We start from the raw sequence: 263,514 nt of genomic DNA, 5'->3' as shown, positions 1-263,514 counted from the left end.
CTTTAAACAGAAAGTATCGAATTGTAATTCCATACTCTGAACCTATATGGGGACGAAGTCCCCTATTACAGTAGAAAAATTAATAAATTAAAAAAAAAAAAAAAATATCGGGAAAATTTTACATTGTACTAATGAACTCAAAATCGTTCAAATTTTTTTTGGTGTTTTTTTATTCCCGCATTAGCGCAGAACGCAGAAATCTACTTCCTTCTTCTGTTCTCGTTGTCTTGAGACTTTGAGTAGTCTAGTAAAATATAGGAACTTAAGGAATACACTACCAATATTTCATTTTTAATAATTCTTTGTCTTTGATATGAATTGACGTTACCTGATGCATTGCGTTTCTTTGTTAACAATGATCATGACGTCATAACTTAAATAACATCACAAGTAAAATCCTTAACAACAGAACCAAAATCGGAAACGTTTCACAAATGATATCGGATATGTTCCTTACGTCGTAACTACAATCCCCTTCCCTTTCATGAATATGACCTACTGAATTAGACTATTTACCGGATTTGTTATCACAAAAGCAACACGACGGGTTTCACATGTGGAGCAGGATCTGCTTACCTTTCCGGAGCACCTGAGATCACCCCTAAGTTTTGGTGGGGTTCGTGTTGTTATTTCTTTAGTTTTCTATGTTGTGTCATGTGTACTATTGTTTGTCTGTTTATCTTTTTAATTTTTAGCGATGGCGTTGTCAGTTTATTTTAAATTTCTGAGTTTGACTGTCCCTTTGGTATCTTTCGTCCCTCTTTTACGGTATTTCCGTTTCTTTTTTTTAACAATGAGTAAGTTACAAAAAAAATAATTCATACAGACTTCGTCCCCATTCACAGGTAATGCCTGCCTCATATTATTACTGATTATTTATACATCCAAAATTGTCAAAAGTACGCTACACTTGGGAAATGGTTTAACATCGAGTGTAACAAAGTGAGCATATTTCCCACAGTTACCATTTGGGTTCAAAAAGAAAGGTAATTTTCATCAAAATGTTTTTTGGTAGAAACATAGCTGTTAAAAACTACACGACGGGCGCATGATGTGGATCGGGATCAGCTAACCCTTCTGGAGAACACGCGATCAAGCCATGTTTTCGGTGGGGAACGAATTGCCTTTTTATTTTTCATTTGTATACTATTTCTGTTGTTTGTCTTATGGTCTCCTTCATTCATTGCCATGAAATGTCAGTATATTTTCAGTGTTAATGTGCATTTGGTATCGTTCGCTTTTTAGCTGTCTGACAAGATTTGACGAAACTATATGTCAATTTTGTTTATGGATCATTGAACCTCATATTGTTAATAGTTTCAAAATTTATCATCGTAGCATGAAGTCAAAAGAATAAAGGATTTATGTATGTGACTTTGCAATGCTGAAAAAAATCTAAAGAAATTGCTATTTTCAGACATTTCTCTCGCAGAATTTTCAGTATTTGATAAAAGCGTGTTTGCTAAAATCTTCCTAATGGATGGGTTATATTAGACCCATCAAAAAATGAGGGAGTCTCGGGTTTCTATAATGGCACGGAGTTCCTGTTCTTTTGTAGCACCATATACCTATAGCAAGATGATAATTAACTGATACGTTACGAATTATTTTCGCGAGGTCTTTATTTTCGCCTGATTTAGGGGATATTAGTGCATTTTTTGGTAATTTGCATTTTGTAGAGTGAATAAGACAGCCGTATTTATTTGATTTTTTATTTTTACAGATCTATAACACAGACTTTATCTGGCAATACATTTAAAAAATATTTGACTTATTCCCTTTTGTGTCTCAGTGAATATCAGTTTTTATGTTAGTAGAGGGGCATTATGTTTTCTGGTCTGTGCGTCCGTTCATTCGTTCATCCATCCGGTCGTCCGTTCGTTTGTTCGTTCGTTCGTTTGTCCTGCTTCAGGTTAAAGGTTTTGGTCAAGGTAGTTTTTGATGACGTTGAAGTCCAATCAACTTGAAACTTAGAATTTATTGAATGATATTCGATTGTTTCGATACACTGAGAAACTATCAAAAATATGAAATACAAAATGTATCTGTTTTAATTTATAGCAACTTTCACGGTTGTAAATATGTTGCATATTTTTTGTTTTTAAAAATCACTGAGACAAAATTCATCGGCAGTAAAGCCCCGGTCACAACATATCGTACGATTTTTTTTGTCGTGGAAGATCTATAAAATAGTTTTCATGGCACTGTCGTTCAAAATGTCAAAAAAATATTTCCAGTGGTCAAATCAGCTCCGACATGTAAACGATGATTCCACGATGGGTTCACGACAGAAAAAAATGTAATTGCACTGTCGTGGGTTTGTCACAAGTCGGTCGTGCGACAGTTGTACAACAATCGTGAGTTGTTTCCGGCTTTTTTCAGGTTTTCATGTCATGGGATGTGCGTGTTACTTTCGTGTTTGATGGTCACTGTCGTGCCACTGTCGTACAACTGTCGCACAACAGTCGTGGGTCACTCTCGTGTTTGAATCCGAACTACTAATATATAAAAAAGGCCCGGTTTCTTGGGTAAGTGATGCCAGGCTCTATCCGCATGCATCCAACGAAATTACCGACAGATCCCTGCTCCCACTCTTTTATTAGTGTAACATGCTGACCAAACATCAGACGCCGTTCGATCCATGGCCCAAACCACCAACGTCGTTCATTTCGCTGGTTCCTATGCTGGTCACGGGCTCGAATCAACGCTAACAGGACAATGTATTGCCCTTGTTGGAATCCGACATTGCGCCTATTTAGCAGGGCCAATCGTAATCGTTTTGATGGAATAACCATCCTCTTTAAACGGCAGACTGTTTGTTCCAATCGTTCATTCCCGCCGAACTGTATTCTTCTAAATAAAATGAAAATGTGGTGCACGACGAACGTACCACTGTCGTACGACAGACAATCAATGTTGTGCGAGCATAGTACGAAATTTGGTATTCGTGAGACAATCGTGCGACTGTATCAAGAGTGACTTGCGACAGTCGTGAGATTGTCTTACGACCGTCGTTCGACCGTCGTACGATTTTGTTTTTTATTGAAATGGTTTATGTTGGTACCCACGACAATGTGTGTATCGCACGACTGTCACACGACCGTGGTGAGACACTCTCACGACAGCCCTAAAACAGTAAAACCACAAAAAAAGGTGCATGTCTAATGTTCGTCCCACGACACACAACAGCGCCACAATGCTTAAAATATTGTGTGACTGTCGTACGACGATCACAGATGACCCGCGATTTGACAATTTTTCATGTCGTAGAGCCGCATAGGTTGGTTTGTTGTGACCAGGGCTGCCGTAAGGGCATACGATACAGTTTCGATCTCATGATGATTTTTTTTAAACCAAAATGTGCAAACAAGCTATTTTTCACCTAAGCAATCAAAATATGTAATAAAAAATATACCTTCATGTGCTACTTTAAGATATAAAAAGGGTCGACATTTTAGTCATTTACTCAAATTTTCAGGTGTTTATTTTTACATTTCTATCCTTTGGATAGACACATAACGTTTTTTTTAATTTTAACAGATAAACACAAACGGAATATTGTAGAAACATTTTGAAAATTTTCTATACATAAATATGCAATTAATATGTCTTATACAATTAACAATTCTGTGGAAATAATAAATTTTTAAAATGGTTTCCGGATTTTAAGGAAAAACGTAATTGTTCGCGGCGTATTTATGATATTTGAAACAGTTTCAATGTTGACCTTTTCATTAAAATTGGTACAAATTATATTCATACTTATGCCAATTTCAAAAATGCGGTCCATGTACTCGTTTTTAAGTTAAATCAGTTTAAGTCATAAAAAAACCAGTCGAAAAATGTATCTTTCCTCTATATGTCACTGTTTGACGTCGCAAAAATAACATATATTGGTAGTAACGTCATTATCTCCCCTGTAACTGTATCATATGCCCACGTTTTCAACGAAATATGATCTGTAACAGAAAGAATAAGATGTTCGTTATATGTGTGGGATGAAGAGATAGACATTACCCTGACACAATTATGTGAAGATTTGGATATATAGAAAAAAAAACAAATTTCTTGACAATGACGATTACAGACTTTCAAAGTACAATTGTTTATGATCCCTGACGTTATTTGAATGCAATGATATACCACTTTTCTGTAGACTCTCATTGATCAAAGAGTCCTGTATATCATCAACTATATAACTGTTGAATAACCTAAAAGAATTATAGTTAACACATGGGTATTTGTCGAATCTTTTTATTATAAGTATGTGCTATTAGCAGATACAGTATTTAAATGTACTGTTGTTAATTAGCTGTGATTCCGTTTATATATACGCGTAAATCAGCCATTTAATTGTGATGTCGTTTAAAATTTATTAAAGTTACATTATATCCGTATTATATCAAATATGTGTGTTCCTATTCACAACGCAATCATATAGGTTGCATTTCTGTAAACATCTGCAATGCAATTTTCTATAGGAACTCCTTTTACGGCTGAATCTGTACCGCTCTTACTATGAAGTTTTGAAAAAAATACATCCTACAATGGAAAGTTCATATGGACTACTTTTTTTTCAAGGTCAAAATATAGGGATGTGTGGCATAGTTTTAACGTTAATATGCCCCGAACTTCTAGAGTTTAAAATTACACTAAAATTCTGTACTACCCCTTCATTGACTTATGGTTCGCCACAGATATCAATTTTACTGATATGCATATGCTTTACAGGTAACATTCCCAAGTTATGTCTCTACGTGATGAAACATAGAGATCATATCTGGGAAGCAGTACGTAAACAAAATTAATTATCTATGAATAGGGATACTTAGTCGACGCAATAACTAACTTAATTGTGAATAGTAAAGGTCGAAAATTGATAAAAAAAAATCTTTGAAATGTTTATTAAGGGATCCAGACGGCGTGCCAACCAAATGTAATGAAATTTTTCACATATGAATTGATAGTGAAAAAAAAAAAAAAAAAATTCTAACGACAAACGACAAAATTATTTTAATCCAGTAAAAGCATTTACTATTTGTGGATTCTTTAAAATTTTAAAGAACTTCTGGACAATTTTAAATCTCGATCTTTTTATGAAATTCATTCTTACATATTTTTGATTTTTTAACCCATGTGAAATTATAAAATTGTTTTGAATAAACATTGAACGACAAAATTTCTTCTGATGTGACTTTTAAATTTTCTGACGTCAGACACGCGAAGCAAGACCGTGTTTTTAATTTGATAGATGCATTTGTGCTCTTTTGTAAAATTGTTTGTTTTAAGATTGTAGCACAGTGATGACTGCTGTACCCATATTTTGACTATTTTATTTATTGTCTGTATTGTTCAAGCATCGTTATAAATATTACGGAATTCGATGAGACTGTCGTACAGGTGAGATGTTTAGCGCTATGAAACCAGTTTCAATCCACCATTTTCTACAGTTGATAGTGTCTGTTCCAAGTCAGGAATATGACAGTTGTTGTACATTCGTTTGATGTGTTTTGTCATTTGATTAGGGACTTTACAATTGAGTTTCCTTCGAAGTTCAGTATTTTTGTGATTCTACTTTTCACATTGAGATGTTTACAGAGCCATCCACTAGAATTTGCTTGGTTTCCAAAAACGTCCATGAAATATCACATTTTTGTTGTTCTGAATATGGTAGAAATGATAATGTTAAATTCGTAAAGAAAAAGTAATCGTATTATGATTATTCGCAGCATTGACTCTTTACGCCAATTTAGAATTTTATATTTTGAAATTGGAGATAAAAAAACTCAACATACTTTTGATTCTTCTTACATGTAGATAGCTAGTTTTTATTTTCTATTAAGATCTTTATAAAGTCAATATTATTTCAGATCTGTCAGATGTGGTGATAGCCATGTAGAGTCAAATCACTACTTTTTGATGTCCCATTTATTCTTCAGTCAGAAACCAATTGTCAATTTGTATAGATATATAATGTTTAGTATGATTTGCTTGTCTGCTATGTAAAAATGTTACAAATTGTACATAGAAGATTTTATATTAAAATTCATTATGGAAATGGGGAATGTGTTTTTTAAAAAGAAACAACAACCCGACCAAACAGCAGAAAATAGCCGAAGTCCATCAATGGGATTCCTACATAGCGAGAAAATCCCACACCAAGCGCCAAGCATCGGTTGCCCCCTGAACAAAATATGTACTAGTGCTATGAAAATTGACGTCACACTAAATTTCCAAACATATTAATAAATGAACGTACCTTGACCTATAATGGTTTACTTTTATGAATAGTTATTTGGATTGAGAGCTGTCTCATTTGCACTCATACCACATCTTCTTATACCTATTAAGTATGATTTGTTTGTCTAATCGTTGAGGGAAGCGTAATAGAGACGAAGTAACATTTTTTTTTATCATTTTGATAAATTTGAACTTTTGATAGGCGAGATTTGTCAATTAAAATGTTAACGTTAAAACTTCGACTTCTAATCTTTTTTGCATTTTTTAGTTAATAAAATATGTTTAAACTGAACAGTATTTTTTATTTGTAATTTCGCACGTTATATCAAAGATATTACAAAACAACAGGTTGAATGGTGCATATATTTGAACATATAGGTAAAAATCTAACAGAAAAAACAACAAAAACAACAACAAAAAAACAACAACAAAATTAAAACAACAAACAACATAAAAACCAGTAACCGGATACACTATTAAAAATAATCTCCTTTTAACTTTATATATGATGAGTTCATCTACTGAACATTCCAAAAACCAAACCTTATATATATTCATTTCTCAACAAACCATTTACATAGGCGTTGTACAGAGAACACAATATTAGTAACAATTCAACATATATGAGAGAGATGTCAGCCCGGATCACAAAACCAATTAATAACAATTTTGATAAAGGTACAATTCAAAATTATCGATTTTCTTCTCTAGAGGTCATCGGATCTCCAAATTGCATGTTTATTCAAAAGTTTTATAATTTATTCAATGAATAAAATTTCGTTTTGGCAAATTTCCTGCTTGACGTTATGTTTTAACTTCATTTGCGTCGCATAATGTGCATTTTCTCCTTTTACTTTGGATTATTTTGCAATTTTTCTTGTTTAATAATGGACGTTACAGGTTGTAATAAAAAAAGATGTATAAAGAGCGCCAAAAAGGCGACATCTCACAGGAATATAATGGTGTTGAATAAAACCATGTAAACAGGTAATTTACATAAATTATTTTCTTACGAGATACATGATACTGCACGAAATAAATAAATTACAGAGGTGAATTACACATTGTGTAAACAGGTCATACCAACATGAAAGAACGATTTATTGTTACTCGCAGTTACTTCAAGCTAGTGAAAAGCCAAAAATCATAAACAATTCTAAATGAAGCCTCTGAGATAACAATCAATTAAATCAAATCACAGAGATTTAGTGTTTGACGCCATTGACAACCAAATAAGACATGATCGTGTGCCATGCCAAAAGCAGGATCAACAGGCAATGTGATCGTTAGAATTTAACCTTATAATTAATATTATGTATTATGTTATATATAGATAAAGCAATCTCGTAATACGTGTAAAAGGTGTGCATATTTATACGTTTAACAACAAAGATTAAGAATAAAACTATGTAGCCTCAAATAAGAATGAATGTACTTCCGAAACAAATTTGACCTACCTTTAAATAATATCGATTCAGCAACATCATTCACATTAAGATTTTATGTTCGTTCTTGTTTTATTTAACCAAATTTGTTAGACTTTTTTTAAGGAATGACTGTAATATTTGTTCTGTCTATGAAGAAATAACATCAACAATGTGGTGCACAATGAATAACCCGTATACGTTTGAAGCACATTTTTTTATGTTATTTTGAATAGACAGAAAAAATATTACAGTCATTTCTTATAATTTAATTCTAAATTCCATTTGAAACCTAAGTTAATCATGAAAAACGTAGATTACGTCACGGTCAGATGACAGAATTATGTCTATAAGATGATAAACAAAACACTTTGAGCCCATCAGCAGACACGTTACATCCAAAATCAAATTATTTAGATATACTAATCAAAAGTGTAATGAGGTTCAATGTATTTAGTACAGTTAAACATTCTTAGAGACGACCCTATGTGAACTAATATTAATCATTTCTCATTCCATCCGTAATTCTTGGTTGCACTTCTATAGAGTAAGGTGCTATCGTGTTAGATTTAAAGCAATTGCATATCAATCGCGGATGTATTTTTTTAAAACGAAAAATATAAACAAACGGATCGACCAACGGATTCAGCAATAACAACTCATTGGTCGTTTTAATGACGTCACTATTTTCAGTTTCACTAATATAGCTGTAAATTATATTCAGAGTTCTTGGTAACATTGAACATGCTGTAACGACAATGATGCAACCTAGGGTTATACAGTTATAACGCATGCGTAGTGTTGCTTTCCTCTTCTGCTTTATTTGAAATTCACTCAGACCTTCGATTCCATCTGTTTTTCGCTGGCTCTTGTACATTCTGAGAATAACAAAGGCATAACAACTCCAAATCAATGTGACAAATACAAGATTTGGAACCTCCATAAAGATGGCAAATGTAGGCTGCGAGTAGTATTGAAGTTCACATGGATACGGTTCCCCTTGAGTCTTCGTTCTCTTCAACTCCCAAACAAAATGACATAAAACGTACACGTGTATTAGTAGCAGTCCTAATCCTACGGCTATGTTACTGGTAAACATCTTTAAAATACGTGTTGGTGCTCTAAATGTAGCATTTAAACGTTGAAGGCACAGGAAAAGTGTCATCAACAGAGAACAATGGATCATTGCAGGTGCAAGATGGATCACCACTAGACACTGATATTGATATGAACCATTAGTAGAAAAATCAACTGTTAACCTTACAATTAAAAACCAGGCAAACTCAATTGTCAACAAGCTATCGGAAATGATAAGAATCATGGACAATAGAAAAAATCTATTTTTTGATAGCTGTCCTTTTTTAGATAACTGAATTATTGCACAGATATGAAATCCTATTAATGTTATACACAATCCAAGGAGAAATACCCATTTCATGATCAACTGATAATAATCAAACTATACATGCAATTAGGTTTCCAGCATAAAAAATGCTAAAGAAAATTATAGTAAAGGGGGCAACTAATCATATCCACCTATATAATACATCAAGTGACTTTGTGACGTTAATTGTCGTCTGGTGTCAGTTAATTTTCCCAATAATGATTGGGATTGTTGGAAATGCTCATAAAGTAATCGAAGCAAATTATAAACTTTCAACACATGTTCTAAGTATTATTGAAACACCTGCTGAAAACTATATATTAACATTTATACTTAGCCTACATATTACATTTTCCACATGATCTATGAAAGGAATAGGCAGTGATGTTGCAACTGAGAATATATCCCAATCTGTTTAAATGATTTATAAATATTTACATATTATGCATGGTTTTACTTGAAACAAATGCAAATAACATATCTAATTTTGATTATTATTGTAAATGACTTGTAAATGAGGTGATATGTATGTATTATTACACCACAAATTGTCAATTTATAAAAAATATTATAACTGTCCAGCGATGAGTCCATCATCATATAGATGCATACATATCATCGTCAATCAGCTTAAGGCAAATATATAACGTAATTGAAACTGAAATAGTTGCACACTTCACAATGAAGCAGCAACTCATACTATAAAATAGAATAGAATAACCAAACAATGCAGTGCAAAGATCTGTATATACATAGTAGATACAAATAGTAAAGTTACACTCACTGTTAATAAAGCCGTTAAATCAAACTGGTTGTAGGTCTCATGTCTACATGCACTGACATGCATTAGTCATGACCAGTTTATATACGGAAGGAATAAGCAATTTGATCGCTAAAGCAAAGTTATGTAAACCAGCAAAATCCTTATTACCAGTATCTATACAGTTTAAAATATACTGTTCAAATTCTTATAATAAAAGCTTGTATTTTTATGTTATTTGTATTTGATAAAAAGCTCCGATGATATGTGTGTATTGTTGTGTATAAAGTGTATAAAGGAATTAAAAGAATAACCCTTGACTTTCGTACTGATTGGAAACTGTCGAGATTATCGCGGGATAACGACGTTCCTTAGTTTGTACATTACCATTGGCGACGTTGGCGACTACAGTGACGTCGCTGTGGGCTCTTTGAGTTGTTATTAAAAGTTATGGCTGAACAGACGTGTTTGTTTATATTAGCGAAAATATCATACTTTTAACCTCCACATTTATGGTACCGTGACCAATGGATTTAAAGACGCTCAAGTCGATACAATCCAGGAACAGAAGTGCTGTTACCAAACTCATTCGAAAGATAGATGCAGCGAAGCATGATATAGATTTCGATCCAGAAGAATTAACAGCAACATCTGACAACCTTATCCAGAAGCAAAATGTATTGAATAACTTGAACGAACAGATACTTAACCTAGCGGAAGCAGAAGATATTGAAAGTGAATTTCTAGACTCAGATGAGTATTGTATTACGTTAGAAACAAAAATAAGACATACAATTTTATTCAAGATTCTCATACCACATCACAGACACGTCAGAGTGAAACTTCATCGCAGATATTAAATGTTGAACATCAACCGTTCGTCACAGCAACCCTCACAGAAAATTCATGCACGCAGCCGTTCCAAAATCCGTTCTTTCAAGCTAGTAACACAGTGAGTACTAATATAAATCCGTATACATCCGCAAGCAGTCAGAATCATTACTTACCCAAACTCACACTTCCGATATTCACAGGGAACATATTAGAGTGGCACATTTTCTGGAATTCGTATGAATGCGCTATACATTTAAACCCTTCATTGACCGATGTCCAGAAATTTAATTACCTCAAAGCACAATTACAGAATGAAGCATTACGCACCATAGCAGGTTTTGCGCTTACTAATACAAACTACGCAGACGCCATTATTTTGTTGAAGGAGAGATTCGGGCAAACACACAAAATTACACAAGCGTACATGCAAGCTTTAATAGAAATTACACCGCCAAGAAACAATCTTGTCAGTTTGAGACACTTTTATGATTTAGCAAGAAACTTAATTTACATACAGACGGAATTGAAATTCTACAATTATCGTCATGTGGAGATAGAAACAAAAACGTACAACATTTAGATAAATCAACAGTGTTCGTAGAATCAAATGCAGGACAGAAAATACCGATACACGTTCTAATTGTACCAACGATTGCCGTACCTTTGCAGAACAATATTCGCCACATTAACAGAGGACTGAATTATTTACGGGGACTTTTAGTTAGCACATCCAGTAACACAGGAAGAGTCTTTTGAAATATCGTTATTAATCGGAGCAGACTACTACTGGGACTTAGTCGAGGATGAAGTCGTAAGAGGAAATGGTCCAACTGCCGTAAAGTCAAAGTAAGGTTTCTTACTTTCCGGTTCAAAAAGGGGCAAAAGCGAACACGCATTGACATGTACCAACATATTAAGCATTCTTGTTTCGCACAAATCAGAGGAACACGATATAAAAACCTCTCTAAACACAACACACAGAAGTACTCAATCTAGACGATTGGCAAGTGCCAAGGTCCGGAAGAAGATACGGAAGCGTACGAATAACCAATCATAGACGAACATGATGAAGAAGACGTTCCTTAGTTTGTACATTACCATTGGCGACGTTGGCGACTACAGTGACGTCGCTGTGGGCTCTTTGAGTTGTTATTAAAAGTTATGGCTGAACAGATGTGTTTGTTTATATTAGCGAAAATATCCTTTAACCCTTATACTGCCAGCGGGCCGATCTGGGCCGATTTGATGTTACCTTTAACTGCCATCGGGCCGATCGGGCCGATTGACGTTGTCTGTAACCGCCAGCCGGCCGATTGGGCCGATTTAGGTGTTCTTTAAATGCCAATGGGCCGATTTGGCCGATGATTAGGGTAAATGATATAAAAACATTAATTTGATATTCTGTCAATATTCTTTCTTTTCTCTACATTCTTCCTTTTTTTGTGACGTCATATACAATTCTCTGACAAAACAGTGACGTCGTTGCTGTAAAATTTAGCGCAATGGTTTCCGTCAATCCATGGATGCGAGCTTTTCCTGCAGAACCGGAGCAGAACTCCGTGCGAATCCGGGGCCGCGAAACATGCCGGCAGCAAATTCAACACCCAGATAAATATTTCTATTTGCTGTTTTCGATAGAACTGATAAAAGAAATCTGGCAGTGAAAAGGTTAATAAATCATTGAGATATTTTCCGAAGTAAGTTATCGAATATATTTTAGTTTTCATTTTCAGTATTTTTCTGCTAGATGGACCTTTTTTCACATTTAATATTCACCAATCATATGAATGTTTACAAAATATTCCTGAGTTATAAGTTTTATAGATATAGAGGTATACATGAAATATAACATAATGCATAATCATGATAATGAAAACATACGTATGACTTAAACTAAACAAGTGTTCGCTAATTTGTCGAAAGAGAGAACAAATCGGCAGGAATAAGTGCTATTCTTTTCGTTAGATATTTTCTTAATTTCATATTCGAATGCCCCTTTCAATCTGATGGAGACACTTGGTAATATAAACGCTTTATTTAATGTAGGTTAGTCTATTGCTAACTTCTGAACATCGAATGAAAGTTTTGAAAATTAAGGAGATTTAAAATTGTCATTGTTGGTAATCAACTGCAGTTAAGCAATACAATATATTTAATTTCTGCATCTCACAAGTTTTTTCATGATTCAATATTTTGAGTTCTAACACAATCATGGGAATATGTAGACAGTTTATGAAGCTATCATACTTGTTCAAAATATTAAACATATATAGAATTGAGAAAGGAAATAGGGAATGTGTCAAAATGACTACAACCCAACCACAGATCAGACAACAGCCGAAGGCCACCAATGGGTCTTCAATGTAGCGAGAAATTCCCGCACCCGGAGGCGGTCTTCAGCTGGCCCCTTAAAAATATGTATACTAGTATGTATTGCTTTACATAAATAGTAACGTACTAGTATGATCCTACTTCCAGCAGAAATTAAGCTCTAAGTATTTGTTTAGCAGAAGACCATGCTTTTATCCGACTTTTTATGACGTCTATTAACTAAATCGGTTGAAAGTGTACTGATTGATATTTAGTCTTAAAATAATGGTCATTTATCAACTATTTTGATCTGAGCGTCACTGATGAGTCTTATGTAGACGAAATGCGCGTCTGGCGTATCAAATTATAAGCCTGATACCTTTGACAACTTTAAGTTGGTATTCGCTTTGAACTAGATTTCAGTAAAAACAATGTCTTGTCTTTTTTAAGTTAGTGCTTTATGTTGCTGTGATTATTTAGATATGGGATGGGTTTTCGATCATTGTTGAAGGTAGAAAAGTGAAATAAAGTTAATTAAATCGACTAAATCTAGGACTCTGGAGTGAAGTTGTCACAATGGCAATCATACCTCATCTCCATATTGTTTTAGTAATGAAGTCGTACTATTTCTTTTTAAGATGGCACCCATTCAGGATTTGGAAAACTAAAAACAGCCAAGTCCGTTTAAATATGAGATATGAAATACAACGAAATATGAGTCTTGACACGTATATGTGTTGGTACAGCACTACAAGAAGACGTCAGTTTTATTTTGTATGATTAGTTGGAAACGTCCAATATAATTGGGTACGTCAAGTTATATAATATAGGGCGTACTTGAACCCTCACAACACTCGTTTTCATTGGTAAATGCTCTGTACAAATGCATGGTTGTCGTTATGATAAAATGTATACTTTAAACATACATATACTACGAATAAAGTGTATTTTCAGAATTTTATCTGCTATCATTTTCAAGTTTACTATCCACGGCGGTCACAGAGTTTATTAAATAGAGAGGGTCTGTATACTATATCAATGATCACCATAGATCGATTAGTAAACTTAGAATTGAAAGTAAATACGCTTTATTTATATAGTAATGAATGTTCATAATATACAGATAAGCGCTAAAATTATTCATGTGAACTTTTGATACTTTTTCTGAAATTCTCCAGTCATTAAATCTTTTACAAAATTCATTGATTACATAAAAAATGTGGTATGATTGCCATGTTAAGACAACTCTCCACAAGAGACCAAAATGACACAGATATTAACAACTATAGGTCACCGTACGGCCTTCAACAAAGAGCAAAGCCCATACTGCATACTCAGCTTCAAAAGGCCCGAAATGACAATGTAAAACAATGCAAACGAGAAAACTAGCGGCCTTATTTATGTACAAAAAATGAACGAAAAATAAATATGTAACACATAAACAAACGACAACCACTGAATTACAGGCTCCTTACTTAAATAAATGTTCATAACATACTAAATGTATGTTCATATTGAAATTGATAGAAAACAAAAAATTGAGAACTTTGGAAATAAAGGTGGAGGGTAAAAAAAACATTTTCCTGTCCCAAATAACCTATGACTTATGATACTTTTGCTGAAATTCTCCAGTCTTTCTGTATTTTACAAAATTCTTCCAACAACACTTTACATACTTCAAACTACGCTCTGAATGCCCGCGATTTCGCGGGTGTGTTCTAGTCTTTATAATAGTACAGGTGCAACTCAACCAAACCAAGTTGACCGACGATTTATGCTGTGTGTAGCTCTACTGTCTATGCTCTGACACAACGTTATACATTTTGAGCTTTCACCACTTTAGATGTACAAACCAGAAGCAGATAAATCGATATGTGTATGCACGAAAATCACACAATTTTGACTTTTTTTTATCTTAGATTTTCATACGAAATCGAAAATTGTGTCTAACTCTTATGTTATTAATACATTAATTCTTTAAAGACGAAAATTGTATGAAGTGAATTTGATCAATCTCACTGTGCTTAAACGGCTGTGGGTAACTTAAGTTACCCACAGCCCAAGATGGAGCCGCCTTGCGTCGGTTAGATACTTTTCTTCTATAGAATAACAATACCACGAATGCATCAATTAAACAACTGAATTTAAAAGTTGTATTAATCGTTTAGGGAAACCCCTAAATTGGAAAGGTGATTAAATTCTACAAAATAAACGATCACAGCACGATTTAAAAAAACACTTAGGCTGTCCGTAACTTCAAAACAACTTGTCCGTAACTTTTTTCATTATACCAATAGAGATGTCCGTAACCTTTTTTCATCATACCAAAGAATCGACATACGCGGATGTAATGTTTAAACTGATGATAGAGATTGCATCGAATACATATTCACAAAACGAAGTAGATTTCTAGTATGATATAATTCATTGTATCGATGGAAGACAAAATTGGGAAAATATGAAAAAATCACGATAAATCCGCAAAACTCGGGTCTCATTTTGTATAACGTCGGGGTACCCGAATCGCCTAGTTCGGAGGGTTGTTTCCGATCATAGCAGATAAACTGTTGAAACATCATTGTTCGTTTTTATTTTTGAACAAGTAGACTACACAAGTATTTTTTACACATACATGTAGCATGTATACACTTACTGATTTTCTGCCAGCAACGACAAGGGTAGCGTGAATTCGGGATTTTGGAGGGGAACCCAAATTGCCGAGGCATGCAGTGGATAGACTATACGAGACTTAAGTGCACAAACTTTTCCCGTCTTTTTGAAAAAGCCAAAAACACTTTTCTCTCATCCCCACACAAACAAATCCCATCAGCATTGACAGTAAAATAAAACGGGTGTCAATCTGGACACACTGGGACGTTGCGCACGGTGATATTGCGGCACCCTGGCCAAGATTTACAGTAAATGGGAAAACTTTTAAAAAAAAAAGAAAAAAAAAAAGGACATTTTGTATAAATGAATAAACCTAGTTTTACAGCTAGCTGCATATTTCATTTGTATGCAAGTTGCATCAAATCTCATTAAACTGAATAAAACTAAAAGACACAATAGGTAAAAGTCAGTGACAATAAAAGGAAAAGAGCAGTCAACATAGTGTAACAATTCGACATAGTATATAAAAATATAAATAACTACGTAGGACAACAGGGTAATTTAATAGTCTAACAACCCCTGATAACATACAAAGAGAGAGAAAAAAAACATACTAGGAAACATATTCAAAAAATCATAACACTATAACTAACTGGTGGGATGTATAAATACCGAGCCTCGTCAAAGAGTATTCATCAAAATACACATAGAAAGAAACAGAGGTGAAGGTAAACCGCAAACATATAATTAAACTCAAAACATTAAAGAGTATGGAAAAGCCTTGGTCTGACAAGCGAAAAACGTCGATAAGACGCACATCAGTAAATAAAAGTTCAAACCATAACCAGGATGGAGTACCACAAACCCCACATAAAACTTCTGTTGTGTAAGTATGATGCGTTAATAAAATCACATTTGGTGGTGAATGAGTAGTATAAACGGCCGCGAAGGTTACAAATATGATGTTAATTGTCTTCTAATTGTTGAAATTATAATTCTTAAAATTTTAAATCAAAAGTTACCCACATCTAAAAATAAAGTTACGGACAGTCTGCTTAGTTTCGATAAAAAAGTTACGGACATATTATGCATTTTTTAAAGTTGACCTTGCGCTTTAGTGAACTCTATATTAACAAATTTATGGTAATTGTTAGTCATTTCTTTATTCAATAATCCTATAAATATTTACATTCTGCATGAAAAACGTCGCAAAAGGTACATTTTGTATGAATTAAATATCAACGAGTTTAGAGTCCGCCATCTTGGGCTGTGGGTAACTTAAGTTACCCACAGCCGTTTAAGCACAGTGAATCTGTCAATGGTGTACAAAACATTAATTAATTGAAAGTTAACGAATTCATTATTTCAATAAATTGAAATGGGTGTGATATTTCATTATACTAGAACATACAGACCTTCTAAAATTCAAACTGACCATTATTCCGTGCGTTCATCGTGTATCGTGCGTGTTGCGTGCGTGCATCGTGCGTGTACCAATCGTGCGTTCATCATTCATCGTTCCGTGTATTTTCCGTGTAACGTGCGTGCATCGTGTATTCTTAATCGTGTATCGTGCGTGTATCGTGCGCTCATCAATCATTCATTCTTAACCGTGTATCGTGCGTTCATCAATCATTCATTCTTATAACCGTGTATCGTGCGTTCGTCAATCGTGTATAATTGTGTAGATCAGATAACGTGCATTTGTGAAACGTTCATCTCTAATTGTGTAACGTTCATACATTGCGGTTTTTATATGATGGTCGGTTATAGAGCTCACCAAAGCTTATATTTTTTCTCACGGTTAAAGTATATGTATATAAATAATTTAAATAAAATGTACAGTCATACTTACTTTCTTGTAGACACTTAATTAACTTCATCGTACATAACGTTCATACAGATTCATGACTTTTTGTGTAAATATTTTATCATCTGTAAATATTTTGTGGTTATTCGGTGAATCTTGGCTGGGACTTACACATTTTTATATAACGATACATGTTGTACGTACAAACGGGTACAAACAATAACATGATATTGACATTTCTACGACAGAAGAGCTAAAATTGGAATTTCTATTCAACTGAGCGAAAATGGACTTAAAAATATACTGTTGGCCAACTGTTATTTGTTAAAAATATTCTGTCAATTAAAAACAAATGTGTTTTTGCAAAATTTAAATGTGGGGTAGCTCCACTAAAAAAATAGAAACTGGAAAGTATGAAACAAAAGTAGTCCACGAGATGACATGTGTTGTAGCTCTACTATTGAAGATGAACTTCATGTCATTCTTAAATGCCCATTATATGTAGTTTTAAGACAAATATTATACATTTTAATGAACATTTTAACCCGCGGCTATAATTATCAGATAGCGAAAATTTAATATTTTTATTTAATAACGGCAATGTTGCTGCTATAGTCGCCAAAAACACCAACAATATTTTATTGAAAAGAAACTATACAAATCCTTGGTTGTAAATCCTAGGTAGATTATAATTCTTCGCTTGTTTGGCAAATTCCTATGCTACTAAGATATTTTCAAATATTTAAGTTTTGATAAATACCATTATCACAGTGTAGATACTATTCTGTACGCTATCCGGAAGTCGCGATTTTCGAAGCGAGAACTTTTTGGATCACATTTTAAATTTGATGGGTATACTGAATTAAACGGTAAGTTGATCATCTGTACATTGCTTAATGATTAATTAAGCCGACATCGATATTCTCAAATGGTTTAGAATTAAATTCCGCACATTCAATATTCGTATCTTTGCCTTAATCAAGAGAATTTCAAGTGCATCACTAAGAAAAATCAGTCGGCGAACCTAAAAACAATCTTTTTACCCTCTTAGTGTACAAATTAACGTAAAAACCAGACTTAATTAACTAAATGAAGTATATTTCAAGTGGTGGTAAAAATTTCAACCAGATCCTTGAAGCCAGAAATAAGAAAATTACACTTGTTTGAATTTCTCACTGTACGATCAGTCTCGCTTGTATATTTTAAAACTGTATGATCAGTCTTTATGTCACTGTATTCTAGTGGTGATTTCAAAGTTATTTACGATACATTAGAAGGTGGCATTTTTTCTAAATAACACAAACATATTTCAATACATTCACATCCTGAAAACTTATGAAACATGTTTTAGCTTGATAGGGTGTACTCGACTTACTACATTAAGTATAGGATGTTAAAATGTTGCTAAAATAAGAGGAAGGTTTGATGTATCTAATATATAAGTTTCAGAAATGTCCTCCGTTATACTTAAAATTGTACAAACACACAGATTTAGTTGTTATATAAAAATGCATGTATTTACACACATTCGAGGCCGTACTGTAGCCTATAATTGATCACAGTTCCTTCACTTTGTTTAAGATGTAGAGCTGTCTCTCTGACACTCAATTGTACACCACTTTGTCAAGCGGGGGTTATAGTGATAAAGAAGTCCGTCTTTCCGTTCGTCCGTTGGACCGGTACAATATGTTTCGCCACTTAATATACATTGGGGGTTCCGGACATTTTTAAATGAAGAGGGGGTCCAATCCAGGAGAAAAGGGGATTCCAAATATATGTTCCCATACAAATGCATTGATAGTTAAAAAAGGGTTTCAAACTGCCGAATCCCCTTTTTTTGAATCCGTCACTGACATAACTATTAATTAATCTTATTCGGAGTCCTTATCATAAATGATAACGACTGTATTGTGCACCGTCTATTTCGAATTTTAGTAAAAAAAAATCTTTTATGGGTTTACTTTATATAAGATACGGACTTGAACATTACATTATAAGGGGCACCCATCAGGTATTTCCAACACCTCCTAAACCAATCATTAAAGTTTTCTGAAATTGCTCCATTTTTACTCGATTAATGCATTATGGACCTTCTATTTCTGTAAACTTACCAAAATTAAATCACATGAATTACCCCTCTACGCAAAGCTGTCTTTATCCATTTTTTGTTATTTTAAAAGACAAGCTTGATTTATGTTATCATCAATTGGTCAACGGCGGACGGTGTTAATCTTTAAAAATGTAATAGATAAACAGATAACTGTAACGATACACTATTACAAAGTCCACAAGCGAATCATGTAGTACTTTTTAGGCATTTGATTTTAAATAAGACTGATGGAACAAACATACAATTATTTTGCCGTCTAAAAAATTCATCAGAAATATATTTGTATTGTTTGATGAAAGTAATTACACTTTATAGTTCCCTGGATAGTTCATAATATCACATATAAACGTATATACCTTCAAATTGCTGTTGTTTTTTCTTCAAAATCACGACTGGTCATACAGTCAAAAAATCTGAAATCGCTTCTAGAATACAGTCAGTTCTAGACTGATCGTACAGTAATTTATTTTGGGATCCTCAAGGAAAACATATTTTTTTATGGGAAATACGAATATTCTACTTAAATCCGAAAAGAATATTGAAACAGTATATATTTAACTGTAAACTGATTCAAATATTTGCAATAAAAGATTATTTGCTTTGTACTAAGAGAGCAAAATTGTCAGTCGATTTCACTTTTTTCTACCAAGTTGATGTGATGCATACGTATATTTTATATTCTAATGCATGTTTTTGTTACAGTTACTCATATTTATGATGCTATATATACCTTGAAGATGTTCAAAGCACTTTGTAGATAAAGGAGTAAACAAATGATGAGAAAAGTTACCGTAGGCAAAACCGTCCTGTTAGCCAGTTGGAAATCATCGCTTCGAAAATCCGACTTCCGGATAGCGTACAGAATAGTATCTACACTGTGATTATAAATATCATTTTTGTCTTAGTTTCTGATGGTCACATGCACGTTATGTTATTTCATTGAGAAAATACAATATACAAGATTGTCGGGTAAATGTGGATTGCGGATCAAAATGTTAAATGTCAAATATGAATTAACAAATTAAACTGAGGCGAATTAACACGAATATGTATATTCTCTTCAACAGTGTTTGAATTCTCTTTTCTGAATTTCATTTAAACTAAGCTAAAATGTTTTGTGGAAAATTGAATAAAAATAAACATTACATGTATTTGAAGGCATTATTTTAATTAAACAAATATAAGATCACGCAAATACATCATGTATTATTTTAAATTGAGGAACTTTTAAAACTTGAAATTGAATTTACAAGTTTAAGATATATAGTTGTTACTGACTAGGTTGGTCCCCTCCGTAAAACATTCAGTATGCATTCGGAACATACATATATTAAGGTATTGTCAAGAATTTCAATAACGGCCGGCAAACAGACTAGTTGTTAACCTTCTATGATTATTAAAGAATGACGGATGTTTTTTTTTTATCGGTACGTCGAAACACTGCTAAGGAATCCTAAGTGCACTAAGACTTTGACTATACCATGCCGCAACGACTAGAAGGAGTGCTGTTATATGTATTATTTTTATATATCATGTTAGAGATTGATATTTAATGCATAAATTTCAAATATTTTACAGAAAAATAATCATAAGTGATTTAAAACAGTTGTATCGAAAAGATTTATGCTTCAAATATTTATAATTAAATGTGTTGTTCTTATTTAAAATGATGAAAAGGACAAATAATTTTGCTGTTGTTTTATTTCTTTTGCAACAAAATTGTTTGCCATAGGAGCACGACTTTGATGTGCGCCAACTTATAAATAAGAGTGTGGTCAGCTTGTTAAAATGTTTATGTAAGATATACGGAGACAAAAGGAATATATATATTTATATGTGTTTTGTTTTTATTTTAATTCCGACAAAGATGCGTGTAAATACAAATGGTTTCGCTAAAAATATGAGTAAATTCCGAAAACCATCATAAGAAACAACTATGTTAAGTTTCATGAAATGGATAAGCGGTTCTCAAGTTACAGTGCGACATGCGGACGGACGGACGCCGGACATTTGTATACAATTAAACGTCCCGTCAAAATGTTGACGGGCGTATAAAAAAGCGTAGTGCGCCCGTATGTCAAAAGAAATCTGATTTGTATGTTTTTTGTCGAGTCTTCGACTTTAGTCGAAAAAGCGAGACTAAGCGATCCTACATTTCGTCGGCGTCTTTGAAATTTTAATGACCGTTTCTTAAACTATCCTGGATTTCTATAAAACTTGGACAGAAGCTTGTTAATAATCATAAGACAGTATCAGGAAGATTTAAAACATTTATTAGATTCATAAACTGTCCCGGGTTTTTACCAAACTTTTTTCAATCAAAAGATAGTATCAACAGGAATATTTTATTGATTTATTTCCTCATTGTTGTTGAGCATGCGATTAACAGAAAGAATAGGCGAGACACTGGGTTCTGTCTGTTTAACATATTGTTATGTATGAGATAATTTATGAAATAATTACTGTGGTGTGTTCATTACTCACTGTTGAAGGCCGTGGGGTGACTTATGGTGAAAACTTCTGTGTTTACTTATTTCTTGCGATGAGTTGTCTCATCCCAAATCATACCACATCTTTTTCTTGTTATCAAAACTTCAACATGTATTTTCAAAAACTTTAAGAACGATTGTACGAATATGTATTGAAACCTCGTAACCAGCTTCAACATGTTCATGTGTGGACAAGTATCATTTGCAAATCTATAAAACACGTATTCAAAATGGCGATTAACTGGAAACAACAAAGTATACCACAATTTGTGAAAACGCTCCACGAAGAAGTCAAGCTGACGACGGACGACGACAAAGTGATACCAATATACGAACGCTAAATTTGTATGCGGTCTTTTAAAAACCGATATTAGATCTATTACTCTGTTGACAAATTTATCATTTACTTGAAATGATTTCAAAATACACTTGAGAAAATACTTCTTCGTTCTGATTTTTTTTTCTCAAGAATTATTCATTTATAAGTATCCAACTTTACCGATCTTGTCGATTAAACGTTAAGACATCAGATAGGAGGATTTCCGTGTAATCAGTTATGTAATTTGACACGTGTAAGACGGTTTATTGATTTTCGGCATATCAAAAAAATCAGGCGCGTGTCTTGATATTGTTGAATATCTTGTTTATTTATTATTACTTTTCTATGAAATTTGAAATTTATTTATCGATATATACCATAATATGAAAAGAAATTACATGTAACAGAATCCCATCTAGTCCTTAGTGGCATGTTATAAGTTCTTAGTGCACTAAGGACTCCTTTAGACGCACCCGTGTTTTTTTTTACCATGGGGTGTTTTTTGTTCTGTTACTGAGGAGATTTTTTGTCCTTTATGAATCCATATGACAAAGACTCCAATAAGGATAAAGTTTGTTTTATAGAAAAATCGGTAGTTTTTATCCAATTTTTGTTCATTTTTATCGGATATATTAAAATACAACCAATTAATTGAAGTTTCGTATGCATCTATCAAGACCAAGCAATTTTTGACTAGTATAAAGGGTTGCCTTTGTTTTATAGCTCAAAACGGTATTATTCGTTTTGCGTTACATTGGGTTGAATAATGAAATAATAGCTCAGCACACTTCGGCGCAGACCAGCAGACTTTGGCGCAATGGAGTGCGATGTTTTATAAAACGCGGGATATCTTAATTAAAGTCTACATATGTGCAATTATTATGAGCATTATATTTGTTTCAATGTCAGTATATAAAGCATTTACTATAGTGTTATTTCCTATGGATGTTATGGTTCAAGTTGCTGCGTTCTTATTGAGAGATCGTCCTATTTGATGTTTTGCAAGTGGAAATTATTCTTGCTTCTACATGTATCGTTACTTAATTTGTTCCTCTAATGAGATCCTCATTTACCATTATATATTATAATCATAAGAATAGTTTGTGGACCCGTATGTATTTAGGGAATGATACTCAATCGTACGTATAAAAACAAATCTTTCGTGTATTTCCCGTTTCACAGTCCTACATGTATATTGAATTTTACTCACAACTCAGTAAGTTGATACCAGCGCGAGGTACATGTATGCTTAAACCTCTTATTCTTGGATTGCTGTCTGATTGACGAATACCCGTCATTTTATATATTTAGATTTTTTAAATTTGTTTTTGAGGCATGCACCCAGTTGCACCTTTTCATTTTAGATATATTTCCGTGACGTAACCTCGAAAGATTAGTCACATCACTAAAACAATAAGGGAAATGAAACTTCTTCTCGCATGTTGCACTTTGGGTAATAGTTCTCTCCGACAAAATACTGCCCTGAACTCAATTTTGATATAGATATAAAGAAGCCACAATTTGGTTCTGAAATGTATATTTTTGTAAACACCAAAAGCTAGGTAGCATATCCCTTAATTGATACAGGCTCTTAAATTCGACAATGTTTAGAGACAGTGCTAGGGCTGTTTGCAAGTCAAGGTCACTAAACTCTCATTATCCGTTTAGAGATTTTCTGAAAATACTTTGGCTTTTGCCTTATTCGAAACAAAACATTAGCAAATATAACTGGTGGCCTTCGGCTCTCAATTGTTCTTTTCGGGTTGTTGTCTCTTTGACACATTCCCGATTTTCATTCTTAGTTTTAAAATAACTAAAAATACTATTTACAATTGTCAGTTCAAAATACATTTAAGAAGTCAGTGCGATGATACATGTTATTTTCTACTGAATTTACTATATCCGTTATTATTACGTAATATATATATTATATAAGGCCTATGTCCAGGTGGAAATAACGGGCCGTAATAACAATATGTGATTTGTATGTCAGGTGAAAGTGACAACGGGTGGTAGGTATACTAAAATGTTTATCGTCTTCCATTATACATGAGGGTGTGAATGGGGGTTTATAGAAGGAAACTATAGACAAAAAAATAAAGAATACAAAAAATAACTAGACAAATAGAAAAGAAAATGATGAGGTACTAGAATATATGGAATAAAGATTGATCGGCAAAAGGTAAAACGAATTATAAAACAAATTGCCTAAAAATATAGAGCACAGAAATACTGAATCCCCATTCAGACCCTCATGATCTAACATTTAAAGCTTTGAGACATTTATGGGCATGCGATAGTTTTAGACCACCGACAGAGATTTTGTTTACAAAATCAATTTGTACATGTGTATATGTGCTTAAAATTATATCTTCATGTGCTAAATTTAAAAGACAAATGGGTTTGAATTATTCGACATTTACTTAATATTTCGGTTTCTTGGACATTTCTGTCCTTTGAGCAGACACCTTTAACATTTTATGTTTCAAAATATAAAGATATGCAGATTTCGGTAAAGAGATAAGGAATATCTTCGTTACAAAATTGGGTTCTTACTACATTTGTGTAACAATTCTTTGTTAATAATTGATTTTTGTTAAAAGAAATTGATTTAAGAAAAAACGGTATTTTTGTTGAATATTTATCTAGTTAAAAAAAAGTCGTTAATTTCTTCATAATAGTTGGAACAAAAATCTCCATACGGTATCAAGCCAAATTTCTAAAAAGAAGGGACATATGCTCTTAAGCTAATGGTTAAATCTCGAAAAAATGTTAAAATGCTAAAAGTTTTTAGAAGAAAGAGTTTAATGTCTACTATTTTAGATTAATTCTGCGAATTGTTTTTGTCTGCAAAAACATAAAACAGAGAGATAAAGAGAATAACAGCTAATTAAATAAAATGGAGGATTGAAATGAAGAATGTGTCAAAGAGACAACAATCCAACCAAAGAGCAGAAAATGGTGCGTCTAAACACGGCTAAGGACTCATAAGTGCACTAATATGTTATAATATGCTACTAAGGACTGAAAGAGCGATGTGCAATGTAAACAAATTTCTTATCTAGATAGAGATTGATATTTAATGCATACATTTAAATTTAATCAATAAAAGATCACTGATAATAATTGAACAATGCCTGTGCCGGTTTTCGTTAATTTTTCCGAAAATCACTGAACTATAAGACACGTGTCAAATTACATAACTGATAACTTAAAAAATAAACAAAATAATTATTTAGAGAGGAAAATGACCCAGACATTTAGATATATTTACCATAAAAATATGTTTTTAAATTTTTTAAAAATCATTTAATATGCATCGGTTTTGGATTTAATGAAAAAATATAGAAAATTGTTAAGCTGGTTTTTTTTTCAGGAAGGAACATAATGTTTGCATCGAGAAAAATAGCCTTTCCCCTATAAATGATCATTAATTTACCTAGAGTGCTTAAATTTTGGACACCGATCGCGAGGCCTGACTGCCATAAACAACAGATTACGAACAGCAAACAGTGGATACACCAATTCATTGATATGTATGAAAGACAACGAGGGACACAAAATGATTGCACTGAATAATTTCAACTACCATTGAGATAGATTTTTCAAATCTCCTTATCAAATTAGACATGCATTTAAAAAAAAACCTTGGGATATCTATTACCGTTTGGTTTCAAATTGGAATTTAAAATTGCATTTTCCCAAAGAGTTTTAGGTAAAACCCCGTGAATCTCACCTCCTAGAAATTTGAAAATTTAAAAATATGTATGAATTTTCTTACATACTTGAAATTGTATAAGGAATATAAACACATTCAGTATGTTTACTGTACAAACAAACAACAGACACCAATTGTGTCTTATATTGTTTAAGTCATTTTTACTGAGAGCAAAATTTGATAAATTGATTATTCAGTGGTTGTTTAAACGTTCAGTGGCAAATATTTCATGCATATTCAGGACGAAAAGTCGTTTGAGAAGTATATAATGAAGTATTTGGTATTACAAATGTTTAAATTTTCTAATTATTTAGTAAATGTCATTTTCTTAGGTAGTTCTAATTAATTTGAACGAATCAAATTTTTCTGACAAAATAATATCTTTTGCTCTCAATTAACACATACGATTCTGATAACAATGGATAATATAAGGAACTTTGTAACTTACATTAAAAAAAGAAATTATGATTGTTTAATCAGGTGTTATGTCAGTTCGCTCGTGTCAGTCGGATCACTGATTTTCGGCAATATCAAGGAAAAACCGACACGTTCTAAAGATTGTTCAACTACTCATCTATTGGTGAAAGTATAACCTAATATGTCCTGTTGATAAGTATATATGTACAGAACTACAAAAATTTGCAGTGAATGTTAACATTTAAAAGAATCAAATAATTTCTGCTATGCTTGTAGTGAATACGAAAACAGCTTACAATGTTTTTTTAGATATATACATATATAATCGTTTAAATGTATCCATCAAAGTGAAAAAAATATATAACATGAAAATAAAAATACATAGATCATTCATTTATTGCAATCAATTATATCAACATGTTACTTGAAATAATTTCCTTAACCAGTCACTCTCTGTAGATATAATGCGTCGGACATTGCATGCATAAAAATAAAATTTAGATTTTTAACTGTATGAAATAAAATTAGTAAGGGTTTCGCGGAACACAATGTCTCGCCTTCGTTTGCCGTAAACTTGAACTCTCAGGGTGAGGCTGAACAAAATCAAGACACTATATTTTGATTGTTATGAGCTTCTTTCCAAGTTCACAAATATTTCCGGTGCCTATAAAATAGCCGACTTTAATTACGTTATTTGAATCTGAGCTGGCAAAATAGCATATTATCTATTATGCTGGTATCGGCAAAACAGCTACAAGTATTGCCTTTAATGAAAATGCATATCAATTTTAAATACTATTCTAAATAAAATGGCTTTGAGAATCGTGTAAAAAGCGTTCGTTGTTCAGTCGTCAATGAATCATTCAACGTACGTGTATCGTGCGTGTATCGTGCGTGTATCGTGTATTTATCATTCATCGTGCATCGTGCGTGTATCGTGCGTTCATCATTCATCATTCATTTTGCGTTAATCCTCCGTGTAACGCTCATCGCTCATCGTGCGTGTATCGTGTATCGTGTGTGTATCGTGCATTCACCGTGCGTGTATCGTGCGTGCGTGTATCGTGCGTGTGGTCAGTTAGAATTTTAGAAGGTCTGTACCTAAGGCATCGCAGGTCCATGATTGAATCAAATCACCTACGTCTTAGTTGTTACGTTGTTTTTTCTTATAAGTTATGTGTTTCCATAAGTTTTAGTTTGTAACCCGGATCTGTTTTCTCTCAATCGATTTATGACTTTCGAACGGCGGTATACTACTGTTGTCTTTTTTTAGCCCAGATTTTAAGTATTGGTACTTTTCTCTGCTTTCGAAATATTTCTATTTGAACCCGTCGACCCTGACCTTGCTAATTCTTGGACATATGATATGGCCTTGAGGTATAATTTTTAATCAACATCATTTTCCTATGTTTGTTTTATATAAAGTTGATTAATTGTTTCGTCGTGTGAACGTCATGCCTACCAGAAGACATTAATTTTCACAGAGTTTTCATTGATAATCTACCTAGAAATTGGGATCACATTCCTTATGAAAGTACTGTTATTTAATCTTCGAGTAAGTAGTGCCATACAGGCGGACGACATTGCCCTTATATCTTCAACTTCAGAAGGTATCAACACTTTGCTAGGCATTTGCCAATCGTAGAGTGAAAATTGAGGCTTTCAAATCTCATCTGCAAAAAGCGAAATACTGAAATTTTGTTCTTTTAAATGTGCTACCATCAGTCAGCCATCGAAACTTTAAGGAGTAGATATTTCAGAAGAAATCTCAACTAAGCATGTTGGAATCATATTGAATGCTGAATTTAAAAGTTGGTCTAAGTTTGCGTACTACTGCATTATCTGAAATGAATTCCGGAATACATCCATCTTTCCTAAATAAATTTACATGCTCCAAGGTAGTTTTGTACCAGATTTAATCAGGATAACCGTGAAATATTAATTATTTGATTCATCGTTTTTTCTTCGTGATGCCGGCTTAAACATTCAACGTCGTTATTTTATTAGTATGGACGTATAAACGTGTAGATGTTGTGTTTGTGTGTTTAGACGTAATCATGTTGTGTTAAAAGACATTGGATATATACGAAATACAGACAGACATCACAATGCCCAGGAGGGAAAAATATCTATCAGATAAACTATTGTCCGCATGGAATCTTGTTACAATTCTCATAGTCTTGTCTTTCATTTATGCTTATGAGCTTTGACTATATGCCTTTTTGTGTTTCTTTGATACATATGACGTGGCTCTGTACTTCTGCATCCCACTTTTGTAATATCGTTAAATATTTTTTATTCTCGTATTTCTATTTTTGTAATGTGCTTTGTTTACATGCCTTTTTGTGTTTCTTTGATACATATATAACATGGCTCTGTACTTATACATCCCGTTGCTGTGTTATTGTGCTATGGTAAATTTGTGTATTCTTGTCTTTAATTTTTGTTAAGATGCTTTGTCTAAATGCCATTTTGTGCTGCTTTGTTACATATTTGTTTGGATTTATAGGGATTAAGATTATAACACAATGTTGACTGATGTACCCCTATTTTTAAAATGTGTCCCTTTTACTTGTTCACAAAATATAATGGAATTTGATGCGACTGTCTCACATAAGAAATTCCTGTACCATTCAGGAATATGACCGTTGTTATCCAATCGTTTGGTGTATTTGAGCTTTTGATTTTGCCATTTGATTAGGGACTTTCTTTTTTGAATTTTCCTCGGAGTTCAGTATTTTTGTGATTTTACTTTTTGTTAAAAAGTTATAAATGGGCAATTTGATTCGCACCACAAAAGCGAGTAAGACTCGGGTTTCTGAAGTGATTAGAAGTTCGTGTTCTATTGTTGCATCCATCATATAGCTCATTGCAAGGTACAAGTTTGATACTTTCTTGGTTATTTTCGCGGGGTGTTAATTTTTGCTTAATTTAGTGGATAAACCCAATGACTAACAAAATGCCAATTTACAATATAGTAACAATATGAAATCGGTTAGTTAATTGATATATCGCTGTTCTATAATCACTATAAATTATGTATTTAGACAACTGAAAATTAGTTTGTGTACCGATAAGTGCAAGTTCTTTTTTTATTATTCGCATTTCGTATAGTAAATATGACAGACTTATTTATTTTATTATTTATACAAACCTTTATCAAATATATATTTCTATGTTTTAATGGTTTCTGACAACACAAACATTTAACCTGCAGACGGATAAGGAACCAACAAAATAATTAGTTATAAATTTGACATCCGTCAATATGAAAAGAGGTAAATATTCTGGTCGTATACTTTTGTCATCCAACACCACGGTATGATTCGATAACATCAAAAGCAAGCTAAGGCAGACGTAATTGTGACTTCAATTTAATACAAGTACTGTCTTTAAATGATGCATGCAGTTTTATTGACTTTTATAAAAAAATACATATATTCGCTGAGGCCGACAGCCGAGGTGAATATCAGTTTTCAAACATCAATTAAACAACATATGGACTGAAAAAGATGACAGTTATTTTTTTCCATTTTCCAAGAGAAAATAATGTTTATAATGTCAAATATATACTTTCAGCGCGGTGAATATCACTTTTATCTAGGTGAATATGCTTTTTTTTTTTATTCAAACTCTAATACATAAAGAAAAAACATTCTAAAATAATATCAATATGAACTGAGTATAATTTTCTGTACATTGAGCTCGTATCTGACCACTGGTTAGATAAATGATTGAAATAGTCGAAGAGTGATTTCCGGTAATTCATTTTTCGGAATACAATTTATGTCCGTTTATTTTTGGTGGAAGAAGACTTCAAGTCTTCTGAAGGCTAAAGGTGCCGACTTTAAAATCATTGAATTCTCCGTATGCCGCATTCGTTTCTGTGTATTACAATTTCATAAAAACTTCTGATTCCTGACACCGATTTTTACACATGATTTAGAATCCGAATCATTTAATTTTTGAATTAGGATTGAAAAACAATCACTATCGTAAATATGTACCCTTTTATTTATGTAAATTATTAGATTTCATCTCATCTACATGAACGTTATTTGTTTACTTGTAACCGGATGTTTTAACTGTAGATATTTGAAGTACGCATGCGTGAATTTGGTATCGGGACAACTCGCCCTGTTTACATGTTCGCCCTTGAAGTTGCGAATTTGCAGACAAGAAGATTTTGTTTTTAATAAATAGAAAGGATCTATTTCTTATTAAATTGTTGTCTTTATTCGTTGTTTTCCTTTGTCATGTGAACTAGATGCCCTTCTACTTCAAATAGTTTGAATCTATTTATAAAATTATTCAAGACTCAGTTGACAAGAGCAGTAGGTTGCTGTTGGGAGAATTTTGATTAAACTCTAAATGCTCATAGAATAAGAAATATAATCTAAACTGAATGCACCTCCTTCTGAATAATTTATTGCAATATAAATATAAATCCCTTTTGACAAGAGAAATCTGACTTTTGTCAGAAATATTTGTTTCACATGTGCAAAGGTAATCACGTGAGGTGGCCATATTGGTTTGTTTACAAATATGTCAAGAAGCCTCTAGAACCATGACCTAAACATAAATAGTCTTCCATAAACGTAAACTTTATGCAATACTATTTTATCAATCATGATTATTTTCATAAATTTAAATTTGATTATTTAAAGAAAAAAATTATAACAATTACGATTTTAGATTAGAGATTCTACACAGACATGCTTTGATCTATTTATAGCCAAATTAGTTTACCTGTGTGAAAATGTAAATAATGGTCTAAATGGATATATTAATTTGTTTACTAAACAAGTAAAGACAAACTATGGATAAAAGATAATAATTCACATAAAATTGAGAATGGAAATGGGGAATGTGCCAAAGAGACAACAACCCGACCATAGAAAAAAACAACAGCAGAAGGTCACCACATAAATATTTCAGGACATTTGATTTATTAATTTATTTACTAAACAAGTAAAGACAAACTATCACATAAATACTTCAGGACATTTGATTTATTTTTAATAAATATAGGATCTACTTCTTTGTTATATTAATCTAAACATCTGTATCCTTTTTGGTGATGATTCAAAATTTTATTTTTCAGTTATTTAGTATTTTGTAAAAAAGGGGGAGGGTTTTTTTTACATGTCGCGCCGTATCTCAAAAACAATTTATGATTATTGCTTAAAACTTTACACACTTCTTTGTTATATAAATCTAAAAATCTGTATACTTTTTGGTTTTGATTCAAAATTTTATTTTAGTGATATTTAGTTTTTTTGAAGAAAAAAAGAGGGGAGGGGGGGTTTCATATGTTCTTCTGTATCTCAAAAACAATAAATGGAACTTAGCAGCCTGGGTAAGTGGGGATGCTTTTATGGTAATTCAAATGACCTTTTATTCACCTTCTTCCACCTCAGAGCTATCAGCTCTTTGATTTTCATCTCCCTTTTACTAATCGTACTTGTTACAAGTTCTCTTCCGTTCATACTTGTTCTATTAATCGGTACCATCCGGTAAACATTTAAAAAATTGTATAATTCTATAACTTTAAATATCAATTGATCCCTTTACTTTACTTTATCTGATTTTTACCCGTACAAGGAATGGCCAATAGTTATCAAAGGTACCAGGAATATAATTAAATACGCCAGACGCGCGTTTCGTCTACATACGACTGATCAGTGACGCTCAGATCAAATAGTTATAAAGCTAAACTAGTACAAAGTTGAAGAGCATTGAGGACTAACAATTCCAAAAAGTTGTGCCAAATACGACTAAGGTAATCTATTCCTGGGATAAGAAAATCAAGATTGGCCCAAAACGAGCAACCGTTGTAACCACATCACATATTGCCCCTTTTATTAGTCAGGCGATCTTGACCTTGTGTTGTTCACTGTTGGACAATCATATATCATACAAGTACGTCTTTTTGTATATGAGTCCATTGTTGGTGGTTTATTTGGTTTGTTTTAGCTCCTATTAACTTTTTATACATTATTCAAAAGGGAACATTTTCGGAACTTCTTTTGAAAACATTTGAAATCAGCAGTCAAGTGTGGACGTATATTGTTATCAACAACACATTTTTCAATGTTTTCCTTTTTAATGGTCCTTACAGGATAGAAATTATAGGTGTACATTTGACGAAAAGGAGATATAGGGTGAACTTCACTGCAATAAAAAATGACTCAACAACAACACAAACAATCAAAAGATATCTGTAGCATCTTCATTTGTCAGTACACATAACTAATGATTATATTCATTTCTATAGAAGCAAACCATATCTTATACAATGTATATATTTATCAGAAAGGATACTATAGCGGTTACTTTACAAAAATAATTACGTTATTAGTTTTTAATTGTTTGGATATTTGAAAACTTTATCAGACAGTTACATTGATTCACTAGCCATGTTTAGATTCCAAGAAGTATTCATTTTAACGTGAAATGCGCATCAATTTATATTTTTTTTTGAATATTCGGAAACCACCCTTTTGTCATAATTGCGTCAGACGAGAAAACAGTTGGATGTGAACATCTCTACAGGCATTTGTCGAAAAAAAAATACCCGCTTTAAAGAATTATGATAATACATACAAATAAGAAATTATTCAATTAAAGATTTTATTGCAATTCTCTGGCTAGGAAACATCACAATTTCTATCATCTAGTAATTTAGTAATCTATTTCTTGTTGTCCTTTTTGTATTACTTCATTACTCGATCTGTCGCAGTGTTTCCTCCTAATGCATTAAAAGCATCTGAAAACGTAAACATTATAAACTTTGCATTTAATAAATACTATCAATAAGCGTTGCTGTATCTTTCTTAACTATGCGATTGTTTATTGGATTTGTTAGTCTGGCAAGTGGGAAATATCGCTATCTATAAAACCAGGCACAGTACTACCTGTGACATTATCTTATTCATGGTGGCCACATAAATTATGTCCACCATGGTGGCCCTATATGTCCATCATTATACCCCATGTCGCTTAATTAATAGACAAGGTATTAATCAAAAACTAGTCAAGGATAAAGGGAAATCTTGGCTGCATTGAAGTGTTAAAATTATATAACTTACAGGTCATGTGTCTCAGGTAAATTATACATGTATGTGTTTGTGAAATTTAATTACTGTGATTATGACAAGAAAATTCAAGAATAAAATGAAATAATATAACTAGTTGAATAAATAGCTGATTTTATTTTTACTATGACTCTTGACTATTTGTTTTGACATTATACATTTTTAATCAATTTAAGTTATTTTTTACATGTACTTTATGGTAAGTGAAGAATAAATGAATATCATCTTATAATATAATGCAAACTTTCCCAATGCCTGCCTTTTTCTATTGAAAAGTTGTTTCTCAAATTAATTTTCTTAAATCAAAATGATTTATACTTAAATCATAGTAGATAGACGTATCTGCATTCAATACTGTTTTACAAATGTTAAAGATTGTCTTTAGAACTCATTCTAAATAAACTTTAGGCAATTCCTTATTTCTCTATTGAATAAATATATTCAAATTATTCATTTATTCAACAAAATTTGATAATATTTGTTTTGTCATATAAACATATGGTATTTAGTTTGTGACAAAAAACAAACAAACAAAAAGACAGTTATAATGCAAAGAATTAACAATTCTATAAGAAAGTTAAAAACATGGATTTTTTTAGGTTTCTGCCCTCAGTTCTAATAATGTCTATTTTATAAGGGAGCCAATATTTTCAACATATTTTTGTAATAAAGGTTTAGCATTTCTTTCACTTTTTGTTCTTGGGTGAGAGACAATATTATGAGAAGGTAAACAATTTTCAAATAGATTATCAAGTCTTCTGAAGGCTAATGGTGCCGACTTTAAAATCATTGAATTCTCCGTATGCCGCATTCGTTTCTGTGTATTACAATTTCATAAAAACTTCTGATTCCTGACACCGATTTTTACACATGATTTAGAATCCAAATCATTTAATTTTTGAATTAGGATTGAAAAACAATCACTATCGTAAATATGTACCCTTTTATTTATGTAAATTATTAGATTTCATCTCATCTACATGAACGTTATTTGTTTACTTGTAACCGGATGTTTATACTGTAGATATTTGAAGTACGCATGCGTGAATTTGGTATCGGGACAACTCGCCCTGTTTACATGTTCGCCCTTGAAGTTGCGAATTTGCAGACAAGAAGATTTTGTTTTTAATAAATAGAGAGGATCTATTTCTTATTAAATTGTTGTCTTTATTCGTTGTTTTCCTTTGTCATGTGAACTAGATGCCCTTCTACTTCAAATAGTTTGAATCTATTTATAAAATTATTCAAGACTCAGTTGACAAGAGCAGTACGTTGCTGTTGGGAGAATTTTGATTAAACTCTAAATGCTCATAGAATAAGAAAATAATCTAAACTGAATGTACCTCCTTCTGAATAATTTATTGCAATATAAATATAAATCCCTTTTGACAAGAGAAATCTGACTTTTGTCAGAAATATTTGTTTCACATGTGCAAAGGTAATCACGTGAGGTGGCCATATTGGTTTGTTTACAAATATGTCAAGAAGCCTCTAGAACCATGACCTAAACATAAATAGTCTTCCATAAACGTAAACTTTATGCAATACTATTTTATCAATCCTGATTATTTTCATAAATTTAAATTTGATTATTTAAAGAAAAAAATTATAACAATTACGATTTTAGATTAGAGATTCTACACAGACATGCTTTGATCTATTTATAGCCAAATTAGTTTACCTGTGTGAAAATGTAAATAATGGTCTAAATGGATATATTAATTTGTTTACTTAACAAGTAAAGACAAACTATGGATAAAAGATAATAATTCACATAAAATTGAGAATGGAAATGGGGAATGTGCCAAAGAGACAACAACCCGACCTTAGAAAAAAACAACAGCAGAAGATCACCACATAAATATTTCAGGACATTTGATTTATTAATTTATTTACTAAACAAGTAAAGACAAACTATCACATAAATACTTCAGGACATTTGATTTATTTTAATAAATATAGGATCTACTTCTTTGTTATATTAATCTAAACATCTATATACTTTTTGGTGATGATTCAAAATTTTATTTTTCAGTTATTTAGTATTTTGTAAAAAAGGGGGAGGGTTTTTTTTACATGTCGCGCCGTATCTAAAAACAGTTTATGATTATTGCTTAAAACTTTACACACTTCTTTGTTATATAAATCTAAATAATTTCATATGGAATTTACTGACCCCATATATATATCATATTAGGTCACTAAAACACTGTGTAACGAATTTATCTTACCGACTATCTTCACATGTGGTATTTTGACTAGAGGCCTATCAAAGTGATCATGTCTCCAATACTTAGTATTGAGATCCTACTTCCATTTGTCTATACAGAAAACAAATGCCAACAATAACAACATTTTAGCTCTAAATTCGTTTTGTGAATTTATTTCAATCGTTCATTACATGTATCAATTTCTTAGTCTGTCGAATCCTTGCAGATTTCGTTTTTTGTTTTGTAAGGAAGTAACTCCGTAAGGCCAACAATAAAAACTTCGTATTTTTTACTTCGTTTTGTGAACTCATTTCTACCTTTTATCATCAATTTCTTCGTCTGTTAAATCCTTTCAGATTTTTCCTCAACACCGTTTTGTTTTTATACAGGGTTGTGGCAATTTTTTTGTTTTGAAGGGGAAGTAACGCCGTACTAACCCCATATGGAAATTAACCATGTATGGTAACTGACCCTATATTTTGTAGGACACCCTATATCAAATATTTATAGTCACCACTTGCAATCATATCTCTATAAATATATAGGAGGTAAGATAAATCACTATGCCGATGTATTTAGAACTATATAGAATATGTTTACTCAATGAATGTTTTAAAATACTGTTTTCTAGGAAAACTTTTATGCATTTACTTGTGTACTTTTACAGAAATGTACACGTGCATGTACAGAGCTGTGTCTAAGTTCCTTGTTATCTAATACGTTATTTTCTGGTGCTTGAAAAACGGTTCAGTTAATATAATAGCATTACATTCAATATAAACACTAATCTACAAAGTTAATTACAAACCTTGAGCATTAACTTCGCACCCGTTGCAAAAACATTTAGAATTTTCGCAATAACCAGGCGCGCCGTTACACTTAAATCCTAAACAACAACCTTCACATCCAATGCTGTTAGGGCGGGTTTTGCAAAATCTGTTAGAACAAACTTGTTGATATGATTCTTGCATACCTGTAAAAATATGCCACTTTAAAATTTGTTTTTGTTCTCTCAATACGAAATCGTAGCATTGAAACCTTAGGGGAAACTGGAAGAAAGTGCATGATCACTATATGCTTTAATTCATTATTTTTATAGTAACTTTAAAGATTTTGTATTATTGAAATCATATAACAATTTACAATGAACATTGTTGAGAACTTCCTATAACCGATTCATCCTTTATTCAATATTTAAACGCATGTTTCCAACTGTTCACATCAAAGTCAGTTTCTAATCAAAACAATAGTCTAAACAATCAATGAATTGCAAGTCCAACAGGTAAAGAATATTCAATTATTTTCATAAGCTGCATTTGTTACAGTTACTTATATTCTATTACATGACAAGTTTATCATATAAAAGTTAAATGTTACCTATAGCTAGGAGAACAATAGCGAATACAAATGCTGTGCTGTTCATTCTGAAGATTATACCTGAAGCAGGAAGAAGTACTTCTCTACATTAATATATACAAACAAGATATAAAAAACCCAGGAGAACGCTCGTATGTTCAATAAAAACTAAATTAATTAATCAATTAATTAATGAAATTAATTAAGTATCATGAGAAAAGACCTACCTTGGAGAAAAACATGTACACTGCACAACATTAGAATTCAACCTTTCTTCAGGTAATCATAAAGATTATAACTTACAGTAAAGTGATCGTAATGCTCATGACAATACTATACCAATGTAAAGATTTAGATGAAAGCATTATTATTATAATTGTTCCAAAACATTTGCAAATGGTACTTTAGATAACAGGAGAACATATTGAATGGAGACTTGTCTCAATGGCACTCATACCACATCTTTGTATTTATGTCTCAGATGAACATGAGTCTCCAAATATCTTGACTGAAGCCTAAAAGTTGATATTAAGGAATTCTTAAAATTTAAACATTACATTCTATTGGTTGCTTTGAATTTTTCTATGTTAACTTTCCAGTAAAATTGAACAGTGGTTCAGCATCAATTGTAAGCTTAAGTTAGAACTTTCCAGTAATATTGAACATTGGTTCAGCATCAATTGCATGTAAGACGTACATTTTCCAGGTTATCGGATGGCAGATTGACGAATTAATAGATTGAAGATTAATACTTACAGAGAAGCGAACGAATTAACAAGTTTTAAATGCAAAGCGTTAGTTGTAAACCTTTTAGGTATATGTCTATCTTTGAAAGTTTGCACAGTATCCGATGTTAAGAGATGTTTGGTAAGTTATTAAGAAAACATGGATTGTATCTATGATGAGTTTATTTTATGTGTTCTTACTTACCATCCACCTTTTATTAATTATTTATTTTTAAAAAAATTAGCGGATTCCGGATTGACTTTACATAGGTGCCGATTTGACCAGATACAGATTTAACAAAAAGCCGATTCGACATTTTATATAGATGCTAATTTGATCAGTTGCCGATTTGACTTGTACAATTCGTGGTTATTGGAAAATAGTTGAACATAATTCCAAAATTTATGTCTTTGAAGAGAAGTGTCTTTTAAGTAACAATTGTTTACCTTTAACGTCAATAATCAAGTTCAAATAATTTAATCAAAATTTTTTATTTGTTTTTTATTATATGTCTAGTTTTCTCATATAAATGCGTAAACACCAAAGAGTCATTAAAGTTAGTTAACGTACCTCTGTAGATATCCTAATGATGCTATGAAATCGGGCTTCCAGTCTTCTTCTTTATGTAGTCCTGATGTGTGAGACGGCAGATTTCCATTCTGTTTTTGGCAGTTTTTGATTTATCGTGTTTTCTTCTTTGAAAAGTATAACATTTCCTTAATCCGGTATTTATAATTATAAAACAATTGGTGTTTATCACTTTTTACCTCACGTTTGTTTAATTATAGAATTACATATTCAACGTGTTACATATTATTTTGATTATTATTACTGTAAATAATACTCGTCTTATACAAGGACATCATATAATAAATGGGTATATGTTTCCTTCTATTTGTGAAAAACAACTATAGTTAATGTTATAATTAATTACGTCATCGGTTGATTTATCTTTATCATTGTGCACATGATTCAATCTTTGCTTTACAAGACATCATCAATTTTGACAAATCAATAAACATAACCCAGAATCTGCTTAGTTTGTTAAATTGTCGAAGTGTCAAGATTTGAAACTCATTCGGAACATAACATACTAAGAGTTACTTACCTTTAGCGATACATAAATAGTAAAAACGTGTATTATTGATAAAATAAGTACAATAATTCTAAAATGATTTTTTATTCACCTATAAAAACCGAAACAGGTAGGAGATATTTAAAAATTGGAAGATAAAAAGATATGGAAGATTAACTATGAAACAAATATCCAATAGAGGTCAACCAAAACGTTTTAATGTATCATTAAAAAAAATCAAGTCTCACTTCTGTACTTCCATTAATTTGTTCTTTTTCGGTTATTATAAATTATTGGCTTTTAAAAAATTGGCATCGACCGTTCCTTATAAGGTAAATCCAGACGCGCTTCAGATGCCTGACATTTACTAAGTGATATATTCATTTGATACTGGATATCGTAGCACAAAAGAATTACCATTTATATTAATTGTTGAAAAAGAGAAACAACAGATACAAAAAGAGATACATGTGTTCAAACTCAACAGTCAAAAACAAACTGACAAAGCAATGACAAGGCAGAAACGTAACACGACAAAAACACAAACAACAGTTGACAAAACAAAACATAAATAACTACAGAATGCGTAACTCGAAACAAACCAAATCCAAATTGTTTACTGTGTTTTGATCAAAACCAATGGATGAACTGTAACATAAAAAACACCAGCTATGAATTCAAAAACATACACACAAGTTAATATTCGTATGTAGAGTTCATCAAAATTTGTGCCATTTGTACCACAATCAATTCATTCATGTAGTTCATATGTATTTAGCCGTCATTTTAAAATCAATACTCCTATATGAGTAGATACTATGTTGTACTTTTGTTCTACGGTACGACAATCCTAACCATGAACAGTGCCGTTTGATGCTGTGGTTCATATGTGTTACTCGTTTAAAAGAGGGACGAAAGACACCAGAGAGACAGTCAAACTCATAAATAGAAAATAAACTGACAACGTCATGGCTAAAAATAAAAAAGACATACACAAAAACAATAGAACAAATGACACAACATAGAAAAATATAGAAGAAGCAACACCAACCCCACCAAAAACTAGGGGTGATCTCAGGTGCTCCGGAAGGGTAAGCAGATCCTGCTCCACATGTGGCATCCGTCATTTTGCTCATCATGTTATAACATATCCGGTAAATAGTCTAATTAGGTAGTCACATTCATGAAAGGGAAGGGGATTGTAGTTATGACGTAAGGAACATCCGATATCATTTGTTAAACGGTTATTTAATAACAGTCAACCAACTCGTGTGATGGCGTCCATAAAATTTACGAAGGGATGATTTCAACTTCACCATTTGGAACTCTTGGTTTAATAGCTTCCTTGTGAGCAGCAACCCTCTATCAAGGCATTATGATAGGAAATGCAAGCATGGGAATATCGTATCATTTGTGAGATATATACCCCTTATGCAGGTGCTGCTGGAATGTTGCTACGTAGAAATGGAAAGTTCATAATTGGAAAGCTGAAATCATCTCTTTTGTCGTAAAGTTTTGTTTTCAACCGACCCTCATTGTTAATTTCTAGATGTAAGTCAAGATATGAGGCCTACTTAACTGTATCTGTTGTATCCTTTATCTCTAGTTCGATGGGATAAAATATAGATACCGTTGGCTTGCTGTTCTAACGGGTTTACACTAGTTATTGTTGGGGCTGTTTATAGCTTGCTGTTCGGAGTGATTCAAGGTTCCGTGGTGAAGACGTTACTTTGACCTATAATGGTGTTTGCTTTTACCAATTTTCATTCGGATTGAGAGATGTCTCATTTGCACTCATACCACATCTATGTTCGTTTGACTTTTCTAACAGTTTTTCGTATGAATTATCATAATCTGCTTAGATAATAAGTGGCTTGTTTTTGTCTGCCGTTCCTGCATCTTTAACATGAAATTTTTATTGAATGTCATAGATCTAATTTGTTTTAAACTCACTTTTCATTTTCGTATTGTCAATTAAGTTAACAATATTCAAGACACGTACAAGGTTAACATGCAAGGCACTCCAGATACAAATAGCGGGAAATCCTGTTTAATAATCATCTGGTCTTCCTTCTTTTCTTTTCTATCATATTATTAACCAAAAGATAAACATGTGCCTGGTATTCAGATTTTTTTCCTTCATGATTAATCTTCTTTGAATTAGTTTTTTGTTGTATATATATATATATGTGTGATGTTAAGTTCTATTTGACCATTAATCTCTGTTATATCTAAAATCTTTAACGGTAAGACTGCATATTTATTTTTAAATCTCACATGATAAGGACAAACTATTTGGAAACACAATGAACTCTTATGTTATTTCATATCAATGTGGATGTGAATGGAAGGTTAAGAGGTCATACCCTTATATGTTTTTATTTTAAAAGTAGAGCTGAAATGCGAGCACATTTGTATAGGAACAGTAAAAAATTCTTATGTAAAAAAATATAAATGATTTCTTTACAAATTCTATGTAAATTGTTTTTATTTTGTAGCAGTTCAGTCTTTCTATTATTCCGTTTTGCTATCCGTTATATTTGATGTATTTCCCTTAATTTTGGTCTATGGCCTGGATTTGTTTTATTTTAACCGATTTGTGAATTTTGAACAGTGGTATACTACTATTGCCTTCATTTGTTGCTATGTTCATTATTGGTCGTCTGACAGTATTGAGATGCTTGACGTTTTGGGTTGTCGGTTCTATTGGTGATTCTAAAGATCGTTTTACAATATGACGAGTTTAAGACGACGAAAATAGCATCTATTCGGTCTTAACTTTTGTTTAGTTCATATAAATTATTTTCATTATGTTCTAAAAATAATAACAATGGTCAGGTGATGACTTGGACGTTTTTGTGTTATACACACAGGATCCAAGGGTAATTTGTTGCCGCTACGAATTCAAATATAGATATTGAGCAATCGTTGTAGACCCGTTATGCGGAATGAAGTTGTGGTTAATAATTTTGTTTTAAATTTATTGTTTTTGATAATAAATGACCAGCCGAATGAGATTATCTGCAAGAATAACATATTTCTAACCTTTTTTTATTTTACATCGGAGTGTTCGTTCCGTAATAGAGCCGGGAGTTTTAGAATAAGTCTGTTCATGAATAACTACATTTAAGGTTAATGCCATTTGCATATTTAAACTTATGTTTTAACTCTACTTTCCGCTATATAGATGATGTTCTTTCACTAAACAATTCAAAATTTGGTGACTATGTGGAACGCATCTATCCCATCGAACTAAAGATAAAGGATACTACAGATATAGTTAAGTCGGCTTCATATCTTGACTTACATCTAGAAATTGACAATGAGGGTCGGTTGAAAACAAAACTTTACGACAAAAGAGATGATTTCAGCTTTCCAATTGTGAACTTTCCATTTCTAAGTAGCAACATTCCAGCAGCACCTGTATACGGGGTATATATCTCCCAATTGATACGATATTCCCGTGCTTGCATTTCCTATCATGATTTTCTTGATAGAGGGTTGCTGCTCACAAGGAAGCTTTTAAACCAAGAGTTCCAAATGGTGAAGTTGAAATCATCCGTTCGTAAATTTTACGGACGCCATCACGAGTTGGTTGACCGTTATGGAATAACCGTTTCACAAATGATATCGGATATGTTCCTTACGTCGTAACTACAATCCCCTTCCCTTTCATGAATGTGACCTACCGAATTAGACTATTTTCCGGATTTGTAATCACATAAGCAACACGACGGGTGTCACATGTGGAGCAGGATCTGCTTACCCACCGGAGCACCTGAGATCACCCCTAGTTTTTGGTGGGGTTCGTGTTGTTTATTCTTTAGTTTTCTATGTTGTGTCATGTTTACTATTGTTTTCTTTTTGTCTTTTTCATTTTTAGCCATGGCGTTGTCAGTTTGTTTTATATTTATGAGTTTGACTATCTCTTTGGTATCTTTCGTCCCTCTTTTAAAATAAGGCCAACATATATTTGTTGTTACATTTTTTAATTAATAAAACATCCGTGTCATCGAGATTGTTTGTAAGCATCAAAATGAGATAAATTCTCTCTTTCATATATAAATTGTATAGAACAAAAAATGAGAACTGAAAGAACACATAATTTTAAAGACATGTTAAAGGAAATAGTTCATTTTATCTTGTTTCAAAATTTAAAGAAAAAGACAGTCGCCAAAACAGATAGATGAAGGTTGCAAAACCTAACTCAACATACTAACCCGGTTTAAGTAAGAGGGGTATTTATGAGAAAAAAAAGTTGACGTCAAGGTTGAATAATTTTGTGGAACAGGATTTGCGTATCCGCCATGATCCCAATACCATTTCCTGCGATGCTAAAAAGAGGGTACTCAGTCTGCAGTGTATATGCAGTGCCTTTAACTTGCAGGTTTTAAAAAAAAATTATCGTTTTTCGTCATGGTTTCATTTGTTTTTCTAGGATTATTGAATTTTGATGGTCCCTTTAATATTTTTCTTTGCTTTTTTGTGAGTTAAATGGGTGATCTTGTTTCAAAAATCAATCTAGTAAAATTTAGAATGGAAATGAGGAAGGTGTCAGGGAGACAACAACCCGACCAAAGAGCCGAAGACCACCAATGAGTCTTCAATGCAGCGAGAAACGCCCGCACCCAGAGGCGTGCTACAGCTGGCCACAGAACAAAAAAATATTCTAGTTCAGTAATAATGGACGTCATACTAAACTCAACAATATTCACAAGAAAATAGAAAAATCATACACGACTAACAAAGGCCAGAGGCTCCTGAATTAGGTCAGGCGAAAAAATGCGGTGGGGTTAAACATGTTTTTTGAGATCTTGTTTGAATTATTGTCGATCAAACGGCTTCGAAAGCAGCAAATATAAGGCTCTATAAAGCGGCAAGTAATGACAATTATCGCAAAAACATTGAAACAAAATGGTCAAACAGACGCATATGATGACATGATAAATTTAAAGGCCAATCTGGCACATTATAAAATACACCATATCTTCAATTAACTCCTTAAATGCTCTAAATTGATGATGTTTACCAATTTTTACTCAAAGTAAAATGAATTTAAAACCCAAGTACACCATACGTTTGGAATCCGCTCCGAATAACAATATATAACAATACATGCCCTGTTTTAATAATATACAATCCATTTTGAGATTTACTATTGAAAAAGTATGAAACAATAATAACAGAAAAAAACCCGGATAAAATGTAAACTAGAATGATGTTATGAATGAACCGCAAACACATACTTTTTAGCAACATTTTAAAAGAAATCTATAGTATTTGTAAATTCTGTTAGTAACTTAGGTCTTCAGGGAACCATTATATAATGTTGATACAAATTCACCTCTAATCTGTACATAAAGAAAAGTAGGACAGAAAATGATGCACAGTCTCAATGTTACACCCATAAAGATTAGTTGAATATTAGATTCCCTTTGAACAAGTCATAATGCAAGTAAGACAATGAGCATCTTCATTGAATTATATTCTAACTCAATTACAACGCTCATCATTTCTAACATAGCAAACCATGAACATTGACGACATTTATTATGTTACTGGTTAGTTTAATGTTTGTATTTTTGTCTTGTAGAGACCTACGTTATTGACAATGAAGTATATGGTAATGATGTTGCTGGTACTGTTGATAACTACAGGTAGGTATAAACAATTAAGATGTCTTTCATTTCAGTGCGTTCAAAAGTACCTTGCTAAATAGTCAATTGTCTGTACTAGTTCATCGGAAAATGATGTCATGTCAATCAATCTAGTATCACAATGTTTATCTAAGTATTTTACAAACCTATTTATTTTATTTCATGCCTCACGTTGGATTGCAACTGTTCTCTAAATACATAAAGATATTCCTCAGGTTTATTACAAATAATATGTAAACCATGCGCAAAACCCGAGTTTGTAAAAATATATCACCCAAAACCAAATATATTAGTCAGTTGTGTTGTATATCTTCATTGTAGCCCAGTAGACAACATTTATGTATTGACATACACTATTATAAGCTCACCTGGCCCAAAAGGCAAAGTGAGCTTTTCTCCTCACTTGGCGTCCGGCGTACGTCGTCGTCCGTCGTCGTCGTCGTTCGTCGTCGTTAACTTTTACAAAAATCTTCTCCTCTGAAACTACTGGGCCAAATTTAACCAAACTTTGTCACAAACATCATTGGGGTATCTAGTTTACAAATTGTGTCCGGTGACCCGCAAAACCAACCAAGATGGCCGCCATTGCTTAAAATAGAACATAGGGGTAAAATGTATATTTTTGCTTATAACTCTGATACCAAAGCATTTAGAGCAAATCTGACATGGGTAAAATTGTTAATTAAGATCTATTTGCCCTGAAATTTTCAGATAAATCGGACAATCGATTGTTGGGTTGCTGCCCCTGATTTGGTAATTTTAAGGAACATTTTCCGTTTTCGGTTATTATCTTGCATATTATTATAGATAGAGATAAACTTTAAACAGCAATAATGTTCAGCAAAGTAAGATCTACAAATAAGTTACATGACCAAAATGGTCAGTTGACCCCTTAAGGAGCAATTGCCTTTATAGTAATTTTTAGCAACTTTTCGTAAATTTTTGTAATCTTTTACAAAAATCTTCTCCTCTTAAACTACTGGGCCAAATTTAACCAAACTTAGCCACAATCATTTTTAGGGTATCTATTTAAAGAATGTGTGCGGTGGCCCAGCCAACTAACCAAGATGCCTACCATAGCTAAAATTGAACATAGGGGTAAAATGTAGATTTTGGCCTATAACTTTGAAACCAAAGCATTTAAAGCAAATCTTACAAGGTTTCAACTTGTTTATCAAGTAAAAATCTATCTGCTCTGAAATTTTTCGATGAATTGGACAACTGGTTGTTAGGTTGCTACCCCTGAATTTGTAATTTTTATGGAACTTTTGTCGTTTTTGGTTATTATCTTGAATACTATTATAGATAGAGATAAACAGTAAACAGCAATACTGTTCAGCAAAGTAAGATCTACAAATAAGTCAACATGTCTAAAATGGTCAGTTGACCCCTTAAGGAGTTATTGCCCTTTATAATAAATTGTTAACAATTTTCATTAATTTGGTAAATTTTGTTAAGTTTTTACAAAATATTTTCCTTTGTAACTAAAGGGTCAAGTTCATAACAGATAGAGAAAATTGTAAGTAGCAAGAATGATCAGTAAAGTATAATCTACAAACACATCACCAAAACACAATTTTTGTCATGAATCCATCTGTTTCCCTTGTTTAATATGCACATAGACCAAGGTGAGCGGCACAGGCTCTTAAGAGCCTCTAGTTTATATGGTCAGAATTATAAATCAACTGTTTACAAGATTGAAAAGCTATATATTTTTACATTGTTTCAAAAATACATAATTGTCAAATATTAGATTACAAGGATAGAGGCTGTGGGTTTTTTTTTATGTTTTCTATGTGTATCAATAGAACAAAAAAAGGGTACATAATCACCAAGTAAGCTTTAAAACCAGGACTAACTAACCATTCTCCACGAAAACTGTTGTTCAAAGTCAAGAATATGACAGTTGTTTTCCATTTGTTCCTTTGTTATACTTTTCTAAATTTGTATTGTTTTTCCTTTTAGAAATTGTAGACAGTAGTTGTATTTGCTTTAAAATTTATAAACCTGTGTGTTCCACAGCTGGTCGTACCCACGGTAACATATGCGAACTGCACTGCGCGTAAGTGTATTTTTACGAAAGAGACACTTTATCATTTTACATGTTGCTGGCTATACACATCAAGATACAAAGCGATATGATATGTTATAACATGTAAACAACATCATCAATAATATGTGAAATTAAAGTTAAACCATAACAGTTGCATGATCTTAATAATTGATCAATTAGATATTTCATTATTTAGTTTATCAGTTTCTAATTTACATCAAGTCACGCCTTAATAGCACAGAAATTGTGTATACATGTCTTTTATTTAAAAGGTATTCAATAAACACGCTAAATGCATTACAATTCAGTTTATAAAATTCCAAAGACTTATAATATTATACTTCCTGGATATTGATATTTATATTATTATTACGGAGATGAATAACAATTGATTTGGCACAGAAAATCTCGATAGAGGTCGCAGGCACATGATCTCATACTATGAATCATCTTTCAGCAAAGAAATTTTAGCTTGCCATGGTAAATGTCCGTGTTCTTAATAACAAAAAGAGAAACGCAAGTAAGTGAATGCAGAAGTCAGATAAAGATGTAAGACGAAATTAATTTTTTTTTATAATAGGAATCAACATTACGAATAACATAGGATTATATAAGAAACAAACAAATACAAAACAAATTAAGTTTACAAAAAAACTTGAGAGTGAAACTTGAATGGAAAAAAATATCGGGAAAAATGAACAACATCAGAATTAACGACTTATCAAACAAAAGAGATGCTATATTTCAAAGCATAAAAAAAAGCAGACAACAAAGGAATAATCAAGTGGAGGAATGGTGTCTTGATAGTATAAAATTGTCTCAAAATTTCTCCACCCTTTGATTTGATAAGAGTCTTGATAAGTCTCGAAAAATTCTTGATTGTCTTAAATTATCTCGATTAGTCTTGACATTTTAAAAAATTTCTGAATATGTCTAGACATATTCTTGACATTCTTATTAATGTCTGCATATGTATTGACACATTCTTGGCCGTCTTAAAACTGACTGAGTATATCTCGACACATTCTTGATGGTCTTAAAGATGTCTTGACACTATCGTATACATTTCACTTGAATTGTTGTCTCAGTGTTGACATAATTATCAATTATATGGTCATTTTTTTATAAATTTCCTGTTACAAAAACTTTGAATACTTCGAAAAACTACGGATTTTCTCTTCCCAGGAATATATAACCCTAGCTGTATTTGGCACAACTTGTTGGAATTGTGGGCTGTTACATACTCATTTTCATATTTGGTAAAACTGAAAAACAAAGAAGAATAAAAAATTTGTATATTAAAAAAACCTTTTAGGGGGCCTTGAGTAGAAGTACCCTGAATGACCCCATGTAGTATAATTTGGATTCAATAAAACGTTCAATAAAAATATTTTCAATGGATTATATGTCGAAGTAGCTGACAAACAGCATTTGGATTTTTGCCGGTTGAAAAACTGCCAGACACATTTGTATTCCTTAAATATATGTCCTGATGCAGTTTTAAAATGTGACTGTGTGCTTTAGAACCCAACCATTCCTCTTGTGCGTGTGTGTGGCTAAAAAGGGGGACTTTGATTTTTTTCTTTTGGGACAAAGAAATTGTTTAAATAGAATTAGCATGGTTAGTCAACTGATAAGTTGCATAGCTGATTACAGTTATGTTTCATACGACAGTCATGCGTACCCTAGGATGTGCATAACTTGTTTGGAATACCTTAATTTTCTGGGGAACACCCTGTCCACATTTAATGCTTAATATATATTGCAAAAGATGACATTACACATTTCTTCTGTTATATCAAGGATTTGCATAGTAAAACTGTACAAATCCTTGGACGAATTAGGATACCATAATACTTTGCTATTTATAAAAACTACATTTTAATACAATTATTGTTTATTTACCATATAAACATTGAATATCATGTAGAGCGAAATATGTCTACAGCATGATTTGTGTTAAAATCATTTAGCAATTATTTATAACATTTAGGAATTAAAATTTGTAATTATTTACAAACCACATTAAATTTGTTTAGATCAGCATACCCATAATTGTATTGTAAATACTTTAAATTACATAGCCACATTTGTATTTATAAAAATATTTATATACCGTACCCAAATTTGTTATTATTTTATTGATACATGCCCAACTTTTTTTTATATAATAAGTTTAACTTGAAACATAGTCTATTATATGAAGAGAGAAATAAACATAAAGTTATATCATGCACGTTTGTCATGATTTATAAAACTCAAACAAATATAAGTCACCATTCAAAATGTTCAGAATTTGTCAAGCCATACTGAGAAAGAATCGGAATGTCGAGAATCTGCGACAAATTTCAAGACAGTATTCAAATGTCAAGAATTTGTCAAGGAATTAAAGACCATATTCAGAATGTCGAGAAATTGTCGAGTAAAGTTTATGCAAGTTTAATATAAATCAGAATTTTTCAAGAAAATATAAAAAAAAGTCATACTTTTGGAATTATGTTTATACAAATTCAAACAAATACGGGTCTATTCAGACTTTGTGACTTTTGTAGTAAAATGTACTACGAACAATACCAATTAACCATAGTTCTATGCATGATTCATTTTTGAACATGAAAGAAGAAAACTTCGTGTCTGTGTTTTCCTTATATTTATTATTTACTTCTCTATTTCAGCTTCAACAGATATTTGAAATATACCACACATAATAAATTAAAAAAAATGGCTAAATCATGACATGTTTCAATTTTTTAATTTGTGATGAATACTTTTCCGAGATATATGTATGACCTTCAGAAGGATATGATTTTCAACAGATTATATACATACATATATTTTGATAACAATAGTACGAAAAAACTCTTTATTGTCAGCAGTATCTAAGGTTTTTAAAGTTAGTAACACCAATTACATAAGGTTTGTCGGAAATATAGCCCAACAAGTAAGGTGTAGCAATTATTTAATGTTTCCTTCAACGGGATCTGGACGTACATTTTAATATGATGGTGTAACGGTTTATTTCTTCCTCTGTGATATTTCATCCTGGGGATGATTTGTCCCAGTGATTGTTTTCCAGACATAGTAAATCACAGGTAGATACTTCTGCCTCTTCTTCTTTACACACCTTTAATCAACCTTCCAACTAAACTTTATAATTGTTGGCTGCTTGTTTTTCCTCAATGAGCAGTTTTTCACCTTTGGTCCCTCGTTTGGTTTGCATATTTCGCAACTTGTTCGCCATTACAGCATCTGTATTTGTTTAGAAATAATAATTAATTGAATCAGGGATTTCGTAACAAAACATATAGAACCTTTACCAAATTAGTTAAAAGTTAAAAGATTTGATAACGAAGGTTGACTGGAGAGTTGCCTCATTGTTACTCATACCACATCTTCCTATATCTATAAACGGTTATGATAAGTCATAATCCTACATTCTGTTGACTTCGTTTCTTTTATTTTATCATTGAACAAGATTTTTATGATGTGCTTTACACCACTATCCAAGTGTTATGGGAAAGGTTTAGCGTTGGTTAATTTTTGTCAAATATGTTTTGTCGTAGATTATGTAGTTAAGGTAAGGTTGTTGATTGTCTTTTATGAACTGGCCACGTTGTTTACATCAAATCTTTTTTAGCTGAGTACATCATGTAAATGTTTGTTTTTAATTATTGAAGGCCGTAAGTTTGCATATAATGCTACCATTCACTTCCCTTAAGTTCTGGTAGATAGTTGTCTCCTATTTAGCGAATATTTTTTACCAGATATTTCGTTTATAGAAAATAGACAACGAAGTATTTGATATAAATAGTATGTGAATGATGAATAAGTTTTAATCAACCATGCGATGATTACTAAGCATTCTAACGCTGGGCCGTGATGGTCATATGGAAATATTGCAAAACAAGTTTTAATGATAAAACAAACACTTTATGAGTTTAGTAAAAAAACTGATATTCACTGAGGTCCACTAGGTATTTCAAAAGTCAATTTAACCATATATATTCTGAAACAAAAAACAGAGAGAAAAAAATATATATCGTAAAACCATGCGAAGTTTTGAAAGGTGAATATACTTTTTCCGCAGAAGAATATGCTTATTTTTTAAAACATATGTATCTCATCTATATAGAAAGACCTATTTAAGTTCTGTCAATATAGAATATATAATAGTTATACAAGTCAGGAATATAGCAGTTGTATTCTATTCGTTTCATGTGTTTAAGCTCTAATTTTGTTATTTGATAAGAAACTGTCTGTTTTGAATTTTCCTAGGAGTTCAGTATTTTTTTTATTTTTTTTTTACTTTTCTTTCATACAGATTATCACGTGTATCACGTTTATTGGTCAAATAATTCCGACTTTGGGCAAGTGTTGTTCAGACTTTGATCAAGTATGGTTTAGACTTATATTATAGGTGTCAGCCATTGGTGAAAAATTATTTAGACATTAAATGTCCTTTTTCGTGAATGGTTAAGATATGGAAAACAGGTAGCAAATTGATTAAAACTGTTTCATCCTGCTGGAGTGTAAGTTCAGACTTTTCTAATGGCTAATTACCAGTTACAAATACTATATCTACACTGTACCGAAGCAATCGGACAGAAAAAGACTTTAAACACCAGTTAGGTATAAAATACTTAAGAAAGGTAACCCATGACAATCAAAAAAATAGTAGAAACAGTATAAAAAGACGAAAAATTTCAATCGCATTACACTAATACAGGGAAAACTTAGAATAAGTAATAGGCACGACAGCTAATGTCACAAATAACCAAAAAACATTTGGTGCATTTTGAGGTAAACATCATTTTTGGAAATATATAAAAAAAAAAACAAATAGAGATTTTACCACTGCATCGAGTGTGATAGGATATTTATAAACTTGTGACAGTTAAATTTCGAAATCTTAAGAGCAAGACTCGTCTGTTTTCATTACGTCACAATCGGAAATTCAGAGGAAAGCAACAAAATTTTACGTCATAATCAAATTTTGACCAATGAAGAACTGGTTATCAAACGAACCACACGTTGATTAAATAAGAATGATCAACAGCTAAGGAATCGAATAAACCGAGTAAGAATCAGAGAAAATTGTTTATAGAATATGTGTGGTTCTAAATAGTTGGTGGTTCACGGACTGTATCAATAAATTCAACAGTTACTATAAAATAATTTGACAGCACCGAAATCTCCAATAATCTAAAAGGTGTACAAAACAACACCAATATCTAGAAAAAGGAAACAATAAATTAAAATATCTATGAAAATCTTGGATAACATATATCTATAATTTAATATTGGATGTGTCGCGTCTTCTGATTGGCTGACGTTATATTGTTATCAGCCCATAAACATAATTTTGTCATTTGACGTTGACGTGATCAACTGTTTTTTCATGGTTTTCTACGGTTTACAATGGAATTTAGAATTAAATTATAAGAAATGACTGTAATATTTTTTCTGTCTATTCAAAATAACATAAAAAAGTGGTGCACGCTGTTAAATAACCGGCTACGCGCGTTATTCAGTGTGCACCAAATTTTTTATGTTTTTTCTTCATAGACAGAAAAAATATTACAGTCATTCCTTAAATAATCTGTATGATAACGATGATGTTACATTTGTCAAACCAATCTATTTTGATTTTAAAAAAAAAAATCTTTGTCAATATAAAAATTTCAAACTGAACAACGCTTGTATAATTTTAAAATTTCAAAGTTGACTCAAGTCGATATCTTAATAGAGATTGTATAGATATGAGTTCTCCGACAGAATAGTAATAAATATGAGTTGGTACAATTCTAAAAGATCTTCTGTAGTTGATGAAAGTTAATATAGTAATTACTCTTATATATACTGCGTAGATATGCATTTACAACGGATAGCACTCATGTGCATTTTTTAGTGGTATAACTCAAAAAAAAAAAAACCAAAGTAGGCAAAGGTTAGAAATTACAAGAAAAGTTGCGTATTTGTACATCCCAAATTAATAGATTTGGCTTTTGTCTAGCACCATGATTTGTCTTTTTTTCTTCGTTTTGTCCAGATTTTAACACAGTATAACTACTGTGACTCAGTCTGTATTGTACTCTAGACTTTGAAAATATATTTAAATCACTATATTACCTGAACAATTAAGTTTCAGAAATCAGCAATACTACGGTGGTTATATGTCGACCATGATCTGGTTACCTTACTGATGAGCATCTTTGCTTACACCGGGTTTTAATTATGAGGTTTGTTTTACTCAGTCTTGGGTTGTTTTGTAGAATTGTGTTCGTCTTTAAGCAATTTTACGTTTTTGTTTGCAAAGGCGTTTTTTATGGTGGCCGGATGCGGCAATTTCGCCTTTTCGCGTTTTTGCGTTTCCTCCTTTCACTTTCACGCGAAATCGCGAAATCGGGAAATCGAAAAATCGAGAAAGCGAGAAAGCGAAATCAAGAAATCGAGAAATCGAGAAATCGAGAAATCGGGAAATCGAGAAATCGAGAAATAGGGAAATCGGGAAATCGAGAAATCAAGAAAACAAAAACACTAATTATAACTTTGGAGATGCAATTGTTTTAAATTGATCATAGTAAACTAAAATATAGGTTGAAAATGCATTTAGCTTATTCAAAATATAGCGAAGCAACAGATGTGACCTCAGATGTCGAAGGTTTTCGGCTGGAATACATGTAATGACCAAGACAACATTAACACTAGATAGTTTTAAAACTAGAAAGCAAGAAATTAAAGAATGAGAAGCAAAATCTCAATTAAGAATTTGATTGAGGTGCCCAAAAACAGTAAAGGTTAATAACTTCATATTGTAGTATAACCACGTCAGACTATGTTGCCAGGGCCGTAACTACATTGAGGCAAATGAGGCAAATGCCTTATGTTGGAAATTAAAAAAAAAAAAAAAATCAAAACTGAAACAAAAGATTGTCTTCATATCATTTCGTTTTCACGGAAAGTGTCTTGAAAGAAGCAATTCTCTTCACTCTCTGATGTCGCTCCTTTTCGTGATCCATGGTTCTATTTTACTTTTAGTTTTCAGAGTTGTTGGTCTATTGTTTGAACTTCTGTGTCCCGGGTTTGTCTTTTGTTCATTTATTTTCCTACTTTATGACTATAGTCTGAGTGTTGATTTTCATTTGTAAACGTGTGGTTTTGCAATGTTGCATCTCCACCGATGTCCAGACATTGTGCGAGAAAATATTTTAAGAATATACGATGCTAATGGTCGTGTTTGCATATCAAAGAATACAAAACTGGCTCTTTTTTTGTAGATAAAACTAGATAGCCGACATGGTTTAAATTAAAGTAAGACCACCAATTTCCCGGTATCAAATCATCTATAAAAAAAAGCATCAATGTATTGCCATATGACCTAGGCCTTTTATATTGAAGTGTTAAACTTGCATTAAGACGTGTTCACACCCTTTAACAGAAATAAAGGAATATCGAGTAAACGTGCACGGGACCTTATTTCACACAAAGTCAATGCTGGATACTATCTTATGGTCATAAACAAGCGTCTGTTCAAGTTTGGTAGAAATCCAGGAAATTTTAAGAAAGTTATTCAAATTTCAAAAAGTTAACTACAGAGTGAATATTTGTGGACGCCGACGACGGAATGTAGGATCGCTATGTCTCGCCTTTTCGATAAAAATACAGTAAAATAAGCTTGATCTTAGGGGTTGCTTGAAAGTCTCCAACATAACAAAGGAACCAATGGCATTTGCCAAGATCAACGAAGGACTCTGATGGCCACCTTTTTCTAAATTAGTAGTTTTATAAACAAGAATAATAGATAAATGACACTACAAATCTGATGAATATGAATACAAGGTGATGTTGGTAAACATCAATTAAGCCCAAACCCAATAACAAACCAAAGGACCTCATTGGGGAAACTTGCCAACATTGTCTCATGTGGTTATACTACAATATGAAGTTCTTAATTACCTTTGGTAAAAAAAAATGAATATTGACAAGGAAAAATACATTAAAATGGGCAGTTAGTGCATGATGCTTTACTGACCCCCTTTACTGTTTTTGGGCACCTCAATCAACTATCTGAATTGAGATTTTGCTTCTCATTCTTTAATTTCTTGTTTTCTAGTTTTAAAAATCTCCTGATGATAATGTTGTCTTGGTCATGACATGAATTCAAGCCGAAGACCTTCGACATCTGAGGTCACATCTGTTGCTTAGCTATATTTTGAATAAGCTAAATGCATTTTCAACCTATATTTTAGTTTACTATGATCAATTTAAAACAATTGCATCTCCAAAGACATAATTAGCGTTTTTGTTTTCTTGATTTCTCGATTTCGCTTTCTCGATTTCTCGATTTCGCTTTCTCGATTTCCCGATTTCTCGATTTCTCGATTTCTCGATTTCTCGATTTCGTTTTCTCTTTCTCGATTTTCCGATTTCCCGATTTCTCGATGTCTCGATTTCGCGTGAAAGTGAAAGGAGAAAACGCGAAAAGGTGAAATGTCCGCATCCGGCCACCATAGTTTTTAGTTCGGTTATGAACTATTAGGTTATGAGAGAGGTTCTGATATTCAAACTATTTCAACTGGATGTGACCTTGATGCTTTCCATAATGAGAAAAGGTTCAGTAACGGAAGAAAGGCCACTTTATATATTATGCTCTCTTGTTGGTTAAGGTTGGACCTTAAACCGTTCAAAATATGTGTACGGTGGTATCTTTAATGGTACTTCAGAAAATGAACTTTTTTTGCTATTGTTAAACCATTGTAATTTTAAAAAAAACACGTAAAATAGTCCATAAAATGAGGTAAACAAACTAAACGTATAAGACAACATATTAATGTTTAAAGGACGGGTATCACTGTACTGTCATCCTAGAGGTGTGAATATCCAATCTTACAACAATCCCGACTGAGAAATTATAATATTGCATGACAATAATAAATTATTGTTGAAGTTGTGTATTGAAATACTATGGCAATGCAATTAGTTTATTATTTTTTTTAGAATATATGTATACGTTATGTTTGTTGTATTACATAACAATTCGGCTTCTCGAAGAGCTAGAGACAGTCCCCATTTTACCGCCTGAAATAAAAACAAAATAACAATTAAAAGATGACAAGCATTTTACTCAAAAAATAAGATAAATGAGGGCTGCTGCTGTTTTTTTTTTACCTATTTCATTTACCTACCTAACTCTTTATTGATATATAACTAATCAAACAGCATTTGCATTTTCAACAATAAGCGTGTGTTTTATTTCCCACAGTTGTAATTCGTTTTAAAGGGAAAAAAGACTGTGCATTTAATGTCTATAGACGTCATTTTCTTGGCGATTCTATGAACGACAGCTGTATTAGAGGATGGGGAGAAGTCTATGCGATGTAAAAAGTAAACACTAACGATATTTTTATGACTAGACTTATGTTTGAGGGCATACAATACAGCTACAGGGCACGTAGGTAATGACGCTGCTAACGTTAATTGTTATTTTCGCGACGTCAAATTATGACTTATCGGGAAAAGATTCAGGTCTGACTCAGAATAGTGCATCGGACGCCAGAAATTATTAAACGTGTTGTTTTCAATTTTTTATCATTCAAACTAATTCAACTTGAGTTCATGGACCCCTCTTTTTTAAAATGCGATTTGGTTTCATTACGTAAGAAGATTATGTATGCCAAATTACATTAAAACATGCAATTTTTTTTTTTAAATATACTAGTCAACAAAAGAAACGATACACGACTTTAACATAAAATGTATCACAAAGTATTAAATATAAAGCAAATTGAGATACACTCTTTTAAAAGGCTTTCATTTGCAATGTATGCACATATGAGAATGAAAATCAAAACATGTCGGAAAGTAACTAAATTCCATGTACACGATCATAGGGTGCACATTATTTTTGCGGAGAGTTAAATAAAAAATCGCCACTCAATTTTCTAATTACTAAATGAATTTTCAAATTCGTTAAAAAATATCCAATATGCTCATCAAGTTATGTTTATGTTGTAACTTATGGGTTGAAATATTGTTTTTTTTAATTTTTGGAAGAAAAAGCGTTTTTTTGAAATCTCTAAAAATGCAAATAAAAAAAAAGAATATCGTCCTAAATCAATGCTTTAGATATGAAAACAATACACTGTAAATTTGGAAACTTTCGGATTAGTTTTAAAATTGTTACCGTTGTTTTTTTTTAATTTCACTTTACACATATCAATTGATAATGTAAACATTTTAACGATTTCTAGTGAGGCCGAACTTTGCTTTACAAATAAACGTATGATTATTAAAAAAGAATCAATGGCAAAAATTGTTTTTACCTTTAAATGAGAGGTTTGCATCATTAGTTGGAATTTCTGTTTTTAAATTTAAAATTGTCGTTTTCTGTAAATTTTGTGAAAAAAATTAAATTTCGGCAAATGACGTCATGAAAGCAAAAAAAAAATATTTTTTCTAAATGGATTTATTTTTCCATGGTCAATAAGTATTACAACCTTCAATATTGGTCCTTTAAACGGAAAACTTCATATTTAATTTGAAAAAAAGTCGTGTATCGTTTCTTTTGTTGACTAGTATATATATATAAATACACAGCAAAAATTATGTTTTTTATTTCTACATTTGTGAACATTTGATAAATATGAGTTATTTGAAAAGACTAATCGCACAAATTTAAAAGACGTTTATATAAGACAGAATTTACAAATAATTTAACAAAAACAGCTTGTGTTTATCTTTAAAAACAAAAATGTTATGTCGAAAGGAAAAATACGCCCACAAATCCGACTTTTTAGCAAACATAAAATTCGAGCTCATTTTACTCAAAAAGTAGCACATGAGGTATATTTTTTATTACATATTTCATTTAATCAGGCAAAAAATAGCCTACATGCAATTTTTAGCAAAATTACAATATTGGATCAAAACTGTATCTTATGCCCTTAAAACTGAAAAGCTACTTCTAACAAACAAATTGACTTCTACATCGAAACAAAAACATTGTACAAAAACATTGTACACATGACAACTTTAATCCATAGCACTTCAGCGTTACCACCCAACGCACTTAAGGAAGTTGGCTTGTCAGGTTTTGGGATTTATGTTAGATTTACGGAATCCTCCGGTTTTGTCTATTTAAATGCCTTAAAAAAATGCCGATCGACCCCTATTTTTATTTTTCTAAATCTAATAACTGTAAAATAATAAGCCATTTGTAAAAGTCTTACAAAATCTTAATTATTTTTTTAATAGTGTTTGATTATTAAAACTTGTCAATGATAAAGCTATGAAAAGTCAAGAGAGAATATTTTCCCGCCAAAATTTGAATTGCTAATTTCTCGAAAACAAGCACATTGTATATTTTTTTGTTTGTTCTTTTGATTCCTTTATTAATTCCCTTTCATTATAAACTAGTGTTTTGAAAAGTTAATTATTATGAAATTGAGAAGCACACTCCCTTAAGCCAAGCTAACTACAATCGTAATAATGTCACCATAGCACTTCATTGCCCAACTATCGCACGTCAGCGTGACAAATGCGGTTCAGAGTCTTACATATATATATCGCTTTTGCTTTACATACTTATCCGACTTCTTGCTGAGCTGAAAGCAGTAACAGTTCCATCTCTTGAGGTTGATACTAAATAGCAATAAACATCATAAATATAAAACAAGGAGCTGTGGTAAGAATGCATTTTTCTTTTTTTAATTAAACCGATAGTTTCCTTTTCCCAATTTTGACGTTTTACGTGATTGTGGATTCTCTATTTCGGTTAAACCTGAAGAATAGGAGACCCATACCAGTTGTTGTAATCTGTTCGATTGATGTGATTGTGTTTCTGATTTTGCCATTAGCTTCGGGGCTTTCCGTTTAGAACTTTCCTCCGAGTTTCGTAGTTCTGCAATTTTATGTTTTACTGTTTCGACAACAAGGAACCCTCATTTTCGTTTTTATGTGATTTCTCCGTTTTTGTGTGTTTCTTTGAGTAAGTATCTGTTGGTCAGGAAATCAGGAAAACTGTTAATACCCATTTTTCTCGAAATTGACATGACGTGTGGTACGTACATAAAAACCACGAAAAAAAGTTGAAAAACAATTAGTTCATAAAATTTAACTCAAAAGGTTACATATTTTCAACTTTTAAAGTGGTAAACATACTCGTTAAGCATTCATTATGAACAAGTGACTTTCTGTTGTCCGGTCAAACTATTGTGTCTTTTGACTTATCTCGTATATTGCCGTAAATGTATCATAACGCTTTAATCTTAAATAATTTGTTTTACCAAATTCAATACACACCTTCACTTTTCTTAACCTCGCATCCGTTGCAATAACATTTAGAGTTTTCGCAATAGCCAGCTAGACCATTACATCCAGACCCTAAACAACAACCTGCGCAGCCAACGTTACTGATGTATGCTACTTTACAAAATCTGTCAGAACAGACTTGCTGAAAGGATTCTCTCATACCTGTATATATACAAATAATGTTAAAACGGTTAATTGTTGAAAAGGAGTTGACTTTCATTAACACTAAACGTGTTTTAAAAGTGTTACAAAACCAAAATAAATAAGGCGAATTCTACAACGGAAGGCGAATTCTACAACGGAAGGCGAATTCTACAACGGAAGGCGAATTATACAACGGAAGGCGAATTCTACAACGGAAGGCAATTCTACAACATAAGGCGAATTATACAACGCGGAGGTCAATAAAAACTAATAAACCCAAGCTGTTGCAATTCACTGATATTATAAGTTATCTACGTTCATATCCGTAGATATGGATATTTTGACAGCCTGAAGTACCCAAGTACACCATGAGGCGTAGCCGAAGTGTGTACAGGGTACTGAAGGGTGTTAAAATATCCATATCTACGGATATGAACGTAGATAACGAATTTATCCCCGGTCTTAGTCCGAATCGGGCTTGTTTTATGGAAATTCGGGTACAAAGTGTAACGTGAAAACAACGTTTTCTTCATTATCTAAAAAAGTTTTATTGAAATTTGGAAATTTTACATAGTTTCTACGGGATGTAGGAAAATACCTTTGGTAGAACCCTACAGGTAGTCAAATATAAGACGTTTTTAATACGGAGACAGATAAACTGGATTGAGTCAAATTTGCTCAATGTTGTGAGAGTTAACTCATAGATGGTGTGACGTCAACGTGGGTCATTTGTATAGCTAGGTCAGTAGTCCCATTCCTTGAAAATGTGGCAGTCAAGTGATGCATTTAATGAAATGAGTGTAAATGATCGGCATAATAGGACAAAATCGTTAATGAATTAAATATTTAAATACAAACATCATGGATAATGTACAGAATTCAATATTTCACAAGGAGCAATCATGAAACTAAGGAAAACTTGCATGAAGTTCCCCGGGATAATGGTTAGCAACGTCCGGGGATATGGGTTAGCAACACCCAGGGGCTATTGGTTTTGTAACGACGTGTGTTAACCAATCAAAATCCTAGATATATACTAAGCCGGGGATAAGTATCGTTTCAGTGTTAATCTAAACAGAGCACTTTTTTTTTTATCGAAATTGTATAATCTTTTACATCAACCATGGGTAATGAAAGTTTCGAACAGCGGTATACTTCTTTTGCATTTTTTAAAATTTTTATCCTTGGTGAATTTTGAAATCAATCTGTTCTACTCCAATTCCAAACTCAATTCTATATGAATAATCATAGCTTCTATTCTACAACAAGAATATAACTAACTTAAGTTGAACATGTAAACAACTTCACTAGATGAACTTGCCTTCATTAAGTCCTTGCGATATAAGAAATTGCTTTGAAAGCTTGTGTGTTCCACAGTGCAACAATTCACATATTACCTTCAATATTTGGTTATCCCTTCTGTATATTTTGCATTTACTCTAATTATATTGGTCCATCATGTTTTCCCCTTGGCTTACACGTCAATAGAATCAGGTTGCCGAAGCAACTATCGTTACCTTCACTGAGATGTATTCGTATGCAACAAACATGCATGGAATCCGAAAAACAAGACCGGTACTGTTATTTCTATTCTAATGCACAACAAAATGAACTAATGCATAATATCTTAAAATCTGTATGACATCAATATAAGGTAAAGCTTATTGCAAGGAGGATTTAAGCGCGTAAGTCATTACAAAATATTACGCCCAAAGAAAATAAACAGTTATTCAGTTACTCTTCCACATAAAGTATATGCTATTTTATTTTCATTTTATTGCGTGAATCCAACATTTATAGATTTTAAAACTTCCTAAATAACGATATATCAATTTTTCATATATAAAGTTATGGTATGACACTAAACACCTAACGGGAAGGATTGTGCCTGATGTTCATATGATGAAATCATAATCTTTCAGTCAGTTTAATTGAAGTCTGGAGCTGGCATGTCAGTTAACTGCTAGTAGTCAGTTGTTATTTATGTATTATTGTCATTTTGTTTATTTTCTTTGGTTACATCTTCTGACATCAGACTTGGATTTCTCTTGAACTGAATTTTAATGTGCGTATTGTTATGCGTTTACTTTACTACATTGGTTAGAGGTATAGGGGGAGGGTTGAGATCTCAGAAACATGTTTAACCCCGCCGCATTTTTGCGCCTGTCCCAAGTCAGGAGCCTCTGGCCTTTGTTAGTCTTGTATTATTTTAATTTTAGTTTCTTGTGTACAATTTGGAAATTAGTATGGCGTTCATTATCACTGGACTAGTATATATTTGTTTAGGGGCCAGCTGAGGGACGCCTCCGGGTGCGGGAGTTTCTCGCTGCATTGAAGACCTGTTGGTGACCCTCTGCTGTTGTTTTTTATTTGGTCGGGTTGTTGTCTCTTTGACACATTCCCCTTCCTTTCTCAATTTTATATTTGATAAGGTTAAGAATTATAAGAACCATATTTCGTTGATTGACAATTTTCCGATAAAAATCCATCGGACTTGGTCAATCTCCTTACAGATTACACTTCTGTTAATATAGACTATGCAATTATGCATAGAAACTACGACACTACAACTGTACCACTTTTACTATAAAGTTTTGAAGTTCATATTAAAGTTCATATTAACTTCTATTTTTCAAAGGTCAAAATATAGTGATGTGCTGCATATTTTCACCATTTATATTCCTTGAATTTGTAAGAGTTAAACTTAAACTAAAATTCCCCTCCCTTTACTTTGAATCTACTTCGGGATTTAATTAAGCTGCTGTCTATTTGTATTTATACTGGTAACATTCCCTAGTTACGTCGTCTTGAGATGAAATATAGAGATACTAACCGGTAACCAAAAGGTTATTAACAAAACAGTTATATCTATGAATACTGTAAGGCATTGGAAGTACTTGTTATGATATTATAAATTCAGAAAAAGGAAATATTATTCTTTTAAACATAACGGTTGTGTTCTTACGCATAGTAACTTGGCTCGCACGAGCAAGTAAAACATTTTTTTAATCAAAGATATGGCATTAATTTACTATTTTTATGTATGGATTTCACAGGCCAAAGTTTCATTTTGTTGTTTACCAAATATAAAGGGGGGAAGCATTTCATTAGCTAAAACATAGTTTTACAAGTTAGGTGTGTACATATGTTGGTACTAGGGTGATAATTATCAAGTTTATCAAATTTTTAATGTGTAAAACACTGGAAGTGAAATGAATTTTTCATTTGTTTACATTTTTGTTGTACAAGTGTTACGGCAGGGAATGTATGTAATTACTCATGGCTTACCTTCTACATGCTATATATCATGTAATTCCCGTATTAAGGATCATTTCTTGTAACCAAATATTCATATTTAAACGTCTAATATGCCTGATATACATAGGAAAATACTTCAATCGAATTGTTTATTTACGGAGACTTTGTCGTCTGCCATTTTGTGGGGACCGAAACATGTGTTTTGATATCTTTAAATACCAATTCGTCCCCTGGACATTTGATCTAATATTGTATTTTTAATACCACAGATAAGATTTTTAATAAGTATACCCTGCCGGACACAAATATATTGTTAATATTTAGATGGTTGAAATGAACTATGTTGTATGTTATTTACGTATTATGTAATTACGCAGATCATCTGCTAAATCAATGCGCGCGCAGTGGTGTCCGATTGTTTATTTCAAGCTTCTTTGTCGATATTTCAGATGCTATAGCTTTGTTTTGATATTTTATGTATAAGGACAATGTTCGGACAACTTAAGATGATATGTATATCATGTTTTTCATTATCTGAAATTTTTATAGTTCCGGCTTCCCGGAAAGGACAAGTTTCCATTGGATTAGTATGTCACGTGACAATTACAATTTAGTATATAAACGCGCGAGCACTCAGCAATGGCAGATAGCCCAAAGTTTTGCTGGCGGCAAGTTCAAACCTTGAAAAACAAATAAAGCAACAATAACCTTTAGGTGAGAATAAGGATAACATAATGAAGTTTAATGATATTTAATTAGCCGTCTTTTGTACAGTAAGCTATCTCCCACCACGTCGGACACCACAAATATGTATTTAAAGATTTATGATTCAGTACACTTGAACGCAACTGTTTATTTATATAGTTTTACGATGTTATAATGTTACATACCTTTAACAGTGAACAAATAAAAACTGTTAACATTGGAAAGATAACTTTATTTTATTGAACTTGGACACATACAAAAAGCACATGAATTTACACTGATGAAAACAATAGATGTTGGAGGACGCTCGTTCAAACATAAAAACTATGGAAAGCCGTTAGGAACAAAATTAGCTCAGTAACACTCGAATACAAGGGATTGCTCAATACATACATATTAAACATTCCGAAGACCATACCTGACAAGTAATTTGGGAAGTTTAATACAAATGTAGAGTAGCTACATGAGTCACACACTGTATTTAAGTGTTATTAAAGTAAACTACCGAGTATAGGACAGGATGCTCTCGGGTGGCTTACATATATATCTTCCTAAAATAGGCGGGAATTGAGAAACCGCTTTATTTACAAAGTACAACCTAGAATTCCTTTACAAGTGTAGCTTCTCACTTCTAGAAAAAAAAAGTGGCATTCAGATAGACTTCATTGAATAAAATAAAATAATAATATTAATTTAATCTTTGACTTTGATAATCAGCATACATGGGCCCACTAGAAGAACAATCAAATTTATAACCATTGTTTTTTTATTTGAATATTTTTGTGTTTTTCCATAAATATTTAAATATTTGCTTTCCAACTGCATCAAGTATTAACCCTTTTCAAACAGTCCTTCAAATTATAAACTCAATCTACTTATATTATTATTTTCATTGGCTTAAAGATAATTACAATAATGATACATATATAGTCTTGAACAAAAAAACCGAGATCACCCCAGATTATAGTGGTTATCGTGTTGCGCAGTCGTTTGTTTTCTATACCTCGTTGTATATCCAGTTATTTGTCGTTTGATCTTTCTAATGTTTATGCCATAACATTTTCAGTTTTTTGTCGACTTGTGAAAAGTAAAATCACAACAATACTGAACACCGAGGAAACTTCAAAAAAGGAAAGGCTCTAATCAAATTCCTAGGTCAACTTCTAAACGTAAAACAAATCAAACGAATGGATAACAACTGTCATATTCCTGACTTGGTACAGGCATGTTCTTATGTAGAAAAATGTTGCATTAAACCTGGTTTTATACCTTGTTAAACTTCGAACTTCTATTACCTTTGCATAAAATTCCATTATTGACAATGATGTATGAACGATACAAACAGACACAATAGGTAAACATGTCAATAAAAGTGATACAGCAGTCAACATTGTTTTATCATCTTAATCAGTTTTGTGAGTATCGATGTCCTTTTTTATCTTTCGACTGATTTTTTATAAACATTTCTGTAATATCATAAATAATTCAAAGTAAATATGATTACTTCAAAGAAAATATTTAAATTTAGGTATACGTGCAATTGATCATATTAGATAACAAAGTAATTGTAATTAATTGCATACATGTACAATGCATATTTTAAAGTATTCGACCCCATTTGTGTTAATGAAGATAAATTTAACAGACAAGTTAAAATTAGAAAAATGTAATATTTTACCTATAGCAAAGAGAAGAATAGTGAATACTAATGTAGAGCTGTTCATTCTGTAGATAGTATCTGAAATTAAGTAAAACTAACGTATGAATAAAACACAATCAAAACAGATAAAATAATTAACAAAAGGAAACATTATTTTCCCTAAAATAAACGTTAGGATATTTTTATTTGAACTCTAAAGGGTATTCAACAAAAACTACCTTGTACGATAGGCACTTAACATTAAAATTAACACTTGGCATGGTATTTGGCTTCAGTATATAAAGATAACTCACACACTTTATTCCAACGACTATAAAAATGGGAAAATGCACATCAATGTAACATTATTTTTCTGCCAATGATTTGTCCACAATACATACGTTTTGAATTAAAGAAAAATCTATAAAACGAATTGGAAAGTAAAATTTAGTTTCAAATTGTACATTTGAAAACATCACAGAAAAGTTGAGGCTCGAATAACCATTATACGACTCATTGTATGAATGACGCTTCACTGACCCTTAAATCGGAATAAAAACAAAATATTAGTTCACAGTACTAACACTAGAAAATTGCTCATAAATAGTTTTTAAAAATATATAATTTGTTATATGTTCCTGTGCAGTTCCTAGTGGTCTTGTAGTGGGCTAATTTTACATAGTTGAGTGAGATCATACATTAACGTACTTTTCACCTAATACTGAAAGTAATAATTTGACTTCATGCAAATCAATCATTAACGTTGCATGAAGACACTATTTAGATATTAGATACACGTTAGCTGTTCCAAATCTAAAACTAACCTTATATATTTCCAGCGGTGAATATAATGTCTAATGTTACCAAAGACGATATAAATATCATGAATTATCGGAAGTAATAAAATATATTACTGCCGACGTTAAGTTATATAAAAAAAACAGTTATATCTCAACGCCAGCAGATATATGTTTTAGTACTTTCGAGGAATTTTGGTCCTCAATGCTCTTCAACTTCGTACTTTATTTGGCCTTTTTAAATTTTTGGATTCGAGCGTCACTGATGAGTCTTTTGTAGACGAAATGCGCGTCTGGCGCATATATAAAATTTAGTCCTGGTATCTATGATGAGTTTATTCATAACTTCGTAATCATCTTTTATCATCCTCTTTTTAAATTGCATGTTTCGGAGATTAACAGTAAATATCAATTTGAGTCTTTGTTAGTGTTCTTTTATATAAATTTTCGTTTATATCGTTAAACATATCAGATATGTTAATTAGTTATTATATAAATCTTGAACCATTGCTGACTTCATATCTTTAAAATATCGTAACTTACCTCTATATTGGTTCTGATGAGGTCGAGAATCGTACTCTTGGTCTTAACTTTTATGTTTTGAAACATGAAAAGCCAGGTTATTCAGTTATAATTGTTATCGTGCAATTTGTAGCCACAAATAGCAATGTTCAGGGATCTTAATTATTTTACGATTTATTATTTTAAACTTTAACACTTTCACACTCATCTTTGTTTAATTTCTTAATCAAATATACCAGGTGTTACAATTTAATTAATTATTGTTATTAATATAAATCTTATTCATGGGCCACTAGAATACGTTGTACGCCTTAAAAAGATAAAAGGAACATTTTAAAATGTTCATACGTCTGACGCTCTTTACTTGGAATACTCCCATCATGAATATTAGTATGATTATAAACATGTATATATCAACATATGTTTCATGTTTCAAAATTGTATACATTGTAGTTATTTCATTCATTGTATATATCTGTAGTATATATATAGCGTCTACTTTATGTATGACAATCACCACAGAAAAAAGAAAAAGAAGTAAATAGAAAAATTAGAGTTATGTTCAAATAAATAAGCACAAACAAGAAATGAATGTATTTCCTACAAAATTCGAAATATTTATCACGAGGTACGAAACTAATTTGGACCATTTTCGTAAAAATACATTTCTCGGAAATAGGGATATAGTTGACAATAAAACATGTGACTCTTTAATGGGAGAAAAGCCATCATGCCAAACGACTAATATAGGATGATTAATCTATAAAGCAACTTAAATTTGCAGACACATTTATCAATGTCCCTACATGTAACAAGAAAGAACATAATTTATCCGCACACTTCATGTTTTTATTAATTGATGCGCTGACAAATAGTTGTCTACTGATGATTTGGATGTTTCGTACGGTCACAAAGCTTTCAAACTATTTTAGCACCTGCTCCTACCTATACATGCTATACATTCGAAAGTCCTCACTTTATAGTTATTTTCCTTTTCACTATTACAGGTATATTGTTTCCACGTGAATTTCACATGAAATAGTTTACATGAATTGCACGATAAATGAGCGTCTGAACAATTAAGGCAAACGTAGTTTAACGATGTTTAAAATTCGATTCAAGGAAAACAAATATACTATTTGGCATATTCCAGACTTAGTACTGGACATTTTAAGAACAAAATTTGGGTTGAACCTGGTTTTATAGCTAACCAACACTTCCATTTATATGACAATGTTACAACAGATCGCTATAATGAAAATACTCATCAGAGAGAAACGCACTATCAAATAATATAACAGTTGACTTAACATGAAAGCCGCAAAACAACAAAGAACAATCTCCATCAACGACAGACAACACAAACAGTGACGCACTTATGTGACGTATATGTAAGTGTGAACCCTATTAGCATGACAATGCCGGTATGAAAAGCTAATCATAATTAATTAAACTACAAATGATAACACAAAATAATAAATCGTTCGATCTGAAAAGAACTGTTCAGATCAAAGTGGCCGTTTTAGATTAAAAAAAAAGATGTACGTGTGTTTTTACAAAGAGATACATTCCTAAAGTCCTTATTTCAAAATGATAGAAAAAGTTAAATGAAAGATACAAAGGGACTTTTAAACTCATAATTCGAAAACAGACAGACAATATCAATGCGATAAACAAAAAGATTAAAAGACAAACACCGCTTTACAAAACAAAACATAGAAATTCAAAGACTGAATGAATATACAAAAAGAAGATATGATATAATAGCTAGTTTACCAACTCTCCGCAAGATATCAAATGTGACAGACATTCACAACTATAGGTCACCGGGCGGACTTCAACAATGAACAAAGCCCTTTGCGCAAAGACAGTTTAAAGCCAACCACTAGCGGGGTTAACGTTAGGTGCTTTGGAAGGTTGAACAAATCATACTCTACAGGGACCCCCTTTGTAAAGCTTATGTAAGTACTAGGCAGTTGATAAGTCTAATTTGGTAGGTTTCATGAGAGTTAAAGAAGAAGGGATAGTAGTTACAATAATGGAAACGTATCCGTCGTCATCTGTGAATTCAATAATGATCGACAAAAACGGCTTCCGTAAATTTTAGATATGATAATATCATTTTCACCACTTGGAACACTTTCTTAAAGGGAGTTGTAAAAAAACATAACAAATAACGAACTCGGAATATAATTCTAAACAGATAGTCCACATCAAATGGTAAAATCAAAAAGGAGTGTATCTCTATCACAGAAATCATGAAAGCTAACAAATACCAGTTGAACAATTTCGTATTAACTGGGAGACATATAACTCTTATCCAGGCGCTGAAAATCAACAGGTTACCTACGTGTAACGTGTGTAACTTATAGTAGAAGACGTATATTGTCAGTATTACAAAAGGATGGTACATGAGTAAGTTTGATTCACTACGTACGTAGTCTGAAATGTTGTTTTCTCAACGGTATGGTGCAATATGACGTAAACCGATATTATAAATAAACTCATCATAGATACCAGGACTAAATTTTGTATATACGCCGTACGCGCGTTTCGTCTACAAAAGACTCATCAATGACGCTCGAATCCAAAAAAGTTAAAAAGGCAATGTAAAGAATGAAGTTGAAGAGCATTGAGGACCAAAATTCCTAAAGGTTTTGCCAAATTCAGTTATGGTAATCTATGCATGAGGTAGAAAAGCCTTAGCATTTCAAAAATTTAATACTTTGTAAACAGTTTATTTATGAATGTAACCATATCAATGATAATTCATGTCAGCACAAAAAGTAGTGACTACTGGGCTGGTGATACCCTCAGGGAAATAAAGGTAGCTTTTTTTACAAAATAATTTTTTAAAAGTCACAGTATTAATCTGTTTTGAACATGTTGAAAGTCCAAACGAAAAACAGTTATTTTGCAGATACGTGTTATTTTGTAACACAAACAGCTCTATTAATATACAATTATTGACTTTTGATGAGATGTAAATGTACTAGTATGCAATGATTTATCAACTGAAATCAAATGTTAACAATTGATGCATTACCATGATTATATTACTAAGTATCCTTCTCCAAGAACTCTAATGATTAAAACATTTCGCAGTGGTGCTATTTTTTTTGTGTATTCTTGTAGTATTTCTATTTTCCCCAAAGGTGCGAGTCAAATTCTGTCTCTGTGATACAGGTGCATCAAAAACAGACGAAATAACCAAGGGAAGACAATATAGAACCCTCCGATGATTTAATATTTCTTCGTCAGTGGTGTGTACTTGTTTTTCGAGTTCTGATGTTCTGTGACACTGTGCTTCGGTAAATTACTAAGAGAAGAAGAAAATAATCTAATGATTAAACATATTTCTTCGAGTTCGTTATATTCCTGTTTTGGTAGTGCGAGTTTGATAAAGTGATGCAAGTTGTTATAATTAATAAATATGTTTTAATGTATGGTGCGAGTAGGCGTGGTGGAATGGTATTAAATTCGAGACAAATTGAATACAAAACCATGTCAGTCTGCTAATAAAATGAAGACTGCAAAGAAGCGGATATGGAACTTTATTTTGTGGTTAATTCATTTAGCTACGCTTATTAAAGCAATTACTTTATTCGGTTATAAAAGTACACAACATTCACTAATTACTCATTGTAAATGATACTTCGGACGATATTCGGTTCGGGGATGAACTGGCTTACCAAATTTTGTCTACCAATTGAACAGTATAGATATGTCTTCTATTTATTCATAATTATGCATCTTTATTAATAATCTGTCATTGTATTTGCCCTTGATGAATAGTTTCAGCTAAGTGTAAAAAAATAAAAAAAATTAGACATTTTCTTCAACTGTTTTTGTGTTATACAAAAGTGCAAATATGTTTTTTTTCTCCATTTTATTGTAAATCAGTAAATGACATTAAGTAGTAGTACATGTAGTATATAGGGAAGGATTGTTTACATAAACTTTAAAGAGTATAAGAGAAAAGATACATAAAAGTGTTTTTGCATTTAGCATTTATTAAAAAAAATACCTATATTTCTTCTTTTTATTGCAATTGATGACCTGTCATCAGATATTAGTACTTTTTGTATCGCATAATTTGCTGTTTTGTTATAAAATAGAAAATAAAATATGATGAATATAAGTGATATGTTACTTAAATGTTTTTTTACGTTTTTTGATTTTATTGCGTAAGAATGACTATATTTCAATGATGTTAATAGATTTATATTTGTGAAATGACGTATACATGTAGTGTTTTTTGAATTTTTAATATGTCTTTGAAACAAACTGTTTTTCAATAATAAATGAGAGAAAACATCCCTTTTCGGAGAAATTTATCGATCCGTGTCTTTTACCCTGTTGCGGGTGCGCAGGCGACGTACTTTCAGCGAAATTTTAAAAACCTACCGGAAAAAAACCCGCAAATATACCTTTCCTTCTAATTGGAAGATAAATAGTTTTGGTGTAAGAAAATTTAATCACAATTTTTTTTAAACTCCCTCCGATCGGCAAATTATCTTGTTTACACCTTTTTAAATTGAAATCTTAACTCATTTGTTGCTTATTTTAAAATCTAGATCACATGTTTGATGAAATATCTTGTTTGTACCAGTCTATTAAAATAAAGGCAACAGTGATATACTGTTGTTTGAAATTCAGAAATCGATTGAGAGAAGAAAATAATCCGGATTACAAACTAAAACTGAGGACAACAAATCAAATATAAGAGGAGAACTACAACACATCAGAAACACAACACTAAAATGTAACACACACAGTAAGAACCCTGGTTTAATTTTTGCTTTAAAGATTTCGTACCACGCTCCTTTTGGTGGAACAATATTTTTGCGCACTCCCCTCATATTCTGGATTGAAACCTGATTTCAATGTGACCTACCGAATTAGACTATTTACCGGATTTGTAATCACATAAGCAACACGACGGGTACCACATGTAGAGCAGGATCTGCTTACCCTTCCGGAGCACCTGAGATCACTCCTAGTTTTTGGTGGGGTTCGTGTTGTTTATTCTTTAGTTTTCTATGTTGTGTCATGTGTACTATTGTTTTTCTGTTTGTCTTTTTCATTTTTAGCCATGGCGTTGTCAGTTTGTTTTAGATTTATGAGTTTGACTGTCCCTTTGGTATCTTTCGTCCATCTTTTCAAGTGTTTTCGTGCTAAGAACAACCCCCGTATATATGAGTGGGCTGAACATGTTGTGCATTGATATGAATAGGGGGTGCGGTTCACTTTCCAGCTGCACTCCTTTTTAACTGAAAACCGAAGTAATCCCTCCACCCTTTTCATGTTTAATTGCTATGGTTCAACGGAAGGAAAAGCTCTTGCCATGTGAAAATCTGTTGTTGTATTGCAGGGTGTCACGGGAATGTGTATCACAAATTGTTTCAGTGTATAAGGTCAATATTTACCGTATATTCTACGAAGTGAAATTTTATTTTTGCTGTGCAGTCGTGCAATGACGGAAATGATGACGGCACTTAAATTCAGAGCCGAACGTCGTGAATGACGGTCGATTCGAACTGGCTTTTTCCGACTTTAACCCCCAAATACCCCCAAAAAATCTTGTAATGAACACATAATAAACAACACTGGTCATTTGTTTTCGTGGGTACACATTTTCTTTGATTAAGAAAACCTTGCGTGCATATTAAATTTCGTGGTTTTGTCAAAGTCTGTATTCAAGCCTATAGAAAAGTTTGTTATTCGTTGAACGTTTAATTTCGTGGTTCACCTGTACCCACGAACTCCACGAAATTGGTACTCAACGAAACTAATGAATCCACAGTCATTCATAACACTTTTATTAAATTGTTTTAATTCTTCAACTTAACTTAGATTAAGAAAACATACCGTGAACAAGATACAGAAATTTATAGCTGAACTTGTCGTTTTGCATTTACGCTGGATTTTGGTCGTCATTGTCGGGTGTTATTTCTGATTTCTCATCCAAGCACTTAATTTTATGCTATTACATTTCATTTTATCTACCAAATACAAATTAGCTGGGAAGAATAAAGTAGACGGTTGAACTATTCTTACTCTTGAATAGAATGTGTTCTGATTAATGGAAATGAAACTGTGATCATAATCGAAGGTCCTTCCCGAAACGGCTGTGAAATATTTCTGTTTCAAGACGTTACAAAACACTGAACATCATTGAAACTTTTTCATGTTCTTTTTATGATATAAGGTTTAAGATAAAAAAAATAAGTTGTCACTTACTTTAAGAAATTAACTATATTTTTGTTTAATCGATATTCCTTTTCACTTGTTCATAATGTATGGCTGTGATTTCGTAAAGCATGGGCGTGATTTTGTACTGCATGACTCCGATTTCGTTATGACAGGCTGTAGCAATTTCTTCGTTCGTAATGACCAGTTGTCAAAATTTTCCATTCATAAAGCATGGACATTTATATACACTACACATATATATGAATTGTATTTGCATTAAATAGAGTGTCTATATTTCCTAGTGGTATTCAATACCCTGCACTTATATTTGATTTGTTCGCTTGAATTCACATAAATATTTACTGTATTTTAGTAAACTTTATAATACGAAATGCGCATCGTTTTTTCTACACGTGTTTTATTAAACCTATATATTTACGACAAGAGAAATGTTTTAAATGAGAATTCAGTGGTAGTTTCATTTGCATATTTCAATTTTGTTCAAACACACGTTTGGTGAGTGGTAACTTTGCTGCATAATGGAAAAATAATATAAAACGGCCTTTGTTAGAAAACGATTTTTACTTTTCATGTGTGTTATTTTCAAATGAAACGAAAATACGAATCAATAAGTCATTGTAGTCAACATTAAAGTTAAATATGTCAGTCGGATCAATATGTTCGTTCATTTCGATCAATTAAACGGATTCTGAGTATAAGCGCTTACTTAATTGAAAGATGACCGATTTCTGACTGTTAAACTGGTCCTTCAAATAAAAAACGCATACGTTTGCAAGTACTTAGTCTGATCCTGATTCTAATCTGGTTATGTCATTATTAACAAATTGAAAACAGCAAAAATAATGATAGATAGATGACGGTTTAACGTCCAAACCACAAACATATAACTTGATTCATGACTGCTAGAGGTCAAAACAACAAACCACAAACCATAAAATTAATTGATATTTGAACATGTTTGCATCTTTTATCTAGTTTTATCTCGTTGTTTACTTTCTTTGAATCTCTACAGAATATTTTGTTTAAATAAAACAACCCTTGATAAACAGACAATTTTACCATTGACTTTATAATTAATCATATAATTTGGAAGCTGAATTCATTTCTTTGTCGTAACTTTCTAATCTCAATCAATTATTGTCACTTTCTAGATGTAAGTCAACATATGATACATACCTAACCCTGTCTATTGCATCTTTTATATCAAATATGCTGTGATTAAAGTAGTCACTTAACTTAATCATCAGAGAAAACATAAAGTGTCACATAACCTTTTGTTTTAGAATTAGTTTAAAAAATAAAATACATGATTTCAACCACTGTTGTCTGAAAAATATAAATATTATCACTATTTGAGAAGAGAGCTTTGTTTTCACAAGCGCTTTTCTGACATTTATATACTCAAGTCAAACATACTTTGTTATAAAACTCTCCCAGGTAAGGGGAGGGTTGGGATCTAGCTAGCATGTTTAACCTCGCCACATTATGTATGTATGTGCCTGTCCCAAGTCAGGTGCCTGAAATTCAGTGGTTGTCACTTGTTTATGTGTTGCATATTTGTTTTTCCTTCATGTTTTTCATATAAATTAAATAAGGCCGTTAGTTTTCTCATTTGAATTGTTTTACATTGTCATTTCGGGGCCTTTTATATCCGACTTTACGGTGTTAGCTTTGCTCATTGTTGAAGGCCATACGGTGACCTATAGTTGTCAATGTCAGTGTCATGATGGTCTCTTGTGGAGAATTGTTTCATTGGCAATCATACTACATCTTCTTTTTTTTATTCTGTATTGTGTTATGACTTTTTTGTTTATGTGTCAATTGTTTATTAGAACATCTTCGATACATATATTTTGATACAATGGAATATTTTAGTAGAGATACTTTACAAATTATCGCTTGTAATTGTGAAACATTGAAAACATCCCCTTCTTAGTTCATATTTTTTCAACAAATGTAAACTTAATTGAAACAGTATTAAAGCATATTCCATTCTAGTCTTATTTAAAAACAAATTTACATTAATAGTTGTACAATATGAATATTGTTTAGCTATGAAGGTAACATTTCTCACAGTGGCTATAAAACGTATAAATGTTTAAACTATCTGAATAAAGACAACAGTAGTAAACCGCTGTTCAAAGTTCATAAATCGATAGAGAAAAAATAACAAATTCGGGTTACCAACTAAAACTGAGGGAAACGTATCAAATATAAGAAAACTACGACACAACAGATACACAACATCGAAATGTAACACAGAGAGAGACGAACTATAATGTAACAATGGCCATTTTTCTGACTTGGTACAGGGCATTTTATGAAAAAAGGTGGGTTTAACCTTTTCTAAAAGCTGTTGAAAAAGAACACGAAATAACTCTTAAAAATTAACCCAAACCTTTTTGGAATTTTTGTTCCACATGCTCTTTAACTTTGCATACCTCATTTCTAAGGAGATTATTTGGCTCTGTCCCTTAGGCATGGTATATTAATTTTAGAAATTTTGCTTAGTTCACATGACATTGTATAAGTTTTTGATCAGTACAGTTAATGACGAACTGCTAATGAAGAGTCAAGGATATTTTGTTTGAGCATTAATTGCCATTTGCAAGTATCATTTCCATGGAGAATATATAGCCTTACCCCTTCATCATGGTTCACTGACTTTAAAAACACTTTTACATACTTTACAAGTGAATGCAAATGCTAAGGTTTCTTTAAGGGGGAAAAGCTTCAATAATTCAATGGTATTTGATATGCAGTTGTATAAGCATTGGAACATATCATTTTCCTGAAAATTATTTAGTCATGTTCCTTCAATCATGGTTCATCGACTCTAAATAATTGCATAATTTATATGTTAAAGTATTACTACAGAAAAGCGAGTCATATCTATGTGAACATTATACTTAAGAATTGAATGCTTCTTTTTGTAACTTATTGGGGTGTAAAAGCGTTGACCGAAGTACATTTTGTATGAAGCGCGGAAGCGCTTCATTCTAAAAATGTACGCACGGTCAACGCTTTTACAACCCTATGAAGTTACAAAAAGAAGCATTCAATACTTATAATTACATTTTAGTAGCTATGATCATGAAACCACGAAATGTGTTATTTAATTCACCTGTGCAGTTTATTGTGGGACCACGTGTTATCGTGAAAGATAAGTTTTATTGACTGATGCAATTGCTTAAGGAATAACATGTGATGTGCAGTTAGCCAATCAGAATAAAGTATTATAATGAAACATACATCTAATGTTATTATTAAAGATTGAAATATCGGGATTTCCTAGTTTAGATAAAATCCTACCATAGATAAATCAGATAACGGTAAATACAATCATGGCTTTAGTCAAGATTTTGCAAATGATGCTGTATCAGTTTGAAAATGCGTTCAAGGGTGGTTCCTACTTTTAATTTTCTACTTTTATTTGTCAATTAAAAAATCCTACATCCAATGTATAAACTGAAAATGTGATAGAAAAATATTCAACACGTGAATGACCTGTTGATTAAATCCTGTGATACGTCCTTTTAAGAATTAATGTTCTGCTTGGTCACTCGTGGGATATTTTTCATCACTTAAATTTTTTAAGTACTTGAGTAATCATGAAATAGATTCGTAAAGATCAGACCTTATAAAACATGTATGGTAAACTTATTTAACAGACCTAATGGAACACAAAAGAAGGGTAACAAAGCCGCAACCAAAAAGATAACGTGTTCAAAGTAAAACTGATTGTGGTGCGTTTGATTCCTCCGCCATTTTTAATATGTCACAAACAATAACAAACTCATCTGGTGGTAATGTGATGCCAACGGTCAATTTTGCATCATCACAGGATGCAAATCCATTTAGTATTATGTCTCAGCATTATCCTTCACAGCATGCATCGCATACCGGAATGACCGGAATGAATTTGTACCCCCTCCTCCTACATCATTCAGCAGTCCACCCCCTTGAAGGTCCGACCTGATAAATAAAATTGACAATCTTAATTTGAGAATGAATTCCGTTGATGAAATAAAGTCATCAGTTATAAGCATTGACTCCAAGTTAACGAAAATGGGATCAGTTGTTGATGGTCTTGTGAAACGAGTTGAGGTCGTTGAAAAAAGTCAGCAGTTTATATCTGCAGGGTTCGAACAAGTATGGTTGATCAGCTTGAACAACTACAGTGTGAAAACTTGAGGGACAATTTGATATTTTTTGGTATCGAGGAGGAGGAGGGCGAAGACTGTATTGATTGCATTAGAAGCATATGTACTTTATCTCTGGAAATTCGAGAACCAATCGAAATAGCATCTGCCTTTAGGATGGGAAAGAAATTCGTGAGCAAGTCGACTCGGGATGTGCGTAGGCCGCGCCCCATAATTGTCAAATTTATAAAACGTCAACAAAGGGACACTGTACGTCAAAACTCTCGAAAATTAAAAGACTCAACCATTTCAATTTCTGAACAATTTCCGAAAGCTATACATGAAAAACGCAAACTATTATTTCCTGTGTATAAAAAAGGAAAGGAGGCAGGTAAACGAGTTTCATTTAATAAAGATAAACTTTTTATTGATGGTGAGCAGACTGTGGTTAAATCAAACGAGCTAGTCAAAATTACACGTCGTGATCAGTCAGGTGATAGAATGTCGGATACATCGTCGGGTCCAGGGTTTTCAGTGGCAAAAAAAACACCGAACGTTTCAAGTATAAAACCTAGTAAATCTTCAGTGAGTGATGGCTCGTCTAGTGGATCCCGATTTGAAGTGTTAGCAGATATGCACACAGGTCCAGACTAGGACACATCGAGAAGCATCTCCTTTATTAACTTTTTGTATTGGAACATTAATGGGGGTTTACATGATAAACTTAATGAGCCAAATTTGTTATCTTACGTTAAAACATATTATATTGTTATTTTGTCTGAGTGTTGGATTGATAAGTCATTTGATGATATTGTAGATGGTTATATTTGTAAGCCAGTCCCATTACTAAAAAGTAAATATAAACAAGGCGGTGGACTATATTTGTTAATAAAAAACTGTTTTGCAAAGTATGTTGAAGTAGTTGATATTCAGAACGATACAATTATATGGCTCAAGGTGTCAAAGGATATATCAACTTTTATTGGATGTGTATATTTGCCTCCTGCCTATTCAAATTATTATAAAATGTATAATTGTGATTTATTTTATAATTTGTTAAATTCTGTTGAAAAATATTCATTAGAAACGTCAAGAGTATTTTTACTAGGTGATATGAATGCAAGAACTGCTATAGGTAATGATTTTATAATAAATGACAATGTATGTGGCCCAATTTTTGATAGTTTCAACCATATTTATGGGTATTTAAGTGACACAAATCTACCAGTAAGAAGATCAAAGTACTAATGAGTTCGGGTTAAAATTGTTAAATCTGTGTAGAAGCACTGGTCTCGGTATTTTGAACGGTCGGCATAAGGATGGCTTAGCTAATGACTATACATTTTGTGGTTCCCGGGGAATGAGTGTGACTACTTATTGGCTCCATATGACTTTTTACACATTATAGACCAGTTTATTGTGTGTAACTTCACTTCTTTTAGTGACCATGCGCCTTTACATGTTCGCTTGCGGTGCATATTGCACGATGCACAAGAGCCTGAGCGTAACAGTGGTACGTCAAACAACTCATATGAAAGTTACCGATGGAAGGAAGAGCTAAAAGATCATTGTTATGAGTCTTTAACTTTAAACAGTGGTTCACTTAGCCAGATAGTATTTTCTGATATTGAAAAATCCCAAGATGGTATTGACAATTATGTTGAATCGTTTACTTCCAATTTGATGGACATTATTTCACCATTCTTTTGTAAATCACATAATTCAAATAATACTTGTGACCGTACCCGTAGTAAGACGACCCGATATAAAGATGACAAACCATGGTTTAACTACGAGTGCAAAAGACTTCGATCTATCTATGCTAGTTCTTTGTATATATTTAATAGAGAAAAACATGTTGAAAATCATCAAATATTAATTATGTCTAAAAGACAATACAATCGTTTAGAAAATAAACTAAAACGAAAATATAAGCGTCAAGAGGGTGATATGATAGCTACATTGCGTAAAAGCCACCCAAAGAAATATTATAAACTTTTTCAAAAGAAGAGAGCCAAAACTTCTGATGTGTCACTTTCTGAATTCTTCGAACATTTTAGAAATTTTGTCACAAATGATGGTATTAATGTGACAGTGATACTCCAGAGTCCGTTTCCGACGCAACATATGATGAACTTGATCAAATTATTACACAAGATGAAATTTTGAAGTGTATTTCTAACCTAAAACGTGGTAAAAGTCATGGTATTGATGGTACATTTAACGAGTTATTCATTGAATTTAAGGATATTCTGCTACCGTTCTTAGAGGAAATATTCAACAAGATATTAGCATCGGGACATTTTCCGAAATCTTGGGCACTCGCAGTGTTAGTTCCTGTTTTTAAAAAAGGCAACTCGTCCGATCCAGCGAACTATCGTGGAATCAGTTTAGTCAGTAATTTAGCGAAACTATTTACATCTATTATAAATTCAAGACTAATTAAATGGTCTGAGAATAATGATATTATTACAGATGCGCAATTTGGATTTCGCCCGGGTAGCAGCACTGTTGATGCAATTTATTCTTTGTTGACACTCGTTCAGAAAGCACTTTTCAAGAAAAAACGTTTATATTGCTGTTTCGTTGACTACAAACAGGCATTTGACTCCGTAACCAGACTTAACATATGGTTGAAACTGTCAAGAGTTGGTATAACAGGCAAATTACTGTCTGTTTTAAAATCAATGTATTCTACAGTAAAAGTATGTGTGAAAATTGGTGGTTTTTATTCTGAGCAGTTTACAAGTTCAGTTTGTCTTACGCAAGGGGAAGTTCTTTCTCCTATACTTTTTTCGTTATATGTAAATGACTTTGAAATGGAATTTCTACGTAATAGTTATATACCATATGAGGTGCAAGACTTGTCATTATTTTTACTTATGTATGCTGATGATATGATTTTATTTTCTGATTCAGTTATTGGCTTGCAAGATATGTTAGACACATTATTATTATATACTTGTAAATGGGGTTTGACTGTAAATATTGCCAAAACAAAAATTATGGTATTTAGAAATGGAGGTTTTGTAAAAGACGAAGAAATTTGGTACTATGATGGCAATGTTATTGACATAGTGGATGAACTTTGGTACCTTGGTGTACTGTTAAATTTTAATGGTAAATTTGTTAAAGCTCAAAAACATTTAGCTAGAAAAGCTGTTTTTGGTTTAAAGTCGAAGGTTTCGTCATTGTATTTGAATGTTTTTACATATTTGAATTTATTTGATACTTACATAAGCAGTATTTTATGTTATGGTTGTGAAATATGGGGCTTCCATAAAGCTCCAAATATTTAAAAAATACAACTTGATTTTTGCAAAAACATATTAGGTGTCAAACAATGTACAACAAATGTTATGGTTTATTTTGAATTGGGTAGATATCCTTTGATATATTTTAGAATGTACAAAATAGTGAAGTACTGGTTAAAATTGTTATCCACAAGCAACTGTATTCTTAAAAACTGCTACAGGGAACAACTGTTTAATTTCTGTAATATTAGAAGCAGTTGGATTTATCAATTACATCAATTATTATTTAACTTAGGTTTAAATGAGATCTGGTATAACCAAGACAATTTGATTATTGATACAAATTTATTATTATTTGTAAAAACAAGGATATATGATCAAGCAAAACAGACTTTGAATGATCAACTGAACGTTTCATCTAGGTGTTATTTATATAAATATATTGTCAATAATGTATGTTTACAGAATCCTCTAACTAAACATATGAATTTTAGAGTGTATTTAACTCGCCTTAGATTGTCATCTCATAATTTGTTTGTTGAAGTAGGCCGTTATCATGGGGTAAATAGGTTAGATAGAAAGTGTACTCTTTGTACTTTGAATATCACTGAAGATGAATTCCATTTTGTTTTACAATGTGAAAGCTATAGAGACTTGAAGAGACAGTTTATTAAACCTTATTATTATAGACGTCCATCGTCGTTTAAATCAGTGCAACTTCTCAGCACTGAAAATGTAAAAGATTTGCGTAATTTGTGTAAATTCTTGTTTAATGCACTTAATCATAGGACCAAACTGTTATTGGTCAATAATTGATATATATTTGCTTATATTATAATACATATTATGTCATGTTGTGTTATAGAAATGTATTTGTATTTATTGCACTGATAAGCATAATGTGCTTAAAGTAATAAAGAATTGAATTGTGAATTTATCAATTAATGCAATCGTAAGTGTTATAATCAATAATAATTTGGATATTATAATAAAAATACTGCTATGATTCTTATTATTAGAACTGTGATTCATCGTATTATTTCATTTGTCTCTTGTATATATAACCTAATCTTCAGTAAAGTCAAAGCGTAAAACTCGATCATTTTTTTTTTGGATTGTATAACATTTAACATATTACTTACACATGTCAAAGCTTAAATCTCGATCTTCTTTTTATTGTTAAAAAATATTGCCAATTCTAAGAATCGTAATAAAGTAAAACATGAAACCTTCCACAACATTTTTAACATATAACCTTGAATTCTTGACATGCATTTTTTGTTTGTTTTTGTTTTTGTTTTGGTAAACCAAAAGATGGAAATGTTCCTTGCCAATTCGTTTTCCGTGATTTATTCATTATATTACTTTTTATATTCATAATGAACTGTATATATAGCAGGTACTGTTGTATTGTTGGACAGTCGGTTATATCGTCATTCATTGAAGGTAAGTCTTTGGCTATGATTAATAATTACGACAAATCCTTTGTATTCATGTACGAAAAGAAATTTAGAGAGCGTATACACTAAATAAAATGTGTCGCGGAGGTAATGTCAAGAAAAACAATTAAAAACTCCAGTTTTGAGGTGCAAATTAAACGATTATGTTGTTTTTTTTCAACTCGAGACAGTTAAATGTGAATAATTAATTGTAAAAATATCGTTAAGTCTCGGTCACACCTTACCGGATACCACGAACGGATGCCTAACGGATGACAATAAAAGTTGTCCGTTGACAAACTTGTTATCCGTTGGGTGTCCGTTGAAGTACTGACCGAATAAAACGGACGTGTTACGGATGCATGAATAACGGACACACACCGGATATGCAACGTACGAGAAACGGACACGTACCGGACAGAACAGATGTCGAACGTACGTCTAACGGACGAGTACCGCATAAAACGGACACCTAACGGAAGCGTACCGGATAAAACGGATGAACAAGATATACGGAAAAATTCAAAGGCGAAAATAATATTACATGTAAAGGGCATAGATATTCAAAATGTTTCTGTGTAACTGGTTTTGGTTTGTTCTTCAAAATTCCACCAAAGGGCAGTGTCTTGCCTGCATTAGAACTGCTTGATTGTGAAGACGTGCCTATAATCTAAGATCGATTATGAATAATAAGAATTCATGAAACTTAAGAAATCTGACATACCAATAATTGGCATTTCTGACGCGAAATTTTCAATTGGCTTTTATCCGTTTCAGATCCGTTCATCATCCGTTTTATCCGTTATACGTCCGGTAGAAGTCCGTTTCTCATCCGATCAACATCCGTTTATCTGTAAATCGTCCGGTAGAAGTCCGTTGGTGCAAGTTGTGTTCTTTATATGTGACGTCATCAGGCATAGGTCGCCGTTTCTATGACGTCACAATACGAAATTCAAAAAAGTCCAGAAAATTTAACGCCATAACTAAATTTCCACTAATCATTGTCGAGAAAAGGTATTTCACTACTGAGAAAAAAATATTTGTGAAAATAACACAAAAATCGAGCATTGTTTTTCAAATTTGCTATGTTATTAACTTGACAGATTGCATAGAAAATCAAAGTTGTAAACGACAGACATAGATCTTGATATTCTTGTTTGAACACTGCATTCAGCTTTGAATTTGATTAGTGATCTTAATAATTGAATTCTTGTTTGGACATTATTATTTGTTTCCTCCGTTATGTTTAATGATTACTTGATCATTGTCTTTAAAATGCAAAGAAGGAAACATATCGTGCATATTCATAACAAGAACAAATTAACCTTTAATGCTACTCATGGCAAAAATATAAACAACATTCAAGAAAACACTTAAGGATGTTCGCTTGTCGAGTTTTGGACTTTTTGTCAGATTTTCGAAATCCTCTTGTTATGAATGTCTTGAACATTTTTGCCAATTGAATCACATGTTTCTTTTTATAAATCTTTTAACATGTTTAATTATAAGCCATCTGTTAAAGTTGTATAAAATCATTGTTATTTTTTAATAGATTTTTCGAACTTAAGGGCATCCGATACAGTTTCAAGGGAGTACACTCTTGGCGCGACGTTAAGCGTTTGAATTCCCGCAAAACGTCACTTTTTTTTCACGGGACGTAATGCGTGTTATGTTCCGTAATAATAAACGTACCGTTGAATTTTGATGCTCCAATTTCTGTTTCTCCCGCATGCTAACTTCTACGCCATTAATATTAGTACATTCGATTCTAACAGGATAACAGTCTAATAACTTTATAAGAAATAAAACAAATTACTGTTTCTTTGAGATTTTCAACAAAATATCGTATAGTCAGCAATCTCAAGACGACTGACCCTTGTTTGTTGCATTATCATTTTTATTATCATTCATCATCCATGATTGACATTTTATTACATCACAAGAAACCAATGATATTTTAAAACTAATACGGAAAATGTAGGTAAACGCCGCTAATATAAACAATGACACAACTTTTATAAAAGAACAAAGTTCTTATTTCTTCCACGTTGCACGTATTTTATCTAACAAAAGGCAATAGCCAACAATATGTTTATACATGCGTAAAACTTTTGACGGGACATATTATGGTATACAAATGCCCGCGTCCGTCTGTCCGTCGTAAACATGGTACAGCATATTATCCAATATCATAAGACGACGGGCGTATCATGCGCTCGTAGCGCAACTGTTTATTTTGTGTTTTTTTTATATGTTTTATCAATATATTAGAGAAATGACGGAATGACAGCAAATACAATGCAATTTCCAATATAATCAATACTTCCGATTGGCAAAACTCTTTAAAAGAATAGTTGATATGCACTGATTTTCGAGCGTGTCCATACGATATCAGTTTTATAGAAAGTTAACAAGAATTGTACACTTGAAAATTTTAATTAACCAGAAGGACCGGAAGGACAGACAAAGGAATGGACGTGCGATATTTTATGTACGCGCTATATGGTGAAAAAATATATAGTTATTGACCAACACTATGAGAGAAGGATTTTAATCGCAACTAATCCAATCGTATTTGCCAAATAAAAAAATAAAGTTATAGTTTCATTGTTTGGACAAAAGCATTCTTTAGCAAATTGAAGACTTCTCCTTAATAAGGTTTTGCTTTTGATTTCTGACCACATAAAACAGAAGATGTGGAATAATTGCCAATGAGACAACTCTCAACAATAGACAAACATGACACAGAAATTAATAACTATAGGTCACCGTACAGTCTTCAACAATGAGCAAATCCCATTTCGCATAGTCAGCTATAAAAGATCACAAAATGACAATGTAAAACAATTCAAACGAGAAAAGTAACGGCTTAATTTATGTGCTGCAATTAATGTACAAAAAAAAGAAGTTCCGTTTGCAGTATAATGCTGAGTTCACACGTAATTCGAATTCGATTCGCATTATCTAATTCGAATTAGTTTAATTCGCATTCAAAATGTTTTACGTACTAACGTTAATTCTAATTCGAATTGCAATGCGCGTTAAATTTGATTTACTGTCCAAACGACGTTAACTTTTAATTCGTATCAACAAAACCGGACTTATCAGTGATTAAAACGTGATGAAAAGGATTTTAAGGAATAAGTGTAATGAAACAGCAGCCCACCAAACAAAACAAAATGAATCTAGAGGTCAACAAAGGGTATGAAATAATATACGAGTGTGTACAGTACCTGTATGTGAAGTTCTAAATTGCCGAGTCTTTAATTTTAAAAGCCGTAAAAATTAGCAACAGTCCGTAATAGCTTTTCTTGAGATGTTTCTCACTTAGACCACAAACAGAGAGAGGGATTTGTTATTCACATGATTTTATTTCCGGAAACAATATTACCAATTTATAAATAGTAATTTACACATGTTACAAGCACGGTTATACGTCTGAAAAATGTATCCGGTCATTTGCAGAGATAACGTCGAAATTGTCTGCCAGCGACGTCGTGCACTTTAGCGCTAACGATGAGGTTACAAAGGGGGGACGCAATTTTTAGGATAAATCGCGTTTATCATGGAATCAAGCACGGTGACCTATATTTTTTATTTGGGATTTGGAGAAAGCATGACAAAATGCAATTTATGCAGAAAAATTATAAAAATGACATTTTCAGAAACAGTTTATTTCTATTTTTTTAAGTTTAAAAAAATACCACTTTGAGCATCTGGTCCGCAATGACAATCAAGGCTTGAATAATTATATAGTTATTCATGTAGTGATTTATTTTTTTCCTTTTTGTCACTTATCACAGCTTCAGATTGAACCCGATCTTAATAATTTACGACGAAAAATATCTGCTCCAAAATTTTTTTAACATTGCCTAATTTTTTTACAAAATTGCACAAATCCCCAATTTTCAGCCTCAATTTTCTCGAAAACAAGCACGGTGACCTATGTTTTATTTTGTGTTTTATTTTATAACTCGCCAAGGCCTACAACATATTACAAATTTATAAAAATGACATTTAATCGAGAAACTGTATCGGATGTCAATGATGAAGCTATGAAAAAACCACGAGAGAAAATGTTTTCGTCAAAACTTCGATGGCTAATATCTCGAAAACAAGGACATTGATTTATATATTGGTTCCTTTATTTATCCCCCATCAATATATAATAGTGTTATAAAAAGCTTGTGATTTTCGAAGCGAACTTCCTGAACAGAAGAAGAATACATTCAGTAATACAAATCCAATCAAAACACCAGTAATTACCAAAGGTCCCCCGGAATGGAAAGCTTGAGAACAACATCTACTATAAACACAATATTAATGAATGTGAATTCTGGTTGTTGCAATATCCCCTTAGAATCACTATGTGTTTAATAGAAATTGTACTTTTTGTCCAATATGACAAACAACAAAGGCAACAACCGAAAACCGCAACTTACTTTTTAAGACCTCAATATGTAGATTATAGGATTGAAACAACATTTGAACGTGTAAAAACTATGATATTTATTTGTACAATCGTATGAATTTAATCATCATTATAATCAATCTTTATTTTTACTTTACTTGTCATGGATGGCTGCAATCATTATAGTTTATGCTATTGTAGGAAGAACAGTTTTACTGCCGCGGCCCTAGCAAAACAAAATGAAGTTCGCATTGTTGATGATGGTATTTCTTGTCATAGCCACAGGTATTAACTAATGAGTTTTTACAACAAACAATTATATCCTTTTTATTTACAAAACCAGGAGTATCTATGACGTGGAATTAGGTTAACAAACATCGACTTTAGCATATGCTTAAATAATTTTAGCATATGCTATATCATAATTCAGCATAAGCTAAATTCGTTTTAGCATAAGCTAAATTTATTCAAACATAAGCTAAAATCATTTTAGCATAAGCTAAGTTCATTACATAATTGTCTAAATGAATTAAGTATATGCTAAAATAAACTTTAATATTAATATTTATGACCTTGATTCCGCGACAACATTTATGTTTAGGCTAAACAATTCAGCATATGCTAAATTAAATTTAGCTTATGCAAAACTTAATTCAGCTTATGCTAAAATGAATTCAGCTTATGCTAAAATGAATTCAGCTTATGCTAAAATAAATTCAGCTTATGCTAAAATGAATTTAGCTTATGCTAAAATCATTTTAGCATATTCTGAAATATAATATAGCATATGCTAAAATGATTTACAAATAAAAAATGTATGCATATAATAAATTCGATGTTTATGACCCTAATTCTGCTTCATACGAACCTGGATAATAATCATGAAGTATGATCTAGACGAAAAGTTTAACAATCCATTAAAAGCCGTTTAGTTCAATCATCATGGCCTAGTAATAACCCATCTATCCAATCCTTGTTGATTGTTCATTGAGTGAGTTGTAACATTAGTTTTAAGATAGTTGAATTGCTTAACGAATTAAACATTTCCAAAAACATAGAGTTGTTATATTTCTCTTGCAATAGACACACCATAGCCTAATCGATTGTTGGAACTCTTTTGTCATAGGCCACCTAAATTGACCCTTACTCCGAGATAGTAAAGACCAATGTCTGCAATAAATATGATTATTGAATTCTTCGAAAGACCAGAAATATTTATCGTTTATAAGGACAATAGAATAAAGAAGATAACAAATATACAAACTTTAAGTGAAATATGAAAGAAAAAGGACAAACAAAAGACTGCCAAAACCATTTATTGACGTTGGTTCCTTAACATTTAGCAACTTACTAGAACATCACACACATTTATGTTTAGCTATACCTTTCAAATACAAAAGGACAGACTTTTTGTTGAATAGTACACATGGCTACAAGAATAGCAGTAGTACTAACATAGACGTTGATAAAACATAACACATGTTCGTAATGCACAACATAAGTTTTAAGTCATTTTATTTTAATATCCTTGTAGATACAAATGTATGTTTAACTCTTACAAAATGACTTTAATTCAGGAATTGTTATTTTGTTTTATCTAAGAGTAATAACACAAAACTAAATCACTAAAATTATGATACTTGTACAATTTTTTATTGATAAATGCAGAAAACAGAACTAACATTTAACGCATTTTAACTATCCTTAAGTTGTAAAAACTGTCATACATGTAGTTCATGACTACCGCGATTGAATGAATTCTCTAATACTAACTATCCCCCAAAATAAGACTCAGTATAAAACTTCATTAAACGTAAACATGATATTTTAATGATAGGTTTTGATTTGTTTTGACGTGTTAAAATCAAATGTAGAAATACGGAATATAAGAAAAGCATGTTCACCAGCTTTTAAAATTCATTTATAAGAAAGTTATTTGATATATCCGTTTTATTGTATAGCAGAACTGTCATTTCTAAAACATACCTACATGTATTATAGTTTCTATCAATTTTATTCTATTAAAACATATTGCATTTATGTAAATCACTAACAACAAATCAAAAAAACCCATTTCAAACTCACCAATAGATTAAATTGCAAAAAGACAGAATGGTCAAAATATATATCAGATTTTTCTTACGGATGAACGAATTTCAATAAAACGAACAGACTATATCTTAATGTATTCGTCTGTTGGAAAATCTATTATTCGTTGGAAATTTGCTCATCTACCCTCAGTCGATAAAAACTGCATATAAATTATAAATGAGGTACATCGAAAAAAAGGTTGTACCTGAAACATTTCCATTATTAACATTTGTGACAATTCGTTTCAAATGTATACCATTAATGATTTGACTTAATTGTTCGTACAACTAAAAAAAATGTTAATCTTTAAATAACGTAAATAACAAATCAAATAGTCAAATGTTGTATATTTTGCATGAAAAGTTACAATCTGAGTTCGTAAAAAAATACATTTTGTTTTTACGCATTACATGCTTCAAAAATGCATTGCAGTTATATCTTTTGACAAATAAACACAGCTTTCAGGTTGTCTAATATATTCCCATCTTACTTGAACCTTTTTTTTTGGGACTGATATGATTTTAACAATCTTTTCAGTGATCAAAATCAAAATCTTCGGTACATATAATTGTGATTTTACTTGTGTAAACAATAGATATAACTTTTTAATTAAATAGAAATGTTTAGCTATATACTGGAAAGGAAAAGTCTTTTATGTGTTTTAGAAGAAATTTAACGGTTATCCTTTCAACTTTTAGATGGTGTTCTTTCCCAAAGAGTATGTGGTTGTAATCCAACAATAATAGATCCAGTTTGTTCAACGTATGGTGTGACTTTCCAAAATATATGTTTCTTAAGATGCAGGTAACATGTTGTACAACGTAGTTATCATAGGTACCAGGCTTATAATTTAATACGTCAGACGCGCGTATCGTCTACATAAGACTCATCAGTGACGCTCAGATCAAAACAGTAAAAAAGCCATACCAATACAAAGTTGAAGAGCATTGGGAAAATAATGCCAAATCCGGCTAATGTAATCTACTCCTGGGATAGATCCTTAAATTTTTGAACCAAAACGAACAATTCATCTGTAATATTTTGAAACAAATCTCATATATAAATAAATTGAAATCACTATTCAGTTGAAATTGTCTCCCTTGAACTGGTCTCACAGGCTTAACAAATTTGCAAAATAATATGCTGATCTAGAACATTTAAAAACTAGCGGATGATTATCAAACAATAAATTGGACATAAAAACTGTTCTAGATTCTTTTTGTTAATTTCCAAGTATTGGTTTATAACAGTTAAAACTGTATTGAGCCTGAAGTGCTTCAATACAGTTTTCCATTAATGCGAGTTGCCAAATATTGGTAAAGGATCAAAAGTATAGCCAAATACAGAGGATGAATTAGAGCGTTTTTTTAGTAATACATTCTATAATTCAATGATTTCAATAGTTTAACATTTCTTTATTCAATATACGTATTTTCTTGCAAACATCGAAGCATTTTACTACCAAGATTGTGATACCCTCTGGGGACTTCCAATTAAACAGCAGAGGTATACCGACCCAGTTATAACAAAGGCAAATCACGGGATTATGTTTACCGCACTTGAAGCACTTACTGTAAACCAACTTATTTTCGCGAGCGATTTATTTTCGCGACTTTCGCGAGTAGAAAAATAACGCGACTATAAATCGTCCGCGAATATGTCAATCTTTGATCTTTCCTTAATAAACTTTATCAAGTAAATGAGATAATCGTGAAATTAAATAGCCGCGAAGTGGTCAAGAAAGGGTAAAACGCGAAATAAAGTATCCGCGAAAATAAGTTGGTTTACAGTATAATGGCTATTGAGTTATACTCGGAGCAACAAAAAAACGTTGGAAAGCTGATATGACCGTATTTAATAAAAAGTACAACAATAAACATATAACGTTCGGTTCTTATACTACATGTTTTAACGTTCAAATATTTAACACATAAAGAGTCCTTTAAATAGAGTAATGCATTGTACAATTTATGTAGATATCTGAACTAATTCAAGTATTTTTAAATATTTCTTCTCCAAAACCTGTCCACAGAATTCTTGAAATCAATCGATTCCATTTTACAAATAAATGTTGGTAAGGAGCAAATAGTTGAATTTTCCGGACACTGTAAATAAAGCGATGAAAAGGCAATCATAAACACCAGGTAGTGAATGTTGTGTCCAAAGAATTTTTTTTTTTTTTGACATTGTTTAACATATTACATATTCACTTACTAGCAAATTGATATTACAGTAAAAACGAAATAGATGACACTTATAAAAACTTATCAAAGCTATGTTGTATCAATAAAATAGATATGTTAGTGGCAATCAGAATTGTCAATGTTATACAATTCCATAATACTTGCAGGTATATTAATATATTTTATATTACATCTGTGATGTGACGAATATTATTATTAACAGGTTATTGAGGGTTGATTATTTAAAGGAAAATTTGTATTTTTGGTTTCTTATTATTTGTGGGGTGCCAACTTTGGTTGATTTCGTAAGAATAGGTCAACCTCCATTTTTTTTGTGTTCAATGATATAATATTCCCCTTAAGGTCTGTATGTAATGTTTTGCAAAACACGAAATAACTATCTTGCTGAGTCAACAGATTGTATACAAAATCAACGGATAATATTGAAGCTTTTTTTAAATAACATAGACAAGATTTGAATGATTTTCATAGCAATAGCCAATGGCATATGTCGAATAGTTATCAAAGGTACCAGGATTATAATTTAGTACGCCAAACGCGCGTTTCGTCTACATAAGACTGATCAGTGACGCTCATATCAAAATATTTATAAAGCCAAACAAGTACAAAGTTGAAGAGCATTAAGGATCCAAAATTCTAAAAGGTTGTGCTGTTTGTAAACAGGAAATTTATAAAAATTACCACAATATTGATATTAATGTCAAGTGATACGTCATGAATTCTTTTTTTACAGTATTCCTGTAATGCAATATTTGGGTTGCTTTGGTCCTTGTCCATGTCGATTTTAACATTTATGAGACAAAGGTAAGTAGGAATGTAACATAATTAAGTCTTCGAATTAAGTATACATAAAATTGAGAACAGAAACGGAGAATGTGTCAACCAACGAGCAGACAACAGCCCAAAGCCACCAAATGGTCTTCAAAACAGAGAAAATATCGTATCCGGATCTCGAGGCGGGCTTCAGCTGCCCACTTAACAAAAATATACACTAGCTAGGTACAAAAGACGTCACAGTAAAATAAAAAAAATATAGAGATGAGCCAAAGTATATATTAGTACTTGGTCTTGGACTGCAGGAGGGGAATCAGATGCAATGGCTGGTGTAGAATACAGATTGTTTAATAAAAATATCAAGATCTGTGTTTGTCGTTAACAACTTTGGATTGTTATTCTATCTGACAAGTTAATAACATTGCAGATTTGTAAAAAAGAATTTCTTTTGAAGTATGGTCGATGGAAAGGTGACACATCAAAAGACTTTTATGTTAAAGACTCTTTGAAGGATCGACTTTCTGTAACCAGTAGTATTGGAATTTAGTTCCTACTTTTTACACTTTCCTTATTTCTTTCGAAGCTTTGCTGCGCACAGTCAGACGATTTGATCCCATACAATGGTGTTCAGTTTATATTGTAAATAATATATGTAAGCTTTAACTTTTCAGGTCTCGATTGTTATTGTCTTAAATTAGAACACAAAATATATGTTTGAAAGATACGTACACCGGTATGCAAACATAAACACGTGTATTTGTTCAAATTATACACGTGTAAAAAGTATATAAATGCTTAAATGTTTTTCATTGATCAAGTAAGAACTGACCATAATATTTAAATAAGGTCTTCAAATATGTTGTGCTATCCTATTGACAGTTGTGTGAATATAAGATATTGTCATTCGAGGTTCGCTTTTGGTTCAGTAAAGGTTTTCACCCTCCCACCCGAATACATGGGTTTTTGATTAATGTGAATAGTAATTTGTGTAAGAACAGAATATTTAATTTGATTCATTTGTATTTGCATACATAATGAAAATTGTTTTTATTTTTGTAGATTGGCTTTTGTGCTTGTTACCTGCAGCGACCTAGGCAGACAGTAACAGTTGAAGTTTATATTGTATTTGTCTTTTTAAAAATAAAACCGTTGCTGCACACTGTCAGGCGATCTGATCCAATACAAAAGTGTTGAGATTATATTGTAAATAATTTATGTTCACTTGTTGTTATGAATTAGAAAATGATACTCTGTGTCCCTCTCCAATTTTCTAGTATTTGTCCAAGATACTTTAAAAACTGCTCCTTGTTTTAATACTAGATACATGTATACCGTCTAATATTGTAGATGTTGTCTTTTATAAGTGTAAATATTCAATTAGGTACACTAGAAATCTAGAAACCTGAAAAAGAGAAAAACCCAAGAAGAAGAAAAAAAAACAAGTTTACTGAAATATGCAGGACGGCAAAAAACATATGCCATTAATGTTATATCGGTATATTTGACAATATAAATAAAACATATTAAATAATTTGCTATACACCCAAACTAACACCAACCAGTGAAACCAAAACATGACTGGAAAATTCAACCCATCGATTATATTATTTGTAGACTGAAATTCAACTATAATATTTTAAGAATAAAAGATAAACCAAGTCTTACTGGTAACCGAGTCTTACACTTCATAGATTCTATTCCTAGAAAGGGTGTAAATTGAATTTGTGGAAGAAATCTATTCTTGGAATAACAATGTATTTTAACCACAGGGTGTACCTAGCAGGGTTTCTTGAAACGCCTGCTTCTACATCTAGAAATCATATTGCATTTTTATTTTTAAAATTATACGAACAGAAAAGATAGCTAATAGTGTTCGCTACTAGTTGTCACACGACAAAACAAAACCCCACATATTACAGAACATTCAAGTAGCTAAACAAAAATAAGCATCTATTTGGAACTCAAATGAAGACAAATGATTGCAATCAGGAGCGGATCCAGCCATTCCATTTAAAAGACTTGATTGTCAAAAAGAAGGGTTCCAACCCCGAACTTTCATTTGGACGGACTGAAAAAGGTGGTTCCTACATATGCAATCTGCATTATTGTATGTTAATGGTGTCGGGTCGTTGGGTTTCTAAACCAGACACACCTATCCCTCTGTATGTTTGAATTTGAATATTTGTTTAATGTTTATAAAAGGGGATGGCTATTTACTTGTTAAATACATTCATGATTACCTTCATTAAACCTACTAATGTTTAAACATTTTGTTCATTCAAAATTAATTATAAACCAATAAAGGGTTTTGTATCGTGTGTAAGTTAGTTATACAAGTCGGGTTACTGCGCGTCTGGATAAGAACCCCATGCGACATCCGGCCATCGTTTTTTTTTTTTATTAAGACACACTTGTCACTCATGTGTTAATTAACTATTACAGAAAAAAGATATTTTATACTGCAGGCAGAAGTGCACTCGTCTATATAATTATGAGGTGCCGTATGTAGTTGAATGTTTTTTTGTGTAAAATTTTGATATTGCATCCACTCTATGAAGTTGTCGTTACATTTTATTAAGGGAGTTTTGATCTACAAATCCTGAAATAAGATATTTAGCTTCATAGGAAATTGGAAAAAAATATGCAGTGTTTTAATTGCGAAAGGCCTTTGCACTGATGATTAAAAAAAAAAAAGGCAACAGTAGTATACTGCTGTTCAAAATTCATAAATCTATTGAGAAAAAAAACATAATCCGGATTACAAACTAAAACTGAGGGAAACACATCATATATAAAAGGAGAACTACGACACAACAGAAACACAACACGAAAATGTAACATACACAAAAAACGAACTATAAGATAACAATGGCAATTTTTTCTGACTTGGTACAGGACATTTTCAGAAAATATGGTGGGTTGAGCATGTTGTTGTGGATAGCCAAACCTCCCGCTTTTATGGCAATATTAAATATAACAGTAAAATGAATACATTACATGACAGGACTACAATACAAATAAATGGGAGAACATAAAAGACAGAGAAACACACGCATAATAGCTATCAAAAGGTACCAGGTTTATAATTTCATACACCAGACACGCGTTTCGTCCACACAGGACCAACCAATGACGCTCAGATCAAAAAAGTTCGAAAGCAAAAACAAGTACAAAGTTAAAGAGCATTGAGGACCCAAAATTCCAAAAGGTTTTTCCCTATATAATCCATACAAAATGTGTAATTTTGTCACAATCATTTTTATCATATGTTTGAAAATATACCAATAGAAACTACGTTTTGGAAAAGTATGAACAAATTCTATCATTTTTATTTTAGACTCCCATACCACCTTTAGATAAAAAAAAGTTATTTCATATAGAATTTCTTCTTAACCAGAATATTTTTGTTTTTGATATTGTTTGGTAAAATTTTCTAAGAATATATTTTTTTCCCTAAAAGGCTTGATTTTACAGGTTAATAGAATTACAGGTGATCCGATTATATAAGCTTGTCCCAAGCCAGGAGCCTCTGGCCTTTGTTAGTCTTGTATTATTTTAATTTTAGTTTCTTGTGTACAATTTGGACATTAGTATGGCGTTCATTATCACTGGACTAGTATATATTTGTGTAGGGGCCAGCTGAAGGACGCCTCCGGGTTCGAGAATTTCTCGATACATTGAAGACCTGTTGGTGACCCTCTGCTGTCGTTTTTTATTTGGTCGGGTTGTTGTCTCTTTGACACATTCCCCATTTCCATTCTCAATTTTATTTACCTATTATACTGCTAATAGCCTTGAGTTTTTTGAAAACGGTTCAAAACAATTAACTAATTCCTGACTGTTCAACAGCAAGATAAAAAATATTCAACATTCAGGAACAAAAAAACTATTTTTAAAGATCTTAATTATTATGGTTGCTGTTTCACTTTTTTCTGTTTATTCGGATATTCACTTTTGACATAAAATCAAGGATAAGATCGAAGAAAAGACATATTTTTTTCATTTATTTGTTTTTTTTTATACTGAAATCTATAAACCTTTTTTTTCATATCATATTTTATGAAATCACTTTTGAAAATAGTACTTTACATGGTCATATTAATAAAAACTTAACATCTTAAAGAAAAGAGTAAACAAAAAGATGACCGAAAAAAGTTATGGGTGCGTCTAAACACTGCTGAAGCTTCTTTGGTGCACTCAGCACTTATAATATGCCAATAAAGACAATAAGGGGTATTATTACATGTAAACAAATTTCTTGGTATGGTAGAGATATATACGAAATACAAAATACGAAATATTTTATTAAAGAAAGCTCAATTATGAACATAATCATTAATAGCAAAGATACAACAAAGAATAACATTTAAACAATCTTAACTAAAATTAATGCTACACAAGTATCAAAGTATATGTGTTCCAAGGGGAGTAACTCTAGTGTAATAATATAAGTAATTGTTTTTTACATTATAAGCAGCAATAAAAAAATTTCGCACTTTTATTCCAAGTAAAAAACACTTGTTTATGTACTTAGCTATACTTTTGCATACATCAGTGTCTTCATTACTTAACAACCACATACACTGAGATTTAATAGTTGTGCAATTAGTAATGTTTTTATTTAAACAGGTGTAAATTAACTCCTTTCATAAATGAGAAAAATTTTGACAATTTAATAAAAAATCTGGCTCATCTTCAACCACATTTAATGCATAAATTCCAATGTGTCGAAAAAGATTTGAAGATAAATGAATTATAAATGAACAATAAGTCTCATTTGACTAATAAAAAAATATATTCAAATTGGTTGTCGGTCTAAGTCAAAATAATGTATGCAAATAGATCGATCGGGAATTCAGTCAGTGGTAAAAATGAATGTGAAACTACGTTTAAAATTTTTCCTGAACTAAAATATTGATATAAATGCATCTTTCTGAAGCTTAAGTAGGTGCAATGCAGAATATCAAAACATGTGTCTAGCACCATGTGAGTTAAAATTAGTAAATAAACACCAATAACATGCCATATGAGGCAATTGACCAGTCTATGTTTAAGATATAAGAAAGTTTGAGTTAACTAAACAAAACGGTCCATAATTTCTCCACACCGACTTGTCCCATCTTCATCACCAGATCATGTTGCAGATCAGAATCTAATTAAGTTCGCCCTATATCAAACGCTTAGGTATGTTGATTTCGATGCTTTAATATAATTTTTATGCATACTATCTAATTCAAAAAACAAAAAACGCATATTATCTAATATTAAAAATTCTTCAAACAATATTGATAAATCCGACTGAATATTTTAAGAATATTAGTTAATGATTTTTCAATATAAATAAATTGTCTTATTAAATGACCACAAACCCACTTACAACAGCCTTATGTTATCATTTATCATAGTCCTAAACACACATGAAATATTCACAACTGAAAGTTAAGCAACCAACAATCTTTAATTTATCGCTATAGCATGTCAAACATGAGAAAGTAACATTACTTATTTTGAATATCATAAACGGAAATTCAATTGACAAAAAACAAAAACAAATATTCAGAACTAAACCATTAATTAATTCAAAAACATCGACTCACAATACCGCAACACGGGAGGCTTTCGTATACAATCAATATACTGTTAAACTGATGTAAGAAGACGTGATGCCGATTTATATCAGGGGATCATGTACAAAGGATAACAGATTGGTTCCTTATATATTTATGCATAGACCCCTGTTACCTCTTCAACTGTTATAACATGGAGACTTTGTATATTATCAAATAAGTGCTAAAACATAAACGACAGTTTACTCGGATCACCGATAACGACTATCTCTGTTAGATTTCTTGTAAATTTATAAATAAAACAAAACGACTTGTCATTACATATACGAATAATTATACAAATGTGCTGATCTACTTTGTCAGTTTCTTTAGTGTGTAGAAGACTAGCTGCAACGTACACATATAACCACGTGTAGTAAATTAGAGAAGAATCTGTTATGAAACCTACACACACTTTTCTATAATTTTAGATACGAAAGATCGGCCTCTGATAAGGGTTTACCTTGGAATATTCCAGAAAGAACCCGACATATTGCAAATTAAATTCTAAAGAAGAAAGCAATTATTATTAAAAGAACATTAGTAGTGTCAGTTTAGAAATATTGATACCATACCATGAATAAGTGGGTTGATTGTCATTCTATAAAATATATCAGTTATCTATTTGTTTGATAACACAATACTGATGATTCAAGATAAGAACCCGACCACAACTCAGCATAGAAACTGAATACTGAACAGCAAATGCCGTTAAAGAGCCGAAGTTGATCTCATGTTCTCTTGGAAGTTGAGCCGAATCTGCGGACAGCGGTATATTACTGGTGCCTTTATTTATACGGCACATGTTATGTTTCTCATGTTAATACAAATTTGATAAAAATAATCTTGATAAGAGCCTGATCTACTATGGAAATATTTGAGGTACATTGCTACTTTGCATAGTAACCGATTTGCCTTATCATGACAGAAACAATTACAGTATGATTATATATGTCCTTTAAATAAAAATGTCAATATGCCAATTCATATGTCGAATGAATAATTTGGTCGCATATAGGTGAATTGTACTTGTATTTAGGCTTCTCTCCGATTGCATATGAATATTGTCTACTTTGAAAGCTTTTTGCCTTTTCAGTTTGAAAATCGTAAGCGTAAACGTAGTATAATTGCTTTAAAAGATCATAGAAAAGGACGGAGATTGGTAAAAACGTAAGATTCAAAACAGAAATACACATTCATGATCTGTCCGCATATAGGGAACACATTGGAGGTTGAATTTTAAAGTAAAATAACTTTTAGCTTTCCTGCTTTCTTAAGTTTTCGGACAAATTCTTTTAAAAAATAAAGTCAACAGTAGTATACCGCTGTTCAAACTCATAAATCCATGGACAAAAAACAAAATCGGGGGTAACAAACTAAAACTGAGGGAAACGCATAAATATAAGAGGAGAACAACGACACAACACTACAATGTAACACAAACAGAAACGGTCCAAGCATCAGACAAAACCCCACGAGAATAACAAATATAACATCAAAACCAAATACAAAAATTTGGGATAGACAAGTACCGTGACACGTCTTATCGCAATGTCAATTTACACTCAAAAATTAGAGAAAACAAACGACGCAACGTTAAATTGTAAGACACACAGATACGAACTATAATATAACAATGGCCATATTCTTGACTTGGTACAGACCATTTTTACAGGAGAAAATGGTGGGTTGAACATGGTTTTGTGGCATGCCAAACCTCGCACTTTAATGGCAATGTAAAATATAACATTGAAATGACAACATACTATTACAGGCCTAGGACTACAATACAAATAAATAGGAGAACGTATTAGACAAAGAAACACATGATTAATGAATAACAAAAAGCATCAGGTTTAAAATCCAATACGCCAAAAACGCGCCTTGTCCACACAAGACTCACCAGTGACGCCACGATATAAAAGATCGAAAGCGAAAAAAGTACAAAGTTGTACAGCACTGAAGATCAAAAGTTGAAAAAGGTTGTGTCAAATACGGCTATGTTTTTATGCTTGGGATAAGAACATCCTTATTATTTAGAACAATTAATGCTATTGCAAACAGTAAATTTTATCAAATGAATATAACAGATATACATAATGAAACTGAAGTATTAACTCATTACATAAAACAAACACGAATACATAATGCAAAATGACCAACACAGAATAGACACACCCGACTCAGTCCAGGCCTCAACGCAGTTAATTATGAAAATGACGTCACATCCGATGGTGAAAAGGCATTAAAAATTACGTCACATTTGAATATATGAAATCTGGAACAGCAGAAAAATGACGTCACATATGAAAAACTATATCTCAAAAGTAAGATAGAATTAGGATTGATTAAAGATTATAATATAACTAAATACTGATATTGCATTTAAACACAATGCATATTGCAATACTTATTAATAGCAATTAACTATAATATATATATATGTCCAGTTTGTTGATGATTTTAACCTTCTCATTTCGTAAAAAGGCAAATTTTAAGATCTTTCCCTTAGAATTAAATATACGACAAAGGAAGTTTTCAAAATCACATTAGTCGGAAAAGGACTGATTTATCCGTAAATTTCAAATAATTTATATTTTCAAACTTAAACAAAGGGATGCAATTAAATAAAAAGGGCAAAAGTCATGTGGTACAAATCATCTCAATTAAGTACCTTTGATTTAACCATATGCGTTGGAATTATCCTCACATCCATAGTTCATCATTCATCATCATCCGGTGTATTATGCACTTACTGCGGCCGGGTGTACCATCAGTAATCACTACATACTAGCACATCTCATTGATTAAACTCACAACCATGATATACAGCAACAAATGACAGCCACAATTTGCATTAATTCAAAACGGTATAGGCTCATACATTACGCAGCCCATCATATTTATAGTTTCAAAATCTTCAATGAATATATGTGTATTTTATTTATATCTCACACGTTTAACAATGACAAGTGCTATATGTTTGACCATGAGGAATATTATCAATTAATATCATTTGAATCATCCCTTCTCACTATGCTGTGCATAAACGACAGAAAGCTCGTCATATCAAAAAGCGTTAAATGCAGTGATTTGGTCATGATTTGGTGCAGTTTGGTAAGAAACTCTTCCCGGAAGTTTTCTACACTGTCTTCAATGCTCTTCAACTTCGTACTTTATTTGGCCTTTTTAACTTTTTTAGATTCGAGCGTCACTGATGAGTCTTTAATCGACAAAACGCGCGTCTTGCGTATGTTCAAAATCTAGTCCTGGTATCTATGATAAGTTTATCTACACATTAGCCTACAGAAAGTCAATATGATATTTAATTTTTAAGTCAAACTATCAATTGTTAATTTGATTCTGGATAGAAAATTTCATACAAATTCCTACCATGATTATTTAAATTCGCAGGAACATTTGACAATAATCCTGGGAGGACTAACTTTTGCCTACCAATTGTGTGAGGAGTCACAACTTTCAAATAAGAAAATCCGTCTTATTTCATCTTTTTTGCTATGTATGCCTGGCAGATAATTGCTGAAATCAATATTTGTACTGAATATTTGTATAATTTCTTTTTGTAAATCGGGAAAGTTTGTTTTACAAATAATAAGATAAAAACTAGTATTTGGTTTTGGAAAAGACACCATATTTCTTTTATTTATTCATAATCATGCATCTTTATTAACAATCTGTCATTCTAATGCCGCCCCTTGATGCATAGTTTGGGATAAGCGTAAATAATAGTGGAATTAAAAATATTCTTCGACTGTCTTTGTGTTTAATAAGAGTGCAACATGTTTTTCAGTTAATTGTACATCAAGAACTGACAATAATTAGTAGTACATGTAGTATATCAGGAAGGATTGTTTACATAAAATGTAAAGAATATAACAGAAAATAAACACAAACGTGTTTTTGCATTTATTAAAAAATAACTATATTTCTTATTTCTATTGCAATTGATGACCTGTCAGCAGATATTAGTACGTTTTGCATCGCATAATTTGCTGTTTTGTTTTGTTATAAAATATAGAATAGAATATGATGAATATAATAGATAAGCTAGTAAAATGTTCAATTTTACATGTTGCACGTCACTGTATTTTGCTTTTATTGCTTTGTAATGGCTATTTATCAATGATTAATGATTAATGTATCATATTTTCATTAATTCATTATTTTCTACAAATGAGTAATTTTTTAGTATAATATTGGAATGTTATCAATTATATGAACTTTTGTTTGAGTTGAATAAGAATCTACACATTGTTTATCTAATTTAAATCATAAACTAACTTTGTATCTTAATAATTCTTATTCCTTGTAATGAGTCGCTATTTATGTAAGTGTATAATTAATATCAGAATAGAGACATTTTGAAAATGATAAGTAAATTTTAATGGTTTTACAATCTTTCCTTTTAAAACAAATCATAAACAGTCATTTGATACAATTATATTTGACATTGTATTAGTTTTTTCAATCAAATTTGATGAGCATAAGAGAATATTTACTACATGTATAGATGTATTTTGTTATCATTATATGGGTGATCATATTTCCTAAATTTATTTAAAATCCTGCAATGATATATGATTTCTGTGCTGGAAATCATATAGAACATTTTCAGTATTTTAGGAAACCTTAGCAAATGAAATGAGCGCCATTTTTTCTGTACGATTTTTGTTTTTATGAAGACTTTATCAAATGGTAGTATAAAAAATATACTGGCCTCATTTTACTTTTCCTGTGTGTTATTTTATTCAAATGAAACGAAAATACGATTCCATAATTAATATTAAAGTTGACAATCGTATCAATACGTTCGGTCACTTATATAAATCAAACATTATTCGTATAAGTGCTTAGTTTATTGGCTGATGAACGATAGCTCACTGTTGACTGGTCGTTAAGATGAAAACGCATACGTTTGCACGTACTAAGTCCTTACCTGTTCCGATTCTATTTTTGGTTATAACATTGTTTAACAAATTTTAGAAGGCAAAAAGAAAGATTGATTGGTGACAATGAAATGTCCAAACCACAAACCACAAACTCATTACTTGACTTATGATTGCTTAAGGTCAAAACAACTAACCACAAACCATAAGATTAATTGATACTTAAACAGCTATGCATCTTTTATTTAGTTTTATCTGGATGTCTGCTTTCTTTGACAGGGCTATGAACCAATCAAATTAAGGTCATCACTCAAGAAATTTTACGGTCGCCATCATGAGCTGATTGGCCATTATGACAAAAGTGTCTCAGAAATCATATCTGATATTCTTCCTCAGTCATAAGAACCTTCCATCATTACCGAACTGAACAAAGAAATAACACAACGGGTGCCGTATACGGTGCAGGAAATACTTACCCTTTCGGAGCACCTGATTTCACTCCTGATTTTTAGTGGAGTTCGTGTCGTTTATAACTGTTGATGTAAATGTCCTTTGGTTTTGTGAATCTTTGTTTACTCCTTGGTTTAAATTGTTATTGTCTTGATTGATAACGCAATATTTTGTATTAAAAATAACGGCAATAGTATAATACCGCTGTTCAAATTCATAAATCGATTGAAAAAAAAACAAATCCGGGTTACAAACTAAAACTGAGGAAACACATCAAATATAAGAGGAGAACTACGACACAACAGAAACATAACATGATCTACGCATAAGTTTGACATTGACTTTTGAATTAATCGGGTTTAGTAGCATAACTTGTGTCTCGTAAAATTTTACTCTCAACTGAACCTTGCTGCCAATGTCTCGATGTAAGTCAAGATATGAAACAGACCCTACTTTATTTTTTTAACCCCGCTAAATTATGTATGTATGTGCCTATCACAAGTCAAGTCAGGAGCCTGTTATTCAGTGGTTGTGGTTTGTTGATATGATACATATTTGTTTTTAGTTCAATTTTTGTACATAAATTAACCGTTATTTTTCTCATTTGAATTGCTTTACATATTTCATTTCGGGGTCTTTTCTAGCTGACTATGCGGTATGGGCTTTGCTTATTGTTGAAGGCCGTACGGTGACCTATAGTTGTTAATTTCTGTGTCATTTTCGTCTTTTGTTAAGAAAATGAAAGAAATAATAAAATACTATGTCAATATATAGTATAATATAGATTATGGATTGCAAACAGAAAAGACATCATTAGGGAATAAAATTAACAGTATCAATTTTCTTGCACCAGATGCGCATTTCAACATTACATGTCTCTTCAGTGATGCTCGTGGCCTAAATATTTGAAATCCAAAGCTTATATAAAAGATGAAGAGCTATAATCCAAAAGGTCCAAAAAGTATAGCCAAATACGTGAAAGGAATCAGAGCTTTGCATGAGGGAGATACATTCCTTAATTTATAATAATTTCTATCATTTTAACAGCAAATTTTAATAACACAAAAAAAACGTATTTTCATGCCAGTACCGAAGTACTGGCTACTGGGCTGGTGATACCCTCGGGGACTAATAGTCCACCAGCAGAGGCATCGACCCAGTGATAGTAAGAAAGAAGAAGTAAATGATATATTTCTTTTTTAAATATAAGTTAAGTATATATACAGCTGTTATTATATGATTTCAGAATAATTTGTTAAAACATTGGAGTCACATAACAATTTTTTTCTGTAATTACATGCATAGAAAAAAAACCTGTAGATTGAATTGTTCTATTTCTGAATTTTTACCCTAAATACGCAAAGCTAATAAAACAAATGTTTGCAAAGTTTCTTTTTTAGAAAAAGAAAATTATCATTAAATATAACTTTAAATCACAGTAATTTTTAAATAAAAAAATATTTCATTTCATTTCTGCATATAAAATCTAACAGCTTTTGTACAATCTTAGATGGCAAAATAAACTATATCAACATTAAAATAGGAGCCCGAGAAACATTATGTTACAATATCAGTGTTTAAAGCTCCTGACCGTGTTTCAACTATGTATCTATTTTGTTATTTATTCTAACAACATAGATTGATATGAAATTCCGTAATTTCCTAGTTTAAAAAACCCCGACCATTTCATATTTGAAATTATTCATATAACTTACAAAGCAATCATGGCTGTAGTCATGAACTTGCCACTGATATTGTATTAGTTAGGATAAATTTAAATCATTGTTTACGTTGCAGTTTCCCCGTTAAAATATTATAGATTTTATTGAAAAGTAACCGGTGTTGGTAAAATAAAGGTACAGAAGAAAAGAAGAAGATGATGTACATGTTTTCAGGCGTAGATTATAAATTTTCGGCTTAAACATTAGTCTGTATATTGTAGGAAAATATATCATGTATTTGTACTCGCTACAAAAAAGGAGAAAGCTCGGCGAACACCGCCTTTCTCTATAATTTAAATTAAAGCTTGTACAAATAAATGTTACTTATTCCGACAATGAGCGAAATTTTGTATTTGCAATTTATAGTGACGACTGTAAGGTAAGGTGTTCACATGAATTAATAACTGTGTGAATGGCAATCTACACCAATTATCCAATACGCCCGAATTGTTAAAAATTCATTTACAGGAAATATAGTTTTGTGTGACACATAAAATACCTTTTTAGCAATTATTACGTAGTCCGTCTCTTAAAATTAGAAACAATCACTTACGCCTACCGGTAAATCATAAAACCTATCACATTATATGTTAAACCTTATGCATAGTAGCTTTTGCAAAAGAACTTTTTGTTAACATTTAAAGGTCATTTCTGGAATCATGTCTTTCACCGGAAAAGATCGTCAATTTCACACGCCTTTATGACGTCCTTTACCAGATAGAAGCGCGCCTGTATCCCTGTTCTATTAAAAGTTTCGAGTACTATCATAATCGTCATTCTGTAGGGCAGTATAGAAATAATTAACTTTCCGTAAGTACATAATCGTGATTGCCGTATGAATGAGGGAGGATGACCATTCTTTTAGATTTTAGTTTCCCAAATATTTGGTGCAGTATAAAATAAAAAGATTTCACCCGTTTGCTCAACATGTGTTGGCAATTTCTATTCATACATTTTTGTTAAATGGTGTGGAAGTCACATGACAGATTCGTCTGAAAACCATATCCCAGGACTGACCTATTTACTTTTATGTTTTCAGTCATCGAAACCTTATCCTATTGTTCCATCGCACTTTAGCGTGATATACCATCGTACTTTATCGTAGACCATCGCACTTTAGCGTGACCATCGAACTTTAGAGAACCAGGACATTTTCTCATAGAATTTCTTTTTACAACTCTTTATCACATACCCTGTATCGCATAGCTTAATCCGTCTCGCAAACTTGGCATGATGTCATCAATTAAATGACGTCAACTTTTTACCTATGACGTTAAGTTGCTGTATTTCCTAGCATAGGAAAAAAGTGAGTTCCCACTAAAGAAATGTTTCATCATTTCAACTCATATCGATATTTTTGTAAAAAAAATATTACGCAGTAACTTTATGAGCGATTTTTTGTAAAAGATACAATAAGTCTTTTAACGGGAACTCACTTTTATGCAATGACTGTGTATATAGGAATCCCCGGTTTTTATTGAAAATATTTTAATAAATGGCACTTGGTAACTTTGTTGTCCATATTTATGTGTACAAATAAGCTCAGATTGTAGTATAACGATTAAACTTAACAGAAATATTTGATAGGTGTGTTGGATTCTACAGAAGGGAACAGCTAACTGTATCGTTAGTGAATTCTTTTAAATACATGGTCTTAAATTATATTATGTGCAAGTTTCATAGCTCTATATTGAGCATGAAATAAGGCTGTAGGGGACATTGCGATGTGGATATTTAGCAAATAAGGAGGTCTATAAAAAAAAGTAAGCTGGAAAAATACAGAAAAATCCTTGTATTCTTTTCTTGGTTATATTTTCGAACTTTAATTTTTTTTATATATCGCATGAATCTGATTGTATCTAAATATATGATAACCAGATAAACTCGACCAACTCGGGACTATCAGCCCTCGGGACTGATATAAGTCTCTTGGTGTAGTACAGCATGCGATGCAGACTTCTATATATAATCGTTTTTTGTATTATTATAAAGATACTATTATAAATGTTATTATATAATTATTGTAATTCATGTTATTATTCAATTTGTCTCTATCATATATTACCTATCCTTTACCTAAGTCAGAGCTTACAACTCGATCATCTTTTTATTGTTTATTGTTTCATATTACATTTATCTCTATTACATAACCTATTCCTTACTAAGTGTCAGAGATTATAACTCGATCACCTTTTTATTATTGAAAAACATAGCCAGTTCCGAGAATCGTAAACAAGTTAAACATGCAACTTTCCACATAAACTAAAAACAAATGTAACCTTGAATCTGTGAGATGTGTCTTTCTTTTTTCTTTTTTCATTTTTTTGTTAACCAAAAGATGGAACTGTTCATTTATAATTCGTTTTCCTTGATTTATTTATTATATCACTGTTTTATATTTTTATATTCATATGTAACAGTATATATATATATAATGCTGTTTCGTTGAACAGTGGGTTACATCATCATTCATTGAAGGTAAGTCTTTGTCTATGATAAGTATTGACGGCGAATCAATGCTATACATACGAAAATAAATTTAGGGAGAACATACACTTGATAAAACGAGTCGTAAAGGTTAATTACAAAAATGATAACTAACAACTCAATAAATAATTCAATAGGTGGTCCTCTGTTTACTCCTTGTTTATTTCACTTCATTAGAGTTTAAGGAAACTTGACGTTCTGGTTTTGGCGTGCAAATAAATACGATTATTTTGCTATTTCTGTGTATTAAAGCGTTTAATTTAAAAAAAATATGTAGGACTCTAAAGTGCGATGGGGACGCTAAAGTACAATGGTCACGTTAAAGTGCGATGGCCTACGCTAAAGTACGATTCCTCCATACGCTAAAGTGCGATGGTCCGCGAAAGTATAGGCGAGAGAATTGTACTTGGATTATGACGTTAACAGTCGTTTATACAAACCAAAAATGTATATGCAGACGCATAGGTATCGTAAATCCTGCTTCTATTGGCAGCGAACGGATGCACTAAAATTATTGTTTACAATTCAGTTTACATTGCGGTCCCCGTTAAAATATTCTCGACTTTATTGAAAAGTAACGTCAGGAAAATAAAGGTTCATGTTTTTCAGCGGAAATTATAAATTGTCGGCTAAAACATAGTTTGTACAGTGCAGAAAAATATAACATGTCTTTTTTACGGGAAAGAGAAAGCTCGGCGAATATCGCTTTTTCTCGCATTTAAGAATAAAGCTAAACACCTTGTACAAATAAATGTTACTTAATGTATTCAGACAATGTGGTCGGTCTTATAAGTTTAGAAACTACCACTATATAAGCTTACCGATAACTCATAAAGCCTATCACTTATGTTATACCTTAGCATTCTAGCTTTTGCAAATAGACTAATTTTGTTTTTAAATCCATGTACTTAAATGTTTTAAACCGTCGACCTTATCATATTGGTCCATCGCACTTTAGCGTGATATACCATCGTACTTTAGCAAACAAACAACCATCGCACTTTAGCGTGAGATACCATCGTACTTTAGCGTAGACCATCGCACTTTAGCGTGACCATCGCACTTTAGAGTACCATCGCACTTTAGAGTCCTACAAAAAAAGAATCGTGTAGGCTACTGCTAGCTTATATCAAATCTATTTTGTTAAATCTATAATGTTAATAACTTGTCAGGTTGAATAAAAACCAAAGTCATAGATCTTGGTACGACATCTGGCAAAAAGTTTGTTTTTGTTTGTACACTGTCATTTGCTATGATTCTTGATCAAGATAATTCAATGTCCGTTTAAACATTATCACTTTGCTTCTCTGTTATGTTTATTGATACTTAATCATTGTCTTTTAAACGTAGAGTACACAAAAAATCGGGCATATTCATGACACAAATAAATTAACAAATAATTCAATGAATCAAACTCTTAGGTTAACAATATCAACAACAATCAACAAAACACGTAATGTAATAAGAATAAGTAACAAGAACCCAACCAAAACACTGGGGACTACCTCAGTTTCTCCGGAAAGGTAATACCATAGGTGGAATTCTCTGCATTTTTCTTAATTTTCATGAATGATATTCTAAATTTTCATATTACAAAGCACATACTGATAAATCCAATCATTCAAAAGAAAAGTAGAAATACTTGAAATTAATTTTTGTTACTCAGTTTACTGATATTATTCAAATGTTTGATAAAGTGCAACGATTAAATTTCGTTGATTTTTGTTATTATTACGTTTATGCTAAAACCAGTTGTTGGGAAGATATATGTATGTTCTTCTCATATACTTTATGATGGTTTAATACTAACCCCCTAACGGGAGTGATTGTTCTTGATATTAATATGATGAAGACACAATCTTTCATAACTTTAAATGAGGCATGGAGCTGGCATGTGAGTAACTGCTAGTAGTCCTTTGTTAATTTATGTATATTTGTCAATTTGGTTAGTTCCTTTTGTTACCTATTCTGACATCGCATCGAACTGAGTTTTACTGTGCGTATTGTTGTGTGTTTGTTTTTTTTCTACATTGGCTAGAGGCATAGTGAGAGGGTTGATATCTCAAAACAACATGATTAAACCCGCCGCATTTTTACGCCTGTCCCAAGTCAGGAGCCTCTGGCCTTTGTTATTCTTTTATGAGTTTGAATTTTAGTTTCTTGTGTATATTTCGGAGTTAAGTATGACGTTCATAATTTGTTGCCAGCTTTTGCATGTTCTTTGTCGGGGTGTTGTCTTTTGACACATTCCCCATTTCCATTCTCATTTTACTTAATATGTAGACTATGGGATAAAACGATATTCGAAAGTATAAAAACTATACTATTTATATGTACTCGCATCGCTTGCCTTCATGTTTTCTTTGTTTGTAAAAGCACATAATATTTTGTTTTAACAATGAAATTTTAACGATTGTACGTACATACATGTATTGGAACGACCAAGCGTATTTAGTAATTCTATAATCGTATCAATTTAATCATCATAACTAAACCATTCTTTATATTTACTTCACTTGTCGTAGATGGCTATATGCATAATATTTTACGCTATTGTAGGAATTACAGTTTTACTGACGCAGATAAAGGAAATTAAAATGAAGTTCGCATTATTGATGCTGGTATTTCTTGTCATAGCCACAGGTATAAGCTATTGATGAACTGTTTGTTAGATATAGTAATTGCACCAGTTATGTGTTCAGTTAATAATTTAAAACAATACGCGTTTGTAACTCTTCCTCGGTTCACCTGCATAATAATTAACAATTTAGTTTTCCAAAATATGTGTCCTTTATGTTCATTGGGAGCGATAAAAAATGTGTTGCAACACAAAATGATCTCATTATTATTGACACAACCATGCAAACCTAGCATCATATGTATCAAGTATGATCGCACCGAAATGTGTAAACAAATCCAGTTAGAATCTGTTTTAAGAAAATCTATGAATTTGTCAAAGTTTGAACCGATATGCCCACTATAATGTAATCTTTCTTTATGTGAGTTGCAACATAAGTTTAAGTTAAAAATAAAAAAAAGGAGATGTGGTATGATTTCCAAAGCCCATACCGCATTAGTCAGCTATAAAAGGTTCCGAAATAACAATGTAAAACAATTCAAACAAGAAAACTAACGGACTTGTTCATGTACAAAAAATGTACGAGAAAGTAAATTATTATCTCGAATTCTTCAAAATCTGTGAATTAATAAAACTTCAACAAACATTAAGATAGTTTTCAAATGATAGATGTTTTATGAGGTGATATGATGAAATAGAAGGTGAAAACATATGATTTAAATAAAATATTCAATTGTAATCTTTGCAAAAAATTACCATGCATTTATCATAACACTATTTAATATTCTTGGGTTTTTCTTTTGAGTCTAGCAGATCTTTTATTTTTTCTTAAGTACAAACATAGTATGGTTTTCTGTCGTGGCAACCTTGTTTCTTATATTTAAATACTTATGACAATAAACGAAAACATATTGCAAACAAGCCATTAAATTATATAACAGAAATACAGAAACACCGAATTATTCGAAGAACAAATGGCGGTTTTACGAACATTTTATACTTAAATATATTTGTATCTATTGTGAAATGAGTTGTCCGTAGAATTATGCTAAACTTGTTAAGATTCGGTCGATAAAAAAGTTACATATAGTATTGAAGATATAAATCGAAATAGGTGTGTACCTGAAACATCTCCACCATTAACATATATGACTATATTTTTAAAACAAAATTAGATGTTATGGCCTACTCATTTGTATAAGTAAATAAATTTGCTAACCTTTAAAAAGTGTAAATTACCAATCACTTGTCAAATATTGTATTGCACAAAGAAAACGTTGCATCTGAGTGTGTTTGTTTTAGGTTTTTTTTAAATTCGCAACAATGTAAACTGAATTTGAGGTAGTTCAACCTCAATTTAACGTATATCAAACTTAAAATGTATAGCAGGGTTTTTTTTACATACAAGAACATCGTACAGGTCGACGAAGATATCACTTTAATGGAACATTTTTCCTTACGGACATATAATATTTCAACTTTAAGACGTCATAATACGAAATCGTAACTGCCGCATCTGGGCCCTTTTTGTCAGTCGCAGTCACATATTATTCAAATATTTTCTAAATGCCGATGGACAACGACCGTCGTTACACATGAGTGATTTTTCACATTTGCTTACTAATATATATTACTGCTCAAGTTGAACCAGAAATACTAAATGATGTATCTGAGACTGGAAAAATTAGAAAAACCTGTTTTTGATTTCTAGATGATTTTTAAAAGTTATTTTTCATTTTTAGATAATGTGCGTTCCCAATGTCCTACTTGTGATTGTCCTCCGTTTCAAGTTCCAGTATGTTCCAGAAATGGGTTTACTTTCCAAAATGAATGTTTCGTTCGATGCCAGTAAGTATGTTCAACAAAACAAACAATTCATCGGTAACCAGATATTTGGAAACAAATAACATATTTAAATTTGCTGAACACGGCATTCGATACAGACTGTCTCTATAAAATTTAAACAGATATGTGAAACAATATGCTTGGCTTGTAGTTTTTTAACCAAACTTATGAATATCAAAAATTGAAATGGACATGAAAAACGTTCAAGATTTTTTATTTCACAATATTGATTTTTAACAGTATAAATTGAATTGCACAAGCAACGTATTGATAACATTCTCCAGTAATGCTGGTTGCCAAAATATTACTTCAAATACTGAAATGACATCCAAATAGAAAATGAATCAGAGATTCTTACAAATACTTTAAGTCAAATAATTTCAATAGTTTCACCACTTAAAATATAGTTAATCAATATCCGTATTTTCTTGCCAATATCGTAGAACTACCACTAGAACTGCATTAACGGGATAGTAATACTCTAAAAGACTAACAGCAGAGGTATCTCGGCCGTATTATAGAAATAGCATAATGAGAAATGATTTTTAAATTACGTGTGCTTCATTTGCTTTTTTCCACTATGTTGAGGACAAACTAGTAGATTTCTAATTGTTACCAAAATCAATCATGAAGGTAACAAACGAAAATTGGTCCGTAGAATACCTGATCTTAAAAAAAGAGTTCAGTAAAACAAATAAAATAGTTGTGTTTAATGAGAGAAAGTGGTAGGTTGCTTTCCAACATGACGTTTAAGAGAAATACATTTATCTTACGTAGGAACTGAAATTGCACCATAGGAAAACTAACTGATGTTTTATACTTTTTATTACAGTCTTCAAACTGTTGCTTGCCGTGGTGTGTGTCCATGTCCGACATTTTAACATATTTCAGACAAGAAGGGTAAGTAGGAATGTTACAGAATTAAGTGGTAAAGAATATGTGAATGGACAGATTAGCGATTCTATATGCAATACAGTATCAAACAGGAATCAAACCAAACCACAATTGCAGATGAGGAAATAACAAAATCAACAAACAAAACTAAAGAAGCATGTTTAAGAATAATGCACTCAATTGAAACAAAACAAATTCTAACTCACATTGAAAATCTTATTTTTATACTTATCAGGAATCCTGGAGATGGAGCCACTTTTAGGAGCCCATTAGTTTCAAATTGGAATGATTTATAAATAAAGTATAATTCAGATCAACTCAAAGCCCTTTGATTTTATTAAAAGGAATACAATTTTCGAAACACGTACGTTTTACATATCATTTACTTGATATTCAATCTAATATTTCTTTTTCAGCACAACGTGGGACTGGAAATTATAATATCATTATAATAATAAAAAAAAACAATTACATTATTATTTCGTCTAAACCATGAATTGGTGACGTTCCCTTGTCATAATCTTACGGTGTTATTTCCCAATTTGTATGATTCGCTTGTGTATGTAACAACGTTTTAGCTTTTAACGAGAGAAATTTGTGTATTACTGAAAAATTATTACAACAGGGTTTTCGATATCACAAACTAGTCAAAACATTTACTTAATTTTATCATCGGTACAAAGACATCATTCGTAAATATAACTCTACATGCAGACGTCTTATACGTTCAGGTATTTCACATCCAATCTTTTATGGTAATATTCTTTCTAAAGCATAAAAATGTCAGTATTCACCTCAGAATCTAACAAAACCTTTAAATAGACTTATTGAGAAGGGATATAGTTACGATACTGTCGATACTGTTGTCAGGTCATTTAAGATTGCATATTTTGGCTTTTATATGGATTCACGTATATGGTTTTTGCATCGGAACTAAATACATTTATTTAAAAACCAGTTGTTGGCATGACACGGGTTGTGTTTTTCTCATATATGTTATGATTGTATGATACTGAACCCCTAATGGGAGGGATTGTGCCTGAAATTCATATTATGAAGACCTAATCTTTCAATCAGTATATTTGGGTCTTGAACATATCAAAGGTACATGTACCAGAATTATAATTTATTACGCCAGACGCGCGTTTCGTCTACATACGACTTATCAGTTATAGCTGGGTAAACATTTACAATTAATTCTCCATAGGCGGTAATGGTAAAGTTTTCCTCCGTTGCTCAGTCCATATCGTTTACTTGAACATGTATGATGGCTCATATCGAAGCTGATACATTTATACATGCCTGGTTAAATTTGGGGTGGCAAGTGAGATTATTTTTTTCGCAAATTGCTGGACCCCGTGAGATGGTGAAAAATGTCACTCTCCTCATGAAATAATCCCAAAATTCTGATCATAAAGTTCAATAAGAAAATTGTCCTTTCTAATATTTTATTTCAGGTCAAATCTACACATTTCTTTTCTCATCACATCAGCTCTATAAAACAGTTCTTATTGTTCATTTATGTCCATTTTTAAAATCATATCATCCACAATTGTATGGCGGACTAATATTTTGTTTTAATTACGTCATCTGAGTTCCTCATCTCAAGGTCTATTAGGGATACTGGCCGAGCTATAAAGGCAAACAAGTACAAAGTTGAACAGCATTAAAGACCCAAATTTCCAAAAAGTTGTGCCAAATACGGCTAAGGTAATCTTTTCCTGGAATAAGAAAATCCTTAGTTTTTCAAAAAATTCAAAGTATGGTCAACAGGAAATTTATAAAATGTTCATATAGTTGATATTCATGTCAAAGCTGAAGTGCTTACTACTTGGCTGGTGATACCCTCTGAGACGAAACGTCAATCAGCAGTGGCATCGACACAGTGGTGTAAAAAAAGTCAAAGGTATTAGGATTATAATTGAATACGCCGGACGCGCTGGTGATACTCGCTGTGTTTCTCACACTATTTGATACATCAAAGTCAGTAAAAACATTTCTGCAATAACTGTTTGATATATTTTGTAATTTGTTTAGCCAATAGACATTACCACAGTGATATACAATCGGTACATATAAAGTGAGATTTTGAAATGACATTACAAGCATTTGATGACAAGGAAAACATAGGACAATTACACAATATTCTTGAACAGGGTTTAGTATGAAAATCGCCTCCAACGAATAATGTTCTAAAAGGTTAAATTTTCAAAATATGTAACACACAGTTTCATGTTGGGAAAATAAAACTTTACCAAACTGTCTTAAACCAAACAAAAGGATAACTTGGAGTGAATATATATTCATATGATGCCTGATATTCAAATGATGAAGACATAATCTTTCAATCAGTTTAATTGAGGTCTGGAGCTGGCATGTCAGTTTTACACTGCTAGTAGTCTGTTGTTATTTATGTATTATTGTCATTTTGTTTATTTTCTTTTGTTACATCTTTTGACATCGGACTTGGACTTCTCTTGAACTCAATTTTAATGTGCGTATTGTTACTAGTTTGCGTTAACTTTTCTGCATTGGCTAGAAGTATAGGGAAGGGTTGAGATCTTATAAACATGTTTAACCCAGCCGCACTTTTGCGCCTGTCCCAAGTCAGGAGCCTCTGGCCTTTGTTAGTCTTGTATGATTTTTTATTTTAGTTTCTTGTGTATGAACTAGCATACATATTTTTTAAGGGGCCAGCTGAAGGACGCCTCGGGGTGCGGGAGTTTCTCGCTACATTGAATACCCATTGGTGGTCTTCGGCTGTTGTCTGCTCTATGGTCGGGTTGTTGTCGCTTTGACACATTCCCCATTTCCTTTCTCTATCTTATATTTTATACGATTGGTCAACTAGAGCACACAACGTGTTGATCAGTACCTGTTAAAGTCTAGAGATACATTTAATGAATCGCCAAAAGTGATATAATTAGCCAAACAAGGTTTACAAGTATCGAGCAAAACCAATCATTTCTGTGATTGAATGACAATATATTTTAAAAAATACTTAGAGGAAGATTTCAAAACTATTGTCTTTCTCTAGCACTAATCAGTCACTCATTTATCGATAAAACAAAAAAACTGACAACCCGATATTCAATCTAGAAAAAAAAGACTACATATATATGTATATATGTTTTAAAACAAAAATACTGCTTTTGGTGAATTCAGTCTTACACAATTTGCAGTTTAAAACACAATACGCTTTTGGCAATTTTATGTGCATCTGAGAACTTAAGAACATTTTGTAAAATGATTGTTAAAAATGTATTTTTTATGTTTTTTTCCTTTGTTATACCTACCATTGTTTTGTATTGTTTGTATACATGTAAATATTGTATTTCTCTTGTTATACGTATGTATTGTGTCTGAGTGATAAAATAAAAAAAAATTTGAAAAGTTGCTATCAAACTAAAAAAATAGGACAATAATTGACGTCACAAATCAATGGACAACTGGAGATTTGTATCTTGCATATATCTTTATTTTCGTACCTAATGCAATAACTTATTGATCCTTTAAATACCTATAAAACCAGGTTCAATTAATCATTTTCTACATCCAATCTAAAAAGGCAATGGAAATAACCATCCGATCAGACACTGCAGTCGGAGTAAGATATAAAAAAAACAGACATTAAAATCTGTAACTCAAGTATATTAGTCCGCAATATCTTGAAGGATAGACGGGTGTTAAAATCTATCATCATCATCATCATCATCATCATTTTCTACATACCAAATAAAATTGAGAATGAAAATGGGGAATGTGCCAAAGAGACAACAACCCGACCATAGAAAAAAAAACAACAGCAGAAGGTCATGCATGTATCAAGACAGGAATATGACAGTTGTTATATATTTGTTTAATGCATATGCATTTGAGATTTTTTCTTTGTCATTTTATTAAGAACTCTCCGTTTAAAACTTTCATCGGAGCTCAGTATTTTTATGCTTTCACTTTATACATTTATTCGAAAAGGTTACCGATCAACACTGTATGAAGATCTTTTGGTATTGTTTTTATTGGTATTGATATTGATTTTTAACAGTAAATTTGAATCCAACCAAATGTATTTACTAGTAACTTTGCAAATTCATGACTTTACAATATTTCGATACCTGTATCCTGATATTGCACAAGGTCTTGTTTTTCTCTGACTGTTAATGACGTCTGTACCAGGGATGGGGTAATCGTAATCGATTGTAATTGATTACATTTTTCAAGTAATCGACAGTAATCTGTAATCGACCATATTTTCGAGTACATGTAATCGTAATTTAATCCATTACAGCAAAAATAGTGATGTAATCATCGATTACGTTCGCTTACATTTCGATTACTTTGGTAAAATAGCTTGATAAAATAAACCCTATAATTTAAATGAAAATAGACAACTGCATGAATTCATCAGTTTATAGTACTGCAAAATAATAATGTATTAACGTTACTTGAGAGGTTATCATATACCTTATTTAGATCTGCATTAAGATTGACCAGATCCTCTTACAAATTTAACTATATTTTCAACTTTTGAAATAAATGACTTTCAATGTTTATCAATACTTCTAGACATTTTATATACTACACAAAAATGCAAAAAACATGAAAATAGATTCAAAATTGAAAAATACATGAAGTCCAAAGTTAAGTTATGTACTTCATTAAAGTAGTTAGCATAATTGTAATAAAAATCCTTAAAGCCTAATTTTCAATAAGAGTCATAATTTATCTTAGAATAGATAACCTTTGATTCGTCATAATAGTATGACATCTAAATAAGGAAAGAAAATACACTATTATTTTAATAATGGACCAGTGCATTGAAATTTTTGTTCAGTAAAAGATACATGTATTTAAATTTTGACTCTAGAATGTATTTTGTTTATGATGTGAAATCCCAACAACTTTCTTGTTTTCACTAATCAGATGATCAAAGACGTCTTATCATTAAGACATCGACATTGTTTTGATAGTTTATAAGGTAATTAGGGGGATTGTCCAAACAAGAGAATAAATTCATTCAAAAGACATGTAATTATATATTATAAACTAATTTTTTTTAAATTATATTATTTTTTTTAATTTTTTTTGATAATGATTATTTTCAGAGAAAACCTCTCACAATGCAAAACAATTTCTTGAAATATATACGATAAAAATAAGTTAATATCAAACTTAAGTCAGTATGACAGCCAAACATTGCAAACTATTGAGAAAATTACCTGTAATATAAAGAAGCAATTGATGCAATGGTCAATGTCATTTCAAGCATATGCATGTTCTCGTGTTCATCATCACTCACTTAAGAATGTTTAAATATTTTAAACCCTCTGTAATAGCTTCCTTCTAGAAAACAAATGTCAACATATTTGAAACAATGCTTTAACACTGTTTTTTAAATGTTCTAAATCTGTACTCTAAATAAGTTGAGCAGCATGCTTGTGTTAAAAATTTCTTCATCATTTTATAGCGTGTAATTGACAGCAATCGAAAAGTAATGTAATTACATTTGATAAAGTAATCGATTGTAATCGATTACATACAAAAATAAGTGTAATCGATTATTAATCGATTGCACCAAAATCCTTCATGTAATCGATTATTAATCGATTACATTTGTCAGTAATCGTGCCCATCTCTGGTCTGTACACTAAATCCATTGTAGATTGGATGTGTACTGGTTGAAAACGCTTTCCCCAATGCGCAAAGTGTTGTTTTATATTACTTGAAACTTGCTGTCCGTAATTGCGAGTACCCTCATATCTGTAATTAGTGTTTCTGTTGTTGTGATGTACACGAATATTTCATTTCTCATAAAACTACAATTACATAGTTATAGAGAACATACATAAATATAACTATAAGGTACAATTTTTACAAGCATGTGTGAACAATACAATGAAATTTACTTGGAGGACTGACTTTCACATTTATAACTTTGATAAATTTACATAGTTTTTCTAATATTACAATATTACATGAATTAAACAGTTGATCAAAATTATAGATATAAGGGTTAGACCAGCAGTATGTAGGTAAAAATTTCTTTCTTTCAAACATAAAAGATCCACAATTCATAATATAATGGTACTCGTCACCAATGTCGTTTGAGTCACAGAGATGGCAGATTCTGTCTTCTCTCGGTAAACCCTGCCACCTTCCAGACTCAATCGGCAAGTGGTGACTACCACATCTATATTTGCATAATGTATAAATGAATTTGTAAGGTAAAACAGAAAAATATTTTTCCAATTGAAAATTATTTTTAAAAATACGATAGCATAAAGTTTTAGGTGATTCTGCAACAAATGCAAAGCATTCTTGTTGAAACTGATCTTTGAGTTTTTGTTCAATACATTTTGACACCCATTTATCAGCAAACTGTGCATTCCATATATTGGACATACCACAATTATCAAAAATATTTTTATTGTAGCATGTACTGTCTTCAAGATACACACTTTTCTGAAAAAGATGAACAATTTGTTAAGAATCAATGGGGTGGAGAATGTGTTTTTAGTTCCTTTTCTTCAAATCGAAGAGGAGTGGCCATTTTATTTAATAATAATTTTGAATATAAGATTTTACAAAGTAAAAAAGATCAAAATGGTAATCTATTAGGATTGAATATTAAAATTGAAGATAACAATATTACTTTAATTACATTATATGGTCCAAACAGTGACAGCCCTGATTTTTATGATAAAGTTAGTGAAATAATTGAAGAATTTGATAATCATACCGTCATTGTGACAGGAGATTATAACTTAGTGCAAAATCAAGACCTTGATACTTTTAATTACTTAAATATAAATAATCCAAAAGCCAAGGAAAAAGTTTTAGATATAAAGGAAATTTACAACCTAACTGATCCCTTTAGAGAACTATATCCAGAAAGTAAAAGATATACTTGGCGGAAACCAAACCCTATAAAACAGGCCAGACTAGACTTTTTTTTAGTTTCACAGAGCTTTTATCCAAATGTACATGACTTAAAGATACAAAATAGTTATAGATCAGATCACTCACCTATTATTTTACAAATAAAACTTAATAACTTCAGAATTGGGAGGGGTTTATGGAAATTTAACAACTCTCTTCTATATGATCCAAAGTATGTCCATATTGTTAAAGAGGTAATAAATAAAACTAAAGAGCAATATGATTCTCTTGTATATAATCGAGAAAACCTAAACTTAATAGACTCTAGTTGAGTTCACAATTAATGATCAATTATTTTTTTGAAACATTGTTAACTGAAATAAGGGGGAAAACAATATCATATGCTTCATTTAAAAAGAAAGAAACAAATAAATCAGAACATTTGCTATCTGAAGATATAAACAAGTTGGAATAAATAACCCAAACAGATGAAATTTTGGAACAGATAGAAAAAAAGAAAACAGATCTTAGAATTCTCAGACAAAATAAAATGAGGGGTCAATACATAAGGTCAAAAACACAATGGGTAGAAGAAGGAGAGAAACCTTCAAAATATTTCATAAATTTAGAGACAAAAAATTATGTAAATAAAACATTTCCTAAATGAATTGATAAATCAGGAAATATAATTGAAAACCAAAAACGAATTCTAAACGAAGCGAAAAATTATTACAAAAATCTATATTCCAAAAATGAGACAATAAAATCTATTAATCTGAGAAATGCTTTACCCCATAAAGATATACCAAAATTATCTGAAAATATGAAAGAGTCGTTAGAAGGGGAAATATCATTTATAGAATTGACTGATGCAATTAAAAGAATGAAAAATGAGAAAAGCCCTGGATCGGATGGATACACAAATGAATTCCTAAAATTTTTTGGGATTGATATAGGTAAATTTATACATAGATCAATTAAATATGGCTATAGTCAAGGGGAAATGTCTATTACCCAAAAACAAGGAATTATACTTGCATACCAAAAGGTGACTAACCAAAACAATACATGAAGAATTAGCGGCCAATTAGTCTTTTAAATAATATTTATAAATTAGCATCAAGTTGTATTGCAGAAAGGATAAAGTCAGTTTTAACAATATTAACTAATAATGACCAGACAGGATTTATACCTGGTAGATTTATTGGTGAAAACACCAGACTAATATACGATTTACTACACTACACTGAAGAAAATGATATCCCAGGCTTTCTCCTCCTCATTGACTTTGAAAAAGCTTTTGATACAATATCCTGGATTTTCATAGAACAAGTTCTTGATTTTGTCAACTTTGGATATTCCATAAAATATTGGGTTAAAACGTTTTTTACAAAAACCAAATCATCAATAACGCAGAATAATTTTCTATCAGATTTTTTTACAATTGAAAGAGGTTGCAGACAAGGGGATCCTTTATCCCCTTACATTTTCTTGTTATGTGCAGAAATTTTAGGAATATTACTTAGAAAAAACGAAAATATAAAAGGTATTACTATTGAAGACTCAGAATTTTTGATATCACAATATGCTGATGACACCACACTTATTTTAGATGGTTCACCAGAGTCCTTAGATGCATCTCTTTGTGTTTTAGAACTATATGCTGAATGGTCTGGTCTCAAGATGAATTTAGAGAAAACAAAGGTAGTCTGGATTGGGAAAAAGAAATATAGCCAAGATACAATGTGTGTAAAATGGGGATTGGAGTGGGGTTCCAACAGATTTACGCTCTTGGGTATTAAATATTCAGTAGACTTACAAGAAATGGAAACGCTAAATTTTGAACCCAAATTTAAAGAGATAGAAAGAACAATGAAAAGCTGGTCTAACAAATACTTATCCCCAATTGGTAAAATTACTATAATTAAAAGTCTTATAATTTCAAAGCTCAATCACCTATTTCTAACTTTACCATATCTTAATAATGGATTACTAAATCAATTCATAAAAAAATTATTTGATTTTATTTGGGATGGTAAACCAGACAAAATTAAAAGAGAAACAATTGCTCAAATATATGAACTGGGTGGACTAAACATGTTAAATCTAAAACAATACATCAAAGGATTAAAACTAACTTGGATAAGAAGATTAATCAAACAAACTAATAATTATTGTAAGTTACTAACTTGTACTGAAAAAATTGAATTAAATGAATTATTCTTGGTAGGTCCAAGAACACAAGTAAGAAATCCTTTTTGGCAGGAGGTTTTTAATGCTTGGACTGAACTACAAACCAAAATAGCTATAGAACGAATACGATTTTATCACATCTAATCTTTGGAATAATAAAGAAATTAAAATTGGGAATCAAATCCCTCTGTATAAAAAATGGACTGAAAAGGGCGTCTGGCTAATAAATGATTTAATTGATAATGATGGACATTTAATGAATTGGCAGGAATTTAAAAAAAACATATGATATTGATACCAACTTTCTTATATTTCAAGGAGTAATGTCAGCTGTTTATTCCTATATGAAAAGTCTTAATATTAAAAGTAATCAGCTTATCAAGCCTTATGGGCCAATTATACCAACTACTATTTCTATTTTCATGAAATCTACAAAAGGATCAAAAAACATGTACAATGTTTTAAATGAAAAAATAACAAATATCACATCACAGGAAAAGTGGTCCTTAATCTTAAATAGACATAATATTATTTGGAATAAAATATACAGACTTTCATTTTACATTACTAAAAACTCAAAATTACAGTGGCTCCAATACAGGATTAATCACAGAATTTTGGGAACTAATAAATTACTCTACAAAATTAAAGTCTCACAAAACAATAAATCCACTTTCTGTTCGGACTCAATAGAAACTATTGAACACATATTCTGGACATGTCCAAAAGTTTTTGATGTTTGGGAAGAACTTAATAAATGGATATATTCAAAAGTCCAAATTGAACTACCACTTAATTTAGATATTGTCTTATTTGGGATATTAGACAAAAACAGAAAAAAATTACATAAGAAATCTCATAATACTATTAACTAAATACTATATATACGAAACAAAAATGCAATGTGGACAATTAAATAGTATAGCCTTAAAAAATTATCTTTAGGAAAATTTGTTTATTGAAAAAATAATATTCTATAAAAATAAACCACTACAAAGAGCGTACACCTGCTGGAACCCCTGGCTCCAACTAATAGAATGATTTTATAAGTTAACTTTCACGTAATAAAAATATCTACCCAATCCATGCTACCTCAGATTAAGATTTTCTATTTTTTTTCAAATTATTATTAATTAATATTATATGTTTATAGAAGTATTCAAAATATCAACTTTATGTTCTTGTCTCGATTTTGCTGATGTACTATGAACTTATTTACTATTGTTAATATACATGTAGTTCTTTGCCAATAAACACATTACAAAAAAAAAAATATTTTTAATATATGATATCCACTTAGTGTCTATTCCGTAATCCTTATAATATAAAAATACAAGTTTATATAATACAGCACAAATTTTACTTTCTTTTCCATTAAGAAGTCTACTCCAGAAATTAATCATTCGCAGTTTTACAGACACAGTAATAGGGTATCTGCCAAGTTCTGCATACACTATGAAATTTGGAGTAGACTGTTTTAAATGTAAAATCATTTTACAAAATTGTAAATGTACACGTTCAAGTATATCTATATTTTCAAACCCCCATATTTCTGATCCATATATCAATATTGGTAAAACCATTTAGTCAAATAAATCAAGTTGACATTCTATTGACAAATTGTTTTGTCTACCTTTTTTTAAAACACTATACATAGCTTTTGTAGCTTGTTCTTTTAAATATTTTTTATTTGATAAAAAGGATCCACTTCTACATGTTCTAGAAAATAAAATACCTAAATATTTGTATTCTTTTACAATTTCAATGTCGTTACAATTAACTGTGAACTTGAGATTTGCTGGCATTCTGCCACTCGAAAAGATCAAAACTTTAGTTTTACTTGTATTGATTTTATTGATACACGTATGTTGTACTGTTACACTACTGTTCAATGTAAGATTGAGGATTGGTGCCTTCAAACAATGTTATCTTGTAAACAAATGTTTAATTGTATGCGTGTCTTAATTTCAAGGACTTAACCTCTTTCCTCCAAATAATTTAGTTAATTCGTTGTCTTTTGATTGCATAATATATAAAATTCTATGCATTCCTTATCAAATTCTTTTAAAAAGTTGAAAGTATTCATCGCTGTATATATAAAATATTTCCAATAAATAAAATCATCATAGATACCAGGATAAAATTTTGTCTTTACGCCACACGAGCAAAGAGCAGACGTCTACAAAAGTCATAAGTGACGCTCGAATCCCAAAAAATAAAAGACCAAATAAATTACGAAATTAGAGAGCATTGAGGACCAAAATGCCTTAAATTTTAGCCAAATACAGCTAACGTAATCTGAGGTAGAAAAGCCTTAGTATTTCACAAATTCTAAAGTTTTATAGACAGTTAATCTATAAACATGACGATATCCATGATAATTCATGTCAACACAGAAGCGTTGACTATAATTGACTGGTGATACACTAAATAACTGTACAACCTAAAATGAAAATGGATAATTACACAAACATTTGTTTAATATAAAAAAACATGTGAATATGCAAGATGCTGACGATTCATAGTTCATAAATAAAGTGCTTAAACTAAATCATGTTAGATTAAATTATGTAAAACGAGTGATTGGTGAAAAAAAATGTTAATCCAATTCTTGAACCAATGACTGCATATATCTTAAACTGAGTCATCTCTGCACGATTTTTTTTTCCATCTGATCCATATCGTATTATCGTCAAAAAATTATTTAACTTGGTCAATATGGCAGCTAATTCATGGTCATGTTTTAAAACCGACATCTACTGATTGTCACTGTCATATACAGTCAACAAAGAAGCATGAATATTAAGGTAAGACCGTGTTGAACATGTACAATAAGATATATTCAATTTATTTAGATGACGGAGCGATGTTCACGTTTGTTGACTCTCTCTGCCAGTTTGATTTTCCCGTTCGCACTTGCGTATGACAATTTCAGATTTAAACATGAAAGGCCACGCTTAATGCATATGGAAAAATGTCGGCGAATTTTTGGTTGTAATTTAACAATAATTTTAAAAGATAATGCATAATAATTTTTTTTATCAATTTAAAGTTTCAAATGACTTTAATCCAAAAATCCAAACAACAACAAAAAAACCGAACAATTGATATGTGCTATAACATCAATGGTAGGCGTTGTTAAACTGGAAAAAAAAACTAGAACAATATGAGACTTTTAACGATAGACGATAGCCAGTACAAGGATAGTTTATCAAACGTCTATCATAAGTTGCTTACGTTCATGAACTTTTGATGTCATGCCACAAACACACAAAACGAAATCGTTGTATTCCTTAATAATGAATTACAGATTTTGTCTTATCAATTGGAAATTCTAAATCGTATATCAATATTTCAAACAATGATTGGGCCGGAGCTTGAGATCTTTGAGTGTTATGACTTTTTTTTTAAGAGGAATGCAAGTGTTAGGTTTAGCTAGTTATAAAACCAGGTTCAATTCACCATTTTCTACATAAAAATGCCTGCACCAAGAAGTCAACAATTTGACAGTTGCTATCCTTTCGTTTGATGTGTTTGGCAATTTTATTAGGGACTTTCGTTTTTTAATATTCCTCTGAGTTCAGTATTTTTTTTTATTTTACTGTTGATTATATGGTTGTTTTGTTATTGCCCTATATCAATTTGTTCCGCTTACCTCTTGTCACTGTAGAAGATGATAGGAGCGTGCACTAGTGCATTATCTTCAACCATAGAAGTTGCTACCACGGATATTACACTGTCTGGCCCTGTCTAGTTTGACAAGTACATGAAGTAATTAATGAACGAAAAAATCAAATTGCTAGTTCTATCACCATGAAATTCTTTGTTTTGCAAATTTATCAGGTATAATTATATATTTGCTATGATGCATTGTCGTAAATTTTATTCTTTTTCTGTCTTTAAAAAAAACAGTGATTGATTAATTGCTGCTTAATTAACTGTAAAACACGTATAACAAAAAAGATCATGTGATTAATGGCTGTTTAACGTTCAAACCACAAACAACAACAATAGGTGTTAAATTATATTTGTATATTCAGAAAAGAGTGCACTTATTGCTTTAATGTTAAATTAGACAAGTTTCATATAAGTTTTGCAATGCTATGTGCAAACTTACTTCAAATGTCTTCAAATAAAATACCATTTTGTCTTTAAAATAATCACTGTTATCTACTGTGCCTAACGTTCCCATGATTACTCAATATTAGTTCCAATGTAATTTATCAACTTATGTATTCTTGTACTGAGTAGTACATTCCGATTTAAACAGGATAAAAGGATCAATGAAACAAGCTGTTACTGCAGGTCGAAAAATAAAAAAAAAACAATATATTGAACAAAACGACACACGACTAAAAATCCAACAGGAGTTACCAAAAACGACAACAAATAAACCCCGTTCGTTTTTTTTCTTTCTCAGAAACTCCCTGATCAAATGGCAAACTTATAATCTTTATACACATCAAACAAAGGGATAACAACTGTCATAATCTGGACTCTTAATAGATCTTTAGTGTACAAACAGTGTAAAGCTCTGTCATCTTGCAATAATAGTAAAACCTATGACTTTTTCTACATTTTACACAATTTCCAACATTACAGACTCATTGGTCATTTCTATAAAAAAAAATTAAATCACAAAACACTGAACTAAGATGAAGATCTAATCGGACAGTCCATAATCACATGGCAAAATCAAATTATAAAACACATCAAAAACGAATGGACAAGAACTGTCATATTCCTGACTTGGTACAGGCATTTTCAAATGTAGAAAATGGTGGATTATACGTGGTTTTATAGCGCTATACCTCTCACTTTGATGACAATCTCGTCAAATTCCGTTATATTTACAATGATACGTGAATGTTTTCAAAAGTATTGATTATTCTAAGTACTAAGGACTTTCTTACATGTATCACAAGCATAAATTACCCTAGTCGTATTTGGCACAACATTTTGGAATTTGGTCAATACTATACCTGTTCGGTGCTCTTAATCATGTTAATATTTTGATCTGAATATCACTAATGAGGCTTATGCCGGCGTCACATATTGACATATAGACCGGTGTGCACCAGACGTAGAGAGAAAATTTGCAAAATCCGTATACGTTAGTTGCACGCTAGAGGAAAGCTATGCAATCGTTTCATTTTTTATGAGACACGTTTATGGCATGTTGTATACGCTTCACGAAGTTCCTGCACGAAGTCTAGATGTAAATCAAAATCTGAAGCAAACGCAACTGTATTCGATGTATCCGTTATTTCTTTATCGGTCAGAAAGTTATCACTGCGTTTAAATGAGTTTCACCACAGAAATTTTTTATCCTTGAAATTTTTTTTAAAAGAAGTTTTAATCATCATGATTCACATCCTAAATCCTGTGTTAGTTTCTACAAAATATGATTTAGCGATAGTTCTAAATGCCGTCAAATGATTTGCGAGTTTCTTATAATAAAATTGAAAAGTAAAGATTCTACAGCATTAAAAGAGCAAGTCAATCATTTATGCTATCTAGTCACTAATGATCGATGCCAAACATTTTGTGAAATCTAAGCTTGATTGCGTTTATAACAAACATGAATCATATATTTGCATGTAGTCAAGATGAATAGAGAATCACTGCTTTACACGTTTGGTTTACATTATATGCTTTTGTCAGACGTTTATGCACTCATTTAATAATACATTGTTAAAACTTCTGTGAAGGATATACGCCGATAACTGTCTATTCCGTAAAAAGATTTGACATATTTGAGGACGAAGGCCAAGGACCAGTTCAATATTCTACGGCATGAACTGTTAGAGGCGTATATCTTACTTAAAACATTGTACAATTAGGTGTTCTGTTGTCAATCAATGTATTGTTCCCCTCATAAAATTTTAAAGAATTATGATCCAATTATTATATCTTTAACCTGCAAAAACTAATACTTAAAGTTATATTATAAAAATGTTTCGCCATGAAAACAGCTGTTCAAAATTCATAAAACGATTGAGAAAAAAACAAATTCAAATTACAAACTAAAACTGAGGGAAACACATCAAATATAAGAGGAGAACAACGACACAACAGAAACACAATATTAAAATGTAACACATACAGAAACGAACTATAATATAACAATGGCCATTTTCCTGACTTGGTACAGGACATTTTAATTTAAAAAAATGGTGGGTTGAACCTGTTGTTTTGGAATGCCAAACCTCCCGCTTTTATGGTAATGTTAAGTATAACATTAAAATGACAACATTAAATGACAGGACTACAAAACAAATAAATGGGAGAACATATAGGACAGAGAAACACACAAATAATAGCTACATGTATGTCGTTAGTGATAATTCCCTATTTTTAATTAGTTCGATGCAGAAAAGATTGTATGTTAAAATTTACAAACTACCTAAAAACATATTTAACAAACATATGATTAAATGTTTTTTTTTTTATTTTGTAAAAGTGCGAGTCGTACACACGATTAATTGTTTCTCATATTTATCTTCGTTGATAAGCGAATTTTGCATGATATTTCTATACAGGCAATAATACTTAATATTTAAATTAAAAAAAAGCTTTCAAATTAACGCCAACACATCAAAATTTAAAAAAAAAGTCATCTTCCTAGTTCATGAAAGAGTAATCGATTTGTACTTTATACAAAGGCTGAGGTTTTGGTTGTTGATCAAATTCTTTATTAAATAATCTGTCAAAGGAACAATATGTTGGTTGCACATCAACTCTTGGTTAGAACAACTTCTTCCGATGAACAATGTCTCTTTGTTGTGGTAATACAATTATTTCTTTGTGGTCCGAGTAATGCCACACGATCTATCAAGGATTTAAAGCATTGTCATTTTTTCTCATTTTCATTGTTGGTGAAAAATGATATTACGAAAAATGAGAGTAACACAGATATCGATGTATATTCCAAAGGATATACAAAATCTTGTGCAAGAAAAAAACCGAAACAAAGTACTGATGCTAGTGTTGAAATCAATTCAAGTTTTTTGTTCAAGAAACTGCTTTGGTGTTACGAAATAATGGTATAGATGTGACGTGAATGGAACAAAAATGTGTAATTGTTGATTGTTTCTTTGGTGTAATTGTTTTTTTCAAAATGAAGAACAAATTAAGTACCTTATTGTTTTTTTATTATTCCTTTAACTAGCCTTGACCTGAAAGAATCAATTATGCTACCTTCAGCTGCCCAATATGTTTAAGAAATTAGAGGCTTGTTCCTTAATATATTAGACAGATAAAGGTAACATAATGGTTTCTTACAGGTATAACATTGTCCAATCACTGAAATAAATGGAAAAGGTTACATCAATACAGTGTCGTCGCAACAAGGTTTAAAATTAGAAAAAGTCACAGGAAAGATATATGTTTTATTCGTGTCAAGGCTCTGTCGCCATTTTCTACATTGATAGTCATCGATTTAGGTAAAGGAAAGAGGTATAAGACACCAAGGTCAAACCCTGGAATTCAGTATTAATTGTTTATACTTACATTTATAACAAGACATTAAAATGCAATAATTCATCTAAAAGGGTAAATCATAAAAAAATGGGATCTTCTTTCAATGTTTAAGATACCTTCAGTGTATGTAGAAACAACCTTATATTGTTGATATTTCAAAACGTTCAACAAAACCCCTTTTTAAATTTAAACATCAATTTTAACAGTAATCAACGCTTGGCTTGGTGTTTTGAAATAGCCTATTCCATAGATGACGTGATTTAGATGTGGACACTCAAATTATCATGTCCGCTTTTCCAAAATTTGACCTTTAGAATAAAACTTTTTCCCAGGCTTGTATGAACATGAGGAACACAACGGGTGCCACATTTGCATCAGAATCTTAGATACACCCCCCTCCCCCAATTTTGGTAGGGTTCGTGTTTCTCAGTCTTTACTGTTTTATGTTGTGTTTTGTGTACTATTGTTTATCTGATGGTCGTCTTTGTTTTTAACCATTGCATTGGTCAGTCTGTATATTTTACCTTTTTTTTTTTAAAGTATAAACAATCTTAGACTCTTTGACATGTAAATATATTTAACAAAAATTGTATTTTCTACAGTTAATACAAGTGTTGCCCATTTCAAATTAAAAGGCAAATTGAACGAGTTCGGTATGTTTTGTTTTAAAAAAAAGTCTTACGTAGTTACAACTTTCTTGTCTTAGTGAGGGGTGAATCCGCATTTGGTAATAATAAAATTAATTTCAATAAAAAAACACTGTAAATGTAATGATAATAGCAACTAATAGAAAAATAATCAATAGGTGATCGAACAACACAAACGATGAACTCAAGCGTATTCACGAATAAAGGTTTTGTTCAGTCACTCATTTTTGTTTTTTTCTATAATGTAATTCCTCGATTAATTATTCAATAATGATTAATATTGTGAGAAAAATAAAAAAAGAAGATGTGGTATGATTGCCAATAACTGTAATCGTTAAAAGCATTATACTATGATTTTTATTATTAGTTTTGTTATTAATATTATTGTTCAGTTGAGTCTGGCATTAAGTCGAAGCCAAACACCTAATTATCGCGTAGTTGCAAAAAAAACATTGACAAATATCGTAATAGTAAACAAGTAAAACGTGCTTAATTTCTTCAAATTCTTGATAAAATACCACCTTGAATCCATCATATGTGTCTTATTTTTATCTTTTTTGTTGACCAAAAGATAGAAATTTTTGCTTGGTTATATGTTTGCATTGATCTATCATATTTTTTTATTATTATTCATAAATATATATATATAAAGCGATGTTGTGTTGTTTGTTTAACAGTTGGATCCATCGTAAATCGTTGAAGGTAAGTCAGTATCTATAAGTAATAGTTAATAGCAGTGCATGGCAGCATAGCATACGAAAACTACTTAAGAGAGCTCCAAAAAATTCGTATTACATGTCGTTATGGTCAATTTTGTTTAAAATAATGTTCCAGTTCTTGAGTGTTTCTGGATACTGAAGCGATTCATTTAGTTAAAATGAATATTCAGCTACGTTATTTAATGTTTTTAGGTTAAAGGAATCATATGAGCAGGCTATTATGGTTTATACACAGTTTTTATTTAGTAGAAAAGACCGACATGGTAAAACAAAATGAAAATAGTAAAACCATTACTAATACAATTCCATTTAAACATTCTCGTTATTGTTAAACAATACACAAAATACACAAAATAACGCAAACTCAATACACATTCAATAATCTTGTATGTATGCCTTAAGTAAAAAGATGATACATGTGGACATTTTATTTCGTTTATTTAGCTGAGCAGTTAAATTCAAAACCTCCTTCTACCCATGACATTCAAAAAATATGGTATCACATGAATATTCATGAAACCACAGTATAAAGTAATATAAACCAGCCCAATAGTTGTATTGATTGATTTATAAGTTACCATGCGATCGGTAATGTATAATTATGTACAATTCAAGTTCGCAATATTCGTGCTTTCATGATCCTCATTCAAACAATGTTTGTTCACTAAAATATAACAATATTTTCACTGTTGGATAAAAGTCATCGTCAACAGCATCTTTTATATTTACTTAATGTAGCATAAAAGGATGTAGGCATTATATTTTGCTCTATTGTAGGAAGTACAGTTTTACTGACGCGGCCATAGGAATATAACATGAAGTTCTCATTGTTGATGCTGATATTTTTTGTCATAGCAACAGGTATTAACTAATGAGAAAATCTATGTAAGATTGAGATGGGTATATAGTTTGATTTGTAGATTGGTCCAACTTTATCAAAAGGTAGCAACTGCATCAATAATTACTTTCCGAAATAAAAGTACATGCAATAGCACAATTAAAATCTCAAAATAACATCTAGTTAGTAAATTAGTAAAATTTCGAAACTAATTCAGACATCATTATACCTTTTCAGGAGTCGCAAAATGAAATAACATTTCAGCATTCAATGCAAGACGCTTAAAAAAGATTAAGCATTCATTCAACTAGTAAATTACAAGCAAGATTTCAGTTTTAATATTGATTAATTTTTAAAAAAAAAGATTGCATAGAACAATTCATCAGACGTTAACATGATAATATTATTTTTATGTGATAACGTAATAAATCAGGCGTAGAAATACGGATTTGGCTTAACCAAAATCGTCACACTGTGAACAAGTCATATAAAACCTCAAATAATAAAAAAAATGAAACATATATTTTTTATAACAAAATGGATAGTTTCCATTACTAAACTTATGTTCATATACTTTTTTCTGAAGACAATTCTTTAATTTGTCCCTATTTAGAAGAAGTTTCCTTTTTTTATTACTTGCTTCCAAGAAGCAATTTGCCGATATATTTTCCGTATGCATAGTGACCTTAGAGTGAACACTCTCGTTTAAATCCTGTGATTGCAATACGCATGGATCTGTCACTTAAATAAACAATTATGTTGTTGTACATGTTAAACACGTGCTCAATAGCCGTGCTTTTTGTTGATTGTTCGGAAGGTGACAATCGGTAAACTTCGGAGTCAAAACACGGCATTTAATGAGTTGCCATATTTGTTAAATCATAACAGACAGAGAGAAAAAAAGTTGAAGATTATACAATGTATTTACGTGAAAAATGATAAAATCGTGCACAGAAGACTAAGTTTATGACATATACATGCATTGGTTCAAGAATTGGATAAACCTTATTTTTCACCAGTCACTCGTTTCATATGACTTTAAATCCAGCCAAAACATCTTTTGCAGTTATATCTTACACATATGAAAGCTTAAATGTCGACCAATATTCAATCTTAATTCAATGTGTTTTCTTTACGTTTGTATATGATTGAAATAATCTTTGTGTACCTATTGATAAAGACCATCGTTACAAATAAGTGCCATGTAACTAATTTCAGCCTGATATTACTGTTCGAGATCAAATGAGAAATATAAACTATTTACTGCAAAAGAAATTCTTTCTTTGCCTAAGCATTTCATTTTTTTTTTCAATTGTAGATAATGTGTTTTCCCAATGTCCTAACTGCCCATGTTTCCCGACGAACCAATTGGTTTGTTCAACCTATGGTGTGACCTTTAACAATGCATGTTATATGCAATGCTAGTAAGTATGTTCGTAAAACAGAAATATGTCAAATATCTAAATTAAATTATATAATAATATTGTTATATTACGAAGAATTAAGGTTGATTTTATGTGTAGGCTTATTCAAAAGATATATATGTTCATTACAATTCATTGATTACCAATGTTTTTTTTATTTCGTAATAAACGATATAAAATGAATTTCCGTGTTAAAAGAAACCTCTCCTCAAGGTTTGAGGGGTAAACATACATTTTTTCGATTAACAATAAGTATACAAAAACACTGAACATTCTCCTTGAAACAGTCCATGACCGACGTGATATCATATACGTTTTATTACAGTTTCCAAACTTTTGCCTGCAATGGTCGATGTCCATGTCCCACTCCACCTCCACCACCAACTGTGTAGTAGACAAAGGTTAGTAAAAATATTGAAGAGTTAAGTTTTCTCTATTTTTTAAAGAATAGATATATGAATAAAAATAAACTATTTCATATGGCGAATTGTCTCAAACGAAAATCAAAATTACAAATTACAGATTCACACTTTTTTATAGTTCGTTCTTATGTTGTTCTGTCACACTACTGGCAAAGATTAGGTGGAATGTTGGGATCCCGCTAACATGTTTAACCCCGCCACATTCTGAATGTATGTGACTGTCCCAAATAAGGAGCCTATAATTTAGTGGTGTCGTTTGTTGACGTGTTACATACATGTTTTTGTTCATTGTTTGTACATACATTTGGCTGTTAACTTTATCGTTCATATTGTTATACATTTTCATTTCGGGGCCTTTTACAGTTGACTATGCGGTATGGGCATTGCTCAGTGTTGAAGGCTATAATTATTAATGCCTGTGTCATTTGGTCTCTTTTGGAGAGTTGTCTCATTGGCAATTCATACCACATCAATTTTCTTATTTTACTTAATATCAACCCAACTTTGAACTTTGGAAATAAATCTTATATAAAAAAGTAAAGTGATGTGGTAGTGTTGCCAATGAGACCACAATCCACAAATAAAGTTGATGTACGCAATTATAGATAACAATACGGCATTTAACAATTTGAAAAACATATACGTATAGTCGGCAATAAAAGGCCACGTGAGTTAAAAAACTGAGTTAATCCTATTGAGAAATCTAACGGCCGTGTACATGTCATACAAACCAATTGATGTAAAAAATATGACACACATGAATCAACGGCAGCTAGTGAACTACTGGCTCCTGACTTTGATCAGGCTCATAAAGAAAATGGCATGGTGGAACATGTTTGTGACCTATCAATCCCCCTCCATCTAGTAAAGGATAGAAGGACTACAGCACAAAATAATAGCATAATATTTAAATCATATGAAAATGGTTCAACTCATTAGATTATTACACATTAAAATGAAAATATAAAACCAAAACACAGACCGCACATACAAATCCATTTATACAGTCCTAACAAACAAAAAAAGACACATCGTACAGTTACGGACATTTATTTCAAAGCCAAATAACAACTAATAATGAAATCGTGTGTCTTAAACTAATATATCAATAAGTAAACGCGTCCGACATGCAATGGATTTATAGACGTCTTTCATAGTAAGAGATATAAAATGCCTATGTGCAATGCCAAAATATTGGTATGACAAGATAGTTGTACCGTGCAAGTCAAGTGCATATGTCTATATAAGTTCTATCTAGTATGCAAATATTAATCAGAAATCCGTCAGATGAAGCCAATATTCTGATATCTTGAATTTAAAATTTTAATGATTTAATGACTAAAGTATCTTCAGTTGTTACACATTTATCTAACCGGTCGTGTATTGATAGTTGTATATTCTAAATTGCCCTGAAGTCCTTTAACATCTTACAAGTACTAAAATCGAAACTAAAAGTCACGAAGAACATATTTCATTTGAAGGCTTTTATCTCTGATATATAGTTAATAATTCCAAGTCAACGGCTGTCATACTGAAAAAGGATATTCGCCTCCAGATATATAATACATTGACGTTCATGTTTGAATTAATCACATCAATGCAGAAAACTATATAATGATCATGAATGTACCATGCCGATTTTGGCTTTATGTATTTTATGGAATTTTTATCCGGAAGTTTACAACCTTAAATGAAATGAGAACGATTTATTTCTTTATTTAAAGTTGATCCTGTTCTATTCATTATTTACAAGAGTTAATTGGACTTATAGCAATGTTTTAGAATTAAAATAATCGAAAAGGCACATTTCTTTTTCAGCACCAAGGGAGTCTGAAATATCATGAAATGTATTAAAATTTTAAAAAATTGACATTGTAATTCGTCTTGTCTACTGGTTATGGAAAAAAGGAGTAAGATAAGAGTTTAAAGTCATTTAAACTATCTTGCATGGTTGATGTTGATGTTTATATGATGGTCTATGTGACAACTCTAACGACATCAATTCCCCATAGGCTAACCATAAGTATATACAATTCATTAAAAATCTAGTCAAACAATCTGGATATACAGTGGAGATCACTTCTAACCTCTCATTAGAACTGTCAGAATATTCTGTCATAGAACTGTTCTAACCTGTCCTAGAACAGTTCTAGCTAGAACAGTTCTACCCTAGAACTGTTCTAGGTAGAACTGTCAGGATCAGTTCTAGGTAGAACTGACTAAATCAGTTCTAGGTAGAACTGTCAGGATCAGTTCTAGGGTAGAACTGTCAGGATCAGTTCTAGGTAGAACTGACCAAATCAGTTCTAACCGTAGAACTGTCAGCAGAACTGACTAAATCAGTCAGGACTGTAGAACAGTTCTAAATGACGTCACTGCAGAAAGGGCAATTTAGAATTTAGAAGAAAAAATCAGTTCCAATTACTTTATCTATATATAATAGCAGATTTTTCTATATTTTTTACTGATCAAAATTTACATATACAAATATCGGTGGATAGGAGGTTATCCAACTCATCGGAGAAATATTTTTATGAGATTGCAAATGAAACATCATTGTTTACGTTTCTTCGTTCCCCGGTTTTAACAGTCTCTTCGTAAATATAACTCTGCATTTAATTCAAGTAAATTTAATCTTAATTTACCTTGTTTGCCTTGGATTTACATTCATGATTTAAGATTCTGTTTGGACAAATGCTCAAACGAAAATTGTACAGTGGATGAATTATGGTATATCATAGTAATGAACACAGCCGTGTTGTTAAACGCAAGAAAACTATGTACATTTGCACCTCGAGATTTGCACTGAGGTCTCAGATTTGCATTATCTCGTTGCCAAACTTATCCATAACGATAATGAATAATATCTGGGAGTCTGGAACGTCAGAAAAAATATACTCGATCTGAACATGAATGAAATATTTGCCACTGGACGTAAGGCTACAAACAAAACCAATCATCTTCCTTCTTCAAATTATATTAACAGTATAGTCAGTATACCTTTCCAAGAAGAGAACTTCTCATACATGTACTTTTCATTTTAAAATAAAGTATATGAATCAGTGATGTGAGTGTTGGATGATGCCCTTAAATAGTTCTGTTTAAAAAAAAACCATCATGAACTACTGACTAAATAAAAATTCACTTTTTGTGACGGTTCATTATTTAATAATTTAAGTTTGGATGTAATGGGTCTTCTGTCATTATTGTGTTATCAGCGCCCATAGACATAAGTTAGTCATGTTTGTTCAATTTCCAATATTGCAGTTATTTATATACATTATATATACTACAGTAAAAAAAATATAACCGAAGTACTGTTCAACTATATAGACTCACATAAAAAAGCAAATATGGTCAGTTTTGGTTGATGCGGTCAAAATATTTTATTATACAACTCAGTCTGAAGTATGAAAACTACTGATATTTGTTTACGATTCAATACTTTCAATAAAAAGAGGATATACTGGCACTATAAATTCATGCGAAAAATTTTGAGGTCATTGTTTTCCAATATTGCTGTAACTTGTATATTACAATCCCTCTTGACCTAAAATTAGAACTGAATTACTGTGCAGCTTTATAGATTTGCAGAAAGAAAGAGAAAATAAGGTCAGTTTAGATTGATGCGGTCAAAAGATTTTATTACACTACTCAGTCTGAAGTATGAAAACTACTGATATTTGTTTAGGATTCAATACTTTGAATAAAAAGAGGACATGCTGGCACTATAAATTCATGCGTACACAATTTTGAGGTCATTGTTTTCCAATATTGCTATAACTTGTATATATTACAGTCCCTCTTGACCTAAAATTATAACTGAATTACTGTACAGCACCCTTTTTATGGAAGATCAATGCATTTGAATGAGGACAATAAATTTTAGTTGGACCCCCCCCCCCCCCCCCTTTTTTTTTAAACTGCTGGATCCGTCCCTGGTTGTTTGGGCCGGAATAACGTATTACATTAATGTCAGATAATTTTGTTATGTAAAACGAGTCATCCTGACTCCCCGAATGACAAATGTAAAATAAATGAAATAATAATGCCCCCCCCCCCCCCCCCCCCCAATATTAACGGCTTAATTTATGTTCAAAAAATGAAAGAAAAACAAATAATTTATGTAACACATCAACAAAGAAAATCACTGAATAACAGGCTCCTGACTTGGAACAGGCACATACATGCAGAATATGGCGAGGTTAAACATGTTCTCTTGGGTAAGCGGAAGAAGGGATCCCGTAGACCGCCCTACGTCACGATTCATGAATTATGCATATTCTATTTATAGGCTATTTATAAACGATTCTGAAAATATTTATTCTAAAAATAGAATATTATCAACATGTACAACTATTAAAAAAACCGATTTAAAATCATTAACTTTCATGTAACACGGTGAATTTGCTTTATTTATTTTTTTATCACATGAAAAAAACGAAAATGTACCGCATTACAGTAGCATATATCATAGTACAAATATATATACAGATTCCTCCTTTTAAAATACACATGATACATTTCATCATGTTCATATAGATATGATAAACAGTAGTATTTAGTGCCTTAATTATGTTGTAAAGACCTGTAAATGTCACATGCACGTGGTCCCATGGCTTTGGATATACTATTAAGTTAATAATATTTTTATTATCCGTTTAAAAGAGTATTTTTATGTAGGCAAATTGAAAAAAGTCATGTCACTGAGCTTACACATGTTAAACATGTTACACGTACTAAGGCTTTCCAGGAGACAGTGTGAGAGGGTGTTTAAACTGGTCTGCGTTTAAAGAAACGAATCTGTAATGTGACCCCCTGTTGTCTGACCATTTTACTATTGCTGGACGTTCTATAGGAACCATTGTTACTTGTTTACAATAAAGCTACTGTTAGGGCGTTCTACAGGATCCCCTGGTCGTTCTACATGATCCCCTGGTGTCTGAACCTTATATATCTACTACAAAACGTTCTATAGGATCCATTATATTGTTTGTTTATCATGTATACACTAAAGGACGTTCTACAGGATCCACATGGGCAGTCTACAGGATCCCTTGTTGTCTGAATATTATATATATATATCTACTATATATAGTATAGAACGTTCTATAGGAACAAGTTTTTGGTCAGGATTCTTCTGAAAAAGCTCATACCAAATTTCTAAAATATATTCTTGGTGTAAACAGAAAGTCAAGTAATATATGTGTAATGTCAGAGATTGGTAGATTTCCTATGTATTTTACTATAATTTTATCAATGTTAAAATATTGTCATAGACTGGAACGTTTGAAAGAAGGATTATTATTTGATGCATTTATATGTTGTAAACATACAGTTACATAGTTCTAAATGTAAATACATGGTATTCTAGTATAGATTATATTCAGAGAGATTGAATTACCAAATTTTGACCAATCAATTGGTTCTTTATGTCAGTATGTTAAAAATAAACTATGTAAAAGTAATTTCACATTTTGGAATAAACTGAAGTATCAAACAATTAACTCCGAAAAAGGGAAAAAATTGTTTTAAAAAATAAAAATATTTAGAATTACAAGACTTAAAAAAAGACAGTCAATTTGTAAATTAAGAATAAGCGCTCACTCTTTAAAAGTTGAGACAAACAGAAATTTAAAAAAACATGTAGAATGATCTAATTGCTCACTCGGTAAAGTTGAAGATGAGCTTCATTTTTTATTAGAATGCCCTCTTTGTGATATTCAAAGGGACGATTTCTTCCAAGACATTTCTAACAATTGTTATAATTTTATAAATTTAAATAAATCTTCTGAATTTTATGGCTCTTGACCCAAGAAAATGTTACTCTTATGGAAAAACTGGGCTGTTATATTGGTGACTTTTTTTAATTAAGGAGATCAGATATGAACACTGACACTAAGTCAAGTAAACAATTTGAGAATAAATACATATATAATGTAATTTTATTATTCTTTTATTCACAATATATATGTGGTTTTTGGCTTGATTCTGACCAATGCTTATATTCCAAATATATATGTATATGCCTCTATTATTGTTGTTGTTACCAATTATGTAAATCAATTGTATCTGATTCTATGCCCTTTATGGGCCCCGTAATTTTTGGAAAAATATGTATAGGATCCCATATTGTTTGTTTATCATGAATATATTAAAGGGTGTGTTCTCCAGATCCCCTGTTGTCTGAACATAATATATTAACTATAGAACGTTCTTTAGGATACCCTATTGTTTGTTTCTGATGTATCTACTAGGCTAAGAGAACGGTCTATAGAATCCCCTGTTGTTTGTTTATCATGTTTATACTAGAGGACTCTCTACTGGATCCCTTGGTTGGTCTGTGGGATCCCCTGTTTTCTCAAAATTATATATAAACTATAGAACGTTCTATAGGATACCCTATTGTTTGTTTTTGATGTATCTACTAGGCTAAGAGAACGTTCTACAGGATCCCCTGTTGTTTGTTCTTCAAGTGTATACTATAGGGCGTTCTACAGGATCCCCTAGGCGGTCTACAGGATCCCCTAGGCGGTCTACAGGATCCCCTGTTTTCCTAACATTATATATCTACTATAGGACGTTCTATAGGGCCCCCTGTTGTTTGTTGTTCATGTTTATACTATAGGGCGTTCTACAGTATCCCCTGGGCGGTCTGAAGGATCCCCTGTTTTCTCAACATTATTTATCTACAATAAGACGTACTATAGGGCCCCCTGTTGTTTGTTTTTCAAGTGTATACTATATGGCGTTCTATAGGATCCCCTGGGCGGTCTACGGGATCCCCTGTTTTCTCAACATTATATATCTACTATATGACGTTCTATAGGGACCCCTGTTGTTTGTTGTTCATGTTTATACTATATAGGTCGTTCTACAGTATCTCCCTGGGCGGTCTGCAGGATCTCCTGTTTCCTCAACATTATTTATCTACTATATGACGTTCTACAGGATCCCCTGTTGTTTATTTTTCAAATATATACTATAGGGCGTTCTACATGATCCCCTGGACGGTCTACAGGGTCTCCTGTTGTTTATGAAAATTATGCATTTAAGATAGGATCTTCTAAATGTTCCCTTGTTGTTTATTTATTATGTATATACTTTAAGGCTTTCTATAGGATCACTTGGTTGGTCTGCAGGATCCCCTGTTTTTTCAACATTATATATCTACTATATGACGTTCTATATGATCCCCTGTTGTTTGTTGTACAGGTTTATACTATAGGGCGTTCTACAGTATCCTCTGGGCGGTCTGCAGGATCCCCTGTTCTCTCAACATTATATATCTACTATATGACGTTCTATAGGGACCCTGGTGTTTGTTTTTCATGTTTATACTATAGGTCGTTCAACAGTATTCCCTGGGCGGTCTGCAGGATCCCCTGTTTTCTCAACATTATATATCTACTATAGGACGTTCTATAGGGCCCCCTGTTGTTTGTTGTTCATGTTTATACTATATAGGTCGTTCTACAGTATCCCCTGGGCGGTTTGCAGGATCCCCTGTTCTCTCAACATTATATATCTACTATATGACGTTCTATATGATCCCCTGTTGTTTGTTGTACAGGTTTATACTATAGGGCGTTCTACAGTATCCTCTGGGCGGTCTGCAGGATCCCCTGTTCTCTCAACATTATATATCTACTATATGACGTTCTATAGGGACCCTGGTGTTTGTTTTTCATGTTTATACTATAGGTCGTTCTACAGTATTCCCTGGGCGGTCTGCAGGATCCCCTGTTTTCTCAACATTATATATCTACTATAGGACGTTCTATAGGGCCCCCTGTTGTTTGTTGTTCATGTTTATACTATATAGGTCGTTCTACAGTATCCCCCTGGGCGGTCTGTAGGATCCCCTGTTTTCTCAACATTATTTATCTACTATACGACTTCTACAGGATCCCCTGTTGTTTATGTTTCAAGTATATACTATAGGGCGTTCTACATGATCCCCTGGACGGTCTACAGGGTCCCCTGTTGTTTATGAAAATTATGCATTTAAGATAGGACCTTCTTAATGTTCCCCTGTTGTTTATTTATTATGTATATACTATAAGGCTTTCTATAGGATCACTTGGTTGGTCTGCAGGATCCCCTGTTTTCTCAACATTATATATCTACTATAAGACGTTCTATATGATCCCCTGTTGTTAGTTGTACAGGTTTATACTATAGGGCGTTCTACAGTATCCCCTGGGCGGTCTGCAGGATCCCCTGTTTTCTCAACATTATATATCTACTATATGACGTTCTATAGGGACCCTGTGTTTGTTTTTCATGTTTATACTATAGGGTGTTCTACAGTATCCCCTGGGCGGTCTGCAGGATCCCCTGTTTTCTCAACATTATATATCTACTATAGGACGTTCTATAGGGCCCCCTGTTGTTTGTTGTTCATGTTTATACTATATAGGTCGTTCTACAGTATCCCCCTGGGCGGTCTGCAGGATCCCCTGTTTTCTCAACATTATTTATCTACTATACGACTTCTACAGGATCCCCTGTTGTTTATTTTTCAAGTATATACTATAGGGAGTTCTACATGATCCCCTGGATGGTCTACAGGGTCCTCTGTTGTTTATGAAAATTATGCATTTAAGATAGGACCTTCTAAATGTTCCCCTGTTGTTTATTTATGATGTATATACTATAAGGCTTTCTATAGGATCACTTGGTTGGTCTGCAGGATCCCCTGTTTTCTCAACATTATATATCTACTATAAGACGTTCTATATGATCCCCTGTTGTTTGTTGTACAGGTTTATACTATAGGGCGTTCTACAGTATCTCCTGGGCGGTCTGCAGGATCCCCTGTTTTCTCAACATTATATATCTACTATATGACGTTCTATAGGGACCCTGGTGTTTGTTTTTCATATTTATACTATAGGGCGTTCTACAGTATCCCTTAGGCGGTCTGCAGGATCCCCTGTTTTCTCAACATTATATATCTACTATATGACGTTCTATAGGGACCCTGGTGTTTGTTTTTCATGTTTATACTATAGGGCGTTCTACAGTATCCCCTGGGCGGTCTGCAGGATCCCCTGTTTTCTCAACATTATATATCTACTATAGGACGTTCTATAGGGCCCCCTGTTGTTTGTTGTTCATGTTTATACTATATAGGTCGTTCTAGAGTATCCCCCTGGGCGGTCTGCAGGATACCCTGTTTTCTCAACACTATTTATCTACTATACGACTTCTACAGGATCCCCTGTTGTTTATTTTTCAAGTATATACTATAGGGCGTTCTACATGATCCCCTGGACGGTCTACAGGGTCCCCTGTTGTTTATGAAAATTATCCATTTAAGATAGGATCTTCTAAATGTTCCCTTGTTGTTTATTTATTATGTATATACTATAAGGCTTTCTATAGGATCACTTGGTTGGTCTGCAGGATCCCCTGTTTTCTCAACATTATATATCTACAATAAGACGTTCTATATGATCCCCTGTTGTTTGTTGTACAGGTTTATACTATAGGGCGTTCTACAGTAACTCCTGGGCGGTCTGCAGGATCCCCTGTTTTCTCAACATTATATATCTACTATATGACGTTCTATAGGGACCCTGGTGTTTGTTTTTCATGTTGATACTATAGGGCGTTCTACAGTATCCCTTGGGCGGTCTGCAGGATCCCCTGTTTTCTCAACATTATATATCTACTATATGACGTTCTATAGGGACCCTGGTGTTTGTTTTTCATGTTTATACTATAGGTCGTTCTGCAGGATCCCCTGTTTTCTCAACATTATATGTCTACTACATGACGTTCTATAGGGACCCTGGTGTTTGTTTTTCATGTTTATACTATAGGTCGTTCAACAGTATTCCCTGGGCGGTCTGCAGGATCCCCTGTTTTCTCAACATTATATATCTACTATAGGACGTTCTATAGGGCCCCCTGTTGTTTGTTGTTCATGTTTATACTATATAGGTCGTTCTACAGTATCCCCTGGGCGGTCTGCAGGATCCCCTGTTCTCTCAACATTATATATCTACTATATGACGTTCTATAGGGACCCTGGTGTTTGTTTTTCATGTTTATACTATAGGTCGTTCTACAGTATTCCCTGGGCGGTCTGCAGGATACCCTGTTTTCTCAACATTATATATCTACTATAGGACGTTCTATAGGGCCCCCTGTTGTTTGTTGTTCATGTTTATACTATATAGGTCGTTCTACAGTATCCCCCTGGGCGGTCTGCAGGATCCCCTGTTCTCTCAACATTATATATCTACTATATGACGTTCTATATGATCCCCTGTTGTTTGTTGTACAGGTTTATACTATAGGGCGTTCTACAGTATCCTCTGGGCGGTCTGCAGGATCCCCTGTCCTCTCAACATTATATATCTACTATATGACGTTCTATAGGGACCCTGGTGTTTGTTTTTCATGTTTATACTATAGGTCGTTCAACAGTATTCCCTGGGCGGTCTGCAGGATCCCCTGTTTTCTCAACATTATATATCTACTATAGGACGTTCGATAGGGCCCCCTGTTGTTTGTTGTTCATGTTTACACTATATAGGTCGTTCTACAGTATCCCCCTGGGCGGTCTGCAGGATCCCCTGTTCTCTCAACATTATATATCTACTATATGACGTTCTATAGGGACCCTGGTGTTTGTTTTTCATGTTTATACTATAGGTCGTTCTACAGTATTCCCTGGGCGGTCTGCAGGATCCCCTGTTTTCTCAACATTATATATCTACTATAGGACGTTCTATAGGGCCCCCTGTTGTTTGTTGTTCATGTTTATACTATATAGGTCGTTCTAGAGTATCCCCCTGGGCGGTCTGCAGGATACCCTGTTTTCTCAACACTATTTATCTACTATACGACTTCTACAGGATCCCCTGTTGTTTATTTTTCAAGTATATACTATAGGGCGTTCTACATGATCCCCTGGACGGTCTACAGGGTCCCCTGTTGTTGATGAAAATTATCCATTTAAGATAGGATCTTCTAAATGTTCCCTTGTTGTTTATTTATTATGTATATACTATAAGGCTTTCTATAGGATCACTTGGTTGGTCTGCAGGATCCCCTGTTTTCTCAACATTATATATCTACTATAAGACGTTCTATATGATCCCCTGTTGTTAGTTGTACAGGTTTATACTATAGGGCGTTCTACAGTATCCCCTGGGCGGTCTGCAGGATCCCCTGTTTTCTCAACATTATATATCTACTATATGACGTTCTATAGGGACCCTGGTGTTTGTTTTTCATGTTTATACTATAGGGCGTTCTACAGTATCCCTTGGGCGGTCTGCAGGATCCCCTGTTTTCTCAACATTATATATCTACTATATGACGTTCTATAGGGACCCTGGTGTTTGTTTTTCATGTTTATACTATAGGTCGTTCTGCAGGATCCCCTGTTTTCTCAACATTATATATCTACTACATGACGTTCTATAGGGACCCTGGTGTTTGTTTTTCATGTTTATACTATAGGGCGTTCTACAGTATCCCCTGGGCGGTCTGCAGGATCCCCTGTTTTCTCAATTATATATCTACTATAAGACGTTCTATATGATCCCCTGCTGTTTGTTGTTCAGGTTTATACTATAGGGCGTTCTACAGTATCCCCTGGGCGGTCTGCAGAACGTCCTATAGTAGATATATAATGTTGAGAAAACAGGGGATCCTGCAGACCGCCCAGGGGATACTGTAGAACGCCCTATAGTATAAACCTGAACAACAAACAACAGTGGATCATATAGAACGTTTTATAGTGGATATATAATGTTGAGAAAACAGGGGATCCTGCAGGGCCCCCTGTTGTTTATTGTTCATGTTTATACTATAGGGCGTTCTACAGTATACCCTGGGCGGTCTGCAGGATTCCCTGTTTTCTCAACATTATTTATCTACTATAAGACGTACTATAGGATCCCCTGTTGTTTGTTTTTCAAGTGTATATTATATGGCGTTCTACAGGATCCCCAAGGCGGTCTACAGGATCCCCTGTTTTCTCAACATTATATATGTACTACATGACGTTCTATAGGGCCCCCTGTTGTTTGTTGTTCATGTTTGTACTATATAGGTCGTTCTACAGTATCCCCCTGGGCGGTCTGCAGGATCCCCTGTTTTCTCAACATTATTTATCTACTATATGACGTTCTACAGGATCCCCTGTTGTTTAGTTTTCAAGTATATACTATAGGGCGTTCTACATGATCCCCTGGACGGTCTACAGGGTCCCCTGTTGTTTATGAAAATTATCCATTTAAGATAGGATCTTCTGAATGTTCCCTTGTTGTTTATTTATTATGTATATACTATAAGGCTTTCTATAGGATCACTTGGTTGGTCTACAGGGTCCCCTGTTGTTTATGAAAATTATGCATTTAAGATAGGATCTTCTGAATGTTCCCCTGTTGTTTATTTATTATGTATATACTATAAGGCTTTTTATAGGATCACTTGGTTGGTCTGCAGGATCCCCTGTTTTCTCAACATTATATATCTACTATAAGACGTTCTATATGATCCCCTGTTGTTTGTTGTTCAGGTTTATACTATAGGGCGTTCTACAGTATCCCCTGGGCGGTCCGCAGGATCCCCTGTTTTCTCAACACTATATATCAACTATATGACGTTCTATATATATATATATATATTTTATTCTGAAGAACCTATGTTGATACAATGGTATACAGAAATACATAGACATACATAATAATACTATAAAACATGGTGAGGTTACAGCAAATAGAGAAGAAAAGAATGCATAGGTTTGGAGGATTCCATTTTATCAGAGAGAATCCATTTTTGTATTAATGATTCTAATGAGCTTACACAGCTTTTTAAGTTTTGATTGTTTTGAAAAATTCATAACTGCTTTAAACTTTAGAGTATTAATGTTGGTACATAATTTTTCATCTATACATTCTTTCCTTTCTTCGGAAAAATATGTACATTCTAAAGGGACCCTGGTGTTTGTTTTTCATGTTTATACTATAGGGCGTTCTACAGTATGCCTTGGGCGGTCTGCAGGATCCCCTGTTTTCTCAATTATATATCTACTATAAGACGTTCTATATGATCCCCTGCTGTTTGTTGTTCAGGTTTATACTATAGGACGTTCTACAGTATCCCCTGGGCGGTCTGTTTTCTCAACATTATTTATCTACTATATGACGTTCTATAGGGTTCCTGGTGTTTGTTTTTCATGTTTATACTATAGGGCGTTCTACAGTATCCCCTGGGCGGTCTGCAGGATCCCCTGTTTTCTCAACATTATATATCTACTATATGACGTTCTATAGGGCCCCCTGTTGTTTGTTTTTCATGTATATACTATAAGGCTTTTATGATCCCTTGGGCGGTCTGCAGGATCTCCTGCTTTCTCAACGTTATATATCTAAAATAGGACGTTCTATAGGGTCCCCTGTTGGTGTTGTTAGTGTTTATTTTAAAGGGCGTTCTACAGTATCCTCTTTTGTCTGAACATTATATATCTACTATAGAACGTTTTATAGGATCCCATATATTGTTTGTTTATTATGTATATACTAAAGGGCGTTCTACAGGATCCACTGTTGTCTGAACATTATATATCTACTATAGAACGTTCTTTATGATCCCCTTTTGTTTGTTTATAGTATATATACTAAGGGGCGTTCTACAGGATCCCCTGTAGTCTGACCATTATATATCTACTAAAGGACGCTGTACAGGATCCCCTGTTGTTTGAATATTATATATCTACTATGGGACGTTCTATAGGTTAGAATGTTGTTTGTTTTTCATGTATATATTAGAGGGCGTTATATATATGCTCCCATGGGCGGTCGATATGATCTACTGGGGTTAAATAGTTGTGTATCTGTATAGGGCGTTCTATAGGATCCCCAGGGCGGTCTATAGGATCACCTGTTGTGTTAGAATCGTGCATCTGCTATAGGGCGTTCTATAGGTTCCCCGGGGCGGTCTATAGGATACCCTGTTGGTTGTTAATCATGAATATATAACATGTTGTTCTGTAGGATCCCCTGGGCGGTCTATAGGACCCCGTATTGTTTCATAATCGCGCATCTGTTAAATGGAATTCTCTGGGATCCCCGGGTCGGTCCATAGGATCCTCTGCATGTTGTTTGTTCAACATGTTTCTTCGAGAGGGTGTTCCATAAAATCCCAGGGTTGGTCTATAGAAGCTCTTTAGTTTTTCATCATGTATCTATTAGAGGGCGTTATATATATGCTCCCATGGGCGGTCGATATGATCCCCTGTGGTTTAATAGTTGTTTATCTGTATAGGGCGTTCTATAGGATCCCGGGGGCGTTCTATAGGATCCCATTGTTTGGTACTCATGTATTTACTAGATTTATCTACTAAAGAGCGTTCTATGGGATCCCCTATTGTGTTATAATCGTGTCTGCTATAGGGCGTTCTATAGGTTCTCCGGGGCGGTCTATAGGATCCCCTGTTGGTTGTGCATCATGTATCTATAACAGGTTGTTCTATAGGATCCCAAGGTCGGTGAATATGATCCCTGTTGTAAGTTCAACATGTTTCTTCTAGAGGGTGTTCCATAAAACCCCAGGGTCGGTCTATAGGAGCACTGTAGTTTCATCATGTATCTTTTAGATGGCGTTATATATATGCTCCCATATGCGTTCTTTAGGATCCCTTGTGGTTTAATAATTGTGTATCTGCTATAGGGCGTTCTAAAGGATCCCCGGGGCGGTCTATAGGATCCCCTGTTGTTTGTTCATAATGTATCTATAACAGGTTGTTCTATACGATCCCCTGGGCTGTCTATAGGATCCCCTGTTGGTTGTTCATCATGTATCTATAACAGGTTGTTCTATACGATTACCTGGGCGGTCTATAGGAGCCCCTTTTGTTTAATAATCGCGCATATTCTATAGTGCGTTATATAGGATCCCCGGGTCTGTCTATAGGATCCCCTATTGTTTATACCTTAGCGGTCTACATTATCCCCTTTTGTTTAATAATCGCGCATATTCTATAGTGCGTTCTATAGGATCCCCGGGTCTGTCTATATGATCCCCTATTGTTTAATAACCTTGCATCTGCTATAGGGCGTTCTATGTTATCCCTTTCAAAGGTCGAGGGGGCATATTGTTATTGGTTGTCTTTTTTTTTCTTTTTCTTTTCTTTTTCCCCATAATTTTATTGTCCCGACAATTTCTCGGAAAAAGATAGACACATTCATCTTTATGGAATTATGGCATAATGTAAACCATTAGATAAAGATGTGCTTTTTAATAAGGGGATGGTCCAAGATGGTCTCGATTACTATAAACACTGGTCAACAGTATTTTTTTTATGTTTTTAATTCTCTAGCTTAAACAAGAACTACGAGAATTTGTAATATAGTTATAAAAATAAATGGAATTCATCATCGTGAAATTTACATCAAATAGAACAAATTTATAATACAATTCTTATTGTATATAATTCTAGTATTCCTAAGCATAGAACCATGATATTCAATATACAAAGTAGGTGTCAACAATTGGTATGATCCTCAGAACTACATGTACCTAGCAGTAGGTAGTTGTGTTTTTTTTAGTATAAATTTTATTTCAAAATTGCTGACGGTAACCTAGCAATGGCAAGGTCGTCTGGAAACTTGACAACAGTATGACATCCGCCTTTGCTCGCAATGCCAATTCTATTTGTTTTCGTATTCTTATGGATTTGTACAGACAGGAGAAAAGAAATTGACCCGTCTTTTAATATCCCTTTCCGATATATTGATGATGTACTGTCTATTAATGATAATAGATTCAATGAGTATATATGGCAAGCCGTTTTACTATTTATTCTAACTTCAAGATAGCTCATATAATATATCAGATATTTCAAATGATATATAAAATCTCTCTCTCATATATATAATATATGAGATATCTCATATACTATACAAGATATTTCATATGATATATAATATATAAGATATTTTATATAATTTACTCTTTATAAGATATCTTATCAACTTTAAAAGATATCTTATTAATTCAATAAGATATATTATACACTTTAGAAGATATATTATAAACGAAATGAAAAAAAAAGAAACGAACAATAACAATATGCCCCCTTTGAAAGGGATAACAAAGAACGTCCTATAGCAGATGCACGATTATTAAACAAGAGGGGATCCTAAGACCGACCCGGGGATCCTATAAACCGCCCAGGGTATCGTATAGAACACCCTGTTATAGATTCGATCATGAACAACGAACAGGGGATCCTATAGACCTCCCTGGGAATCCTATAGAACGCCCTATAGCAGATACACGAATATTGCACAACAGGTGATCCTATAGACCCAACAGGGGATTCCATAGAACGCTCCCTAGTAAATACGTGATTACCAAACAACGGGATCCTATAGAACACCCTATAGCAGATACACAATTATTAAACCACATGGAATCCTATAGACCGCCCAGGGGATCCTGTAGAATGCCCTCCAATAGATACATTATGAAGAAACAACAGGGCTCCTATAGACCGACCTATATATTCTATGGACCGACCCGGGGATCTTAAAGAACGCCCTATAGCAGATGCACGATTATTAAACAATACGGGATCATATAGACCACCCAGGGAATCCTATAGAACGTCCTATTATAGATACATAATGAACAACCAACAGGGGGTCCATCATGCAGATACACGACTATTAAACAACAGGGGATCCTATAAAACGTCCTCTAGTATATACGTAAAGTAGATACATGTTTAAAAAAACAGAGGAACCTATAGAAGGTCTTATCCTAGATGCATACAAATCAAACAGGGGATCCTGAAGAATATATAATGCTCAGACAACAGGAGATCCTGTAGAACGCCCTATAGTATAAACATAAAAACAATCAACAGGGGATCCCATAGCACGTCCTATGATAGATATATAATGTTGAGAAAACAGGGGATCCTGCAGACCGCCCAAGGGATCATAAACGCCCTATAATATATACATAATAAACAAAGAAGAGGGGAACCTATTGAATTTCCTATCTCAGATGCATATTTTTTTTTAACAAAAGGGGATTCTGTACACCGCCCAGGGGATCCTGTAGGACGCCCTATAGTATAAATATGAAAAACAAAGAACAGGGGAACCTATAGAATTTCCTATCTCAGATGCATATTTTTTTTAACAAAAGGGGATTCTGTAGACCGCCCGGGGATCCGGTAGAACGCCCTTTAGTATATACATAATAAACAAACAATATAGGGATCCTATAGAACGTCCTATAGTAGATATTTAATGTAAATACAACAGGGGATCCTGTAGAACGCCCTTTAGTATAAACATAAAAACAATCAACAGAACGTCCTATAGTACATATATTATGTTGTAAAACAAAGATTCCTGCAGACCGCCCAAAGTTTCCTACAGACCGCCCAAGGGATCATATAGAAAGCCCTATTGTATAAACATGAAAAACAATCAACAGGGGATCTTATATATACAACGCCATTTAGTACATATATAATGTAAAGACAACACGGGATCCTGAAGACCGCCCAGGGGATCCTGTAGAACGCTCTTTAGTATATACTTGATTAACAAACAATAGGGGATCCTATAGAACGTCTTATAGTAGATATATTATGTTGCGAAAACAGGGGATCCTGTAGACCGCCCAGGGGATCCTGTAAAACGCCCTATAGTATATAAATGAAAAACAAACAACAGGGGATACTTTAGAACGTCGTATAGTAGATATATATTTTTAAACAAATAGGGATCCTGTAGACCGCCTAGTGGATCCTTAGAACGCCCTATAGTATAAACATAAAAAACAATGAATAGGGCATCCTGTAGACCGCCCAGGGGATGCGATAGAACGTCCTTTAGTATACACATAATAAACAAACAATATAGGGATCCTATAGAACGTCCTATAGTAGATACATAATGTAAATACAACAGGGGATCCTGTAGACCGCCCATGGTATCCTGAAGAACGCCCTTAAGTATAATTTATAAACATGAAAAACAATCAACAGAACGTCCTATAGTACATATATTATGTTGAAAAACAAAGATTCCTGCAGACCGGACAAAGATTCCTACAGACCGCCCAAGGGATCATATAGAAAGCCCTATTGTATAAACATGAAAAACAATCAACAGGGGGTCTTATATAGACAACGCCATTTAGTACATATATAATGTAAAGACAACAGGGGATCCTGAAGACCGTCCAGGGGATCCTGTAGAACGCCCTTTAGTATATACTTGATTAACAAACAATAGGGGATCCTATAGAACGTCTTATAGTAGATAAATAATGTTGAGAAAACAGGTGATCCTTTAGAACGCCTTATATTATAATATGAAAAACAATCAACAGGGGGTCTTATAGAACATCCTATAGTACATATATTATTTTGAAAAACAGGGATTCCTGCAGACCACCCATAGTTTCCTGCAGACCGCCCAAGGGATCATATAGAAAGCCCTATAGTATAAACATGAAAACAATCAACAGGGGGTCTTACGAACGTCCTATAGTATATATATAATGTAAAGACAACAGGTATCCCGTAGACCGCCCAAGGGATCCTGTAGAACGCCCTTTAGTATATACATGATAAACAAACAATAGGGGATCCTATAGAACGTTCTATGATATATATATATAATGTTGAGAAAACAGGGGCTCCTGCAGACCGCCCAAGGGATCATAAACGCCCTATAATATATACATAATAAACAAAGAACAGGGAACCTATTAAATTTCCTATCTCAGATGCATATTTTTTTTAACAAAAGGGGATTCTGTAGACCGCCCAGGGGATCCTGTAGGACGCCCTATAGTATAAATATGAAAAACAAAGAACAGGGGAACCTATAGAATTTCCTATCTCAGATGCATATTTTTTTTAACAAAAGGGGATTCTGTAGACCGCCCAGGGGATCCGGTAGAACGTCCGATAGTATAAACATAAAAAAAAATCAACAGGGCATCCTGTAGACCGCCCAGGGGATCCGGTAGAACGCCCTTTAGTATATAAATAATAAACAAACAATATAGGGATCCTATAGAACGTCATATAGTAGATATTTAATGTAAATACAACAGGGGATCCTGTAGACCGCCCATGGTATCCTGTAGAACGCCCTTTAGTATAAACATAAAAACAATCAACAGAACGTCCTATAGTACATATATTATGTTGAAAAAACAAAGATTTCTGCAGACCGCCCAAAGTTTCCTGCAGACCGCCCACGGGATCATATAGAAAGCCCTATTGTATAAACATGAAAAACAATCAACAGGGGGTCTTATATATACAACGCCATTTAGTACATATATAATGTAAAGACAACACGGGATCCTGAAGACCGCCCAGGGGATCCTGTAGAACGCCCTTCAGTATATACTTGATTAACAAACAATAGGGGATCCTATAGAACGTCTTATAGTAGATGTATTATGTTGCGAAAACAGGGGATCCTGTAGACCGCCCAGGAGATCCTGTAAAACGCCCTATAGTATATAAATGAAAAACAATGAATAGGACATCCTGTAGACCGCCCTGGGGATCTGGTAGAACGCCCTTTAGTATATACATAATAAACAAACAATATAGGGATCCTATAGAACGTCCAATAGTAGATATATAATGTAAATACAACATGGGATCCTGTAGACCGCCCATGGTATCCTGTAGAACGCCCTTTAGTATAAACATGAAAAACAATCAACCGAACGTCCTATAGTACATATATTATGTTGAAAAACAAAGATTCCTGCAGACCGGACAAAGTTTCCTACAGACCGCCGAAGGGATCATATAGAAAGCCCTATTGTATAAACATGAAAAACAATCAACAGGGGGTCTTATATATACAACGCCATTTAGTACATATATAATGTAAAGACAACAGGGGATCCTGAAGACCGTCCAGGGGATCCTGTAGAACGCTCTTTAGTATATACTTGATTAACAAACAATAGGGGATCCTATAGAACGTCTTATAGTAGATAAATAATGTTGAGAAAACAGGTGATCCTTTAGAACGCCTTATATTATAATATGAAAAACAATCAACAGGGGGTCTTATAGAACATCCTATAGTACATATATTATTTTGAAAAACAGGGATTCCTGCAGACCACCCATAGTTTCCTGCAGACCGCCCAAGGGATCATATAGAAAGCCCTATAGTATAAACATGAAAACAATCAACAGGGGGTCTTACGAACGTCCTATAGTATATATATAATGTAAAGACAACAGGTATCCCGTAGACCGCCCAAGGGATCCTGTAGAACGCCCTTTAGTATATACATGATTAACAAACAATAGGGGATCCTATAGAACGTCCTATGATATATATATAATGTTGAGAAAACAGGGGCTCCTGCAGACCGCCCAAGGGATCATAAACGCCCTATAATATATACATAATAAACAAAGAACAGGGAACCTATTAAATTTCCTATCTCAGATGCATATTTTTTTTAACAAAAGGGGATTCTGTAGACCGCCCAGGGGATCCTGTAGGACGCCCTTTAGTATATAAATAATAAACAAACAATATAGGGATCCTATAGAACGTCCTATAGTAGATATATAATGTAAATACAACAGGGGATCCTGTAGACCGCCTATGGTATCCTGTAGAACGCCCTTTAGTATAAACATAAAAACAATCAACAGAACGTCCTATAGTACATATATTATGTTGAAAAAACAAAGATTCCTGCAGACCGCCCAAAGTTTCCTGCAGACCGCCCAAGGAATCATATAGAAAGCCATATTGTATAAACATGAAAAACAATCAACGGGGGGTCTTAATATACAACGCCATTTAGTACATATATAATGTAAAGACAACACGGGATCCTGAAGACCGCCCAGGGGATCCTGTAGAACGCCCTTAAGTATATACTTGATTAACAAACAATAGGGGATCCTATAGAACGTCTTATAGTAGATGTATTATGTTGCGAAAACAGGGGATCCTGTAGACCGCCCAGGAGATCCTGTAAAACGCCCTATAGTATATAAATGAAAAACAATGAATAGGGCATCCTGTAGAACGCCCTGGGGATCCGGTAGAACGCCCTTTAGTATATACATAATAAACAAACAATATAGGGATCCTATAGAACGTCCAATAGTAGATATATAATGTAAATACAACAGGGGATCCTGTAGACCGCCCATGGTATCCTGTAGAACGCCCTTTAGTATAAACATGAAAAACAATCAACCGAACGTCCTATAGTACATATATTATGTTGAAAAACAAAGATTCCTGCAGACCGGACAAAGTTTCCTACAGACCGCCGAAGGGATCATATAGAAAGCCCTATTGTATAAACATGAAAAACAATCAACAGGGGGTCTTATATATACAACGCCATTTAGTACATATATAATGTAAAGACAACAGGGGATCCTGAAGACCGTCCAGGGGATCCTGTAGAACGCCCTTTAGTATATAGTTGATTAACAAACAATAGGGGATCCTATAGAACGTCTTATAGTAGATAAATAATGTTGAGAAAACAGGTGATCCTTTAGAACGCCTTATATTATAATATGAAAAACAATCAACAGGGGGTCTTATAGAACATCCTATAGTACATATATTATTTTGAAAAACAGGGATTCCTGCAGACCACCCATAGTTTCCTGCAGACCACCCATAGTTTCCTGCAGACCGCCCAAGGGATCATATAGAAAGCCCTATAGTATAAACATGAAAACAATCAACAGGGGGTTTTACGAACGTCCTATAGTATATATATAATGTAAAGACAACAGGTTTCCCGTAGACCGCCCAAGGGATCCTGTAGAACGCCCTTTAGTATAAACATGATTAACAAACAATAGGGGATCCTATAGAACGTCCTATGATATATATATAATGTTGAGAAAACAGGGGCTCCTGCAGACCGCCCAAGGGATCATAAACGCCCTATAATATATACATAATAAACAAAGAACAGGAAACCTATTAAATTTCCTATCTCAGATGCATATTTTTTTTAACAAAAGGGGATTATGTAGACCGCCCAGTGGATCCTGTAGAACGCCCTATAGTATAAATTAAAAAAACAATCAACAGGGCATCCTGTAGACCGCCCAGGGGATCCGGTATAACGCCCTTAGTATATAAATAATAAACAAACAATATAGGGGATCCTATAGAACGTCCTATAGTAGATATAAAATGTAAAGACAACAGGGGATCCTGTAGACCGCCCAGGGGATCCTGTAGAACGTCCTATAGTAGATATATAATGTAAAGACAACAGGGGATCCTGTGGACCGCCCAGGGGATCCTGTAGAACGCCCTATAGTATAAACATGAAAAACAATCAACAGGGGGTCTTATAGAACGTCCTTTAGTAGATATATAATGTTCAGACAACAAGGGATCCTGAAGACCGCCCAGGGGATCCTGTAAAACACCCTTTAGTATATATTTGATTAACAAACAATAGAGTATCCTATAGAACGTTCTATAGTTTATATATAATGTTCAGACAACAGGGGATCCTATAGACTGCCCAGGTGATCCTGTAGAACGTCCTTTGGTATATACATGATAAACAAACAATAAAGGAGATCCTAAAGAACGTTCTATAGTAAAAATATAAGGTTCAGACAACAGGGGATCATGTAGACCGCCCAGAAGATCCTGTAGAACGCCCTAATAGAACATGTAGCTTCATTATAAACAATTAACAGGGGAAACGAAGACCAGCACCCCACCCCACCACCACTACCACCACCCCCTCACACCCCGTAAAGGAAATGTCTTATGTCTAAGAACTTGTACGCTACATGTTTTTTTCAATTTGCCTACATCAAAGTACTCTATTAAGCAGATAATAAAAATATTATTAACTCCATAGTATATTCAAAGCCATGGGATCACGTGCATGGGACATTTGCAAGTCTTTACAACATAATTAAGGCACCACTACTGTGTGTCATATATATGTGAAATATCATATATATCTTAAAAAGGAATATGTATTTGCTTAATGAGGGCACAATGATATATGCTACTGTAATGCGGAACATTTTCCTATTTAAGACACCATTTCACGTTGAACGTGAAATAATTTCTGTCATGAACGTTGCACAAAAAATAAAGACTTTAAGGTGAACCTTTTGTGACTGAGTCACTGTCCTCTTGTATATATGAACTCTCTGTTTTACTTAACATTCCCTATTTAGTGTGTACACATTTATGATATAAATGATTTACAGCTTTTAAAAAAGTATAGAAAAATATTCTGAACTTTTAAAATGCAAATAAAGGAACAACATCATTGGCCTTGCCGCCTTATCATTTCACGGAAACAAAATTAAATCAATTTGTAGAGAGCCGTGGTGTTTTGGTTAGTGCATCGGACTAATAACACTTAAGGTTCCTGGTTCGATTCCCGTTTGGGATGAAATTTTTCAGGAACTCAATTTTCGGCTCTCCCTCGACACCATTTGCGAGTATGGTCTTGAGGAAACGATGATAGTCCGTCGGAAGGGGACGATAAATGGCTGACCCGTGTTAAGAGAGAGCCATATCTCTTGCACGTTAAAGACACCCTTGTAGATTTCGAAAAAGAGTAGGCTTATGCCGCTACAAGGCAGAACTCGCAGCCGCAAAGTGGAAAGGGACTAATATAAGTTGCAAAACTTGTTTCCCAATCCACTATAAATAAATATGTTTAAACATAAATCAATTTCGTTCCTGACCATGTTGACGATCCCTGTCTGGTGTTTGTTTTTTTTTTTGAAAAATACTGAGCACGCAAAATAAGCATTTGAATCACGAAGCACGTATAAAAATTACATAAGAAGAACAAGTTGAACACCTAGCTGTTTTGCACGACTGAACGTGTAATAAAAAAGTAAAAACACGTTGAACGTGAAATAAAAAAACGCGATCACGTTCCACGAAAATAACCCTTTACCACGTACTCTCCATGAAAGTTAATGATTTTGCATCGTTTTTTTTCAAAGATAGTTTTACATGTTAAGAAAATTCTATTTTTAGCATTAGTATTTACCGAATCGTTTTAAAATAGCCTATAAATAGAATATGCATAATTCATGAATCGTGACGTAGGGCGGTCTACGGGATCCCTTCTTCCGCTTACCGTTCTCTTGCCGATTATAAATCTGAAACAAAACCGGCAAAATAGCAAAACTCTATATAATATTAATCGCTATTTTGCCGAAGCCTTTATATTATGACAAATATTTCTTCAAACTTATAAATCAATTCTAGCCGTAGAATTTATAAATCGATTTTAGCCGTAGAATTTATAAATTAATTCTGGCCGTAAAATTTATAAATCAATTCTAGCCGTAGAATTTGAAATCAATTCTAACCGTAGAACTGTTCTAGAAGTAGAACTGACCAAATATCTGGTCAGTTCTAGCTAGAACTGTCAGGATCAGTTCTAGGGTAGAACTGTCAGGATCAGTTCTAGCTAGAACTGTCCAAATCAGTTCTAGGTAGAACTGACCAAATCAGTTCTAGCTAGAACAGTTCTAACCTAGAACTGACTAAAAGGTGTCAGGCTGACAGTTCTACATACTGTTCTAGAACAGTTCTCCTGACAGATTCTGACAGAATTTATGAGAGGTTAGAACTGATCTCCACTGTATGAAAATATTTGATAACATTTTGTTTTTACTCGCTCTCTGTGAATTGATCTTCTAATAACTCGCTTCAGACTACTGATCAACAAGGCGATATAAATATAGATGGTTTTTGTTTTTCGTATGTGTAATCCAGAGTATACCTTACACATTATATTTTTTATCTTATATAAACATATAAAAAAGATGTGGAATGATTGCCACTGAGACTTATATATTTGCCAACCAAGGGATTTACAGGGTCAGCACTAAAGATAAAGTATACTTTTATAGTGTATTTAATTGAGTTTCAAAATGTCAAACGATCATAGTGTGCGTTTCCCTCATTATGAGGTGACCAATTACCTCATTAAAAATAAAATCACAACACTACTGAACCCTGAGGAAAATTCAAAACGGAAGTCTCTGACCAAATGGCAAAATCAAAAGCTGAAACACATCACACGAATGGATAACAACTGTCATATTCCTGACTTAGTACAGGCATTTTCTTATGTAGAAATTGGGGAATTGAACGTTGTTTTATAGCTAGCTTAACCTCTCTTTTGTATGACAGTCGCATCACATTTCATTATCTTGACAACGATGCGTTAACAAAACAAACAGACATGATAGGTTAAAATGTCAATAATACAGCAGTCATTATCGTGCATTCCGCTTACTAGGTATTTTATAAATAAAGCTTCTGATTCATATATGACAGAACAATAAAAAGACGTTAATCACCACCCTAACATTTAAAAATTATGAATACCTTTTGTGTCAAGTGAAACTCGTCGTTGTTCTCAAACTAATTGATACGGCAACGTCAGTAAAAAGTCTTTCTATAGTTCGATAAATTTTTTAATTTGTTTTTTGTTCTTTTTTTCATTAAAACTAAGTTTTATTAACATATTTACATTTGTTAATAGATACATCAAATACCGGTACCTTTTCCCGGCCTCATTAATATTAGTATAGAACATCTATTATGGTTAATTATGTTAGTACACAAATTTTTAATAATCCGGATATAATTCATGTCTTCGCCTGAATGATTTTCTATACTAGTTTCTTTGTTTACAAAAAAGGTAGATAACACGTGTAGTGCTTAAATGGAATATTCATTAATCTGTTAATAGTGCGTTATTCAAGGAAATGTTTCGAAAATATTTGTTTTGAAAGGATTATTGATATGCCGTTATCTTTTTCTGTTGTGAATATTCGTTTGAAATGCAAATGCGTTTACAAAATCTAACTACACTGTCTACAGTAAAATCGGATGCTTTTTTATCAGTTGAAGGTAATTTTCATTTTCTGAGTGTTCTAAAGACAGATTATAGATTGTTGTGTCTTGGATAACGTTAAACTAGTAAAACAAAATATGACTGGACCACAACAAAAATGAATAATATATAGTACAAGTAATAACCATGAAAACATAACAAATATATATAAAAACAACATGAAAATACAGTCAAATCTCAACTCACAAATGATAAACACTATAATTTACATGTATACTCAAACAGGTAGTTATACCTGTGCAGTGTTTGAAGAAAAATTACAGTATAATCTCAATATTTCAAATATTTACATGTATATACATATGATAAACAGGTAATTATACCTGTGCAATGTTTGAAGAAAATTACAGTACTGATAATCTCTGTATTTGGATGAGGTATTATTTTTCCAGTCATCATTCATTATGTCCTAGTCAGACATTCAGTTCATTAAATTGCTTTAATAGTCTGTCAATTTTATATCCTAAAAAGTTTCTTATTTCAATAAAAGTTCTGATCTCTTGTCTTAATATTTTGAGTGGTTGTATAACTTTTATTTTTTTGTCAGACATATAGTATACTTTATATATTGTGTAACTGATAATAGTTAAAAGTAAGTTTAGTTCATAGTACTCTTTATCGTGTATTTTATATCCCAAAGCTATGCTTTTTAGATTAATAACATGTCTTCCAATATTTAATTTCTTAAGAATTTGTTGTACTTTTTCCCAGAATAATTCAAAATATGAACATTTGAGGAAGAAGTGTTCATAATTCTCTATTTGTTTACAGTGTAAGCAGGTATCTGTTTCTACAATATGCCATTGTTTTAATAATTGATTACAGGAAAGTATATGATGAAGTAGTTTCCATCTAAATATTTTATACTATTATCACAATTTTAATGTTTCATATACTAGATTAGTATTTTCTAGTGTAAAATATAATTTCCATTTTAAAAAGCCAATAGGTGATTGCATTTCCTTTGCTTCAAGTAAGAAGTTATAAATTTCATGGTTATTTAGGGTTTGAATATGTTTTTTGTTTATGATGTTTAGATTTTCTTTTGTGTTTATATTGACTTGTGTATATTTAGAAGGTTAGTTTTTGATGATATTGGTCCACTGATTTGGAATAGCTTTCTTCAGTTTTGTAAGCTCAGCTATCCAGTTTTCCTTATTTTTTAGTTTACTTAGTATGATGTCTGAGGATATATTTCCATCTTTATCTAATAAATCATTTATAACCAGAATGTTGCTTTGTATCCAGTTTTTAAACAGTAAACATTTATTGTTGATGTTAATATATTTATTGACCCATATTATTTGTTTCCTTATTTCCCAAAACATTAAAATTGAGAAAGGAAATGGTGAATATGTCAAAGCGACAACCACCCGACCATAGAGCAAACAACAGCCGAAGGCAACCAATGGGTCTTCAATGTAGCGAGAATTCCCGCACCCGTAGGTGTCCTTCAGCTGGCCCCTAAAATATGCATAATAGTACAGTGATAATGGACGTCATACTAAACTCCGAATTATACACAAGAAACTAAAATTTAAAATCATACAAGACTAACAAAGGCCAGAGGCTCCTGACTTGGGACAGGCGCAAAATTGCGGCGGGGTTAAACATGTTTATGAGATCTCAACCCTCCCCCTATACCTCTAGCCAATGTAGAAAAGTAAAAGAATAACAATACGCACATTAAAATTCAGTTCAAGAGAAGTCCGAGTCTGATGTCAAAAGATGTAACAAAAGAAAATAAATAAAATGACAATAATACATAAATAACAACAGACTACTAGCAGTTAACTGACATGCCAGCTCCAGACCTCAATTAAACTGATTGAAAGATTATGTCTTCATCATATGAATATCAGGTACAATCCCTCCCGTTAGGGGTTTAGTATCATACTATCATAAAATATATGAGAAGAACATAACCCGTGTCATGCCAACAACTGTTTTTTTAGAAATAAATGTGTTTAGTTCCGATGCAAAGACCCTATCAGTGAATCAATGTTAAAGCCAAATTATGCAATCTTTAATGACCTGACAACAGTATCGTAACTATATCCCCTTTTAATAAGTCTATTTAAAGGTTTTGTTAGTTTCTGAGGAGAATACTGACATTTTTGTGATTTATAAAGAATATTTCCATAAAATTTTGGATGTGAAATACCTGAACGTATAAGATGTCTGCATGTTGAGTTATATTTACGAATTATTTCCTTATACCGGTGATAAAATTTAGTAAATGTTTTGACCAGTTTGTGATATCGAAAACCCTGGTGTAATAATTTTTCAGTAATACATAAATTTCTCTCGCTAAAATCTAATACATTGTTACATACACGAGCGAATCGTACAAGTTGAGATATATAAACACCATAAGATGGTGACAAGGGAACGTCACCATCTAAAAATGGATAATTAACAATAGGAAATGAAAAATCATCTCTTTTATCATGAATTTTTGTATTAAGCTTCCCGTTTATGATATAGATATCAAGATCGAGGAAAGGGCAGTGGTCATTGTTATCATTAGCTTTATTTAAAGTAAGTTCTACAGGATAAATTTCTTTAGTATACATACTGAAGTCGTCATTATTTAGAGCCAATATATTGTAGGCTTTCGTATAGTTTTTTCTTTTGCTTTTATCCAGGTCTTTATTAACTGCATATAAAACTCTGGGATTTGTTTTATAATATCTTTTTTAATTATATTTATATTGGCTATATTCATCTTGAAAATTAAAAAATTATCTCCAAACTAAATATTTTGGAATTATCTTCCAATTTTGCTCATCATTTTCTTCAAACAATAATTGTTTTATCCATTTTAATTGAATTGTTGAAATATAGGTATCTATACAAATCATTTTTAATTCCCCTTCCGTATAATTTTGCGACAAATTATCTCTTTTAATCATATCTCTTTTTCCATTCCATATATAGTTATATATCATAGTTTTAATGTTTTGTATAAAATCTTTTGGTAATATCATATTGCTTGCTATATATGTTATATTTGGCAGTATTAGAGACTTGACTACAGTTATTCTCCCTAGCATACTTAGCTTTCTTTTTGACCACATGTTTATAATTTTTTCAATTTTATCAGCTTGTTTTTGACAATTAAGTTTTTTACAGTTTTCTTTATTATAGCCAAAATAAATACCCAAACTTTTTATAGGTTCTTTCGTCCAATTGATTCTTTCGAATTTATCTTCAGTATGTTTAAGTCTGCCTAGCCAAATTCCTTCAGTTTTAGTTCTATTTAATATTAATCCTGAGAATGAGCCAAATGTTTCTATTAAGTTCATGACTAAAGATATTTCCTTTTTGGATTTTAAAAATAAGGTTGTGTCGTCAGCCAATTGACCAATTTATTATACTACAGTCTTTTCCATTTAATTTAATTTGGAACCCTTTGATATTTTTCTCAGATCTAATTCTGCATGCTAATACCTCCACCGCTAGTACAAAAATCAAAGCGGACAACGGACATCCTTGTCGTATTCCACGACAGATCTGAAAGGGGTTTGATATCCACCCATTATTTACAATGCACCCTGATATACCATTGTATATAGTCTCAACCCAGTGTATAAAATCTTTTTTAAATCCAAATTTTTTTAATGTTTGTATCATGAAAAGCCATTCAATTGAATCAAAAGCTTTTGAAAAATCTAGAAATAAAATTGCTCCTTCAACATTGAAGTTTTCAGCATAGTCAATGACATCTTGTAGTTTTTAATTTGTTAAATCATTAGCCATAGACATAACAAAAATAATAAACAATCGTTACATATAAAGTCTCAAGGTGTAATTCCACCATTGATTTTCCTCTATCAGTCTTTGTTAAATTGGCACTTTTAAAAACATTGTACAGTATTTACCTTTATTTCAACCAAAGAAATACTTTGTATGTATAAAGTTTAATCCTTTCCAGTGCTACAGTGAAAATTTCACACGACATTTCATTGCGTATAAGAAATTAACCATCACCGGAAGTAAACAACCCAATTTTTACACTGTTATTTACTGGTTACCTGCTTTGGTAACTATGTAACCTTAACTTTCCAAAATATATATGTTTTTAGACCTACTTTCGTATACAACCGGATGTGACGTACCATGATTTGGTGGTATTACACCTCAACAACCCAAATAATGATTATAATTTGAAATGATACAAATAAAACCTACGATATCTTCAAAAAATACCTGATAAAGGTTTACCAAAAAGATCGCCTCTGGCGAATTGACGTAATAACGTGTTCATGTCGTATGATGCTTATATAAAACTACAACTGAACAAATACGTCGTGAGCAAAACTAAACCATTAGACAAAATGTGTGGTAATCTCTGTTACAGATATTCAATAAAGGTCAACAACTTGTTATTGCATCAATAAAACTTTCGAAGGAATGACTGCAACTTTACCACTCAGAACCCTTGGTGCTATAGTTTTCTATAGTATAAACATGCTTTCATAATGGTGTATCTCAAATATGTTTAAAAAAATTTAAGAAATATATACCTCGTATGCAGGTGTTGCTGTAATGTTACTGTACAGTAACGGAAAGTTATCAATCATACATTTTGCCGTAAAGTCTTTCTTTCCAACCTTCACAATTACTAAATGTGAATGAAGATATGAGAAAGATTTAACTGTATCTGTAATATCCAATGTTCAATAAGGTAAATTTGTTTCACGAAGTTATACTTTTTCGCCTTTTTAACTTTTTTTTATTCAAGCGTCACTAATGAGTCTTCTGTAGAAGAATCGCGCGTTCGGCGTTAATACAAAATTTTAACCCTGGTATATATGATGAGTTTATTTGATATTTCTGTATATAGAAATCATCTCTATAACTGAATGTCTTGTGAAGTCAGTTTTGTGACCTAAACATATATGAATTTCTTGTATGGTTGGTTCTTTTTGCTGTTCATATCGACTTTTTATCTATCATACTTTCACTTCGTTTGATGTGTTTTATCATTTGATTTTGCCATTTGATCAGAGACTTCATGTTTTGAATTTTCCTCGGAGTTCAGTATTTTTGTGATTTTACTTTTATCAAGATAATCGAGAAAAACAAAACACCGTCAAATAAGGGCACTGGTTCGGTTTGACGGTGTAAATGAAAGGCAATGACCCTTTAGGGATGAATTTGTGGGGTTTAGGCAGTTTCGATCTATATTTGAGTTTACACAACTTGACGAAAATAGATTATTGTCTAACACATGTGTTGCTTAGAAATCAACCGTAAAATTTAGAGTTACATTTTTTTTAGTTATGGATTTTCAATCTGTCTTATTAGCATTTTTTAATATCTTGTATACGTCATAACATTTATTGATCTTCAGCTAATATGCTTTACATTTATGGAGAATCAGTTGTGTTGGAAGTCAAATTGTGGTTTCAGTCATATTGACAGTTTTGTAGATCTTTTATTGATAATATTTTTTTCTGTTTGTAACTTTTTTCAATATATGCAAACAATTGTAAAATTATTTAAACAAATCATCATTTAAGGTCAATTATTTCTAAAAAGAGTCTAATAGGGGTTTTAGAAATATTTACATTGAAGCAGACCTTTTAAATATTGTATTATATTTTATTCAGTACAACCTTAAAATTTTTTATCAAATACACGGTTTTCCTCATATAATTTCAACAGTGAAAGATAAAATAAATGAGACAACCAAACGAAACCGCTGATTTTAGGAATGGTCTAAAATGCAAATTTATCGCAAGCAACAACATGTTAATGTTGTTGTTTTTTTTTTTTTTGCTTCTGTTTGTACATTTATGATCAAATTTCTTGCAGTGTATCAAATAGTTTTTGATTACATAGTATGCTTACTTAAAGTTTAGGGCAACAGCTCTTATAGGAATATAAAGTTATAAGTTGATGGGATGTGGTATGATTGGCAATGAGTCAGCTACAAAGTTGAAGCTCGCAAATAAAAACGAATTCTGGAAGGTGATGCCAAAAAACGGTTCAGGCAATTTACACAAATTTGTTCGTGGTAAAAAAACTAAATAGTTTTGAGTATTTATTTTAAAATCTTATAAACAGCTACTTGTCACTTTAACAAATTTGGGGAGCGTTTACGAGTGCATTTTTTTCATTCTGAGAAGTTGATGTCACGTACATAGTACTGTTTGCCTGCTGTCCTTGACTAGTGAGTAATATACGAAAAAATCTAAAAATGCAATATTTATCACCATAAAATGTCTATGTTAAGCAAATATACCAATGAGAAAGACTAGTTTATTCCTGTTCTAATATATTGTTAGTACTTTCTTATCTATGTATTTTTTGTTGCCAATTAAACAACAAAAACAAGTGATTGATTGATAGCTGCTTAAAAACCAGAACAACAAAAAAGATTACGGTATTAATGGCTGTATAAAAACCACGAACAACAACAACAATGGATGTTAAATCATATGTATATCTCAAGAAAAAGATAATATAGTATCATATTTATATCTCAACAAAAGATAATGTAGTATGTGCCTAAAGAGATGTTTTATGAAATGCTGTGGTTTATATGTTGTAATGTACTATTATCTTATGTATTAGTGTGTGTATCTGTCATTACTGTTCTTGCGTTTATTTGTACTGTATTTCTTTCACGTAAAGGTGTCATTTAATAAAGTGGTATTTTTTAAATTGTAATATAAACGAGAGGTTTTGCTAGTAATAACACCAGGTTTCGCCCATTTTTTGTTTTTTAAATGTCCTGTACAAAGGTAGTAAAACAGCAGTCGTTATCAAATAGTTCGTTTCTATGTTATATTGACGTTTGTTTTTGGAACTGCTAAGGGTTCTGTAGTTCCGTTGTTTTATTCTTATAGTTGAAGTGTTCCCTCGGTTTTAGATTATAACCCGGATTTGTTTTCGCTTAATGTATCTATAACAAGTTTCATATTAGTTCAAAATACTATCTGCCAAGTTACAAATACTATATTCGAAGTATGCAACTCTTGAATCATATTAATGTAAAATAATTTTATTATTTAATAATCTTTTTTTACTTTGATTACAGCTTACATTACATGCTATGGCTTTGTTATTTCGTACTAATGAATTGGTAATTCTTTTATATGCCTGTATCATAAAATGATAATGTTTCAAAATTTGATGATCTTACATTGCATGATTTGTTCGCTCCCGTATTTAGTGCAGTTTAGATATTTATTGATAAGGTAAAAAAACACACGTGACCATTCAGAAAACACTAGTTCTATTTTAGAACCGATGTCAATGCCGTTTTTTTTTAATGTACATCGAATGAGTGCAGCTATCCATAGAATGAAAGTTAAAATAAAATTAGAGTTATTTATAATAGTTATTTTTCTTCTTTTTCTTCTTTCATTTCTTCTATCTAGTATTATCAAATGTATTATTCGGACGAATTTTGATTAGGTCTACCGGTGATTTTTGATTTATGCTAACAATCAAAAATCGCTTATGTCTTCAATTATGTGTAAATAAAATTTACTATGCAGTTAAAGTTTAACATCTTATAAAGAACTGTATAAATAACCATGATAAATACATAACCTTGAAACCTTAACACTTCCGATTTTTTTTCTTCATTTTGACCAATAGATGAAGATTTTTCCATAACAATCCATTTCACTTAATTTTACAAGCATTTTTTGCTATATTCATACGTGATTATATACATCAGGTAATGTTGTGCATGTTGTATTGTTGAGCAGTAAGTCCAGTTACGTAATACATCGTAGAAGGTAAGTCTGTCTGCATGTATGCTTGATAGCTTACGAAAGTTAAAGCTAGCACGAGCACATTGGCTACATACGAATTAAACTCGCACAACTATGAGCTGGAGTATTTTCAAGAGTTCATACTCTAGCATGTTTGTGAAGGCATAGTAACGTAAACTAATTAAAAAAATATATGAAAAAATCATCAACGATACTTCACTGATTATTTTGTTCATTAGACGACTGTTATGTTTACAAAAAAAAACTACTCAGTGAAGCTAAAATCAAAAAGGCCAAACACTTTACGAATTTAACATTTCCAAAGCGTTATATTGGTTACTTTCTGTGGATGTCTTATTTGTACAGATGATAATATCAATGATAATTCATTTCAATAAAGAAGTTCTGACTGTAGGAATTTGATAACCCAAAGAACGTTACCTCAACCAGAGCTGTCATTGACCCAGTTTATGTAAAATAAAAAAAAATAAAAGATATATCGCTGATAAATTGGTACGCCAAACGTTTGTTTCGTTCGCAAAAGACTCTTCAATTTCTCTCGAATAAAAAAAAACCAGAATCATGTTGAATGGTTGAAGTGCATGTTTTGTCGAATACAGATCTTTTTTTTCTGTGGTGAAATATGATTATTACTGCGAATAATAAATAAAATCAATTATAATCAATATCAACACAGAATTGCTGACTACTAGTCAGGCGACAATTTCACCAGCAGTGACATCTACCCATTGTTTGTAACAAAAACTTAGCCAAGTCACCAGACTGAACTATGTGAGATTCAGACATGCGTTTTGTCTAAATGATTTCTCTGTGTAGTTATTTAGTTATTTAGCTTGTTTTTCAAGCTATTTTTTATACACTGAAATAAAGAATGAATTAAATTAATAGTATGCAAAAAAGTTATAAATATGATTTAAAACGTGTGTTATTGTTATTATAAAAAAGAAGATGTGGTATGATTGACAATGAGACGATTCTTCACAAAATGATACAGACATTAACAACTATAAATAACCATAAAGTCTTCAACAATGAGCAAAGCCATAACCGCATAGTAAGCTGTAAAAGGCCCCAAAATGACAAATGTAAAACAATTCAAATGAGAAAACTAACCGCCTAATTTATGTACAAAACAATATACGAAACAAATTCAATTGTCCAACCATATACTTCTAAATGAATAAAGTAATACATGCATCATTAACATTTACTGTTACTAGATAAAAGATGACTGGAAGCATAAAATATTTATTTTCTTACAAAACTACAATTTTTATTTTAGCTTCCACAAGAAGACGTAATGAGGTATACGGTGTTGATGGTGTTCCTTCTTATTATAATTACAGGTAATAACACATAAATATTTCCACGATTCATTCAGAGCTTAACAGCGAACAATAATCAATTGTTTGCTTTTATTTATAACCGGTATTGTCACGACACAACACCTTCAATCACTTGAACAATAGTTTTGCTTTGTTTTTAACTGTTCAACTTTTCTTTTCCCTCTTTTTAGTTTTATCAAGATAAGTCATTGTTATCATTGATATCACTTTTGAATTAAACAGATGTTCGATGAATCATGACATCATTGGCATTAGAGTAACAAATATGTCTTGAGTAATATTTATTGCGATTTTATATAATGTTTCAAAATTCCCTTCAAAAATACAGCTAAATCAAAGCAATACAGTAAATAATAAGCTCAGCAGAACATGTAGTACTTAGCAATTACTGTGATCAACATACAATCTATTATACTACACATCTAAAAATTTCAATGTTTGCTTCGAAACAAAAGGTGGGACTTATAAATACAACACCTATTGTCAAAAAACTGTTAAAACCTTCATATAGTTCGGATTGTGCAATTTATTCGTATCAAATTTCTAAAAATTACAAAATATTCAGAAGTCTATTCTGCTTATCTCATTATTGTCAATCTAATTTTATTCTCATGACTTTTACGTGCTACAACGTTTCAAATACTTTTCTTTGTTTTGTTTTTTTAATTTCGAACTGAAGTAATTAAAACAAATCTATCTTTGGCGAAACACAAGCAAAGACCTGGATACCACATACTCACTATTGAAATAATTAATAACCAACAAAAAAGTTAAAGGCCACAGTATGCATTAGTTAATACCGCTGTGTATTTGTCTTCAGATTTTTCAATTAGCGTAATTTTACTTTTAGATATTGTATGTTCTCAACGATCATGTGCTGCATGTATAGCGGTTTATGATCCAGTGTGTTCCACATTCGGTGAGACTTTCACAAATGATTGTGTATTGAATTGTGCGTAAGTAATTTCCCCTAAACGTACGATTTATCATATTCGTTAAAGACCAACCACATATTATTTAATTTCATTTAAGATTTGATAAAAAAAAAGTGAACCTCCTTCAAACTGTAAAACAGTCAAAGTTGTACTAATACTTATACACCTATAGTTGCTGGATATCACTAATTATCGTTATTATACGAAATTTTCCTTTGATCTTACTGGTTAATAATTTTGTTTCCCAGCACAGTAAAGTGATATGAAAATTATCGCTAAACAGCAGGTACACACGTGTCGTTATCAATGAAATTATAACGTCGTCATAGGTAAAACAGCGGTAAATAGATTATCATCGTTCATCTAAACTTGTTGCTTTTTTCACATTCGCCTTGACGGCTTGAGCGATAATCTATAAGTATCCAGGATACTTTGGCAATGTTGTCTAAATACTTTAAAACAGTTTTGGATTAGCTGCACCAGATGCGGACTTCAGCGTTGATGTTATATTCCAAAATAGGTTGAACTCAAGTCTTAACTGGAAGTCTGAAGAGCTTATATAAACAATGAGGAATGAAATTATACAAATGTACTAATCAGGGAAGCAGAATCAGAGCTTGTGTACGAAGAAACATTTAATAATGTCAAATCATTTTCCAGAATTTCATTTTTGCAAACTTTGAGATAACATGTCAGTATTCTCTAAGTAAATTGCTGGAATGCTTAGCAACTTAGGTACTAACAGATATTACAAGCAGAAGAGATATATGTCACTCTAATACTGTTATACTCTTTGAGATATAAGAATCAAATATCCGTAAAATGGAAGTACAAGTGTATATAATATAAATTGAAATATCACAATATTTATTGACAATCTGTTCAACGATTTTTGTACTTTTTTTTTTATTGTCATTGAAATGATTGTTCTATTAATTTGACGTTTAAGAAAGTAACCACATTAGTTTTTGTTAGTCATATATTCTGTTAATTAAAAAAAAAACAATCGCAGAAAGAAAAAGTAGTGTGAAATCAGTTGTTGCTTATTAAATGGATATTCACAATATGACATGCAGTTTAAATAACCTGGTTGTTTTCAAAATTTCTAGAATGACCACGTGATGTAATGTACTAGTAACCTTGGCTGGTTTAATAGTTAAATCACATACATATCCTAACAATAATGTTTCTGTTAACTTTTAAAAATGTAATAATTAGTGTTCCTTTAATCCAGTTTGAGTTGAAGGTAATTCCCTTTGGTTACCATAATCGATGTCCAACTGATAACATTTCTCATTAGACAAAAAAGAAAATTCATGTTGATGCGAATCGTTTGTTCTAAAGAATAGCAGTCAATATCAAATCGGGTTTGCTTCATTTTTAAGGAAGGTGTCAGATTAGAAAATAACTGTCCAACTAAAATACGCTAATGAAAAACTATTTATACTTATTTTTTATATTCTTGTTCAAACTTAAATCCAGGTTTCTACATTCACAAATAGTGTATATAAATTTCACTACTAAAGTTTTAAACATAATTCTGCAAGCATTGGTAAGTACAAACATTACAGTTGATTTTTGTTTTACATTGCAATATAACGCTTAATATAGTTACAGCATGACTGATTTGACAAGAAAATTCCATTTCATGCATTTGAACGAACTTATCTGCTAGAGTATATACGAAAGCCGAGAAGGATCATTCAAAATTCAAAATTCAGAATTCAAAATTCAGAATTCAAAATTCAAATTTCAAAATTCAAAATTCAAAACTCAAAAATAAATATTGCGAAATCATAACACGTGTTTCCGGTATGAAGAACTGTCATCCTGACACCTTTTAGACAGTTTTACCCTAGAACAGTTTTAGACAGTTCTACCTAGAACTTACCAAAGTTTTAGACAGTTCTACGACTAGAACAGTTCTACGACTAGAACATGTACACTTCTACGACTAAAACAGTTTAGAACTGATTTGGTCAGTGCTACTGCTAGAATTGATTTAGTCAGTTCTATTCATAGAAAAGTTTTAAGAACTCTTTGTCTTAACTATAGAAACGTAAAAAGAATATAATATATGTTGCGTGTGGCTTTATCAACGATAGTTATAACACTGAATGGTGACCAGTGAGATGTCCTTACTGCAGTGACGTCATTTAGAACTGTTCTACAATCCTGACAGGTTTGGTCAGTTCTACGGCTAGAACAGTTTTTGACAGTTCTGCTGACAGTTCTACGGTTAGAACTGATTTGGTAATTTCTGCTGACAGTTCTACGACTAGAACTGATTTTGGACATGCAGTTCTACCTAGAACAGTTATAGACAGTTCTACCCTAGAACTGATCCTGGCAGTTCTACTTAGAACAGTTCTAGGTAGATATGTTTTAGGACCAGTCTAGAACAGTTCTATGACAGATTATTCTGAGAGTTCTAATGAGAGGTTAGAAGTGATCTCCACTGTACAAGGGCAATAACTTTAATAAACAAAAACACTTTTAATTTGTTCTTTAACACTTTTTATTAACATTTTGAAAGCTTCAGAGCAAAAGCTGATGACCAAATATTTACACAAAATAGACTGACACGACCGCAACATAAATTAGATTAAAGCTAGATTCACACTGCTGATCAGATCAATTCTATACCCGACTACTCAAATTTCCACGATCAAGCGTAACCAATTTTTTGATCGGGACTGTTTGCATTTGGAGTTTCTACCCGACTGCTACCAGACCGCAAAAGACTCAAACTCGACCTTTAACGACTCCTTCACGACTTCTTCACGACTGATCATAGAATCCAGCCACTAGTTCAATATATTTCCGATGATCCCGACCAATTTACGATCCTAACATGATCTTTACTCGACTTTCTCGACTAAATACCCGGCCACGTCCACTTGTATTTTTGTCCATCTGACGAGTTAAGCCTTTTTCAACTGATTGTTATAGTTTGTTCTTATGTTGTACTGTTATACCACTAACCCAGGTTAGGGGAGGGTTGGGATACCGCTAACATGTTTAACCCCGCCACATTATTTATGTATGTGCCTGTCTCAAGTCAGGAGCCTGTAATTCAGTGGTTGTCGTTTGTTTATGTGTTACATATTTGTTTTTCGTTCATTTTTTTATATAAATAATGGTCATTGTTGAAGGCCGTACGGTGACCTATAGTTCTCAAATTCTGTGTTATTTTGGTCTCTTGTGGACAGTTGTCTAATTGGCAATCATACCACATCGTCTTTTTTATAAATCAACAATACTCGATCTCAACACGATCCTGACTAGACCAGATCGACATGATCGTATAATAGTATTGGTCGCAGAAATAATCGGTATTGGTCGGTTGAGAACATATTCAGTATAAAACGTACAATGAATAAAATGTCTTATTTTCGAGCCCCCGCCACTATAGAGGAGAAAATTAAGTGTTATCCTTGTCCGTCTCATCGCCCAACAGTCCGTACGCTGTATAACTCTAGTTTTCCCCAACCAATAGTATATAAAACTTATATGCAATACTTTGCACCACAAAACAGAGAAAAAGTTAATCTGGGTTGTGTCAATTTTTCCGTTCTATCGTTATGCCCCTTTAGAAATGAAAAAAATGGCCGAATTTTTTGTTTCCATTTTCTAAGTTATGTTTGCCTCAACAAAATGTTATGAAAATTACAAATATATATATAACCCCAAAACTCAGATCAAGTTGAAATAGCGGGTCATCATACATTTATGTGTCCCGTGGACTAAACTTGAATTGTGGCGAAGAAAATGAACATGAAGCAACGACGCCGAGAAATATGTGTGAGGCTTCAGTTAGCTGACACGTCGATTCTTGTTCGAGAGGCCTGAGAGACAGTTGCGGGATATTTTATTTTTCTGTTTATTGTAGAAAAAAAATGCCTTAATTTGGCAAAAGGGTCTAAGAGAACTGAAAATTGTAATGCATGAAAATAAATTCTTCACAAAGCACAATATGAATGAAACAAGAGATTCTGAAGAGCTTGTGTCGCTCACCTTGTTTATTGTTTTGGAAATCATGTAAAATAAGGTGAAAATCACAACAAATAGTACAAGATACCCATTTAACGATTAAGACCAAGTGTAGTTTAATTTGGCCTAATAGTTAAATTAATAGTAGGTCATTCCTGAAGTGTAGTCTTACATTAGTAACTGAAGACCACTTATCATTATTTAAATAAGTGTTCAAGATGTGACCATTTGAAATTGTTTTAACATTTTCCCTTGGACTTCTTTACAGAAAACCCCTATGTTTATTTTCGTCCTGAACTTGCATGAAATATTTGCCACTGGAAGTTAATAATCAAATAATCAATCGATTTTTAGCCATGGCGGCAATGTTGGTTGGATGGCAGGATCATCGGATACATTTTTTAATCAAGATACCCTACTGAAAATGGTGGCTAAGTTTAATTCTATGTGTTCCAGTTGATTCAGTGAAGAAGATTTTTTTGTAAAAGTTTACAAAATTTACAAAAAATTGTAAACAATTAAGTATAAAGGGCAATAACTCCTTAGGGGTCAATTGACCATTTTGGCTATGTTTGCCTATTTGTTGATCTTACTTTGCTGAGCATTATTGCTGTTTACAGTTTACATGTATCTCTATCTATAATCTTATTCAAGATAAACCAATAACTGCAAATTGTCCTTACAATTACCAATTGAGGGACAGCAACCCAACTACGGGTTGTCTGATTTGTCTGGAAATTTCAGGGCAGATCTATCATAACCACACGAAATTTTGAAATACTATGGCTTTTCTACCTCAGGCATAGTTTACCTTAGCTGTGTTTGGCAAAACTTTTAGGAATTTTGGTCCTCAATGCTCTTCAACCTCGTACTTTATTTGGCCCTTTTAACTTTTTTGGATTCGAGCGTCACTGATGTATACTCATGTATGGCCGAGTAGAGATCGAAGAGTGATCGAATGTGGTCGCGTAGAGATCGGGTTTTGGTCGAGTTGGTCTGGGATGAAAAAAATATAGAAGTCGCAGTGATCATGAAGCGATCGGCATTGGTCGAGTTAATCTTGACCACATATCTTACAGATTGACGTTGATCGATAAATGATCGGATATTAGTCGAGCAAAGATCGAAATGATCAAGTACTGATCGGTAAACTATTTGTATTCCGACCTAACTCGATCTCTACACAATCCATCCCGATCAATTCGATCGCTACTCGACGAATTATTGATCTCTTCTCGAGTGACTGGCTTCTGGATCCTTACTCGAATGTTTTTGACATGTCAAAAACTCTCGGGTAGAAAGTCAGATCGATGACGACCCGAACATTCTTGTTGATTGAGACGGACCAGACTCCCGATCGCTTATTTTTTCTTGATCGAGATTGATCGAGTTGGTCTGATCGGTAGTGTGAACCTAGCTTAAAAATGCGCGATTCTAGTCGGAGAGATTGCGATACGATCTCAAAACACGTCGTTACGACCTCACAACGACCATCTCGTTCTCTCTGCGACCCAACAACGCTGCTTCTACGACTATACCACGATTATACTACGCTTTTCAAGACCTTAGTACGATTCTAGCACGCTCATGCAGTCCTCATACTACGACCTGATTTCGTTCATACTACAACCATTTCGAGTTCTAGTCATGCTCATTGTCATTGTCTTTAAAATACATAAAAGCTCCTCAGGTTTTGATTTTGTATCAGTACCACTATTACTTTATGAAATATCGTTATTTGATCTAGATGGATTAGCAATACGTTGATTCAGGTTTGATTGTTGATTCGACATCTCTACTGGATAAGGATTCGTACCAGAGGCCCATCTGACTCAACTACTACCCCTACCACCACGCACAAAAGTTCTGGTGGATGTTGGTGGCATGTCAGTGTTGTTTTCTGGAATTCTACTTATTAATGACAGTTGGAAGGAATGGAACAGTATTAATATGGAATATGATGTGGATATTATTGATAATAGCGTAATTGGATCGCGGTATGCACTTGCTAAGATCGTATAATGATCTTGATAAGAGAGTGCTATAATTGCAGAAGATGCGTGGTAAGATCGTTTTGAGGTCGAATTAATCGTGGTATGTCGTAGTGAGAACTTATTGAGCGTAGTAAGATTGCGATAATCGTTTTTAGTGCGATCGTGGTCTACTGTGACTGGGGAATTAGGGGTTTATTGACAATGGTCATTTGACTTATTTGTAGATCGTAGTTTTCTTAACATTATTGCTGCTTTCAGTTTATCTTTATCTATAATAATATTCAAGATGATAACCAAAAACATCATAATTTCCTTAAAATTGCTAATTCAGGGGTAGCTACCCAGCAACGGAATCTCTGATTCGTCTGAAAATTTCAGGGTAGATATATCTAAACCTGATGAACATTTTTATCTTGTCAAATTTACTCTAAATGCTTTAGTTTCAAAGATATTCTGAAATTTCATTTGTTTTCGATGGTATCAATTTTCGTGGATTAAGGAAAACTTGCATATTCGTGGATACTTACTTTCGTGGTTTTGTGGAAGTCTGCGTACACGCCTAACGCCTATATAAAAATTGACATTCGTTGATCATTTAATTTCATGGTTCATTTGTACCAACGAAATCCACAAATATATGTATCCAACGAATAATAATGAATCTACAGTAAGCCAAAAAGCTGCATTTACCCCTACGTTGTATTTTTAGCAATGGCGGCCATGTTGGTTGGTAGGCGGGGTCGTCTGACACATTTTTTAAACTAGATACCCCAATGATGATTGTGTCCAAGTTTGTTTTAAATTGGCCCAGACGACGACGACGGATCCAAATGATGAGGAAAGCTCACTTGATCTTGACCTTTTAGGTCAAGTGAGCTAAAATTGAATATCTTGATTAGATTGTTCTTAAACTAAATGCAATCAATATTGAACTCTACGCCAGGTCGACTGTTGACCTCAATTTACCTGAGAATGCAGACGCACATATTTTATTGCGCCGGCAACAAATTTGCTTAAAAGGTGAATCAATTTGAAATACGATCTAATAAGAAATAGTTGCGGCATGACAAGCTAGGGGATCTAGGATTTTGGAAAGGGGCGAGGTATTATAATAATAAGATCTTTTTAAAACTTTTTTTTTGGCTAAAACAACATAAAATAAGTGTAAAATGCATTTTTGCAACAGTTCCTGTATAACTTATAGTTAAAGTGTAAGGGTTGGACATGTTTGATGCCGTATTCTCCCAATTACTTGTCTATAATAAAATTATTAAAACCTTTTTTTTTGGCTAAAAAACCATAAAATTTGTCAGTAAAAATGTACATGGAAGATTTTCATTTGTTGTATGTTTAGGTAGCATAACCTCACAGACTTCTTGTTGTAAACTAGATATAAGCCGGGCTATTCAATGAAATTACTATAATAAAATTAAGAATGGAAATGGGGAATGTGTCAAAGAGACAATAATCCGACCATAGTGGAGACAACAGCTGTAGGCCACCAAAGGTTCTTCATTGTAGTGAGAATTCACTCCCGCACATGAGACAAGATAGACAAACAAGCAATGTTTATACCACACGAGTTAAGAAAGATAAACAAGCAATATTTATCCAAAAATGTTTGACACCCAACAAGGGAAGTGAGGGGTTCCAAAACAACCAAGGCTACGAATGAGTCTGAAATGACAACGAATTTATGAATGGCGGTCAACAAATGGAGACATAACGGCCAAACCCAGCAGGCAGGTTGCAGTCGTGCCTTGAAAAAAGTATTCAATACATAAGTCCGGCGAAACATACACTCTGGTCAGATATGGGATTTGCATTCGAACCGTGAAACAAGCCCCCCCTCCCCCCCCCCCCAAACAAAATACGCCGATGTTTATTCATCATGTTCATTTATTGCTAGAAATGTTTTTTTCTAATAGCCAAAAAACACAAAAAAAAGCGGACAAGATTATTGTTTCCAATGCATATATATACAGCCGGAATCTTTGTTTAAGGCAAAACTCAGACCGCCTCCGTAAATCAAATGGTTCTTACCTTAGAATCAAAATCTATCTAGAGCTTACTGACTGGGGATCATTATTCAGCTATGTTATTAATAGACTGGGGCGTGTGGGGTTAAACATTGCTTTCGTAGGTAAATAATATTAACGTGAAACTTTTTTCCCAAGAATGTAATAAAGTATTACTTTCTGTTTAGTGAAATTGGGAAATAGAAGTCTATATGTTCTTGCTAAATCCTTTGTCGGTTTGAAGGTGTCATGCTTTTTATCCTCAGCCTAAGCAATGTGTTACTGTAATTTGAATTTCCAAATGACTCGAGTAACACTTTTTTCGACGCACGAGTCAACTCCACCGTAGCAAATCACATGACTTTGACATAATCCATAATATATTACAGTAAATACGAGCGAAAAATATCTTTATAAGTAAAGAATTGTCGCATGAAAATTAGATACACGCACGGGAAATCGCGTTCACGAAGTCTAGTCTGATTAATCATTGTACAAAAAACAAAAGTGCAAACAAAAAGGGGGGCTACGCCCTCTACGACCCCTCTGGATCCGTCACTACAACCACAAGGAGTAGGTCCGGTAAGGGTCGATTTTGGCCTCAAATTTCAGTTTCATCTAACGAGATATTTAGGACACTTTTTAAACACTTAAGTGTCTATTTTAATTGATTCGATTAGTTTATGCTAAAGATTTTAACTGATTCAGTCATTAAAAACGCTCCGATTGAAGCTTAAATATGAAAAATCTATCAAATATGCCAAAAAACGTCACTTTTCAGATGGTTTTCGTCAAAAATGAAAGTGGTCGCATCCGTGTTCATCCTCAACCTTTATATATGTTATGTATTATCATCAAATACAACTTACATTTCAATATTATGAATGAACACGAATGCGGCCACTTTCATTTAAGACGGAAACCGTCTAAAATTTAACTAAAATGCTATAATTGTGAAGATTTCAGTAAATTAGCATGACTTTATGATGCTAGTTCACGATATATGTGCATTGTATTGTCAAAAAACAGCACATATTTATGTAGCAGAAGCATTCTACTTTCCAAGAAATAGCTAAAAGATTACATTTTCACAATTTTGCAAAACTGCTTAATTGTGGGGCCAAAAAGGGGTCTTACTGAACCTACTCCTTTATAGGAAAGAAATGCTGTAACAGAAAGAAGATGTCATAAGAAATGACCTTGAAATAACTTATTGAAAGAAATACATTCAATATTGTAACGTGACCGAGGGGAGGAACGACACCGACACAGACGGACAGACATAATCATACTATGGCACAACAATACGACAATGTATCCTATGGTAATTCCCATGAACTAAATAATACGTTATCTGTTCATTCACAAATTTACATTACTTCAGATGCATTGACAAACTACGTTACAAATTAAGTTTTAACATATAAACTTTAAAAACCAAGTCCTTCAGTATCTATACTGATTAAAACAATCGTGACAGTACTACAGCTTCTAGTATCTTGACCAACTGACCTTTATCATAGAGTTTAATTACTTTCTCTTTAGACAAAACAAATAGGCATAACTAATTTTATTACCCTTAACCCCAAAACATCGTTACTTGTCTTAATTAATCTGACAGTTCAACTTTAACTGCAGATAATAAAACTAGCCATTTGTCAAATAAGCCTTGCGTCATTAATTTTCTATGTACACAAATAAACAGTTATAAAGCAAATGAGTAAGAGGTAAATATTTACAAAACATAAAAATTTCAATACCGTTTTTCAAAGAGTCCTATTCATCCTATATTTGTTTTGGTGTAATTGCAACAAAATTGTTAGCTAATTTTCTTTAGCCTTTTTCTAATTATTATTCATTACTTCAATTAATAAATTAGTATACTTTTCTAAACATATAATAAACTCTATAACATCTTAACCAGCAGCCATCCTTCACCGAGGTACATTTTAAGTCGAGGCACAGAGACCACGTGACAAAGAAACGGCGGGAATCGGAATCGGAATTCTTTATGTTTTGAATTATGAATTATGAATTTTGAATTTTGAATTTTGAATTTTGAATGATCCTTCTCGGCTTTCGTAAGTATAGAATAGAGTTCACTACCTTTAAACAGTCTTTTACAAGTACATATAATTTGATTAAATATCGTTATTCTTTTTTCAGTGGTCAACTCCTTGCGTGCCGTGGGGAATGTCCATGTTGGTATTAACAACAAAAAGACAAGGGTAAGTTAGAATAACATAGAATGAAGTTTAAAAGATTGTAAACAGAACAATTTAAAATAATAAAAGGAAAGACGTGTACGAGCAGCAAACATTTATACATAATTTTGGCCAGTATAAACTACAAAAAACTGTAAGTGATAAATCTATTCTAGTATAAAAACATGAAAAGATACGATCAGCCCACTTCTTAAAATCTTTGCATTTTAAGTTTAAGCCGTTTTGAAGTATATAAGATTAAAGTATGATTCTCTTGTGTGCAATTAATTAAAGCTGACAGATATCTGAAATAATACATTTGAATACTGCTTTCCATACAACCTTATTGTCTTTTCATAAACGAGATTAAAACTGTAAAAGGAAATCATTGTCGCATTTGAGGAAATGCGTTTCAATGTTTTGGGATGAACAATAGCTTTAAAAAATATATAAATCGGCACAACACGTCTTATAGATATTTATGTTCATGAAAGGCATGCATAGGGATACAAATTCATAATGCATAAGAATATGAAGAAATTGATCTGTTTTTTTCAAGGTAAATTTAATGGTATACGGGTAAAAGATAGATAGAGTCCCAAGAAGTAAAGTTGAAATCATCCCTTCGTACGTTCTACGGATGACATCACGTTGGAGTTGGTTGACCGTTTAGGAATATCCGTCTCACAGAAGATAACGTATTTGTTCCAAATGTCGTTAATACCACATCCCAGCAGCGCCTGCATGCGAAGTTTATATCTTCCAATTGATACAGTATTCAGGGGCTTGTATTTCCTATCATTATTTCCTTGTTAGAGGGTTTCGGTTTACAAGGAAGCTATTAAAAAAAGAGTTCCAAATGGTAAAGTTGAAATCATCGCTTCGTAAATTTTACGAACGCCATCACGAATTTGTTTACCGTTATGGAATAACAGATAATAGCGGATATATTCCTTACACGTAACTACAATCCGGTTCCCTTTTCGTTAATGTAACCTATCGAATAAGACTATTTCCGGGTTTGTTTTCGATTTTAGCCATGGTGTTGTCAGATTATGTTCGACATAAGAGTCTGAATGGTACATTTTGCCTCTCTTATTACAAATCTAATATTTTATTGCAGGGTTTTTAGGCAGATCATTTTAAAATTATAAAAAAATATACATTCAAACAATCTATTAGTATATATATACTGTTCTTTTGTTAACTGATAATTATTTTGCATTTCTATTTCAGCATGGTCAGCTCCAAGTGATACTGAAACATATATGGAAGAAATTAAAAAAATAAAAATAAAAACTGTTTACATAATATAATATTGCCAAGGCTATTATTGGTTGTTTTCAATATGAAAATGATTTGATATTGAATGTGTAATTATAACATCACAAGTTACATACTTCACGAATAGATTACCTTAGCTGTATTTGGCAAAACTTTTAGGAATTTTGGTGTTCAATGCTCTTCAACTTCGTACTTTATTTGGTCTTTATAACTTTTTTGGATTCGAGCATTACTGATGAGTCTTTTGTAGACGAAACGCGCGTCTGGCGTAAACACAAAATTAAATCCTGGTATCTATGATGAGTTTACTTATGTTAAACTTCGTTTAAAATTAGTCTTAAGAATTTTTATCTACAACTTCAGGACATTGAATCCATACTTCAACAAAATAGTGGCACCTGTTCTTTAATTGTGTCAATCACCTTAAATGTATAGCCAACTATGCTGTAATGGAATATTTAAGCATCAATTAATGAAATAATGCATATATCCTAGTTGGCTAAATTAAGAAGTTATCACAGAACAACATGAATGTATGGTTGCAACACACTAAAAAAAGGAATAAATCCAGTTCCACAGTTTACGGAAGTAAAAATCAATCAATCAATTAATCAATACTTGTCCAGTTTAATAAGTCTATCACTCGAGAATTTTGAGAAAAAAAATTACATACGATTTTTTTGATTTTTTAACCTTCTTACCACCAACCAGTACAAAACATCGATATTCATTAAGAATTATTCCGCTTTACCTACTAGCTAACGTTTTGCCGATTATGGCATTTGTACTGAGTATGAATCAACATAGAGGATGTTAAATGAATAGCTGGATAAGTTTTCCTTATCGACTCAACTGGTCTTGCGTCTTTTATATTTCTTATGGTTCCCTCGGTTGTTTTTTTATTTTGTCATCTTGGTTTTTTTCTGAAAAATGATAAAAGTCTTTCTCCTTTAGTGCACTAATATCATTATGTCCAAAATAAGAAATATTCTGGAATCGAAATATTTAATTTACATTTCTACATGATATTCATTGTATAACTGGTCAAATGTTTTACTGTAAATAATAAATGTGTGTTTGAAAATAAAACATGAAATATACCAAACAGAATCAAAGTTACTTAAATCATATAAAGAATACTAAACTAGCTAGGGAACATTAAGATTCCAAATGATATTTATTTTTTAATCTATAAAACCATGACACAATTTACAATGCAATGGCAAAACACAAACGGACTTAGCATCAAAACCTTACATATACCGAATTTATCTCGAGTGTTTTTGGTGGGTAAGCAGATGCTGATCATTATGATCATGAAATGTCTAAATCGGTGAAGACACAATCCTGGAAAAGACGACGTAATAGAAGTAACGACTGCATGAACTTATCTGTCGTCAGTTGTAATTGAAATATTTCATAACGACGCATAAACTCCGAGTAAAATTCCAAACAGAAAGTCCCCAATCAAATTGCAAAATCAATTGACAAAATACATCAAACGAAAGGACAACAACTGTCGTATTCCTAACTCGGAACAGGCATTTTCAAATGTTGAAAATGGTGGATTGAACCTGGTTTTATAGCAATATACCTCTCACTTGTATGACAATCGCATCAAATTCTGTTATTTTTACAACGATGCGTGAATAAAACATACATACTAGTTAAAATAGTCAAACTATGGGTGAAGCAGTTCTCACTGTGTTAAAATCTCAAAACAAACAAATATTTAACAAAAAAACACAAAAAGCATCTATCAAATTAAAAAACCACATGCATTGCCTCGCGTGCTTAACGTCATGGAATGTAAACGTCACATATAAAGAAGTATAAAATAATTTTCGGTTCAATGTTTTTTCTAAAAAATGTTATTTCACATGGGGAATGGTGGTATGCAGGATTAAAAGATCAAAAGAATGTTAGAACTTATTTCAGAAATAGACCGAATATTAAAGTTATCCAGAAGATCTTTATAATTTTAAAGAATACACATATTGCTAATACCCTACGCGAGTAAAATAAGTTTGTCGTTGAAAGTATTTTCAACTTTATAATAGAACAATAACATAATGACATATACTAGAACGATAACACATTAGCGGGATCTTTAAAAATACAGAGTCGCGTCATATGAACCAACGAAACACAAAAAATCGCACATTCAAAGCACACCAGCAAAAATGAAAGATAATACAAACACATTGACGGGATGTTTAAGTACCGAGCCACTTCAAATAAATATCACAGAAAACAGACCAAACAGTAATATTAAAATAGAACAAAGACAAATGAAAGAACAATATAACACGTTGTTAATGATAAACAAGGTCACTACGCAGAATCTATACATCAAGACCATCATTTATTATTTGTGAAGTTGATATGGAATATTTATCAACAATGTCTTGGTACCTTCCGATGACCTTTTTAGAAAAAGGACGAGACGTTATTTGACATAACCCTGGTTCATCAACTTTCTGCTCAGATACTGGTGATGTTTTACAAAGTCTGAGTAGGAGCTGCAAGCTCTTGAATAAGTGATGACTTCAACTTTATCTCTTGAAAGCCTTAGATGAATTGCTTTGATTTATCGTAAGTAGCAACCCTCTAGCAAGGAAAATGTAATTGCAAATTCAAGCTCCCAAAAATCGTAAACTGGGAGATATTGATAATCGTTTCAACCATTCAATTGATCTCTTCAGTAATGTCGTGGCCTCAATATGTAAACCTTTAAGCGCAGATATAACTGAATAGAACCAAATATAACATACAGGGAAAGATAAAAAAAAATGGAATCAAATATTTATGTGTTTCATTTAAATAAAAAGCCATCAACAGAATGTGATATATGGTCTTGTTTGACGTTATTAAAATGAACACAGCAGAAATGTTATATTGTTCATTTTATCTTATTAATTACCTTAAGTCATGTTCCTGTTTAATTGTAAGTGATGTAAATCTGAAAAGAGACACAAGAAACCATGGGAAAACTAGGGATATTTTTTTGTCTTTTTCTTCTGTTGGTTAATTACATAACTTTATAACAGTGCATCGACGAAAAAACTTTTCGTAAAAAGCAAAACGACGTAAATAACAGTCAATTCAATAATACCAAAAAAACAAACTCTTGTCACTAATGTTTTCATACTCAATCAAAAGACTGACTACGTATTTTTTTCTACAAGACGGAAAAATTTAGATTTAGATCATGACGAATATAACTGTGTAAAAAAACAACAAATATTCCCATATCAAATACAACGACGAAAGAAGATAAAGTAACTGCATTCATTGAGGACATCATTGATGCATGAGATGTGTTATCACCATTTACTCTATGTATGTCTATTCGTACTGTTCAAACAAATGTATACAACCCAGTATATCATGACTGCTTAAAATGCAGACTTTGGTGGTTCAGTGTATCTTGAACAAAGTGTCCACACCATTTGTAAAAGTTTGCCAGTAATGTTTGCATATTGCCACAGAACATTAATGTCATTGTTCTCAGAAAATCTTAGAAATCTGACAAATTCGTTGTCCCTTTGCATTCGTTTTACCTTTTGAAGTCTCTAGTTTTGGGTAATTGCACAATTCACAAAGTTTCAACTGAAACTTGGTTTCGATTGAGATCATTCAACAACACCTGAATATTAAACATCAAGCAAATGTTTTACATTATTCACGACTCTAAAGCATGTGTTGTACTTTAGCCTCTTCAGCCTGTGTGTAACACTTCCCTAATGATGTTGTCATATCATTCCGACCAATATTAAGTATTTTGATTTTTTTATGTCAGTCTAAGGACCAACTGGTCTTTTACTGGGTTTTTTGGGAGAATAGTGTAAAGATTTACTAAATACAACTTACTTCACAATTTCGAAATTTTATCATAGATTCATCTGACTTGTATTGGAACAATATTTATTGCAATCATGCATTATTCAACTAAGATCTTTCGACACAATTTATCTTTCAATCATATACTTATCGTTAATACTATTGTCATAATATATGCTATCTCAATGTTTACAACTGACAATTGAGCGTCCAGGGTTTAGAGTTGGTACATTTATATAAGAAATGATCTTTAACGTATAAATATAATGTCTGCTTTAATCGGCACACCAAATGACGGCTTTTTGAACATTGCTTCCAAAAAGATTGGAGGTATTGTAGATGAAGGTCTTCCCAAATTGTATAACATGATTATTTTATTTGTTTGTTTATTTCGACGATAAATTATTTGTATAACCCCAAGACACATTATTTATATAGATTGGTTGGTTTTTATGTCTTTTGATTGATTGAATACTGTCACATTTAACAAATTTTACATTCATTGGTCGAGTTAATTGGCTTGATGTGATTGCTAGATTGAATGATTTATTGAGTGCCAGTCTTATCGCACAAGAGATATTTTTTGATACTATAAAGCCCAGCGACAAAAGTGTAACTCAACTTTTTTTACTTATTGAATGTTAATGCACCGTTATCCAAATAGAAAAAAAGCTCTCCAGACTAAAACAATACACGAAAGGAGGTCCCAGGAACAAATATTTGTATTACACATAATAGATTTAGTTCAACATCTTTATTTGTATTATAATATGGTTTCTTTAGGAAATGCAAGGAATGTTTTCTCTTTCGGATATTATCCTTGAATTTCCATTCATCATTTCCAATGGCAACATGGAGGGATTAACACTCAGAAAAATATCTTTGATTATTTTTTAAGAATTTCCATTTTTGTCTCGGGATCTTGGGAATGGTGGTTTGATTTATAAGTTGTGTGTGTACTTTGATTTCACTATAACTAAAATCGGACTTTTAACCTACCTTTTCTTTTGTTCGTCTCATCCATTGAAGCTTTACACTTACTTGGTTAATAATTTTGTTTTGATAATAAAAAAATCCTCCTTGGGTTCATTCAAAGAAACTTGTATACGGATATTAAGAAGAATTCGTGATAAAAATAACAGGTCACGTTTCATCCTTTTGTTTTTATGTATAATGTTTTTATAGTGTACCATTACAATGCAGATCCACCTTATTATGTTGTCATATTTCGTTTCCTTGACAATGAATTGTCACAAAATTTACACGTATTTGTACATTGTATGTTCATTTTTCATTATATAAAAATATGGTTATGTTATATTGTTGACAAAAGTTTCATAAACATCTAATTGGTAAGTCATTATGCTCAATCAAAAGCGAATTTTATGTGATTACTGGAATTTTTGTATTCAAGCTGGGAAAACATGAGATTTAGATTTTACTAATTTGTTACAGAATATCTGTATTCAAGTTTAAAATATGTCACGTAGATAATCTAATAGATAATTCATTCAAAGATGTTTTGGTTGACTCTGTGGTTTAAAGGCTCGAAAAGTTGGACTTCTACTTGAAAATGATACAAAGAGCAGCGGTTTTGAAATTAAAAAACCGATCTGTCTACACATTATAATGTTATTTTTTTTAATCATTATCATTAATTGTTGTCATTTAAAATGATGAAGGACTGTTGTCATTTTTTTTGTCCCCATTTTAGGATAAAAAGTTTTTTTCCTTGAGCAAGTTTAAAACACACGATGAAAAATATGGTGTTGGTCATACTGATTATATCTACAGGCATATATAGATATACTTATATATATATATATCTCGATAATCTTATCGATAGATTTGTATCTAGAGAATGTCCAGTTTCGACAGAAAGCATTCAAAAATGTGCAAATGAGACTGAAAATAAATTAAACCCGGCCCCGTTTTGCAAACCAATCTGTCTTCATAAAACATACAAGTGGATAAAAAGTGTCAACTAGTTATGATAAGAAGTATAAATCCATCGTTTATGTGGTCTTCCAATCACATCAAAACCGTGTTTTACAGTCTATTTCCTTGATAGAAGGTTTCTGCTCGCCTGGGTGCTATTGTCCTATCCACAATTTTACGGACGCCATCCCGAGTTGTCTAACCATTTATGACTATCATTTAACAATTGATGACGGATATGTTCCAATTGTCATAACGACAATCCTGTCCTTTTTTTCGAATGTGACCTACCAAATAAGACCTTCATGGATCTTTTATTAATATTAATAACACGACATGTGCCACACGCGGAACAGGGTTTTGTAACCCCTTCAAGTGCACATGATATCAGCCGTTGGTTTCGTGTAGTTTTAAGTTTTTAGATTTCTATGTTCCAATTTGCATTCTGTTGTTTGTCTTTTTTTTTTTTTGTCTTTTTTGCATGACATTGTTAGTTTATTTTCAACTTATGAGTTTGAATGTTCCTTTGGTATCTTTCATCTCTTCTATATATATCATCGTATTTATCCCATTACACCAATTCTGAATATATATAGCTTAACTCTGGAAACCAAATACATAGAAACAGATCTATAAAGATCATGAGGAATCACTAATTCAACTTCGAATGCACAAAATGTATAAAGTGTTTTTTGAAAGTCTCTTCTAACCGAACCTTTAAACATGTTTTTAATTGCTGACCGATATCATACAAAATGCATCTTAATATTGCTAAAGAAAGAAAGATTTGGGTAACATTTTTTTCTGACATCATTACGCAAGACTTTGAAAGGCAAACGATACAATTATCTTTAAAAGAAATACTTATATACTTTGTTAAAATATAATGCTACAATTGAATTGTTTCCATTTTAAGATATTGTGTATTCCTGTCATAATCTTATCTCTTGTGATGAACACATCAGCCCAGTTTGTTCCGCAACCGACACAACGTTCAGTAATGATTGTCAGCTGAGAATCGTATGCCCGTAAGTATATCTTACAAACTTGCAGTTAATCAATTACATCATACGAAGGAACTTTGATTTAAACAAATCACTTGGTAACTGTTTTTCTAAATACAATAAATGGCTCATGTACATTACCAATAATTTATCCATATAAAAAGAAGATGTTGTATGATTGTCAATGAGACAAATGTCCACAACAGACCAAAATGATACAGACATTAACAACTATTTGTTTGATACATTTCTACCCTCGCACATATCAGTACTTTTCGGCAAGTCTGAAAACATGTAATTTTATACTTTCAACTAATTCAGCCCTGTTTATTATTATACAAAAAACGGTACAATTACAAATTCTATAAAATCAGTACTGATTGTTTTCAGTACTGTTTCAATACTGATTTTGTCAGTACTTTTTCAGTACTGATTTTGTCAGTAGTGTTTCAGAACTGATTTTTTCAGAACTGTTCAAATACTATTTTATCAGTTATATTGTAGTACTGATTTCTTCAGTATTGTTTTAGTGCTGATTTCATCAGTAATTTTTCAGTACTGATTTCGGCAGTAATGTTAAAATACTGATTCGTCAGTACTATTTCATGATAATACTGATTTAGTCAGTAGTGTATCCGTATGTAATTCTTCACAACTGTATATACATGTATTAACTTTTGTCAGTGCATTTGTTGTTTTTCAATTATCTGCAGCATAATTGATTGCGTCTTTCATTTGTATTATCGAGTACATTTGAGTATTTGTGTTCCGAAATGCAATTCTGGCAAGCTCTGATATTTGAAGAGTTTTTATAAGTTTCATTTATTAACATATGAAGTTGATTAATTGTACAGTTAGTTGATCTAAATCATGTCTTTTTGTTGTCGTTTTAAAGTTTGGATGCATATCTTCCATAACATATATGTAATGTTTAAAATCACAATAACCTTATATATCGGTTTCCCCCTACAATTGCATTGTACGTATCTGCGTTCAAAAGTCATAAATTGATGTAACATTTCTATTTATTTTGGAGATAATCATGAATGAATTCTTTACTGAAAACTATTTAAAGACAAAATACATGCATCTCAAATCAACAGCATTTCGTCAAAGACAAAATAAAAGAAATTGCAACCAAGAAAAATATAACTTTCTAAATTCTAGTGCATTAAAGAAATCGGTGTCACTTAATCATTCAATTTGTATTTCAGTTAATTAGATTTAGCTTGTCACCGTGCATGTCAATGTTACTAATCTGGACAATTATGGAATAAATGACGCATGGGAGAGGCGTAAGTAACTGTTGATACGGATATGTACAAATAAATGGTATTAGTGACCACAACATCTTATCTGTGTTTAGTATGGAACAAAAATTTTAGGTATAATACTCCTAAATCAAACTAAGGAGACAATTGTAGACGCAGACCGTTGTAAATGTTCTCCAGTATGCTTTTAGAGAAAAGATATGATGAAAACACTGCTTGTTCCCTTTGTAATATATAAAATCACGAACTTGTGTACGTTACTCATTGTAGAATCCTCCAGATTCTACAAAATGTGTTTATTTAGTCAGATTATGCTTTGTATGACCCTGATTTTTTCTTTTTTACTTTCATTGATGTCTATTTTAAACTAAACGATACAAAAACTACAAAACCCGAGTATCATAATTTAAGATCTTGTCATAAATAATTTAAATTGACCAAAAGCCTAACTGATTTTTAATTGCTTACATATACATGTACGTCATTGTGCCCCGCCTGCTATGGTTATTGGTATGAGCTCTGCATTGCTGTTTCCTTTGGCAAAGCCTATGAAAGATGTGAGTACTTATTTTTAAAGTTTTGTTTGCAGTTACTTAAGTATTCATCACTGTTAAGATTCTAAATGATATAAGAGAGGCAAAACCAGAGGGCCATTCAAACGTCCAAGTCGCAAATAAACTGACAACGCCGTGGCTATAAAAAGAAACCGACAGACTAAGATACAAACAATTGTGCACAAAACACAACACAGAAAACTAAAGACTGAGAAACATGAATCCCAGCAAATACCTTTGTACAATGATTATTAAAGACATGGTATTTTTTTTTATTTCAGTAACAGTAGAAAAGAACATTTTGGTATACAGTGACAATACAAAATCAATGGCAAAATTATGGCTCTTCTCACATTTCAAAAGAAAAACAAATTAAATAATTGTAAACAATGACTATTGGATGAAAATAATATATTTTTAAATAAGTGTAGTTTCTATTGCGATGAGATTCAAATGTTTTTCAAAAGAGCTCTGAGGGGGAGGGGTTCGGAAAGGTCCTGATCTCGAAATACCGTGCTTATAACATAAAATCCCGATGTCCCGAATTTAAAGAAATTTAAATCCCGACATCAAAAATTCCAAAGAAGAATTCCCATATCCCGAAATCCCGAGCATAAAAACACCTGATCATGACGTCCCGAAAAAGTTCCTTCCCCCAGTCTGCTATATGTTGCATTTCTATAAATATCGAAAATGCAATTTCCCATAGAAACTCATTTCACGGCTAAAACAGTAGCACTTTTACTATGAAGTTTTAAAAAAATTATATCCTAGAATTGAAAGTTCATATGCACTACTATATTTTTCCAAGTTTAAAATATAGAGCTGTACGGCATATTTTAAATGTGTATATGCCCTGAATTTCTTAGAGTTTCAATTAACACTAAAAGTATGCCCTACCCTTACCTTTATTTAAGGGTTCCCACAGATTTTAATTTGACCACAATGCCTATGTACATTTACTGGTAACCATCCGAAGTTATGTCTCTACGAGTTGAAACATAGAGATCATAAATAATTTTCTTTGAATATTGTACATCTCCCCAAAAGAGGCGTGGTTTGAGAAACAGCTGTATTAACAAGTTGCAACCTATAGGGAAAAGTGTTAAACAGAAATAATAAACTTCAAGGTAAATTAGAAAAAGGGCCCATAAAAACTGAAAAAAGCAAACATTTGAATCAACGGAACAGGTGGAAAACAACTGTCATATTCCTGACTAGTTACAGGTATTGTCTGATGCAAAAAAAAAGGTTCAACCTGGTTTGCTTTTTAATATGTCGACATGTTCATTTTCTATATACCTTCTGAACTAAATATAAACTAATTGTTTTCAATTTTTTGTAAGATTTTGCAGTATTTGTCACTGAGCTATACGTCTTCTCCCTTTGATAATCGAAATTGTTAACCATTGACGCAAATTGTTTTTGTGGTTAATATAGTTTTAGTTTTCCTATTAATTTTTGTTTAAATACATTACATTACCGTTTATATCTATTCATCTTACCTCTTTTGTATCTGATGTTGAAAAGTGACTATACTTCTTTATGTACGAAATCCGATGTACAATGACACGAGTATGAAAGTTTTTTTTTTCATTTATGGTATTCGCCTTGCAATGTTGTAAATCAAAATATTGTTGTATCATTGATCATGTATATACATAGAGAATGTATTAACTAAGCTAAACACGTTTTCATTTCTTGTTTGTTTAAATTTTAGTTTAATATGTTACGTGTGACAATGGTGTTATAATGTAACTTTATATAAGTAATAAATACACATCTAATGGTCGGATATTCCCAATTTAATCTTGTATACCTTTACTTGCACGATTGCATGTTTAACCATGACATTTCTTGTCTGTAGTGATGATATTAAATCTTGAAAAGTTAGTTGTAAAGGAAAAAGTAAAAAAACAAACATTCCGATCTCCGAGGAAAATTCTAAACGAAAAGTTCATAAAGTACAGTTTATACACAAAAGCAAAAACAATTAAAAATCTACAAACGTTTTAGTCAGGGAGAGATACACTATTAGACTAAAAGTATATATGTTTGCTTTCGAGCATAAGCTTTTTTTTTCAACTTCAGATACTTTATTTCACTATAATAGTTGTTAACAAATCCCCTTAATGTTACAATGTTATGCTTTTGAGCATAAGCAATTATCAAATCTTGTCGTAAACCAGAATAGCAGTAAATGGATACTTTATATCATATCGAAATGATTGTTTGTATATCTGGAAACTTTTGAATTGATAGTGGATCTTTTGACAAAGTTTAAAATTTAAACTTTTCAAATAAACCATTACGTTACTAACTTTATATGATACGACATTCGGTGCACAATGTTCAAAGTCATTATTTTACTTCAGCAATCAAACATGCAAAATGCAGTACTATTTACAAGACCAACTATTGTTATTATAGTACTGTAACCTTCAGTGCTAAGAAATATTCTTCATTATCTAGTGTCTGTGTTGAACAGTTATAATTGATTTAAATTATTTTATCTTAACCACAATTATTAAATACAAAATATCAAAGAATCATTTTGATTATGTAGAAAAACCTCACAGTACTTTTTCGAAGGACCATTTTTTCGCAATAACCATCTTTGATTTCAAATTTCATATATAAATATAATATTAATTGTTTTCCAATTAAAAAAATACTTCCTATATAATTAATTTAAACACCGATCCTTTCTTCGTATTATTCCATTACAATGTAATGTTTATCACATACTTGGAAGCTGAGATAAAAGCAATAGTAGTATGCCGCTGTTCAAGAGTCATAAATAGATTGAGAGAAGAGAAATCCGGGTTATAAACTAGAACACACGAACAATAAGAGGAAAACAATAAAACAAACAGAACACTGAATGAACTCATCATAGATACAAGTATTGAAATTTTACGCCGGACGCACGTTCCGTCTATAAAAGACTCATCAGTGACGCTCGAATCAATAACTGTTAAAAAGGCCAAATTGAAGTGAAACAAAAAACAAACGACAATGTAACATACATATACATGAACTATTAAATAACTACTGCCATATTCATCTTTCGTACAAAATATTTTTAGACAAAATGGTTTGGTGAAGCTGGTTTGGTGGCTAGCCAAACCTCGCACTTTATGGCAATGTTAAATATACCGCTAAAAAGACAACTTTACATGACGGATATATAGAACAAATATATATGAGAACATTAAGGACAGAGAAATACGTAAATAAATAGTATAATAGTATATTCGACTTGTTAACCACAGAATAACAACGAATTGCTTAAAGTAAAGACAGTACACAAACCAGCATAACAGAATTACTAACTGTATGTCTGTCACATGAATGTACCAACGTCACCAAAAATGAAGTGACAGGTGAATTTCTATCATTTAAAAAAAAAGGATATAATTTGAGATTAAACTAGATTATCATTATTTTTTTTAACTCACTGAATTCTTTCAAGGAAAACTTGCAATGCGGACTTTATGAGGAAGTATTGATGAAAATAACAATAAAACCCTTCACATCCTCCTATATTTTCTTGATAATTTGTTTGTTTTATATTTTTGATAGTTGCATCCTTATCTTGTTGTCAGAACCCGTAATTTTCCCGGACTCAAAATGTTTCTTTACGTTATGTTTTTTTACAAATATAAATAAGTTGATGTTTTATTGTTGACATACATTTTAGCTACATCTTACAGGTAAGCCTTCATGTACTTTTACACATGTTTGTGATTAAATCTGGCTAATACAAGGGAAATGAAAGGTGCTTATATCATAACGTTTATATGATTAAAAGTAAAAAATTCAGATTTTGATAGATTATTGTTAAAGGTTACTTTGCGGCTTGCTTACTTATTTTTTCTTTGTTCATCTCACTTCGTGCATGCGTTGTGTGCGTTTTGATGATATATGTATTTCTAAGAACTATGGTTATTCGAATGTTTGGATTTCGAAAATTGTTTGTCTTTGGAACGACAATACAATCTTAGTATTTGCTTACAATTAATAATGTTATTTGATATTTGGCATGTCATATTAGGTTATTATAAGTATGAGGTTTTTGAACAAATGCCCTGCACTAGAATATTCGATCACGATACTTGGATAATTTATTCCGGTTCTAGTTTCAATAAATTTTGGCTAGTTTAGCCTGATACCGATAAGCATCCTAGTTTTGATTGCTACTAGTATGAGACTCTTCCTTCAAATAAGCATTCAAGTCGCCTGAGAATCCAGTGTCTTAACGACTGTCTAAATGAATATTAACTTCATTTGCCATGTATGTATTTGATTAAATGTTTTAATTTTTTTAACTACTCATTTATGTTAACCATTTTATCACCATCCTTATTATAATAATTCATTAAATTACTATTATTGTCATCATATTACAACATGAGTTCATTGATACCAATATATATCATTAATCGTTATTCTTTCTGTGTTTAGTAAACAACAGTGTTTTCCTAAAGCGATATTTAAAGACACGATGAAGAATATGGTGTTGATTGTCCTAATTCTGTTTATATCTACAGGTATATAAGATATCTAGCAATAACCTCACCGATCGAATAATTTCTTTTTCTCTGAAATGTTAAGTTTCAACAAACGGCAGTTCAGCATGAGCATATCTGATTGAAAATATTTCAACGGTTCTTATTTTGTCAATTGTTTTTTAAAGCACAAAATGTACTAATGAATAAGATGTTTCGACTAGTGAATGATTCAGTACAGTTGAAATCGGGCCTATATAGAATCGTACAATCTCACAAAAAGCGCCTCCCTTTTATAAAGGGGTAACACTATGAAAAAACTATGTTGCATGTCCCATGCTATATCGCCATGGATGGAAACCTAATATATTGTAAGTTCAGAACTTAATGCGTGCATTTATCACTGATAACTGTTTAAAAAAAAGATCCTATATAATTACTGGTATTGGTTCAATTACACATATTGGGTTCTAGGAAATCACTGCAGAAATTATAAATGAAAATTCCAATTATTCCGAACAGCATTTCTTACATTTATGAAATCATGGCAAACAATTATGAACTAACAGTATCCTTACAAAGTGACTATGTTAATCAAATGAATAGCCTATAACATTTGAGGTGAGTTGATAAACAAATGTTTGTTTTTCACCATTCATGATCAAAGAAGGTAAACCTTGATATACACTTCGAACACATCAAATTACTAAAGTTTTCATCGCATGTCTGACTTATCGAATCATTTGTCAACATTGACTAGTATAATTCAATAAGTCTTTCCAGATACGATAAGCTAAGATAATTGGGTTACTGTAAGGTTTTAGTTTTTTTTTACTATTGTTCAAAGTAAGAGTCGAATACGTTAGTATTTACTGGAAAGGAAAAAACATCTATTGGTTGATCAATGAAATGTTTTTATTTTAGATATTGTTTATTCTTGTCATCATCATTGCAATTGTCCGGCCGATTATACACATCCAGTTTGTGCCAAATCTGGATTTACTTACGATAATGAATGTTTGCTGAACTGCGCATGCCCGTAGGTAAACGTAACTAAAAAATGATTTACCAATTACTTATCTTCAATCTGGTTTAATTCGGACACTGCGTCTGGTACGCCCGCTTTTACACCTTAAATTTTACAAGAGACTTATCAAGTTTGAATAAATATACACATGTGATATCGGATACATTATAGAGCTGGATCATATTAGAATTCGTTTCTATATTTTCAGACGTAAATCCACATGTACATCTTCCTATATCTGTCTTCGTGTTCTATTTGACACAAAATGTATTAACTAGTCAAACATTTTATTCAACAACACATCGAAAAAAAAACTCCAAATGAATCATTTTAACGTATAGAATTATTTTCGCGATTGTCACTAATGAATTCCTAATTGGAAATTATATTCATGGTTGCATATATTTATCTTAAAAAATTACACCATTTGTTTTTAAGACAAAATATTAGAAATGCAGGCTAGTAACGTATCCTTTAAAATGTAGTCCTTTACAGACGTCGACAACACTTCATCATATGACTTTTATTTTAGATCAGAAGTGTTAGCTTGCCGTCATAACTGTCCTTGTCGCTTATCTTGACAATTATGATATAAATGAGGAATAGGACATGGAGGACAGATGTAAGTTTTCAGAATATATACAATATGAGAAATAATATCAAAGCAAGAAGTTGTTAATCTTTTCCAGTATTTTTTTTAGTTTATTATAAATATAACAAAGTTTCTGCTTTATTCAAGAGCTTGTATGTGGGCTTAATCGAAATATAATGACACCATATGATGTCATAGTGCACCTTCTCTTTTGTGATTTAATTATTCTTCTGTTGGTTGTTTTCCTAACAAAATGTAAGGTAAAATTTTGAAAAGTTAGCACACAGTTTCCTAATATTTACACTTAAAAAAAAGTTGTTGCATAATTATGTCTGCTAAATTAATTATTTGAGGCATGTTTTTATTGCAGTGACAGTACAATATGACAGTTTTTGGCTAAACAGTGACAAGACAACACAGTTCTATTTATCAATAAAATTTACATAGTTCTGAAACATTTTTTTTAGATTCATATACAATGGTTCCTCTCACATGTGCCTGGTCAAAAGAAAAACATTTAAAATTTGATTTCTAGTGTAAATTTTATTGAGAGGAAAACTTTATTTTATTGGTGTAATATATCATGGACATTACCTAGTGTGAACATCAATTAAACCATAAAAAACACTGCGTGATTAAAACTCTGGTTATTATAATCGATGTGAAGATGTCACCCCTCCAAGTTTCTATGATATGATATAAAAAGCTTGCGTCCTGTTTGAGCAAAATGTTGTGTGTATTGATATCTTACTACTTACAGAAAAGCAACTATGCTTCGTCCCGGAGGGTTTCATAATTCAAAATTTAGTTTTTGTTGTTCGGTCTAATTTCCAGATATGATAAGCAAGAAGGTTTTTATATTTAGTGTATAGAACAATTGTGAGTGGTACATATCTCTCTTACAGGGATTATATATTCTTCATAGTACAGTCTTTCAGCATGAATTTAATGATAAGTAAAACAGGAGAGACATTTTAGCGTTTTCACTCTTGTTAATACAAAGCAACATTACAAAGGAAACAAATTATGTACCATTCCCTTCATTTTAGTTGTGTCAGTATGGGAAATACATACTATGAAGCAAAAGTAAACCTGATGTTAAACAACATTTTATCATTTGACAACGTCTGTTATTGCCATCACTTGGCATTTTTCGTCGTCTGTCGTAAACTCTTCAACAAGCTGTTTAAAACAAATAGATTGATTTTGCCTCAACCATGAAAAGCTATAAGTGAATTTTAAGGCAACTCAAACAAGTTTTGTTGTCTCCATCAACCGACTCAAACTTCCAAAATGGTTATGAAAGATGATTGTAAAATCTCGATAAGTTTCCTACGCTTCGTATATTAAAAAAAAATAAGTTCGTTTAAATCAAATAACTACCATTTAACATACATATTTCAAGATGACCTAGATTTAAAAACTCTTAGCAACCTGTGTCGCGCACCTTGGTCTATGTACAAAAAAGGACCAAAAGGAGATGTAAAATGATTGCCAATTAGAAAAATCATTACAACCAACACTTGCATTAAATAAAGGTAACAGTAGTATAACTCTGTTCGAAATTCATAAATCGATTGAGAACAAAAACATCCGGGTAAAAAACTAAAGGAAACAATTCAAGTTTCTATCTATTATGTTATAGTATAATATATTCATTTATTAAACCTATGAGCAGTGTAACAAAAGCACGGGCATATTATACTGCGGTTGGTTGTCTTTAACCTAAAGAAATACAATAATAATTCAGATGACCCAGTAAGTTTTCATGCTTTGTCAATGGTAAATGATTTGCCTGTGTCATAAATAAAATTTAGAATGGAAATTGGGAATATGTCAAGGAGACAACAACCCGACTAAAGAGCAGATAACAGCCGAAGACCACCAATGGGTCTTCAACGCAGCGAAAAAATCCCGCACCCTGAGTTGGTACTCTGCTGGTTCTTTAATAAAATAAAGCATACTTACTGACAATGTAGATTACATTTGTTACTGAATGTCCTACCCGTTCTGGAACAAACTGGATCGTATTCGTCAAGACAAGCGCACGAATCAGTTTGTCGAGAATTAACAACATCTGAAAGGGGCAACAATACAACTCATATAAAGCATTTGGTTTTACTTTCAAGTAAACTTGCTTTATTTTGTCTCTTTCAAAATCAAAATAACATTCTGTTTATTTTATGTGTCCATGATTGTTACCTTTAAAATATTTTTTTTTTTCTAAAATTAACATTAATAAAACCTTTACCAATATATATATTTTTTGTCGACACTTAAAATATTTCGTCGTGTAAATTATGTAGTGTAGCTACTTTTACTTTCTACTTTTCTACATTGGCTAGAGGTATAGGGGGAGGTTTGAGATCTCATAAACATGTTTAACCCCGCCGCAATTTTGCGCCTGTCCCAAGTCAGGAGCCTCTGGCCTTTGTTAGTCTTGTATGATTTTTAATTTTAGTTTCTTGTGTATAATTCGGAGTTTAGTATGACGTCCTTTATCACTGTACTAGTATACATATATTTTAAGGGGCCAGCTGAAGGACGCCTACGGGTACGGGAGTTTCTCGCTACATTGAAGACCCATTGGTGGCCTTCGGAAGTTGTCTGCTCCATGGTCGGGTTGTTGTCGCTTTGACACATTCCCCATTTCCTTTCTCAATTTTATACAATAAACAAACGTTGATTCTTGAGAAAAAACATTGAGCCCAGAGTGAATCAACGCTTGTTCATATCATTGATATAAGGAACAATATAAACCAAATATTTGAATGCTCTACTGGCATGCTTCTTTTGATATAAATTGATATAATGTTTCTTAAACGCATATTTGTTCGGTTTTTTTTTCTATAGAAAAGATTTAGCATTAGATGTACATCAAAGCATGCGTGATTTGTCACTATCAAATAGTAAAAATAGATCGACCTTTGATACATATCAATTAAAAAAGTTATATAAAGAGAACATACTATTCAAGAGCTGATCATTAACCTTCGGTAATAGATTGTATGAAAATAATGGAAATAATTATAATTTGGAGTGTACAAAATTCTTTTGATGATTGAAATAAGTAGCGTCATTTTTATTGTTCGGTTGAAACGTTTGATTTAAACTATATCTACTGCAACCGATATAAAACAATATACTTACAGTTATATTAAATGATATTTTTGATAAATAAATATGCTTTAAAAATACTACCGACTTTGGTGGAGGTTTTATTCCTCGAGGCTTTCACCATCCCATTAGTCAGCACTTTTGTGTTGACATGATTTATTATCATTGATATGGTCATATTTGAAAAAAAAGATAAACTGTTTACAAGTTAATCTCAAGTTTTTTTTACCTCACGAATAGATTATCTTAGCTGAATTTGGAAAACATTGTGGAATTTAGAATAGAAAACCAAATGAATGATATTAACCATTGGAAGGATTTTGTTTTATTCTTTCATAACGTGTTGAACAAAAAAAATATAGAGTCAATTATAATCTCTAATGCCATATAAGATTGATTGATTTAGGGTGTTTTAACGCCACTTTTAAGCATCGCATTTGGACTATTTCATGGCGATTTTATGCTCATATTAGATAATGTGTGACTGTTCCTGTCGATTGTAGATATTCAAAGATTAGAGAAAAGATTATAGTATGACCTTATCTGTTGTTAAAAACAAAACTATGAAATCGTATCGTGATAAAATAAATGAAACTGAGTAAATTAAAAATAAAAACAATAAGGATGACTATACAATGAAATTGTGAAAGATGAATGGCTACCAATGTCCTAAAGAGTCAGTGGTTATGTATTATGGTATCCCTTCTGCACTAAATTGACGAATTAAAAGCCAATTCCATGAGTGTCTCACATTTTGTGGTAGTAACGGATTCGGAGATGTCAATGCTGATTGTTGATTGGTATAGTAGTAAGCTAAGCATGCTGCACATTTTATTCATATGTTAAAATTAGCTTCTGCAGGCAAGGATCATAATGCTTTTGCTTCAAACTTCGAATGTTCATCCAAGTAACTATAATAAAGTGCAAGCCGTATGATGTCCGCGGATTTCTACATTTGAAAATTCATTTACCAAGTCTTGGATATGACAGCTGTCCATTTGTTTGGTGTGTTTTATCGTTTGATTTTGCCATTTGATTAGAGACTTTTTTTCTTGCATTTCCCTCGAAGTTCAGTAGTTTTGTGATTTTACTTTCTAAATCAAAAACCTAACCAGCAAATATAGTCAGATATTGGTGCAGTAGTCCTTGTTCTAAACCATCCATGCTTGAGCAGGATATATGTTACATTCACTTTTAAATTTACATCATTGTTTCAGAACAAAATGCATGACGAAGTTCATTTATATAAAATGATAATCCGAAAACCGCTGGGTTACATTCGTTTTACTATTTGTTCTATTTCGTCAGTATCTAGTGTGGAAAATTCGATCGTACCATTGGCTAAGTCAAACTGTTAAATGTATAATCCCTTAGGTATGCTTCGGGAATTTTATTATGATCAAGAGCTGGTACATTAGTTTAATACTATTTAAGACCCCACAACAAAGGACATCTTGTTAGTGGTGATTAATTAAAAAACGCTCACCAATGGCTGAAAAAGTGGCATTTTGCCGCAATAAAAGTTCATCATATCAATAGACTGTATCCCATAACTGTATAAAAAATCAAAATCAGTCCTTTTTTATTTTGTTTTAAATCAAAAATACAAAATCAATTTCATTATCATTATCAATAGAACAGTAATTAAAGACATTCTCATTTATTATTCTTTGAGAAAAGTTTAATACAATTGTCACAGAGATTGTACAAGAATTTACGGGATTTAAAAACCTCAGTAGGGTAAATATTAGGATGTTATATCCCTTTTTGGATTAGCCTTCTATAAGAGCACTCCATTTTCCAACCAATATGTGTAGCGTTGAAATAAAAATTAGTAATTTGTGGTACCGAGGTTTCTGACTATTAACAACAGTAGGACAACCGGAAGCGCCTGAGTAAGGATTTCGGCGCTCAGTGATACGGTTCACTAGACGACGTTGTCAACACGTAATGGTGGCCATTATTTGACGTCGGATTTGGCATTCCGCGTTGAAAGTTGCATTTATGACATTCTTGGATGCTTAAACTTTGTGCCACACAACATAAAAGATAAAGCTTTATTCCAGATATTGCAGGTAATTATTTTCTAAGAAGTCGTATCCCAAGAAATGATTTAAACGGCAAAAATAAAGTGTAAAATAATATGAAACATGAATATTGAAATCCAAGTTTTCATCATTTCCTTTTTATGTAATGAATTTACTATTTATCATTTTTATTATTTTATTACATTCGAATTTCGGTCTGGGGTATCCGCCCTTGTCTCCGGAAATATTATACCCACTGTCAACATCGGTTTTCAAACTGGACAGACAAAATTAAAAAAAGTGTTCTTCACGATCTCCCTGGAAATAATCCACGCTATCACTTTGTGAACATTGTAAACATGAAACTGCAAATACGAACCAAAAAGAATCAAATTTGAAAGCGTGGATGATCATTTTTCATGTCGTCTGTAAGTTCTCTAAAAAAGGGGGTGGGGTGGGTGAATTTTGCTGCACGTCAAAGTTAAGACGTCCATGTACTAAATCATTAGAATGTAAGACATATCCACTTTAACTCTTGGCTACTTTATACCTGGTCTTATATAAATAAATTCCCATTTCATCTGGAAACAATTAATTTTATCTTCATTATAAACTATCTAACTAATTTTATTCAGGATAAAATCCAGTACAAAAGGATCATTGCTGAAACACATGAACACATATAAAAACATATACAAAACAAAAGAACAATAAAACATAACAGCCAACACTTTTGACACTTATAACAACATTAACAAGCAAGAGACAAAACTCATTATATGTTAATTGTTTATGTGTTAAGAATCAGAATGTATTTTTGTCATTATTGCCGTCAGGGGCCCTTAATTGGAAAATAAAGAACTTTGAACTTTTATATGTCCCTGATTTCATTTATATAATACATGTACACTCAAGTTTAATATTTTATCTATAAAAATTAAATCTTTTATGAACACAAATTGATACAATACAAAGGGAAAGGGATTATAGGCACTTGTTTCTGACAATGGGGGTTCACTATCCATACTCTTCTTTCCCATATATAAAAAAATAAACCAGATACATGTAGTATCCCCATTGTAATTAACCAATCACCCGTCACCCATTTGATAGTTTACACAGTGACATACATTTACATGTCAGACCAGAAACTAACAAATTTCAGTGGTAAAACCAGAACTTTTCATAAAAGGGGGGGGCTCCAGTCATGCTTCAGTCCCTATATATTCAATCAAATTTTTTCCAACAAGGTCTCAATAGTAATGACAGTGGTGGTTCCAGGATTTAAATTGAGAAAAACTGAGTGCCCCCAAAATGTATATAATTTTAGCTGGTATTGTTATGATATTTATGTACACTATAATATAATTGAATATAAAAATGTTAACGAAAGGATTGTTAACACACAAATCTGCTCCATGTTATGATATTAAACATTGTTATCTAACATGTTTAATACCACCACATTATTTATGTATGTGCCTGTCCCAAGCCAGGAGCCTGTAATTCAGTGGTTGTCGTTTGTTTATGTGTTACATATTTGTTCTTCGTTTTTTCATAAATAAGGCCTATAGTTTTCTCGTTTGAATTGTTTTACATTGTCTTATCGGGGCCCTTTATAGCTGACTATGCATTGTTGAAGGCTGTACAGTGACCTTTAGTTGTTAATGTCTGTGTCATTTTGGTCTTTTGTGGATAGTTGTCTCATTGGCAATCATACCACATCTTCTTTTTTATATTATACATAAAAGATTATTTTTCAAGACTTGGAAATATTTTCTTTGCCCATTATTGCCTTTCACTTTTATGTATTGAGCAAAATGCTTGAGGCATAATTATTTATAATACTTAGTAAAAACATGTATTTTCTTGGTAATTCATATGGCAAATTTGTATTAATGTGTTGATAATAACAATGCAAAGTTTAATTTTGCTTTTAATAATTTTGTATATAATTTATTTAGTAATTGTATGTACATTTGCTTTATATTTACAGGAAGGAGAAAGATGTTCACTGTGAATCAAAAATTCAATACATAGGACTTTTATATATCAACAAAAAACACTTGTACATGTGCATGTGTATGTGTGATATACATACAACAAGAAAACAGTAATCAAATGGAATGTCAACGACCAGTGTCCAGTAATGTTGAAAGCAAAATGATTTTGATAGAAAACAATAGGACTAGAATATATTATGGGTAAGTAATCCAAAAGTGTCTGTTTAGGGTAAAAACAGGCAGTTATTTACAGTGTGCTATGATTTCAATCCCACAAATATGAAACAAAAACATAATATACATGGTATGCAGACTGTTTTCATAAGGGAATTGACTGAAAATATCTACATTTAACAGTCAGACATAATTATATACTAAATTATTCTTTTTTATATATAAAAGTTGCCAATGGAATAAATTGAGGATGGAAATTATAATTAATGAGATATAGGTAAAAGAATCATACACAGACTTTAAGGTCGAATGGTATTCTTTTAATAGTTTAAAGATTTTATTCTGTTATCTATGCTGTATAAATGTCAAGTTAGTTACATTTGGATTTAAAACCTAATTTCAAGAATGAAGGGTACCATAACTTCAATTTATTTTATGATAAAAAAAAACAATATAAGGGAATTAACTCTTACATGATGTGCATCATATCCATGCAAATGAAGCGTTTTAATAAATCTGACCATTTTTATACGACCGCAAAAATTGAAAAAATTTTGGTCGTATATTGGTATCACGTTGGCGTCGTCGTCCGAATACTTTTAGTTTTCGCACTCTTACTTTAGTAAAAGTGAATAGAAATCTATGAAATTTTAACACAAGATTTATGATCACAAAAGGAAGGTTGGGATTGATTTTGGAAGTTTTGGTCCCAACATTTTAGGAATTGGGGGCCAAAAAGGGCCAAAATAAGCATTTTCTTGGTTTTCGCACTATAACTTTAGTTTATGTAAATATAAATCTATGAAATTTTGACACAAGGTTTATGACCACAAAAGAAAGGTTGGGATTGATTTTGAGAGTTTTGGTTTCAACAGTTCAGGAATTAGGGGCCAAAAAAGAGCCCAAATAAGCATTATTCTTGGTTTTCGCACAATAACTTTAGTATAAGTAAATAGAAATCAATGAAATTTAAACACAAGGTTTATGACCACAAAAGAAAGGTTGGGATTGATTTTGGGAGTTGAGGTCTGAACAGTTTAGGAATTAGGGGCCAAAAAGGGGCCCAAATAAGCATTTATCTTGGTTTTCGCACCATAACTTTAGTATAAGTCAATAGAAATCTATGAAATTTAAACACAAGGTTTATGACCATATAAGGAAGGTTGGGATTGAAGTTTTGGTTCAAACAGTTTAGGAATAAGGGGCCCAAAGGGTCCAAAATTAAACTTTGTTTGATTTCATCAAAAATTGAATAATTGGGGTTCTTCGATATGCCAAATCTAACTGTGTATGTAGATTCTTAATTTTGGTCCCGTTTTCAAATTGGTCTACATTAAAGTCAAAAGGGTCCAAAATTAAACTAAGTTTGATTTTAACAAAAATTGAATTCTTGGGCTTCTTTAATATGCTGAATCTAAACATGTACTTAGATTTTTGATTATGGGCCTATTTTTCAAGTTGGTCCAAATCAGGATCCAAAATTATTATTATAAGTATTGTGCAATAGCAAGAAATTTTCAACTGCACAGTATTGCACAATAGCAAGAAATCTTCAATTGCACAGTATTGTGCAATAGCAAATATTTTCAATTGCACAGTATTGCACAATAGCAAGAAATATCTAATTGCACAATATTGTGCAATAGCAAGAATTTTCAATTGGAGTTATCTTTTTTTGTCCAGAATAGTAGTTGAATCAACTTAAATCATTGTTTTATACAATATACAATGTATATTCACTTTTACTACCAACTGATAAATTAAAACAATCTTTACCATTCAGTGATTACAAGCACTTTCTTTACGTTTTAATATTTTATGATGTATCTAAATGAGTAGTTATTGTTGCAAACTCCATTAGAAATTTGAATTGAGATCAGTTTTGGAATAAGGGAAAGGGGGATGTGAAAAAAATAATTGCGGGGGGGGGTCAATTGTTTTCATTTCAGATTTCATAAATAAAAAGAAAATTTCTTCAAACATAATTTTGAGAGGATTAATATTCAACAGCATAGTGAATTGCTCAAAGGCAAAACAAAAATTTTAAGTTCATTAGACCACATTCATTCTGTGTCAGAAACCTATGATGTGTCAACTATTTAATCACAATCCAAATTTAGAGCTAAAGCTAGCTTGAATGTTGTGTCCATACTTGCCCCAACCGTTCAGGGTTCAACCTCTGCGGTCGTATAAAGCTGCGCCCTGCGGATCATCTGGTTGGTTTTTTTTAGATAAGAGAATGACTTGAGCAGACTGTATTGAGGTCATAGATAACAATAACAATAAAATACAATATATTATAATTATCATTCTTCATTACTTTTTGATTGAATTAACAAACTTAATTTAATAACAAAATATTTCATTTTCAGTAGACAACACATCCTGTCAGAGGAATAATTTTACTGGAGGATAAAAAAATTGATACCTGGAATCAGCAATTTATATGAAATTTGTTATGAGAGATATATTCATGTACAGAATGGTATTCGAGGTGGTTCAAGTGATTATAAGCAGACATTTTTTTTGAACTAATGCAGGATTTAATGAATGAAAGTTTAACAGACTATGGGCTCCAAAGTTTAGTAACAAGAGGATTTTTTAAATATGTGAGACTCATCAACATTAAAAAGTGCAGAAGTGAAATGTCACCATATTTATTAAAAAAAATCAGATTATTGACTCGGTTGTTTTCATGAATATTTTGTTTTAAGCAATTTCACTGTTATATATTTAATATGATTCCACGTTTATTTTATACTTCTGACAACCGAATATTATATCTTCCCTCTGGCCTCAAGTGTTTCCCTTTTATTTTGCATGAGTGTAATTTAAAAAAAGCTCGCTTTTAGTTTTGGGCAAATTCAAGTTTTGCCATTCCAGAATAATTCGATTTTTTTCCTGGTAAATTAGACATGTACCCACATGTTGTATTTTGCTTTGGTACTTTTTCAAGAAATTGTGAATCAAAGCTGAATTTTATCAAATAAGCTCTTTTTTGGATATTTATCACATATCACATACTTGAATAATATTTAAAATTGAGAATATAGATGGGCAATGTGTCAAAGAGATAACAACCCAACCAAAGAGCAGAAAACGAGCAGAACCAGTAGTATGCGTATATTGATTTACTTCACTTTTGCCTTGTTGTTGAGATTGAGTGAAAGAATTTTTGGTTTTTTTTTATTCCTATCAATTAGGGGGGTGGGGACCAGTATTCAACACTGCATAACTAAATGTATATCCCATCACCAGATATGAAGCAGCCAACCATACAAAATAGGCCCCCTGTCACTAAAAGGAGAAAAGAGATGCACAACATACAAAATATTCCATAAGGCTAGCTACATTGTATCATTTGAAATTATGTTTCATTTATTTTTTTTACCTGTGGAATTGTTTTTTGTAAGTAGTTATTTATTCAATTCAAGGTAATAAATACAGTTACCTTTCAGTAATATGAAAATTAGAAAGTTGGGGTATGATCAATGCCAATAAGACAACTCTCCATCAGATATCAAATGTCTAAAAAGATTAACTTGAACAAAAAGCAGTTAGTGAGCCACATGTATAAAAGACCCTGTTACATGACACAAGACAGGCTGAAAAGGAATATTCTGCATCTTGTATGCAAAAGTGAAAATATGTTTAGAAATAAATGCTTGTGTAGCAATGGATGCAAATGAATAGTCAATCCAGACAAAATCTGCAACGTTTTGGCGTATGTGGTTTAAATTGTCAACCAAATTTTACATACTTCATTCAAATAATTTACATTAAAGAGGACAACAAAATAAAAAAAAAAGAACAGGGCGAATGGGTATAAGGGCAAAGCACCCAGGGCGAACAAGTACATATAGGTGGATCCAGGGGGGGGGGGGTCCCCCTTTCGTGGGAAAAATTTGGTTGATTATATAGGGAATCAAATGAAGCATGACTGGAGCCCCCCCCCCTTAGGAAAAGTTCTGGATCCGCCACTGAAGTACTATTGTTAACGGACCAGGATTTCTTTTGAATTCCCACCACCTACTTTGAATAGAATTGGTCATCCCTCCTATGCATAGATATATAGATAGTCAGTATGTCAATGCCCCAAGAAACTGCAAAATGAATTTTTAAAAAGTTTTTAAAGTCATGATGAGTTTGAACCTCCACTGTAACCAGAGATTGAGAACCATGAGCCCTAAAAATGACACATGCCTTTGACAAAATAAAAAGAGCATGACCCTGCCAACGCCCCCTTTTAAAAATAAGAAACCAAACAAAACAAACAACGAAAATTGTATTAACGAAAGGAATATCAACAGCTTTTCTATGACCTAATCAGATTAAATGTTCATTAAAAACTCAGCGGCAGGTAACAATATTCACGGAATGAATCTTGTTTTTTAATAGTTACTTTGAAAACTTTTAGTTAAAGTACGATCATGATTTCAACAAATCAGTCGGGGTCCCATTATGTGTAAGCCTAACACTCTAGGGTACCAAGTATGGTCTAACGTTGGTATGGATTCAACATATTGCATGCCTTCCTTGGCATTAAGATTAACAAAATTGCTACAAAGAAGAAAAGAATCCAACTTTTAATGACATTTTACGTTGGCATTTTCGGCGCCGGAAATTGACAACGTTTATCTATATACTGACACAACTTCGGTTGAGGTCGATTCCGGCAATTCTGCTTAAAAAATCACATCCAGTAAAATTTATTGATGTCTTAACATATATTTGATATGTTTAAACTATTTTTAGTGGATAATTTTTTCGAGAGATGAATTACTATCGTGTTCTTCAGAAACAAGGTAAAGGGAGGAACAGGGCCCCCATAGTGGAGACATACAAAGTAAAGATGACCATTCTCCATTTTTACTCGATAGAAGTGCCTAATTGTTTCAAAACACATACATTTTGTACCAAAGATTAGTATATGAAAGTTTTAAAAAAATTGAGTCGGATATTTTTTAGAAACACCTCATAATTTTAGCATATCTATAGACGTAATGGAAAAATAGCCAAAAATGGCGCCTTCTTCAATTTCGAAAAAAATCTATAATTTTACAATTCGGTGACACAAACTGCTATATTTAAAGTGGTTTTATACCTAATGATTCACCTTTTCATGATATTTGAATAAATATTATTCACTTTAAAAACAGAAACTCTTCCAATTTTCAAATCTACCGACCATGCAAGGAAAAACCTATAAAAGATTGAGACCCCTACTTTAAAATGGGAACAAATTTTTGTCCTGGCTTGGACACCTCTGTTCTTTACAAATTTCGATGTCTAAAACTCGCGAGAATAGGTTGTAAAATTTTTTAGCAAATCGAAGGATAGGTATTTTATTGTTCCCATTTTTGATATAGCCATTTAATCCTATAGTGCAGAAAATCAAAATCCGAAATTCTATGTTCAGATGTAAAAATACAATTTTCGGCGTAGGACTACTGAGCGCCGCCGAATCACATTTTGGCTGAAAAGGCCATCCGGTTGTCCTACTGCAAGTTATTCAAAACTCACCTTCATCGATAAGTAAAACGAAAAAAATGTCTTGAAAATGTATGCTCTCAGTTTCCCATTGAAAACTAAACAAAATCATATTCGAGAAAAAGAAAATGTTTGCTGCACCTATAATAATACTCAGTTCGCTTTAAATGGGACTGAAATCCAAACAGATACCCAAAACAAACATTGATCGAAAATCCTTGTAATAGACATTGAAACAGTCTTTGTATATGTCACTACATGCAAAGCAGCTGTCACACTCGTTTTATCTCAATACGACCAGTAAAGAATAAAGTAAACGTGAAGCAGCTGTCACACTCGTTTTATCTCAATACGACCAGTAAAGAATAAAGTAAACGTGAAGCAGCTGTCACACTCGTTTTATCTCAATAAGACCAGTAAAGAATAAAGTAAACGTGAAGCAGCTGTCACACTCGTTTTATCTCAATAAGACCAGTAAAGAATAAAGTAAACGTGAAGCAGCTGTCACACTCGTTTTATCTCAATAAGACCAGTAAAGAATAAAGTAAACGTGAAGCAGCTGTCACACTCGTTTTATCTCAATAAGACCAGTAAAGAATAAAGTAAACGTGAAGCAGCTGTCACACTCGTTTTATTCCAATAAGACCAGTAAAGATTAAAGTAAACGTGAAGCAGCTGTCACATTTGTTATATCCCAATAAGACCAGTAAAGAATAAAATAAACATTACTCATATGATGAAGGAGTAGTTAACTGATTTCAAATATCACAAAACAATTAAGAAGATACAGTCTTTTTGTGAATTACAGGAAATCCCAAAAAAAAAGAGAACGGGCACTTCATATGGTTTTCTAAGTTTTCTAGTCATGTCAAAACCTAACTGACTTCATTATACAGGCATTTAGGAAAAGATAAGTTTTAAGAAACAAATATAACGCCACATTGCAAACTATAATTCATTTGTAAGTGGTGAACGGGTGATTTTCTCAAACGTTTAAAATGGCATCAACAAATCAAACTGGACGCCTTTGCAGGCTTGTTATAGGCATGCTTCGAAGTACATGTACATAAATTCTACATTTTCCGTTTAGAATCGACATAATTCTTTAATGACATGATCTAGGCTACTGCTTATTTATACATATATATAGGTGGGCACTATATTTGTCAACATGGCATGCATGGCATAGAAGATTTTGAAGAGAAAATAAATATGATAGCAAACCATTTAGGAGGCCGACATGAAGTTATCTATAAATATTTGAATAATTTTAGTGTATTCCTTTCATTTTAAAATATGTACGGATATAAGTACTTTTTATTCTTTGTGGATTGAGCTGCACTCATGTTTACAATCATACACTCAGTCTTACCTGTAATGTGTAACCAAACTGTATACTTAACAATACATCATCACCTGACTATATACTGTGTTACCACCCAGATGAAACATCACCTGACTATATAGCATGTACTGTGTTACCACCCAGAGGAAACATCACCTGACAATATAGCATGTAATGTGTTACCAACCAGATGAAACTGACGAGGAAACGCATTACTCACAAAAGCTTTATTTTATATATAACTAGAACACACCCGCGAAATCGCGGGCATTCAGAGCGTAGTTTATAGTATGTAAAGTGTTGTTGGAAGAATTATGTAAAATATTGAATGACTGGAGAATTTCAGCAATAGTATCATAAGTCAAAGGTTATTGGGGACAGGAAAATGTTGGTTTTTTTTTATCCCTCCTCCTTTATTTCCAAAATTCCCAATTTTGGTTTTCTATCAATTTCAATATGAACATAATACATTTAGTGGGGAATTTCAGCAAAAGTATCATAAGTCATAGGTTATTGGGGACAGGAAAATGTTTTTTTATATCCCTCCTCCTTTATTTCCAAAATTCCCAATTTTTTGTTTTCTATCAATTTCAATATGAACATAATACATTGAGTATGTCATGAACATTTACGTAAGGAGCCTGTAATTCAGTGGTTGTCGTTTGTTTAGATTTAATAACTGGAGAATTTCAGAAAAGGTATCAAAAGTTCACATGAATAATTTTAGCGCTTATATAAATCTGTATATTATGAACATTAAATTTCATTACTATATAAATATAGTGTATTTACTTTCAATTTTAAGTTTACTAATCGATCCATGGTGGTCATTGATATAGTATACAGACCCTCTCTATTTAATAAACTATGTGACGGCCGTGGATAGTAAACTTGAAAATGATAGCAGATAGAATTCTTAAAATACAGTATACAGAAAAACTCAAACCGGAAGTCTAATTAGACTTAAAATTTCGTCCAATGACGGGACAATATCCGGATGCCTTTTTTCTCGTTTTTCTCCCAAAATAACTCAATCTGAATAATCATATGAATGGATGACAAATGCGACTATGCACTGTACCTATAGGACACAGAGGCGTGTTGATTAATTTATTGTGGAAAGAAGAGAAGCGACACCAAAAATGAGGTCTTCTCGTTTAATAGTATAGATATACATATATTGTCAAAAACATACAATTTAAAGAATATTTGTTTATTAAGGAAACACGGCTTGTCAAGGAAACACACCTAGGCTACAATCAAATGTGCATCTATTTATTATTCTCAAAAAGAAAAAAAAAGAAGGATGTGAAGTGTTTTCCTTATACATCTATCAAGATTTTCGTAAAGTTTCCCTATTGCACGGGTTTTTTTTAAACAGATCCGCTAAGCTTTCTAAGTAATTTTAAAAAACAATGGAAAACAACTGTCGTTTTCCTGACTTGGTACATGAATATCCTGATTAAACCTGAATTTTTAGTTTGCTGGCCGTCCCACCTTTATGACTGCTGTTTATAGGTCCGTTATATTGTCAAACTATGTTAAGCAACCCAAGCAGAATTAACAAGAATCCTGCTTCCAAAACTGTAAATATATCACAGAAAGACGACAAAACCAATTAAAACTAGAATCAATAGAAAAAATGAAAGCAAGTAAGAATAATGTTTTTTGCGTTTTGTTTACTTGGGGGAGCACTCCCTATATACAAGGTGGGAAGACTTGCCACTGGGATAGGTCTCTTATTTCAAGCGTAAAATATTTGAATAGGTGGGGAACACTATTGGGTCAGGAAAGTTTCAATAACTTCTTCATATGTCATCTTGTTTGGTGTTACCGGTAGTGTTTCTCTCTTTTGACACATTTTTATATCCACCAAATATGAAAACAATTCTCGATGCCTTGAAGACCTATTGGTAGCCTTCGGCTGTTATCTGCTTTTTCGTCAGGTTGTTGTCTCTTTGATATATTCTCCATTTCCATTTTCAATTTTACAAAACACTATACAAAAAACGAAGACGGAGCGCGAACAATAATCCTTTTAAATTAATCGACTGGAACAATATTTTCTGTTTATTTTATTACATTCGTTTGTAATTTTGTTAATATAATGAACAAACTCGTGGAATATGGTTAAAACTAACACTTTAATTGTATAATAAAAGATCAAGGCAATTCCTCTTAGTGGTCATCTTTTGATATCAAAGTTTGGTGACGTTACAAAACTGTTTATGCAGAAAAAGGAGTAAAATAACAATTTTTCTTCTCAAATCTCATCGTGAAATAATTAACAAATCTGAAATTGTAACCCCTTGAGGGTAATTTATTTGATTAATGGTAAACTGAGAGATACAGGGAATGTAATTTCTCGTGTTTCGAATTCCCGTAATCACAGGTAATTATTCGACGTTCACGTGTTACGCTTATAAAAAATCGGCCAATTGCGCGTCATGCTTAGACCCCAATGAACCCACAGTGTATGAATTATTCAAAGGTTCATTGTTGCGATAAACTTATGTTTTCTTTTGTTAATTCGTTCTTATTATCATTACCATTCTCTTTATTAGTTTATAGTTGATATAGATATTTTTGTATAAGTCTTTACACGTCTACAATGTGCTCAGGACATATATCGAAGCCTTAAGGTCAATTATTTGTTTAGTTTTAATTACGACAAAATACCCTAGCAATAGGGAAATTACAGTATATATAACCAATACACTTCATATCCTTCTGAACCTTTGACTATTGTCAAAATAATTGTAGTTGGCAATCAAACATCCTTAATTAGGTTTTTTCTTAATTTTAACATTTTTTATTCATATATGTATATAAATGAGGGAATGCTTTATTATAAACATATAGTTCAGTTACACGTCAAGGTAGGTCTTTACTAAAAATTTAAAGAGAATGTAGCTGATGTCGGCAAATGTATGCAGAACGTAAAGAACATACTTCTTTTTTTCATTTCTCGGCTGTAATAGCTGACTATATGGTATAGGTTTTACTCATTGTTGGAGACCGTATGTTGACCTATGGTTGTTTATTTCTGTGTCATTTGGTCTGTTTTGGTGCGTTTTCTCGAACTAAATAGCCAGTGTATCAGCTCCTAATATTTGTATATATCCATATTATATGTGTGAATGAAATGTAAAGTAGAATCATTCATAGAATTGGTAGGTAGCCTTTGTTCTTCGCTTTTATTCATACACGTGTCGATGTCGTTTAGGCGTATTCTGTGTTTCTCAAATTCTATCTTTAACCGAATTCTGGTTCATGAAGCGATTTTCTTTTGAAAAAGACCATTTCGGTTTATATATATTCCTGTTCGGATGACTTTGCTATTTGGTGCAATATACAAGATTTGATCTTCAAAAATATGCAGCTAGAATTTTTTGTAAAGATATATGTTGTTTTTTATTATTTGGGCCGCAGTTGCTTTTAGCATTAATACAGTTTGAAAATAGAACTTGGTACCGATTAGTGACTCACTTGTGATAGTGAGTCACATCTTACTTAAGCACGGAGAAAACAAATTATGAGATTTGAATGTTTTTGTCAAGTCGAAAATGTTTCATGCATATCCAGCATGTTAACAGAGTCTCTTTTTTTTTTTTAAATCTATCAAATACGTCCCCAAGTAAAACAATTTTGATATGAAACGGTAGTTTTGATATAATCTGCTTCTAAAAAACTAAACAATGAATAATTTAGTCATTGTCAGTTTGTCTTTTAATTTCGAGACTTATCCGTTGCATTACAATCAGTAATGTCAAAAAAAAATTGCTTGCACTAAATTAACACATGTTCAGTTAATGTTTTGACTGTTCAGTAGTTGTTATTTATATGAACAAATTATATTCATACTAAAGTGTCGTAAAAACTTCTGAATAGTTCTGAATTTTTTGGATTAAATTTTATACAGTTTCAAAAAAGTGACTTATTTAGAAAGAACCTAATTTTGCTTCTTAAGATAGAAGTCTTTTGCATTGGTTTGCTAGGATCCGTCCATGCAGAAAAATGGTTTAGATTGTTTTACTATAAATAATTTTTTATCGGTTGCAGAAGAACGCGTATAACCCTCATATCTTAGTCAATGATTGATAGTTGACTGACTATTTCAATCGACATTCTATTCATTTATTTTATATTAATCACTTGTTTATGAAGTCAATGATCTTATCATATCTATTATTTTGTTAGTTTGAGTACTATCATATTCATTATTATCATTATCTTTATGTAAGCATTGTAATTTTTATTAATGCTACTTTCATTATTAAAGTTACCTTTTTTTTTACTTTAAACTCAATATGAATATTGACATAATGTTAATATTGTTATTATTATCATCAATATCATTTCTAATATTATTATTATTATAAATATCATCATTGATTTTATTAGAATTTATCAACAATGACTTTAAGAATTTTATTTTTGTTATTAAAGGAATTACTGTGTTTTCCTAATCAACTTTTAAAGAAGACATCATGAAGAATCTGATGTTAATTGTCTTAATACTGTTCATAACTATAGGTAATAACACACTGTCAATCGGCTGTCTTCTAGTGACTCCGCTACTCTCATTCTTCATATAGATTTGGCATAAAACAAAGAGATGATAATAACTCTATTCAAAAAATCTACATTAGCAAATAGATATAGCCTTGAAATCTTTTTTAGTTTCGACAGAACTTTTTGACCTTTTTTGATAATTGTTAAATCAAAATAGTTCCTAGTGTTTGGAAAATTTGATTCACAATCATACCGAATTTAAAGCATTATCTATACAGTGAAATTTCACTAAAAAAGAGGGACAAAAAATACCAGAGGGATAGTCAAACTCATAGATTGAAAATAGACTGACAACGCCATATAGCTAAATATAAAAAGACAAACAGACAAATAATAGTACAGAAGACACACCATTAAACATGACTAATCCAAGCGTTTGACCATATCAATAACGAAAGATTGAAAAACAACATGCCTATTCCTGACTTGGTACAAGAATTTTCCGAAGAATTGGTTGGTTAAACCTGGTTTTAGAGCTGGCTAAGTCTTCTACTTTTATGACAGAATCATACCTCAACACGAAATCTCTATAGTTGCTATGAAGTTATATAAACGAAATAATCATAAAATGATACTTATATAATTTGACGTTATAAATTAATGATGACATAGGTACAGGGATAATATACACACTCTAACAAAAATAGCCATAAATGGTATACGATGGAACCATTTAATATTTGGCATCAAAGAAAACCTACAGAAACGTTTGTCAATTCACCAAATATTTTTATACACGATAAGACAAACATATATTATTACAGTGTTTAATGAGATTTTGTCCCCAATCTAAACAAAAAACCAACAACTTATAACTGTCAAAGCAAAATGTTTAATCACTGAAAGGAAATATCTGAATTTTATAAACATTGCATTTTTTGCTTCAGATACTGTCCATCCATGTCGTTGTACTTCGGAGTTGAGTCCAGTATGCTCCACAAGGGGTAAAACGTTCAGAAATTCGTGTTACCTATTTTGTGCGTAAGTTTTCTTTGCATAACCGAAAAGTTATCGTGTTATACCTTAATTACAAAAACAAAAATATTGCCTGCATCTACGTATTTAGAAGTGAAGATATTTAAATGCAAGATGCGAATAATTGAATGCTAACACAAAGATGGGTCATGTAGAATACAGAAATGGCACAAGTAAATTGTAACAATTTTATCACTCAATTAAACACTCATGATTTGGTGAACACAATTTTCTTACAATTTCAAAGCGATATCAATAAATATCCAGACTGATTATCTCATTCTTGCAATTACATAAGTTTAAGTTTCTAACCTAGAATTTCATCCTCCTTAATTTAGGATATTTGAACATTACATGGTAACGATTGTTGCCAAAATTAAAAAAATGATCCTGAGTGCTTAATAAAATATAAGTTATTGCAAATATTACCCCCATTCAAATAAATCAAAGTAAACAGATAATAACACCTAACAACCCGAATCACCCCTTCCAAGCATATTTTATAATCATAACACATTACCAAATTCACTTCCTGCAAATGCAATGTACATGTTGTCGAGTAAGGTAATATACTAACAATTATCGTATACATAGTTCGAGACAGGGTCAAACACAAAAAAATGTTATGAATTTTATTTCAGAGGAGGTCACACTTTAGCCTGCCGTCGTAAGTGTCCATGTTAGTCGTAGCCCTTGTGAAAGTAATTATGAATGAGAATGAAGTAAGTGTTGACTCTTGTTGTGAAATATAATCTAAATGATAAAAAATAAGGTAAACAAAAACAATTATTAAAGACAATGGGGAATCGGGATTCTTAATAACAGAGAAATATAAACCAACAAACCAACAAACAAACAAAAATAAAACAAGGAAAAATTATAATGCAATTTGTTTGTAACGATACTTTTCTTAAAAACAATCAAAAAATTATAAGAAATAAAAAGATTTTTTAAGACTTTAACAGATGGCTTAAACCAGAGGATTCCGGGAATCTGACAAAAATCCAAAAACATTATAAACGAACATCCTTAATATATTATTCAGATACAAAAAATACTTGATATTATGGAGGTAAATCATATGTTGATGTATTGTCATGTTGATTCTGATTTCTTTCGGTTTAAGTCAAGATTTTTTTACTTTAAGAAACAAGTGTTCAGTCAAACAATCTACGTTCATTAATTCTTAAATGCTGTTATATAATACGCAATAATTTATTTAGCATTTCTATTTCAGCACCAAGTGAGATGGAATAGTATATTTAATATATATTGTAGAATCAAAGAATAAAACAAACTTTCACATTTTGATTGTTGAATATTATTTCAAGTAAAATCTATTGCTATGTGTGTGTGTGTTTGTTTATTATCGGACACTCATTATCGGATACTTCGTTATGTTTATGATCCTATCATCCCACTTCTGTTTAAGTCTTTTATCATTCTATATGTCTTCTGTTTGTTTTATTTGGCCGGTTGCTTGTCTCGAGTGAGTAAGATCGTTGGTTCAAACCCAACCTGGTCAGGCAAAATAATTTTAAAATGTGGTTTGGCAAATTTTCCACTAAACACGCAATTTTTAGGAGTTAGAGCAAAGGAGTCGGCTAGGAGCTAAAATTATGTGTACGGTAATGGTAATATATCTTTCTACGGCCATCTATAATGTGACCGGATACGTTAAAAAATCCGTTTTAGTGTATCGGTCTTTTACAACAGAATAAAATTTAGCGGCAGTAAGAGTTAACACTTTTTGTTGATATGATTCGAAATATATACTTTCTTAGTACACTTGTTGTTAGTTTTTCAATCATTGTGACTTGATTATAGAGTTTTCTCATTGGCATTAATACTTCATTTTTGTATTCATATCATAATATTGAGAGTAGAAAATGCGGAACGTCAAAGAATTAACAACCCAATCAAATGGCAGACATCAGCCAAAGGCCATACATCTATACTATTTTGACTTTGAATAACGTTTTTATCAAGAAAATTAAGAAAAGCCCATGGCAACCGCCCCTTGAAAACGGATAGTCTATTACAGGAACTGAGTAAATTTGTAGTTTGGACTAAGTAATTCAGTCTTGTAACATTATAACTTTGTCAGAGCAATTTGTATGTAAGGAACACTTTCCTTCTGTGTTAGAGGGTATATACGAATTCAACTACTTTAAACAAGTGAGTGGTTTAGCTCGCCATAAAACCAAGGTTTATCCACCATTTTCATAGTCAGGAATATGAAAGTCGTTATCTATTGATTTGATGAGTTTGAGCTTTTGATTTTGTCATTTGATTTATGACTTTCTGTTTTCAATTTTCCTTCAGTTCGTTATTTTTTTTTTTTTTTTTTTTACTTTTCATGAAATCCAATTCGAGCATGTTAATTCTATTTTTGCGTACTACGTTTGTAACATGACATTTCCAATGACAACGTTCATAATGTTATATTATACTATGCCATATGTTTACTATGAAGATTTTCTATGAATGAAATCGGTAGGAATAAAGTAAATGATTTATAATACAACAAATATAGGCAACAGTAATATACCGCTGTTCAATAGTAATAATTCGATTGAGAGAAAACAAAACTGAGTTACAAACTAAAACTAATGGAAACACATCAACTATAAGAGGAAAAGAACGGACGAACAGAAACACTGAAGTGGAGCAAAAACCACCGCCAACATACATAGAAACGAACTACTTGATAGCAGCAGTCATATTTTTAACATGATACAGGAAATTTTAAGAAACAAATTGTGGGTTGAACCTGGTTTTATAGCTAGTCAAACCTCACGCTTTTATGGCAATGTTAAATCACAGAGAAACGCAAAAAAAACCCATAATAGTCGAAACAACATGCAAACTCTAGAATAGCAACGAACTCTTCGATCAACGACATACAGCATATGACAGGACATCACAAACAGTGACGCACTTATGTAACGAATATGTAATCTTGAAATTCATTTAATTATTTTCACAATACCAGTCCTAACAATTATCATGATAATAACAGTACTGAAACGCTGTTTTATAATTATTTGGACTACAAACAATAAGACATAACACATTATTCAACCGAAACTACAACAAAACATCAAAAGTTAAATCATGAATGTTGGATGTATAAAATACCGAGACAAGTCGTATAGCAATACATATTCATATTCAGGAATAGGTCACGTTCGGTACTCAACAGACCGACGAAATACATGACAAACCACAATCGAAGACGTGGAAAAAATGTCGTTGGTTAGTTAAGACAAAGACACATCTTATAGATCAACCAATTCATGATAATTTCAAAATATTTACGGAGTGTCATTTTTAATTTTGTCCTGCTCATAACTCTGCTGGAGCAGTTTCTGCGAAAGGAGAACACTTATGTATGTATAATGAGAACATGCATGAGCATAGCGTATCAATTGAGAATGTAAACACCATACGATGGAGCAGAGGGTATGGTATGTTAATGTTGATATATGGGAAATTGATAATTGGGAACTTGAAATCATCCTGTTTATCAAAGATTTTAGTTTGAAGTCCTCCATCTGTGTCAATATTGAGGAAAAGATCAAGTTATGAAGCATTCCTTCTAGTATCAGTAGTATCCCTAACTTTAAGTTCACCTGGACATATGGTATGCAAGTACTGACTGAACTATAGCTTTTTCAGTCGTAGGACATCATCAATATATATCAAAGTAAAATTCAAGAATATCGGAAGATTCTTCTTCTTTTGGCTTTTATAAGGTTCTGATTGACCCCTGCTTCATACGAGTACATAAACAAGTCGCCAAGAAGGAATACACAATTAGTATTTTTGGAATTATCGACTGTCTGTTGAAATATTAATTCTCCACACTCAACAAATATATCGTCGATTAAAAAGTCTAGCATTTTGCTTATACCATCTTCAGTGTATTTTCTGAAATTATCAGTGTGGTTCTTTACAAACGAAGAATCATTATAATCCCAAACAAGAAATTTATATCTACGATTCTCATTTGTATAGAAAAAGCTCTGTTATAAATCTTTAAATTCAGCATGAAGAATAGTAGTGTAAAAAGTAGAAAAAATCAATGGTCTAAATGTTGCTGCAAAGTTGCAGGGAATGTGATATAAGATCGTATAAGATTGTAGATCTTTCGTCAGTGTTAATATGTGTTATCAAATTTAAAAAGTACTTTATCTTGATGATATCTTTCGTTAAATAACAATGCATTCTTCACAGGAACTTTCTTAAGATAAATAAAATTTTAAAAGCAATAATGGTCCTTTCCAAGATTAATGTATTTCAATTTCAAACTCTACACTAACATTTATGACAAAAATGGATGAATTTACTTTCACGTTTTTGGATGGTGATGTTCCTTTGGCACCATCGTACAGTGTTTTCAAATCATAGCTCGTTCTCTATCCCCGTGTCTTTAATGTTAGATTTTAATGTGTATTACTGGTAAATAAGCAAGTCAGGGCTTTCGTTACCACAAATTTAATGTCTAACGAAAACATAGACAGCACGAGGGAGGGTATGTATACATCCTTAACAACAACAATATCGATCAGTGCACATCCAACAATCAATGGGTTCGACAGATTGTAGTACCTTGAAAGTGCATATGTGTACAACAATACTATTTACTATTGATTTAAGTCACTGATAACAAAATCAATATGTATGCAAAATAAAACAATATTCAGAGATCTTAAATATGTATCTTGTTAGAATACTTTAATTAAAGGATCAATAAATTTACACGGATGTATTTAAATTACCGGGCATGGTAAACAACTGCACCGTAAAGTTCCAAATATTTGTATCCATATCAGAATGTCATAAAGGTTTTAGGTAATTCGTGGTAATGAAATTTCTGACCTGATGATTTACCAGTAGTACTTAATTACGCTAATTGAAATCCAAATTGACTTTTCTCAATGTCTTACTGATAAACACTTATTCTAAATTGAGTAAAGCTTTTTCGATACATAAATTTCTTAACTTGACATTAATATTAGACCCTTTTGAAGATGTGTTTAAATTCAGAAAGACATTTCTTTTTAAACATTTGAATTATCATGTATAGTATTGTTACAAGTAAATCCTACATGTATATCGACAAAATGTATCAACCTTTTCAAATATGTCTATACAAACATCAATGATTTTAGACTTCCCAAACTACTCATAAGATTTGTGTGTTTTAATAAATATGATCAGGGCATATATTTATGCATGTTACTGCTGTAGAATGGGTAGATGACAATTGGAAAATTAAATGCGTCCCATAAGTACTAGATTCTACTCTTAAGTTTTCTATCTTCGTCAACATCGAAAAATGTCTTCAAGATAAGACGCAGACCCTCTAGTTTTTGTAGCATCCTCAACATTAAGATACTCAAAATCCTGACAGGTATATAGCATTTCGTTAAAACAGGATACCAAGGGGGCAACTGAACAAACGTATATCATTATTATAAGATTATAAGGCAAACGACACTCCATAAAACACAATACAAAATTATAAATATTGAGAAATATGAAAAAAACAGGCAAATATTACAGAGTTATATTCAATTTCATACCTGACAATGCCATTACTTTTCTGTAACTAGAGATATGACAATTATAATCAAATATTAAAACAAGTATGACATGATATGATTAAAGGGAAAGTACCGTACAAAGTAGGTTACTGATATCCAAATCTTATAAATCCTCAGTAATAAAAAGTTTTTCTTTGTCTGAAATATGAATATATATTTGATTAAGAAAACAGTCAACACCATTTTTGTCTTCGTATAAACACTCTAAATTTGTTTTTAATGTAAGTCTTCAGTTTTAACCAAATGATTAAGCTAAGTATGGTTCTGTCATACATTTTGTTTAATAATATAACTTTCTTGTCGAAAGAGTAGTTTTGGCAGCAGTGTAAGTGTAACATGACTGTAAAACATTGTTTTCAACTTCAACTTTGTACTTGTTTGGCTTTATAAATATTTTGATATGAGCGTCACTGATGAGTCTTATGTAGACGAAACGCGCGTCTGGCGTACAAAATTATAATCCTGGTACCTTTGATAACTATTTTCCAAATGAAAAATTTCGACAACTGTTATCTGCAATTGTAACCCTTCACGGTGAATGATGAATAATTTATTTTACTAATAGTGGATCCAGAGATTGACATATATTACGTTTAGGAAGAATGAACAATATTATGTAAAAATTGAATGTATCCTGTTTTTATTATTTCAGCAGGAATACTGCTTGATTCAACCTGCATTAACACCTTGATGACATTTTTTTCATTATTGATAATATTGTTAAAGCATAACACAATGAGGTTTCAACTCCCTCAGGCAAAGTTTACTGTTGACTTTAGATTGATTTGGCTATTTTCTATGTAATTTTTGTCATAAAGCTCTTCAATAGTTTCGTGTTGTTTTCATTTTTTAAGACTGAATGCATTATATTAAGTGCAATTTATTTGTATAATATACAGATACAATGTATATTCTTATAGCGCACTTAAGGCTATGGCAGATTGTATAGCAATATGCTGGTAACTTATTGTGTTAATTTCAATAGCTCAAAACTAAAATGCGTGCCTGTGATTTTTATTTTATTTTCTGTTGTATTTTTACAAGTGGAATTTTAAAAATATTCAGGTATTTAAATTTCGACACTTGGCTTTAATTATAACATGAAATAAGATGAATCGTTGTTACGGTGTCTTCATAATTTATTTATTTATTTATTCTATTTATCTTGCAGTTGGTTATTAAGAATAGTGTATGTTTCCTTAAGCCTTAATATTAATTTGAAATGTGTTATAATTACTGATCCTACCACCTTTCCTCTTCATTTTTACTTCATGATTAATCTTATTAGTAATATATCACGTGTGTAATAGTGTTTTGTTTAAATTTATGTTATTACTATGTAATGAATCCTCGTAAAATCTTCTATCATAAGGAGTATTCTTTTACATGCAATATTGATGTACAGTTTCCCACCCTCGGTCAAATAAAGAATAGGAAATATCTTTTACAATTGGACATTTGGTGTCACTGAACATTTAAGTTACAAAATAGAAAAAGATACTGTCAATTGTGTACACAACATCTACCCTTCAATAAAGTAGTTCTTGTCCATAGTACAGTAACATGCAAAATTACAAGCACAGCTAGAGCGCCAAAATCATCTATAAACAATTGTGCACCAACAAACAATTTTATAAAATAGCAAAACAACAAATAAGCCTTTTCATCGCGAACCTTCACAATACTGAGCCTGTTTAATCTTAGAGTCATTAACAGTAATTGTTTTATGTCATTTCTTAATGTGGTTTGGGGGATGGAGTGTTTCGTTATGATGGCAGGTCTTTTGAAAAAAGATATATATTCAAGTTCTTTAAACCATTAGGGAAATAATATAATGTCATACCAACAATTAATGTGTTTTTTCACTTATATTTTGTTGTTTGTGTGGTACTACCTTAGGCAAATTGTGTCTGGCAAGGTATTATTAAGACCTTCATTTGGTGATTTCACATATTCATTTAGTACTAGGATAAGTAAATTCTATTTTATGTTATCATAGTAGTTAACGTCTAAGCACATCTCACGTCAATTACATTTCTACTAATCATTAGGGTAGCAAGTCATGTTATACCCATGATAAATAAATCACTACGTGCCTCATGGACAAAATACATGTTGGGATCATTTATTTGAAAACCGTTGAAATTTCGTTTCAAAGTCGGAATTAGAGATTTTTAAAACACAGTCTAAGAGTTCAAAAAGATCCATCATTCAGTCTCATTATTAATTTTTCAACTGCTTTGTATTTAATGGATACTGGTCCATTTAACAAAAGATAAAAACAAATTAAAGATAAAAAAAAACATTTCAATGAATATAATTTTCAAACAATGCATCCAGCCGCATACTTCTTATCAAGGTCGATGATTAGTATGAATAATCAGTACTTGGGCAATTTCAAAGTTTAAATTACACTTTTTCAAACCTGTCAACTTTTCAAATTACACATTGGGGTGTTATGCTTGATACCACTTTCAAGCGGCTTTTTCGTTTACGCTGTTTTGTACTCTATCTTTGTAAAAAGTGTTAGATTTTTTTTTAATAATATACTGATGATGTGCTGACTATTCCTTTTTTTCCTAGATTAATTTGAAGCATGCTTGTACATATATTAATACGTAGAACATATTTAGGTAGAAATAAAGGCAACAGTTGTATATCTCTTTTCAATAGTCATAAATCAATAAAGCAAAAACAAATCCGTTTACAAACCAAAATCGAAAAACAAACATCAATTATAAGTGTAAAACAACAGGTCAACAGTACCACTGATAATGATCTGCTACAAAAACAAAAGCCAATATTCATAGAAACAGACAATTTGATAAAAACTGTCATATTCCTGTTTCGGTCCAGGCAATTTTAAGAAAATATGGTGGGTTGAACGTTGTGAAAACAGTAAATTGTTTTAAGTGACTGTTTACTTTTTAAATTTAAAAACAATTGACAAAGTAGAACATTCCTCTGATTTCTTTTACAAATAGAAAACAGTACATTGCACTTTAAATCATTTCATAATTCATGTCTGCAGACGAATTTGCACCTTGTTATGGCTTTTTCAATTTGAGACATTGCAGGCAAATCGTTGCAACAAACTTATTATTGTTTTTGTTTATTTCTTGTTATTATCATTACCATTCTCTTTATTATTTTCTATAAACTCATTTTGATTTGTCTATAGACGTCTTCAAGGGGATCATCACATTTATAGAAGCTTTCAATTCCGTTATCTATTCATTTTTTATTACGACACAATATATACTACATTCGTTCATAGAAAACTAGTAAAAGGAAAATTTCAGAAACACTTCACATCATTCAGTTTTCCCTTGTAATATCTTTGTTATGTACCAATGAATACACTTTTGACAATGGTCATAACTCCTTTCCTTGTCAATTAATTTTCTATTAAGGATGCTTGCTACTTATGTTTTTGACCTTTTATCAGATATTAGGAATTCTCTAGTTTTATCAATGTAATTCAGATAAATATTTTGCGTTTCATGATTTGAAACATAGAATATAAAAAGTCATTTTAATTTTTTTTTGAAAGTCTTAATTATTTTCTTAGTTTCTGAAGTAAAAAATGGCAATTATTTTAACTCATAAAAAAGCGAGAGAGAATGATATCCCACTAAATTCTATTAATTGTATCTAAAATCAACGAAACGGACCTGTTATTTTCTCCTTTTTAAGGACCGTTGTGTATATGTCGTGTACATTTTATTATTTTGTACAGGTTATTACTGGTACAAAATTTTCATACAAGTAATTACTCGTATGATGCCATCATACAGATAATTACTTGTATAAATATAATTGTACAAGTAATAACCTGTACAAATTTTGTGGAGAAAAAGATAATAACTTGTACAACTCACTATCTTTCGTATTTTTTGAAATTTATATTGTGTTTGTTTTTCTGTTCTTATTTTCAAGTGTTTGTCAGTATAATTTTTGAAAAGGTAGAAGTTTACAGATGAACGAAGGACGCAAAGTAATAATATAAGCTAACGTGACACCTTGTGCAGATTTTGCTAGAACAGCTAGATGCCACGTAAATACGGACTTCTGGTACAAAGTGACATGGTCGTTAAAAGCAAAAATAAATTGGTACCCTCCATTCATTTATTTTCAAACATACATCATTACGAAAAATTGCATGCATAATATCATACATCCAGAATCAATAACTTTTACGGCAATTCTATGATGGTGGTCACAGTTCTGGGTGTGGCTATTTGTAGTTTGTTTAATGTCAGTTGTTAATAATTAGCATACAACAAAAATATTGCAAATTTAATCTGTAACATATGAATTGACTTTTGACTGAAATTGATTATTGTCCAGTTGCAAGTATTTCATGCGCATTTAGAGCGAACATACATATATATTCTTGTACAACTAATTAATTCAATTAATCGTTTACTTTATAATTTATTTTGTTCTAATAAACTCTGTTGATGCCTTTTATTGCATGCTTTGCAGAATAGACTTCCCTTCTTTCAACAGTTCTGATATTTTAAAAGCTCTTAAATTCATAAACTGCTTATCAAGTTGTTAAATAAATATTTGGTATCGAACCTTACGAAAGAAACACGAACAAGAGACATATCGTCCAGTGTCAAATATTGCATGCATTTTTTTTTAACGATATCGTGCAAGCAATAAATACATTTGTCATTTCAGGGCCTTTTATATACATGTAGCTGACTATGCAGTATGGGCTTTGCTCATTGTTATAGGCCGTACGGTGACCTATACTAGTAGCTGTTAATTTCTGTGTCATTTGGTGTCTTGTGGATAGTTGTCTCATTGGCAATCATACCATGCACATCTTCTTTTTATACTGTAGATAGGTTCTTTTATCATACCGGGAATTTAGGATTGGGCGTATTTTTTTACGGTTATTCGAAATTAACATTAGTTGGGATTTTAATCTAAAACAAAAGAGTTAGTAAAAAAACGCTTTTTATATGACTTCAGTAAGAAATGAACAGCGAATATGATATTCTCCAAACACTAGGTAACTGATTTAATATCTACAATTTAACTGAGCATGGCTGCTGACATTTACATCCAACATAGCAGAACGAACTCCTCCACTTTTACTGAGATTATACTGCTGGTTTAGAAAACATACCTAAAGCTATGAAAATGCCTGTACCAAGTCAGGAATATGACAGTTTTTGTCCATTCGTTTTTGATGCGTTTTGTTATTTGATTTTGCCATGTGATTATGGACTTTCCCAATTGATCTTCCTCTAAGTTCAGTATTTTTGTGATTTTACTTTTTTCTATATTTTAATGAAATAGTAAAATAAGTATACGTTAATGAAACATCAAAAACCAAATAACCCACGTATTTATGATATTGACACAAATGATAATTCCAGTAAAAGAAAAATATTTGGACACATTTAGGGGATTGGACACGTTTGGGTGTTTATTAAGCAATGAACACGTTTGGGTGTTTATACAAATGACACGCTTTGGCGCTGTGTTCAACTAGATATGTTTTGCAGTTCAGTGACGTCGATGTGGACACGTTTGGGGGGAAGGACACGTTTCTGAGTGTTACATATATACCATCAATTTATATCAGTCTTTAAAAACACATGTCATTTTTTTAAAAAAAAGAAGCGAACATCCTCAATTATCAGATTTTTTGTTTTTATATTTTATAACAATTTTTCTCCTACATGTATATAAATAAGGGGATGTTTTATGGTTAAAGATAAAGTTCAAATTCACTTTACTATAAGTCTACACGTATCTGTCATTGTTGCTAATTTTTTACGTCCGTTATATATATCCCATCAATTTATAACAGTCTTTAAAAAGGCATGCCATTTAAAAAAAAGAGGAGCGAACATCCTTAATTATCAGAATTTTTGTTTTATATTTTAAAGTATTTTTTCCTCATATATGTATATAAAAGAAGGGATGTTTTATTGTTACACATATAGTTCAGTTACACCTCAAGGTAAGTCTACATGTACAACTTTAAGTGAATGTAGCTAATGTCGGCAATGTTATGCAGAATGGAAAGAACTTACATTCATAATATATTTGTAATTGAAAAGTAAAGAAGATTCATTCAAAACTTTGCAGGTGATTTTTTGAAATTTTTGTAAGTGGCATGTCGCCCCGATTTGTCTTTGTTCTTCTCGTTTTATCATACGAGTGTCTATTTTGTTTTGGCGTTATATGTGTTTTTCAAATCCTATCTTGATCCACATTTCTGGATCATGAGGCGATTATTTTTTAAAAGATCAGCTCAGATTTTGATATGTTTGATATATCTCGCCTGTCTGGCTGTGTTGATATATGTTTGACTTCAAGCTTTATTGAGCCAATATACGAAAACAGTTTACTTTAAATTCCCGCCACTAGAGTTTTTATCAAGGTATGTGGCTCTTTATACGGGTGGTAGTTGCTTTAAACATTGGAAAATAGAGCGAGATACTGATAATCGACTTATTTGTGGTTTTGATTGAGATCTTATTTGTGCACACAAAAAAACCTATGAGATTTGAATTTTATTGTTTCATCGCTATTTTTTCAAATTCAACATGGTCAAATGGAAATCTTTCAAGCATATGCAGGACGATGACAAATTAAACAAATTCTTTTAAATACGTTCACTGGTAACCAATTTTGGTCCGAAAAGGTCATTTTGATATGATCAGCTCTTATATATATCATATATTTATTTTTCAGTTTATCATTTAATTTCAGGCTTACCAACATCAGTCAATTCAGTACTGTTCAGACAATTTAACTCTACACACTAACATCGTTCTGAATTGAATGAAAATCTACTTATCAGTACTCATTTTGCTGAATGATAGATGTCTTTAAAAAGAAAAAAATACATTTTTACTTCTTATGACACCAGTCTTCTGCATTGATATCCCAGGATCCGTCCAGGCCAAAAAAAATGGTACTAATAATGTATTAACTGTAATTGGCCTGAAATTCTTTAGATTGTTGATTGAAATTCTATTCGATTGTCTTTATACTTAATTCATACAGATCAGTATTGTGCATCAATGTCTTTATTAAAATTGAGAATGGAAATTGAGAATGCGTCAAAGAGACAACAACCCGACAAAAGAACATAAAACAGCCCAAGGCTACCAATATGTTTTCAACAAAGCGAGAAAATGTTGACCTTGAAGCCGGCTTCAGCTTGCCCATAATAAAAATATGTACTAGCTCCGTGAAAATGGACGTCACCAAAACTAATTTGATTATATTATCATCAATATTGTTTTTTATTGTGTTTTTCATCAATGGCTCTCAGCATTGTATTTTATAGTGAAAGGAATTACTGTGTTTTACTGAAGTGATATAAAGAAGACACTATGAAGAAACTGCTGTTGATTGTCTTAATACTGTTCATATCTATAGGTAATATTTCTGGATAATCTCTTAGATCAATTCGTTCGTTTTTATGTATATCCATATCGAAATACTCGTAAAACAACACGAGGTTGCACGTGATGTCTTCAAAATAATGTTAGTTATTAGTCGATTACGAAAATAAGGTTTAGTAGGCAGTACTAAGTATTGTTTATAAAGCTAGAATCTTGTTATCTGATTGTTTAATTACCCGGATGTTGATATTCCTTCACCGTTTCCCCGGGGATAAAATTTTGCTTAAAATATTTTATTAAATTAATAAGGCAATGCAAAATTATAAAGAAGAATAAAATTTTGAGACAATTGAAAAAGAATGAATACATTTTACTTATTTTATTTTCCAAAAAAATATAAAAAAACATGTCTTCAATTATTTTCTACAAAATAAAGAAGGAAGATTTTAAGACGTGCAGCAACATCGGTGTTGATAACATTGGTAGTGGAAGTTTTTCATTACAATTGTATTCCCACGAAAACAAAATCCCATAAGTATAATTATGCGTAATTGGAAATGAAGGGAAAATATAAATAAACCAAGCCACAAAGTTTCAAAAGGGTTTCTTGACTTATGGAAAAATCATTACAAAGTTAATAGATTATAAAATTATATTTTTTACCGAAATGGTATTAATATTGTCTTATCAGTAAAAAAAAACCATTAGCAATGTTTAATTTTGTCCGCACATATTCCTAACATTCTCAATTTGTCACTATGCATTTTCAACATTCTGATTTTTCCTAACAAATCCTTTAAATCATTATTTGGTTTGTCTTTCATTGTTTGAAACATTTATATTGACTTGGTTATCTTATTTTACGATATTTGACAATGATACTATCATCGGGTTCATACAAATGAATAACATTCAGTTTTTTCGACCCTTCATTTTATCTTTTTTCGGCGATGGTATTGGGACTAACAATTTTGTTCGAATACTAATTATTTCTGTATCTGGTTGAATCGGCACCTGGTCAAATGTGCACCGGTACAGTCAATTCAGAACCTGGTTTATTCGGCTACAAATGTAGTTGTTTCGACACCATGACTAGTGTTATGTTTTGCAAAGTTAACTATTGAAGGCGCCGTTTTTTACCATATTTTTACGCTATTTTTGCTTGAGGTTTCAGCGTATATTTTCACACAAGCAAGAAGTTCCAATGGAAACTTTGTTAGAAAACATTTCGGAGTATCTGTTTCTACTGGAACTTAAATTATCAAGGAACTTCCATTTCATGACAACTGTACATTGCAAGTAAACATACAAAATTGGTACCAGTGACATTCTTATTATATAAGTAGATAGTCCATGCAGGAGAGAACACAAATTTAAAATACAATGATTAAATTTGCTTTCATCCGAATATTAGGTTCAACAATGGCTTGGGTTATTGTATTTATAATTTTTAACCATATTTTTTAAAATGATACCCAATCAAACTTCATTAATAAAATATTGAGAAAACTTCTAAGAGCAAACAACTGATCATTTTCATTATGTATTATAACTGCTCAATTACATATGCCTTTGGATTTTTTAACGATGTAGGAGTTTTTTTTTTAATTATACATATTTTGATATGAGCGTCACTGATGAGTCTTATGTAGACGAAAAAATCCAAGGCAAATTGCCTTTACCGTATTTGGCACCACTTTTTGAAATTTGGATCCTCAATGCTCTTTAACTTTGTGTTTGTTTGGCTTTAAAAATATTTTGATATGAGCGTCAATGATGAGTCTTATGTAAACGAAACGCGCGTCTGGCGGACTAAATTATAATCCTGGTATATTTGATAACTATTTAATTAACCTCGGCGAAACAAAATAAATATATATAAAAAAAAGCGAAAACTATCCTCCACATATCTCAGAAAAATGATAAAAGAAAAAAGAAAAATATTTGCAGCCAAATTAACTAACCAAATTCCAAAATAACTTTCAATAGGTATCGATTTAAAAAGGTACCGATTTGGCTACTTCTATAGGTACCAAATTGATCAGGTGCCGATTTGATTTGTACTCTTTTTTCTAATTTAATGAGTATTGATTTGTTTTGAATAAAATCATCGTATTATTCATATTGTTCAATGATATACTAAGTATTTACAGAACATGAGTTTCAAGTGTTTGAAAAAAAAATCTTCAAGGTAAATTTAAACAGTTGATGTCCATAAAAATAAATAAGTCGAACGCTCGACTATAACAAACGACCGACTGGAAAACAACAGTCATATTCAGGACTCATTTATTAAATAGAATGGTTGGTCAAATCTGGTTGTATAAACCAGGTTTTATAGTTGTTTACATTTGTTTTTTTAGTCGAATAAACTAGGTATTACAGCGCTAGACCTCCTTCTTGTATGACAGATTTATACTTCCGCACCAAATCTCTATTCTTACAATAAAATTAAGTAAACGATTAAGCCAATTGGTGATATTGCTTAATTTCGTGTAACGTTGATATTCTGACTAAATGATAACGTTAAAATACAGAAATATTAAGGTAATAGGACATTTGTTTTCCATAAGTTTCATGTGTTTGAGCTTTTGATATTGCCATTTGATAAGGACCTTTTGATCTTGACTTTTCCTTGGAGTATATTTTGTTATTTTATTTTTTACACACTCAATAAATAGCCTTAAAAGGCTTTTCGATAGTTGAAAAAAGATCACCGAATGCGACATTTGTCATTGTGGACCAATATGATTCATTGATTCTTTCTAGTGACGATAAACTTATGAAGATCGAAAAAAATGCTCAATTACTAAAAAAACCATATTATTCAATTTATCATTGCATTGTTTTCACTTCAGATATTGTGCATGCTTGTGCTTGTACTGCTGTGTGGGATCCAGTTTGCTCCACTGCTGGTAATACACACAGTAATGAAGGATGCATGATTTGCGCGTAAGTTTTATTTACAATACCGACAAAACTATTATTAACTTCAAATGTGTATATCATTTTAACATAACAAGTTTGTATTTGGTATTTTCGATCAGACGTGACATATATTCAGTTTTGAATTTTCCTTGGAGTTCGGTATTCTTGTTATTATGCTTTTTTTAGCAACCAGGGAACAATTGATTGCTGAATACAGAAATTGTTCAAATGGAATACAGTCTTCGATTCACAAGAAAATTTTGATGACTTTAACACTTATTAATAAAATAAGAAGATGTTGTATGATTGATAATGAGACTATTCTCCACAAGAGACCAAATGAAACAGAAATTATTAGATGTAGGTCTTCGTAGAGCCTTTAGTTATAAACCTCATACCGGATAGTCAGATATTGATGACAATGTTATCAAACCAAAGAAGAAAACTAAGCGCTTGATTTATGTACAAAATAGTGAACGAAAGACACATATGATATGCAGCAACAAACACCAACCACTAAATTAATGTCCTGGTAAATATGTTTTTCCCACCATTTTAAAGTGACATACCTACATATGAATATGATTATGCATATATATTTGACATTGTATGTTGGAACAGATCTAGTAATTATTGTACCTTATCAATGTAATCCCCTCCTTTTTTATTTCACTTTGATTTCTGACTTTCTAAATTTAGTTTATATGAGATTTGAACATTTAATTGTTAACTATTATTGCCAAATATTAAAAACTATTATGAACGCTAAATCAAAGTCTTGTTACTTTATTGCCAATTTTACTCAATAATCAAATAAAATATAACTTAAGTAAACAGCTGTTAATTCCCATACAAAACCCTACCCTTATATGAACAAATATTACCACAGAGATTGACAGCTTTGCCATTAACTGATCAATTCTTATAAGTTTCCACTAAGCCCCCCTTCAATTATACGTCTCACCATATTTTGACAAATATTTCTTTTTCTTAAAAATTAAATTTCTACATATTGAATTGTAAATTGATTTGAACATTACATGGTAAAAAATATAACAGAAAACTTAAAACTAAGGAATTCAGTTCGTTCCTCAAACAGTTCAGTCAGATAGTGTAATCGCCATTTGTGTTTCTAAAATTAAAACAAAAATCTAATATTTATAGTTTTTAATCAATGAATTCATTTATTCGAATCTCTGGGAAGGAAGCATTTGCAGATTTAACATTGGTGTGCTGAGTAATTTTGGGTTTTCATCCATGTTTCACCCTAACTAGTGTGCAATGGAATCCCGGCGATCGCAAGAGAAGAACTAAAGTTTGTTTCCGCAAACGTGCAGGTTTTACATTGTTGGTCTGATATTTTGAGTAATTAGGAATATAATATGTGTTTTCAACCGTGTATTACTTTCACTTATAATCAGATGGATGTATCTGTCGTAGAGTGGTCACTTGTTTAGACGTAATTTTGACTAATTTTGTCCACGCTGTTCATAAAATAGAAAAAAAGGCTGAAATTGCACTCAATATTTATATTCAATATGAATATTTACATGTTGTCTATCAAGACATCAAAACGTTTTACATGTGCATCGGAAAATCATGTTTATATCATCCCTTGCAGTGGTTGTTACGAAAATTATATTGGACAAACCAGCAACACCATTAGGAAAATGAATTATAGTACATACACAGAAAATTCGAGTCCCGCATACAAATATGTATGTAATAAAAATCAAAAGCATTGGTCTCAAAATATGTTAAAGTAGAGTAAGCTAAGAACTGAATAAGTTTCATCAAACTAGTCTTGACAGACGTTGAACATTTGAAATACTTTTAGAACTAGTATTTGACAGACTTTGGAAATTTGAAATTCCTCAAGAACTAGTCTTTGACAGACTTCGAAAATTTGAAATTATTTAAGAACTAGTCTTTGACAGACTTCGATCATTTGCATTTTTTTTAATTTATATTTCAGCGGAGAAGTGTTAGCTTGCCACCATGCATGTCCATGTTAACATGAAAGTCGTAACGAATGGGACAGAAGTAAGTTTAAACATTGTAAACACTTCCCACTATTTGTTTGTCAAATATGAAATTTCCTCACATCTGGAGTAATAAATCTACTCTAAAACTTTTAAAAAGGGACAGGCACAATTTAAGATATGAAAATCACACAGTTTTACGATCTAGTCATTGTGGTATCCTCCAATTTATATAGTATATATGATTTAATCTTTCAGATTTCAGACGTATATTTTCCTTTGTGCATTCTTGCAATAATAAAAATTGAAACAAAAAACTTTGGACAAAAAAAACTTTCTGAAGGAAATATATAATGAATGGATTGAATCATTATCGACGATGAAGATCAACTAAAACAACAGAAATTTGTTGAAGTGATCGATCTGGTGATAAGTGTATACTTTATAGTGCATTTTCCTATGGAACTTAATGATTTGGGTGGATTGATTGAATAATTGACTGATTGGTGTTTAACGTCATGTGTAGGACTATTACGCTATTTTGTGACGGTCAGTCTTTATTGGCGGAGAAAAACGGATAGTTCGGCGCTAATCATCGACTTTCGGCAGAAAAACTCACAATCCTAGTGAATTGCGATCTAGTCGAGCACATCTATTACGTGCAGAACTCTAACTCACAACCTCGGTCTTGACAGGCTAGAGATACAGTTGTTCGATTACTTAGACTAATCAGCCACCGGGGCCCCGGTGTTGATGTATGTTTAACTTTGGAAGAGGCAAATGACCATGTTGTGTCGTGTGTATAAAAAAATACGTACGTTTTAGACCTTTTTTTAAATGTAACAAGACCATTGAGAACGTATGTCTTGTTTTGTGAAGGCTCTTTTTTTGTTGATTTTTTTTTCTTTTTGTTTTCAAGATATTTTGTTATTTTACATGTAAGCAAAAACTATGCAGTCATTTGATCGACAGTTATAAGTTGTGCAATGCTATTTCCTTAAAACTAATCCATTTTACATTTTTATTTCAGCACTAAGTGAGATTGAATAATATATTTGATATATAATTAAATATCAAAGAATAAAACAAAATTTCATATTATGTTGTTGAATATTATTGGTATTGTGTGACTTTTCATTTTGAATATAAAAAGAAGATGTGGTATCATTGCCAATAAGACGACTATACACAAGAGACCAAATGACACAGAAATTAATAAATATGCGTCACCGTACGGCCTTCAACACTGACGAAAGCTCATGACCCATAGACCACTATAAAAGACCCCGAAATGACAAATGTAATTCAATTCAAAAACGAAAACTAACGACCTTATGTATGTACAAAATAATGAACGAAAAACAAATATGTTTCACATCAACAAACGACAACCAATGAATAACAGGCTCCCGCAAATTCACATTCACAAAGATTGTGGCGGTGTTAAACATGTTAGCGGGATCCCAACCCTCCCCCTAACCTGGGACAGTAGTGTAACAGTACAACATAGGAACAAGCTATTCAGTTGACAGAGGCTAAAATCATCAGATAGATACAAATAGAAATACATCTAACATAAACACAGAGTGGACATAGGAGGGTACTTGTACATCCAAACAACACAAAGACACAAAGTATTGTTTTGAGAGTACTCGCAGTTACTGACAGCAAGTTTTAAAAAAAAGGAAAAAAGAAACAATATGCATCTAGGACTAAATGCTACTTTACTGCTAAGCATGCGGAATTTTAAGGACAAGGAAAGACTTGAGTCGACATGATGTGTCCGGTAAGGTTTAAATATCTTATTGTGTACATTTACCTTATGACCTGACATGTTCAAAATTTTAATCAGTGTGTCGGTCTTTTAGAAAGCAGTGTTAATTTAGATCACATTAGTTTATGTGTTTCGCTTGGTTTTAGCCTGTTAACCGATTTGTTTTTGCTTAATCGAATTAGGACTATTGAACATTTTATCGTCCAGAATATTCATTTAAATTGCTACAGGACGTTACACAGTCGTACATCCTCATCATCTGTTCCAGTTTTATGTTTTTGTTAACAGTTTTATACAATTTTCCTTAAACATCTTGCTGCACTTGTCCACACAGGCTGTGCCGGACACATATGTCTATATGTGTAATCATACAAGTTTCTGGCCGTATTGGTCACAACTTTTTGGAACTTTTGGTCCTCAGTGATCTTCAACTTTGTACTCGTTTTGGCTTTCACACTTTTTTCATCAGAGCGTCACTGGTTGGTCTTGTGTGGATGAATGCACGTCTGGCGTATTAATTATTTTTAGCCTGGTACATTTTGTTGGCTATTATTCGTTTGTTTCTCTGTCCTATATTTTCTCCCATTTATTTATTGTAGTCCTGTCATGTAATGTTGTCATTTCAATGTTATAATAAGTATTGCCATTAAAGCGGAAGGTTTGTCATGCTACAAAACCAGGTTCAACCAGGGCCACTATTTTTTTCTGACAATGCCCTTTATCAAGTCAGGAAAATTACCATTGTTATATAATAGTTAGTTTCTGTGTGTGTTTCTTTTAAATTTTGTGTTTCTGTTGTGTCGTAGTCCTCTTATATTTGATACGTTTCCCTCAGTTTTAGTTTGTAACCCGGTTTTGTTTTTTCCTTATCGATTTTTGAATTTCAAACAGTATACTACGGTTGCCTGTATCTAATCACAGGTGTATCAGTTTAAAAGAAAATAACGAAATCCATATCGTGTAATATTTGTCTTCAATTGGTCTCCAATAAAACTGAAATTTGGCATGACGTCAAATATCGGTTGGCATCCTTGTTGGTTATGCGACGTCACCAACGTCCAGCTGTCATATTTTTAGCACACGAATTGCAATTATTTGAATTGAGTGGCACCAAGAAGATTAACACTTTGTGTTGATATAACTATATTAAAATCATAGTTAATATCATTGTTAAACACATTTAGACATTCACGATACTACAATCTGTCGATAAGTATATTTTGGCATTTGACATGGTCATCATTTGTGTGACCTGACACGTTCAACATCTGAATCATTGTGTCGATCTTTTACAAATGTTCATATTTAGATCACATAAGTGTATGTGCTTCTCTCGGTTTTAGCTTGTAAACCAAATTTGTTTTTGCTAAATCGAATTATGACTTTTGAACATGATTTCGTCAAGAATATTCATTTAAATTGCTACAGGACGTTACACAGCCGTTCATCCTAATCATCTGTTCCGGTTTCATGTTTTTGTTCACAGTTTTATACAAATTTCCTTAACTATCTTGCTGCCAGAAAGATACACGTGTCCACACAGACTGTGTTCCGTTGTGTAAATTTTAAGACTTTTGTCTATATATATTGTTTTAATTGCAAATGTTATTTTAAGATATGTTACATTGAAATGAATTTAATTATCCTCCACACAAGATGGCGTATATAAGAAAATAGAATAGTAACCCTTTTTATACACAATGCATACATACATGTCTAATTATATGATGTATTTATTGTCATTTTAACGGTATTTTCAACATTGCCATATAAGCCGTGGGGGAGGGAGTGGCTGGACAAAATGGTTTTCCATTCTTTTAAATTTTAGCAGCGTCTTAAAACCCAATTCTTTAAAGTTTATATCGGTTTTAGTTTGTTTCCGGAATTAGTTTTATAACTATTGAAAAGTGGTATACTACTGTTGACTTAATTTATGTCACTTAATCTTGACACTGACAATTATATCAACAAAATTTACAAAACATAAAATGTCCTTGAAAATCAATCAGTTTATTTTTTAGTCGTTTTGATACCCTTTAAAAGAGGGACAAAATGTACTAGAGGGACAGTCAAACTCATAGATTCAAAATAAACTGACAACGCCATGGCTAAAAATAAAAAGACAAACAAAAAAATTATTGTTCAGAAAGCAAAACAAAGAAAACTGAACACGACCCGTACCAAAAACTAGGGCTGATCTCAGGTGCTCCGGAAGGGTAAGCAGATCCTGATCTACAGGTGGCACCCGTCGTATTACTTATGATATTACAAATCCATTAAAAAGTCTAATTCAATAGGCCACGATCATGAAAAGGAAAAAGTATTGTACTTACGACATAAGAAACATAGTCGATATCATCTGTGAAACGGTTATTCCATAACGGTCAACCAACTCGTGATGACGTCCGTAAAATTTACGAAAGGACGATTTCAACTTCAACATTTGGAACTCTTGGTTTATTAGCTTCCTTGTGAGCAGCAATCCTCTATCAAGATAATCATGGTACGAAAAACAAGCCCGGGAATATCGTATCATTGGGAGATATATACTCCGTATGCAGGCGCTGCTGGAACGTTGCTACATAGAAACGGAAAGTTTACAATTGGAAAGCTAAATCCATCTCTTTTGTCGTAAAGTTTTGTTTTCACCCGACCCTCATTGTCAATTTCTAGATGTATGTCAAGATATGAGTCAGACTTAGCTGTATCTATAGTATCCTTTATCTCTAGTTCGATGGGATAGAGTCGAACATCATCTATATAGCGGAACGTAAAGTTAAAGGATGTTGCTAACTTCTTATCTTTCTTCCTAAGAAGTTCCTGTATGAAGTCAGCCTCATAGTAATAAAGAAACAAGTCAGCAAGAAGAGGGGATAATTGGTTACCATTGGAATTCCCACAGTCTGTGAAAAAAACACGTCCTCCAAATGTAACAAATATGTTGTCAATCAGGAAATCAAGCACCTTGATAATGTCAGTATCAGATAATTGTTTGTTTGAATCAGATTGATTCTTTACAAAATAGGATTTATCCCTCCCCAAGACAAGATACTTGTATCTACGTTCGCCATTCTTTTTAATAAAATAAAGTAATACCAACTCTTTCAATTTGTCTTTTAGTTTTGAATGGGGAATACTTGTGCCAAGTGTAGAAAAGTCAAATGTGTAATTCTATTGCAAGATGAGATAGTCTAAGTTTGTATGTACTCTAAAAGATCTTTGGATTTTTTTTATCCACACATCTGATTCACGCAACCTCTATGATAGGTAGTTTCACAATAACATTTTAGAAGTTCAATAATTAGAAAAATGACATATCATCACTCCATTCTTTCAAAGGACGTGTCACAATAGTCTTATAGAGTTATAAGCTGGTGCGAGGTCAATGTGTAAACAAAAAACGTCAACGACAATTTTCGACTAAAGATGAAACTTTAACTGAATTTAGTTTCAAGTTCTTTGCATCAAATATATTATTCATTTTGGAATTGTATATTATTTAAACATAAGGAAATGTTGACAATGTAAAAGAACCTGACAAGTTGAGCAATTCTTCGATAAAGTCACTATATTTTTGGAAATTTTGGAATGATAATTCTGTTAACTTTTAACAAGTTACCCCAAATTTTTAATCCAGTTTCTTGTGTATTCTTCAAAGCATAATACAGGTACTGAATGCTAGAATATTATTTGAACTAGTTTAATATAGATTTTTCGCTTAAAATATGACATGATATGTGCGATGCAGCGTGTTTACCGTGTACTTATTTTATTTATTTTTCTGTCTTATTTTGCATTTTGTTATTCAGAATATTAAATGTTTCCTTGATCCTGTATATCAATTTATAATTTTTTTAACTAAACTGATCTTACCATCTTTCCTTCTCGGTTTTACTTCACGATTATTTTAATATATCACGTGTAACACATTTTTTTTTTTTTTTATTTATGTTTTATTATGTAACTTATCCGTATGAAATCCTGGATCATTCACTATTTTCTTCTACATGCACGTACAATATGAAAGTGAATTTTCCCATTCATGGTCAAATATAGAATAGTATATGCCTTTTGTGTCAAAGAGACAACAATCCGACCAAAAAAAACAGACAACAGCAGAATTTACCCGATCACCGCGGTTAAAAGTGATTCATATGTAATGCATCCTGGGAATAATTAAATGCTAAATACAGAAATGCGTCATGCAAAATTCAGAATGGAGTCATCGCTTCACAAATACATTTAACCTAAGCATTTTTTTTTATTTTTTGTGAAAAAAAAAGTTCTTTCAATTCTAAAGTGATATTATACAATAACTGTCTTTTGATGAGGTAAATGTGTAGTTTTATTGACTTTTGAAAAAGTGATGCTCACTGAGGCCAACACATTTACCGATGAAAAGACAGAAATTGTTTTATTCCGTGTTTCCAGAGCAATGTATGTAATGGAAAATATTTACCAAAACCAATTGTACATCAAACGCTTTTTACCAAAATTGTACACGTAAACGCACGCGACGTTTTGTGCGATGAACAAACTATTACCGCAGGTGAATATGCTTTTTTATTTATAATCCCGTTCATATAGGAGAACCTACTAAAGTTCAATCAATATGGAATAAACATATTTATCTAGACTGCATATTGTTTAAATGTTGGACCGATTCAGTTGAGATCATAGAAAAATAGTAGTCAACAAATAATATACCTTGTAATTACATGTTATAGTGTACTGTGGATTCATTTATTTTCGTGGATACCAATTACGTGGATTGAAGAAACCTGGCATATTCGTGGATATTTAATTTCTCGGTTTTGCCGAAGTCTGGATAGAATCCTATAAACAAAAGTGTCATGTGTTGAACATTTATTTCACCTGTACATGCGAAATCCACGAAAATTGGTATCTAACGAATTATGAGTCCACAGTATTCTAGTAACCTAATTCATAGCAATCCCAAAGATTACAGGGTCCTGACCAGACAGGCTCATATCTTTTTTATAATAAATGTTCCCTGACAACGTAAACGGTCTCACTCATACAATTCCATTAGTTTACGTTTGCATCCTAGGTTTTTATCTTCCTAAATTAGAACTTTGAAATTTAAACATTCCATGGTTAACGATTGTTGTAAAAAATTACAAACTATTCTTAAGGATAAATCAAATGGAGGTCACTTCATTGCAATATTTACCTCCTAGTTGAAGTACATATAATCTACGTTTTCACAAAAGTAATTGTAAAACATGGATTACAAATTTGATTCCAATTTCATATTTTTACCGCCTCGAGTGCATAAGTCTGGGTTGGAACCCCGGCCTGGTGAAAACAAAGACTTCAAAATTGATAGTTGCTACCTCTACGCTCAGTCAGGAGTCTACTTCGTCAAAATTATCTCCCCATTACGTCAGTTCATTTTCACAAACGTAGAAATGGAAGCCATTGTAGGGATGACGCGCTACCAATATTGCTCTTGGAAACCGATAAATTTATCCACATTGCACCATTACGATCCTTATATGTCAGTTGTATTCAAAAGACAAATGTATCAAATAGCTAATGAGCATCAGTTAATAATCTTGTCTGCATTGATTCAACTTAAAACAATTGTCTGATCGGTTGTCAGATGGAATTTTCGAAAAATCATAAACATTTAAAAAAATTCTAATTAAATATTTCGTGGAAGGGCAGACTAGATTTTTTTAGTGTATGAAGACTATAAACCCTAGTAATCACACACAAAAAAATAGAATTTTTCGAAGATATGCATTTTCATCATCCAACTTGAAAGACTGTCGTCAAGTACTTTCAGTAAAAAAATAGCTATTCGAACACACCTTCTCTGTTTTTGTGACTCATTAGATAGGTATTTCACTTGACCCATATATTTCATCTTTTAGCACTGTGATTTTTTTGTGTTATAAAGTCAACCTGTAGCTTTAATATATAAAAATGATAGAATCTGAAGCGAGACGATGTATGAAATATTCTTACTTTGTACGATATCAAGACAAAATACTCAACTCAAACACGCCCTAACATAAAAAGGTGCACTCGATTTTCTCTTTTCGATACAATTGTTACCCATTTTTGGGAATTTTTTCTTCAGTCACATAATGGAAGGGCAGACACGAAAATTACTGAACTAATAGATTGATATGTTTTCCGTCCGTGGTAATTTTTTCATAAAAATCGGAGGTTATGCATTTTCTTCATCAAACTTGAAAGATACCCATGTCGTCGACTTGATATCTAATTGTTCTGCTTAACTATGTACTAGATAAATTGAAAACTTATGCAAATGGTGTTTTTAAAATAAAACACCTCGTAATTGAGAAGAAAATTGCAATTTTGTTTGTTTCTATTAACTTTTAAAAATTTTATCACTATAGTAAACAATACAGTAAACATTTATCGCCTTCTCTAACAAAGAGCTTCGATTCTTTTGTTCTATTTCAACCTGGTTTCCGACTGCGCTGCTTGTTCGTCATCAGACAACTGATCAATATAGGGGCACATATCTTCCAACGGACTATTTCCTTTGACGAGCACGTTTAAGTCATACTCTACGTGACAGTATAATTCAAAGCGGTGTTCATATCCATATCTCATTACCATGTTTTCATCCTGAATATGCAATTAATTTTAACAACTATTTATCATTTTCATCTTCACCATTTGTCGTTGATATCTGCAAGAGAAAGTGCCAATTTATACGATCACATTGACTAAGGTCTGAGTGCTTATCATAATGCATATGCATCAGTGTTAATCCATCTAGTCAGTTCTCGCTTATTGTTGCACGTAAACATTTACATTGATATGGTTTCACTATTTAACGCCCACTTTCGCAACTGGTTACAATTAGGAGAGGCGAAAGATATCTAAAAATAAAAAAAAACAATAAAAAAAACTACGAGGAAAATTCAAATCGGAAACTTATTAAATCGCAAAATTAAACGCTCAAACACAACAAACAAATGGTAAACAACGGTTATAATCCTGACTTTGTACAGGTATTTCCTCATGTAGAAAATATTGGATTAAACCTAGTTTCCAAGTGACACTACAACGAAGACTTAAGACTGCACAACAAGGACCCTACTAAACACCGGTGAAATCGCAGGTCCTACGGAAAGGTAAGAAAGATCTTGCCCAACATGTGGCACCCGTCTATCCTGAAGACAATTGTCATGACAAAGATGTTTAGATGGTACTGTTTGTCCTTTCGTCGTTTCTTGTTTTTGTTTATATTGTTTTGTTAATATGTATAGACATAAAACATACGAATCAGTATGACATACTCATGCATTCAATACACTGCTTATACATTCATTAGATAAACATATGACACCAAATACATCGCAGAGCTTATATTAATATGACTCATATTCTATCTCTTTAATAAGTATATCAACATATCATCATTACGTTGTTGGTTTTTTTTTGTATTGTTACAATTTAATTGGGTACAATATAATCTCTGATTTGATCAATTTGAGAACGGATTTGTCACAGAAAATTAGTTAATGGCAAATATGTATGTATCAACAGCCATGTTTTCAAAACATATTATATCAGAGTTAGGCAATATACTCATATTCATAGTTTATGACAAAAGTCAAACACTTAAAAATGTAATCAATTTTATTTCATAAGAGGAGAAACTTTAGCCTGCAGTCATCCATGTCCATGCTAATCTTGTGAAAGTTATCACGAATGAGTGGGAAGTAAGTTATTAGATTTGTAGTGTAAAATAAGTTTAAATGATAATTATAAGATAAAAACAAATAATCGATTATTGAAAAGAATTGGGAATTGTAGTTTTTGAATAACAGAGAAATATAATGCAACAAATAAACATAAAACCAGGTAATGTTATAATGCTTTTCGTTTGTAACTATACTTTTCAACTATACTATTCTTTAGACGTTGACAAATATTGTAAAGGGTTTGATTGCACGTTCTGCAAGTCTGTAACTAATGATGCCACCATTTGAATTCCGAATTATTTTTTGGTATGTAAAATAAACAAGAATATTCATTTTCGGGGCTTTTTATATCTTGCTGTGAGCGAAGGCTCAGTGTTGAAGACCGTACTTTGACCTATAACGGTTTACTATTTCAAATTTTGACTTGAATGGGAGAGTTGTATCATTGGCACTAATACCACTTCTTCTTATATCTAAAACAATTTGATCTCAATATTTTGTCAATATTAATTCCACTCAAAGGCCTACGGCAACTAAAAAACGTCTTACTACGGAACACGAATCGACCACGACACGTCGTATTTAATGAATTCGTTACATATCCTCATTTCATATGTCATTCAGATGCAAAATAATACTTGATACTATCGAGGAGTATCATATGTTGATGTTCATGGCTTTTTCATGTGGATTCTGATTTCTTTCTGTTTTGTTAAGATTTTATTTTTACTTTAGTAAATAAGTTTTCAGTCAAACAATCCACTTTCATTAACTCTTCAATACTGTTTCTTTCACATTAATTTATTGAACATTTCCATTTCAGCACCAAGTGAGATGGAAAAATATATGTATAATATATGAAAGAATCAAAGAATAAAACAAAATTTCACATTATGATTGTTGTATATTATTTAAGAAAAACGTATTTTTTTGTTTTCAGTGTGTTTGAGTTTGTGTTTGTGTTTTGTGTGTGGGGGTGGGGGTGTGTGTGTATGTGTGTCTGTGACGGAGTGGCTTTTCAATACTGGATACTGCGTTATATTTGTGAAACATCCAACTTCCGTTTAAGTCTTTTAGTCTTATATATGTCATCTGTTTGTTTTATTTTGTCGGTTGTTTGTCTCTAGTGAGTAAGATCGTTGGTTCAAACTCAGCCATCTCCCATGTGACCTGACACGTTCAAATCAGGCTTAGTGTATCGGTTAGTTACGACTGTATAAATTTAGTGGCAGCAAGTGTTACCCTTTTTGTTGATATAAATCAAAAGATATATTGTCCTAGGCCGTAGTTTTATCTTTAATTGTTAGCTTTTTATAAAGTTGTCGCATTGACACTCATACTAAATCTTCTTATTCATATCATAAAATTGAGAATATCACAGAAAAAACATCCAGACCAAAAAGCAGACAGCAGTTGAAGGCCAAACATGTTTACAATGTTGACTTTGAGTAACATTTTTATCACGAATAATTCAGAATGGCGCGATTGCAACCGCACTTTGAAAACGGAGTCATATACAGAAACTGAGTAAATTTGAAGTTTGGATTAAGCAATTCAGTCTTATTTCATTATACTTTTGTCAAAGTAGAGTTTGTATGTACGGGACATTTTCTTACGTGTCTGAGTGTATATACGAATTGAAATACTTTCTACAAGTGAGAGGTGAAAATTTATGTCTAGTGAGAACATGCACGTGCATAACGTATCAAGTGAGATATTTAAACACCATACGACGGAGCAGAAGGTTGTTGTTATTTTATAAAAATTTACTGTTTGCAAAAGTATGAATTATTCTAAATAATAAGGATGTTTTTATCCAAGGCAGAAAACACTAGCCGTATCGGATTCTTTTTAAACTTTTAGTCCTAAATGCTCTTTAAATTTGTTATAATTTTGTGGCTTTCGAACCTTTTTTATCAGAGCGTCACTGGTTAGTCTTGTGTGGACGAAACGCGCGTCTGGAGTATTAAATTTTAAACCTGACACCTTTTGTTAGCTATTATTCGGGTGTATCTCTATGTCCTATATGTTCTTCCATTTATTTGTAGTCAAGTCCTATCATGTAATGTTCTCATTTTAATGTTATATTAAACATTGCCATAAAAGCGGGAGGTTTGGCATGCCACAAAACCAGGTTCATCCCACCATTTTTTTGAAAAAATGTCCTGTACCAAGTCAGGAAAATCGCCATTGTTATATTATAATTGGTTTCTGTGTGTGTTACATTTTCATGTTGTGTTTCTGTTGTGTCGTAGTTCTCCTCTTATATTTGTTGTGTTTCCCTCAGTTTTAGTTTGTAACCCGGATTTGTGTTTTTTTCTCAATCGATTTATGAATTTCGAACAGCGGTAAACTACTGTTGCCTTTATTTATTCATCATAAAATAGAGAATGGAAATGGGGTATGTGTCAAAAAGACAACAACTCGACCATAGAGCAGACAACAGCCGAAAGCCACCAGTTGATCGTCTTAAATGAAGCGAGAAACTCCCGAACCCGGTGGCGTTCTTCAGCTGGCCCCTTAACAAATATATATACTTGATAATGGACGTCATACTAAACCTCGAGTTATACACAATAAATAAAAAAATAAAAATTATACAAGACAAACAAAGACCAGTGGCCCCTGACTTGGGTCATGCGCAAAAATGCATCGGGGTTGAACATTTTTTTAAATCTCAACCCTCCCCTTATACCTCTAGCCAATGTAGAAAAACAAACGCACAACAATACGCACAGCAAAACTCAGTTTAAGAGAAATCCTACTCCGATGTCAGAAGTGGTAACAAAAGAAAATAAACAAAATGACAATAATACATAAATAACACCAGACTTCTAGCAGTTACTGACATGCCAGCTCAAGACCTCAATTAAACTGATTGAAATATTCTGTCTTCATTATATTAATATCAGGCACAAACCCTCCCGTTAGGGTTTTAGTATTTTACCATCCTAAAATATATGAGAACACAACCCGTGCCATGCTAACAACTGATTTAAAATAAATGTGTTTAATAACGATGCAAAGACCCTATAAATGAATCAATATTAAAGCCAAAATATGCAATCATTAATGATCTGACAACAGTATCGTAACTATATCTCTGCTCAATAATATAAAAAAGAAGATGTGGTATGATTGCCAATGAGACAACTATCCACAAAAGACCAAAATGACACAGACATTAACAACTATAGGTCACCGTACGCCCTTCAACAATGAGCAAAGCTTATACCGCATAGTCATCTATAAAAGGCCCCGATAAGACTATGTAAAACAATTCAAACGAGAAAACTAACGGCCTTATTTATGTAAAAAAATTAACGAAAAACAAATATGTAACACATAAACAAACGACAACCACTAAATTACAGGCTCCTGATTTGTGACAGGCACATACATAAATAATGTGGCGGGGTTAAACATGTTAGCGGAATCCCAACCCTCCCCCTAACCTGGGTGAGTGGTATAACAGTACATCATAAGAACGAACTATAAAAATCAGTTGAAAAAGGCTTAACTCATCAGATGGATAATAAGTCAGTTTAAAGGTTATGTAAGCTTTTGAGGTGAATACTGACATTTTTGTGCTTTGTAAATAATATTACCATAAAAGATTGGATGTGAAATATCCGAACGAATAAGATGTCTGCATGTTGAGTTATATTAACGAATGATGTCCTTGTAACGATGATAAGATTTAGTAAATATTTTAATACGTGTGAGTAGTGGTTAGCGCTTAGTGGCTGCTCCCATTACAGTGAATTTAATATTGAAATTTGTGTGAATTAACAACGCAAACTAATGAAACTTTTTGCAGTGTTACAATCTATTACTACCTATGAACTTAATTGTGGATTTTGAAAAAACATTTATTGTGATTCAGCTTGATAATTAATCATGACATTGTTAAATACAATAACATCGGTGATCACTCAGCCATTAAGCTGTTTAGGACGAACGTTACTCGCCACATCGTCACGTCGGACCAGACGAGGTACACGGGCAGGCACGCGTGTGATACGACACATTACAGCTCTGACAGGCAATAGATATTTCAAGGTAAATAAATATAGTCAAAGTGGCATAAACTTAAATAACATCGTAAATCTAAACAGCTGTGACTCTAATCGTATAATAGTAAGCACACCTACTGATACAGAGTCAACAAGTAATATCATGACATGTGTAGGTCACAGACCTGTTGGGGCATACACAGGAAGAAACTCTGATCGCCCAATAACTCTTGCATCAGTGAATATCATTCCCAATAACTGAACTAATGTTGTTTGCCACTCTAAACTGCAGATCTGTCAAAAACAAGGCTCTTGCCATTTGTGATTTTGTGACTTCTCATGATTTAGATATTCTGGCTATCACGGAATCGTGGCTTGGATCTGACGTTGATGAAGGTGTTATTCAAGACCTAGTACCATCTGGGTACAGCATAATTCATCACAGTCGTAGTAATCGTCGAGGCGGTGGAATAGCACTTTTGTTCAAAGGGGGTATTGGCATAAAACGATTGAACGTCCATGAAAAACATTTTACTCACTTTGAGCATATGGAGTTCTCTGTACATTCTGGAGATCTCAATATTCGTCTGTGTGTAATATACAGACCCCCACCATCCAAATCTAATGGTTTTCGCAATACTGTTTTCTTTGAGGAATGGGAATCATACCTTGATCAAAATACTATTCTTGTACCTGCGCATAACGTTCTTTTCACCGGAGATTTCAATTTCCACCTAGATAATCTCAGCGATCCAGACGCATTACGTTTCCATCAGAGCCTTAAGGATCGTAACCTTACACAACATGTCAAAGATGTCACACACGATCGTGGGAATATCTTAGACCTTATTATTACGAACAAAGACAGTCAGATATTAAACGGAGTTCCAAACGTTCGGCGTCCTAACATCAGTGATGCACAAGGTAACCTAGCGTGTGACCATTTTTCTGTTCATGCAACGCTAACATGCCAGAAACCAAAGAGTATGCGCAAGGATATTTCTTGACGGCATTTAAAAAGGACATTGTAGATTGTTTTTCATGTACTGGAATAGATAGTTCCGTAGAGCAACAAGTGGAACATTATCGCGGTAATTTATCCAATATCTTTGATAAACACGCACCAGTCACGATCAAATCAGTTGTTTTAAGACCTAATACAGAATGGTATTCAGACGATCTTAATAATGCCAAAAGAGATAAGCGAAAAGCGGAGAGAAAATGGCGGGATTCGAAATTGGAAGTCCATCATCAAAGTTTTAAGGAAAAGTGTAGAACTTTTGGTAAACTGTTGTATATCGCCAAATAAACCTATTACTCCTCTAAAATTGAGAATTGTGGAAACGACCACAAACAGTTATTTAAACTAACAAAACATCTCATGGGTAAACAACAACAAACCCCGTTGCCAAGTTCATCCTCTGATTTAGAACTGTCAAACTCATTTGATGATTTTTTCGTCAATAAGGTTGTAACAATAAGAGATGGACTAAGAGACCAAAACGTAGTGAATGGTGATAACATTGCATTTTTACAGGCTGATGTTGAATTCACTGGTACACCTTTGTTGTCATTCAAACACACAACCAATGATGAGATACGAACTATCATTCAAAAAGCCCCGAATAAGTCCTGCGAGCTTGATCCTATTCCGTCGAACCTCTTGAAACAGTGTTCCGATGTTGTCGTGCCACTTATTTCAGAAATCGTCAATGCATCATTTGATGAGAACATCGTGCCGTCAGACTTTAAACAGGCTCTTGTGAGACCTCTTCTGAAAAAACCTGGACTTGATTCCGACATTTACAAAAATTACAGACCAGTGTCCAATTTACCCTTTATTTCGAAAACTCTAGAAAAGGTAGTTGATAAGAGACTAGATGTTCATTTGGACTCGAACTCATTGTGTGATCCACTTCAGTCAGCATACAGACCACGCCATTCAACTGAAACTGCATTAGCGAGAGTACATCATGATATCAATGCAGCTTTAGATAAACAGTCATCAGTAGTATTGGTGCTATTGGACCTTTCCGCTGCATTCGATGTTATAGATCACAGAATTCTTCTAGAACGTCTGTCATTTTCATATGGCATAACTGGTTGCGCTCTCGAATGGATTAAATCGTATTTGACGAATAGACATCAGCGTGTGGTGATTGGAACAACTACATCGTAGAAATGTCATCTAACATTCGGTGTTCCACAAGGTTCCGTGCTTGGCCCGAAATTGTACTGTCTTTTCTCTAAGCCAATAGGTGAAATATGCCGTCGCCATGGCATGACATATCACTGCTATGCGGACGACACACAAGTTTACATGGTTATCAAGCCACTAGACAACTGGGAAAACTATTTTTCGAAACTTGAACTATGTCTTTCCGACATTAGTTCATGGATGTCAACAAATATGTTAAAACTGAATCAAGATAAAACCGAACTTATCATATTCACACCGAAACATCTGAAGGCTAGTGTACCAAATCTCCAACTCAAAGTCGACAATACTGTTATAAGTAGTGTATCCTGCGTGAAAAACCTAGGTGTATATTTTGATCAACACCTAACGATGGAACGGCAAGTTTCTGCCATAGTAACATCCTGTCATTTTCACATCCGTAATATTGGACGCATTCGCAACTTCATAACAACAACTGCTTGCAAAACACTTGTGAACAGTCTAGTAACATCCAGACTTGATTATGGGAATATTCTGCTGAACGGTATCAACAAGACTACATTGAACAGATTACAAAAAGTACAAAATACAGCAGCTCGTCTTATCACCAGGACAAGAAAACATGAACATATTACACCGATCCTTGCTGATTTACATTGGTTACCCGTCCAATATAGACCACAATACAAAATACTGACTTATGTGTACTACGCTTTGAATGACATTGGCCCTGCTTACATCCGGGAACTAGTCAATCTGCACGTGCCAAACCGATCTTTGCGTTCAAGTTCCACAAAACTACTCACCGTTCCAAAAGTGAGAACGAAGACGTACGGTGAAAGACAATTTGATTGGGTAGCGGCATCTCTATGGAACAAAACGAACAGTTTAAGACAATGCAAGTCCCTAGAGTGTTTTAAAATACAGTTAAAAACTCATTTTTATCGTATTGCTTTTAATTAGATTGAATTCTTTTCTCTTTTACGGGCTTTTTTACTCTTTGTATTGAGTTTTTGCTTGTTCTGCATGCTTTTATCCTATATTGTTATTTTTTTATTCTTTGTTTTAACATGTATTTCGTATTGACCTTTTATTTCGTGGTAGGCATTTTTTATTTCAGTATTTGAATCTGACACGATGTATTTTTTTATGTTTTATGTTATTGTCATTGATATGTTTTAATTACCATGTGTATGTACAGCGCCTTAGAGTAATTTTTATTTTTTATATAGGGCGCTTTATAAATTTTCATTATTATTATTATTATTACTAGTTAACTTGTTATATCAAAAACCCTGGTGTATTAATTTTTCAGTAAAACATACATTTTTCTTGCTAAAATATAATACGTTGCTACATACACGAGCGAATCGTGCAAGTTGAGATATATAAACAACAAACGATGGTGACAAGGAAACGTCATCATTTAAAAATATATAATTAATAATAGGGTAAAAAAATCATCTTTTTTATCATAAATTTGTGTATTAAGCTGCCTATTTATGTTATAAATATCAAGATCAAGGAAAGGGCAGTGATCATTGTTAGTATAATTAAGTTCAGCAGGATAAATTTCTTTAGTATACATACTGAAGTCTTCATTATTGAGAGCCAATATATCATCCAAATATTTAAAAGTATAGTTAATTTTTTGCATTATACAAAATTAGAAAAATCAGCATTATTGCCTGTGTATAAACTTTCCGAATTTTTATTAAATAGAAGTCTTCCATTTTAACCAAAGAAATAAGCTAATAGTTGTAAGAAGATGGGGTATAAGTCACTAGGTGCCAATGAGACAACTCTCCCTCCAAGTCACAATTTATAAAAATTAACCAGTATAGGTCTCAGCTGACACCGAACAGCAAGCTAGCTCTAAAGGTCCCCAAAACAACTATAGTAAAACCATTCCAACGTGAAAACCAACGGTCTAATCTATACAAATAAAGGCAACAGTAGTATACCGCTTTTCAAAACTCGTTAATCCATGGACAAAAAACAAAATCGTGGTAACAAACTAAAACCGATGGAAACGCATTAAATATAAGAGGAGAACAACGACACAACACTAAAATGTAACACACACAGAAACGGACCAAGCATCAGACAAAATCCCACGAGAATAACAAATATAACATCAAAACCAAATACATGAATTTGGGATAGACAAGTACCGTGACACGTCTTATCGCAATGTGAATTTACACTATATCAAAACGAGAAACGAGAAACAATTAAGACTTAAGAATGATTATGCAATTCTTTGTTTTATAATAATAACTTTCTTGTCGGATGGAAAGTTTGCAGCAATGTGAATTTAACATTACTGTAAAACAGTGGGTTTTTTTCAATTAATGTAATTCGGACACTTGTTTTCTGCAATTGTAACCCTTTCAAGGTGAATGATGCGTAAATAATTTGATTTATAGTGGATTCGGAGATAACAAAAGATTATGTTTACATGAATTATTTGTTTTAAAAAAATAAGTTCATTATGTTAACATTAAATTTATCTAGTTTTCACAATTTCTGCAGGACTTCTGCTAAATTTAACCAGCTTTATCACCTAGATCAAATATTTAAACCATTGATAATGATGTGAAAGCATAACACAATGTATTGAAATCGAAAGCATTCTATTAAGTGTGATATATTTGTATTATATACATATATATTCTTATAGTGTATCACTTTGTTAATTTGTAAAGCAAGATGCTGGTAAATCGTGGTCTTAATTACAATAGCTCAAAATCTAAAACGAGTGCCTGTAATTTTTAGTTTATGTCTTGCGTTTTTACAAGAAGAAGTCTTATTTAAAATATTCAAACATTTAATTTTAGAATCTTGACGTGAAGTATGATACGATATAAGCGATGAAACGTGTTGAAAATGTCTTTATTATTTATCTATTATATTTACATTGCAATTTGTTATTTAAATTATTGTATGTTTCCTTGATGTAGATTAACAACACTTTTCTAACCACGGTTTTACTTCATGATTAATCTTATAGATTAATTGGTTCACTGTTTTCCGCTTGAAAGTAAACAAACTCATCATAAGTACCAGGATTAAATTTTGTATTTACGCTAGACGCGCGTTTCGTCATTCAATGCATTCTTTTCCGTGTTATATGAATGTACATTTACTCGTTCTCAGTCAAATATCGAATAGTGTATGCCTTTCATAAGGACAAATAATGTCCATTGAATACATTTTTTGTTTGTATATCCATCATCTTTTTGTAGTTAAATATTCAAATGTTTAAGTTTTTCTATACCATTAAAGTTAACATTCATGTACGTGTATAATATCATAGCATACAAACAATGCATTTTGCTCTTTTACTGTTTTGTTATGGACTCTATATACAAGAGTGCGGTCCTAGTGCAGAAACTGCTCCAACACAATTTAAAAAAAATGGACATTGTTATATAATAGTTTATTTCTATGTGTGTTGCATTTTAGTGTTGTGTTTTTGTTGTGTCGTGGTTCTTCTCTTATATTTGATGTGTGTTCCTCAGTTTTAGTTTGTAACCCGGATTTGGATTTTTTCTCTATCGATTTGTGAATTTTGAACAGCAGTATACTACTGTTGCCTTTATTTTCAACCTGTGTGGTACCTAATCAAGCAAAGCATTTCTGGCAATGAGGCGATTTTATCAGAAACTTCATTTGGGACTCTCACAATTTTTTATTCATTACTCGATAACCGCTGTTTGCTCTTAAGATATATAGGTCAGGGATTACAGAAACCATATATGGTTTCTGTAATCCCTGACCTATATAAGCACTTTGCTTCTATTGGATATGAAATATACAAACGAACCATCTTACTTATATGGGATTATTTCACTACAATGTACCACTGTTATAAATAAAGGCAACAGTAGTATACCGCTGTTCAAAACTCGTAAATCTATGGACAAAAAACATAATCGGGGTAACAAACTAAAACTGAGGGAAACGCATTAAACATAAGAGGAGAACAACGACACAACATTAAAATGTAACACACACAGAAACGGACTAAGCATTAGACAAAATCCGATGAGAATAACAAATATAACATCAAAACCAAATACATGAATTTGGGATAGAAAAGTACCGTGACACGGCTTATAGTAATATGAATTCAAACTCAAATATAAGAGAAAATAAACGACACAACGGAAACACAACGTTGAAATGTAACACCCACAGAAACGAACTATAATATAACAATGGCCATAATCCTGACTTGGTACAGGACATTTTTAAAGAAAAATGGTTAGTTGAACCTGATTTTGTGGCATTTCAAACCTCGAACTTTTAATAAGACACTTTCATAGATACCGTCTGTAAATGTAATAGATAGATAAAACTGATTCCATTGATTAATTCATCATAAGAGCTCCGCCAGGCGGGTTGCTCTATAGTAACCTGTCTGTCCGTCTATTCGTCTGTTCGTTCTTCTGAAACAAATTGTGTCCGCAGAACCTTGAAATTCTTTTCTTTATACTTGACCTTTGTATTATCCAACACTAGAAAGTGTGTCACATTGTTTTTTCAGCTTCCTTAGTCAAATGTCAAGGTCAAAACTTTGGTTTCGGTTCACACCATCATGTCCTATGGTGCAGATCATGTCCGTTGTATGTTCTCATACATGTTATGCTTTTAACGTTTGTATAGTAATCAATACTACAGGGTATGACAAAACGTATGTACATTTTCAAGGTCACAGGTCCGTCCGTCTGTCTGTCCGTCTGTCTGTCCGTCTGGTATTAGCAGTGGGGCCCACAAAGATTGATTCCATTTTAAAATGTCTAGAAATGCTTTAATTTTTGAAAAATACCGTATGCAAGATTCAAAGACAAATCGTTTCGACAAACTTATTATTTCGTTTGATTATTCATTCTTATGATCATTACCGTTCTCTCTATTATTATTTATCTATATTCATTTAGATTTGTCTCTAGACATTTACAATGTGTTCATCACATTTAGCGAAGTTTTAAATTATTGTAACTCAGTTTTAATTACAACAAATTTCCCTACAATCGTTCATTGGAACATAGCAGTAGTGAAATTCCGGAAAATATAGTCAGAAACATTTCTCATTTTCTGTTTTCCTTCATAATACATTTGACTAATGTCAGGCTAATATTAGTTGCCAAGTGAAACTTCCTTAATTATCAGAGTTTTGTTGTTAAATTGTATTATATTTTCATTCATCCCTGTATATAAATGAGTTGATGCTTCATTGTTAAACATAAACTTCATTTTCACCTCAAAGGTAAGTCTTCACGTACAATATAAATAACATGTACCTAATGTCGGAAAATGTAGCCAGAACGAACAGAACATTTAACATTTTAACATTTTGTGTTTCTCAATTCCTATCTTGATCCGAATTTCTTGTTCATGGAGCGATTTAGAGTTTGAAAGACCACTTCAGATTTTATGCAATCTAATATATATTTCGCCTTTCAGGCTGACATATGTTTGACTTTGTTTCGCAATATACACAGTGTGTTCCGTCAAAAATCTGCCGTTTGAATGGTGTCAACTTGCAGTCAACTGAGATTTGTTCGGTATAAAATGTGCATACAAGCTATTTATTCAACTTAGCAATTCAATTACGAAGTAATAATAAAACCTTCATGTGATACTTTGAGAAATAAAGGGGTCAACATGTAAGTCGTTTAACTAAAAATTTAGTGGGTATTTTTAAGTTTCTATCCATTCAAATTAACTCATCATAGATACCAGTATTAAATTAATAACATTTTCTTTTATTTCAACAGACAAACACAGGCGGATTTTTGTAGAAACATTATGAAAATATTCTGTATATGTATATATATGCCCTTGATATGTACAACAGTTCTTTGAAAATAACAAGTTTTTAACAAAGTTCGAGGAATTTTCAGGTATCTTTATTCAATTTTAAAAATTGCAATGTTGAACTTATCATTAAAACTAGTTCAAATACGCTTCATACGTAGTCACACCAAATGCCATTTTCAAAAAGAGGGATCTATGTACATTTTCTTGTTATATCAGTTTGAATAATAAAAACTGTCCAAAATGCACTTTTTCCTGATGTGTCACAGTTTGACTTCGCGAAATAACATTTAACATTAGCAACGTCATAACATCCGTATCATATGCCGTTTAACAGTTCTGATTTTGTTGATGATATCTAATATAGTGGGGTTTTTTTAAAAGTTAATTTAAAAAAGAGGGGTTCATGTATTAGTTTTCTTGTTAAATCAGATAAAATCATATAAAACGGTTCAAAATTCACTTTTCCCCGATAGGTCACAATTTGACGTCGCAAAGATAGTATTATTCACCTATTGACTGGTTATGAGGGTAATAGCAGGTTTGTTGTCCCTGAGATACCAACGTTTGCTTGATGCGAACCCGAGGGCAATAGTTAGTATTAAAGGGACAACAAACTTGCTATTACCCTCATAACCAGTCATTAAGTGTTTTATTATACTGAACCAACCAATTTTCAAAATAGTCTACATACATCATCTGACAGAAAAGAAAAATGTCACATAAACATGCACCACAAGATGAAATTGTATAAGGTGTTTTTACAGTCTGCAATGTATTTGCAAATATTTAATTTTCTGTAATCAAGTCTAGAAATATTGGAATAAAATGTACATGCATATTTCAAATTCTACTAAACAAGCGAAAGTAATGTACACCAAAACAAAACAGTTGATGGAGACGTTGCCAAGCGGACAAATTCAAGCAGAGTAGTTAAAGACGTCATTATTGTCAAATGAAAAATAAATGTGAAAAAGTACGGGAAATATCATTATAAAACTATTATCCGGGGTAATAGTCGTTGAAACTATAAAATGGCAAATAGTCTGTGCAATGAACTAGCACAACTATGTCATGATTTTTAAATTGAAAAAACATACTGAGGTATAATAATTAACGTTATCAACGTCATAACCTCCCCTGTTTCTGTATCGTATGCCTTTCAACAGTTCTAATTTTACTTGATTGAATTTAGTTCCGTGTTAAAAACGTTAAAATTTTAAAAGAATGAAATGTTTGCGCCTTTAGAAAAGAGTGTTCTACATTGAAGTCATAGGGCCAGTCCTTGCCGACAAAATCATCATCATCATCATCATCATCATCATCATCATCATCATCATCATCATCATCATCATCATCATCATCATCATCATCATCATCATCATCATCATCATCATCATCATCATCATCATCATCATCATCATCATCATCATCATCATCATCATCATCATCATCATCATCATCATCATCATCATCATCATCAATTTTGTTGTGCTATCATGATCATTATTATCACCGTGGTATTTTTATTGTTTAAGGAATTACTGTGTTTTACTAAAGCGACCTGTACAGAAGACACCATGAAGAATCTGATGTTGGTTGTATTTATGCTGTTTTTAACAATAGGTAATATTGCAATATAATCTATTTGGTCAACTCTTTGGTTTGTATGCATATCCACATCGAATAACTGGTTCAACAATACGTAGCTGCACGCGATGTCTTTTAAAGAATGCACTCTGTATTGTGCATTGACTAAACAAACATTTCTAGTAGGCATAAACCTCGCCGCAATTTTGCGCCTGTCCCAAGACAGGATCCTCTGGCCTTTGTTAGTCTTGAATGATTTTTAATTTAAATTTCTTGTGTATAATTCGGAGTTTGGTATGAAGTCCATTATCCCTGAACTAGAATACATATTTTTTAAGGGGCCAGCTGAAGGACTCCGCCGGGTGCGGGAGTTTCCGCTACATTGAAGACCCATTGGTGGCCTTCGGCTGTTGTCTGCTCTATGGTCGGGTTGTTGTCACTTTGACACATTCCCCATTTCCTTTCTCAATTTTAAAAACTCTTTGTTTAATGCGCATTACTCACATATTAACGTACAGAATTACACTATAGTACCATATCACTGACACAAATAGTTTAATAAAACCCAGAATGCCCATGATCACTATGCCCTATCAACAAATAAGAAAAAGATCACTTATATTTTTGTTTAGAAGAAAATTAATTTATGATTGATACAAAAAAGACAATAATGCTGTACCAGCATAATTAGAAGAGAGAACTTCAAAAATATTTATTCAAAAATTAAAAGTACAACGAGGAAATATATAAAGATATATGATAATATGGAAAAGGAAGTCTGAATAAATCATTTTTTTGTTTTTGTTTAAAAATAACAACTACAGTTGTGTTACGTTGTGCAGGTGGGAAAATACGACAAGAACAGGAACTATTTTTCTGCATCTTATTCCCCACACGTTAAAGTTTATATATATTTTGGCAAACTCCCCGGCAGTTCCAGTTCCGATCCGCATACGGTCCCGAATACTACTCTACACTAATGGAGTAAAGGTAAATAGTTCCGGAACGGAAAAGATCACTGTCCGGAGTTTGATATTTTGCATTGTAAAGAGCGTTTTTCTCATTTCAGTAATTTTATTGGTTTGTAAATGGTATAAACGAGTTCGTGTAATAAAAGAAAGTCTTACATACATGCTAAAGAATTTTGTAGTGGCAGCGAGAGGTTACATGCATACTAATGGAAGGCCTTGATGATTGATGTCATGTGATCGTATTTCTTTCTCCTACATTGTATTCATGAAATGTCGATCTAACGTTCTTTAATTTGTTCAGGTTGTTAGTGACACAGTACATCACACGTGATTTGGTGTACATCTGTTGATCTTTTAATGTAAACGTAAACATATTTTAGTAAAGAATTATTCAAAATTAATATGTAAAAAAATTTGTTAGAGTTTCTGGTCGATGAAGGTTAATCTGGAAAAGTGCACTGGACTCACAAAATGTGTGAAAGGAGTTCTATAATGTCTCTCCTACCGGAACGTATGTCATGTCGAACCGCTAGAATTGACCTATTATTTTAAGTAGCGATAGACACAAAGATCTTAGATACAAGTACAGTCTTAAAAAAAACAAATTTTTACAAAAAACCTTTGGAAATAATTTAGAAAAGCTCACCAATTTACTGCAAGGGAAAACGAATTTCATGTTTTCTTTAAGAATAATGTCAAAGTTTTTTTTTTATCATTTTAGATAGTGTGTATTCTGATCATACTCAGAATTGTGCTTGTACAGCGCATTCTGACCCAGTTTGCTCCACAACTGGTCATACTTTCGGTAATTTATGTGTTCTCAATTGCAAGTTAGTATACTTTACAGAACGAACCATTCATCACTTACATAATATAAGATTGATAGCGTTACAAATCAAAAGAAAGATGATATGTTCATTCAATACACTGCTTATAAATTTCGATAAAATCAAAAAATAAACATGCGATACCTGAGAAATTTACAAATTAATAAAGTCTGGTCAAAGGATGTCTCATTATTGTTTATATCAACAACTAACCTCGCTATTGAGTGATTTCTTAAATTACAGGTGTGTTTTTACGCATGTTGCAGTATACACTCAATTTCAAAACCAATACCATTTCAATTGTAAAAACAATGTTTACTAGTATCATCTTCGTATTATTGTTGAAATGTAACGTATAATACTATTACTGAGACGAAAGGATTAGTCAAAGAAATTATTCAAATCTAAATATGTACCATATTTTACAAATCAAAAGCGTTTATTTCAAAACATATTTACAGGCATGTTAACAAGAACGAGACACACTTCAAGGTCAGTAGAACATATATTCTAATTGTTGTTTCAGCCATGGTATTTTAGCTTGTCACCGTGAATGTCCATGTTATTCTTAACAATATTGACATGACAGAACCACGAATTGGACAGAAGTGAGTTTTTCTGTATTGAAGCATATGTATAAAATAACAGATAAAAGGTAACAAACCCATTTGTTAAAAAAGGCGAAATATACCAAAGTGACGCTCAAAAGTTGAAAAAAAACGCCATTGATGAAAAAGGTAAAAGATCAACAGACCAACAACAGTACACAAAACACAATATAGAAAACTAAAGACTGAACAGCGCGAACCGCACCAAAAACCAGAGATGATCTCAATTGATCTGGACGGTTACGCAGATTCTGATCCACATGATGCATCCGTCTTGTTGCTCATGAAAGTACAAACTAGTGATAGTTCTAGTTCAGTAGGTCACATTCGTGGAAAAGGAGACGGAATTGGAATAATGACAATTGAAACATATCTGTCATCATCTGTGAAACAAATATTCCGTAACGGTCAATAAACCGATGACGGAGTCCGTACAATTAACGAAGGGGTTATTTCATTTTCACCGATTTATATCCTGGATTAATAACTTCCTTTCAAACATCAATCCTCTATCAGGCCAATCCTTGTTCATTCAGGAATCAAAATTCAAAATTATTGAGGGAAATACCTGAACAAATTATTTTTAAAGGAAAAGGTATGACAGCAGCCATCATTTTCAGATTTAGCAATATGAAAATCACGACTTTTTATGATTAATCAATTGTAGTAACATTCTGATTCTAGACATTTTTCTAATCTGAATAATTTCAGTAAAAAAGTATATGAATTTTGCCTATACATTCTGGCAATAAAATCAACATTTCAATCTAATAAATTTGGGATTGATTTTGTCATAATCAGGACTTAGGCATGTTTGCCAACAACACTTCTACATACATATCCTATATTGCTGCAACGAAAGAAGAAATAGACAAGAAACTATTATGTTGGCTTTACGAAACCAATGAAATGTTCTTTACATCACCCTTGTAAGGCATTGTGCACCTCCTTCTTAAATTTTGATAGATTATGATCGGAAAGTTTCTAATAACATGTGACGGATTTTGCAGATAGAGATGTCATCTCCTTAAAACTAATCTATCTTATTTTTATTTCAGCACTAAGTGAGATGGAAAATATATTTAATATACATTAAAACAACAAAGAATAAAACAAGATTTTGCATTATGATTGTTGATTATTATTGCGAGAAAAAAACCTCTCATCAATATGTGTTAGTGTGTGTGTGGTGGGTGGCTTTTATTCGAGATTTGTTATGTGTCCGAAAACTAGAAGCCATTTTCTGTTGACTTTTGTATCTTTTTTACTGGCCGGGTCAAACAAAAACAATTTGTATATGCTACTTTTTCTGATAGGCACGCGAGGTCAAGAAGCTATATCAAGTACTGGTCGGTTCATGAAGTGTCATAATGGTGTGTCCGGTGGGTGACATCACTTTATGTGGACATGTACCTTGTGACCTGACATGTTCAAACTCGGACTTTTACATTGCAGGGTTTATATTCAGATCCCTCTATCGTGTTATTGTCCTGAATCATCATTCCATTTGCTAAAGCACGATACACATATTTACAAACAGCAATTATACGTAGCCTATTTTTTCTGATGGAAACAGTAAGCAAGTTTGGGCTGATCAGGAATCAGTATATTCACCCTTTATTTACATTGTGATGTTTTAACCTCATATTTTATTTTTCACCAAATTATGCTGGGGAGTTACCATTAACAATAAAACGGTCTTTGCTGGGAGATAGGAGTTATCACAATTGCTTAAGATTATCAAGTATTAAACGCTCCAAATTCCAACATTCGCATTTCGACAATTATTGTCTCTTCAGTGATGTTCATCGCCAAAATATTTTAAGACAAACGTTGACAAACTGATCAAAAAAGGGAAACTATAGTATAGTCAAAACCGGACAATAAATCAAAGCATTTTATATATGAAGGAGATATTTTCCATGATTTGAAATTAAGGTAGGTAATGTGTCGAAATATTCGACGACATAATTTTCTTTTTCTCCCCTATTATCTATTTAAAAAAATCAAAAGATTGAACAGAGGGTATATACGAATATGAGTACTTCATCAAATCTGGTTAAAACCCCTCGTTTAGCTTGTCCGGATTAATGCAGAAATATGATTAGTTGCTTGCATATATATCTTATTTTCTCTTGATTTATTTAGTTAATTTAGATTAATTGTTTAGATGTCTACCATTCAAACAAAAACTGTAATAAAAGTAGCAGAAACTATATATATAAGAATGTGTCTAACGTCGATTCGGCTTAACTGCAGGCACCTTTGATTTTAAGACATCTAAATGTCACACTTTATAAAGTACGAAACACACCTCACCCGTAGAAACTGCCCAATGCGACGTTATTGACAATACGACGTCGACAATTGACAACTCCAATAATTCAGACGTTATGTTCCCGCGATAATCTCAACATTAGGCAAGTGAAGATAGTTGATATATAAGTCTTACAAATAACAAACGGAAAAAATCCAATAGCATCGAAATGTAATATATATTAAAATTCATTCTGGCCATGCTCGATCAAATTTAAGGTCTTTCTACTTTAAATTCAATTGACTATAATAAAAAAAACACATACACATTATAAAATTAAAATGGAAATGGGGAATGTGTCAAATTTAAAGAGACAACAACCCGACCATAGAACAGACAACAGCCGAAGCCCACCAATTGGTCTGCAATGAAGCGAGAAACTCCCTTGCCCGAGGCGTCCTTCATCTGTCCCGTAAACAAACATGTATACTAGTTCAGTGATAATGGACGCCATACTTAACTCCGGATTATACACAAGAAACTAAAATTAAAAATCATACAAACCTAACAAAGGCCAAGGGCTCCTGACTTGGGACAGGGGCAAAAACACACAAAAATACGCACAATAAAAACCAGTTTAAGAGAAGTCCGAATCCGATGGCAGAAAAGGTAACGAAAGAAACCAAACATAATGACAATAATACATAGATTAAAAAATTACTACTAGCAGTTACTGACATGGAAGCTCATAATCTCAATTAAACTAATTGAGAGATTACGTCTTTATCATATGAATATCAAGCGCAATCCTTCCCGTTAGGGGTTTAGTATTATACCATCATACAGTATATGAAAAGAATATAACCCGTGTCATGCCAACAACTGGCTTCAGAATTAATGTGTTTAATTCCAATGCAAAGATCCTATAAGTGAATCAATATTAAAGCCAAAATATGCAATCTTTTATGACCTCACAACTATATCCCTTCTTAATAAGTCTGTTTAAAGGTTTTGTTAGCTTTTGAGGTTAATATTGACATTTTTGTGCTTTGTAAAGAATATCACCATAAAAGATTGGGTGTAAAATACCTGAATATATAAGATGTCTGCATGTTGAGTTATATTTACGAAGTATGATTAGTTGCTCTCAGTTACATCGAACAAAGCAACCGCAACAGTTCAGAATTATATTCCAAGATTGAAAGATACAACCAACTGACAAGGTACATTGTTCTTTATGTAACCGTATTAAGAACGGTCTGGTGACTTTCTATCACGTGCCTTAAAAAATGGTGGGAAATTATCATAGAGACAATAACCCAATAGAACAAGTTAGCAAAACTAATCATAGACCTGAATGTCTCGATATAAGTATGCAATGCTGACATAACCCTTATACATGTATCAAAACAATGATAAACTCAAAAACTGTATATGCGACTCGGAGGTTCGATGATGCGGCTTAGTTGTGATGTTTACGCTGAAGTATAAATGTCGGAGCCGAAGTGTGATGGTCCTTTCACTGATAACAGTTACATTTATTATAATAATGAGATCTTAATTTTCTCACAAGTTCGTATATAAACACCAAACATTTAATATTTTCTCCAGCTGTAATAAAAACAACTCTGATCTATTGTATTCCTTTTGTTCACAGCTACCTTATACATCTTCGCTTATTTTGTTTCCTTCTGACTTACAACACGTATTTGTATTTCAAACAACTGCCACATTTATTTCAGTCAACAACATGGTCAATGCAATTCGTACTCCTTTTCAAGAAGAATAGATTGTGTATGTAGCGTCAATTTCTCGGACCGATTATATGAGGGATTGTGTTGGGTTTTATTTGTTGTTGTCTAAGCTATTTTCAAAGTGTAATGTACAATATAACGTTACAATGAGGACTGAAAAAATAATGACTGTCTTAAATCCAACTGGTTAACTCTCTATGTTTTAAATTAAAAAACCAAAAGCTATTCCTTACAAACAAATTGATTTGTACATATACATGAAAAACATAAAAAAAAATATGACTTGTGTAATCCATCGACCTCCAGACATGTTATTGAAATTATAGCGCAATTTGTCAAAATGAAAAATATTTATAATATTAAGAGTTCAAATTAAATTAGGGACGAAAGATACCTGAGTTATCTGACACCTGCTTACTGCAATATTAACCCTTATGTTGATGCAAATGTGCTGCAGGTCTGCCTCAAGTAATTAACCATGTCAATGAGTGTTTCCTACAAACCTCCATCAAACATTTATTTGCAAATTACCATACAAACCTTCATAAAACATATATATCTGAGGGTATAACTATAATGGAAAAAAAATATCAATTTGAAATTCATTGATGAAAACCGGCACTAATTTCTTCCATTTGATGTCAATCAGCTAAATTTAAGAAAACAAAAGTTTTCTTTTGAAATTAACCAGTATCTTTTTTTTTATCATTTTAAAAAGGTTGAACATTTAGAAATAGCAGCAAAATGTCAGATAAACACTCAATTCATTCATACGACGTGCCACAATAGTCGAATAGCGTCATAAGGTAATGCCACGTCACTGTATAAATCAGAACGTCACAGACAATTATTCACTTAAGAGGAAACCTTCGATGAATTTACCTTCTTTTCATCAATCTATTGCTTTTCTTTGTTCATTTTTTAATTGAATCTGCTGTGATGACTAAAACATTAGAAAATCATGACAACGTAAATATACATCTAACAATCTGCAAAAGTTACTTGTAGATTGGTTCTTTATTTATTTGTTAACTGGAGAGTTTTTTTACAAGCATTTAATAAAAATAAATCGTTTAACTATATTATTTTTATAAACACTACGTTTTAAGTACGACATGTAATGTGCGAAGAACATGTTTACCATGTATTTTAATATCTATTTTAGTATCCTATTTATCTTACACTTTGTTATTCAAAATATTGTATGTTTCCTTGATCCTGAATACAAATCAAGAATCTGTTTACTATACTGATCTTTCCACCTTTGCATCTCGTTTTTACTTAATGATTAATCTAATACATCTAGTGTTACATTGTATTCTTTTTTAAATTAATGTTTTTGTTATGTAACTTATGCTCGTGAAATCCCCAGTCACTCATTGCATTCTTTTACTTGCAATATGAATGTACATTTACTACGTCTTCCTTAAATATCGAATAGTGAATGTCTTTTGTAAGGACAATCAATGTCGATTGCATATTTTCTGTTTGTATGTCCATCATAACATCAATCATGTTGGCGTTTTGTGGTTAGACATTCAAATATGTGCAGAAAAAAAACAATTCATTATCTATGACAAAATACATTGTACACTACTACAAATTATCATGGACAACCAAACAAATGGATGTGATTTTTTATGACACAGCAATAAGGCAATAATATAACAAACTAGTTTGGTTCACTAAATGCGCCTTTCTTGATCGAAGTTCTTCCCCGAAGTGCTTTTGCCAAATATTGTAAATGCTTTTCTTATGTTTGCCACATCATATTTCCAATTTTAGGCCGGTTTCTGTACTAAATCTTCGTTAGACAAACACCACTTTACTTTATTGGCCTTCATTCCTATCCACGTTTAATTTTTTACTTCTAAACATGTAATGGGGGCGGGATCAATTATTATACATCAGACTGTACTGGTTATCAGAATATAGAATACACCAAGCGAGGTACTTCATATCTGAGATACATGCAATATATGCTTCGAATCTAGAATTCATTCATACATTTTTGTAATACTAGTATTCAAATCATTAGCCAATATGTGTTCCATAACGAACTATAGTCTACATATATTTTATATGTACAACTATGCGCAGGTATATTTTGTTTTAAATCTATACTACTTTCCTTTATGTTTTGTTTATACCGATCCTAATTATGTGGTTCTACATCTTACAAAGTCATTCACAATTATTTATTCAAAGAAATCCGCATTATGCAGTGCCAAGACTGTCTCGGACTTGCAGTAAGGTGAAAGTTTTTTGCTCCATATTTTTAAAGACTTCTCAGAACAAGACTTTAAGATGCAGAACAACAATAAAAGCTTTTTGTTGTGTCTTGTGTGTTATTATTTGTCTGTAAGTCTTTTTCTTTTTTAGCCATGGCGTTGTCTGTTTGTTTCGATTAATGAGTTTGAATGTCCCTCTGTTATCTTTCGCCCCTCTTGTACACTTAATATGTGTATTTACCAATACTAGAGGGGGTGTCATAATGTGTATACAACTTCCAGGTTCAAAAATTCTTCTGTCTGTCTGTCTGTTCGTTATTTAAATTGGGGTAAACAGAG

General features: G+C 32.2%; 2 protein-coding genes and 8 long non-coding RNA genes across 16 annotated transcripts; 8 read left to right on the top strand and 2 right to left on the bottom strand.

The window, feature by feature from the left end:
• Positions 1-33,041: 33,041 nt before the first annotated feature.
• On the bottom strand, positions 33,042-38,549 carry LOC139522898 (uncharacterized). The gene is made up of 4 exons (XR_011664515.1): positions 38,385-38,549; positions 37,110-37,169; positions 36,541-36,705; positions 33,042-33,194 (listed from the first exon to the last, which is right to left on the bottom strand). It is a non-coding gene; the product is annotated as an uncharacterized lncRNA (long non-coding RNA).
• A 2,531-nt stretch (positions 38,550-41,080) lies between these two features.
• Positions 41,081-49,333, top strand: LOC139522910 (uncharacterized). Of its 2 annotated transcripts, none has more exons than XR_011664521.1 (5): positions 41,081-41,135; positions 44,483-44,546; positions 46,512-46,608; positions 47,057-47,119; positions 49,275-49,333. It is a non-coding gene; the product is annotated as an uncharacterized lncRNA (long non-coding RNA). The 2 variants fall into 2 exon arrangements; XR_011664520.1 differs by having other exon boundaries at positions 47,057-47,148.
• Positions 49,334-55,553: 6,220 nt separating this feature from the next.
• On the bottom strand, positions 55,554-66,122 carry LOC139522908 (uncharacterized). The gene is made up of 5 exons (XM_071316536.1): positions 65,995-66,122; positions 64,694-64,753; positions 58,900-59,070; positions 58,183-58,239; positions 55,554-55,677 (listed from the first exon to the last, which is right to left on the bottom strand). Exons 2-5 carry the CDS (start codon positions 64,737-64,739, stop codon positions 55,625-55,627), a joined length of 327 nt encoding a protein of 108 aa, XP_071172637.1. The 5' UTR covers positions 64,740-64,753; positions 65,995-66,122; the 3' UTR covers positions 55,554-55,624.
• A 14,827-nt stretch (positions 66,123-80,949) lies between these two features.
• On the top strand, positions 80,950-111,705 carry LOC139522909 (uncharacterized). 4 transcript variants are annotated; one of them, XM_071316537.1, is made up of 5 exons: positions 80,950-81,031; positions 108,235-108,318; positions 109,996-110,101; positions 110,931-110,998; positions 111,409-111,705. In XM_071316537.1, the coding sequence occupies exons 1-4, from the start codon at positions 80,965-80,967 to the stop codon at positions 110,977-110,979; spliced, it is 306 nt and encodes a 101-aa protein (XP_071172638.1). In that variant the 5' UTR covers positions 80,950-80,964; the 3' UTR covers positions 110,980-110,998; positions 111,409-111,705. The 4 variants fall into 4 exon arrangements, 2 of the variants coding, with proteins under 2 accessions (XP_071172638.1, XP_071172640.1); XM_071316539.1 differs by lacking the exon at positions 111,409-111,705 and adding an exon at positions 111,228-111,309; XR_011664518.1 differs by lacking the exons at positions 108,235-108,318; positions 109,996-110,101; positions 110,931-110,998; positions 111,409-111,705 and adding exons at positions 85,637-85,720; positions 88,225-88,330; positions 90,464-90,534; positions 91,564-91,719 and having other exon boundaries at positions 80,962-81,031.
• Positions 111,706-128,849: 17,144 nt separating this feature from the next.
• Positions 128,850-214,832, top strand: LOC139522897 (uncharacterized). 2 transcript variants are annotated; one of them, XR_011664514.1, is made up of 5 exons: positions 128,850-128,895; positions 129,690-129,773; positions 131,069-131,174; positions 131,500-131,575; positions 214,764-214,832. It is a non-coding gene; the product is annotated as an uncharacterized lncRNA (long non-coding RNA). The 2 variants fall into 2 exon arrangements; XR_011664513.1 differs by lacking the exon at positions 214,764-214,832 and adding an exon at positions 133,415-133,466.
• On the top strand, positions 165,198-179,126 carry LOC139522894 (uncharacterized). Its single transcript, XR_011664509.1, has 5 exons — positions 165,198-165,309; positions 166,589-166,652; positions 167,503-167,608; positions 177,759-177,820; positions 179,033-179,126. It is a non-coding gene; the product is annotated as an uncharacterized lncRNA (long non-coding RNA).
• LOC139522287 (uncharacterized) lies at positions 191,322-194,447 on the top strand. Its single transcript, XR_011664372.1, has 5 exons — positions 191,322-191,406; positions 192,158-192,243; positions 193,126-193,240; positions 193,761-193,850; positions 194,191-194,447. It is a non-coding gene; the product is annotated as an uncharacterized lncRNA (long non-coding RNA).
• Positions 198,810-203,823, top strand: LOC139522286 (uncharacterized). The gene is made up of 3 exons (XR_011664371.1): positions 198,810-199,012; positions 200,961-201,168; positions 203,514-203,823. It is a non-coding gene; the product is annotated as an uncharacterized lncRNA (long non-coding RNA).
• Positions 214,833-225,096: 10,264 nt separating the features above from the next.
• LOC139522896 (uncharacterized) lies at positions 225,097-232,531 on the top strand. Of its 2 annotated transcripts, none has more exons than XR_011664511.1 (5): positions 225,097-225,124; positions 226,463-226,554; positions 229,379-229,472; positions 231,424-231,491; positions 232,461-232,531. It is a non-coding gene; the product is annotated as an uncharacterized lncRNA (long non-coding RNA). The 2 variants fall into 2 exon arrangements; XR_011664512.1 differs by lacking the exon at positions 225,097-225,124 and adding an exon at positions 226,061-226,084.
• Positions 232,532-252,314: 19,783 nt separating this feature from the next.
• Positions 252,315-258,059, top strand: LOC139522895 (uncharacterized). The gene is made up of 5 exons (XR_011664510.1): positions 252,315-252,386; positions 254,476-254,563; positions 256,220-256,328; positions 256,852-256,933; positions 257,992-258,059. It is a non-coding gene; the product is annotated as an uncharacterized lncRNA (long non-coding RNA).
• The last annotated feature ends 5,455 nt before the right edge of the window (positions 258,060-263,514 follow it).

The sequence above is a fragment of the Mytilus edulis genome, chromosome 5, assembly GCF_963676685.1.
Source record: "Mytilus edulis chromosome 5, xbMytEdul2.2, whole genome shotgun sequence".
Lineage (NCBI taxonomy): Eukaryota > Metazoa > Mollusca > Bivalvia > Mytilida > Mytilidae > Mytilus > Mytilus edulis.
The sequence above is the reverse complement of the archived record's forward strand: the minus strand, read 5'-3'. Positions and strand labels throughout refer to the sequence as shown.

Bases quoted from the DNA above. Each gene is read 5' to 3' on its own strand.
- LOC139522909 (XM_071316537.1), top strand. From the start codon at position 80,965: ATGAACTGTATATATAGCAGGTACTGTTGTATTGTTGGACAGTCGGTT. The intron at 108,319-109,995 runs GTATAAGCTATT...TTTCATTTTTAG, and splicing joins ATTTCTTGTCATAGCCACAG to ATAATGTGCGTTCCCAATGT. The intron at 110,102-110,930 runs GTAAGTATGTTC...TTTTTATTACAG, and splicing joins GAATGTTTCGTTCGATGCCA to TCTTCAAACTGTTGCTTGCC.
- LOC139522908 (XM_071316536.1), bottom strand. From the start codon at position 64,739: ATGAACAGCTCTACATTAGTATTCACTATTCTTCTCTTTGCTATAG. The intron at 58,240-58,899 runs GTGTGTATTGAA...ATTGCTATTTAG, and splicing joins CGAGGTTAAGAAAAGTGAAG to TATCAACCTCAAGAGATGGA. The intron at 55,678-58,182 runs GTATGTAAAGCA...TTTTTATTTCAG, and splicing joins CTCAGCAAGAAGTCGGATAA to GCGGTAAAATGGGGACTGTC.